General features: G+C 37.8%; 2 protein-coding genes, 2 non-coding genes and 2 pseudogenes across 6 annotated transcripts; 2 read left to right on the plus strand and 4 right to left on the minus strand.

Annotated features, from left to right (window-relative positions):
- The first annotated feature begins 368 nt into the window (after positions 1-368).
- RNF13 (ring finger protein 13) lies at positions 369-167,687 on the plus strand. Of its 2 annotated transcripts, none has more exons than XM_012437070.3 (10): positions 369-508; positions 39,252-39,381; positions 44,540-44,620; positions 69,609-69,734; positions 97,417-97,504; positions 107,159-107,249; positions 116,467-116,572; positions 125,083-125,176; positions 165,957-166,037; positions 166,311-167,687. In XM_012437070.3, the coding sequence occupies exons 2-10, from the start codon at positions 39,268-39,270 to the stop codon at positions 166,673-166,675; spliced, it is 1,146 nt and encodes a 381-aa protein (XP_012292493.2). In that variant the 5' UTR covers positions 369-508; positions 39,252-39,267; the 3' UTR covers positions 166,676-167,687. The 2 variants fall into 2 exon arrangements, with proteins under 2 accessions (XP_012292493.2, XP_064234863.1); XM_064378793.1 differs by having other exon boundaries at positions 370-508; positions 97,417-97,514.
- Positions 121,289-121,391, minus strand: LOC135275949 (U6 spliceosomal RNA). The gene has a single exon (XR_010343535.1). It is a non-coding gene; the product is annotated as a U6 spliceosomal RNA (small nuclear RNA).
- A 4,465-nt stretch (positions 167,688-172,152) lies between the features above and the next one.
- PFN2 (profilin 2) lies at positions 172,153-178,161 on the minus strand. 2 transcript variants are annotated; one of them, XM_012437073.3, is made up of 3 exons: positions 177,989-178,161; positions 175,633-175,825; positions 172,153-173,538 (listed from the first exon to the last, which is right to left on the minus strand). In XM_012437073.3, exons 1-3 carry the CDS (start codon positions 178,118-178,120, stop codon positions 173,441-173,443), a joined length of 423 nt encoding a protein of 140 aa, XP_012292496.1. In that variant the 5' UTR covers positions 178,121-178,161; the 3' UTR covers positions 172,153-173,440. The 2 variants fall into 2 exon arrangements, with proteins under 2 accessions (XP_012292496.1, XP_012292494.1); XM_012437071.3 differs by having other exon boundaries at positions 172,153-173,860.
- A 22,926-nt stretch (positions 178,162-201,087) lies between these two features.
- LOC135275997 (U2 spliceosomal RNA) lies at positions 201,088-201,214 on the minus strand (annotated as a pseudogene).
- A 56,866-nt stretch (positions 201,215-258,080) lies between these two features.
- Positions 258,081-258,854, plus strand: LOC105706550 (eukaryotic translation initiation factor 3 subunit J-like; annotated as a pseudogene).
- A 27,652-nt stretch (positions 258,855-286,506) lies between these two features.
- On the minus strand, positions 286,507-286,609 carry LOC135275975 (small nucleolar RNA U13). The gene has a single exon (XR_010343555.1). It is a non-coding gene; the product is annotated as a small nucleolar RNA U13 (small nucleolar RNA).
- Positions 286,610-288,358: the final 1,749 nt, after the last annotated feature.

Below are 288,358 nucleotides of genomic sequence, written 5' to 3' on the forward strand. Positions count from 1 at the left end.
CCCTGCCCACTCAGTCCCGCGCCCTGCAGACCCTACTGCCTCCGTTTCTGGGGCCAAACAGTCAGCGGCAGGCGCCCACAATCCACTCTGCCAGCCTGCCCCTTCCTCTGCCAAAAGCAGCTTCTTCAGCCGCGCTCCAGTTCCCCAGACGCCCGCCCCACCCTACCCTTCCCTTCCCTTCCAGGGAAGACCGATCACGAGGCCAAGAACGAGACTCGCAAACTGGGCATTTCTCCGAGCCGGGCTGGAGCAAGCAGAGAGACTCCGCGTGAGAGTGGGAAGGAGCCTCAACAGGCAACTATGTGACCCAATGGTTTTTCTCTGCCTTTGGGTGTGGACAAATGAGGCGCGTGAGGCGGGACTTCCGCTTCGCTTCGGTGTTGTCTTCCCTGTTCGTACTCTAGGCTGTCCGGTCGGTGCGGATATTCAGTCATGAAGTCGGGGTAGGGACTTCTCCCGCAGCGACGCGGCGGGCGAGACTGTTGTGTTGCGGGGGCCGGACTTCCAGGTAAGAGCCTGTCCGGCTTGGCGGCAACCGGGCAGCGGGTTATTGGGCGGCTCGGAGAACACACCCCGCTTGCTGGCCCTCGAGTTCGGAGTCGGCCCCGCTGCTGAGGTCTTTGCTGCTCCTCTAGAGCTGGGCGAGGAGTGAATTAGGCTTTTTGCAAAAGGAATAAAATAGCCTTGCCCTCGAGGGCCGAGTCTTCCTTGCCCTCTCATCTCGCGAGTTTGTGTGTGTCCAAAGTTGTTGAGTTACCGGTTTTGCTTCTCTCATTCCCTTCTCGAGGCTGCAAGAGCCTGAAAGTACGTTTGGAAGGCTTTTCTTGGTCCAGCACCTGCCGCAACGCCCTCGGGCAAATCGCTTGACTTGAGTTGAGGGGGCTGTTTTGTCTTTCAGTATAAGGAGGGCAGTCACTTCCTCTCTTACCCCCACCCGCTTTTTTTTTTTTCCCTTGGAAGCTCAGTTTGCAGGTTTAGGACGTGACCCCTGCTAGGGCCAAATACTACGGTAAGTCAGCAGCTCTGTCGGTACGCTTGACTTGATCTGCACTTATTAAAGAACTTTGTCCGAGAGAGAGAGAGAGAGAGAGAGTGAGAGAGAGAGTGGGCAGACGTCGAAGCCAAACAGTAGTATCCCGGAAACACTCACACAACTTTGGTGGCAGCCACTCAGTGTTCTCTGCCAGTGTCTGGCAAATTCCTCTATTTTGTCCTAATCTGACAATAGTAAATTTCTAAAACTCGTTTCATCATCAGTTTCAGCACCGTGGGCAGCTGCTCAGGTCCTCTTGTTGCACAAACCTGTCCAGCTATTGCTGTCAGTGATGCAGCAGGAACAGTGAAAACTAATGCATTCCTTCCAACAATGATGTGTTGTTCTCCAAGGAGAACATCTGCAGTTTTTGATACAATATAAATAAGTAAGGTGACTTTGCCTCCAAAGAGTTCTTGTAGAGAAACAGATCAATTCAAGATTTAAGGTAGGGCTTTCAAGAGTTATAATCTATTTAAGCACAATTTTTTAATGGGTGGAGATTAGCTCCATCTCAAAGTAACAAAACTGGACAGTGGTCGCAGTTAAAAAGAAGTTTAAACAGGAGGTAAGAAGTGTCGTGCAGTGCTGTAGTTTAGGGCCCGTAAGAATTCATTAATAGATTTTAGAATCAATTTAGTACATTGACATAAGCATTAAAAAGAAAGAAAAAAATACCAGAGGACATTGTATGAAGTGAAAGTAAGTATTATGGCAAGAAGCTTTTGTTTCAGTCTTTAAAAATATGTTGTGTGTCAAGAGGAAGATGGAAATGTAAAGTGTATTACGGACTTTGGCAAAAACAAATGTTTCAAAATACTAGATTCCAAATTTGGGAGTCAGGCTGAGTTCAGCTCTGCCACTTACTAATTCTGTGACATTTTCCATAAATAAGAAGTTGTTGTTATGAGTTGTTATGAGGATTAAATGAAATAAAATTTGTCTATTACATAAGTTTTTTGTTTTGTTTTGTTGGAAACTATTGGAGAGAAGCACAGTTATTTTTCTCTGTGTAGGGAATGCCAGCTGTTTTATTAGTATATTTTTTACCTCTGCCTTTGAAGCTAGGCAAGTCTTTATGTGTAATGCAAATCACAGAGAAAATCTTGGTTCGAGAGGTATAATACTGAAGGGTATAGGATAAGTTCTCATCTATTCTTGTATAAAGCTAATTTTCTCAATAATTTTGGACGGGCATAAATTGTTGCCAACATTCAGCTTTCTTCCCTTGATATTTTTCTGCATTCCAGAATAACGTAGATTTATCAGAACTTTTACAGGCACTAACTTTAGCTAAGTGAGGGTAGGACTAAGGGTGTGACTACAGGGATAGATTTATGTCTTTCAGTTAAGTTGGATAGAATGGCATTTTATGTCTTATAGTTCTTGCCGTAAGAGATGTATGAAATGAAATGGCTTGGTCAACTATCATGGAATGTTTTGCTTACTTCGTGTGGGTATGACCTACAAATGATTGGCATTTAAATAATTACTTTAAAATCTGAGAATTAATGATGTTTAGCAGGAGGCAAATGAGTTTCAATCAAAACAGTGTTTTGCACCATTTGTCATGTTACTACCATATGGTATTGCATATGATAGTTTCACATGACATAAAAAGGGGAAGAAAGTTGGTAAGCATTGTTACTTTTCTCAGAAGAGGAAACAAAATTAGAAGTGAATTCCTTTTAATAAAGCGTATGAATCATTGTTCAAAAATTTATGTATTCTGTAGATATTTATTGAGCATATATAGAAGCAGAATATTAAACTTTTATGAATCTTTTACATTACACAAAAGTTGATTTGGGAACAACACAGTATATGATTGGTATTGTCAAAGTTTATATATCATAGTACATCAGTAACAACTAAATAATGTAGCTAACATTGATTGGTTACTATGAGCCAAATACAATTCTAAGTACCTTATAATATCTCTTGTGGTTCTTACAGTCATTGATGTGGTAGACAGTTAATTGTCTACTTTTTATCTTTATTTATTTATTTTTTTTGAGCCTCTGTTGCACAGACTGGAGTGCAGTGGTGTGATTATGGCTCACTGCACCCTCGACCTCCTGTGCTCAAGGGATCCTCCTATCGCAGCCGGGCAAGTAGCTGGGACTATAGTCATATACCCTCATGCCTAGCTAATTAAAAAAAAATTTTTTTTGTAGAGACAAGGTTTTGTTATGTTGCTCAGTCTGGCCTAAAACTCCAGGGTTCAAGTGATCCACCTGCTTCAGCCTTCCAAAGTACTGGTATTACAGGTGTGATACATCGTGCCTGTCCTATTCTCTTTTTATAAGTGGGAAGTGGGGGAATTAAGGCATCACAGATACATAACTTGTGAGTTCACACAGGTAGCTGGTAGAGTAGCTGGAATTTGAACACAGGTATTCTGACTACATAATGTCTGTCTCTTTTGTGTCTTATTTCATTAAAAAATATGGAATGCTGTGGGGCTATTTTGGATTCATACTTGCTGGTGACCTTGGGTAAGCTCCTCCTCAGTTTCCTTAACTCCTTCCTTATTTGTTTTTGTGGGGATTCGGATAATTTGTGAAGCACTCGATGGAGTATATGTTCAGTAAATTATATGCTTTAGCCTTTTTTTTTTTTCATTGAAAATAAGGTCATTTGAAAGTTGAAGGAGGGTGGGAAAAAAAAGTTCCACATAAGGACACTGCCTAAGCAAAGGTATAGGGATAGGAAAAGCAGAGTACATTTGGTAAGGATATGTGTTTAAGAACCAGACTGGTAAAGATAGATGGATACAGATTATGGAGATTCTTAAATGTCTGACTAAATATTTTACATATGATTTTTAGTTTAGAAGAAACTCTCCTTATGGATAATAATTTGTGAACAGGTTAAATGGAAGAGTGGAAGCGTAAAAGTAGGAATACCAGGGAGTTTAATTTTAGTAGTTGAGGCAAGAAGTGATGATTGTAGTGAAGGTATAGATTTGAAAGATGTTGACGTTGATAGTGACATTGACACTGGCAACTGACCAGAGTATAGGCCTAGGACAAAATTTTGGGAGGATAGTGATGTTATTATCAGAAATAAGGATATTAGTATGAAGAACAAGTTTTGGTGGAAGGAGATTTAGGAGGAGAGAGAATGATAGGGAGTTTACTTTTGGAGCTGAGAAGTTGTTCAGACATTTGGAAATGTAGAATGAAAACTGGAAGCTTTGTGTATTTTATGAAAAGGGAAGAGACCAAATGCTTACACTGTAAGGAAATGACCTAAAAGTAACCACTCCTCTATGGGTCAGAGTTTCGCAAGAGTGATGTGACTCCTTAAATTCCCCAGAAGTACAAATTTCTCAGTGAAGATGCACCCATTATTTTTCCCTTTAGTGTGTTTTGATTTGTGTTTTGCTAGATCAGGAGGTAAGGTAGTGAGGAGTAAAAATTTTGTAGACTTAGCAAGGCTCCCATTTATTAAAAAAATAGCTAGTAAATTGGAGGCTAGGGCTTCTCACACTAAGAATTTTGAGAGTCGATTTTTGTGTAGTACCAGGCATTTATAAACATATATTGAATTGTTGAACATATGAACATCTCCTGTTACTTTTATTATCCCTTGTTTGTTACCTTGAATTGGTTAATAGCAAAACCTTTAGAATCAGAGAGCCTGTGTGCTTGTTATGAGGGACAACAAAAGGCTGCAGCTGATAAGATGGTGTTTTACTTGTAGCCAGGATTGTGGAAGAGACTCAAAGGATAAGAGGCTTACCGTTTTTTCCATTCTGTAAAATGATGTTGATGACAATACTAATTCTGAGAGTTGTTTTGAAATACTGGGTTAATATATGAAAAGTGCCTGGTACATGATAGAGAGTAATTGAAATGTTTTTGTTATCCCTATTATTATCTTCATAAGTGGGGACAAACACAGAACCTATTATAAGAAAAAAAGGAAAACATCTGGAGACCCTTTGAACTTGAAAAAGGGCTCCGGACTAAGTCATAGAAGGACTGTAGGTTTCCTTTCTTGGAAGATTTTCTAGGGTTTAGTACAATTGGGTAGAACATTATGTTGAATTAAGTAGTAAGATGTATCCATCTCAACTATTTTCAGTTTCCTGTCAAGTTCTCAGTAACTGGCCAATGAAACAAACCAACACAAAAATATTGAGCATGAGGAGAAGGTTTGCATACTTTGTCATACCATTTTTGGAAACATTACTTAGATCCTACTACTTATGAGTGTTTCTGTAGCATTTATTCACTGAAATATTTGTTAAGTACCTTCTATGTCAGGCACTGTTCTAAAGAGAAAAATCTTTGCCCTCGTGGAGCTGATCTGCTAATGGGAGAAATAAGGTGCATTTTCAGAATTGACAGTAATGAAATTTTTCTTGTACTACGTATTTATACCTATTTAAGCAGATGGTAATAATGAATACTATATCAGATTGTAACTAATTTTGCAGAGCACTTTGAAGGCAGGGACCATGTTTTTCTTATTGACATTTGTCTCTCCCTTTTTTCCTTACTCCCAGTGGAATGGCTTAGATGTGTTTAATACTCAGCAAACTTAGATACTCACCAAATGTTTATTACAGGGAGAGGCCAGATCTTAAAGATTAAAGGAGTCGTTTAAATGTAGCAAGTATTAAGGACTATGTACCCCCTAGATTGAGGGTGAGAAAAAGAGAATCTGGCTGGGTGTGGTGGCTCACGCCTGTAATCCCAGTGCTTTGGGAGGCCGAGGTGGGCAGATCACTTGAAGCCAGAGTTCAAGACCAGCCTGGGCAATATGGCGAAACCCCATGTCTACTAAAACACAAAAATTAGCCAGGCGTGATGGCACACATCTGTAATCCCAGTTACTTAAGAGGCTGAGGCAGAAGAATCACTTGAACCTGTGAGGTAGAGGTTGCAGCAGTGAGCCGAGATCGTGCCACTGCACTACAGCCTGGGTGACAGAGTGCAACTCTGTCTCAAAAAAAAAAAAAAAAAAAAAAAAAGAAGAATGCCCTGGCTTGTCTGTGAGGTTGAAATAGAAATATAGAATAAAGTTGTGTTGTAGCTGAAAACGTCAGCATCAACATTCTGGGAGTCTGGGTGTCACCCAACATTCCCACTAATTAGCTGGATGACTGCACAAATATCTTAACCTCTCAGTTCATTTCCTCCTTGGTAAATGAGGTAGTTGAAATTTTCCAGTTAAAATCTGCTTTTACAATTTCTTGTAAAATATTTCTTGCACTAATGTTTCACTTTACTAATGTAAATAATATAGAGCCAAGCATGAGCTTCCATTGAATATCAAGCTAAATTTATACTCTTAATGAACTAATGTTTATACAAAGATGTCTACAATATTTGTTGATGCTATTTACTAATGACTACATTGTAATTTTTTAAAATAAGCAAAATGTTACCTAATATATAGTTTCCCCCTTTGCCATTAGAAAGGAAAAATAATATTCCTTTTTACTATTTACATAGTATTTTAGACCTTAATAATGGATCATAATAGTTATTCACTTTCATATTTTAATTCATACGGTAGTCACTTGCCTCTGATATTGTGCTACCTGCTAGGTATTGTATACAGAATTAGAAAACGTATAGCTCCTAACTTTAAGGAGCTTAAGGAATAATGTGAGTGATGGACCATTTAGTTTTGTTGCATTTTGGTGGCATAGAGAAGCATGTAATGAGAATCTGGGAGAAGACAAAGTGTACATGGTTAGAAAAAAGTCTGAAGGGATGGCAAGGTACTAAGCTAAATACACAGAGAGGAGCCAGTTTGTGAAGAACTTCTGTGCTAAACCATAGTTTAGTTTTGCACTTTATTCTGAAAACTGCTTACTCCGTTAAGGAATTTTATGCAGGCAGTATCATAATCAGGTATTTATTAGTCTACCTTTATATTCCTCTTAAGAGAAGGTGATCCGTGAGGAAGATATTTGTTATTTCTAGTTGTTTCAGTGACGTAGAACTTCCTGAGGAAATCAGTCTTTTAACTTTGAAATAACGTCTGAGGAACATTGTCAATTTTGTGGTTATAGAGTTAATAATTATTAAAAATTAATCATGAAATATTCAGACATTAAAACATTTAAATGTTCATTGCCACATTAATGTAAACTGAAAAGAAAACTGAAATTTTGGGATGTTTTGCTCATTGATGTAAGAGAGCTCCTGATCAGCTACAAGAATTTGGCTTAGAATCATTTTTAAGGAGTTAGAAATATGTTGACCTTGAATTGATTGAATGTGACTGTAGTTCAGGCTCAGTTTCCTTCCTTCCTTCTTCCCTCCCTCCCTCCTTCCCTTCTTCCTTCTTTCCTTCCTGTCTTTTTCTGTCCCCCAAGTTAGTGTCAAACTCCTGGCCTCAAGCAGTACCCCCTCCTCAACTTCCCAAAGTGCTGGGATTACAGGTGTGAGTCACCACTCCCTGCCCAGGCTCCACTTCTAATGATAGAAATATCCAAATAAACTTTACAGAGGGAATGAATTTCCACTGAGAAATAATCCTAGTGAGGAGCTGGTGAGAAATGAATATTTCTGAATGAAGTCATGAGGGAGAAACATCTACTTTATTTAGATATAAAACACCTCATTAAATGTTGAAGAATACTTTATTTGCATAATTACTGTGATTATCATTTACACATTTGACCTTCAAAGAGGAAGAACTGCTTATAATTTCCACATTTATCCAACACGGATTATAAATGTTAATTGCTTTTTTTGAAAAAAATTGAGGTAAAATTCACATAATTAACCATTTTAAAGCAAACAATTCATTGGCAGTTAGTACATTTGCAGTGTTGTGCAACCACCACTTCTGTCTAGTTTCAAACATTTTTATCACTTTAAAGTAAAATCTAATGCCCATTAAGCAGTTACTCCTCATTTTCTGATGCCCCTAGCTCATGGCAACCCAATCTGTTTTCTGTTTTTATTTATTTACTTATTCTGGATATTTTATATAAATTGAATTATTCAATATTTGAGTTTTTAATCCCTGGTTTAGCAATTTTTATTCTTTCACTTAGCAAAATGTTTTGAAGGTTTACCCACATGTAGCATCTATCAGTACTTTTTCTTTTTATAGCAGAAGAATATTCCTTTGCTTTTTCAGTTTGTATATCCATTTATCATTGATGAATATTTGGGTTGTTTTCACCTTTTGGTTATTATGAATATGTTGCTGTGAACATTTGTGCCCAAGGATTTATTTGAGTACCTCTTTTCACTTCTTTGGGTATGTACCAAGAATGGAATGCTGGGTCTTATGGTTAATCCTGTTTAGCTTTTTGAGGACCTGCCAAACTGCTTTCCACGGTAGCTAAACCATTTTACATTCCCACTGGCAATGTGTAAAGGTTCCAATTTCCTTACATCCTTGCCAAACTTGTTTTCTGTTTTTAAGAAATTATAATTGTCATCCTCATGGGTATGAAGTGGTATCTCACTGTGGTTTTGATTTGCATTTCCCTGATTACTAATGATTTTAAGCATCTTTTCATGTGCTTGTTGGCCATGTGTATATCTGCTTTGGAGAAATGTCTGTTCAAGTTCTTTGCCCTTTTAAAAAATTACATTGTTTGTGTTTTTGTATTGAGTTGTGTTTTTATATACTCTGGATACTAGATTGTTATCAAATATATAATATGCAAATGTTTTCTTCCATTCTGTGGATTGTTTTTTCAATTTTTTGACAATCTCCTTTGATACATAAATGTTCTGAATTTTGATGAAGTTCACTTTATTTATTTGACTCATGCTTTTGGTATCATATCTAAGAATCCATTTCTGAATCCCAGGTCATTGAGATTTACCCTATGTTTTCTTCCAAGAAGTTTATAATTCTACTTTTTATATTTAGGTCCCTAACATTTTGTGTTAATTGTTGTATATGGTGTAAGTTAGAACTTCATTGTCTTGCATGTGAATAGTTGTCCCAGCACCACTTGTTCAAGACACTATTCTTTTGCCATTGAATGGTCTTTGGCATCTTTAAAATCAATTGGCTGTAGATGTATGAGTTTATTTCTGGACTCTCGATTCTACTCCTTTGGTCTATATATCCATCCTTATGCCAATACCATATTGTTTTGATTACTGTAGCTTTGTGGTAAGGTTTTGAAATTGGTAAATGTGAGTTCTCCAGCTCTGTTCTTCTTTTTAAAAATTATTTTGCCTGTTTAGGGCCTCTTGCAATTCCATATGAATTTGAGAATCAGCTTCTCCATTTCTGCATAAAAGGCCGTTGAAATTTTGATAGGCAATATATTGAATCTATAGATTGCTTTGGATAGTATTGCCATCTTAACGTTGTTAAGTCTTTCAATACCTGGATGTGTGTTTGATATCTTTCAGCAGTGTTTTTGTGTTTTATAGTTTTCAGTGTACAGATCTCTCACCTACTTTGTTAAATTTATTCCTGGGTATTGTATTCTTTTGGATACTATAATAAATGGAAGTTTTTCTTAATTTCATTTCTGGGTAGTTCATTGTTGGTATGTAGAAACACAGCTGATTTTTGCGTGTAACATTTATTGCCTTTAACAGTCATTTACTTTCTTTTTTCCAAATGTAAGCTGGATCACATGGGTAAATAAAGTGGAAAGTGGAATGCTAAATAATTTGATCTGTAAGATGTCTGATTTTCCTGAATGTGCAAACTATGAAGTGTGTTTTTAGCATAGTGTTGAACGATTATCTTACTATACTTGGGTTATTCCATTTCTGGTATCATGTTACATATATTTGGTCATTATTAAAGAAGGCAGAACATTTTATTTTTTTTAGGTTTGGAGAGAAGTGTCAATACCTAATTCATTTTCAAAGTTATAATTATTTTGCAACTTAATTTTGATGTTACAGAGAAAGCCTCAGGGATAAACCATATTTATCACAGAGTCTGGTACAGAGATCCATGAATAATAAAGATAAAATTGGAACAGAAGGTAATTTGAATATATAAATTATCATTAATCTACATTAGTTTTTTTCTTTGTTTTTCTTGAAGTTTTCAAATAGGCTTAAAATTTCATTATGAATAGAAATGTGAACAATGAACAATTTTTAATTTCACCTAACACCAACAAAAGATCAAAAAAGGAGATTCAGTCGCCTGCTAAGAGGTGCTTCGTAGTGCTAAAAAAAATTTTTTTTTTTTTTTAAAAAAAAGGAGATTCAATGCAATGAAATGCACATTTATTTGGAAATGTAAATAGGAATGTTCTTTTCTGGAAAGCAATTTGGCAATATGTATGAAGTCTTAAAATGTTTCTTTGGTGTAGCAATTCTATATCAAGTAATCTATCCCAAGAAGATAATCAGAAGTATGGAACGATTTATAGTCACTGGAAAATTATTTGTAATAGCAAGAGTTGAATTCAGTTCAATATTGTACAGCAAGAAAATAGACAAAGTCATGTTTCAGCCATATAAAGCAGTCCAAAGTAGCTGTTAACATAGCGGTTATGAAGAGTTTGAACAACAAGGGAAAATGTTTGTTATAATTTCAAGTAAAAAAGCCTACAAATCATAATATAATATGATGCAAGTGATGTAAAATATGCATGGGAAAGAGACTATGAGTTCTGGATAGGGAAGCGGAACCACTGTGAATGATATAAGTGATGCAGAATAAGATATTAGACTTCAAGAAGTTGTGGCAGCCCATTAAGACCTATATAAGGCTTATATACAAGGCTGTTGCCTTTATGCCTGGTACGTTGGATGGTTGGGTCATTATGGGTTAGCTGGATGGCTATCAAGGGAGCAAACTGAAAGTGAGGTTGAGAGAGGAAGGATACATTAGAACCTCTGAGAACAAACTGCAACACACAAGGACAATACTCGTGTTGTCTCTGAATGTTAAAATTATGTATAATCAACATTTCTTTATACTTTCCAATGAGCATGATTTTTAGTATTAGAAAAAAATCATAAACATTTTATTAGATAGCAGTATAATAAATAACGTGTGAAGAGTAGAGGTTAATTATGATGGCATTGACTTTGCAGTAAATGATGAAATTAGGACTAGAATCCTGACCCCTATATTACAGCTCTTTCTATAGTCTTTGCAATTAATCTTTAAAAACTAAATTCAGTTAGTCAAGTTCTGAGAGAAACCACAGTGATTTTTATATCTGGTAAATTTTCAGTCATCTGCAATGTTAATATTTAGACAAGCCTCAAATAATCACTTTGAACTTTGGAAGACGTTATATTATTAAAATAAAATAACATGGTAAAACTTTAAAATAACTACAGAGTTAAAGTTGTAAAAACAGTACAAAGACCTTTATGTAATGAAAGTTGTTTCTCTGATGCTCTATATTCCTGTAAACAACAATATTCTCTTTAAAGAAATGGCTGATTTCAGGGCTGGGGCAGGAAAAGTACAAGATAGGACTGGAAAATCTTGTGCCAAAAAACAAGGAGGTGAAGAGTGTTGGGAACATAGCAAAAAGACACAGAAGCTAGCTTGGATAAGCCTCCACTGGTCAAATTGGGGACAATTGGCCATCAAAATAATAATACAATAGCATATTATAACCCATTGAATAAAACAGTAATATATAAATAAGTAAATGAATAAATTGAAAATTTGCCAAGAAATGTGATAATTATCATAGTAGACAGAATAATGACTGCCCAAAGATGGCCGTATCTGATACTTGGAATCTGTGAATATGTTACCTTGTATGAGAAAAGAAACTTTGCAGATGTGATTAAGGACCTCAGGTTGGGAAGATTATCTATGTGGGCCCAGGATAATCACAAGTGTCCTTAAAAATGGAAGAGGGAGGCAGAAGAGGAGTTCGGAATAATGTGATGTAAGAAGAAATTAATCTTCCATTGCTAGGTTTGAGGACGGAGGAAGAGGCTGCAAGCCAAGGATGTCGGCAGCCTCTAGAAGCTAATAAGCATAACAATCAAATTATTGTATAATGTAAAACATTTTCATTTAAAAACATAGATGGATAATATCCTAGATTAGAAAAAAAAATATTTTTTGTAAAAGGAAATGACCTCTGACCTAGTTTTCCTTTGGGGCTTTTTTTTTTAAAGATACACACACAAATATAGTTAGGTAGTTGATAAACAGACACAGACAGGATTATATGAGTATGTCTAGTTAATGCCCATTTGAAGTATGTCTATACGAAAAAGCTCCTAAAGAAAATGATGTCAGAAGTCATCCTTTTTTCAAAAAAAAATTAACTTTTATTTTAAGTTCAGGGGATACATGTGTAGGTTTGCTATATAGTTAAACTTGTGTCATGGGAGTTTGCTGACCAGATTATTTCATCACCCATGTATTAAACCTAGTACCTGCTAGTTATTTTTCCTGATTTTTTTTTTAAGAGACAAGGTCTTGCCCTGTCGCCCAGGCTGGAGTGCACTGGTGATCATAGCTCACTGCAGCCTCAAATCATGAGCTCAAGCAATTCTCCTGCCTTTGCCTCCTCAGTAGCTGAGATTGTAGGCACGTGTCACCATACCTGGCTAATTTTTGTATTTTTTGTAGAGACAAGAGTCTTGCTGTGTTGCCCAGGTCCAACGACCCCCCCCCTTTTTTTTTTTTAATAGACTCTTGCTCTGTCACCTAGGCTGTAGTGTAGTGGCACAATCTCGGCTCACGGCATCCTCCACTGCCTGGGTTCAAGCAATTCCCCTGCCTCAGCCTCCTGAGTAGCTGGGACTACAGGTGCACGCCACCATGCCCAGCTAATTTTTCTGTATTTTTAGTAGAGCCAGAGTTTCACCATCTTGGCCAGGCTGGTCTCAAACTCCTGACCTCAGGTGATTCACCTGCCTTGGTTTCCCCAGAGTGCTAGGATTACAGGTATGAGCCACCGTGCCCAGCCTCCAGCAACCCTCATGATGCAGATGTTGCACATTCCAGGCCTGGTACCTGCAGCTGTGACCTGACTACCTCTGTACACCTGCCCATCAGCACCCCAGAGGATTGTTTGTTGTTTGCCTGGCAACCTTGGACCAGTTCTGATCTGGTCAACCCAGTGAGATTCTCTGTTATCTAGTGTGCTGCAATCACAGCTGCTCCAATGAAAACTGAATTTCAGCCTCAGGGAGGGAAGCTCTCTTCCAAGTTTCTTCTTTTGTAATATCTCCCTCAGTGTTACTCTCTTATCGTAGTGTAACCGGGCTGCATATTCAGCTCCCTCCCTGTTCAGATTCTGAGGTCCTTGGCCTTTCTTACCCCAAGAATGGGGAAAGGGGCCCTGGAGGCATGGTGAGCTTACTATTCGAATAAATATCGTGGACCCAAAGAGTTTAACAGAAAGCAATTTATTAGGCAGGGAGAGAGAGAAAGAGAAAGAGAGAGAGAAAGCTCCCAGCTGTTGTGGGAGGGAAATTCTTCTTATCTGCATAGGTAAGGAGCAGCAGGATTTTAACCCTGGAGTTATTCCCACCCCATTCATGTTCTCATTCAATGAGAGGAGTCCTGTCAAACTTCTGCTGAAGTGATTGATCTTTGACTTGGATACCTGATTGGCTACTTGGTCCCCAACAGAGCCCCCTCCTCCTAGAGCTTTTGGCAAGCATTTTGAACAAAGAAATCCACCTGGATTCTCCACCTAGCCCGCAAGGGAAAGTTAGACAAAGAACTTTATGTCCCTGGATAGGGGCGTGGATGGAGGCGTGGCGCTGGGAAGCTCCTGCCTTTGAAACCATGCCCCTCGTGAACCTGGGAAGAGAAGTTTTTTTCCTTAACACAGTCCCTCAGTCCCCACTCTGAACAGGAAAGTCCAACTGCTGTTGGGACAGGGGCGTTGATTGCTCTTTAACTACTTCCTGCTGAATTGGGGCATAGAAGGGGCTCTGCAGTTGAGGTTTCCTCCAGAGGGGTTTACGATTGAACTCTTGAGCAAAGGACATCTGGGGTTCCATTTGCAGGACCGTTTGTTGCCTTATGGTTTTAATTCTAGAAGAAACAAATATGACAAGAAGGTTAAAGATGAGAGGTCTGAAGACAAAAAATAATAGAATGGTTACAAATGGGCGTAGAAGAGGGTAGAGCCAGGACAACCAGTTGTTAAACAAGCTCCACGATCCTGTTTGTTGAAGGTCTTTAGCCCTGCGTTTGATTTATCCCTGAGTTCTTTAACTTTGTTTAAGACAATACGCGATTAGTTTATAAAGTAGCAGCATTCTTTACCTAGAGAGAGACAAGTACCTTCTCTCTCTGCTGTTAGCAGATTCAGGGCCTTTTATTTTGAAGAGCTACAGCAGCTAAAGAGTTAAGCAGCTTTTGCAGAGTGAGCTGCCTTTGCAGAGAGAATTGGCAACCTTTTTTATGTTATTATTTAACTCCTGAGATAGCTTATAGTAAAACTGAGTAGAGGTAGTAACTTCTCCAATGCCAGTACCAAGTCCTCCTATTATTCTGCCCCCACCCCCGACTATGAAAGGAATAATTGGGGTTTGAGTATGGTGTGGCCTTGGCAAGAGAAGACTCTGCACGTGAGAGTCAGTGTAAGTCATTACAGGGGGACTCGAGGAAAGAGAGGAGAGCTATTAGGCCAATCTGTATGGGCAACCACATAGAGTCTGGTTGCAAATAGTAAAGCCAGGAGTGATAGTCCTGTTAATGCGAGGATGTAAGTTAGATTCATGAGTACTTGCTTTCTTGGGGATCTTGTCAGAAGAGCAAACATAGATTCTCTAATGGCTCACAGGTGTACGAAGGGTTGTCTCCTGGAACTTCAGGCTGTGGAGTGGAGGGCCTATGATTTTCTTCAGGAGGTCTCTAAGGCTTCAGCTGAGTGTGATGAATCCACAAGTCAGTTCCTACCACTTTAACTGCTGTTGGGGTAGACAGAATCACTGAAAATGGTCCTTCCCAAAATGGGCCTAGAGAGGGAGAGTCTGAGGAGAGAGACTTAACAAGCACTAAGTCTCCAGGGCAGAACAACTCTTTCCCTTTTTTCCTCGGGTGTCCTTCAGGTAAGGTCCTAAGAACCTATTAGTACTTAGACAAGGAGGTTATATCTTTTATTAGATCTACTGTTTCCTTGTCTAATACAAGATCATTAGTAAGAAAGGGCTGTCCATAAAGCATTTCATAGAGGCTGAGTCCTATTTTCTGAGGAGAGTTTCGAGCCCTTAAGAGTGCTATTGGTAATAACACTTAAGAGAAGGCCGTAGGAGGTGGGTATATCTCCCTAGTTACAGCTTAGGAGCTGGGAGAGATATTGGGAGACTGCTTGTCCTAGGACTCTTTGGACAGTTACAGACTTGGAGGGCAACTGTCCAGGACAGGAAAACAAAACTGAGAAGGCTGCACTAGTGTCCAGGAGAAGATCGACCTCCTGGCCCTCTATGGTTAGCTTTACCCGGGGCTCGGTGAGGGTGATGGCTTATCCTGGTGCTTGCACCAGGCACCCTCAGTCCTGCTGTTGGGTTATCTGATTAGCCACCTTAGGCCCTGGGAACCTTCATCCCCTGGGAAAATGTGCCTTCCAGTGATCCCCTTGGCACAGTGGGCAAGGACGAGGAGGTGGTCCTTTCTTCTGGGGACAATCTTTCTTAAAGTGTCCTGGTAGGCCGCAGTGGTAGTGAGCTCTGCCAGACTGGAGGCTAACCCAAGTCTTTCCCTCTTCTGAGCCCCTTTGGTCTGCTTGCCTGAAGGCCATGACTAGGGCTGCAGCCTTTTTCTTGTCCCTCCTGTCCCTTTCAGCCTGTTCCTCCTGGTCTCTATTATAGAACACCGAGGTTGCTAGATTTAATAATGATACTGGGCTCTGTTCTGGCCCCAGGGCTAGCTTCTTTAAAGATCATGGGTCAAATTGGTCTCAGTTATCCAGGATACACTTTATGGGTGATTTTGCCTTGGGAAGAGTAGCACCCATCTGAAATTGAACACGGGGATGTCCGCATCCCCAGTTATTCCTTGCAGCTGCTAGCCCTGGGGCATCCCCCAGTTAAAGCACCTTGTAGTTTCCTTGTACCCTAGATGCATGATCATTTTCTGGGTCCCCCATGTGCCGGGTTTAATCACACTTATCGGCGTCATAGGCATTCCCTCACTTATAGGTATACCCTCCTTATCAGCTACCATTAGGACATGGGGACTGCTGGGATTAGTGGCTCTGTACCAGCACATCCTTGAAAAACTAGGCCAGTGAGGCTTGGGCGATGGGTGCCAATATTCCCCAGCAAGAGTTCAATTAACATAGGTCTGACCATAAAGCTGCCCTAGGAGGATGAACTCCTTGAGAGAGGCCTCTAACTACAACAGTCTTAAAGAAGATAATGGATGGCCACATGGCTGAGGCCAGAACAATGCCCTCGGGACCTGGGCCTCCTTCCCTACCACACTTTCCCTCATAGGAATATGCCCTGGGTTGTGGGGCCTGTAATTAATTATTTGAACCTCGGATCCGGTCTGACTACGGTGTTCTAGATGGAGAAGCTCTGCCAAATAGAGAGCCAATCCTAGACAAGACAAATTTTACATCATTAAATTCTGGCACCATTCAGTTGGATTGGGAAATTGCAGGTGACAAAAAACACAATGTCCTATAGCTTCCAGTACCCACTGATAGACTCTGGCTCTGTTAGGACATAACCTAGCACTGCGGACTAAGGGAACTGGCCCTATGCATTTATACTGCAGGAGGTCCTCATAGGCATAAGTGGGCATGGGTCCCTGGACTGCCACCCTGGATTGCCACCCTAAGAGTCTCATGTATAGGAAATATCTTAGAGGAAAGAGCCAGGAAGAAGTTTACCTCATGGAAATCTGGACCCAGGAGGTTGGAGTCTGAAAGACTGGGCATGGCTAGCACAGGTGGCAGCCATTCCCGCCACCTGGGCCAGCCACTCCAGCAGACCTGGTGCAGCTGCTGCCACCACTGTGGGTCTGAAAGGCTGAGCATGGCTCACACAGGTGGCTGCCATTCCTGCTGCCCGGACCAGCTGCTCCAGTGGCCCCAGCACACAGCTGCCGCCGCCACTGTGGGTCTGAAAGGCTGGGCATGACTCGCACAGGCAGCTGCACTCACTGCCCAGCCCAGCTGCTGCTGCATGTGGCCCCACACAGGCCTGGTTGCCTGCTTTGTGCAGGCATCATCTGCCTGGCCTTGCCTCCACCGTGCCCAGTCTTTACCTCCTAAACAAATTTAAAAGACGTGAATAGGACAGATCAGCAAGCCAAAGGAATGCGATACCACTCACCACTCTGAAGTCTGATGTTCCTCCTGGACTGGCTTGCCGAAGATGTAACTGGGGCAGGGCTGCATACTCAGCTCCCTCCCCATTCTGATTCTGAGGTCCTTGGCCTCTCTTACCCCAAGAATGGGGAAAGGGTCCCTGGAGGCGTGGTGAGCTTACCGTTCAAATAAATATCATGGACCCAAAGAGTTTAGCAGAGAGTGATTTATTAGGCAGAGAGAGAGAGAAAGAGAGAGAGAAAAGGAGAGAGAGAGAGAAAGCTCCCAGACGGTTGTGGGAGGGGAATCTGGAGGGGATATCCGTATAGGTAAGGAGCAGCAGGATTTTAACCCTGGAGTTATTCCTGCCCCATTCATGTTCTCGTTCAATGAGAGTTCTTTCAAACTTTCGTTGGAGTGATTGATCTTTGACTTTGATACCTGATTGGCTACTTGGTCCCCAACAAAGCCCCCTCCTCCCAGAGCTTTAGGCAGGCTTTTTGAATAAAGAAACCCACCTGGATTTTCCACCTAGCCAAGCTGTGTTCAGGAAAGTTAGACAAAGAACTTTAGGTTCCTGGATGGGGGCGTCTATGGAGGCATGGTGCTGGGAAGCTCCTGCCTTTGAAACCATGCCCTTGGTGAAGCTGGGAAAAGAAGTTTTTCCTTAACACAGTCCCTCAATAGTTTAATAATTCCTTTTCTCTAAAAAATTAAAAACAGCTTTACTGACTTATAATTCACATACAATAAATCATAAAGGGTATCATTTGATAAGCTCTGATATATTTATATAATCATGAAACCACCTCTATAATGAAGTTAATGAACATATTCACTTCTAGAAGTTTCTTCATGCCCTTTTGGAATCCATCTCTCCTGCCCCTCCCTACCCCTCTTTGTATCTTTATATTTACTCTCCAACCATAGATTAATAATCATTTGTATTGAATACCTTTTGTTTGACTTACTGAATATTTTCTCCTGATTGAACCTCTACTGGCACAGAATTGGGGTCTGGAGTGGCTCCAGCAGCTCTGAAGTTCTGAGATTTTGGCATGTGGTTGGTTATGCCTTTGGGTCTGAGCACAGTGCTAAGCTCCTTGTCAGAAGTAAGTGGAATGCTAGTAATTCCTGGCATCACAATTAATTAAGCTGTCACCTGTGGTTGATTGTGATGTGTTGCTAATGAATGCACATGCCTCAGAACCCAAGTGGCTGCTACATTTGACCTTTATGGCAATAATAACTATAAGGACTGTAGTGTAGGATAGAATCTTTTGAGTATAATTAAGGCTTACAGAGAGAAAATGACAGCTCAGATTTATTAACTCTCTGCTCAAGATCTGCCCTTTCTCTTTTTTGATGGTACATTTTACTTCATTTCATCCCCTCCAAATTGTGAATAAACTTGTGAATTAAAAGCCTTCTTGCTTGCTCATTTAAAAAATGTTTTGCTGTATAAAAGTAATGCACACTTAGAAAACTTGAGCAAGTATAACCGATTTCTGTAAATATTTTCATGTATTTTCTTCTAGTCTCTTGTATACATTATGTAAAATGAAATAGTCTAGGAAGTTTTAGTTTTTTATTCTGAAACACGCGGATAAATATAAAGAAAAGAATAAATACCACAGAGTCCCACCATCCAGAGTTTACATGATTCAGCAAATTAATTTATTATTTCATAGTATTTATGTTTTGTTTTGAGACAGGGTCTTGCTCTGTCACCCAGGCTGGAGTGCAGAGGTTTGATCTTGGCTCACTGCAACTTCTGCCTCTTGGGCTCAAATGATCCTCATGCTTCAGCCTCCTGAGTAGCTGGGACTACCTGTGCATGCCACCATGCCTAGCTAATTTTTATATTTTTTGTAGAGACAAAGTTTCGCCATCTTGGCCAGGCTGGTCTTGAACTCCTGGGCTCAAGCAGTTCACCCACCTCAGCTTCCAAAGTGCTGGGATTACAAGTGTTAGCCACCATGCCCAGCCATATTTACGTATTTTTAAATATTAACTTACAGTTGGCCCTCTGTATCCATGGCTCTGTGTCTGTGGGTTCAGCCAGTATTCAGAATACTCAGGAAAAAAAAATGGATGGTCGCATCTGTACTGAACATGTTAAACAATATATTGTAACAACTATTTACATAGCATTTACAATGTATGCAGTATTATAACTAATCTAGAGATGATTTAAAGTATATAGAAGGATGTGCATAGGTTATATGCAAATACTATACCATCTATGGAAGGAACTTGAACATCCATAGATTTTAGTATGAGTGGCCAGTCCTGGCACCAATCTCCCACAGATACTGAGGGATGACTGTATATATAAAGTATATAGAAACTTTTAGTATTAACATTTTTAATGTTAAAGTCTTAAAAAATTTTTTTGAGCATATTTAACAGGTGGTCACATTCAGAGGCTCTGTAGAAGATATCAAGAGTGGCTGTGTAGAAAATCAATCTACAAATATTAAACACCTAATACATGCTAGGCACTCTTTAGATACTTGTGATATATCCATAAAATAAAGATTCCTGTCTTTGAAGAGCAAATATTTTTGTGGCAAAGATGGATAAATAATTCATAAACATAACAAGAATTATGGCATGATAGAAAGTCCTGAGTATTATAATACAAAAAGGAAAGATTATTAAGAAGAGTGAGGCATGGTAAGTACATAGGCAGGCTGCGAACACTTGCCAAGGGAGAGTGTGGTATACAGAAGAAAACAAGAACAGGGCTGTCGGGTGAAGTTTTCAATAAGAAGTTGTTACAGGCTGAGTGTGGTGGCTCATGCCTGTAATCCTAGCATTTTAGGAGGCCAAGGTGCGAGGATTGCTTGAGGCCAGGAGTTCAAGACCAGCCTGGGCAGCATGGCAAGACCCTCTCGCCCTCTCCATTTAAAAAAAAAACAGAACAGTTGTTATGATCAATGGGAATGGTATAACTTGATCTGGTGCCCCATACTCCTCTACCATTAACATGGTAGGCTATGTTAAGTTTCATGCTTAACACTTGAACTAAGTCTGGGTCATTGGACATGCTCAGTTTTTATTTTTCAGAAATTGCAAAAATTAAAGAAGGAGGGATTGGGATGAGGGAACTGGTTCATTTATTCAGTCAGTTAGACTCTAGCACTTAAACTTAGAAATTGAATCCCCTAAAATAGGGAAGCTGGAATGACAGTGCAAGTTCCTATTTCCCTGTGTTGTTTTTGTTGTATTTTACAATGTTGTTTTGAGGATTAGAAGGAAAAACATTAATGTCAGATGCTTAACAAAGTGTCTAGCACAAAATTAAGTTTTCTATCAATGTTGGCTGTAGTGAAGGTGACATTTGTGTGAGGAATCATGAAAATAAAACATTCTTGTTTGGGAGATAGATGACATTAATACTTTCAAGTGCACTGTGCATGATATTTGATATTTTGATAACAAAGAAAACCAGAATTTTCTACCATCTTTCCCTAAATAGTGTTTAAAATTCTTCTATTCATGAGAGCAATTTCATTGTCAATTGTCTTATTTGCTGTGTGGCTTATTGCTAGGGTTGGCAACCTATAGTACTGGTGACAGCATGGTATTTGAAAGAATTATGAAGTATGTTTTTGTTAGCACTTCTCTCTCTCTCTCTTTTTTTTTTCCTTCTTTAGTTTGACCCTCTACCTACTGCTTATTGACTTAAAAGAAGTTTATGAATAATGACTTGGTGTGCCACTTGCCTATCTTTGGTTCAAAACAGTGTTTTCCAAATTTGACTTAATTATAAAGATTCACTAGGGAACTTTTTTTTTTTTTTTTGAGACAGAGTCTCACTCTGTCGCCAGGCTGGAGTGCGGTGGTGCCATCTTGGCTCACTGCAACTTCTGCCTCCCGGATTCAAGCTATTCTCCTGCCTCAGCCTCCCGAGTAGCTGGTATTACAAGTGCGGGCCATCACGCCCAGCTAATTTTTATATTTTTAGTAGAGATAGGGTTTCACCATATTGGCCAGGACAGTCTGAATCTGTTGATCCTTGTGATCCACCTGCCTTGGCCTCCCAAAGTGCTGGTGTTACAGGTGTGAGCCACTGTACCCAGCCTCACTAGGGAACATTTTTTAAAAATCAAATTTCAGGTTTTCTGACTGTGTCTCAAGGGGAGGGGCCTGGGAATATTTATTTCTGTCACAGGCCCTGAGTAATTTGTGATATACTGGACTAAAATGTACTTTCCATTTATAAGAATCACCTGGAGTACATGCTAATCGTGTGAATAGTATAGGTTACCAGAACACATCTCATGTACTGAATGAGAAACTATAACTTTGGGGTTAAGAACAATTGGTATGAAGGCCCTGAGATTGGAAATAATTTGATATTTTGGAAAACCTATTTCTTTTTTTTTCTATTAGTACATGCTAATCATGTGAATAGTGTAGATTACCAGATCACATCTCATACACTGAATGAGAAACTGTAACTTTGGGGTTGAGAACAATTGGTATGAAGGCCCTGAGACTGGAAATAATTTGATATTTTGGAAAAATATTTTTCTTTTTTTTTCTTTTTGAGACACAGTTTTGCTCTGTCACCCAGGCTGGTATGCAGTGGTATGATCTTGGCTCAGTGCAACCTCCACCTCCCAGGTTCAAGCGATTCTCCTGCCCCAGCCTCCCAAGTAGCTGGGATTACAGGCATGAGCAACCAGGCCCAGCTAATTTTTGTATTTTTAGTAGAGACGAGGTTTCACCATATTGACCAGGCTGGTCTCGAACTCTTGACCTCAGGTGATCCACCCACCTAGGCCTCCCAAAGTGTTGGGATTACAGGTGTAAACCACCATGCCTAGCTGGAAGAACCTGTTTCTTAATCTATTAAAAGTAAAAAATTGATTGTTTTGTTTCATTTGTTGAAAAAAATAAAATTGTAAAAAATGTATTGCACAGAGAAAAAAATTTTGCTTTGGTTGATAGTGGTAGTTAAAAATCTTAGTGTATGCTTGCTTTTACTTTGGAATGCATTATGTTAGAGGAATTTGTTGGGCAAACTTCTGCTTTCTTGCAAAAAAAAAATTGGGCATCTTATTTTTGCTTAAAAAGCGAAGTCCTATTATTGTTGTTTTTGTTTTCTCATGTAACACTTTTGCTTATGACAACTTCTGATTCACTGTCTTTAAAAGCTTTAAAACTATGGGAATTTAAATATAGTATGTGATATGGTTGGGCTGTGTCCTCACCCAAATCTAATTTTGAATTGTAGCTCCCATAACCCCCATATGTTGTGGGAGGGAATCGGTGGGAGGTAGTTGAATCATGGGGGTGGTTTTTTTCTGTGCTGTTCTTGATAGTGAATAAGAATTGTGAGAACTGATGGTTTTATAAAAGGGAATTTCTCCTGCACATGCTTTCTTGCCTGCCACCATATAAGACATGGCTTTGCTTCTCCTTCGCTTTCTGTCATGATTGTGAGGCCTCCCCAGCCATGTGGAACTGTGAGTCCATTAAACCTCTTTTTCTTTTTCTTTCATTCTTTCTTTCTTTCTTTTTTTTTTTTTTTTTGAGACAGAGTGTCGCTCTGTTGCCCAGGCTGGAGTGCAGTACCACGATCTCAGCTCACTGCAACCTCCGCCTCCTGGATTCAAGCGATTCTTCTGCCTCAGCTTCCTGAGTAGCAGGATTACAGGCACACGCCACCATGCCCAGCTAATTTTTGTACAGGTGCACACCACCATGCCCAGCTTATTTTTGAGATGGGGTTTCACTGTGTTGGTCAGGCTAGTCTCGAATTCCTGATCTCATGATCTACCTGCCTCGGCCTCTGAATGTGCTAGGATTACAGGTGGGAGCCACCGCACCTGGCCTAAACCTCTTTTTCTTTATAAATTATCCAGTCTTGAGTAGCTCTTCATGGCAGTACAAAAATAGACTAACATAGTTAATTGGTACCAGAAGAGTGGGTACTACTATACCTGAAAACTTATATTTAAAAGGGTAATGATTTTGGAATTCAGTAACAGGCAGAGGCTGGAACAGTTTGGAGGGCTCAGAAGAGGATAGAAAAATGTAGGGAAATTTGCAGCTTCCTAAAGACTTGCTAAATGGTTTTGACTAAAATGCTGAGAGTGATAGACAATGAAGTCCAGTCTGAAGTGGTCTCAGAAGGAGATAGGAACTTATTAGGAACTGGTGAAAAGGTGATTCTTGATATGCTTTAGCAAAGAGATTGGTGGCATTTTGTCCCTGCCCTAGAGATTTGTGGAACTTTTAACTTGAGAGAGATGATTTAGGGTATCTGGCAGAAGAAATTTCTAAGTAGTAAAGCATTCAAGAGGTGACTTGGGTGCTCTTAAAAGCAGTCAGTTTTATACTTTCACAAAGATAGATGGTTTGGAATTGGAATTTATGTTTAAAAGGGAAGCAGAACATAAAAGTTCAGAAAATTTGCAGCCTGACGACGTGATAGAAAAGAAAAACCCATTTTCTGAGGAATAATTGAAGCCAGCTGTAGAAATTTGCTTAAATAATGAGGAGCCAAATGGTAATTGTCAAGACAATGGGTAAAATGTTTCCAGGGCATGTCAGAGGTCTTCATGGCAGCCCTTCCCATCACAGGCCCAGAGGCCTAGGAGGAAAAAAATGGTTTCCTGGACCGGAGCAGGTCCAGGGCCTTGCTACTTTGTGAAGTCTTGGGACTTGGTGCCTTGCGTCCCAGCCATGGCTAAAAGGGACCAAGATACAGTCTGAGCCGTGGCTTCAAAGGGTGCAAGCTCCAAGCCTTGGCAGCTTCCACATGGTGCTGAGCCTGTGAGTACACAAAAGTCAAGAATTGAGGTTTGGGAACCTCTGCCTAGATTTCAGAATCTGTATGGAAATGCCTAGATCCCCAGGCAAAAGTTTGCTGCAGGGGCAGAGCCCTCATGGAGAACCTCTGCTAGGGCAGCGTGGAAGGGAAATGTGGGGTTGGAGCCCCCACACAGAGTCCCTACTGAGGCACCACCTAGTGGAGCTGTGAGAAGAGCACCACTGTCCTCCAGACCCCAGAATAGTAGATCCACTGACAGCTTGCACTGTACACCTGGAAAAGCCATAGACACTCAATGCCAGCCTGTGAAAGCAGCCAGGAGAAAGGCTGTACCCTGCAAAGCCACAGGGGGAGAGCTGCCCAAGATGACAGGAGTGTACTTCTTGCATCAGCGTGACCTGGATGTGAGACATGGAGTCAAAGGAGACCATTTTGGAGCTTTAAGATTTGACTGCCCTGCTGGATTTTGGACCTACATGGGGCCTGCAGACCTTTTGATTTGGCCAATTTCTCTCACTTGGAACAACTGTATTTACACAATGCCTGTACCCCACTGTATCTAGGAAGGAACTGACTTGCTTTTGATTTTACAGGCTCATAGGCAGAAGGAACTTGCCTTGTCTCAGATGAGACTTTGGAATGTGGACTTTAGAGTTAATGCTGAAATGAGTTACGACTTTGGGGGACTGCTGGGAAGGCATCATTGGTTTTGAAATACGAGGACATGAGATTTGGGAGGGGCCAGGGCAGAATGATACGGTTTAGCTGTGTTCCTACCCAAATCTCATCTTGAATTCCCACATGTTGGGGGAGGGACCTGGTGGGAGGTAATTCAGCCATGGAGGCAGGTCTTTCCCATACTATTCTCATGATAGTGAGTAAGTCTCATGAGAGCTAATGGATTTATAAAGGAGAGTTTCCCTGCATAAGCTCTCTTCTGTTGTCTGCCGCCATGTGCCTTTCACCCTTTGCCATGATTGTGAGGCCTCCCCAGCCACGTGGAACTGTCAGTCCATTAAAACTCTTTTGTAAGTTGTCCAGTCTTGGGTGTCTTTATCAGCAGCGTGAAAATGGACTAATACAACAGCTGTAAAAAAAAAAAGTCCTTGTTTTTGGAGCTATCTATTATAGTAAAGTACTTAGGAAAGAAATGTCATGATATCTATCATTTAAAGCACTTCAGAAAACAATTCATGCTAAATCTAGGTGAAGAGTACATTGAGATTCATTATACTATTTCTCCACTTTTATATGTTTGAGAATTTATATAACAATGTTTATTAAATGCATGAAAAAATTGTTTTAACTCTTCAGTGATCTTTTCAGAAGACTTTCAGCCTCATTTTTAATGCGGCAATAATAGACATAACATAAAATTTACCATTTTAAACATTTTAAAGCATACAGTTGAGTGACATTAACTATATTCACACTATTGTGCAAAATCACCACAATCCATCTCCAGAATTTTCTGATCTTCCCAAACTGAAACTGGGTACCCATAAAACATTAATTACCCATGCCCCGTCCCCTGGCCATTGGCATGCACAATTTCACTTTCTGTTTCTATGAATTTCACTACTCTAGGTACCTAATATAAGTGGAATCATACAATATTTGTCCTTTTGTAACAACCTTATTTCACTTAGGATGATATTACCACATGTCAAAATTTCCTTCCTTTTGTAGGCTGAGAAATACTCCATTATGTGTACATACCACATGTTACTGATCCATTCATCTCTCAGTGGATGCTTGGGTTACTTAGACCTTTTAGCAATTGCAAAAAAAAAACTGAGTTCCTACTTTAAATTCTTTGGGGTATATATCCAGAAGTGAAATTGCTGGATCATATGGGATTCTATGTTTGATTTTTTTTTTTTTTTTAAGGAATTACCATTTTCCAAAGTGGTTGCACCATTTTAGTTTCCACCAATAATACACAGTTACTATTTCTTCACATCCTTGTCAACATTGTTATTTTATGTTGTTTTCATTTAAGACCACAATGAGATACCACTTTACATCTATTTTATGATCAACATATATATGCAATATATACACATATAGCCATACTAAAATAGATGTAAAGTGGTATCTCATTTTGGTCTTGACTTGTATTTCCCCAGTGATTAGTGATGTTGAGCATCTTTTCATGTGGTTTTTGGCCATTTGTATGTCTTCTCTTGAAAAAATGTCTATTCAGGTCCTATGCTCATTTTTCAATTGGGTTTCTTGGTTTTCTGCCACTGAATTAACAATCCCATCAGAAAGTGGGCTAAGGACATGAATAGGCAATTCTCAAAAGAAGATAGACAAATGGACAACAAAAATATTTTTTAAAACGCTCAACATCACTGATGATCAGAGAAATGCCAATCAGAACCACAATGTAATACCACCTTACTCCTGCAAGAATGGCCATAATAAGAAAAAAAAATGGACTTTGGCATGGATGTGGTGAAAGGGAACACTTCTACACTGATGATGGGAATGTAAACTAGTACAATCACTATGGAAAATGGTGTGGAAATTCCTTAAAGAACCAAAAATAGAACTACCATTTGATCCAGCAATCCCACTACTGGGGATTTAGCAATCCCATGACTTTACCCAGGGGAAAAGTCATATGAAAAACATATTTATACACATGTATATAACACCACAGTTCACAATTGCAAAAATATGGAAGCAGCCCAAATGCCCATCAATCAGTAAGTGGATAAAGAAATTGTGGTGTGTGTATATTTAATGGAATACTACTGAGCCATAAAAATGAATGAATTAATGGCATTTGCAGCAACCTGGATAGAACTAGAGACTATTATTCTAAGTGAAGTAACTTGGGAATGGAAAACCAAACATTGTATGTTCTCACTCCTAAGTGGGAGCTAAGCTATGAGAATGCAAAGGCATAGGAATGATACAAATGGACTTTAGAGACTCGGGGGAAGGTTGGGAGAGGGGTGAGGGTATATACTGCTCAGGTGATAGGTCCACCAAAACCTCACAAATTACCACTAAGGAACTTATGTAATCAAATACCACCTGTTCCCCAAGAACCTATGGAAATAGAATTTTTTTTTTAAAAAAAGGAATTGTATATTCTAGACAGCAATCCCTTATAAAATATATGATTGCAAAGTATTTTCTCGGCCAGACACAGTGGCTCATGCCTGTAATCCACTTCGGGAGGCTAAGGCAGGCGGATCACCTGAGGTTGGGAGTTCAAGACCAGCCTGACCAACATAGAGAAACCCTGTCTCTACTAAAAAAAAATAAAAAATTAGCTGGGCATGGTGGTGGATGCCTGTAATCCCAGCTACTCGGGAAGCTGGGGCAGGAGAATCGCTCAAACCCAGGAGGCAGAGGTTGCAGTGAGCCAAGATCATGCCATTGCACTCCAGCCTGGGCAACAAGAGCAAAACTCCATATCAAAAAAAAAAAAAGAAAGAAAAGGAAAAGTATTTTCTCTCACTGTTTTCACCCTGCTGGTACTGTCCTTCAGTGCACAAAAAGGTTTTAATTTTCAGGAAGTCAAACATCTTTTTTTCTTTTGTTGTCTGTGTTTTTGGTGTCATGTCCAAGAAATTGTTGACAATTCTGCTGTTGTGAAGCACTCCCTATGTTTTCTTCTAAGAGTTTTACATAGTAGCTCTTATGTTTAGGTCTCTGATCCATTGTGAGTTAATTGTTGCATATGGTATAAAGTGAAGGTCAAATTCATTCTTTTGCATATAGATATTCAGTTTTCCCAACACCATTTGTTGAAAAGACTGTGTACAACTCCTTTCTCCATCGAATGGTCTTGAACCATGTCTTAGTTCATTTGTGTTGCTATAAAGGAATACCTGAAGCTGGGTAATTTATAAAGAAAAGAGGTTTATTTGGCCCACAGTTCTGCAAGCTGTACAAGAAGCACAGTGCCAATATCTCTATCTAGTGAGAACCTCAAGCTGCTTCCATTCATGGCAGAAAGCAAAAGGGAGCCCACCACATAGCAAGAACAGGAAGTGAGAGAGAGAGAAGAAAGTGCCAGGCTCTTTTCAATCACCAGTTCTCACAGGAATTAAGAGTGAAAATTCAGTCACTCTCACGAGAATGGCATCAAGCCATTCATGAGGGATTTATCCCAATAATCCAAATAGCTCCCATCAGACCCTACCTCCAATACTGGGGATCAGATATCAATATGAGACTTGGATGGGGCCAAGCAAACCATATCCAAACCATAGGAGGACTTCTGTCAGAAGTCATTTGAGCATCTATGTGAGGCTTTGTTCCTGAGCTCTTTATTCTATTCCATTGGTCTATATGTCTGTCTTTACACCAGTAACACACTATTTTAATTACTGTAATTTTGTAGTTAAGTGCTGAAATCAGGAAGTATGCAACCTACAATTTTGTTCTTATTTTTCAATGTTGTTTTGGCTATTTGGAGTCCCTTGAGATTCCACATGTGGTTTAGGATAGTTTTTCCTATTTTTGCAAAAAGGTCATTGGGATTTTGATAATGATTACATTGAATCCATAGATTGCATTAGGTAGTACTGACATCTTAACAGTATTAAGTTTATCAATCCATAAACATGGAATGTCTATTCCTTTTATGTCTTCTTTAATTTATTTCAACAAACTTTTATAGTTTTCAGTGTACAGTTCTTCCACCTCCTTGGTTTAATTTATTACTAACTATATTATTATTTGTTGATGTATAAATAGAATTGTTTGCTTAATTTCCTTTTTGGATAGTTCACTGTTAGTTTATAGGAATGCAATTGATTTTTGTATGTGATTTTGTATCCTGCAAGTTTGCTGAATTCTTTTTTTTTTTTTTTGAGACGGAGTTTCGCTCTTGTTACCCAGGCTGGAGTGCAATGGCGCGATCTCGGCTCACTGCAACCTCTGCCTCCTGGGTTCAAGCAATTCTCCTGCTTCAGCCTCCCGAGTAGCGGGGACTACAGGTGCGCGCCACCATGCCCAACTAATTTTTTTGTATTTTTAGTAGAGACGAGGTTTCACATTGTTGACCAGGACGGTCTCGATCTCTTGACCTCGTGATCCACCCACCTCAGCCTCCCAAAGTGCTGGGATTATAGGCGTGAGCCACCACGCCCGGCTGAATTCTTTTATTAATAGTTCTATCAGATTTTTTTTCTTTTGTGGAATCTTTAAGATTGTCCACATGTAAGATCATATCATTTGCTAACAAAGATACTTTACTTATTCCTTTCTAATGTGGATGACTTTTATTTCTTTTTCTTGCCTAATTGCTCTGGCTAGGACTTTTGATACCATGATAAACAGAAATGGCAAAGGCAGGAATCCTTGTCTTGTTCCTGATCTTAGAAGAAAAGCTTTCAGTCTTTTATGACCAATTATGGCATTAGTTGTCGATTTTTTACATATGGCCTTTATTTTGTTGAGGTAGTTTCTATTTTCAGTTTGTTGGGCATTTTATCATGAAAGGGTGTTAAATTTGTCAAATAGGCTTTTTCTGCATTTTTTGAAATGATTATGTGTTTTTATTCTCTTAATGTGGTACATTACATTGATTGTAACACATGTAGAATCATCCTTGCGTTCCAGGAATAAGTCTGATTTGGCCATGTGTATAATGCTCTTAATGTGCTGCTGAATTCACTTCGCTGACATTTTGATGAGGATTTTTACATCAGCACTCCTAAGAGATAATGGTCTGTAGTTTTCTTTTTCTTTTTTTGTAGTATCCTTGTCTGACTTTGGTATCAGGGTAATTTTGGCCTCTTAGAATGAGTTAGGAGGTGTTCCCTCTTTTTCAGTTTTTTGGTTAAATCTTGAGAAAAAATGATGTTGATTCTTCCTTAAATATTTGGTAGAATTCACCAATGAAGCCATCTGATTCTAGGCTTTTCTTTTTTGGAATGTTTTTGATTATTGCTTTAATCTCCCATAGGTCTGTGCAGATTTTCTATTTTTTCATGATTCAGTTTGGGGAGGTTATGTCTTTCCATTTCATCTAGGTAATCCAATATCTTGGCATACAATTGTTCTCAGTACTTTCACAATCCTTTTTATTTCTGTGAAATTGGTGGTTATGTCTCCTCTTTCATTTCTGATTTTAGTTGAGTCTCCTCTCTTGTTTTCTTTAATCAGTATAATGAAAGGTTTGTTAATTTCATTGATTTTTTTTTTTTTTTTTTAATCCAACTCTTGGTTTTGCTGATTTTTCTCTTGGCCTCGTTTTTGAGAAACTGAACAAACTGGCTGCCACACATGATTATCTGTATGGTTTTAGAAGACAGATGATAGTTACTTGTCTAATGCTGGTCACTGAAAAATTTAAAAATTTCCCAAGCATCACAGTAAATCCCAACTTCACATTTAAATCTGTGACAATGAATTTTTAAGACCGGTATTGCTTTCAGGAAATTCACTTCAAAATAAATTTTAATTCTGAAGATGACTCAACAGTGTGATACCAACTGCTTCAGTGCCAAATAACACTCACAAAACAACCAACCATCTCCATAAGAAATCCTCCAAGTAAGCTCAGACCTCATTGATTCTGAAGCTACATTCCTAACCTTCATGAGCATCTCAAGAACTGGAACAAAATATTACACTACTAAAAGAATTGTCATTTTTTCCAAATTTGCAAAAAGAATAGACAAACAGTAATTTCCATTTTTTTTCAATAAATGTACCTTATACTACAATAAGCATCAAAAGAATATATACTATACCAAACACTAACAGAAAAAAATAAGTGAGCAGTTAGTTAACTATTTTAGTGGAAAATTTATAATGGCCAGTCAAACATCATTTAATAGTTTATTTTTCCTACAAATGTGATTATGGTCATGTACGTAACATACATAAGGTACTATAAAATTTCCTCCACAATAGTGTTCTCAGCTCACACGCCAACTAAATATAGCAATAACTTCATAGTGTTCCTTAAAAAGCATCAAGACTTCCAGGAATTCTGACAACTAGAACTTCTAACACATACTGTATAGTCCATTTTCATAGTGCTATGAAGAAATACCTGCCTCTGGCCCCTCCCAAATCTCAGTCCTCATATTTCAAAATCAATCATGCCTTGCCAACAGTCCCCAAAGTCTTAATACATCTCAGCATTAACTAAAAGTCCACAGTCCAAAGTCTCATCTCATCAGTCCAAAGCCTCATAGGCTAAGTCCTTTCTGCCTATGAGCCTATAAAATCAAAAGACTGATTTCACAAAAATCAAGAGAGGCTCTTCTGAGCCCTCCAAACTGTTCTAACCTCTACCTGTTACCCAGTTCCAAAGTCACTTCCACCTTTTTTGGTATTTTTTCAGCAGCATTCCCCTCTCCTGATACCTTACTGTATTAGTTCATTTTCATGCTGCTGTTAAAGACATACTTGAAACTGGGCAATTTACAAAAGAAAGAGATTTAATGGACTTACAGTTCCACGTGGCTGGGGAGGCCTCACAATCATGATGGAGGATGAAAGGCACATCTCACATGATAGCAGAAAGGAGAAGAGAGTTTGCAGGGAAACTCCCCTTTATAAACCTATCAGGTCTCATGAGACTTATTCACTATCAGGAGACTAGCATGGGAAAGACCCGCCCCATGAATCAGTTACCTCTCACCAGGTTTCTCCCACAACACCTGGGAATTCAAGATGAGATTTGGGTGGGGACACAGCCAAACCCATATCAGCCATAGTACTATCATCATATCTAAGGATTTTTTTTTAAGATCTCTAATATCTGGGCCATATTTACATTGTCTCCATCATTTACAAAATGTCTTTTTATTGTTGGTTTAATGGAACTATCTATTGCATTTGTCTTTGATATTTCTCATCTCTTTTGATGTACAACAGTTTCACGCCATTTCCTCATTCTGTCCTCTTATGCTGTCTTTGTTTATTTGAATTTGTAGAAATTGAAGCATTGCCCTCAACCAAGACACCCATCTGGTGGTATCTTATTTATTTCTTATCCATTCCAGACAATCCTGTAAGCTTGAAGTTAGAGCTAAATGTTTGTTAGAATTGATTTAAAATAGTTTTGCAAGAATACATCTTAAGTCTTATAGTACAGACTGAATAGAAAGTAAAATTGGAATTTGCCAGTTGGAAAAATCTTTAGAGTCAGGAAGCTGATTTCAGATAAAATGTCTGTTAATAACTACTAGAATTATGTCAAATAGTAGGCCAAATTAGATGTGATCAAAGATGGTGGTGGTGGACACATCTCTAGAAGCCTCTATGGTAGTTCTTAAGGGTTTCTTGTATATTCTCTACTTTCAACTTTCTCCTTTTGAAGAAATGTCTTTTTTTTTATTATTATTATAGGCATACTCAAAATGAATACAAAGTTGTGTTCTATCTTTGGTAATATGAGCTGAGGGAGGAGGGGCACAAGGAGGAGGAAAAAGATAAAGGGAAGGAGTAAAAGAGGTAGATGTTTGTCATCAGCAAGATTCTACTAAATTTTTTTTTCTATGTGTTCTCTGCTTCCAAAAATGGTTCTAAAAAAATTGGTTCTAAAATATCCTCAAGATGGATGTATTCTATTTGTTGGGGGATAAGAGTCTCAACAAACAATACTTTATTGTATTGTTTGATCAGTTTAATACTTAGTAAGTGATCAGTATTGGTTGTAGTCTGTGCAGACTCCAACAGTTGAATAAGTTCAAGGATGAGAGACCAGTAAGAATTGTTATGGGGAAGAAAGGTACCACACTCACTGTCTACCAGCATGGTCAGGGGTTCTGATTGACATCCAGACTCTCAATAACTGATGGGCTATTACCTGATTCCAGGTCCACTAGCTTGGTTGGAAGTAAGAGGATAGAGACTAGGAGCACAACATGTAAGCATAAAATGCATCTTTATTGGGAAGCCTTACATTCATTTAGATAAAGCTTTTATACTCACCAAAGAGGGTACTGGATTGTAACCAGTGAGATAAATATGTGGATGTGTGTCACCTCAGCATACTAAAGTGTCATACATGAAAGGGACACTTCTTTTAATAGTCTGTTACTAGCTCCAGCTTCCCTCAAGTGTCATGCTTGCTTTCAAGAAACACACACTGCAGGGAATCAGAGACTTTTTTTGTTTATGTTTTTGTAATAAGCTTTTATAGTTAATATACAGTCTTTTCAGTTTAAATACTTTTCACCAATAAGGAGTCATTTTTACCATAAATAATATTGACTAGTAATACAGCTGACAGCCTGCATTTATTTTAATCGAGTTTATTAAGTGCTAGGAGATGCATCAAAGAATTTAAGTTTGCTAACCTTTCTCCTTAGGCAGCTTCCTGGAAAAGGGAAGATTTAAATGAAAACAAAACCCAGCAGCAACAACGAAATCCATGTGCTTATTTGAGAACATGTTAATAACTGTGGATCTTTTTCACAGAAACTACATATACTTAAATGTACACAAAATTTTGCAATTTCATAGGATTTGTAGTTTTCCCTCAAATTCTCTTTTGAAGATAGAAGGGAATGTATTTTAGTTCCTGAGTAACATGTGAATGAAGATACAATGCCAGCAAGGTGTTTGCTGGAAACAGTGAGTTGATCAGAGCACGGGTGAGTGGTAGAGTATAGGGAAATAAAATTGTTTACATTGGGCAGATTCTTTTTTTATATTTTTTTGAAACGGAGTCTTGCTCTGTTGCCCCAGCTGGAGTGCAATGGCATGATCTTGGCTCACTGTAACCTCTGCCTCCTGGGTTCAAGCAGTTCCCATGCCTCAGCCTCCCAAGTAGCTGGGATTGTAAGCACCTGCCACTATGCCTGGCTAATTTTTGTATTTTCAGTAGAGACAGGGTTTCCCCATGTTGGCCAGGCTGGTCTGGAACTCCTGACCTCAGGTGATCCACTTGCCTTGGCCTCCCGAAGTGTTAGGATTACAAGCATGAGCCACTGTGCTCGACCTGGGCAAATGCTTAAATGTGAAAATTTTAGACCTTCTTGCGCCTTGGGAATCATCAGTAGATAGGAATAACTGAAGTGATCATTCTCCAACATTTACTTCTGTTGGCCAATGCCTTACTTCCCCCTACATTCATTTTAAAGTTCTTTTCTCTGCCTTTGAAACTTGAATATTCCTCAGAGTTTTTTTTAGTATTCTTCTTTTTTTGATTTTCACTTTTACATTAAGATCACTTCAGTTATTCCTATCTACTGATGATTCCTAAGTCTCTTTTTGCCTTGTGTGTGGAGCTCTAGATGTTTATTTATTATTGCCTATGCACATGTTCACCAGACTGTTCCCCAAATATTCAGTTTTAAAATTTTCGAATTGTACTTACCCTCTCACTGTGGTCTTCCTTCCATATTTCCTGTTTCATCTGTTGGCATCCCTGTCCAAAGTCCTTTCTTTTTATATTCCATTGCTATGTTAAGCCCTTCTGTGCATAATTGTATTTATTCTACAAAGTTGTCTTATAGGTCCTACTGATCCTTCTTTTAGAAATAAAGCAATTTGTGTAGTTTAAACATTTACCGCCAAATTACACTGTTAGTATGGGACAGTGCTGGGACATAAACCCAGATCTATAGATTCTTTATTTTTTACTGCAGTTTTTTTTTTTTTTTTTTTTTTTTTTTTTTTTTTTTTTGAGACGGCGTTTCGCTCGTTACCCAGGCTGGAGTGCAATGGCGCGATCTCGGCTCACCGCAACCTCCGCCTCCTGGGTTCAGGCAATTCTCCTGCCTCAGCCTCCTGAGTAGCTGGGATTACAGGCACGCGCCACCATGCCCAGCTAATTTTTTGTATTAGTAGAGACGGGGTTTCACCATGTTGACCAGGATGGTCTCGATCTCTTGACCTCGTGATCCACCCGCCTCGGCCTCCCAAAGTGCTGGGATTACAGGCTTGAGCCACCGCGCCCGGCCTTACTGCAGTTATTATAATGCCAGCCACTTCTGTGACTTTAATCTAAAAAATATTAAGGGTGTACCTATAGGTGTAATTAAAATAATATTTATTGCAGAGTTTTTCTAAAAAAAAAAAATGAGATCTCCAACAGTAGGAATTCCTATTCAGCCCATTAAAGAATATTCATAAGGAATACCATGTGGCCAGTGTACATCATATTTTTGACCAGTAATTTTTTATTTTGTATAAACAAATCACATATAGAAACCCAGTGTGAGAAATAGATTAAGAAAAAATAGTGCTTGACCACATGTTTTCACTCATAAGTGGGTTTTGAACAATGAGAACACATAGACACAGGGAGGGGAACATCACACACTGGGGCCTGTCGGGGAGTGGGGGGCTAGGGGAGGGATAGCAGGGAGTCGGGGGCTAGGGGAGTGATAGCAGGGGGTGGGGGGCTAGGAGAGGGATAGCAGAGAGTCAGGGGCTAGGGGAGGGATAGCAGGGGGTGGAGGGCTAGGGGAGGGATAGCAGGGAGTCAGGGGCTAGGGGAGGGATAGCAGGGGGTGGGCGGCTAGGAGAGGGATAGCAGGGAGTCAGGGGCTAGGGGAGGGGATAGCAGGGGGTGGAGGGCTAGGGGAGGGATAGCAGGGAGTCGGGGGCTAGGGGAGGGATAGCAGGGGGTGGAGGGCTAGGGGAGGGATAGCAGGGAGTCGGGGGCTAGGGGAGGGATAGCAAGGGGTGGGGGTTTAGGGGAGGGATAGCATTAGGAGAAATACCTAATGTAGATGACGGGGTGATGGATGCAGCAAACCACCATGGCACGTGTATACCTATGTAACAAACCTGCGCATACTGCACATGTACCCCAGAACTTATAGTAACAAAAAAAAAAGAAAGAAGAAAAAATGTGCTTGAAAGGGAGGGAATCTCCAGAGTATTTCATGGACAGGTATCTGCGATGGTTTTTGAGGAGAATTAGGAAAATATTCATAGTACCATAAGTGAAAAAAATACAATTAGTAAAACAATATGCATAGTGTGCCCCCAATTTTGAATGTGCAGTTGGCTAAAAATGTATTTGAATGCACAGTTGGCTCTCCGTTTCCATGGGTTCTACATCCATGGATTCAATCAACTACAGAGTGAAAATATTTGGGGAAATAAATCATCTGTAATGAACATATACAGACTATTTTTCTTGTCATTATTCTTGAAACAATACAGCATAACCACTACTTACATAGCATTTACATTGTGTTAGATATTATAAGCAATCAAGAGATGTTTTAAAGTATTTGGGAGGATGTGTGTAGGTTATATGCAAATACTACATCATTTTACATAAGGAACTTGAGCATCCTCAGATTCTGGTATCCGCAGGGAGTCCTGGAACCAAACCCCGTGGATACCAAGGGACAACTCTATACATTGCTAAAAGACTGGAAAGTTATACATCAAAGTATGAACACTAGTTATTCCTAAATTTGAGGATTATTTATAATGTTCATTTTCCCCACATTTTCTACAAGGAACAAGAATTAGTTTTGTAAATAGTATAAAGCAAAACTCTTGAACATTATTTAAAAAGGTAATAAATGCAAAACACCCCTCAAAACATACCACATATCATTGAATACACATAGTATGCACACATACACTCTCATATACAAAGTACAAGAAAACTAGTGACTGTTGCTCCATGAACATTGGCTTTTGAAGCTCTAGAATACCTGTGTAGGTAAGGGGCTGTACTCTACTCTTTGAACATCAACCTTGGATGGATATTGATGCTGTTTTCAGTAGGGCTTTAGAATGTGGACTTTGGAAACTGTTGGGTTTGAATCCTAGCTCTGCTATTATTTATTGTTTTATCTTGGGCAAGTCGCTTAACAGTTCCTAAGTTTTCTCCATTTGTGAAATTATATGTACCATATAGGGAGGTTAGGATTAAATTAGTTAACTCGATAACATGCTTACATGTCACAGCAAGCCTGGCGCTTATTAAGTGATTGATATTAGTTGTTTTGGTTATTTTTCCTGTCTTTTATTTTCCCTCTAAACTCTGTCTCCCTTTTCCTTCCCCAAAGTTAGCTGGAAATTCCAGAACTTTAGGTGGAAAGTCAAGGTTTTTTTTTGTTTTTTTTTTGAGACAGAGTCTTGCTCCGTTGCCAGGTGCCAGGCTGGAGTGCAGTGGCGCGATCTCGGCTCACTGCAACCTCCATCTCCCAGGTTCAAGCAATTCTCCTGCCTCAGCCTCCTGAGTAGCTGGGACTACAGGCATGCGCCCAGCTAATTTTTGTATTTTTAGTAGAGATGGGATTTCACCATGTTGGCCAGGATGGTCTCGATCTCTTGACCTCATGATCTGCCTACCTTGGCTTCCCAAAGAAAGTCAAGTTTTTATTCAGATTCAGTTTCCCAAAGAGGTCATTGGTCAGTATGGTGCATACTTCTTCCCACTAAAATTTAATAGCAAATATATCTGATTTTGTAAAGATTTGTATGTTTTTATGGTAGGATTTCTAACCAGCAATTGTCCACCATCAGTGATTCACTAGGAGTATTTACAAGACTCAGCACATGGTTGTACTTATGGCTGTGATTTGTTACAGCAAAAGGATACAAAACAAAATCAGTGAGGGGAAAAGGCACATGAGGTAAAGTCCAGAGTAAATCAGTGTATTCTTCTAAGGGTCTTTTCCCAGTGGAGTTACACAGGAGGTATTTAATTCCTCCAGCGAGTTGTGACAACACATGTAAAATATCTACGAGGGAAGCTTATTAGAGACTCCGTGCCCAGAGTTTATATTAGGAATTGTTCATATAGACACTCTCTGCCTAGCATGTACAAAATTCTAGGTACCCAGAAGGAAAACAGGTATTCAACACAAACCACCTTGTTTGTAAAGTGTAGGCACACTGAGCTGTCCTTACTAGGAAATGGTGGAAACTGTACTGAAATCTAAATTTCTAGATGTCAGCCAGGAGCCAGCCTTGCAAGCAGACCTTTCTATGGATAGCAATCTCAAGCCTGCTATCTTAAACTCTTTTCTATAATATTATGAAATCTATTTTATTTAAGAAATGAATGGCAACAAATCTAGACATTTTAAGAAAAGCTTTATTGAGATACAATTCTCACACTATAAAATTCAACCAATTAAAGTTTACAGTACAGTGATTTTTAGCATATTTATAGAGTTGTGCAACGATCACCACAGTCTGATTTTAGAACATTTTCATCATCTCTCCCCCAATAACCTTACTCCTTAGCGTCATTCCTCATTCCCACCTTTCCCCTCCCTCCGGCTTTTCCCCCACGCCCTGCCAATCCCTAGGCAACCACTAATTTACTTTCTGTCATTAAGGGACAAATCTATTCTTTTAACATGTTGTCATTTTAATTTTTATCTCTGATATTAATGGCTTTGTAAATGATAACTTAAAATTTATTTACAGGTATTTTACTTCCAGTGTCTTAGTCAAAGATTTCAGAGTTTGAGTCTGTATGACAGTTTCTACATCTAGAGCACTTATCCATACTAACCATCATCAAAATGAATATTACATGAGTGTGGGATATTTAATGAAATAATTCATTATAAAAGCCGTTGTTTTTGTAATGTTTGTTCTTACTTGTTTAAAAGTACGTAATACAGTTGATTGAGGCTTACCAATAAGAATTTTTATATTTATGGGTCGACATTTAGTCTTTTCATGGTATCTTTTTGCTAAAATAGAGAAATATTCACTATTCATAGTGAATAGGGTGAAGTTGGGAGAGGTAGTTACACTGTTGCCATTCAGATGTAGAGAGAGAAAAAAAGTGTAGATTGTTAGGAGGTAATGAACAAAAAGTATTCCTTTATAATAAGTGGCTGTTAATTTTTTGATATTCTCAGTTGTGGGTACAATATACAATAGCAAGTGAAAAGCAAACTTACATGTGAATTTATTTATATTGAACAAGAAGCTAAAAATTTATTGTAGAAAATTTTCTATTTTAAAACAAAGGTACTAGTGTGTGTTTTTTTAACCATTATTTTGGTTGAAATCTGGTTTCTCTGACAATTGAGTTAGTAAGACAAGCTGTACTGCAAACTAAGCACTATGGGAGGATGTTTGTTTTGTGATTCAAACACAGAACTTTGTCACCGTGAGTTATATAGGTATTGACTAAACGTGGGTGTTTACCTAAATGTCCAAATCTGTGTAAGTTCTTATGCTTTTGAAATTACAGCTTTAATTTTAATATTAATACATGTTTGTAATTAAAAGGGATATTTTTGGACATTGGGAATTAATATATCAAATGATCTGATCCCTGGGACAAAGCACCAGCTCTCACTGTTACTTACATCCTTGTCTTCCAGGTGATTTTACAGCGAGATGCTGCTCTCCATAGGGATGCTCATGCTGTCAGCCACACAAGTCTACACCATCTTGACTGTCCAGCTCTTTGCATTCTTAAACCTACTGCCTGTAGAAGCAGACATTTTAGCAGTAAGTACAGTAAAATTTATTCATGTCTAGAAACATCCTTTAAAGAAAAGCTTTAAAAAAAGCCCTGTGTAATCCCAGCTACTCAGGAGGTTGAGGCAGGAGAATTGCCTGAACCCAGGAGGCAGAGGTTGCGGTGAGCCGAGATCGGGCCATTGCACTCCAGCCTGGGTAACAAGAGCGAAGCTCTGTCTCAAAAAAAAAAAAGAAAAAAAGGCCCTGAATGATAGAATCTGATGACATTTTAATCTAAAAACATACCCTAACACTTACATACAGTTACAGTTACTTGACATTGGGGTACCTTATTCTTTTTTTTTTTTTGAGATGGAGTTTCATTCTTGTTGCCCAGGCTGGAGTGCAGTGGCACGGTCCTGGCTCACTGCAATCTCTGCCTCCTGGGTTTAAGCAGTTCTCCTGCCTCAGCCTCCTGAGTAGCTGGGATTACAGGCTTGTGCCACCATGCCTGACTAATTTTTTTGCATTTTTAGTAGAGACAGTGTTTTACCATGCTGGCCAGGCTGGCCTCAAACTCCTGACCTCAGGTGATCCACCCGTCTCGTGGGATTACAGGTGTGTGCCACCACGCCTGACTAAGTTTTTTGTATTTTTAGTAGAGATGGGATTTTACCATATTGGCCAGGCTGGTCTTGAACTCCTGGCCTCAGGTGATCTATCTGCCTGCCTCGGCCTCCCAAAGTGCTGGGATTACAGGTGTGAGCCATCACGCCTGGCCCCTTGTTCATTTTTTATTGCTTCATATTTAATGTAAGATCTCATGAACAATCAGTACCTGATAAATGATGTTGCTCATGAGGGTGTGTGTGCACGTGTGGATACTTGTGCACACATACCTACCTGCTATGTACTTAGGAAGACTTTTACTGTTTTTCCTGGTACCTAGTATATATCTTAATGACTATAAGATCTCAGTAGTATCTCAGTATTTAAGAAATTCTACAAGATGCCTATAGAAAATTTCAATGCAAGATTATCACTAATGAGTCAGAAGAGAAGCACAGTGGTCCTGTCTTTGATGATGGATAGAAACGTTTTTAGAGAAGAAGATTGCTGCTCAAAACCTTAGTTAGCCTCTCTTAACTACCGTGTTACTGTCCTCCACAGTGGGGAGTATACAGATGGTCTCCAGCTTAAGATGGGTTGACTAGTGACTTTTCAACTTTATGATGATGTAAAAGTGGTATGCATTCAGTATGCTCCTCGACTTATGATGAGATTATGGTCCGACAGCCCCATCATAAATTGAAAATATCTTAAGTAGAATTTGACTTATGAAACATGTTGACAGATATTTTTAATTTTGATGGGTTTATCCAGATGTAGCCCCATTGTAAGTTGAGGAGCATCTATACATGTTTTTTATTTCTCTTTTTCTGTGAAGGTAGAAAAAGAGCATACATGCCTATACTCTAGGTCTGTGTTAAGGATTTGGTTTTCCTTTCTGGGTGCCACTGAATTGCTTAATGATATCAGGTGAGAAATAAAAGAGCCAGAATTGTTGCTGACCAAAGCTTGATATGGTCCCTCTCTGTGTTTCTGCACGTTGCAGCAATTCTGCAAGATTCTGAGATCATTGTAGAACTTGGGAGAGCCAGGTTGGTTTCCATACTATAGCTTTTGAAGGCAAACGATTTTAGTAATCCATATGAGATTTCTCACCCCCTGTTGTCCTCTGTAGTAGGGAACTGGTTGATTAGGTTGTTTTTGGGAATAGTCTTGCTCTTTTTGAGGTAGAGTGGAAATAGAACCTTTAAAGACTGAGTCCATTGCTATTCAAATCTCTCTTCTAAATTGGTCATAAAGTCCTCATAATATTCTTGGCATGACTTTTGAAATTAGTTAGAGGATTTATGGACTGATCAGGGAATGAAGTTCTCTTTGTCTCCTTTCTCTCCTTTGATTTCTTCTATTTTGTGTCTCTCTTTTTCCCTCTCTGTTGTTTTTAATGCCTGTCCATTGGACTTTTGCCTTCTTTCTTTCTTTTATACCTGAGGTGGATTGCTGTTTTATGGTCCAGCTGCCTGATGGGTTAAATGATTTTCAGTGTTGTGCTCTGGGAACTTAAGGAGATATATGACCTTGATCAAATTATTCAGCTGCTATAAGTGCCACAGTTTCTTTATTTATATAAACTGGAGTGTTGTGGAGATGATTAAATAAGATAAACTGCTTAGAATAGTATCTGACACATAGCAAATGTTTTATATATGGTTTTAATCTTCATTATAATTATCATTCTGATTATACTTCACTCAGCCCTTTGAGAAGATATAAAACTGTCTGAGCTGTATTTTTTTTTTTAAAGTGAACATGATTGCTAGTGATCTTTATTTTTAAATGTAGAGACAAAACAAAATGTTAGGTATAGAAGAATAGTCAATCCTTTTTGCCAGCAGTGTTCCCTGTGCTTTACGCAGGTATTGTGGAAGGTATGTTGATGTCCTCTAGTGAAGGAACTGTAGACCCAGCCTACTACAGATTTTTAAACAGTGAACATGCTTTAATTTTGTAAGCATCACGCCTCTCCCTCCTTGTACCAAAAACATAAAGCACCTTTGTTAGTCTTGTTCACTGTAGGAACATTTTTGTTTTAAATAGTATGGTTTTAAGAGGCAATATGAGACAATCTATTTTGCTTTAAGGAAAGTCAAAGCAGTTTCAAAAAGGGTTTCACTCAGTAACAAAACTTATTCTATATCTCAATGTTATAATTACTGTAGTTCAGACTACATATTTTATTTCTATAATTTTAGCCATAATAGTGAAACTCTTCAGTAATAGAAAGAGATAAATAAAATACTGTAGTATAGTTGTAGATTTTCCATTTCCTAATTTCAAAAGTACATTAAAAAGTACTGTTTACGGCTGGGTGTGGTGTCTCACACCTGTAATCCCAGCACTTTGGGAGGCCAAGGCAGGCAGATCATGAGATCAGGAGATCGAAACCATCCTGGCTAACACGGTGAAACCGTGTCTGTGCTAAAAATACAAAAAATTAGCCAGGCATGGTGGCATGCACCTGTAGTTCCAGCTACTTGGGAGGCTGAGGCAGGAGAATTGCTAGAACCCAGGAGGCAGAGGTTGCAGTGAGTCAAGATTGCACTATTGCAGTCCAGCCTGGGTGACAGAGTGAGACTCCCATCTCAAAAAAAAAATACTGCTTACCCACATTTGTATTTGTCCTTGGTCTACTTCCATTGATCTAGAGAAGTTAAATCAATTAAACTAAGGTGTTTTAATTAAGAGATTAAATGATAGATTGTGATAATGGGTTTAAAAGCATTTTGTGACTAACTTTGTAAACTATGGGGTACTCTGCAAATATGAATTATTGTTACAGTGAGAAATCACACTGAAGCAATTACCACATATACTTGGTGACTCCAAGTACACTACTAGGATGATTATCCCAGCAGTAACAGAATGAATAGATTTAGTGACTGCATTTAGATGCTTGAATCACAGTTTCCTGAGCTAATTACAAACACAGTGAGAAGCAAAGATATAAGATGTATGTGGTAAGACAGTCAAGATAGGGTTCCAGTGGGATACAAGAACCACACTAGCTGAATCCTGGGTTACCTGTTGTAGTTTGTCCGGTCTTCCTGTACACTGCATCAACTTTCCCTGCTGACAGTGTGGTTCAGTTACCATAACCTGAGTTGATGGTGAGCCAAGGGGACTTGATAGATGGAAGGTGTCTAGATCCAACACTTGCTTGCTCTACTGGAGAGATGCAAGGCAGCTGGCCACAGCTATAATTTGCTGTTAAACTGTGGAATTGCTTATCTGCATGCCTCTGGCAGATGATACAAGAGACCAAAATAGGGCTCACCAATGAATATTTGATTCAGGGATGACATAGCTAGCAATCTGGATGTGTGACCTAATCCATGCTTTGTGAGTACTTAAGGTTTACTTGATCCTTCCATCCTTTCTTATCTATATATAACACTCCTGTTCCTTTTTCTCTATCTTCAAACCATCCTTTGTATCTATATGCAAAACAAATATGTTCTGTTTTTTTCTATTTATGTCTTACAGATTATGAACAACTACCTTAATTTCTAGTACATCATAATTTTCACTGTGTTTCCAAAGTTACTTGTTTACAATCTATGCTGAGTTTCATCCATGTCTCTTGCTTCTCTTGCTCTCTGTATAGCAAATTGAACATTATTAAATGCTACAGCAAACTCATCTCACAATTATTATCATAACTGTTATCCTCTAAAAGCACAAACAAAGAACCTTTGTTTGTAATGTTTTGGTAGAGGACTGATAAATATTGTAGCATTGGAATCTATATCTGTGTGGAAGGGGAAAAGTTGTTAAAGAGTTTGAATACCTTCAACTTTTCCGTATATGTATTTAATTTAATTTGGTCTTTTCAGTGTTCAACCCTGGATAAAAATGTCCAGCTTATACAAAATTGATGTGCTTTAAAAATATGGTATGATGTTGCTTCTTTCCAAAAAGAAAGTCGTTTTTCATAGCTAGAGCCAGAAATCCTGTAAATTTCTTCTAGTAAATCAGACCCTTATAATATAGAGAAAATAAAATGGAACACTCTTCCTGGAAGATGATCTGTCTGGAAAATTCCTTGCTAGGAAATTGTCTATGGGAAAAACTCAGAAAACAGTAGGCTGAATTAGTGTTGCTGCTCAATAATACTATTTGAAATGAGAATCCAATTTAAGCAGTTGTATATGTTGTAAATTGTACATATTCCTTCTACTTTAGTGGATGTATGTTTACAAATTTGATTTTATTTTGATAAGCTGTGATAGTAATCAGAATTGTCAAAATAATATGCATAATTTAATAAATCTTTTTTTTTTTTTTTTTTTTTTTTGTGCGACAGAGTCTCATTCTGTCACCCAGGCTGGAGTGCAGTGGCGCTCTCTCAGCTCACTGCAACCTCCACCTCCTGGGTTGAAGCAATTCTCCTGCCTCAGCCTCCCGAGTAGCTGAAACTACAGGTGTCCACATCCAGCTATTTCTTTTTATTTATTTATTTATTTATTTATTTATTTACTAGAGATGGGTTTTCACCATGTTGGCCAGGCTGGACAAATCTTTGTTTTTAATGTCATGTATAAATTGGTCTTAACTTGAGTATTTTTAATTTTATTTTTAGTATAACTTTGAAAATGCATCTCAGACATTTGATGACCTCCCTGCAAGATTTGGTTATAGACTTCCAGCTGAAGGTTTAAAGGTAAGACAATTGGTAATACATTGTAATGACACAAGGTATTTAATAAGGTGATTTTTATTGTTTATTATTTAAAGAATGAAAACATTTCTTACTATTTATTATAAAACCATATCTAATCATTTGTAAAGGGTCAGATTATTCAAAAGGTATCAGAAAGAAAGTGAAAATTACCTAGGATTGCGTTATTCTGAAATAGCTGTGGTTAATATTTTGGTATATCATATTTCAGACCTTTTTTTAGGATACGTGCTGTGTGTGTTTGTAGATGTATGTAGATGTAAATGTATTACACATTTACATATATGAGTAAATGCTTTCATATGCAGTGAATCTATATTTAACACTAATAGAAACATGCTATTTGGTTACCTACCTTTTTCTCTTAATTGTATGTCTTGATCTTTTTTTTCATGCTGATAGGTAAGGATTTATATTATTATTTGTAACAGCTTCATGGTTTTGCAATATCATGAAATAGTATGGATTTTGAACGTTTGTTTAGTTTTTCATAGTGGATATTTAGGTTGTCAAGTTTTTACTATTACAGTGCTGTAATGTCTTTGTCTTTGTGTATTCATCCATTTATCGCCACAGGATACATTTCCAAATGTAGAATTGCTTTATGGCATGAATGTTTAAAATTTTGTTCTATATTTACAGTATTTCCTCCAAAAAAGTTTGGAACAATTTCACATTTTATCAGTAGTTGTCTGAGACTGTCCTTTTCCCCATACCCTTTTAAGTACTAGATATTCTTGAACTTCTACTAATTTGATTTTTAAAATCTAATGAACTTAAACATATTTTGTGTGTGTGTGTGTGTGTGAGAGAGAGAGAAAGAATGGACTATTAATGCTCTTTGCCCATTTTGAAATTAAAGTGTCTTTATGATTTGTAAGAGTTCTTTATATATTGGAAGAATCAATTTATTGTTTGCCATATATGCTTCAGATTATCCCTTCCTCAGTTTTTCCTTTATCTTTTAATTTTGTTTAAGGTATCAAAAGTTTTGTTTATGTAGCTAAAAATTCTTATCTTTTTCTTCTACCTCTGGGAGTTAGAAAATCCTTTCCCATTCCAAGATAATATGAGATTTTTGTTATATGAATACATGAAATTGTGTAGATAGATATATATCACAGAATGTTTTCAGTTTATTCTAATTTTCTTAAAATTCCTCTTTTTTTTTTTTTTTTTGAGGTAGGGTTTCACTCTGTTGCCCAGGCTGGAGTGCAGTGGTGCAATCTCGGCTCACTGCACCTCCACCTTCTGGGCTCAGGTGATCCTCTCACCTCAGCTTCCTGAGTAGCTGAGACTAAGCATGCACCACCATGCTTGGCTAGTTTTTGTATTTTTTGTAGAGATGGGGTTTTGCCGTGTTGCCCAGGCTGGTCTTGAACTCCTGAGCTCAAGTGATCTGCCCACCTCAGCCTCCCAAAGTACTGGGATTTCAGGCATGAGCCACTGTGCCCGACCAGAATTTCTTAGTAAGATACCACAAACCCATTAGTCTTAATTAGGATGGCAGACACCTCTGGTAGGGGCATTCAGCTTTTAAGTTATTTTTAAATAATTCACAGCATTGTATGACTATTTCTTGTAAAAATATTTCAACAAAAAAGAAACATACATAAGAAAAAGGGAGCACCTTCTTTTATTCTTTCCTTATATATATAAGGAAATCTATATTTTCTGGCTTTTATTCTGACTGGCTTTTATTCTTTCCTTATATATATAAGGAAATCTATATTTTCTTATATATATAAGGAAAGAATAAAAGCCAGTCACACTTCCCTCTTCAGAGTTAAGTATTAGCAGTGATTTTACAGGCCTTCAGATCCTTTTCTGAACATGTAATGCTTTTCAGTTCTTTTTTGTTCATAAATTTATGAACATGTATATTCGTAAATGGTTATCATTTGTATATATGAAAAGTTTTTTAATTCTTATAATGTAATTCACTCTAGCTAGTTTTACCCAGAAAGGGATTTATAAAGGGATAAAGATGTTCATATTATCACAGCCTGGACAGGTAGTTTCTAAACTGTTTCAGGAATAAAACCCGGAACCCCCTTGCAAGACTGGTTTTATAGATGAGTGCTGCAGCCAATGGACCCTCAAACCACATTATTTTTTCTCTCATCAGTTGTGGATTTACCTCACAACATTTCTATCTCTTCTGCCACCCACGTTAATCAAAGAGATACCCTTTTTCAGACTGTTTTTTATTACATGTCTGCTTCCAAATCCAACACTTGAATTTTTCTGATTGACAGACTCTTGGCCATATAGTTACTGGCTACATATTTTGGTGAAATATCTAGGTATGAGGAAGGCTGGGAAATACAGTTATAGGTTTGTTGTTGTTGTTGTTGTTGTTGTTGTTTGTTTTAACCTACTTTGAAAAGGTGAAATTCATAGTGGGTTCAGAAAATTTGGAGCACCATGAGTGACAGATGTCTACTGCAATAATTACTCTGCAAGGCTGGGCTGGGTGTGGTGGCTCATGCCTGCAGTCCCAGCACTTTGGGAGGCCAAGATAGGTAGATCACTTGAGGTCAAGAGACCAGCTTGAGCAACATGGTAAAACTGTGTCTCTTCCAAAAAATATAAAAATTAGCCAGGCATGGTGGTGCAAGCCTGTGGTCCCAGCTACTTGGGAGGCTGAGGTGGGAGAATTGCTTGAACCCAGAAGGTGAGGTTGTAGTGAGCTGAGATCATGCTTTTGCACTCTAGCCTGGGTGATAGTGTGAGACCCTGTCTCAAAAATAAAAATAAATTAATAATTACTCTGTAGTTTGATTCCCCAATTTCTTCTGCTTTAGAGCTCTTTCCACAGCGGCATCTATAAACCTAGCTTGTTCCTATTAAGCACTGCATGGTATTCTGTAATATGAATGATTGTAGTTTTTAGTAATTTCCTCTTAACAAATATTTTGTTTTGTATTTTTCCAAAGTTGTTACTTCTCTAGGATAGAGGTATGGAAGTAGAATCGATGAAATCAATCGGTATATACATCTAAAATTTTCATAGATACTGCCAGATTACCTTTGCAAAGGCTGTGCTAATTTATTTGCATTAACACTGTAGGAGAATACGTATCTCGATATACCCTTGCCAACACTGGATATTATCAGTCTTTTAAACTCTAGCCAATCTGATGGGCAAAAGTGTTATCTTGTTTTAATTTGCATTTCTCTGATTACTAATGATGAGCTGGCAACCTTTCTTTCATTCTACCATGAGGAGTCAGACTTTTCTTTCTCACTGAAGAGGCTTTCTGCTGAATAAGCTTATTTTAAAGAGCTCCGTTAATTCTTGATAAGCATAATCTTATTGGTGCTCCTCAATTACTATGTTACTATAAATTTGGTTTACATGTAAAAGATATTTTGTCAAATCTGTTTATTCACTGCTTGATCCCCCCCACCCCCTAAAAAAAATGGTGCTAGATATCTGTCTGCTTTTTGAACTGTGACAATATAGGGCAAGAAGAGAAGTGAAATATTCTAACAAAATTATTGGATTATTATGGGTAGCTTTTATAGTTGCATGACTAGTTTTGCCATTGCCCAGAATCAGAATTTAAAATGCCAGCCATACAAAGATTTACATTTGTTTACAAGGACTTGATAATAATGAAGTGAGATTGCTCACTATAGTATAATGTCTGTAAAACCAGTTAAATAAATATGTTAAAAATATGAGTTAATTTAAAAATACAATGTAGTTATTAAGAGACTTAGCTGAAAAATACTTTTTTTTTTTTTTTGAGACAGAATCTTGCTCCATTGCCTAGCCTGGAGTGCAGAGGCATGATCATAGCTCACTGAAACCACCAACTGCTGGGCTCAAGCAATCCTCCCACCTCAGTCTCCTGTGTAGCTAGGACTACAGGATTGTAGCACTGCCGGCTAATTTTTAAATTGTTTTAGAAAAGGAATCTTCCTATGTTTCCCAGGCTGGTTGTGAACACCTGGCTTCAAGCAGTCCACCTGCTTTGGTCTCTTAAAGTGATGGGATTATAGGTGTGAGCTACTGTACCTGGCCAAAATATCTTACTTTTAAACTGCCCAGAGAGTTTAGGTGAGATAGTTTTTGTTGGTCTTGTTTATGTTTTATATTTTGTAGTTTTTATAACATCCCTGGATTCCATCAGAATCATTTATAAGACATCAGATATTTATAGTATATCAGTTGAAATTCTGCATTTGTATTCTATTTATATATGCCCCAATATTAGGTTAATTGTATTTAAAGCCTTTTTCTGTCCTCTCCTGTATTTTAAAAAAGACCATTCAAGTATAAGAAAATGAGAAAGCCAAAGAATTTTGAACTATTTGAGCTTTAATGCAAAAATATAAATCTTCGCATGGATTGAAGTATGGCACATCAGTGTTGTAGAAGTTTTAAAAGAAAGATTTTTTTTTTTTTATCTAGGTAAGTTCTCCAGTGTTTGTAGTTTTATATTTTAATTCACTGTTTAGGAAGTTACCTTTTCCAGACAACCTTTTTAGACCTTGTAATCCTTGAGTACCATTAGTAATTAGTGTACAGTTCATTTCAACAATATTCAGAACCATAAAACTGTTCTTTTTGGAAAACACATTTTATCTTTGAAAAGATAAATAATGTTACTTAGCAGTATAAATATACTTTCCTATGTCCTCAAAAAAGTTAGTAAAGATTACCTTTCCCTTTTCTCCTGCCCCCACTCCATGTTTAGGAGGCCTAGAATTATTTTATTGTATAATGTAAATTATGACTCTATTTTTACTTTTTTCAGATGGATAACCAAGTATTAAAGAATCAATATTGAATAGCTGCTTTGGTTTGGATATGGTTTTTTTGTCCCCACCAAATTGCTTGTTGAAATTTGATCCCCAGTATGGGGGTGTTGGGAGATGGGGCCTAGTGGGTCATAGGGGCAGATCCCTCCTGACTGGCTTGATAATTCTCTCTCTGGCAAGATGGAAATAGTTCTACTGGAATGGATTAGTTCCCTCAAGAATGGGTTGTTATAAAGCTAGGACACCCCTTAGGTTTGGTCCCTCTTCACATATGCCCACTTCTCCTTTGGCCTTCTCCATCACGTTTTGATTTAGCCGTCACCAGAAGCTGAGCAGGTGCCAGTGCCATGCTTCTTAAATAGCCTGAAGAACCATGAGCTAAATAAACCTCCTTCCTTTATAAATAACCTGCCTTGGCCAGGTGTGGTGGCTCATGCTTGTAATCCCAGCACTTTGGGAGGCCAAGGGGGGCAGATCATGTGGTCAGGAGTTCGAGACCAGCCTGGCCCACATGGTGAAACCCTGTCTCCACTAAAAATACAAAAATTAGTGGGACATGGTGGTAGATGCCTGTAATCCCAGCTATTTGGGAAGCTGAGGCAGGAGAATTGCATAAAACTGAAAGGTGGAAGTTGTAGTGAGCTGAGATCACACCACTGCTCTCCAGCCTGGGCAACAAGAGTAAAACTCTGTCTCAATCAATCAACAAATAAATAAATAAATAACATTCCTCAGGTGTCCTGTTACAGAAACACAAAATAGACCAAGGCAGTAGTCAAGACTTTACATGTAGATTTGTAATGCTTTTTATTATCAGTATAATTGGAATAATTTGGTTACACATTGAGGGCCAGTCTCAAGAGAATCAAACTTTTCCAGATTTCTTGTTTCTGTATTTTTAGCAAGTACCTTTATAGGTAGAGGAGATAATGATTGTTTAAAAATTGAAAACAAGATTTATCGCTGATAAGGAAGCTTTGTCGAATAAGCCAAGTGTCAGATTACCTGTTATAGTTATCAATGGCAAATCTCATTTTCAGCAACACACCTTTTGGACTAGATTCACCATGTTCCACTGCTGAGTCTGACTGACAGACTCTGTCTGAGCGACACATGACAGGATTTCACAGACACAGATGTTTTGCCTGCATGAGTGAGGCGAGGGGACCCCATGGCTCATACATCCCAAAGAGGGAGTCCGGCTGTGAAGCCTCCGTAAGCTGGAGACACTCCACATTTATGTTGAACAGATTTAATGACAAAGGTCTCCAGTAAACACCATTATTGGGTAATTAACATTGCAGCCCCTAACGCCCACCCTCTCCCCCCAATAGAGAGTAGTTCTAGACACAGAAGATCCAAGGTCAGTCTTAGGACAACATAAGTAAACAAGCTATTTAGATAAACTCCCTTACATTCCTTTGTACCTACTCCTCGCCCAATTGCCTCTGTATAAGGACAGCACCTTTGGCTCATTCCTTCCTGAAGCTTTGCAGAAACTCTCAGCCTTCCAAGAAGGTTTGCATCTTTCTTATAATTTTTCCCACCACCCTGACTGATCTCCTACAATCCACGTATACTGTGTTTTTGTAATCTGGTAGTTATGTCGAAGAGGAAGAAAGTAGAGGAGATGAAGATCATGGGATGCAGATTTGTCCTACTATCCAGAACAAAATTGCAAATAAGGGGTTTTTCTTAATATGATGTATAATTTATTTCTCCTCATCATTATTCATTAAATTAGTGTCCTGTATCATCACCAGTTAATTTTCCACAAACTAGGCTTGTTCTTTGAAAGTTATTTTACCAGTTAATTTTAAGAATCTTTTTTTTTTTTTTGAGATGGAAGTCTTTCTCTGTCACCCAGGCTGGAGTGCAATGGTGTGATCCCCGCTCACCACAACCTCTGCCTCCTGGGTTCAAGCAATTCTCCTGCCTCAGCCTCCAGAGTAGCTGGGATTGCACGTGCATGCCACCATACCTGGTTAATTTTTTGTGTTTTTAGCAGAGACAGGGTTTCACCATGTTGGCCAGGCTGGTCTTGAACTCCTGACCTTGTGATCTGCCTACCTCAGCCTCCCAAAGTGCTGGAATTACAGGAGTGAGCCACCATGCCCAGCCTATTTCAAGGTTCTTATTACAGAAAATGATATTGTTTAATATAAAGTCTTGAGATTAGAAGAGGGTTTTTTTCCCTAGTGAAGGAAAATGGAACTACTGCAAGGAAATGTGGTTGTTTGGATGTCTTATTTGTGGTACTTCCTTTGCCTGCTTTCTTTGCAGGAAAGAAGCTTAGTGCTGCTTAGTATATTATTCCTCTCAGAACACTTACACAGTTTTGTGATGTGAAGAAGCCTTGGTTAAGGCTCAATGTGCTGGACTTCCTCACCCTTAGAACTGGTACAGTATCACCCTCAGTCTGTAGACTTAAACAAAGGCCAGAGTTCCTTTTTCAAAGGATAAATAATGAAATAGCATTGTCAAAATAAAGAGTAAAACCGTTTGGCTATATATGAAATAGGAATTCTAAGATCTAAGGACGTTTTCAAATGCACATAGTTAGATGGTATAAAAAGAATACTTTTGTAGTGAATTTCGAGCTTAGCTAGATGGTATAAAAGGAATACTTTTGTAGTGAATTTTGAGCTTCTAAAATAAACCCTTTCTTCTTAATTTCAAAAAGTAATTGTTGCTTGTTCATTTATTAAATGAAGCAGGGACTATAGCATTCATTTGATGTAGAAAATAATAAATTATTTCCTCATGGCAAATAATCACGAAGAGGGGAGATAAAGACACACACAGACACACAGACACACACACACGAAGCCAAAGGAGGCTCAGGTTTTTGATTTCATAAATCAACACACTCCATTTTCTCATTGCATTACTGGGCATCTATGTTGTTCACTTAGTAGTTTTTATTAGGTTTTCTTACTGGCTTTCTCAGTTCCACATGGCAATTTCTGCTCGTGAAAAACTATTTTTCTCATTAGAAGAGTGTTATATGCTCACCATTAAAATTAAGATGATATATAGATATGAAAAATAATATGGCTCTTGGAGTAGGAGAATTGTTATGATTAAAATGACCATACTGCCCAAAGCAGTCTACAGATTCAATGCAATTTCTATCAAAATATCAATGTCATTTTTCATAGAAATAGAAAAAATGATCCTAAAATTTGTATGGATCCAGAAAAGACCACAAATAGCCAAAGAAATCCTGAACAAAAAGAACAAAGCTGGAGACATCAAACTACCTGACATCAAAATATATTACAAGGTGGCCAGGTGTGGTGGCTCACACTTGTAATCCCAGCACTTTAGGATCCTGAAGTGGGTGGATCATTTGGGGTCAGGAGTTTGAGATCAGCCTGGCCAACATGGTGAAACCCAGTCTGTACTAAAAATACAAAAATTAGCTGGGCATGGTGGTGGGCACCCATAGTCTCAGCTACTCAAGAGGCTGAGGCAGGATAATCACGTGAACTTGGGAGGCACAGGTTGCAGTGAGCCGAGATTGTGCCACTGCACCCCAGCCTGGGCAACAGAGAGAGACTCCATCTAAAAGAAATATATATATATATAATGTATTTGTACATATATACACACATACATGTATATTTGTATGTATCTATACACATATATACATATTACACACATGTATATATAAAACAAGGCTACAAGAACCAAAACAGTATGGTATTGATATAAAAACAGACACACAGACCAATGCTACAGAGTAGAGGATCCAGAAATAAATTCACATATTTATAGCCAAATGATTTTTGACAAGGGTACCACGAACATACATTGGGGAAAGGACAGTCTCTTCAATAAAGGGTGCTGGGAAAATTGGATATCCACATGCGGAAGAATGAAACTGAACCGCCATCTCTCACCATATACAGAAATCAATTCAAGATGGATTAAAGAATTAAACGTAAGCCCCAAAACTGTTAAACTGCTGGAAGAAAACATACGGAAAACACTTCAGGGCATTGATCTAGGCAAAGATTTTATGGCTAAGACCTCAAAAGTACAGACAACAAAAACAAAAATAGACAAATAAGACTATATTGAACTACAAAGCTTTTGCACAGCAAAGGAATCAACAGAGGGAAGAGACAACCTGTTGAATGGGAGAAGATATTTGCAAACTATCCATCTGACAAGTGACTAATATCTAGAGTATGTAAGGAATTTGAACATCTCAACAGCAAAAAAACAATCTGATGTAAAAAAGGGCAAATGATATAAACAGATATTTCTCAAAGAAGACATACAAATGGTCAATGGGCATATGAAAAAAATGTTCAACATCACTAATCATCAGGGAAATGTAAATCAAAACCACAGTGAGATAGCATCTTAATCCAGTTAGGATGGCTGTTATTAAAAGGACAAAACATTACAGATGTTGGCAAGGATTCAAAGAAAAGGGAACTCCTACACTGTTAGTGGGAATGTAAATTAGTACAACTACTATGGAAAATGATATGGAGATTTCCAAAATAAACTAAAAATGGCGGGGGGTTGGGAAACTAAAAATAGCACTACCATAAGATCCAGCAGTCCCACTACTGGGTATTTATCCAAAGGAAAAGAAATGTATCAAAGGAATACCTGCACTTGCACATTTATTACGTCACTTCACAATAGCCAAGATGTGGAAAGTGTTCATTAATAGATGAATGGATTAAAAAAATGTATATATATGAAATGTAATACTATTTGGCTGTATAAAGAATGAAATCATGTCATCCATCACAACATGAATGGAACTAGAGATTATTATGCTAAGTGGAATTATACAGGCAGAGAAAGAACAAATATCCAATGTTCTCACGTGGAAGCTAAAAAAGTTGATCTTATGGAGGTTGAGAGTAGAATGATAGATACCAGAGGGTGGGAAAAGGGTGTGGTTGAGAGGGGGAGATGAAGAGAGGTTGGAAGAGGGTACAAACATACAGTTAGATAGAAGGTTTTAATGTTTGATAGCAGAATAGAGTGACTATAGTTAGCAATGATGTACTAAGTATATTTTAAAGTAGCTAGAAGAGAGAACTTGAAATGTTCTCAACGGATAGAAATGATAAATACTCAAGGTGATAGATTGGTGAAGTATCCTGACTTGATCATTACATGTTTTATGCATGAAACAAATTATCACATGTATCCCATAAATATGTAAAATATTAAATATCAATAAAGTTAAAAAAGAATATGAAAATCATACATAATTCTGAACAGTTAAAGATTATAGTGGTAGACATTTGGGTACAACTGTGTGAACTTGTGTAGACACACTCATGCCTTCATTTTATGCACTTATATTTGCTATTTTGCAACTTTAAAAAATTGGCAATATGTGGGATGGGATATCCAATATTATAGATATCTTTCCAAATAAAAATCTAAACATTCATATCATCATTCCAAATTATACAATTTATAATACTTGAATTACACCATAATGTAACCAGTCCTTTGTGTGATTGGACATTTATATTGCTTTCACTTTTTAAAAATTGAAATATTTCAAACATAGACAAAAGTGTGAGAATAACAGGGCATCCCGTATGTTTGCTACCTAGAGATTAATATTTTACTATTTTTTTAAAAGAGGAAACAAAATATTACAGATACCACTGAAACATCCTTTTTATCGTACCATATTGTTGTGTTCCCTTACTTTGCTCCTTGTAGATGATCATTATCCTGAAACTTATGTATATTTTTCCCATTTATGTTATAAAACATATATATATATATATTCTGCCATATATACATCTATAGAGGTTGTGCTTCCATTTAAATTTTTTTGCTAAAAAGCAAATTTTTAAAAAGCAAGTTTTTAAAACTTGCTTTTTTCATCTAACACTATATTTGAAATTTTTGTTATTACATATTTCTAATTCATTTTAACTGTTGCATACTACATCTTATGAATATGCCACAATTTATTTTTTTGTTCTTTTGCTGGTAGATGCCAATTTTTTTACTTTCTTTTTTAGTGAACATCTTTTAAATACGTCTTCTTGTATTCACACTCATCAAATTAGTAAAAATATGAGTCTAACAATATCCACAACTGGCAGGGATATGAAGCCAGGTATTTTTATATACTGCTGGTATAAAAGAATGTCTAGCCACTTTGGTGAGGTTAGTAATATCCCCCTTCTTCTGTAAGTGATAAGTAATAAAATAATTCTTTACATTTGATATATTCCCTGTTTCATGAAATAAATGAATGAGTAATCATCACCTTTGAAATTAACAGAATAACTAATGGCAATGACAGTACTCTTATTAAGTAAGGTATTGTAATTGTTCTCCCCACTTTAGTTTGCCTGCGCTATCCCTTCCTGCCAGTTGCCATTCTCTTTGAATTCTGAATGCTGAAATAATTCCTCTAGTTAGGATCTTACCATTTCCATCATTATGATCCTTTAATCAGATTGATAACCAAATTGTATCACCTTTAGTTAACCAGGTTGTATTCAACCATAAACTGAGTTATAATGACAAATTGCAAATGGCAAGTGCTGTGGTAAGTAATGAATGAGTGAGGGTCTTTTTTCGTTGTGGTTGTGTTTGTTATGTTTTAGAAAACAGTATAGTTTTTGTTTCATTACCAAAGAATTCCTCTTAGTCTTGATACTTTTTTTTTTTTTTTAAGATGGAAGCTTTCTCTGTCACCCAGCCTGGAGTGCAGTGGTGCAATCTCAGCTCACTGCAACCTGTGCCTCCTGGGTTCAAACAATTGTTGTGCCTCAGCTTCCTGGGTAGTTGGGATTATAGGCACGTGCCACCATGCCTGGCAATTTTTGTATTTTTAGTAGATAGGGGGTTTCATCATGTTAGCTAGGCTGATCTTGAACTCCCGACCTCAGTTGATCTGCCTGCCTCGGTCTCCCAAAGTGCTGGGATTACAGGCATGAGCCACTGCACCTGGCCTACTTTGTTTGAAATACTGAAGGAGGATTTCTCTGATGCCTGTTAAGTTTTCATGGATTTACTTTTTGTGTTTGTTTCTAAACTCTTGCTATCAAAGATTTTGTTAAGAATTCTGTAGTTATTATATTTAGCCTCTTTATATTTTTACAGGATTTGTCAAATTTTATAGAATATGAATTATGCATAAATATTCCTTACTGGGTTGTACTGATTATGTGGCAATTGTAGAGGACATGCGTTATCACTGTAAGCACAATCCACTTAGAACTCTTATTTTTAGAGAAATGATTTTGTTGCATGTAGCTGAAATGGCAATGTTTCATTGGATATATATATATATATATATATATATATATATATATTTATATATATATTTTAGAAAGATAATGTGGTTGTAATATTAGTGTGAATGTAATTACTGTAGTTTGGATATTTGATCCTTATGTTGAAATTTGATCCCTAGTGTTGGAGGTAAGGTCCAATGGGAGGATGTTTGGGTCATGGAAGTGGATCCCTCATGAATGGCTTGGTGACCTCTGCCATAATGAATGAATTCTCACTCAGTTCTTGTGAGAGCTTGTTGTTCAAGAGTCTGGCAACTCTATTCTCTCTCATCATGTGATCTCTTCTCACGCGGGCTCCCCTTCACCTTCCACCATGCATGAGTGGAAGCAGGACATCAGAAACAGATGCTGGTGTCATGCATTTTTTGTTTGTTTGCTTTCTTCTATGGCTTGCAGAACTATGAGCCAAATAAACCTCTTTACAAATTACCCAGCCTCAGGTATTCCTTTATAGCAATACAAACACACTAAGACAGTAACATATCAATTAAAAGGCATTGACTCCAGAGCGCACATTTCATTTTGTTTTCTAAAATGTCAAGATATCATATCCATCGAGTGAACAAATGTTATCTATGTGTACCAAATGAGAGGCACAACCAGATGACCTTTTCTTCAGAGAGCTGGAATACCATAAAATCAAAATCCTGACAAATCACTACGGTTAAGTAAAAGAAAACTGAAGGTTACAATCATTAAATGTTTACCAATTATGCTATTGTTAAGAATTAAATTTAAAAAGAATGTCAGTTGCATCTTTTATGATTTCCCTTAGTTTAAATCTCTCCATATCAATCCGAATAAAAAAGAATTTATTCATCTTATTTCCTAGCTTTATTCTGGATACTATGATTTGTTGCCACCCTTCCCTCCTTTTTTCTTTTAATGGCAAGATCACTAGCAAACTATTTGTGTCTGCAAATTAATTTGAAGTAGTAAACTTTGGGAGAAGATATTTATTATTTTATATATAAATGAAATTTTATTTGGAATCACATTAATCTTATTCTGATGATATAAAGAAAGGTATAGTGCATGTTTAATAAGATATATTGTATTTAGATGGAACAACCAAAATTCCAAAACCAAGAGAAGAAAAATTAGGCATTTGGAATGTAATTCTCCTTAACCAGTATGATCTAAGAAATAAAAATAAATAAATAAAAACAATCATCTCCATAAGATAAAAATATCTTTTCTGGCTGTCTGCAGAAGTAGCACTTATCACTGGTTACAGTAGACTGGAGCCCGTGCAAAGGGGCTAATCCTTTCAACACATTCATGAAACTTCTTTCTAGATATTTTGGTGATGTATATATTAAACAGATATTATGTTTGTTATAATAACCATCAATATTAATAGTAAAAACAGGAGTATTTAAGATATAACCTCAAAAGCCATCTTGTTAATTGACCAGCCCTATGCCCTCCTGTTTTGTTTTGTTTTTGAGAGGGAGGGTCTCACTCTGTCTGCCAAGCTTAAGTACAGTGGTGTGCTCTTGGCTCACTGCAGCCTCCCACTTCTGGGCTCAATCAATCCTCCCACCTTAGCCTCCAGAGTAGCTGGGACTATAGGCGTGCACTACCACAGCCAGCTAATTTTTGTATTTTTTGTAGAGATGGGGTTTTGCCATGTTGCCCAGGTGTTCTCATACTAATGAACTCAAGCAATCTGCCCACCTTGGCCTCCCAAAGTGCTGGGATTACAGGCATGAGCCACCATGGCTGCTACTCTCTTGTTTTTGAACAACAGCTTTATGAAGATATAATTCATATGCAATTCACTGATTTCAGCGTACATTTCATCTGCTCTTAGTATTTTCACAGTTATGCGACTTACCACAGTTTTAGGATATCTTCATCACCCGCAAGAGAAACTCCCCATACTCATTAGTAGTGTGATTCCTCATTTTTCCTAACCCCTCCCCACCCAGTCCTAGGCAGTCATTAATTTACTACCTGTTTCTAGATTTGCCTATTTTGACATTTCATATAAATAAAATCATATAATATGTGGACTTCGGTTTCCAGCTTTTTTCACTTGACCTGCCATCAAGGTTGATTCAGTACTTTGTTTCTTTTGATGGCTGAATAATATTTCATTGTGTGGATATATCCCATTTTGTTTATATTTTCATCAGTTGATGGACATTTGGGTTGTTTCTAATTTTGGCTATTATGGATAATGCTGCTGTAAATGTACATGTGTTATGTGTGGACATATGTTTTCATTTTTCTTGAGTATATACTTAAGAGTGCAATTGCTGGGTCATATGGTAACTTTATAATTAACCTTTTAAGGAACTGCCAGATTCATTTTCAAAGTGACTGCACCATATAAGTTCCAATCAGTGGGCCGGGCGCGGTGGCTCACGCCTGTAATCCCAGCACTTTGGGAGGCCGAGGTGGGCGGATCACGAGGTCAAGAGATCGAGACCATTCTGGTCAACATGGTGAAACCCCGTCTCTACTAAAAATACAAAAAATTAGCTGGGCACGGTGATGCGTGCCTGTAATCCCAGCTACTCAGGAGGCTGAGGCAGGAGAATTGTCTGAACCCGGGAGGCGGAGGTTGCGGTGAGCCGAGATCGCGCCATTGCACTCCAGCCTGGGTAATGAGAGTGAAACTCCGTCTCAAAAAAAAAAAAAAAAAAAAAAAAGTTCCAATCAGCATTGTTTGAGGGTTACAGTTTCTCCGTGTGTGTGTCAGGACTTGTTTTTATCTGTCTTTTTTGATGACATCCTGGAGGTTGTGAAGTGGTATCTCATTGTGGTTTTGATTTGCATTTTCCTAGAGATTAGTGATACTGAACATCTTTACATGTGCTTATTAGCCATTTGTATATCTTCTTTGAAGAAATGTCTGTTTAGATCCTTTGCTTATTTTTAAATTGGTTTATATGAGTTTTTATTATGTATTTGTAAGTTTCTTTATATATTCTAGATACAAGTCCCCCATCAGATATATGATTTACAGGTACATTTTCCTATTCTCTGGGTTGTCTTTTCATTCTTTGATATTTTTTGTTCTTTGAAGAACAAAAGTTTTTAATTTTGATTAAGTCCAATTTATTATTTCTCTTGGTATGTTTTTTATGTTATATTTAAGAAACAAGTTCCTTATCCAAATTCTTGAAAATCTATGCCTTTTTCTCCAAGGATTTTATCATCTTAGTTCTTAGATTTAGATCTTTAATTTATTTTGAGTTAAATTTTGTATATGGTGTGAGGTGAGGTCCAACTTAATTCTTTTGCATGTGAACATCCAGTTGTCCTAGCACCACTGGTTGAAAAAAATATTCTTTTCCCATTGAGTTGTCATGATACCTTATCAAAAAGTCAACTGATCGTAAATATGAAGGTTTATTTCTGGAATCTGTATGCTACTTCATTATCTATATGTCTGTCTGTATGCCAGTACCATACTGTCTTGATTACTATAGGTATGTAGTGATTTTTGAAATTTGAAATGTGAGTCTTCAACTTGTTCATCTTTTTTCAGACTATTTTGGCTGTTTTTTAGACCCTTTGAATTTTCAGTTGAGTTCTAAGATCACATTGTCAGTTTCTGCAAAAATAAAAATCCAGCTGGATTTTCATATAGACTCTATCAAAATTAATTTAGGGAGCATGGCTGTCTTAACAGTATTAAATCTTCTGACCTATGAAAATAGCTTTCTATTTATTTAGGTCTTTAATTTTTTTTTTTTTTTAAACAAAGTCTTGTAACTTGTAGTGGACAGGCCTTGTACTTCTTTTGTTAAATTTATTCCTAGGTATTGTATCTTCTTTGATACTATTGTAAATGGTATTGCTTCCCTAATTTCATTTTTGGATTTTTCATTGCAAATATTTAGAGATTCAGTTATTTTTAATATGATCTTTAATCCTGCAACCTTGCTGAATTTGTTGATTACTTATAGTTGTTTTTTAGTGAATTCTTTAGGATTTCTTTATGTGAGATCATGTTATTTGCAAATAGCTAGGTTTAGTCCTTTTCTAATCTGTATGGCTTTTATTTTATTTATTTTTCTCCCAAATGCTCTGATGAAACTACCCGTACAGTTTTGAAAGAAGTGTGGAGCAGACATCCTTGCCTTGCCTTTGATATGAAGGGGAAAGCATCCAGTCTTTCATCATTATAATGTTAGCTATGGGTTTTTTGTAAATGTCCTTTATTAGGCTGAAAAAATTCCCTTCTATTGTTGAATATTTTTTATCATGAAGGGATGTTGAATTTTCCAAATGCTTTTTTTCTTTGTCTATTAAGATGATCTTGTAATTTCCTCCCATTATTCTATTGATATAGCATATCACATTAATTAATTTTTGTTGACATACCAACATTGCATTCCTGGAATAAATCCAACATGGTAATGATATATAATTTAAAAAATATATTTGGTTGAGTTCAATTTTCCAAAATTTTTTTGAGGATTTTAATTTCTATATTCACAAAGAATATGGGTCTGTAGTTTTCTTTTCCTTTGATGTTTTTACCTAGTTTGGTATCATTGTAATACTGGCCTTATAGAATGAGTTTGGAAGGGTTCCCCTTCTACTTTTTTCGATAAGATTTTGTGGAAGATTTGTGCTAATTCTTCTTTAAACATTCAGTAAAATGCAACCAGTTAGGCCTTCTTGGCCTGGGCTTTTCATTTTTGTAGGGTTGCTAACAGTGTCCCATCCCCTCTTAAGTTCTTGCTTTTATTAATTTGAGTCTTCTCTTTCATTTGGTCTGACCAGATAAATATTTGTTAATTTTGATTTTTTACAAGGAGCCAACTTTTGGTTTTGTTGATTTTCTTTACTTTTTATTCTCTGTTTTATCAATTTCTACTCTAATTTTTATTTCCTTCTTTCTGCTTGCTTTAGATTTAGTTCTCTTATTTTTTCAAGTATTTTAAGATGGAAGATTAAATTTTTGACTTGAGACTGTTGTTCATTTGCAGTTATCAGTTTCTAAGAATTGTTTTAGCAACACCCCATTTGTTTTGATATGTTGTGTGTTTATTTATTATTGAGGTAAAATATACATATATAATTTATTATTTTTAAGTAAGTTCAGTGGTAATAAATACATTCATATATATTTTTCCTATTTCTTTTCTACTCCCCTTCCCCTTCCTGGCCTCTGGTAACCACATCTACTATGTCTTCATGAAATGAAATTTTTTTTAGCCCCACATGAGTGAGAACATGTGATATTTTTCTTTCTGTACTTGGCTTATTTCATTTAACATACTGGACTCCAGTTCCATCTAGGTTGCTGTAAATGACAGGATTTCATTCTTTTTGGTGGCTGAATAATACTGTTGTGTGTGTGTGTGTGTGTGTGTGTGTGTGTGTGTGTGTATATCACATTTTCTTTATCCATTTACCTGTTGATCGGCACTTAGGTTGATTCCATCTTTTGGCTATTGTGAATAGTGCTGCAATAAACATGTGAGTATAGATATCTCCTTAATATATTGGTTTCCTTTATTTTGGATATGTACCCAGTAGTGGAATTGTTGGATCAAATGGTAGTTCTATGTTCAATTTTTAAAAGACTGTCCACGATGTTCTCCATAGTGTCTGTACTAATTATTTTCCCACCAACAGTGTACAAGCATTCCACTTTCTCCACATTCTCATCAGCATGTGTTATTAACTATCTTTTTGATAGTAGCCATTTTAACTGGAGTGGGATGATATCTCATTTAAAATGGTTTTTATTTGCATTTCCTTAATGCTTAGTTGTTGAACATTTTTGCATATACCTATAGGTCATTTGTTTGTCATCTGAGAAAGATTTGTTTGTCATCTTTTGATAAATGTTTGTTCAGATCTTTTGACAAAAAATCAGATTATTTGTTTTTTGTAATTGTATTGTTTACACTCTCTATACTGTATATCCTTTTTATTAATCCTTTGTAAAATGGGTAGTTTGCAAATGTTTTCTTCAATTCTGTGGTTTGTCTCTTCACTTGGTTGTTTCCTTTGCCATACAGAGGCTTTTTAGCAGATTAATCCCAGTTGTCTATTTTTGCTTTTGAAATCTTAATCTGAAAATCTTTGTCCAGACCAATGTCCTAGATTGCATCCCCAATGTTTTCTTCTAGTAGTTTCAGTTTCATGTCTCAGATTTAATTCTTTAATACATTTTGATTTTTTTTTTTAAAAAAAAGGAAGAAAGAAAGAAAGAAAAAAAAAAAAAGAAGAAGAAAAAGGAAGAGAAAGAAGAAGAGAGAATGGGAGTATTGCTTTATTGCCCAGGCTAGAATGCAGTCCAAAAATGGGAATTGAAAACCTCTTTTATGCCAATAATTGTGCTTAACAATGGAGACAGGAAGGAATAAGGGAAGAAAATAACAAACAAGCAGCCAACCAATATTTCATTTAAACCTATGAAATGCTATGCAATTACTGAGGAGTGATTTACTTCCAATTATGTAGTCACTTTTGGAATAGGTGTGATATGGTACTGCTAAGAATGTGTGTTTTGTGTATTTGAAGTGTAGAGTTCTATAAATGTTTATTAAGTTTACTTGTTCCAGGTCTGAGTTCAAGTCTTGTATGTCCTTGTTAATTTTCTATCTCATTGATCAGTCTAATATTGACAATGTGATGTTACAGTCTCCCACTATTATTGTGTGGGAGGCTAAGTCTCTTTATAAGTCATTAAGAACTTGTCTTATGTATCTGGGTGCTCCTGTATTGGGTGCGCGTATATTTAGGATCGTTAGCTCTTCTTGTTGCATTGATCCTTTTACCATTATGTAATGTCCTTCTTTGCCTCTTTTGATCTTTGTTGCTTTAAAGTCTATTTTATCAGAGGTGAGAATTGCAACTCCTGCTTTTTATTTATTTATTTATTTTTGCTCTCCGTTTGGTTGGTAAATCTTCCTCCGTCCCTTTGTTTTGAGTCTTTGTGTGTCGTTGCATGTGAGATGGGTCTGGATACAGCATACCGATGAGCTTTGGCTTTTTATCCAGTTAATAATATATATGAGTTTAATGCTGCCATTTGATGCTAGCTGGCTGTTTTGCCCATTAGTTGATGTAAGTTCTTCATTATGTTAATGCTGTTTGCTTTTGATATATTTTTGGAAAGGCTGATACTGGTTGTTCCTTTATATGTGTAGTGCTTCTTTCAGAAGCTCTTGTAAAGCTCTTGTAAAGCCTGGTTATGGTGAAATCTCTAAGTACTTGCTTGTTCGCAAAAGATTTTATTTTTCCTTCACTTGTGAAGCTTAGTGTGGCTGGATATGAAATTCTGGGTTGAAAGTTCTTTTCTTTAAGGATGTTGAATATTGGTCCCCACTCTTTTCTGGCTTGTAGGATTTCTGCTGAGAGATCTGCTGTAAGTCTGATAGGCTTCCCTTTGTGGGTAACCTGGCCTTTGTCTCTGGCTGCTCTTAGTATTTTCTCCTTCATTTCAACCCTAATGAATCTGACAATTATGTGCCTTGGGGTTGGTCTTCTTGAGGAATATCTTTGTGGTGTTCTCTGTATTGCCTGGAGTTGAATATTGTCCTGCCTTACTAGATTGGGAAAGTTTTCCTGAATAATATCCTGAAGAGTATTTTCCAACTTGGATTCATTCTCTTCATCACATTCAGGTACACCTATCAAACGTAGATTAGGTCTTTTCACATTGTCCCATATTTCTTGGAGACTTTGCTCATTCCTTTTTATCCTTTTTTTCTCTAATCTTGACTTCTCGCTTTATTTCATTAAGTTGGTCTTCAACCTCTGATATCCTTTCTTCTGCTTGATCAATTCGACTGTTAAAACTTGTGCGTACTTCGCGAAGTTCTCGTGTTGTGTTTTTCAGCTCCATTAATTCACTTATATTCCTCTCTAAATTGTCTATTCTCATTAGGATTTCATCAAACCTTTTTTCAAAGTTCTTAGTTTCTTTGCATTGGGTTAGAACAAGTTCTTTTAATTCACAGAAGTTTCTTATCATCCACCTTCTGAAGCCTACTTCTGTTAATGGAACGCACTCGTTCTCCATCAGGCCTTGTTCCGTTGCTGATGAGGAACTGTGATCCCCTGTAGAGGGAGAGGCATTCTGATTTTGGGTATTCTCAGCCTTTTTATGCTGGTTTCTTCCCATCATTGTAAATTTATCCACCTGTCGTCTTTGTGATTACCGACTTTCAAATTAGGTCTCTGAGTGGACGTCCAACTTGTTGATTCCCAGTGCCGAAATCTGAGGAATCCACTGTGCCGGCCAAAACAGCGGTGTTAAGATTGATGGTGCTTTTCTGCTGGGGAATCTCCAGTCCAGCTCCCTTCTTGAGTCCGTCCTTCAAGCAGCTGAATAGGCGACTCTGTCTTCCAGGAGCTCCAAACATCGGCCGAAAGGGGACCCAGTCCCACTCACTCTGCATGAAGAACTGCCGCGCCGAGGCGCCGGCAAAACCGCCGCACTGGCGACCCGTGGGGCTCCTCCGCTGGGAATCTCCTGGTCCGTGAGCAACAAAAATTCATCTGAAAGTGTGGCATCCTCTCGTTCTCTGCACTTTTACTGAGAGCTACCATCCCGAGCTGCTAGTGATCAGCCATCTTGGATCTCTCTCCTACATTTTGATTTTTGTGTGTGATGAGGGATAGGGATCTAGTTTCATTCTTTTGAATATAGTTATCTAGCTGTCCCTGCACTATTATTGAAGAAACTGTGCTTTCCGAATTGTACGTTCTTATTGCCTTTGTTGAAGATGAGTTGTCTGGAAATGCGTGTATTTATATCTGGGTTCTTTATTCCGGTCCATTGGTCGGTGTGTTTGTTTTTATACCAATATCATGCTGTTTTGGTTACTATAGCCTCATAATACATTTTGAAGTCAGGTAGTGTTAGGTCCCCAGCTTTGTTCTTTTTGCTCATGATTTATTTGGCTCAGGGTCTTTTGTGGTTCCATATAAATTTTAGAATTTATTTTTCTATTTCTGTGAAGAATGTCATTGGTATTTTTATAGGGATTGCAGAATCTGTTAATTGCTTTGGATAGTATAGTATAGTCATTTTAACAACATTAATTATTTCAGTCTGTGAGCATGGAATATCTTTTCATTTTTTTGTGTCCTCTTAATTTTTTTCACCAGTGTTTTATAGTCTTCCTTGTTTAGATCTTTCACCTCTTTAGTGAAAGAGGTTTATCTGTTGTTCCTTGTGTAAAAATAGGTACTTACTGGTAAATTCTGCCCTTAGGTCAAACAACCTTGTTATCATTCTTTTTTTTTTTAATTGTACTTTAGGTTCTGGGGTACATGTGCAGATCATGCAGGATTGTTGCATAGGTACACACATGGCAATGTGGTTTGCTGCCTTCATCCCCCCGTCACCTACATCTGGCATTTCTCCTCATGTTATCCCTCCCTGACCTCCCCACCCCACCCCGCTGTCCCTCCCTTGGCCCCTCGCAACAGACCCCCGTGTGTGATGCTCTCCTCCCTGTGTCTATGTGTTCTCATTGTTCAACACCTGCCTATGAGTGAGACCACGTGGTGTTTGATTTTCTGTTCTTATGTCAGTTTGCTGAGAATGATGGTTTCCAGATTCATCCATGTCCCTACAAAGGATACGAACTCATCATTTTTTATGGCTGCATAGTATTCCATGTTGTATACGTGCCACATTTTCCTTGTCCATCCTTTAATTGTCCTACAAATCCTTTCTGAATCACTCCCTTCCCTATGTTTATAAGCCCCAGGTCTGGGGGGTAGTGGCACTGGAATCAGCCATCTCGCTACCGCCAGAGACACAGACATGGCTTCTGTTCATAAGTCCCTATTAAATTTTTCTTTCTAAGAAACTGAATTTGTCAGCTCCTTCCTGTGGCCTGTTATGTATCCTTTTTTTGTTTCTGATTTTGTTTATTTGGGTCTTCTCTCATTTTTTCTTAATCTAGAAAAAAGGTTTTCAATGTTTGTCTTTTCACAAAAACAATGTTTTGGTTTGTTGATCTTCTGTGTTGTTTTTACATCTCAATTTATATCCACTCCCCTCCCTTCCCCTCCCCTCCCTCCCTCCCTTCCTTCCTTCCTACCTTCCTACCTTCCTTCCTTCCTTCTTTCCTACCTTCCTTCCTTCTTCCCTTCCTTCTTTCCTCCTTCTTCCTTTCTTCTTTTTGTGTACAGAAAAATTGGAATGAATGATCTTTCTTTCTGTCTACTAATTTTGTGTTTCATTTAGTGTTGCTTTTCTAGCTCCTTGTGGTTCATTGTTAGGTTGTTTATTTGAAATCTGTATGCTTTTTTGATATAAGCATTTGTTACAGGAAAGGGGTCCTGATCCAGACCCCAAGAGAGGGTTCTTGGATCTCATGAAAGAATGAATTCAAGGTGAGTCACAGAGTAAAGTGAAAGCAAGTTTATTAGAAAAGTAAAGGAATAAAATAATGGCTACTCCATAGACAGAGCAGCTCAGAGGGCTGTTGGTTGCTTTTATTTCTTGTTGATATGCTAAACAAGGGGTAGGATTATTTCTGCCTTCTGTTTTTAGACCATATAGGGTAATTTCCTGATGTTGTAATGACGTCTGTAAACGGTCGTGGTGCTGGTGGTGTTACAGGAAAGGGTGTCAAGCCAGACCCCAAGAGAAGGCCCTTGGATTTTGCATAAGAAAGAATTCAGGACAAGTCCACAGTGCAAAGTGAAAGCAAGTATATTAAGAAACAAGGGGTGGATTATTATTATTATTTTTTATATAGAGAGAGATGGGGTTTCTCCATGTTGGTCAGGCTGGTCTTGAACTCCTGACCTCAGGTGATCCCCCCACCTCTGCTTCCTAAAGTTCTGGGATTACAGGTGTGAGCCACTGCGCCCGGCCTGGGGTGGATTATTTATGCCTCCCCTTTTTAGACCATATAGGGACAAACCTATTGTGTGGTGCTGCAGAATTGCTACTATGATTTGACATCTCCTTTGGTAGAGTTAGAAAGAAGGACTCTCCTTTCCAGGACTATAATTCCAGCTGGGGATTGTAGTCCTGCTTCTACTCTTAGTCTCTATCTACCTCATGGATATTTCTCCCTTCAGGCACTTGTGGTGCTTTCTGTGGGTTAAGGAAGAGACACAGGGAATGCAAGATAGTGGGCAATCTGGTTCCACCTTGGTCTTACTTTTTCCAGTGTAGAAACAGTGAGTTGGGGGGAAATTTTTCTTGCACTTGGTGCTGGGCAAAGTGGTGGGCAGGGTATTGTGGATGTGGAAGTCTGATTCTCCATCTGCTGGGAGTTTTTTTAACTTCTCCGTGGCCCTGGAAATGATGTCTCCTTATATTTGAGTTCTGGCTTATTTCTGGCCATAATCTCGTTGCTGTGTATGTGTTTTTATTTTTCTTTGGGGGGAGTCAAGCCAGCTTGGTTCTATACCACCATTTTGGAACTGAAAGTCAACCTGTATGGCTTGAGTTTAGTTGCTATAATAACCATATTGAAAGATTTCCTACACTAGTGATTTGACATTAAAGCAAAAAGTTAGTGTTTGCAGAAAGGCATTTAGAGCAGGGTGCGAATTTAACAAGAGTAAAGCAAATATTCATCATTTGAAGGATGACCACAGTTGTGTTTCCTTACAAAACAAAAAGGAAGTGCTTTATGGGATTAAGAAGAGGAGCTATTATATGAGCAAATGAAAGAGTGATACATTTTATACCCAAAATATGATGCATTTTATATTCAAAACAAACACTTTCCATATCACAAGCCAAGCAATGTAATTTCAGGGGGGAGAAATTGCCAAATCCTGTGGAATAGATGATTGGTGTCACCAGTTCAGAGACCATACAGAACTGTTGTTAAGACGTCGTCTCATACCTTTAATTCCCTCCTTCTTCCTTTATAAATGAATTCAGTGAATTTGATCATCTTTATGTGTTTATTCACTTTTTATATCTGTTAAGATAATCATTTGATTTTTCTGTTTTAATCTGTTATCACATTTTTTTTTTGAGACAGTGCTCTATCACCTAGGCTGGAATGCAGTGGCACAATCTTGACTCACTGCAACCTCCACCTCCCAGGTTCTAGCAATTTTCCTGCCTTAACCTCCCAAGTAGCTGGGACTACAGGCGTATGCCACCATGCTTGCCTAACTTTTGTATTTTTAGTAGAGACGGGGTTTCGCCATGTTGGCCAGGCCAGTCTCGAACTCCTGACCTCAGATGATCCACCTGCCTCAGCCTCCCAAAGTGCTGGGATTACAGGTGTGAGTTACTGGTACCTGCCTGTTACCACAATTTCTTATGTCAAACCATCCTGCATTTCTGGGAAAGCAACTTGCTGTTTACTTTTTAAATTCATGGTTATCTTATGAACATCTTTTCAGTTTAGTGTTTACAGGTCTTCCTCATTTTTTTTTAATGACTGCATTATTTTTCTATTGTATAAAGTATACTATAATTGCGTAAATAGCTGCCTTGTGGATATGCATGATTTCCAGTTTTTGCTATTAAAAATAATGTACCAGTGACTTTCCACATATACTTTATATACTTAAGCTAGCATTTCTGTGGAATAAATTTCTAGAAATGTATTTATTATGTGCATTTCATTGTCTGCTAAAATGAAAGAAAGTTAATTTTTAGACGTATTTGCTTGGTTTAAAAGGTCAAATATTGTTAGAAAATATACCAGAGCTTGTCTTTGGAGTGATTGGCCTTTGTATGGGTTTGCTTTTTTTTTTTTAACTTCAATACAAAAAATAGAACTTATTTTAGAAAACTAAATGCTTATGAAAGCAAATGCTGCTTTAGAAGTTCTGGGATTGTGAGCAGTTGTAGATGCCCAGTAATACATCTAACATAATGCAAAAAACATGACAAGATAAAAAGATATTTGTAGAAATAAGTTGATTGATTCATTGAATGAAACAGATAACTTTTACCAATTCTTTTTCAGGGATTTTTGATTAACTCAAAACCAGAGAATGCCTGTGAACCCATAGTGCCTCCACCAGTAAAAGACAATTCCTCTGGCACTTTCATCGTGTTAATTAGAAGACTTGATTGTAATTTTGATATAAAGGTATGATTTTCTTTTTTCATTTTTTGTTTCCTATTTGTTTAGTTAGCTAATTTAAATTCTCCCTTGTTTCAGAAAAGATTTAAAATTTAAAAGCCAGTAAGACTGAAAATAAACAGGATGCTTAGAATGAAAATAGCTTTACTGGTTCTGAGAATTTTCAGGCATTTGTTGAGTGTCTTGAACAGTGATTTAATAGTGGAATTTTACTTGAGCTCATCTAGGAATGAAAACTTAACTTCAGCCTTTAGTTTTATGCTTTTACCCTTTCAGTATCAATCCCAAACCTACGTCTATGCCTGTATCTACATTGTCATTGAAGTTTCTCTTTTGTAATAAGTTAAATCTGCCCCTGTATAAAGTTTTGTCTCTCTGACATGGGTTAAAATGGCATTTCAGATAATAAAACAAGGTTTTCCCACCTTTTTCACTATATATCTCCAGTGCTGCTCTAGATGTATGGTTTTTTAAAGTCTGTTTTTGGATTGACATTGGCAAAGGAGCCACATTGAGGCCTGTGTAAAATAAACTTTGATGTAACTTTTACTGAACTACCTCAGAGCTGAGTGTCATATAGTGTTTTGCATGTATCTCCCAGAATAGGATATAGGCTATTATTTCATATCTCTTGATCTTAGATTATTTGTCTGTTCAGCAGGAAAAACCACCCTGTCATGCTGTGCATGAATTTTCTCTGCAATTTTGAATAGATGGAAGAAATGACACCTCCATAATAAACTTATCAGAGGAATAAAATAATAAATGTAGAGGGATTTGAAAATGTATAGCACTTTGTAAATGATAGGTATTGTTACTACTTTATGTTAGTTCCAAATATAGACTCTCAATTGCCTTTAAATGGGAATAAATTACAGCTTGAAATCAAATGTAATAGATTTCCTGCTCCTCAGAGTTGTTTATGATAGTTTGAATTTAACTGTTTTATTCAGAACTAAACTTTAATAATTATAGGTTGCTTCAGTTAAAATTGTGTTATTATAATGTTTCATTAATTTTCTGCTAATAAATTAAAAGTAAACTAATTCTATTGATCCCAAGGTTTACTACATTATTACGCTATGTAATTCTGGACTCAGTACAGTCTTTGATAATTAGAAACTAGAATACTTTTTTGTTGTTGTTGTAACTTATCTTTATAGGCAGGGATGGGAGATGGTACACTTTGAAAATTAGGGAAATACTGTTATTGAATAACTGTTTTTGAAGATGAAACCACAACTCAGGAATGAATACAGTAGACTTGTTAGCGCTCTTGTCCCTTTAGTGGATCCTCATCAGGAGTCTGAGTAGTTCTAAAGGAGTTAAATGATTTAGTCGTTACTCCAGGTCATCTCTTTTCACTGCATGCCTTAAATTTTATGTTGCAGCCCTACCATCTACTTGAACTCTCTCAGCTGGCTGTGCCATGCTGATCATACCTTTGTGCCTTTACATGGCTGTGCCATGCTGATCATACCTTTGTGCCTGTACTGTTTTCTCTGTCCAAGATCTCTGTCTCCAGTGACCTTTACCACCCATTTATCTGTTTCATGAGTTACATGCTAACTGAGGATGTTACCTCCTCAGGAAGCCTTATTTTTCTACTTCCTCGATGCAGCACAAATCATTTCAGCTCAATGTGCTATTATTTATGCTTTCACCCTTCCACTTTGTAAATACTTCCTTCATTGCTTTTTATCACATTGTTATTACTTTTTATTAAATGTATTTCTCACTTGTGAATTGATGGTACATGTTTTAATCATATTTATATATCCCATGTGTATTATAGTGCATGGTAAACAATCAAGGCTTATTAAATCAAACTATGTAATAGTAAACCTTTTGCTTATGTGATTAATCTTTAAAAACATGTACATATAAAAAATATGGAAAAATGTTTCAGTTGAGCCATTCTTAAGTCAGAAAGGGAAATGTTAAAAAAAAGTTTCATTATACTTTTCCATGTAGGCACAGTTTTAATTAATAAGGCTCTAGTCTGTTCTTTAACATGGTTATTTTTCCTCCATAAATATACAGTGGAGTACATTGCAGTCATTTAAGGCTAAAGATTCCTTATTTATGTCATTCCTAATGGTTTCTGTCTTTGTCTCAGTTGTATAAATTTCTGGAATATCAGTTTACAAGGGAGACACGATGATTATAATCAAGGTCTGGAAACAGACTGCATACACTTCAGTCTCATCTTTATCATTTATTAGCAGTATGATCTTGGACAAGTCATTTTACTTCTGTGTGCCTCAATTTCATTACCTGTAAAATAAGAATTAGAATGTTTCCTATATCATAGGATTGTTGGGAGGATCAAATGAACTAGTCAGTGTTAAATGCCTATCAAACAGCATCTTGCACACAGGAAGGAGGCAGTGGGTCTTAGCTGTTGATGTTTTAACTATTGGAATTTAATAGAATAAGGGTAAAGATGGCAAAATTGCTGACTTTTCAGAATTAAATTGTCTGATAAGTCACATGTGATATAGCTACTCAGTGTCAGCTGATGTATAAAATTTCTAATTTGGCTTATAAAGACAGTTTAGTCATGCCATTATGGAATGTATAAAATATGTTTCATAAGTTTGTAATAGTAAGAATTATGGATCACCTATCAAGGTAGTGTGACTGGGTAAGGATAAAGTCATTATGGTTACTGGAAAAAGAACTGCAATCTCATCCTAAAGAAAATTTCCTTTCTAGGGTGGTTCCTGATGGATAAGCTCTTAGCCTTATTAACTGTAATTTTCATATCAGAAATCTCTGACTGCATTTAATGAGCTTCCAAAATGATGGCTACATACAGTTTTATATTAAGTGTGTTGTGGAATTTGGTCATCAATATTATGTACAATACTTCTTTTCAGAATTGCAGGTAAATATCTCTTGTAGATAATTAATTGTGGTTATTCATGCATATCCACAATTTTGTATGATGCATTGACTTAAAATAGTTAGAAAAATGATTTATTTCCTTATTTATTACATAGTTTACTAGGACTGAGTACTGAGGAAAACTTAATTCAGCACCATACGTAATACTACAATTGATAGTAGTGCAGGGTTATATTTTGGCATGCCTCTTATCCAAAGTGACATACAAATTATCTCAGACAAAGGAGAATTGTCTCTATCTTTTAAAGTTTTCCTTGGAGAAAGGAACTCTTTGTTATAGACCGCAAAGAGAAAAGAAACAAGGAATAAAAATTTATCGAGATACTTCAGATGATTAATGTTGGTGGGTATTTCAGGATTTTTACAACTCTTTTAGTTTTTTAAAAAAGATTAAAGAAACTATACTTTTCTTATTTCTTCTTTAAAAAGAGCATGTGAAATGTGTGTTATAATTTTTAAAATGGCAGATTTTCTTCATACAAACTATCCCAAGTGATTTGTGACTCAGAGATAACCACTAAAGCAGCAGAAATGCAATTAACAATTCCTGGAGGAAAGGGAATTACTTTTCAAATAAAGAGAGCTATTGTTTTAATTTTTTATCTTCTATTGAGAGAAGCACATATGAACCTTTTAATCTATGTTGCCCTGAGGAGATGCAGCAAAACCGATCCTCAGAATGAATGTTCGAATATGTGGAATATCCAAAAAGCCAGTAAGAAGAACTATTGATTATATGTCAGGTACTTATTCTCAAAGTAATCACTTATACTCATACTGACAAAAACTATATCCTCTGAAAAATACAGCTCTTTAGAGGAAAAGCAAAACAGTACTATTTTGTCTGTGTATGATGCTGTTCTTTACTGTGACAAAATATAATTGTTTGGAAAGATTAGATTTTGGCGAGCATTTGAAATTAAAAAAAATTGTTGGCTCTTTGGTAAATAAATTAAGGCTATATTAAATCTTTTAATTAGAAATTGGCTTGGAAGCATTCAGAGGGAGAGATTTCTCAGAAGGCTTGAATTCCAGACATCCTAGTAAGAAATAATCTTTAAAAAAAAAAATCTGTAAAATACCTAGTAATTGAAAGGCCATTAAAATAATCATTTAACATTGAACTTTCAGAGCTATACAATTTTCTGTGTCTATAACCGAATAAAGACAAGTTCTTAAGAAAAATCTGTCCATTGTCATTTCAGTACAAGATACCTTCATTACTTGGGTATAATTGTAAGTCACCAATTTCTTCAAGTAGCCAATTTACTATATTTTAGCTGGACTTTAGGGAAGGCTGGTAAACAGAAATGGTGCAGTGTTTGCACTTTATTCAGCATTGTGTGCTGAATCTTATTCTATCTTATCTGCGAATGAATATTTTTGAAAAATGCAGCTGCAAAGCCAACTAGGCCAGTTATCAAGGCTGAAAGGACTTAGATATTATTCTACCTTCTCACACCCCCCCTTTTTTTTTTTGCCATGAATGGAGGTACATTTGGATTGTAGATGATAAGGGATATGTTGGGTATCTTCAGAGCTATTTTCTGCTATAATATGGCTTTTAAAAAACTTAACTGGGATACAGATACAAAACTTAACTGGGGTACTTTACCTGACTTCTGCCTCTCTCTCAAATCTCATCTCTACTTTGCCACTCCTCCCACCTCGTAAGAATTTACAAGTCCCCATATGTGCTGAGCAGTCTCTCCCACTCTGCCTTAGTTTCTGTCATGTCCTCCATCTGGCATGTCTTCCTTCTACTTGTCTGTCTGACCAATCTGACTTTATTTTAGATCTAAGATAGACTGTCTCCTGTCTGAAACCTTTCCTGATTTTCTTCAAGATAGAATTCATCATATATATATATATATATATATATTTTTTTTTTTTTGAAATGGAGTTTTGCTCTTGTTGCCCAGGCTGGAGTGCAGTGTCATGATCTCAGCTCACCACAACCTCCACCTCCTGGGTTCAAGCAATTCTCCTGCTTTAGCCTCCTCAGTAGCTGGGATAATAGACATGTGCCACCACACCCAGCTAATTTTTTGTGTTTTTTAGTAAAGACAGGTTTTATCATGTTGGTCAGGCTGGTCTCAAACTCCTGACCTCAGGTGATCCACTCGCCTTGGCCTCCCAAAGTGCAAGGATTACAGGTGTGAGCCACTGTGCCCAGGCTATATCTTTTATATACTATTTAATCCCACATCAATCTCTGTACACTCTGTGAGAGAAAAAATCGTATTTTAGATTCTGTAGTGCTAGTGCCTAATGCATTTATATGGCACTTGGTAGATGAATAAAAAATATTTGCAGAATGATTTACTTGAAAAACCTTAAGGGCTTATAATAAAATGTGAATAGATTAGGGTATAAACAGTATCACTGGAACTTTCCATTTGCTTCATGTTCATTTCACTTAATGCTTTTGGGATTATTTCTAAGCCTAGATATTTGTTTATCCCACAGACATTTTTCTGTAGTTCCAAATGTTTATAGAATTTTTTTAAAGTACCATAAATATTTTTGGGATTATTTGAACATATCATAATAACTCTTTTTCTTTCTTTCTTTCTTTTTTTTTTTGGTGAGACTTTGTTATCTCAGAAAGTAGTCTTCCAGTTTTCCTTTCTAGGCTTACCTTCATTATTCCCTTTCAGGCCTCCAGGCAAACACATTACTCATCGTCCCCAGAACATACTCTGCACTGCTTTTTCAGTAGTAGTAAGCAAGTAGATATGACGTTAAGTAGAAAGTAAACTCTGCAAAGTACCTGAAAGTCATTTAATATCCTTTAATTTTTCATAATTTATATATTTCTACAAAGTGATTTATAACATTTGTTATTAATCTACTTCAGAATCATGTTTAAAAGATTCCACTAAAGGAGCATATTTAAGGATACTCGATGATGGAAACAGTTCTATTCATATGTGGTTCAGTCAAACAGCTTTGTGCTACATTCATTCATTTGTTCATTCTTTTGTTTCTTCCACCCTTTAATTGGTAAACATACTTGCATTTTAATGATTAGGTTGCTTTTTACACAAATTTATTCAATATTAAAATAATAAAGCAAAATTCCCTTCTTTTACCAGGAAGATAATATTCAATGAATGAAAAAAGCTGAAAAATATTAATTTACATGTGCTTTATCCTAATGTAATGAAGCAATATAATGCCAGTAACTTTATTTATGTATCTTTTCCCCAAACATTCTTTTGCTTCAGAACTTTTACATAGGTTTTCTTTTATCACAGATGGCAGAATTCTAGACCATACACTTTTCAGGAGACTTACTGTTTTGTTTTGGACCCAAGCAATAAATGTATTAAAATCAAGATATTCAGATTACTCAGCTACACTATAAATGAACAATGTCTAGGTAAGGAGGAAAGACAGGATCAAAAGAGAGTAAGATAGTTTATATCACTGAACTATAATATTAATGAGAGTTAAAATGTCATAAGAGCCTGATACTCTTTTCAGAGGAGTAGCTATTCCCAACATGGCCTGCAGTAATCCTAAAATAATGTGCAGAAAATAACAATGTTGAAATGGAATGTAATAGTGGCAAGACTGCTTGCTACAATTTTGGATCTTATTTCAGTAATTGATTATTTGATACTGCAAAGTTCCTAGGAATTTTTATCCAATAATTTAAATTAACTGTTTACATTCACATCTGAATCCTGATGTGAATCTGAACTATCTATTGCTCCATTTTCATCTACATTGCTTTGATCACTTGAAAAAGAGATTGTACTTCTTAATTTCTTTTTATTTCTTTGGACTCAAAAAGATGATCATAGCTAGGTATTGAGCAATATCTCTATTCTGTATGTCTCCCATTTCTTTATTTCATTTTCTTCCCTTACAGAGTAAGTACTTGTTCTCCTCTACTGGAAATCTAGGTGGGGAGAAAGGGTATTTTGTGTCCAGGCTGATGATTAATTTACTGTGGAAGGAAGAGAAAATCAGTTTTTCAGAGAACTTTTCCATTTTGCACTTGGAAAGACTTAGAAGCAGAGTTAGAGTGTGTTTTCTTCAGGGAATCCTTAGACAGTAGACATTAAAGTGAAGGTCTAGTTGTGTCACATTGCTAGAACCACAAAAACCCAATTTATAACTAGATAGTTATAAGAGGCCAGGCTCCAAATCCATCCAGTATTTGTATTATGCTGTTTTCTTTTTTGTTTTGACTTTTTACATTTTGTGTTTTGAAACAGCATGCACAGTAAAAGTAAATGTGTATATGTGCAATTTAAATAATAGTAAAATGAATTTCTGTGTACTCAGTTTAAGAGAGACGTGTTACTTTCTAATGTGTAACTTTAATCAGATTTCATTAAAGACCTTTGTATCAGGTCTTTGTTTTGTTGTTGTTGTTGTTGTTGTTTGTTGTTTGTTTCGTGACAGGGTCTTACACTGTTGCCTGGGCTGGAGTGAAATGGCATGAACACGGCTCACTGAAGCCTTGACCTTCCGGGCTTAGGTGATTCTCCCACCTCAGTCTCCCGAGTAGCTAGGGCTACAGGCACACTCCACCATGCCTGGCTAATTTTTATTTTGTTTTGTTGAGAGGGGTTGTTGCTATGTTGCCCAGACTGGTCTCAAACTCCTGGGCTCAAATGATCCTTTCACCTTGGCCTTCCAAAGTGCTGGGATTACAGACGTGAACCATTTTGCCTGGCCTGGTAATTTTTTATCTTCAAGACTTCATTCCATCTGCAGATTATGTTAAAAGAGCTGATCTTCATAACGAGAAAGCTCTCTATTTGGACTGTTTTTACATTGATTTCAAATGTTTTAAATAAAATGTTGTTAAGTATACCATAAAGTGATTGCTCATTAAAGTTACTCCTTTTTGTCCTGTGTTTATAAGAGCTTGCAATGGGAGAGGTTCTTTGTAAGGCCAGAGCAAATCCCAGCAATACTGTGTATTTTCTAATCCTTTCTTTTTGCTCCATAATACTATTTTCATTACCTCTTGCTCGATCCTAGCCTAAAAATCCCATGGGTATGTCTTTTCTAACTTCAGATTCTTGGGAGGAGAGCTTATGTTTTAGGCAATTCTGTGTACTGAGCTTTTAGTACAGTGCCTACAATACCAGAAACAATTAATAGGTAATAAAGGAGGAGTATACGCAGAGATCTGTCACTGGGTGGCGCTGAACATCAGAATTCTTACTGTAATTGTTACATCAGTTACTTTTCAAGTGCAATGGGAGTTCCCATGTTACTTTTGAAATTCCTAGTAAATTGATTAAAAGTACAGAGAGTTACCTTCTTTTTGCACAAAAAGTATTCTAAAGGCTTTATTTTCAGTGGTGGATAGGCTGAAATGGGGCCTCGGCTATGTTAGGATGAGAAATCATTAAGATTTGATTGAAATATAAATCCTATCAATATCTAAAAAATATGAACTTAGATCAGATACTTTATTTTAAATATATAATATACATAGGCAACTAGATAATATTTTATGAATAGCTTTTTTAGACTTAAATTCCAATTCTGACAAATATTTAGGCAGCTTTTAACTTATAGTTCATTTTAACTGGTGTGGTTCATTACAAAGTAAAGAGTTCTTTTTAAAGCAGTTTTAATTTATAGCAAGCATCTGAAATAACTGCACATAAAGATTATTCAGATTTTCTTAATGTCACTGGGAAAAAAGACAAATGTAATTTAACTTTTAAGTTAATTTTAATTTTATGTTATTCATTTTATTATCTTTAGTACTAATCATGTTCCAGCCACAATGTTAAACTTCATAATACTGGCAATAGCCACATTCAAAGACCTATACGCTAATAACTTTGATTTTGTGATGAGATGTTGCAGAACATGATCGTTTCAACGTGGAACAATCATGTGGAAAGTCATCAATCTTTTTTCTGATTGTGAACAACCTGTGGAACATTAAGAACTATCTATATGAGTGGGTTTCAAACTTTTTGACTACAACGCACCCACAGTAAGAAGATTATTTTTACTTGTGTCCCAGTATGTATGCAGCACACAGACCAATGAAGTTTCATGAAATAGTACTTCCTACACTACCTATATGGTAATAACTTGGTATATGAAATTCCTTTTTGTTAAAAAATAAAATTCACTTGGTTTACTAAATGACCGTACTGTCTGGTAATGGATCATGACCTGTAGTTTGAGAAATGCAGATTTAGGCCAATCTTTTCTGTGTAGCAGTGAAAACTGGCAGAGACACTAAGAAGAACGCTTTTTGCCTGAGCAGTTCTAAATTCAAAAATTGCTTTTTATTTGTAATTTTAGTATTTAATTGTGTCTCCCAGTATTTAAAATTGCTTGCCACATACCAGAGATTGACTTTAAAATGATGCCATTGGAAAAAATAACATAAGATTTTTTTTTTTTTTTTTTTTTTTTTTAATATGGAGTCTCGCTCTGTCATCCAGGCTGGAGTGCAGTGGCTTGATCTCAGCTCACTGCAATCTCCGCCTTCCAGGTTCAAGTGATTCTCCTTCCTCAGCCTCCTGAGTAGCTGGGATTACAGGCACCCACCACCACAGCTGGCTAATTTTTGTATTTTTAGTAGAGATGGGGTTTTACCATGTTGTCCAGGCTGGTCTTGAACTCCTGACCTCAAGTGATCTGCCCACTTCGGCCTTCCAAAGTGCTGGGATTACAGGCATGATCCACTGCACCTGGCCAACATAAGATCTTTAATAATTTAAGTCCCAACCATTTTGACTTCTGTTTTTGGTATACTGTACTTGAAACAAATAAGAACGGCTTTTTGTATAATACAGAAGATTTTACCAGCCCTACCAAAAATGTTTTCTAATGAAATAAATAAATTCAGCATACCTCTAAGCCTAACATGTACAGTAGTAATATGCCACTTAGCAAAAGGTCAGCTGTCTCGGAATATAGCCTCAGGGAAGAGAAGGAAACGTGCCTTTGTTACCACTGTTGTGAATGTTGGCTGAGCTTCAGCGTTCAAACCATGTACTTTTCCTGGCAGTTTTTCTCAGAATTCTTATGCACTTAATTGTTTTTTAAGAATAATTCTTATCAGGGTTAGTTCTTTTTTTTCTCTGCCAGAAGGAAGAATATATGGATGGAGGAAGGCTGGAATGACTATTAGTAGTCTACTAAGTGGTAAGCACAGAGAGAGGAAGTAACATTTGACCCTTAACATTAAGGAGAAAAATCATAGTCTGTTGAAGCATGTTCATGATGATCCCTGAGTAACTGGAAAAGGTCAAGTTATATTTGGTGAAAAAGTGGAGAAAACGCAACGTATCAGATAAAATTTTATCCCAAAATGACTGAAGTAAAACTTATGTGTGCTTTTGTGGGAGATGGGGGTAGGGGGAGGAACTAAGCAACAGATATGAGAAAATTTTATTTTTTTGGCTTATATATTGCTGGATAGGGCTGGATAATCAGTTACCTTAGTTGCAGTTTATTTTAAACAACTATTTATATGAATCCTATTTTTCTAGGATTGAGATATACATAAATAAAAAAGATTGTTCTTAAGGAACATAAAGGCTGGCACTCAAAATGCTCTAAATGTTATTTTGTCAGATCTCTGTTTTTCAAGGTGAAAACAGGCTTAGTTTTCTAGTAATTAATTTTATACCAAGAAGCATAAAAAGATCTTCTTTTAATTTTTAAAGGAATACTCTGAAATACAAATTTTCACAAATTTTGCTTACTAGTATTGTGCTATGCACTTACCTTTACTAAGTGCAGCATGATTTTGTTTTTATTTTTATTTTGAGAACATAATGAAATTAGTCCATATTTATATCAATTTTTTAATGAGCCATAGTAGTTGAAAATTAATCTATTTAAAGTTAGTTATGTGAAGCTGGCCTGATTAAAATGTATCAGGTTGTCATAGTACTCAGCTGGATATTTAAAAAATAATGCCCTCAAGACAAAAGCTAGTGGTTTGTGTTATAACAAAGATAAAAACGTTAGGTATACTTCTAAAGTTAATCCATTGTTAGTAACTACCAAGTGTTTTTTCTTAAACTATTTTAAAATAAGCCCCGTTTTTTTTGTCTTACTCCTTCTCTGTACGACAGCAGCATTTTCCTACATGTAGTTACCATACTTAAGAAATTTAATATTGATAAATATTCTCTAATAATATAAACCACATGTTTAAACTTTCTAATTGTCTCCAAAATATCCCTTTTAGTCATTTTCTTTTTAATCATTTCAGGATCTAATCATGAATCCCAGACTAAACACATTCAGCTTATTTGTCATGTCTCCTTTAATCTGCAATAGCTCTTGATGCTTTTTCTCCTACTTTGTGCATTTCTGTGTTTCAGTTTAATAATTTCTATTCCTTTGTCTTCACATTTACTGATCCTTTATTCTACAATGTCTATAAACTTTTTTTTTTTTTTTTTTTTTTTTTTAATTTAAGACAGAGTCTCACTCCGTCACCAGGTGCCAGGCTGGAGTGCAGTGGCGCGATCTTGGCTCAGTGCAACCTCTGCCTCCCGGGTTCAAGCAATTCTCCTACCTCAGCCTCCTGAGTAGCTGGGACTACAGGCGCACGCCACCACTCCTAGCTAATTTTCATATTTTTAGTAAAGACAGGGTTTCACCACGTTGGCCAGGATGGTCTCAATCTCTTGACCTCATGATCCACCCTCCTCGGCCTCCCAAAGTGCTGGAATTACAGGTGTGAGCCACTGCGCTCAGCCTAAACTTTTAAGCCCACCTAGTGAACTTTTCATATTGTATATCTTTTATCTAGAAGTTTCATTTGGATCTTTAAAAATGTGTGTGTGTATCATCCATTTATCTGAGCCTTATGTTTGTATATTCCTTCAAATCCTTGAACATAATTTGTAATTTTATGTCCATTTATATTACATGTAAATATATTTTTATAATAATAAATTATAATTTGTAGTAGCTGTTTTAAAATCCTTGTCTGCTATTAATAATTCCGTTTCTGGTTGAATGATATTTCTCATGATTATGGGTCACATTTTCTTGCTTCTTGGCATGTCTATTTTTTTTTCAACTTTTATTTTTTAAGTTCCAGGGTACATGTACAGGATGTGCAAGTTTGTTACATAGGTAAGCATGTGCCATGGTGGTTTGCTGCACAGATCAACCTATCACCCAAGAATTAAGCTCAGCATCCATTAGCTATTCTTCCTGATGCTCTCTCTCCCCACACCCTCCCTGACAGGCCCCAGTGTATGTTGTTCTCTACCATGTGTCCATGTGTTCTTATCATTTAGCTCCCACTTATAAGTGAGAACACACGGTGGCTGGTTTTCTGTTTCTGTGTTAGTTTGCCAAGGATAATGGCGTCCTTCCATGTCGCTGCAAAGGACATGATCTCACTTCTTTTTATGACTGCTTAGTATTCCATGGTATATATATATATTTTTTTATGACTTCTTTTTATGACTGCTTAGTATTCCATGGTGTGTGTGTGTGTGTGTGTATATATATATGTATATATATATATATGTGTGTGTGTGTGTGTGTATATATATACACACCATATTTGCTTTATCTGGTCTATGATTGATGGGCATTTGAGTCAATTCCATGTCTTTGGTGTTGTGACTAGTGCATGTCTTGTAAATTTTGATTATATATTGGACATAGTGTTGTATTGTCATATGTCTTGGTTTTGTTGTCTTTCTTTAAAGACCCTTTAATTTTGTTGCGGCTGGCAGTTAAGTTACTTGCAAATGAGCTTGGTTATTTTGAGGCTTGTTTTTAAAGTTTGTTAAGTTTATCAAAAGTTGCCTTTACTGTAGCACTACTATTTTAGCTCTGCTAATGAGATATGACCCTCCTAGGGTGTCCTCTGAATGATCCAGTATTCAAGGAAGTCTCCCCTCTCTGGCTAGTCAAAGCTTGAACTTTTCCTGACCCTGTTTGTGGGTAACCCCCCACATGGGCACTGAGGAAGGAAAGCTGTGCAGACCCCAGGCACAAATAGTGCCTGAAGCATAACTTACTGCTTACTTATATCTAGTTTATATATATAATCATACTTATTTCCATATAATCTTTCTATATAATCATATAACGGATTGTAGTCGGAGCTGTACTGACACATTTAGTGCTGATTTATATAATACTTCTATATAACCATATAGTAGTTTGTAGTAGGAGGAATGCCTAGAGCTGTCACAGAGCAGAAGCAAGTGCATGGGAAAAACAGCCAGAGAAGGACAAGAACCAATGACCTAGGCGGTAGTGCCCCTGCATGAAAGGGCATTATGCTATATGGCCAGTCAGGGCCTAGATGGCAGCACTCAGTACCTACTGCATGGCTGGCTTGGAGCAAGAGTTATTCTTCCTGAAAAGGAGTTGCAGTACCTTGAATCCAGTTCTTGTGGAAAGTAGGCCTCAGGCCTGAGATCCTGCGAACAACCGAAGTAGAAGAACCCCTCTGGTGTAATCGCGCCATGGCTGCTGTACACCTTGTTGGCTTTTCTCGCTACTGTGCTGGCTTAAATCGTCCTCCTATAAAATATCTTAGAGAAGAGCACACTCTGTCAGCTCCCACTGCGTTGGTTTATAGCATCCTTCTATAGGAATCCTTTGAAGTCTCCAGCCTCCAGATGAGAAGTGTCGCACATGGCACTTGTTGCACACAGCTCACCTCCTTGCCTCGGTGACCTAACTGGAGTGGACCACCTTTTTTGTACACAACGCTCTACTACTATGCACAGCATGGCCCTCTACTGCGCACGGCCCACCTCTGTGACTAGGTGACCTAATAAGGGTGGCCCCATCATTTGCTAATCACATGATAATGTATGCCCTATCATTAAGCCTATAGATGACCTCACTCACGACCCTTCCCCCTGTCTTGTACCTAATAAATACAGACGCTTCTGGACATTCGGGGCCTCACCTGTCTCCACTTGTAAGTGGTGTGGCCCCCTGAGCCCAGCTATCTTTTCCAGTCCTTCTGTGTCCTGTCTCTTTATTTCTTGATTCCTGCACTTCAGCATAGCAATAAGGGACACCCCTCGACTCTGTAGCTACACCTGTTTGAATTCTAGAAATTGTTAATCTTAAGTTCCCCAATAATTGTTTTTCTTCCCTAGTGAGGTTTATCCAGGCTTACAGGGCCTCACTGTATGCATGCGTATGCCATTCTTATATTTAGCCAAAGACCCAAGGGGAACCCATCTACATTTTTTTTAGTTCTTATTTTAAATTTTTGTGGGTACATAGTAGGTTTATATATTTATGGGGTACATGAGATCTTTTGACACAGACATGTAATGTATAATAATCACATCATGGAAAATGGAGTATCTGTGCCCTCAAGCATTTATCATTTGTACAATCCAGTTTTACTTTTTAGTTGTTTTAGAATGTACAATTAAATTATTATTAGCTATAGTCACCCTATTGTGCTGTCAAATACTAGGTCTTGTTCATTCTGGAGTTTTTTTTTTTTTTTTTTTGGTACCCATTAGCCATTTCCATCTCCCCTCACTACCCTTCCCAACCTCTCTGGTAACCGTCCTTCTACTCTCTTATCTCTTATCTTCAATTGTTTTGATTTTTAGATCCCACAAGTAAGTGAGAACATGTGATCTTTGTCTTTCTGTTCCTGGCCCATTTCTCTTAACATAATGAATTTCAGTTCCATTCATGTTGTAAACGACAGGATCTTATTTTTTCTTATGACTGAAGAGTACTCCATTGTGTATGTGTACCACATTTTTTTAATCCATTCATCTGTTGATGGGCATTTAGGTTGCTTCCAAGTCTTGGCTATTGTGAACAGTGCTGCAACAAATATGGGAGCTTGGGTATCTTTTTCATATACTGATTTTCTTTCTTTTGGGTATATACCTAGCACTGAGGTTGCTGGATCATATGGCAGCTCTATTTTTAGTTTTCTGAGGAATCTCCAAACCATTCTCCATAGTGATTGTGCTAATTTACATTCCTACCAACAGTGTACAGGGGTTCCCTTTTCTCTACATACTCTCCAGCATTTGTTATTGCCTGTTTTTTGGATAAAAGCCATTTTAACTGGGGTGAGATATTTGATTTGCATTTCTCTGATGATCAGTGATGTTGAGCACCTTTTCATTTGCCTGTTTCCCATTTGTATGTCTTCTTTTGACAAATGTCTGTTCAAATCTTTTGCCCATTTATTAATTGCATCATCTGATTTTTCCTGTAGCATTGTTTGAACTCCTTATATATTCTGGTTATTAATTCCTTTTCAGCTGGGTAGTTTGCAGATATTTTCTCCTATTCTGTGGGTTGTCTCTTCACTTCGTTGAATGTTTCCTTTGCTGTGTGGAAGCCTTTTAACTTGATGTGAGCCCATTTGTCCCTTTTGCTTTGGTTGCCTGCGCTCATGGGATATTACTCAAGAAATTTTTGCTCAGACAAATGTCCTGGAGATTTTCCCCAGTGTTTTCTTGTAATAGTTTCATAGTTTGAGGTCTTAAATTTAAGTATTTCATCCATTTTAATTTGATATTTGTATATGGCAAGAGATAGGGGCCTAGTTTCATTCCTCTACATATGTATATCCAGTTTTCTCAGCACTGTTTGTTGAAGAGACTGTTTTTTCCCCAGTGTAGATTCTTGACATTCCTGTCAAAAGTGAGTTCACTGTGGGTGCGTGGATTTGTTTCTGGGTTCTCTATTCTGTTCCATTTTTCTGTGTATCTTTTTATGCCAGTACTATGCTATTCTGGTTACTATAGCTATATAGTATAATTTGAAGTCAGGTAATGTGATTCATTCAGTTTTGTTCTTTTTGTTCAGGATACCTGTGGCTATTCTTGGTCTTCTGTAGTTTCATATAAATTTTACAATTGTTTTTCTCTTTCTATGAAGAATGTCATTGGTTTTGATGGGAATTGCATTGAATCTGTAGATTGCATTGGGTAATATGGGCATTTTAACAATATTGATTCTTCCAATCTATGAACATGGAATATCTTTCCATTTTTGTGTCCTCTTCAATTTCTTTCATCAGTGTTTTATAGTTTTCATTGTAGAGATCTTTCACTTCTGTTGTTAAGCTTATTTCTATGTATTTACTTTTATTTGTGGCTTTAGTAAGTGGAATTACTTTTTAAATTTCCTTTTCAAATTGTTCACTATTGGCATATAGAAGTGCTACAGATTTTTGTATGTTGATTTCACATCCTGCAACTTTACCAGATTTATCAGTTCTAATATTTTTTTTAAGTGTGTGTGTAGTCTTTAGGTTTTTTCAAATATAAGATCTTATCTGCGAACAAGTGTAATTTGACTTCTTCCTTTCCAATTTGTATGCTGTTTATTTCTTTCTCTTTTCTGATTGTTCCTGCTAGGACTTCTGGTACTATGTTGAATAACAGTCATGAAAGTGGGCATCCTTGTTAAACTCCAGACCTTACAGGAAAGGCTTTCAGTTTTTCTTCATTCAGTATGATACTAGCTGTGGGTCTGTTGTGTATGGCTTTTATTACCTCAAGGTATGTTCTTTCTATATACAGTTTTTTGAGGGTTTTTTTAAAAATCATAAAGGGATTTTGAATTCTATCAAATGCTTATTCAGTATCAACTAAAATGATTGTATAGTTTTTGTCCTTCATTCTATTGATATGACGTGTCATATTGATTGATTTGTGTATATTGAAGCATCCATGCATCCCTGGTATAAATCCTACTTGGTGATGAAGAATGATCTTTTTAATGTATTGTTGAATTTGGTTTGCTCATATGTTGAGGTTTTTTGTAACAATGTTCATCAGAGACATTGACCTGTAGTTTTCTTTATTTTACGTGTCTTTGATTTTGGTATGAAGGTAACACTGGCCTCATAGAATGAGTTTGGAAGTATTCCTTCCTTCTGTATATTATGGAATAGTTTGATTTGGATTGGTATTAGTTCTTTAAATGTTTGGTAGAATTTAGCAGTGAAGTCATCAGGTCCCAGGCTTTTCTTTACTGGGAGACGTTACTGTGGCTTCAATCTGTTTATTTGTTATTGGTCTGTTTAGGTTTTGGATTTCTTTACGTTTAGGTTGTTTATGTACAGAAATTTATCCATTTCTTTTAGATTTTCCAATTTTATTGGCAGATGTTCATAGTAGCCACTAATGATGCTTTGAATTTTTATGGTATCAGTTGTAATGTCTTCTTCTTCATTTTTTATTTTCTTTGGGTCATCTTCCTTTTTTCTTAGTCCAGCTAAAGGTTTGTCAATTACATTTATCTTTTCAAAAAACTATTTGTTTCATTGATTTTGTTGTATTGTTTTCTTCATTTCAAATTTATTTATTTCTGTTCTGATCTTTATTATTTCTTTTTTTTTTCTTTGAGACACAGTCTCATTCTGTTGCCCAGGCTGGAGTGCAGTGGTGCAATCTCAGCTCACTGCAACCTCTGCCTCCTGGGTTCAAGCAGTTCTCTGCCTCAGACTCCTGAGTAGCTGGGATTACAGGCGCCCAGCACCATGCCCAGCTAGTTTTTGTATTTTTAGTAGAGATGGGGTTTCACCATCTTGGCCAGTCTGGCCTTGAACTCCTTATCTTTTGATCCACCCACCTCAGCCTCCCAAAGTGCTGGGATTACAGGCGTGAGCCACTGCACCCAGCCTATTATTTCTTTTATTAATTTTGGGTTCATGGGTTCAATTTGCTCTTGATTTCTGGTTCTATATGATACATTGCTAAGTTTTTTATGTGTTATTTTTCTTCTTTTTTGATGTGGGCACTTATGGCTATAAATTTCCTTCTTTGTACTGCCTTTGCTGTATCCCCTAGGTTTTGATATGTTATGTTCCATTTTTATTTATTTCAAGGAATTTTTAAATTTCTTCCTTAATTTCCTCACTGATTCACTGGACATTCAGGAGCATACTGTTCAATCTGCATGTGTTTGTATAGTATCCAAAATTTTTCTTGTCGTTGGTTTCTAGTTGTATTTCATTATGATCAGAAGATGTTTGGTATTGTTTCAGTTTTTTTTGTAGTTTTAAGACTTGTTTTCTGGCTGGGCAGGTGGCTATGCCTGTAATCCCAGCACTTTGGGAGGCCAAGGCAGGAGGATTGCTTGAGCCCAGGAGTTTGAGAGCAGACTGAGCAACATAGTGAGACCCCTTCTCAAAAATAAAAAAATTTAAATTTAAATTTAAAAAGACTTGTTTTGTGACCCTAAAATATGGTTTATCCTTGAAAATAATCTATGTGCTGAGGAGAAGAAAGTGTATTCTGCATTGGATGAAATGTTCTGTAAATATCTGTTAGGTTCATTCGTTCTGTAGTGCAGATTAAGTCCAATGTTTCTTTGTTGATTTTCTGTCTGAGAGACCTGTCCAGTGCTGAAAGTGGGATGTTACTGTTTTGAGGTCTCTCTCTCTTTAGCTCTACTAATATATATCTGAGTACCCCACTATTAGGTACATGTATATTAACAATTATTCTATCTTATTGCTGAATTGACCCCTTCATCATTATATAATGACTTTCTTTTTCTCTCATTATAGTTTTTGTCTTGAAATCTATTTTGTCTGATTTAAGTATAGAGATTCCTGCTCTTTTTTGGCTTCCATTGGCATGGAATATCTTTTTTCATCCTTTTATTTTTAGTCTATGTTTATCTTTGTAGGTGAAGTGTTTTTCTTGCAGGCAACAGATCATTGGGTCTTGTTTTTTCATCCATTCAGCTGCTCTCTTTTTATTGGAGAATTGAGTCCATTTACATTTGGTATTATTATTCATAAGTAAGGACTTACTTCTGCCATTTGTTATTTATTTTTTGGTTGTTTTGTGATCTTCTTTTTTTTCTTTACATCCTTCCTGTCTTCCTTTTAGTAAAGGTGATTTTCTCTGGTGGTATAATTTAATTTTTCCTTTTTTTTTTTGTATATTTGTTGTAAGTTTTTCAATTTGAGGTTACTATGAAGCTTGCAAATACTATTGTATAGCCCATTATTTTAAACTGATGACAGCTTCACACTGATTGCATAAACAAACACAGAAGAAAAAACTAATAAAAACTCTACAGTTTAACTTCATCCCCCTGCTTTACAATTTTTTTCCTTGTTTTTTTTTTTGTTTGTTTGTTTGTTTTTTGAGATGGAGTCTCGCTCTTGTTGCTCAGGCTGGAGTGCAATGGCATGATCCCGGCTCACTGCAACCTCTGCCTCCCAACTTCAAGTGATCCTCCATCCTCAGCATCCCAAGTAGCTGGGATTACAGGTACCTGCCACCACACCCAGCTAGTTTTTTGTATTTTTAGTAGAGACGGGGTTTTACCATGTTGGACAGGCTGATCTCAAACTCCTGACCTTAGGTGATCTGCCTGCCTTGGCCCAAAGTGCTGGGATTACCGACATGAGCCACCATGCCCTGCCTGTTGTTATCCTTTATGTTTTATTTTACTGTCCATGTCTTGAAAAGTTGTAGTTATTAATATTGATTAGTTCATTATTTAATCTTTCTATTTGAGAGTAGTTTGTGTACCACAATTACAATATTAAATTATTCTGTGTTTTTCTGTGTGTTTACTATTATCAATGAGTTTTGTACCTTCTGATGGTTTCTTCTTGCTAACATCCTTTTCTTTTAGATTGAAAAACTCTCTTTAGCGTTTCTTGTAGTATAGGTCTGGTATTGATAAAAATCCCTCAACTTTTGTTTGTCTGAGAAGGTCTTTATTTTCTCCTTCATACTTGAATGTCATTTTTTGCTGGATACACTATTCTAAGGTAAAGGTTTTTTCCTTTAGCACTTTAAATATGTCATGCCACTCTCTTCTAGCTGATAAGGTTTCCATTTAAAAGTCTGCTGCCACACGTGTTGGAGCTCCGTTGTATGTTGTGTCTTTTCTGTTGCTGCTTTTAGGAACCTTTCTTTATCCTTGATCTTCAGGAGTTTGATTGTTGAAATGCCTTGAGGTAGTTTTCTTTGGGTTAAATCTGCTTGGTGTTCTATAACTTTCTCGTATTTGAGTGTTGATACCTTTCTGTAGGTTTGGTACATTCTCTGATATTATCCTTTTGAATTAACTCTCTACTCCTGTCTCTTTCTCTACCTCCTCTTTAAGATCAGTATCTCTTAGATTTTCCCTTTTGGGGCTATTTTCTAGGTCTTGTAGGCACACTTCATTGTTTTTTATTCTTTCTTCTTTTGTCACCTCTATTTTCTAATAGCCCACTAATTCTTTCTTCTGCTTGATCTATTTTACTATTAAGAGATTCTGGTGCATTCTTTAGTGTGTTAGTTGCATTTTTCAACTCTAGAATTTCTGCTTGATTCTAAAGAATTCCAGTCTTTTTGTTAAATTTATCTAATAGAATTCTAGATTTCTTCTCTGTGTTATCTCGAATTTCTTTGAGTTTCCTCAACACAGCTATTTTGAATTCTCTGTCTGAAAGGTCATTCTCCAGGATTGGTCCCTGGTGCTGCATTTCATTCATTTTGTGAGGTCATGTTTTCCTGTATGATCTTGATGCTTGTAATGTTCTTCAGTGTCTCAGCATTTAAGAATTAGGTATTTATTGTAATCTTCACAACCTTGGCTTATTTGTGCTCATCCTTCTTAAGAAAGTTGTCCAGGTAGTCAAAGGGACTTAGGCTTCAAGTCCAATAATGCAGACTCATAGAGGTACTGCCTTTGTGGTCTTGGATAAGATCTGGAAGAATTCTCTGGATTATTAGGGAGAGACTCTTGTTCTTTTCATTTACTTTTTCCTAAACAGATGGAGTCTCTCTCTTTTTCTGTGCTGAGCTGCCTGCCTGGATCTGGGTGTATGGTACTATAAATATCCCTGCAGCCACCACCACTGGAACTGTGCTGGATCAGACTTGAAGCCAGCACAGCACTGGGTCTTGCCCAAGGCCCACTGTAACCACTACCTGTCTACCACCTATATTCACTCAAGGCTTTTAGGGCTCTCCAATCAGCAGGTGGTGAAGCCAGTCAGGTTTGTGCCCTTCCCTTCAGGGCAGTAAGTTCCCCAGGCCCCTGATAGGTCCAGAACTGCTGTTTGGGAACCAGGGATTAGAGTAAAAAACCTTAGAAATTTACTTGATAGGCTACTCTATTGCAGCTAAGCTGGCAGTCAAACCACAAGACAAGATCCTTCCTGCTCTTTCCCCCGCTCTCCATAGGCAGAGGACGTCTTTGTACGGCTGCCACCACCACCAGCCCACAGGGGATTCTGCCAGCCCACTGCCAATGTTTACTTAAAATCCGGGGGGTCTTCAGTCAGCTTGTGGTGAATACTGTCAGGCCTGAGACTCACCCTTCAGGGAAGTGGGCTCCCCTCTGGCCCAGGGCAGGTTCAGAAATCCTGTCCAAGAACTTAGGCCTAAAGTCAGGGACCCCAAGAGCCTGCTTGTTGCTCTACCCTACTGTGGCTGAGCTGGTACCTAAGGTGCAAGACAAAATCTCCTTTCCCTTTCCCTCTGCTTTTCTCAAATGGAAGGAGTCTTGTACCATAAACACCACAGGTGGGAATGTGCTGGGTCATACCTAAAATCAGCATATCTCAGGGCCCAAGGCTCACCTGGGTGTCCTGCCAGGACTGGGTCCTTCTTTTCAAAGCAGCAGGTTCTCTTTCTGCTCATGGTGTATCTAGAAGTGTTGTTCATGAGCTAGGGCCTGGAATGAGGGCCTCGTGAATGTTCAGTGCCCTATTCTACTGTGGCTGAACTGGTATTCAGGATGCAAGAGAAAGTTCTCTTTACTCTTTCCTCTCTTCTCCTTGAAAGCAAAACAGCACTATAATTCAGGTAAAAGTTTTAGAACTTGAAATGCAGATTTATATTTCAAGTAAATAATGTTCTTGTTTTAAGTGTGTGTCATTTTACATGAATATCTAGACTCCTGTCTGATATAATAACTGGGTTATTTTCAAGGTTATAATTCACCATGGAAAGTCACCTCTCTTACCATTCTTGCAGGTATGTAACTTGGACATATACACGTCTGTTTATTTGCAACATCTCTTCCCAAAGGAACAATGAAGTACCTTAACTTAGTTTACATATAGATGTTAAAGAGGATTAAAGATTATAGGAAATGTAATAATGTGAATGGATTGCATTTTATTAGAAGTTTGTTTTCAACAACACGGTGACTAGATTTGTCCCAAATATTTATTGAATGAATAAATAGATTAATTTGCTGAAAATCTGAAAGTTTTTGTCTTCAGTCCTAATCTGTTGTGTTCTACCTACCTAGGAAAACTTACTACCTCTCAAATTTAGTGTGCTTAAAGCCAGTCTCTGCTGCTTTCCTATCAAAACAAACTGTTTCTCAGCTTTCCCATTTTGACCAAAGCTGTTCTCCAAGTTCTCTAAGTTTTTGGTTTGAAGAATAAGATAGTATTCTTTCACATCATTGCTGCCATCCTGCCTTGTCATAACAGTTCCTAAGTCTTCAGTCTCTCCTCTCCACATCAATGTAATCATTACCAGATGGTTCCAAAGCAGCGTTTTAGCCATGTCAACCCCTTATTCAAGTGCCTACTGTGAACTCTTGACTGAGACCACACGCTCCTTTTCTAAGGAGCAGGGTACTTACTGTACAATCTGTCCCTTTTTTCTCTCCTTCTCACTTCTGACTCTCCAACAATAAACACTAATAGCAATGGCAATAAACATAACTCTTACTTCATATGTGCCAGGTCCTGTTTGAGCACTGTTTTAAGTGCTTTTCCTGTGTTAAATTATTTAATCCTTAGATTAAACAATAATTTAATTAAGTTGTGTATATTTTAATATTAGTAATATAGGCATTAAATCACTTGCATGTCTAATAGAAGTAGGATTTGAGCCCAGGTAGTCTAGTTTCGAGAGTCTGTAGTTTTACTAATCTGCTGTTCTGCCTTTCAGTAACACTCTTCTTTAAGTCACGTCACTGTGTTTTTTGTTTTGTTTTGAATGTGAACATGCCATTTGCCCTGTTGTAGCTCTCTTCCCATATGAAAAACTTTCCCCAACTTTTCCCACTGTTAACCAGAATTTTTTCTTTTTGTTGAGGTGTAATTCAAGTCTCATAAAATCTGCCATAGGTATTTCATCCCACAGCCTTTTTCCTCTAAGTTTCGATCAACTCTCCAATATTTTAACATATTTCTTCTTGGCTTGTGTTGTTTTGTCTATAGATTTTTATTTTGCCTACAGGATTTTAAAATTAATGTTGTTAGCATCTTGATGCTTTGTCAGTTCAGTTCCTCTTTCTGAACATTTGTAAAATGTTATATAAGGTTAGTGATCCTGGGCTTCATCCTGATCCACTGGGCAACCTCATGCTTCTCTATCTAACCGGACAAAGCAGTGTTTAAATCTCAGCCCTGCCTAAGTGTGAGCTCATGGTAGTTACACTTACCTATCTTTCCTCATTTCTAAATGATAGAAAAGAATACCTGCATTGTGGAGTTGTCTTGAATATTAGGGATAATATGTATAAGGCACTAGCACACAGAGGTTTCTTTTAAAAAGATCTCTATTCATGATCATCTCAACAGCATAATCATTTCTCTTTTCTTACAAGGCATGTTTTATTAGTGTCAGTATTATGAATTTGTTCAGTTTAGAAATAAGATGAATTATTGTGTTGTTCCCAGGGTTCCTTTTAGAACCTGTCTTATTGAAGACTCTTTCATTAGCAATCTGCTATCTTCTGACAGACTTGCTATTTATTACAAGAAGCGAGCAGTTCCATATTTCTTTAAACCTCTTGGTTAGGTACCACCTGGTTTATATAATTTAGTTGCATCTAATCTATTTATTGGATGTAAAATACTCAGTGCATCTACCACAATTTGAGCGAACTGCTCTGATCAGTGTCCTTAAAAAGGCAGATTGCCAGTACAATTTAGAAGGCTTTATAATGTAGTTTTCAGTTTTGATGGTTGTTTTGGATTTAGATTTGTTCCCTGTGCATGCTTTGTTTCATGAATCTTTAAGTTCTTTGCTTCCATCTGACACCATGTGTTTGAGGTTGCATTTTATGAATGGGAAACTTTGCAAATGCTTACTAAATGATTTAAAATTTATTTCTGCCTCATGTGTTCTTAAAAATACCAGCTGCTGCTTAGTTGAAAATGTAATTTAATTTGACTGACACATGAGTTTTATAGTTCATAAACATGGATGTATTTTCCTTGTTTGTATTCATAAGCCTGTTTGTCCATATGTTAATGTGTTCTTTGATTTAATTTCATTTCTTTATTTTAAAAAATCAATAAAAACAACAAAAACCTTGGGAAAGCCTTCATACTTTCTACAGTTTTGAAAACATGCTTCTCTTTTTCGGAGATGACACTTATGCCTACAGAATTTCTTCCCATTTTAGTGGTTTCCCAAGGTTTCTATTTTAGGAGTTTTATTATTAACAGAGAACAGCTTTTGATACTGATATAATTTTATACTGTATTTATAGAAACAAGTGCGTTTTGGATGTGTGAAAGACATATTTCTCCTAACTTCCTTGGTACACCTTAGGAGAAATATGTCTTAAGAGCCTAATGGCTAGATTTAGTTAAACATGATAGACTGTTATAAATCCATTCATTTATATTGATTATTTGTAATAATTTGAGAGTAAGAAAGCCTCTTGCAAGATTATTACTTTGTCTCTTCTCTCTAGAAAAGTTTATATGTAGACAACTGCAGATTTAAGTACCTCCTGAAGACCTGTTTGGGAAGTGGGATAGTACAGGAGTCCCCCATTCCTGGGCTGTGGGACCGTATCTGTTAGGAACCGGGCTGCACAACAGGAGATGAGCAGTAGGCAAGCAAGCCTTACTGCCTGAGCTCTGCCTCCTGGCAGATCAGTGGCAGTATTAGATTCTGATAGGAGCGTGAACTCTGCTGTGAACTGTGCATGCAAGGGATCTAAGTTGTACGCGCCTTATGAGAATCTAACTAATGCCTGATGATCTGAGATGGAACAGTTTCATCCTGAAACCATTTCCCTGGTGGAAAAGTTGTCTTCCACAAAACCAGTGCCTGGTGCCAAAAAGGTTGGGGACCCCTGGGATATGACATGAATATGTGTAAGTATAAGACACTATATAAGATCTTGAAGAAAAATATAAATAGATTGATATAAATACTCTAAGCAGGGAGAAATTAATGTGGGTACATGTGGCATAGGGGTACAGGATAGGACAGGCTTCATGGAGATGATGGAATTTGAAGTACTGATAGGCATTCACAAGACAAAGCCGGTTCTACACAGGGTCAAGAAAGCAACTGACCTGTTTGGCTATCCATGAGTATTGAAATTTCCTTAAGGGTAATAACTTTTGTTTGTTTGTTTGTTTGTTTGTTTGTTTGTTTTTAAACAAATACTGACTGCCAGTGAAGGATAATGGCTTTCTGATTGACCATCAGGTTTCACATTGTGCCTAATATGGATACAGTTATTTTATTCATTATGTAAGCTCAGCAACTACTTGCTGAATTCAGCTATGGTTTTTACTCATTGTTGTGGTTCCTGAGACCACCTTTCTCTGTGTTCTAACATGTTGCATGTTTGCTTTCATATATATTTTTACTCAAGGAAAAAAGTTAAATTATGTAATTTCAATGACTGTGTGCACTGGTTGGCTTTAAAAAGAAATTTAAAACAAGTTTTGCATTAGCGGGAAACAGCTTTTAGTATTGGTCTAATTTTATATTTCTTAAATTGTGTCTTTGGCCACAGTTATTTTTTGGGTGTGGAAAGAAACATTTCTCCTCAGTTCCTTGGTTAGCTTTTTGACAAAAGTTAAAATGGTCATGAAAGCATCAGATAAACTAGTAGTAACCCCAACTGAGTATACTTTTGTTTAAATAAAAGCCAAGTGAAGTCTGTACTGCCATGGTAATATAATGCATAAATAATAAGTTAATATATGTAACAAATAATTAAGGTTTATAAACTGCATTCATAAGAGATTATTTTTTTCCTCCCTTTGGAAAATAATGATATCTAAGGGGAAGAGGCTGTAGGGAACTGGCATTTTCTCAATATTCATTGGATAACAAAATCCACCTAAAAATAAAACATACTTATATGCAAAAATGCTAAACTTACTTTTTTGATTATTGACCCTTCTTTGCACAACTCCAAAACATACTTGTTACAGTTTTGTTGACTGGTTGATTTCTTGCCATTATTCCTACATTAGAGCAGTAAGTCCTGTGCCAGTGAACAATTTATATTATTTTAATTAGTTTTTTAAAAAATCACTTTCTGCCTGATTTTATCTCCTGTGTGTGTACTGTTATGAGCAATTAATTTAAGCACATTTAAAAAATACATTGAATTTATTCAAGTAATATTTAATAAGTGCCTACCCTGTGTCAGGCTATTTCATAGATGCTATGGAGGCTGTAAGATGAACAAAGTATTAATTTCTTGGGGTAGTCATATCTCCTACAGATTTAGTTTTTTCAGTAATAGGATAATATTATTCTGATTTATCCACACTGTTGTCTGTTTCAGAAATCTAACTGGAATTGGTGGGGTAGTTTTAGAGAAGTCAAGAATAGTGTAGAAGAGAATTTTTCTCTGTGCCAAGCCAACTGACCTTACTGGGGTTGAATATGTAGATCTCATTTCTCTTACCTAGCTTTCAGATCCAGAGTCTGAATAATTGCACATCCTTTTTCCTTTTGGGAACTTGACTCTTTGGGCTTTCCCTGGACCTTTGGAACATAACTCAGTGTTGAATCATTATAATGTTGATAACTAAAACAGAGCTAATATTAGACCTGGAAATTCTTCTAAAAAATTAATATGCCTGTTTCTTAAGAACACTTAACACTCAAACACTTTGAGACATACCATTATGCAATGCTCATAAGGTAATGTATTTCAAGAGTTTCTTACTATGATTAGTATTCAGAACTCTATATATTCAAAAGTATTTCAAGTATTCAAAACTATGTATATGTATGTTTGCCCTCCCAGTTTTTATTTCATTCAACCAATATGCAAATAATGATCTGATCCTTCATTTTTGCTAATAGTCTAAAGGTCATACAATAAGTCGTTTAGGTCTGGGTTTATTTTTACTTAGAGTATTGTTTTTAAAATGAGATGTAATAACATGTTTTGACACTTTCCAGATCTTTCATGTAAGAAAATTCTGCCACACATCCAACTATATTCTTATGGTGCAAATGTTACTATTTTGGAGGCTAACTTTAAGAAAGATCAAATAGCTAGAGTAAGCAACTTCTGCCTGCAGGTATTTTTAATTTTTTAAAAAGCTTTAGAAAGGAATTTTACAGAATATTTTGGATGATCAAGCTAGCCATATGAATTGCTTTTATCTGACTCATTACTATGTATTAAGCACAGTATTATGCATTTTAAAAGTATTATTTTACATAGGAGAAGAATATTGTCATTCTCATTTCAAAGGTTAGGAAACTGAGGATTACAAAAGAAATAATTTGCTCAAGTTCATCCCACTAATTCATATGGGCAGAGGTAGGAATTAAGTGTTCTAGGTCTGATAACTCGTAACCCTGATTACAGCAGGTTTCTACCTCTTTAGAGAAACACAGATTTATTGGTTTGGGTCCTTTTAATGTTTTAGCTTATATCCTCATCCTTTATTTACTTCAAGAAGTTTTTGATAATCAGTTGTAAAACATCTGTATGTTTCAAGACATACCTAAGATTTATTTCTACATGTTCATAATCCAGTCCTAGATATATAGTATAGACTTGTTGATTTATAGAGTTGAGGGATATTACGACAAACCACTGTCTTCCTTATAACATGATTTTTTTTTATTTGCAGGTTTTAAATGCCCAGAGAGCAGGATACAAAGCAGCCATAGTTCACAATGTTGATTCTGATGACCTCATTAGCATGGGATCCAACGACAGTAAGTACAGGTATCACTTTTCTTCTCTCCTGTTTGACAGATAATTTGTAACTAAAAATTAACAGGATTTTCCTTCTCTCATTTTCTTTTTAAAAATCAAATTTTTTTCTCTATCAGATAATTCCCCATTCTTAATTCTCTTTGGATGATTTTATTCATAATAGAGATGAAAATTACTTTTTCTTTTCTGAACTGTTTTTTTAAACATGTGTTTTATTTATTGATATTTTGGTAAAAACCAAAGGGGGTACAACACCTTTAATAGAGAGAAACATGCTGAGTTAAGAATGCCATAAAGGGCTTTTTGTAATTTATTTAGAGAGTCATAGCATTACATTTTAGGGTATTTAGAAGTACTCAGTAGCTGCTATAACCTTCTGGAATTTCAAAGCCACATATTTGTGCTTTCTTATACCAGTTGGTTATTTGTCCTTTGTCATACGTTGGCATGTTCATAGTTTTTCATTTCAGATGGGAATGTCTTTCCTTACTCTCTACTAATTATTAGCTTGTAGGGAAAAATGAGCCAATTTTAGTGAAATAACTGGCTATAATAAGACACTGACTTAAGCTGTATGCCTCACTTAATGTAGTTTCTTTGACTCAGGGCACTATGGGGTATTATCAAAACTTTTCTAATTGATACTAAGATGATTTACTGTCAACACTGATGGTTATAATTTATTTTATTTTATATTTTTTAGTGCATAGCCATAATATCTTTTGCTACTAAGTCCTATTGATTCATATTTTCAAAGTAGAGCAAAGTATAGACATAAAGCTACAGACTGATAGAAAACATTGGAATGTATTTAGTTTAAATAACTACATCCTGAATAGGAAATATTTTATATTTCTTAACCAGAAAGTCTTCTTTTAGCCTATGACAGTGTTTTCTGTTGTTTTTGTTTTTGTCCTTCTTAATCCTAATATAGTAAGGCAAAATTATAATATATAAAGAGTAAAATTCATTAATGTATTTCTTAGTGAATTTCTTTATATTTTAAATTATTATTTTAACCTCCTAGTTGATTTAATCTTCATGACTGTAAATCCATTAAGTACCTATAAGAAGTTTTAGCATTTCAGGACTAATTAGACAGCTACTACATGGGAATTATAGGACTTACTTGATGAAGTGAGTTTACTTATCAAATGAACTGGTAGTGTTAGTACTGCCAATATGACACATTTTACTTCTCCTCCTTTAACTATTCCCCTCTTAAAAAAATTATCCCACTTGATACATCCCAGGGCAGTAACTTTTGTGATCCGTATACACTTATTGGCAAAATGTAAAGCATGCATAGTCTGGAAATAGATAGGCCTGAATTCAAAATCAAATCCTACTTGTATCAATTGTATGACTTTGAGCAAGTTACTTACTCTTTGTGTAAGGATTTAGCAAATCTTCAAGACCTTCTCAAGAGCTAAATATGTTTTGGATTGAACGAACTGGTTATTATTTGTAAACTATTTACTCCTTTGACATGTTTTCAGTAAAACTTTTGCAGGCTGAAATTGTCAGTTCCCTTTATCACTTATTTTGTCTTTATAATACTGTAAACACTTTTTGCAATAATCATGTTAGCTCCTAAAGAGAATATGTTCAATATTAAAAGTTGCACATAACCATATAAGCCTGCTGTTGCCATGGAAATGTTTCAACTGAGTTGTTATTCAAAGACTGCTCAGAATTTTGGTTCTTGACTTTGTTGCTTAGATTATTCTCTATGATATTTTGCTCCATCTTTGCGCATGTGTTTAAACATTTTATATGTTCAGAGACAAATGTTGTAAAGATCTTTACCATTTTCATCTGTGCTGTTACTTGGTAGAGGTAAGAAAAGCATGGATTTATCAAAAGAGACTTGTATCTGTCCCTCTTTTCAAGGCTTTCCCTAGGAATATTGGTATCTTATACCAAGTAGAGATACTAACATTGGAAACAAAAGGAAATTTTAAAAACCCCTTCCTATTGATACTTCGTGTAAGGAATGTACCAACTTTTTATTTCAGCCAGGAACAGAATGGATTAATTCAGTCAGCCAATAACATTCATTATCTTTAGGAAACAGCAGAAAGTGGTAGGAAGGATACCAACTTCAGAACCAGGAAATACATGTTTATTCTAAACCTGGCTAGTTACTATATGAACCAGGTATCTGTGTAAAGTTACTTAATCTTTATAAGCTCATTATTTTCATCTATAATAGTGTAAATACTTTTAATAATTATTTTACCTGACAAATTTGTGAAAATCATGTGAGAGAAGATATATGAGAAAACTCATGCAATGGCAGAGTGGCAGGAGCCTAGATAAGGAGTCAGAAGCCTTAAGTTTGAGTCCAAACTGTGTAAATATTTAACTGTATAACCAGGTCAAGTTATTAATATCTCTTCGTCATTTTTTTCTCCTTTTTTTCCTTTGCTTTCTTCCTTCAACAAATTCTTTTTGACAGCCTACTCTGCAGTGTTTTAGGCACTGTGACTATAGCAAGTAATGATACAGTCAGAGGCTCTACCTTCATATCTTTCATTGAGGTAGTAGAGTACAGTAGTTAAGAAAGTGCTTTCTGGGTACTGCCTGTCAGGGTTTGAATCCTAGCTCTACCACCTAGTAATTGTATGACCTTGGGTACATTACCTAATATCTATATGCTTCTGTTTTTCTGATCTGTGAAATTGGGATAATAATAGTATCTAAGTCATTGAGTTACTATGAGGATTGAATGAATTAAGGCCTGTTACGCATCTAGAAGACTTCCTGGTTCTTAGCAATCATATAATGGTTGTTCAGCTGTTATTATTGTGATTATCATCATTTTATTGCATTCTAGGGTAGGAGAGAAGAAATGAACACATAATCAAATAGATGTGCTATAATGTCAAGTAGAGATAAATGCTATGAAGAGAAACATTAGCATAAGGGGATATAGAATGACAGAGATGAAAGGAAGGCAGCTATTTTAGATAGGGTGGTCAGAGAAAGCTTCTGTGAGGCATCGCAATTTAGGCACAAATCTAAAGTTGGAGGCTGAGTCATGCAGATTTCTGAAGGAGGGTATTCCAAGGAGGGGGAACAACAAGCACAGCAACTGAAGATAAAGCATGCTTGCTGTTTCCAAAGTGTGGCATAAAGCCACAATAGCTGGAGTAGTGAACAAGGGAGGGAGTGGCAGGGGATAAGGTTAGAGAAGGAGCAAGGGGTCAAATATGATGGGCCTTGTCAGCCATGATAAAGACTTTGGAATTTATTTTAAATAAGTTTTAGGCTGGGCACAGTGGCTCAGGCCTATAATCCTAGCTCTTCGGGATGCCAAGGCAGGAGGATTGCCTGAGCTCAGGAGTTCAAGACCAACCTGGGCAACATGGTGAAACCCTGTCTCTACTAAATATATAAAAAACTAACCAGCTGTGGTGGCATACACACCTGTAGTCCCAGATACTCGAGAGACTGAGACACGAGAATCCCTTGAACCTGGGAGGCAGAGGGTGTGGTAAGCTGAGATCATGCCACTGCACTCCAGCCTTGGTAACAGAGTGAGACTCCATCTCCAAATAAATAAGTAAGTTTTAAACAGGTATGTAAGGTAATATGACATATTTTATAAAAGGAGCCCTTTTGCTGTTATTTGGAGAGAACACTGAAGGTGAAAGGTGAGCAAAAGTGCCAGCAGAGAGAATATTTAGAAAGTTGCTGAAGCAGCCAAGCAAGAGTCATGTTTGGAGTATTAGTAGTTAAAGTAATGAGAAGTGATAGGAATATGGCTATATTTTGAAGTTGACAGGATTTGGTATGGGGAGTAAGGGAAAAGGAGGAGGAGTCAAGGGTGACTCCAAGATGTTCAGCCTGAGAAACTAAGTGAATGGCTATGCTGTTTACAGAGATGAGAAATAGAGTTGATAGATTGAGGGAAAGGAGATGTTCAGAGTTTAATTGAGAAACTTTGTTTGAAACATCTATTAGGCAATCAAATGGAGATACTGAATGGGCAATTGGATATATAAATCTGGAGAGGTTAGGGTTGGGTCATTCAAATTATAATTTATCTTTGTTTGTCAGTATATACTTCACAGAGTTGTTTTACAGATCAAAATTAGAGTGTTTTAGAAGTATTTTGTGAAGTAACACATTTAGTTTTGTTTTCGGTAGATAATGTTGCCATTTTCAAGATGGCTACTCATATTTGTATACAGTATTTTCACCCTTTTTCTTAATCATTTTATTAAAGTAAGGTGCTTTCTACATCTCTTTAGATATCATAATTCAAAGAAGCTAGGTTACTTCCAATATTATTGCCAATAGTTACAAACCAAAAGCATCTTCATGAAAGAATAAAGCATCATACACAGGGTATATATTCCAAGTTTTAAGTACCAAAATAAGCTTTAAACTCATATGTGGTAGAGAAAATATCTTAGCAAGATAGAAAATATCTCCCAAATATGAAAAATATATTTGGTCTTATAACAATACCTCTGCATCTATTAAGAAAAAGGAAATAATGCCTGTAGCCCTGGCTACCTGGGAGGCTGAGACATGAAGGTCGCTTGAGCCCGGGAGTTACAGGCTGTAGTACTCAATGGTGGCATCTGTGAGTAGGCTCTGCGCTGGAGCCTGAGCAATGTAGCAATATCGTGTCTCTAAATAAATAAATAAATAAATAAATAAAAATAAATGATGAGGTAGATCTGTATTTATTGACATGACAGGATCTCTGAGTTGTATCATTGTGTAGAAAAAATGCTTGCACTTTAAAAAATTATGTGATCCTGACCTGCCCTCCTCAGCCTCTCAAAGTGCTGGGATTATAGGTGTAAAATGTGCTTGTTCTTTTTTTTTCTTTGAGACAGAATTTCACTCTTGTTGCCCAGGCTGGAGTGCAATGGCACGATCTCGGCTCACTGCAACCTCCACCTCCCGGGATTCAAGCAATTCTATCACGTCAGCCTCGTGAGTAGCTGGGATTACAGGCACCTGCCACCACACCCAGCTAATTTTTGTATTTTTAGCAGAGACAGGGTTTCACCATGTTGGCCAGGGTTGTCTCGAACTCCTAACCTCAGGTGATCCACCCACCTCGACCTCCCAAAGTGCTGAGATTACAGGTATGAGCCACTGCGCTCAGCAAAATATGCTTGTTCTTGGAATAATGTCTTAAAGTTCTGACTAATACAAAGTAAAACCATGTGTTTTCACTCTAAAAGGCCACACTGGGAAAGAAAGTTCACCTGAGTGCTGTTGAGATTTTTCCCCATTCTCCAAAGTGGAAGAGGCTGTGAGGAGGCAGAGTTGAGTTGCGAGCACTCCAACTTTCAAGTCAGGAATCCCTGCCTCAAAGCATTGCTCCAGAGCCATATGACACACACACAAAGGCTGTTCACCTTTCTTGATGTTAGAACCTGGCCTCCTCAAGAGAAGAATCTTGATCATACCAACAACTATTTTCTTCTTTCTGCCTCATGCTTTGTGAGGCAAAGGAGTGTGGGAATTGGAAGGCAGAGTGAATACTCCTCCCCATTCTCCTGCTGCTACTACTATTGCTCCTGCCACAAGTGCTGTCAATTCTACTACTATTGCTCCTGCTACAAGTGCTACCAATCTTTGGCTGCTAAGATTTGTTGGGCGTTTTCTATTTGCTATACCTTACTCTAAGCATTCAAATATATTAACTCAATCTTTATAGTAACTCTATCAAGTAGCTATTTTTATCTCCATTTTACAGGCGATGATCTGAAACGCAGTGATACGGGTAGGCTTTGTGTCCTCACCCAGATCTAATCTTCAATTGTAATCCCCAGGTGTTGAGGGAGGGACCTGGTGGGAGGTGATTGGATCATGGAGGTAGTTTCCCTTACACTGTTCTCATGATAGTGAGGGAGTTCTCACGAGATCTGATGGTTTTATAAATGGCAGTTTCCCCTGGGCTTTTTTTTTTTCCTCTCTCTCTTCACCGCCTCGTGAAGAAGGTGGCTTCCCTTCTGCCGTTATCGTAAGTTTCCCAAGACCTCCCCAGCCATGCGAAACTGTGAGTCTTTTAAACTTCCTTTCTTTATAAATTACCCAGTCTCAGATAGTATCTTTATACCAGTGTGCAAACAGACTAATACACACAGCAAGGATATATAACTGGCCTGAGTTTACAACACTAGTAACTGGTAAAGTGTGGTCTGACTTAATCTACTTTATCAGAAAATGAAAGCATTAACATGTACTCTTTTAAAAATATTTGTTCACATACTCCAACATAACTCCATGATAAAATTTCTTCTAAGAAGGCTGAATAAACAACTGAGCCACTTGGCCAGCTTTGACTCTCTAATATTTTTCTGTCTACAAAAATAGCACAATTCATCATTTATTTAAGAATAAGGAGGTTTATGGTTAGAGGAAAGTGGAGTCGTTTTTCTGCTTCCAAGACTAGGAATTGGTCTCTTTTGTTTAGTTACCTAAAGATATGTTAATAAACATGAGGGAATTCACATTCCCTTTCTGGAAATTTTTTGTTTTGTTGTTTTGGGTTTCTTTTGGGAGGACATAAAGTGATGTGAATTCTTCTGACCCTCATTCCAGGGTATAAGAAAGAGAGAAACACCAAAGTCCACAAGGTTATAATAATGATTACCTATGTAGTATATCTACTTGGGGCAATGATATTTTGAACCTTAAAGAAAGACTCTGAGGTACAGCAGTGACAGTTGGCGGTTAATACAAAAATTGATTTTTTGGTGAAACTTTCTAATATGATCCAAGATGTCAAACTTTTTCTGCAGGTCAGAGATTAAGATATGGTTATTGTCAGAATTATAACACTGCTATACATGTAGAAAAGTTATTTGGTGTACAAATTCCATGCAATAAATTCCTTCATTGAGGCTCAATACAGTTTATCAAAACAGGACCTTTGCTTCAGCTGTGGAACAGATAGGAAAGACTAGAGTAAGAGCAAGGAAATCAGGCAGGCTAGGAAGAAAGAAGGCAGCATATGAGAAGAAAGTGAAAGGAGGCAAAAATCAGAGAAGGCACAAATTACAACCCAACCACTTGATGAATATAAAAACTAAAAGTATTCTGATTGATGTGATCCTGAGAAGTTTCTTTTACCATTGTTCCTTATAAAATTTAAAAAGGTGTTCTGGAAAGGAAATAATAATTTGGCAGAAAATATGGCTTATTTTTCCTCCTCTTTTTTCAGAGATTGTGATGTTCTAAATTATGGACACATTGTCCTTAAGTGTTCTCTTATGGTGTCTTTTATGATAGACAAAATGTAATTATAATGCAATCATTGTTATTACTCTTTTCCTTTAGGGCTTGTACAACTTATGCCAGCCATTCCCTAACTTTGATATCATGAGATATTTCTTTAAACTTTCTTATAACAGTTTAACAATTTTGCATTTTTTACATTTAAATCAATCCATCTAAAGAGTGTGTATCTGTGTGTGTGTGTGTGTGTGTGTGTGTGTGTAAGGCAGGATCAAATTTTACATATTGTTTCATATGGAGAGCCAGTTGTTCCAGAATAATTTATTGAATAATTCATTATTTCCTCATTCATTTTTAATATTATCTATGTCATATTTCAGTTTCTCATATGTATATAAATCTGTTTTGGGAGTTTTGATTCTGTTCTATTCTGTTTGAATTACAATAGCCTTGGAATAAGTCCTGAAATGAATGTTTTTACTCTTTTGTATGAATTTCATGATCAGTTTATCAAATTCCATGATATCCTCTGCTGAGGTTTTGCTAGAAATGTCTTTGATTTTGAGGAGAATTATTATATGATGATAGACATAAATAAGGTATTTCTCCATTTATTTAGGGCCTCATCTATGTTTTCCAAGTTTTTTAATAAGGATTTATAATTTTTTCCATCAACATTTGTCCATATTTTATTATCTTTATTTGTAGTGACATATAGTTGTGTTGCTATTATGGATGACATCACCACCATCATTATTATCAATCACTAGTGTAATATTATCATATATTCTGATTGATTTACTAATTGTCACATTACCACCAATTTGAAGTTTGTATATTCTCTTACATTTTCTAAGTAACAATTATATTGTCTGTGAATAATTGTTTTTCTTTTCTAATTTCATTGGAAGTTTGATGGGGGTAATGACACTTATTATTATGTTGCTTTGTATTCTATCCCTAATTTTAATGTATTTTCTAAAATCAACTTTGGGGTTTAATCTATATAAAATAAAACACACTCATTTTAAGTAAAAAAAAATTACGTGATCCCATTGATACAAAAAATAAAATTATATTGATCACATTAATATAAAAATAGTGATTAAATATTTCTTGACTAATATTTTCAGTTTCTGCCCATTTGGGCTTTGGGGCTTACATTTTTTTTTCTGGTGTGTGTGTGGGTGTGTGTGTGTGGGTGTGTGTATAAGAGAGAAAGAGAGAGAATGTGTGAGAGTTGAATGTATTTGCATAAAATAATCTAGAAGTGGAAAAAACCTCACTCTACCAAGGATATCGAGATTTTAAACTTTGTCTTTATAAGGATGAAAACAACAACAACAAAATAGATCAGTGATTTATGGGTTTGGGGGAGGGGTTGACTATATGAGGGAATTTTGGTGAGTGATGGAACATTCTAGATCATAATTGTGGTGGTGGTTATAATTGTATTTGTCACAACTTACAGAACTGCTTATTACTTCAAATAAAACATTTGTCCTTGGATGGGAAGGATTATGGTTTTGTTTTCTTTTTCTTTACTTGCCTCCCCCTCCCTTTTAAATGCATAATGAATATGCATTGTTTTTAAAACGCAGAACAAAGTTATTTTGAAAACTATAAAAAGGGAACAAATGGGCTTTCTCTAAAGCCGAATGTGTTAAATTAACTCACAGCTAATAATGAGGCTGCTTTTTCTATTCACACATTAAGAGGATTGTTTTTATTTCTATTCCTGAGTAATGGGTAATTTTTACAAAATTCTTTTTGGGTAGCATTTGATTTTGGTTTTGAATATGGGTATAAGAGTCAAATATCTTAAGATACCAATCAAACACAAAGCTTTGCCATGAGGTCCAGGCTTATGAGGAAGTAGAAATTTACCCAGCTTTCCTACTCTATTCTCTTATATTCCCTTTCTCAACTCCTGTCAACCTTTCTCTGGAAAGCCAGAGAAGTGTGGTATTACTTTTTAGATTGCTGCGAAGTTGTCTATTCTTATATTCTTTCTTACATTTTCTTATATTCTCCTGGAAATGAGTATGTAAAATAAACTTTTCTCTTTTTCATTTAGTAATTAAGTTATGTGTGGGAAGGAAACCTAAAATTTCTTCCTTCATCTTCCTTCTCTGATAAGTTATGTCTAGAGAGGAAAAAATCAAATGCAAATATTAAAAATAAAAATTACATCTCAGTCTCATAGATTATTGAGACAATTCAGGTAATGTATATGTGCAAAATGTTAGCTTTGTTACTGTAAATGTTATGTTTCTCAACCATTTTGATGATAAGTAAAATCTGCAATCTGGAAAAATCAAGCAATAGACAATTAAAGTTGATTGTAATTGTTTCCAGTTGCATTTGCTGCTATTATGAAGAAAGTTGATTATACACTAAGTATGGGCTTTTAAGAATAATTTTATTATTCTTTTATACAGTTGAAATACTAAAGAAAATTGACATTCCATCTGTCTTTATTGGTGAATCATCAGCTAATTCTCTGAAAGATGAATTCACATATGAAAAAGGGTGAGTAATGGATATAAAAAAATGTTGCTTAATATTCTTTATATTAGTGTAGAATTATATAAAATTATAATCAAGATTATGTTTTAGAATGAACTCTGTATGCTAAATTACCCCTTTTTAAGTCATTATGCTTTTAAGACATAGTATTTTAAAGTATTTTACTGCTTTTACTTTGTATGATTATGTTGAAAATATATTCATGCTAGTGAAAGGCACCCTTATTGCTAAAAAGATAAGGTAACTTTTCATTTTACAGTTTAATCAAACTACTAGTATTTTAAAATAATGCAATTTATGTTTGTATGACATTTTCTATTAAAAATGTTTGTATATTATTAAAAAGATATTTTATATATGATAAACACAGAATTGAAAACACTGTTAAGTGACTAACATTTACAAAGACAAAAAGTCAGTTTTCAAGTTTTAGAAGTTTGATTTGAATGAAAACTTTTATATAAAACTCTTCTCGCCCACCCCCACAAAAAAAATCTCATTACCAAGATAACATACTGACTCAAATTAACTTAAGGCACAGCTGTCTCATCTAATATAGAAAATATTTCTAATATAGAAAATATATAGAAAACAGTATGATGAACACTCCGGAGGTTCTTCCAGATCCCCAAAATGTAGTGGACTGTAACAGATTTTTGACTTAGTGAACAACAAAAATAATAATAAAAGCAGCTAGTATTTATTGAGCATTTAGCAAGAGTGGGCACTCATGAAAGCAAGATTTACACATTTGTTATCCATTTAATCCTCACAACAACCCTCTAGTGGTTGTTATTATTATCGCTTATTATCTACATTTGTCAAAAGAGGAAACTGGCACAATGAAATCCAATTTTAAGTATTTAGGGGGAAAAGAAATCCATGAATATTTGAGTTTGAAAATGCATAAAAAAGAGGGCAAGGTTTTCTGTTTACTGTTATTGTTATTTCCCCACTACAGTGTTGATATTTAAAATACTGTTCACATATTACATGCTCAGAACATTTTTTTTAAGTTAAGGAATGTAATTTTGGAAGTTGTATCAAAAAACAATTATGCAAGGTGGTGTTTTGTCAGTCAAAAGGGGAGAATTAGTACTTGCTTTTACCTCAATATTGCTCCCTCATTTAGAATACTTCTATATATTTTAATGTGTATTTTAAAGTCTTTTTTGTTTTTAATTATAAGACCATACTTTTTAAAATTAAAAATAATATATGCATGCTAGCAAAATATGGAAAAATTGAAATATAAAACATTTAAAGTGAAAGTCCCTATATGAAACTACTCTCTAGCAACTACTGTTTTTTTAAAAGCCCTTTTCCCCCCATATTTGATTATTGACATTAATTGTGATCATGTGCTTATAAAATGGAACCATACAATACATAATAATTTGTAACTTGCTTTATTTACTTAATGTTTTGACCCCTTCTAGGCAAACACAAGTTTACAAACTTTCTTATCCCACGTCTTGGGGACAGTATATTGTGGCAATGAAAAATTTTTAAATTTTAAAAAGTTAAATAACATTCCAAATAGAATTTGAGGTGACACCCCATAATCAAATAAATTAATGTATCTGCAGTAAATATATGGCTATTTTTTTCATGTCAGTTCATTTCAAGTTGACTATCAAATGAATTACAAACATTATTTTTTAACGCTTTTTGGATTTTAGAATTGTGCATAAGGAATTATAGAGCTGTACATAAAGATCTATATCTGTCTATCTGTCATCTATTTATCTGTCTGTCTATTTATTATCTATCTACTACCTACCTACCTGCTTCACCCTCAAGCCACCTCTCTTTTAGTGGACAGAACCAGGAAATATATATGGCTTTTAAAGATACAGTAAAGCATGAGTATATACTGTTACTTTCTATTTAATTTCAAGAGTCTAGAATTTCTTCTTTATTGATCTTAAATGTGTATTTTTTTTTCTATGCTGAAAGACATCAACACAGTATTTTCTTTTCTAATTATAGAGTGTATACACAACAGACTCAGAAGAAGAATGCTATTACCAGCATTTGGAAAAAAAAACAGTTTTTCTCTGCTTAGAGTATATAAATAAGTAAAGTCACATTATTATTATTATTATTATTTTTGAGACAGGCTTTTGCTCTGTTGCCCAGGCTGGAGTGCAGTGGCATGATCTCGACTCACTGCAACCTCTGCCTCCTGGTCTCAAGTGATCCTCCTACCTCAGCCTCTTCAGTAGCTGGGGGCTACAGGCAAATTATTTTTTTTAAAGATAAGTGAAATAGTCTATGTGCTGATGTCATCAATTGAAAACACAAGTTTATGTGATTCATTTGTTTTTAGATTTTAGAGATTGCTCCTCTTACCTCAAAGTGTGATTTTAAAAATTATATATGAACTTTAGGTCAAAATCAATGAAACAATGTATATTCAAAGAAGTTCAGATTCTAAGTATCATCCATCTTGTCCATCTTATTCCTAACCTTACCTCATAAGTTAGAATTAGAAAAGATTTTAATTTATTCTTTAGTTCATTAAATTTAAAAATATATAGGAAAAAATATCTATCTTCTCCCTTATGTTCTACCCTTACTACATAAACACTATTCCTTGTCCTGCTTTTGACTTAATAGTTTATCGTTGAGTAGACAGAGATAGTCTTCATTCTTTTACATAGCTGCATAGAACTCTTATTTTGTGGATGTTCCAGTTTAATCAGCCAGTCCCCTGTTGATCAGCATTTGAATTGTTTATATTATTTTATAATTATAAATAATGCAATAATGTATAACCTTATGCATAAATGTTTTCATTTTTTCCCAGTATACTTTTGGAATAGATTTTTAGAAGTAGGATTGCTAGTTCAGAGGTTAAATGTATATGTATTTTTGCTAGATATTGTCAAATACCCATCCATAATGGTCATGCCAGCAGTTTATGAGGGTATCTCTTTTACTGTAGCCTCACTAACAAAGTTGTTGTCGGGTTTTTTTTTATTTTTACTAATCAGATAGGTGACAAATGGTACTCTAATATAGTGTTCATGTATATTTCTCTGATTACAAGCAAATTTGAGCATTTTTTCTTATGCTTAAAAGGCTTATAAAAAATAAAATATAAATAGCTTTTAAGCATAAGAAATAATTCTGGTTATTTCACATAAATGGAATCATATATATTCCTTTGTGATTTTTTTTCATTTAATGTAATGTTTTCAAGGTTCATCATGTTGTAGCATATATTGATACTTTACTCTTTTTATTGCTGAGTAGTATTCCTTTGTATGGATATACTACATTTTGTTTATCAGTACATCAGCTGGTGGACATTTAGCTTGTTTCTACAATTTGACTATTATGAATAATGCTTTTTTTCACTATTTAGTACACATTTTTACATGTGCATATGTTTTTATTTCTCTTTGGTATATACCTAGAATGGTATTGTTGCATTATATGGTAACCGTATGTTTAATACTTCGAGGAACTGCCAGACCTTTTCCCAAAGTGCTTTCACCATTTTATATTCACACAACAGCAATGTATGAGGGTTCCAACTTTTCCTTCCAAAGGAATTTAATAATCAGCTGATCTAGCTTCAGAAAAACCTGATGATATTTTTATTGAGATTATATTATATTCATAAATTAATTTAGGAAGAATTGACATTTTTAGAATAAGTCTCCTTAGTCAAGAGCTTGGTATTTCCTGTTATTTGTTCAATTCTGCTTTTTCTTTTCTTTTTTTAAAAAGGGTCTCATGTCTCATTCTAGTTGCCCAGGCTGGAGTGCAGTAGCATGATCTTAGCTCCCTGCAGCCTTGATCTCCGAGGCTCAGATGATCCTCCCACTGCAGCCTCCTGAGTAGCTAGGACTGTAGGCGCACACCACCTTGCCCAGCTAATTTTTTGTATTTTTAGTAGAGATGGAGTTTCAGCATGTTGCCTGGGCTCGTCTTGAACTCCTGGACTCAAGCAGTCTGCCTGCCTCATCCTCCCAAAGTGCTGGGATTACAGGCATGGGTGAGCCACCACCCCCAGCCAATTCTGTTTTTACATATTCAGTTTTTTTTTTTTTTTTTTAGGCCAAAATCTATGTGAAATAAACGTTTCTTGTTAAATTTATGCCAAGGTACTGTATTGTTTACTATCATAAGTGGAGTCTCTTCTTTCATTGTATCTACTAACTGGTCTTTATTTGTACAGCTGAAAGCTCATTTTTGAGTGTTGATATTATAACCTGCAATTTGACTAAATTCTCTTACTGTTGGTGGTAATTTTTTCATATAAATGGGAATAGTTTTATCTTTTCCTTTCCAATTCTTATGCTTCTAATTGCTTTCCCTTATCTAATTGCATTGGTAATAACTTTAACACCATGTTAAATAGTAGTGGAGATAGGCATCTTTCTCTTGTTACTCTCTTTAGTGAGAAAGCTTTTCGTTTTCTCTTTAAGTAAGATTCTGTTTTTTTATCATATTAATAAAGTATTCATCAATTACTGTTTTATTGTACTTTATTCTTTTTAGCTACTGTTCATTCTTTTAACTACTGTTAAAAAGGATGGTATATTCTGGATTTAACAATGTCTATTGTTTAGAAATACCCTAATTTACTTGGTAAGCCGCTGGCTATAAGCATGACCTCTGGAGTAGGAACCATGTGGATTCAAATCCTGGCTTCCATTACTTTTTTTTTTAAATATATATTTTACTGCGTTTTAGGTTTTGGGGTACATGTGAAGACCTATAATAAACTCCAGAGCTTCTGCACAGCAAAAGAAACAATCATTAGAGTGAATCGGCAACCAACAGAATGGGAAAAAATTTTTGCAATCTACCCGTCACTTCTTAGCTCTGTGACCTTCAAAAAAAATTCATTATCTCTGGGCCTTAGCCTCTTTCCTCATTAAAATGTGAACAATAATAGTACCTACAATAGCATATGATATTGCTGGAAGGATTAAACACATGACTAACATTCTTAGAAGAATACCTAGGACATAGTAAATGCTTCATAAATGTTAACTCTTATTCTCCTTCCGATTTTTGTCTATTATAGAAAGTACTATAATGATATCCTTGACCATATGTTATATGCAAATGCACAAATGTTTCTTTAGCAAAAGCACCTAAAAGTGGAATTTTTTTGATTAAGGAGAAACAGTTTTAAAATTCAGTAAACAGTTGTCATATTGCCCTTTAAAAAATGTTGAACCAATTATGTTTCCACCAACATTTTAGGAAAGCCAATGTTTTCCCCTACTCTTGTCAGAAATATGTATTATCAGTCTTTTTTATGACCTCCCAATCTGACAAGAAGAAAATGAGCTGGTCTGATTAGCATTTCTTTATTCATAGGGAACATTTTTATAAACTGTTTGGTGTCCTTTGTCCATTTTGGTCTTTTAAAAACTTAAATTCTAGAAGCATTTTGTAACTTTTTATTAGGGAAGGCAAATTACTGGATAACATGCAATTTTTACAAGTTGTAGTCAGAGACAAAGCTTGTTTTTGATCAGAGTTAGTAATGAGGTATACTGGAGGGATTGCTGGGGTGTGGCCTTTGGGGGGTATTTAATCTTCATGGACATATTTTCTCTTTTGAAAATGAAGAGTTAGAGCAAAGAACTTTGAGGTTCCTTTCAACTCTAAGATCTCTATATTCTCTCTGATGGTTAGGGATTCTATTTTTTCTCATTTAATCTCTAGCACCAGGCCCAAAGACTACATCACAGTAGATATTTTGGAAAGTCTACTGAAATTAAACTGCTTTTATGCTACCTCAGGATTCCTCAAGAAGACAGAGCAGTGTACTGGCAGCAAAACAGGGAGTTCCACAAATAGGGACACAGGGCTGAGCACTGAGCCAGTTTATTAAGGGATGTAGGATGTTTAATGAGGCAGCTGTGAGCTTTGTCTGAAAGGAGCAAGTTCAAGCAAGTAATCAGCTGAAATAGTGGGGATATCCAGCAGTTGGGCTGAATATAGGTTGTTGCTTAGAAAACTGATCTCTAGGACAGAAGGCTCTGCTGTGTGGCTATAAATCCACTGAGGCTTAGTAGTTTGATTGGTGGGGGATGGATGTCAGAAAGAACAGACAAGACTTCATGTGTCAACAGAAGGATAGGGAAATTAGACAGGTTGTTATTATAAAGCTTAAGCCTAGGGAGCTGGTTTGAAATTAGCCTGGGAAGTCACACAAAGAAAAATAAGACTTTATTTTCTGGGTTGCTTAGGACTCTGCTTCAATGATCAGATCTTAGCTGCAGAGCTCTTAAGATGTGCTGTATTTAGGCATGGACATGGAGGCAGTGTGGTAGGATACTTACTGAAGCTGTTTAAATACCTTCTTCCTCAAATACAGATTAATCTGGGACTAAGGCAAGGATGAGTCTGAAAGTTCAGCTGTGGGAGACCTGGCCTGACAGAAGAAATAGAAATGAAGACAAAGGACTGAAATTCTGTTGTAGTTCTATTATAGTTTCCTGTATCATCACTATCACCACATCCACCATTAGCAATTTGGTTAAGAAAAGAACAGTATCTTAAATGTACATTGAGCTTTTGATTCAAGATGCTCCAAACCAAAATTTTTTTTTTTTTTTTTTTTTGAGACAGAGCTTCACTTTGTCACCCAGGCTGGAGTGCAGTGGTGCCATCTCAGCTCATTGTACCCTCCACCTCCTGGGTTCAAGCGATCTCGTGCCTCAGCCCCTGGAGTAGCTGGGACTACAGGCACCCGCCACCATGCCTGGTTAACTTTTTTTTTTTTTTTTTTTTGGTATTTTTAGTAGAGATGGGGTTTTGCCATGTTGGCCAGGCTGCTGTCAAACTCCTGTGACCTCAAGCAATCCACATGCCCTGGCCTAAAGTGCTGAGATTACAGGCAAGATGCTCAGAATCTTTTTATCAATGGTTGACCCTTTAAAATCCTCACAATCCTACAATCCTTGACAGTAAACTAAAATGGTATTTAGTTTATAATGGAAAGCATTAATAGTATATGTGGAATATTAGATTTAGAACCCAGGCCTATGAATCTTAGCACAATGCTTACTGAGAAGTTCTGGAATTGATTCCATTTCTATAGTTACAAACACACAGGAAGTTTCTAGTTCACTGGGACTTCCTGATTTGTTCTTCTAGGTTGCTCCTTCTCACCTAACAGCTCTGTTTATTCTGAGCAACCCTGGGGCTTGTGTCATAGGACAGGATTTATTTGTTTATCTCATCAAGGCTGAATGTGTCTTAGGAAGTCATAAATAAAAAGAGAAGAAAAACACAGAATATAAGAGTTGTAAGCCTTCCTGCTGCTGAGACACTAAGTTACAATGGGTTGAATTTAGGATATGCAATAGTCTGGTTTCTAAACCCCAACAATGTTAATTTATAGCATGTTAGTGGCTGTGGGGTAGGGAGGTTATAGAGGATTAGCATCTCATAGAAAGGCTTTTATACTTAAAAGTGGTACCACTGGCTCAGGGCAGTTTCAGAGGGTATGTGCTGAGAACAGGGATATTATTTGCAGAGCTGGCTGGCCTCATGCTGGAAAAGATGGTATCAAATACAGCAGCTTAGGCCCTGCTGCTGCTGATTTTCTTTTTTTTACACTGATGATATATTAGTTACTTTAGTATTTTGTGCCAGGCTATACAAATGTGTATGAAATCCTTTGTCATACCCCATTCTGCTGGAAAGTGATTGAAGTAAAAAGCTAGCAATCATAGCAATTTTTAGAAAGTTTAAATATTTGAGGGAAATTCCTAGTATTATCTTTTTTGTTTGTGGAAGCTTGATAGAGCCCCTTGTATGTGTGTGTAATAAATAATAGCATGAAGATTTAAAAATAGCCTCGGAAGGAAATAAGTTGCTTTCATGCTATTTGTCTTAAGTAAGTACTATGGTGTCCTAAGTACCTCTGTATGAGGAAAGGAGTAAATCTGTTTTTATTTTTCTTTATACTGAGAACTCTTGTTTTGCATTGAACCTTTCTGTTATGATATACCTGCCTTCACTACCTAAAAAAATTAACTAGCAGTGGATAGCAGAGTAGCTTTGCTGGCAGCATACTAGGCTAGTAGCACAGTGAACCCAAAGGAGTGATGTGTCATATTACTGAACATTATACAGACTCTTCCCTAAACTGAGGATATTTTTAATGCAAAGTTTTGATGCTATGTAAAATTTCCTCATGCAACACAAATGATGTGCTTATTCTGATTACAGTTTTATTTCCTGTCAATTTTTATAATGATAATGTCACAGTAATAACATGGTTAATGACAAATGAGAATTAAGGCATGTAGCATTTCCTATTCTCCACATTATAACATACACATTTCTGTAGTTTTTTTCAGTCCAGTGGTGGAGAAGGTGGGGGATATACAGGAAGCCATAACTCTTATGAAATCTTTGACCAGTTTTTCATTCTATATCTCACAGACAATTGTAGGGTATAGGCCCTATATCCTTTGTACCTGGTACAACAGATACATGTAAAGCAGATAGGGAGGAAACAGTATAATTTCTATCAGTACTGACTCTAGAATTTTTCTATAGGAATTTGATTGAGGTGGAGGTTCTTGTTGATACCCAAGGTACTACCATGATTTTACATGTAAAATATAACTTTTTCTCAGGTTACCAAATTCAGTAAATAACATCTCTAGACCTGGTGTGGTGGCTCATGCCTGTAATACCAACACTTTGGGAGGCCAAGTCGGGCAGACCACCTAAGGTCAGGAGTTCAAGACCAGCCTGGCCAACATGGCAAAACCCCGTCTCTACTAAAATACAAAAATTAGCCAGCCTGTAATCCCAGCTACTCATGAGGCTGAGGTAGAAGAATCAGTTGAACTTGGGAAGTGAAGATTGCAGTGAGCCAAGATCGTGCCACTGTACTACAGCCTGGACAACAGAGCAAGACTCCATCTAAATAAAATAAAATAAATAAAATCTCTCCAGGATAGACACAGTATTGATTGGCTAGTTTTCTTTACCCAGTTTAATCATACAGGTATACTATTAGGAAAAATATGTAAAATAGACTTAAAGATGTAGAAAGCATTCCTTAAATTATTGGAAGTCATATTTTAGAAAATGAAATGTGTATAGTGGATTTAATTGTAATGCCTGTATGTCTGTTTTTAAAAATAATTTTTTCCTGTTTTTAATTAACATCATAATTTGACAACTCTTCATTTCTCAATTATTGATTTTGGTTTTCTTCTAGGGGCCACCTTATCTTAGTTCCAGAATTTAGTCTTCCTTTGGAATACTACCTAATTCCCTTCCTTATCATAGTGGGCATCTGTCTCATCTTGATAGTCATTTTCATGGTAGGTACATTAACTTTTAATAATTAAAAAAAATAGTATGGATGAATCTAAAAACATTGTATTGAGTGAGAATTTATACCATATATACAGAAAAGAGTACATATTGTATAATTTCATTTACATGAAGTTCTAGAAAAGACAAAGATAGTGTGAGTAAGAAAAAGTCAGAATGATGATTTCCTCTGGGGTGTTAGAGAGAGGTGAGCAATTTGCTGAAAAGGGTATGAGGAACTTTTGGGGGGTGACAATCATGTTCTGTATCTAGACAGAGATGTGGGTTGCACAAATACATGGTATTTGTCTGGATTCATGAAATTACATAATTCTGTTGTACATTTCATTATACATAAATTTTACCTCAAAAGAAAACAAAAGACCTGTAAAAAAAATTTACTAAACTAAGTAATGATATGCATGCCAAAGTAGTTTGGGGAAAATACACTGATATTTGCAACTTACTTTAAAATATATTGTAAAAAAATAAGAGGAAAAAGATTTATTGATGGGTAAATAGAGATATGACAAAAAGCATAGTAAAATGTTAATTATAGAATCCAGGTGGATATATGAGTATTTGTTATAAAATTCAACTCTTCTGTATGTTTGAACATTTTTATATTAAAGTATGAAAAAAATAATGTGAGAACTTGAAGTTAATAGGGAATGACATATTATTTATCCATCACAGTGGTTATCAAAGTATGGTCACAGGACTATTAGTGAGTCTGCAAGGTCAAAATTATTTATGTAATAATACGAAGGTAGTATGTGCCTTTGTCACTGTCATTCTCTTAGAGGTGTATAGTAGAAGTTTCTAGAGGCTACATGATGTGCAATATCAAAATACTTGAAGACAGAAGCAGTTTGAAAATCCCTCTGTATCCTATTTGGACAGATATAGGAAACAGTCCCACTATTCTTGCCAACATTTTTGTCATAAAGAATATTTATTGTAATATTCAATACATTTATTATTATATTGAATTCATAGATTAAAGATTAAATGTTATCTTTAAAATGTTCAGTCTTCCTATTATGCTACGATATTTTTAAATTTACTTTTTTAGGTCTTTCATATCCATCAGTGAAATAATTTTTTTCCTACAAGTGTTTTGCATGTCTTATTTTAGACTTATTACACATATAGTAAGTTTTTCTTACTACCAAAAAAGATTTTTGAAATTATATTTTATAATTGGTAATTCTTATAATTGAGTATTAGAGCATTGCTTTTTAATAAACATTTAATTTTGGAATAATGTTAAGATTTACAGTAAGTTTGCAAAGAAGAGAGTTCTTTCTCATCCCTCATCTACTTTCCCGCATTGTTAACATTTTACATTACCAGGGGACTTTTGTCAAAACTAAGAAGCTGACATTGGTGCATTACTATTAACCGAACTCCACACTTTGGATTTCACCAGGCTTTTCATTAATGTACTCTTTCTATTCCAGGATTAAATCCAGGATACCACATTGTATTAATTAGCCTGTCTTCCCTCTGGTCTATGACAACTTTGCTGTTCTTGTTTTTTATGACCTTGACAGTTTTGAGGCGTACTGGCCAAGTATCCTGTAGAACATTCTCAACCTGATTTTTTTCTCATGATTAGACTGGGCTTCAGGTTTTTCAAAAGAATATCATGGAGGTGAAGTGCCCTTCTCATCGCATCATATTTGGGGATACATAATATCTGTAGAACATCACCGATGATGCTAACCTTCATCCCTTGGTAACAGTAGTGTTTGCTAAATTTCTTCACTATAAAGTTAATATTTTTTCCTTTTTCTACTCTATTTTTTCTTTAGAAGTGAGGCACTAAGTATAGTCCACCCTTAAGTTGGGAAAGGGAAGAAATCGAACTTCACCTCCTGGAGAGGGTCATATCTACCTTATTTGAAATTCTTCTACAAGGAAGATTTTCCTCTTCTCCACATTTATTTATTTATTTAGTCAACCATTTATATTAGTATGCACTCATGTATATTTATTTTACACTTAGGTTATAATTCAGTACTATTAATACATTATTTTTGTTTTTCAGTTGTTTTTAAATTGTTTAACTTTGGCTCTTGTCAGGCTGGATCATGTGTTCCTTTGATTCAACCCTATCCTTTTTTTTTTATTAAGCACTTCTTTACTACTATCTTATACTATAAGATGCTTCAGATTCAGCTTATATTTTTCTTGTCCCAGCCCTAGCATCAGACCTTTTCCCAAGGAACCCTGGTTATTTTAATTAGAGAGTTGTATTTAGAAAGCAAGGTTTGGTCAGTGGACATTATTGATTTTTATATATTAATCATATAATCATGTCATTAATAATCATGTAATCATGTCATTAATAATTAATCATGTAATGAATTCTATTACAGTAATTTGTTTGTTGATTCCCCTAGGGTTTCAGTGTAGAAGCAAGAAAGTAGAGAGAAAGTTAGAAAACCAAACAGCAAACAAACAAAAATGCCCTTGGAAAACCAAGTAAATATCCTTATACTGATAAAGAATATAGATGAAAAACTTAAACACTGAAAGTCAAGAGCAGGAAATGGATGTCTATTGTTGTACCTCTTTTAATATTGTGCTTAATTTTTTGGTAAAATAAGGGTGAAAAAGCCATACAAGGCCTGGACGTAAAGAAACCAGATTTTTATTTGCTTGACTTCTTTAAATGAATACTGGATTATATGTCTGTCTTTTATCTGTTGTAATAATAACTGGTTTTTCTCTCTTTTATCATGTTTATGTTGAATTATATTAATATGCTTTGTAAATTTTGAAATTCCTTGTATTCTAGGGCTAAATCCTGTTTGATTATGATGTATAAATTTTGTCTTTACATCTCTGGATTATTCAGATTTCTAATATAGATTAATTTTTTTATACTTGGACATAGATGTAAAAATACCAGAATATTAGCAATCTGAATATTCAGGTAAGAGAAAGCTTTGATTTAATGGGGCTAGAATAATCTTGACCTCAAAACTAGACAGTCTCCTTGAGCATTGTGTGTAGGAAGGTAGACTGGAACAACCACTGTAGAAAACAGTATGACAGCTCTTGAAAAAATAAAACATGGAATTGCCATATGATTTGGTAATACCAGTTCTGGGCATGTACCAAAAAGAATTCAAAGCAAAGACTCATTCAGATATTTGTACACCATGTTCATAGCAGTATTAGTTTTTAGTCACAATAGCCAACGGTGAAAGCAACCCAAGTGAACATTGACGGATGAATGGATAAACCAGATGTGGAATATACATACAATGGAATATTATTCAGCATTATTAAGGAAGGAAATTCTGACACACGCTACAATATAGATGAAGCTTGAAGACTTTATGCTATGTAAAATAAGCGAGTCACAAAAGGACAAATTCTGATTCTGCTTATATGAGGTACCTAGAGTATTCAGATTTATAGAGACAGAAGGTAAAACGGTACTTGCCAGGGACTGAGGGGAGGGAGAAAGGGGGAGTTGTTTAATGGGTACGGAGTTTCAGTTTAATAAGATGAAGTCTGTGAATGTATGGTAGTGATGGTAGCACAACAGCATAATGTACTTAAGCCACAGAACTGTAACTTAAAAATGGTTGATATAGTAAGGTTTATGTTGTATTTTACTATAATTTAAAAAAACAAAAATAACTAGACAGTCAAAATTATAGCCTCATAAAACTAAAGCTTTCTCTTATTTTTTAAAATAGCTTTTAAAAAAATAAAATTGGGGTTATCTATTACTTTTTTGTAGAGGATGCCCATAAAATTATCTAGGTCTAGTGACTTTTTCATAGTTATGTAGACATTCAGATAGTTTTCCAGTTCCTACTAAATTAAATTTCTAAGAAATTTTCTGTTTTCAAGTGTAGTGGAATAAAGTGATTTATAATATTCATATACTCAAATAACAATTTAAAGAGAATTTCTACTATTTGTGGAATAAATTCTCTTTATTCATATTCATCTGTGCCTTGCACAATGTTATCAGAAGTTATCGCCTTATTAGTTTTTCAGAGAAGTAGGCTTTCATTCAATAAAAATACATTCCGCACCCATGATGAACTAACTAGGCACTGTTCAAGGGGTCTGCATATTCATCAATAAACAAAATAGGTAAAAATCCCTGATGGTAAGCAGCTTACATTTTAGTAGAACTTAATTCTAAGTTCTTTATCTTTATCATGAATTTTTGTTCTTATCATTATTTTCTTTCTTTTACTTTGTCTAATTCTAGTTTATTGAACCAAATGCTAACTTTTTTCTTTCTAGTATATGCATTTAGGTTATAATTTTTTCTACAACAGTAACTTTAGCTGAAACTCACAACTTTTCATAAGGAATATTTTTATTTTCATTTGACTTAAATTTAAAAGTTTTCATTTTAATATAGGATGTTTCTTTATCACTCTTAATGTTTCACTCCATGTGAAGGGGGAACTCAATTACTATAACTCTTAGCCCTTCTCTGTCCGTTTACTCATTCCACCTTAGAGGAGATAAAGTGTCTTATCTGTGTGGCATACTTAGGAAGAATAAATTGGGCACACTTGGCTCAGCTCCACCATCTTTGTTTTGTGATTAACCGGACTTTGGGACATCGATATTCATTCAGCTCCTCCAGGGCTGGTTGTGCCATTCTTCTTCAGGGTGAGGGGAAGCCCTCCTTCATTCCAAAGTTGTCTTTGTCTGTGTCTGAGTGGCTAAGGCAACCTAATAATTCTATTGCTCAATAAAAAGTTCTGTTTCTTGCACAGGGATCATTCGAATCTTCTCTGTATCATTCCAGTTTTAGTATATGTGCTGCTGAAAGAGTACAAAAAGTTCTATTTCTTTCTCCAGTGAGTTAGTTGTTTCACCTTCCTCCTTCTTGCCAGTTCATGGTCTTATTTCTCAAGTTTAGAAACCAGGTGGCAAAAGGGCATGCTGATTAAAATGCCCCCTCAGAAACGTAGATATTCATTGTGATTTGTTCTGTGACTTATGAATTATTTCAGTACAGTTTTACATTTCCAAAATATGTATTTTTTTCTATTGATTTCTAATTCAGTTGTATTGAGGTCAGAAAACATTGTATGTTATGGATTATTTGGTTTTTTTCAAAAACTTCTTTTGTGGCATGGTTTTCTGATTAAGTTTTGTAAATTCCCTGTGTGTGAAAAGATTTGTGGAGTGCAGTTGTATGTCCATTAGTTAAAACTTGTTAATTTGTTTTGTCTAGTCTTTTTTTTTTTTTAGTATTTTAATAGCTTTATTGAGATTTAATTCATATAACTTAAACTCATTTAAAATGCACAATTCAATAATTTTAAGTATATTCCCAGAATTATGCAACCATCACCACAATTGTTAATAATTTTTGGCATTCTTTTTCTATTTTCTGAAGCAGTGCTAAGAATAGAGCAGTATTATGAGCCACGTTTTATTGTAATTTTAAATTTTCTGGTAACCAAATTTAAAGAGTTAAAAAAAGGAAGCATGAAATTTTTAATACTATATTTATTAACCCAATAAATCTTAAGTATATAACAACATTCAGTTAATACAAATATATTTTTGCATTCTTTTTGTACAATGTCTTTGTAATCTGGTGTCTATTTTACACTTACAGTACATCCCAATTCAGACTAGCTGTGTTTCAGGTGCTCAGTAGTCACATGTACTTGATGGCCACCATATTGGACAGCACAGGTCTATAGTCTTCTAAAATTTTTGTGTGCTTAAGCTATAAGTTGCCAAGCTTATGAATGTATGTATTCCACTATTTTGTTTCTAGATGAGGTGTTGTTTTTGTCATTGTCATGACTCTCCTAATGTTGCTTTTTGCCTTAAATTCTATTTTGCTTGATACTCTAGTTTTTCTTTTGCTTATTATTTTCATGGTAGATCCTTATACCTTTATTTTGTTTTATTCTTTATGTTAATTTGGTTATTTTATACAGGGTCTTGCTCTATCACCCAGGCTGGAGTGCAGTGGCACAATCCTAGTTCACTATAACCTCAACTCATCCTCCCACCACAGTTTCCTAAGTAGCTGGGACTAGAGGCACACATCACATCACCATGTCCAGCTAGTTGTTTTTATTTTTTGTAGAGATAAACAAAACAGGGCTAGTTTCAAACTCCTGGGCTCAAGCAATCCTTCAGCCTTGGCCTCCCGAAGCGCTGGAATTACAGGTGTAAGCCACTACACCTGATCCTGTCCCTTTATTTACTTTTATTTTTCTCCTAATGTATCAGTCAGTTTTAATCTTGTGTCTTGTAAATAACATATGATTGGAATATTTTTCTTATACAATGTGATACACTCCTTTTAAAAATTAGTGAATTTAATCCATTTAACATATATTGTGATCACACATGTATTTTGATTAATTTCTGTTGTTTAATTTTTATTCTGTTTTTCTTCTATGTAAATTTGCATTAATAACTTTTACTTTCTTTTTCCTGTTGATATGAAAATTTATATTATATTGCTGTTCTTTCAATGGTTACCATTAAACTTTAAAAAAGCTTGCGGAGGGATGATTTGACATAAATTACATATAATTAAATTGCACAATTTGGTAAATTTTGACAGGTTTATATGTCTATATATATCACATATGCATATGTATATTACATATATATATTACATGTATATACCACACTTACCATACATATGTAACAGGTATGTATGTATATGCCTGTGAAACCACCACCACCACAATCAAGATAATGAAATATTAACCACCCTAAAAAGTTTGGCAGTGCCTTCCTTCCATCCCTTCCAACTTTTCCTTCATTGTTGCTTCCCCACCCTTCTCCATGCCCAGGCAACTACAAATCTAATTTTAGTCATTATAGATTACTTTGTATTTTCCACAGCTTTATATAAATGGAATCATAAAGTCTGTACTCTTTTGTGTCTGTCTGCTTTTTGTCACCATAATTATTTTGAGATTTATATATGTTATTGAGTGCATGGATTGTTCATTCCTTTTTATTTCTGAGATAGATTTCATTGTGTGAATATACCATGATTTGTTTACCCATTTACCTATTGATCAACATTTGGGTTGTTTCTAGTTTTTGGCTATTACAAATAAAGCTGACTTGGACATTTGTTGTATGGAAATGCTTTCATTTCTATTGGGTAAGTATATCTAGGAGTGGGACAGTTGGGCACAGGATAAGTGTGTGTTTAGATTCGTAAGAAATTGTCAAGCTCTTTTCCAAAGTGGTTGTACCATTTTATAATACCACCAGTAAGTGTATGAGAGTGTCGGTTCCTCCACTTCCGTGCCAACACTTGGTATAGTCAGTCTTTTTACATTTTAGTCATTCTGGTAGGTGCCTTGTATTATACTATTTGTGATTTGAATTTTTGTTTTCCTATTGACTAGTGATGTTGCACATCTCTTCAAGAGCTTATTTGCCATTTGTATGTCTTGTATGGTGAAGTATCTTCAGATATTTTGTCCATTTTTTTCTGTTGGATAACTTGTTTTCTTATTGAGCTTTGAGAGTTTTTCATATATATATTCTAGATACAAATCCCTTATCATGTTTACAATTTGCAAATATTTCAATCTGTGGTTCATCTTTTATTTTTACTTTTAAAATTTTATTTATGTATTTATTATTTATGTTTTTGAGACAGGCTCTTGCTCTGTTGCCCAGGCTGGAGTACAAGTGGCACAAACATGAATCACTGCAGCCTTGACATCCTGAGCTCAAAGGATTCTCTTACTTCAGCCTCCCAAGTAGCTGGGACTACAGGCACATGCCACTGTGCCAGGCTAATTTTTTTCTTTTTAGAGATGGGGTTTCACTATGTTGCCCAGGCTGGTCTTGATCTCTTTGCCTGAAACAATCCTCTCGCTTCAGTTGTCTTTTATTTTTTTAACAGTGCCTTTTGAGCAGAGAAGTTCTTAACTTTTACATAGTCAAATTTTTCCTTTACAGATGGTGTTTTTGGTATTTGGTTTTTGGCCCTGTGGACTTCCTTTTTATTCTTGCACGCATAGCAATTTATAGTTTAAAATATTTTGTATATTTTATCCAGCATTTCTGAATATTTGTAGTGAAGGTGTTCTGCATTAGTTCTGCTCATGATTCTGCAGTAACTAATAAGTATATGTTTGAAATTTTTATTAGTTTGTAATGTATGGGAATCTTAACCTTCCAATTGTTTTTTTTTTAACCCATTGGAGCCTTTATAAAATCTATAGTTTACCATTTGTATTTTTGCAAGAAAACAGGTATATGTTATTTATAATGACTCTGTCAGTATAATCAAAGATAATCAAGATCAATTAATAAAAAATTAAAGGGATAATTTATGGGTTAACTAATCACTAATGTAATTTAATGCTTTAATTAATAATACTATTGCAATTAGAATTTAAATGAATTGAAGTGATTTGCAGTAGCTATCCAGAAACTTAAAAGATATTTGTTATTTTAGTGGTCACTTTCTATCTGAATGTTTCATATCTTACTCCTTTTTTTTCTCTTTTATTTTTAGATCACAAAATTTGTCCAGGATAGACATAGAGCTAGAAGAAACAGACTTCGTAAAGATCAACTTAAGAAACTTCCCATACATAAATTCAAGAAAGGTAAGTGAGTATTTGTTTTCTAAATTATTATCCTTAGTGTATTTAAGAATGCATGGGGACTGTACTCTTATACTGCCTTCTGGGTTCCTGCCATAAACTATGCCTAACACTAAGTAGACTTTCAGTTAATGAATGAGTGAATGAATGAATGAATGTGAAAGGTGATCTTTTGCTGTGATGACCTGGGGAAGGCAGGAGAGGGATGCACAGTCTGCAGAGAATTTAAAAACAATAATCAAACTAACCAAAATGCTTATTATTATCACCATGTGCCATTAGTTCTAAACAATGTCAGTGGATAAAATATTTTTCTACACCAGGTGGACTTCTCCCACTTCCTCCTATTCTGTCTCCCATGATATAACACTGTATAGTGTTGTATTAACTAAACATATAGGTAGGTAGCTGTTACATATCATCATTTACATGTATCATCTTAATTTTCATGCTTTTATGAAATGTGTACTATTATTGTTTTCCCTGTATAGATGAGGAAAAAGAGGGTCAGGGACATTATGAATTTTAGTATCACCTAGCCACTATTGACAGAGCTAGAGGAGAGGTGTGACTATAATACCCTAGCCAATATAAATTTCCCGTATAGTATAGTTTCTCTGTGGTTTAGTGAGCTTTTAGTGCAGATACCTGCTTGATAAATCCTTTTGGCTGGTACTTCCCAGACTTCATTTTCATATACTGGTAAAAGTGCTCTGTTTTTTAATTCAGCAGTGAAAAAGTGTAGGGAGTGGAGGGAGAAAATAGAGAAAAGGGCAATAAAACGTAGTTCAGCTGCATTTTTATATTTCAAATAATAAAATGTTTTATAAACCTGCCAGTAACCATTAACATTAAAAAATAGAACATTTAACAACAAAAAAAGTAGGAAAAAGAATATCATGTTAAAATAAATAAATGAATGGACATTTCTAAAAATGCACTGCACTGCCATTATACAGTATGGATTAGCTAATAGTTGTTTTTTTTGTTTTTGTTTTTTTAAGAGATGGGGTCTCACTGTGTTGCTCAGGCTGGGCTTGAACTCCTGGGCTCAAGTGATCATCCCATTTCAGCTTCTCATGTAGCTAAGACTACGGCATGTGGCACTGGACCCACCTTGGATTAGTTAAAATTTCCACATACACCAGAACTAGTTTGAAGATTAGCTTTAGGAATTACTCTTTTAGGCTTCACTTTGTATGTTTAAAAATATATTTAAAAAGACCGGGCATGGTGGCTCACACCTGTAATCCCAGCACTTAGGGAGGCCGAGATGGGCGGATCACGAGGTCAGGAGATTGAGACCATCCTGGCCAACATGATGAAACCCCATCTCTACTAAAGTACAAAACAATAGCTGGGTGTGGTGGCACATGCCTGTAGTTCCAGCTACTCAGGAGACTGAGGCAGGGGAATTGCTTGAACCTGGGAGGCGGAGGTTGCAGTGAGCTGCAGTCGTGCCACTGCACTCCAGCCTGGCAACAGAGTGAGACACCATCTCCAAATATATATATATATGTTTAAAAAATGGTGATATTGTCCTGGATTTAAAGGGAATGCATGTCAAGAGAGAGATGATATCTCAATTAACTGTTAAAAGGATCCTTCTGCTGACATATTAGGAATAGGTTGTTAAAGGGCAAAGGGTATAAACAGAGAACAGATAGGAAAGTTATCGTAGTAATTCAGGTGTGATATAAATGTGACTTGGGCTGTTATCAGTGGAAGAGAAGAAATCTTCAAATACTGGCTCTGTCTGGAGATGGAATACACTGAATTTACTGATGGACTAGATATTGGGAGAGGAGACAAGGATGACTGCAGATGTTTTGCTCTGAACAACAAAATGGATGATCCAGCTACTTAAGGAAAGTCCTTAAATAGAAATAAGGATGGTTAATGTATGAGAGAGCAGATTTTAGGGGGGAAATTGGAAGATTGGTGTGGAACATAGGGAATTTCAGATGCCTATTAAACGTTAGAAATGAGTCTGGAATTTAAGAGAGGGGTCTGAACTGGAAATACTGGCACTAAGATGTGTTATGTCATTAGACTGGATGAGATTACCAAGAAAATAAGTATAGATAGAAGAATACCAGACACTGTGGGCCATTCCACCATTAAGCAGAGGAGGAATCTGAAGTGGCAGCTGTGACTGAGACTGAGAACGTGTGACCAATTACACAGGAAGAAAATTAGGACAGCATGATTTATCAGAAACCCAGTGATTCAAATCTATCAGGGAGCAAGGGATGATAACCTGTGTCAGTGCTCCTGACACACAAGTAAGGTAAGAGCTGAGAATTGACCATTAGAGACTATTGATGATCTTGATGAGCAGTTGACAGAGTGGTCAGGCCAAAAATCTGATTGTGGTAGATTTATGAAAGAATGGAAAGAGAGGAATTGGAAATAATTTTTGTAAGAAGTTTAACTAAAAAGGTGACCAAAGAAATGGGGTCATAGCTGCTGGGGAAATTTGAGTCAAGAAGTTAACAGCATGTTTGTTTGCTGAAGGAAATTGATGATGTAGGTGACAGATCGGAGAGTTGCTGTAATGTTCTTGAGAAGGCAAGAGGAGATTGGATCTCTTGTTCAAATAGGTGAACCGGCCTTAGGTAGTATCGTAGAGACTTGAGCTAAGGGAAAGTAGAATATGTGGGTGAAAAATCATGGTAGGTGGGTATTTGTAGTGGTGAGTCTGTAGAAATCTTTGCTTTCATTTCTGTCAGGGAGGAAATCACCAACTGAGGGCAAGGACAGAGGAGGAGGTGTTGGAGGTTTTAAGAACAGAAATTATAAAATATTATTATTCCAGGAGAGTAAGAGGAGGAATGGACTATGGAGATATAATATGGCAGCCTGAACCCATTATGAACCCGTCAGCATAACTGGTTTTCTCTATGGTGTGGTATATGGAGTAGTGTTTATCATCACTTTTTCCAAATTGTGAAGTGTAATATTTATATAGGAGAGTATGTAGGATACATATTTCTAGAACCATCCAGTTCAAGGAATAGAACATTACTACCACCCCAGGAGCTATTATGTTCCCTTCTAGTTAATCATTTCTTACCCTCTGGGGGTAATCACTATCGTGGCTTATGATAATTTCACTGCCTTTCTCAAGTTGTACCACATATGAATGCATACCTAAACAACTGGCTTAATTTTTGAATTGTATTTTTTGAACACAATTCAAAAAATTGTATTCAATATAGTAAGGCTGTATTTTTGAACTGTATTTTTTCTTACCTCTAATTTTTTATGAAATTAGTACACTGTATTGCATATAGGTGTGGTTCATTTACTTTGATTACATTGTATGAAGATACCCATTTTACTATTAATAGACATTCTTTTTTTTTTTTCAGTTTAGGGCTACTATAGACCATACTTTTGAGAATATTCTTGTACATATATCCTGGTACATATGCACATGAATTTCTTTAGCATATATACCTAGAAGTGGATTAATTTGATCATAATATATATCTATTTTCAATTTTATTGGATAATACAAAATCATTTCCAGAGTGATTGATGGTACCAATTTATACTCTCACCAACAGTCTATAGGAGTTCCTGTTGTTTCATATATTTATCAATATTTTGTACTGATGGATTTTAAAATTTTAGCCATTCTGGTGGGTTTATAACTCATCATTGTTTTCATTTTTATTTCTCTTCTTGCAATGAGGTTAAATATCTGTTCACATTATTTGCCAGTTGGAGTTTTCACTTTCATGAAGTACCTTTCGAGATAACATGCCGATGTGTGTGCTTCATATGTGGGAGGAATTATTTATATGTTCCTACAAGCCCCTCTGGAGGTGTAGTATATGGCAATTTAGTTCTTCAATAATTTTATGTGTTTCAACTGACTTTCTAGTTTATGGACTAAAATTCTTGATTTTCATGGTAGTGTTCTGTGTTTTTAGAGAACTTTCTCTACCCCAAAGTCATACAGATGTTATTTTTGTATTATCTTCTGAAAGCTGTATATTTTTGCCTTTTGTGTTTAATCCACATGAATTGATTGAGTAAAGCTGGAGTCCAATTTAAGTTGTTTTTTTTTCTAATTTAATATTTTACATAAGGGTATCCAGTTGTTCTAATTGCTAATTATTAAAAATGCACTGTTCTGCAGTGTCACCTCTGATGTAAGTTAAGGTCCACATATGTGTGAGTTTGTTGGTGGATTTCTCTTGGTTTTATTGTTTAACCATGTATCAGTATCACGCTGTTTCAATTACAGTAGGTTTATGGTAAGACCTAATAGAGCTAGTCTTCATACTTTTTTTTTTTTTTTTTTTTCAACAGTGTTTACCTATGTTTAACACTTTGCCTTTCCACTTAAAGGTAAAAATCGACTTGTCAAGGCCACTGTGCCTCTAAATATATACACAAGCGATTGTATTTTTTCTTGTAGCAGAATACACACAACATAAAATTTACCATTTTAATCATTTGTACAATTGAATAATATTAAGTACTTTCATATTGTTATGCAACCATCACCACCATCCATCTCTAGAACTCTTTATCTTCCCAGACTGAAACTCTGTACCTGTTAAACAGTAACTCCCTATTTCCACTTTCCCCAGCCACTGGCAACCACCATTCTTTCTGTCTCTGAATTTGACTATTCTGGGTACTCATATAAGTGGAATTACCTGATATTTGTCCTGTTTCTGACTTATTTCACTTCCCATAATGTTTTCAAGGATTTTCCATGTTGTAGCATATATCAGAATGTCTTTACTTTTTCTGGCTGAATAATAGTCTGTTGTGTATTTTTACCACATTTTGTTTATTCATCTCTTAATGGATACAAGTTGGTTACACCTTTTGGCTATTATAAATAATGCTGCAATTAACATTGAAACAAAAGTATCTATTTGAGTCCGTGGATTCAGTTCTGTTGGGTATATACCAAGGAGTGATATTGTTTGACTTTATGAGGAACCTGGCTACTGTCTTCCGCAGTTATTGTATCATTTTACATTCCCACCAGCAATGCTCAGGGGTTCATATTTCTCCACATCTTTGTCAACACTTGTTGTATTGTGTTGTTTCAATATAGCTATCCTAATGGGTATAAAGTGGTACCTTAATGTGGTTTTATTTGCATTTCCCTACTGGCTAATGATGTTGAGCATCTTTTCCTGTGTTTATTTTCCACTTGTATATTTTCTTTGGCAAATTATCTGTTCAAGTACTTTGCTCATTTTCAGTTGAGTTGTTTATCATTTTGTTCTTGAGGTATAGGAGTTCTTTGTATATTTTAAATATTACATGATTTGCAAATATTTTTCCCATTCTGTCAGTTGTCTTGTCACTTTCTTGATGTCATTTTACCTACAGAAGTTTTAAATTTTGATGTAGTCCAATTTACCTTTTTTCTTTTTTTTGCTTATATGAAGCACAAGCAAAAACTTTTTTTTTGCTTATGAAGGAAGTTGAAGAAGACCTCAGTAAATGGAAAAGCATCCCACATTCATGGATAGGAAGACTTAATATTGCTAAGATGTCAAGACTACCCAAAGCAGTCTACAAATTCAGCACAATTCCGATCAAAATTCCAAGAACTTTTTTGCAGAAATGAAAAGTTTTAAATTTTGATGTAGTCCATTTTATCTTCTAGTGTCATATCTAAGAATACATTGCTAAATCCAAGGTCATAAAGGTTTACCCCTGTTTTCCTCAAAATGTTTTATGGTTATAGCCAATATTTAGACTTTGATCAATTTAGAGTTGATTTTTATATATAGTATATATGAGATAGGGCTCCCGGTTTAATTTTTTGCATGTGGAAATCCAGTTATCCCAGCACCATTTGTTGAAGAGATTGTTTTCTCATTGAATATCTTAGCACGCTCATTAAAAATAAATTGGCCATAGATGTATGGTCTTATTTATGGACTATCAGGTACATTCCTTTGGTCTATATGATTATCCTTATGCCAGTCCTACACTATTTTGATTACTCTAGTTTTATAGTAAGTTTTGAAACTGAGAATTTTGAGTCCTCCAAATTTGTTGTTGTTTTTCAATATTTTAGTTATTCAGGGTCCTTTGCAATTCCATAATAATCTGAGAAAAATTTAAAGATAGTACTTTGTATTTCTGCAAAAAAGTTGCTAGAATTTTGATAGGAATCGTAATGAATTTGTAGATTGCTTTGGGTAGTCTTAACATCTTAACAATATTAAGTCTTCCAATCCATGAATATGAAGTGCTTTTCCATTTATTGAGGTCTTCTTTAATTTCATTCAGCAATGTCATGTAGTTTTCAGTGTACAAGCCTTTCACCTCCTTAGTTAGATTTATTTCTATGTATTTTATTGTTTTAGATACTATTATAAATAGAATTCCTTTCTAAATTTCCTTTATGGATTTTTCATTGCTGGTGTAGAGAAACACAATTGATTTTTGTGCATTGATCTTGTAACCTACAAGTTTGATGAATTTGTATATAGCTTTGGTAGCTTTTTTGTGGATTCTTGGGGATTTCCTATATGGCAGATTGTATTAGTCTGTTCTCACACTACTATAAGAAATACTGGAGACTGGGTAATTTATAAAAGAAAGGTTTAATTAACTCACAGTTTCACATTGCTGAAGAAGCCTCAGGAAACTTACAATCATGGTGGAAGGCAAAGGAGAAGCAGACATCTTCATAGGGTGGCAGGACGGAGTGAGTGCAAGCAGGGGAAATGCCAGATGCTTATAAAACCATCAGATCTTGTGAGACTCACTTCCATGAGAACACCATGGGGGAAACTGCCCCCATGATCCAATTACCTCCACCTGGTCCTGCCCCTGACACGTGGGGATTATGTGGATTATAATTCAAGATGAGATTTTGGGTGGAGACACAGCCAAACCATATCACAGATCATGTCATCTGTGAATAGGTGTAGTTTTACTTCTTTCTTTCCAACATGGATTTCTTTTAATTCATTTTCTTGTGTAACTGCTTACAGAGCTTACAGTGCAATACTGAATAACAGTGGTGACAGTGGCCATTCTACTTTGTTTCCGATTTTAAGGCAAAAATTTGCAGTCTTTAACCAGTGAGTATTTTAGCTGTGAGTTGCTGTTGTTGTTTTTAATATAAAATGCCCTTTATCAAGTTGATGAAGTCCCCTACTATACAGGTTCATTTTTATGGCATGTGAATATCTACTTGTTCCAGCATTATTTGCTGAAAATACTTTTCTTTCTCCCTTGAATCACCTTTGCTCTGTTGTCAGAGAGCAGTTGACTATATTTGTGTGAGTCTTTTTCTGGGATCTCTATTTTGTCCCATTTATCTATCTGTTTATTTGTTTACTAGTACCACACCACCTTGATTACCCTACTTTTGTTTTGTTTTGTTTTGTGATGGAGTCTTGCTCTGTCTCCCAGGCTGGAGTGCAGTGATGCAGTCTCAGCTCATTGCAACCTCCACCTCTCAGGTTCAAGCAATTCTCCTGCCTCAGCCTCCCGAGTAGCTGGGATTACAGGCATGTGCCACCATGCCTAGCTAATTTTTTTTTTTTTTTTTGTATTTTTAGTAGAGACGGGGTTTTACCATGTTGGCCAAGCTGGTCTTGAACTCCTGACCTCAAGTGATCTGGCTGCCTCAGTCTCCCAAAGTGCTGGGATTATAGGCATGAGCCATCACGCCTGGCTGTAACTGTATTTTATAGTAATTCTTAACATTGGGTAGTGTTAGTTCATTGACTTCATTATTTCAATATGGTATTGGCTGTTTTGATCTTTTGCCTTTCCATATACACTTGTGAACTAGTTTGTTGGTATCCAAAAATATAAATTGCTGAGATTTTGATTAGGATTGCATTGAATTTATAAATCAAGTTGGGAATCCCACTTGGTCATGGTGTGTAATTTTTTAATATACGGATATTCAGTTTTCTAGTATTTTGTTTAGGATTTATCATCTGTGTTCATGATAGTTACTAGTCAGTAGTTCAGTAGTTTTCCTTTCTTGTGATGTCTTTGTTTAGTTTTGATATTTGGATAATAACTTTCTTGAGTGTTTGGTGGAATACACCAGTGAACCCATCTGGATATGGTGCTTGCTGTTTTAGAAAGTTATTAATTATTGGTTCAGGTTCTTTAATAGACTTAGGCCTATTCAGATTGTGTATTTCTTTTTATGTGGCTTTTGACAGATTGTGCCTTTCTGAGTAATTAGTACATTTTATCTGTTACCAGATTTGTAGACATAGAGTTGTTTAGTATTTCTTTATTATTGTTTTCATATTCATAGGATTAATAGTGATGGCCTCTTTTCTACAATTTTTGATGTTAGTAATTTGTATCTTTTGTCTCTTTTTCTTGGTTAACCTAGCTCTAGGTATTGATTTCATTGATCTTTTCAAAGAACAATATTTTGGTTTTTTTGATTTTCTGTATTGATTTTCTGGTGTTTTTTGTGTGTTTCTTTTTTTTTGAGACAGGGTCTCACTCTGTCACCCAGGCTGGAGTGCAATGGTACAACCATGGCTAACTGCAGCCTCAACTTCCCAGGCTCAAGCAACCTTTCCACCTTAGCCTCCCAAGTAGCAGGCACCAGTGTGCCTGGCTAATTTTTTTATTTTTTGTAGAGACAGCCTCACTGTGTTGCCAGGTCTGGTCTTGATCTCCTGGCCTCAAGTGATCCTTCCACTTTGGCCTCCCAAAGTGCTGGAATTACAGGGATGAGCCACCACACACAGCCTGATTTTCTGCTTTTACTTGCATTGATTTGTTCAATTTTTATTTCTTTTTTTCTGCCTACTTTGAATTTAGTTTGCTCTTTTTCTAGTTTCCTAAACGTAAAGCTTCAATTTATTATTATTATTGATTTTAGATCTTTCTTCTTAGATTTATTATTATTATTCATTTTAGATCTTTCTTCTTTTCTAATATATGTGTTCAGTGCTTTAAATTTCCATGTACTGCTTTCATTGCATCTCACAAGTTTTTATTGATATATAATAGTTGTACATATTTATGGGGGTACATGTTATATTTCAATACATGCATACAATCTGTAATGATCAAATCAAGATAATTGGGATGTTCATCACCCCAAGAAATGATCACTTTTTTGTGTGTAGGGAATAATTGAAAGCTTCTCATCTAGCTATTTGAAACATACAACATTGTTGTTAACTATAGTTGTCTTACCATGCTATCAAAAACTAAAACTTATTCCTTCTATCTAACTCTTTTTGTACCCAGTAGCCAACCTCTCTTCACTGCCCTCTACCACCCTTCCCAGCATCTGGTAACCACCAATTTGCTCTCTAAATCCATGAGATCAATTTTCTTAGTTCCCACATATGAGTGAGAACATGGGATATTTGTCTTTCTGGGCTTGGCTTATGTCGTTTAGCATCATGTTCTGTAGTTCCATCTATGTTACTGCAAATGACAGTGTTTCATTTTCTTATGGCTGAATAGTATTCTATCATGTGTATATGTACCACGTTTTCTTTATCCATTCATCCACTGATAGACACTTAGGTTGATTCCATATCCTGGCTATTGTGAATAGTGCTGCAGTAAACATGGGAGTGCAGATATCTCTTTGATATACTGATTTTCCTTTCTATTGGACATTTATACAGCAGTGGGATTGCTGGATCATATGGTAGTTTCATTTTTAGTTTTTTGAGGAACTTCAATACTGTTTTCCATAGTGGCCATACTAATTTATATTCCCACCAGCAGTGTACAAAAGGTCCCCTTTTTCCCATCACATCTCATGTTCTTCTTGCATTGTACAATCATCTCTTCCCAGTAGTATCCAAAGTCTTAACTCATTCCAGCATCAACTCAAAAATCCAAAGTCTAAAGTCTCATCTGAGACTCAAGGCACATTTCCTTCCACCTATTAGCCTGTAAAATCAAAAACAAATTCTTACTTCCAAGATACAATGGTGTTGCAGATATTAGGTAAACATTCCCATTCTGAAAAGGAGAAATTGGCCAAAAGAAAGGGGCAATAGGCTCCACACAAGTCTGAAATCCAGCAGGGCAGAAATTAGACCTTAAAGCTCCAACATAATCCTTGAGTCTGTGTCCTGCATCCAAGGAACACTGGTGCAAGGGGTGGGCTTCCAAGGCCTTGAGAAGCTCCATCCCTGTGGCTCTCACAGGTTGGAGTCTGGTGCCTGTGCGTTTTCAATGCTGAGGGTGCAAGCTGCTAGTGGCTCTACCCTACTTGAGTCTGGAGGGTAGTGGCCTTGTTCCCATAGCTTCACCTTGCAGTGCCTTGGTAGGGAGTCTGTGTTGGGAATCCAACCCCACATTTCTCCTAGCACTGGCAGATTTTCTGTGTGGGGGCTATGTCCTATGGCAGACTTCTGCCTGGGATCCAGGCTTTCTAATACATCCTCTGAAATTTAGGTTGGAAGCTGCCAAGCTGTCTTCACTCTTGAATGGTGTACAGCTACAGCCTTAACACCACATGGAAGCCACCAAGGATTATAGCTGTGCTCTCCAGAGCAGTGCCCCAAACTGTACCAGGGCCCTATAGAGCTGAGGCTGGAGCTAGAGCAGCCAGGATGTAGGGAGCAGCCTCTTAAGGTGGTGTAGGGCAGTGGCTCTGGAGGCCTGACCCACTAAACCATTCTTTCCTCCTAGGCCTCTGGGCTTGTGATGGGAGAGGCTGCCTTTTGAGGCTTTTTAAAAAAAATTGTCTTGGATATTAGCACTTGGCTCCCTTTTAGTATTGCTAATCTATCTAGCAAGTGGTTAGTTCACAGCCCACTTGTATTCCTCTACTGAAAATACTCTTTCCTTCTCTATCACATGGCTAGATTGCAAATTTTCCAAATTTTTACACTCTGCTTGCCTTTTAAATAAAAGTTTCAGCTTTAAGTAATTTATTTGCTCCCATATTTGATCATAGGCTATTAGAAGCAGCCACATTACTTCTTGAGCACATTGCTGCTTAGAGACTTCTGCCAGATACCCTAAGTTGTCACTCATAAGTTCAAACTTCCACAGATCCCTAGGACATTGACAGATGCATCCAAGTTCTTTGCTAGGGCATAACAAAGGTGGCCTTTATTCCAGTTTCCAATAACTTCCTTATTTCCATCTGAGATGTTATCAGGATCAGCTTGGCCTTCACTGTCCATATTTCTATTGGCATTTTGGTAATAGCCACTTACCAGTCTCTAAGATGTTCCAAACTTTCCCTCATCTTGTTGCCTTCTTTCGAGACCTCCAAACTCTTCCAACATCTGCCTGTTCCAACTGATTTTTGTATTTTTAGTAGAGATGGGGTTTCACTATGTTGATCAGGCTGGTCTTGAACTCCTGACCTCAAGTGATCCAACTGCCTCGGCCTCCCAAAGTGCTGGGATTGCACGCGTGAGCTACCATGCCCAGCCTCTTAACAGTTTCTTGACGAGTTTTCTTTGGTTTTTAAAATATATAATCAAGTCGTCTGTGAAAAAGGTTAATTTGACTGGAAAGGAAGAAGTCTTTTCTTCTTTTTTTGAGACGAAGTCTTACTCTTGTCACCCAGGCTGCAGTGCAGTGGCTCATGGTCTTGGCTCACTGCAGCCTCTGCCTCCTGATTCTCCTGCCTCAGCCTCCTGAGTAGCTGGGATTACAGGCATGTGCCACCATGCCTGAGTAATTTTTTTGTTTTTAGTAGAGATAGGGTTTCACCATGTTGGCCATGCTGGTTTCAAACTCCTGACCTCAGATGATCCGCCCACCTCACACCTCCCAAAGTGCTGGGATTATAGGCATGAGCCACTGTGCCTGGCCAGAAGCCCTTTCTTTCTTTTTCTTGCTTAATTGCTTTGGGTAGGACTTTCAGTACTATATTGAATAAAAGTAGTAAAATGGGCATTATTGTCTTCAGATCTTAGAGAAAAGGCTTTCAGTATTTTTTCTATTCAGAATGATGTTAGCTGTGGGTGTGTCATATCTGTCCTTTATTTTGTGTTCTGTTCCTTCTCTACCCAGTTTTTTGAGAGTTTTTATCATGAAGTGATATTGAGTTTTATCAAATTCTTTTTAAACATACACTGAAACTATCATATTTTTTTCTTTGATTCTGTTAAAGTGATGTATCATGTTTATTGATTTTTGTATTTAGAAACATCCTTACATCTCTAGGACGAATCCCACTTGATCATGGTGAATGGTATTTTTAACATGTGTTGAATTCAGAGTGCTGGTATTTTGTTGAGGATCTTTATGTCTGTGTTCATCAGTGATCTTGGCCTCTAGTTTTCTCTCACTCTGTTTTTATTTTTATTTTTTGTCCTTGTCTGGTTTTGGTATCAGGGTAATGTTTGCCTCATAGAATAATTTTAGAAGTATTCTCTCCTCTTCAGTTTCTTAGAATAGTTTGAGTAAAGTTGTTGTTACTTTTTACTTAAATGTTTGGTAGTTTTCTGCAGTGAAGCCATCCAGCCCTGGGATTTTCTTTGATGGGAGCCTTTTTATTATGCTTCAGTCTTATTACTTGCTATTGGTCTGTTCAGGCTTTCTATTTCTTTATGGTTCAGTCTTGATAGGTGTTACATGTCTACGAATTTGTCCATTTTTTTCTAGGTTATCTAATTTGTTGGCATATAGTTATTCATAAAATCTCTAATGATCATTATATTTCTAGGGTACTGGTTGTAATGCTTGTTTTCATTTATACTTTACGTGTTTTCTCTTTTTTTTTATTAGTCTAGCTAAAGATATGTGGGTTTATCTTTCCAAAAAACATTTTTTTCTTTCATTTATCTTTTGTATTTTTTCAGTCTCAATTTTATTTCTGCTCTGATCCATATTATTTATTTCTACTAATTTTGGATTTTATTTATTGTTATTTTTCTAGTTCCCTGAGGTGGATTGTTAGGTTGTTTATATGAAATTTCTCTTTTTTATTGATGGAGGCACTTACTGCTGTGAACTTCTTACTTTGTATTGCTTTTGCTTGTCCCATAGACTTTGATATGCTGTTTCCATTTTCATTTGCTCAAAAAAAATTTAGATTTCCTTTTTGTTTATTGACCCACTTTTTATTCAGGAGCATGTTGTTTAATTTTCACATATTTATAGTTTTCAAGGTTCCTTTTCTTTCTTTTTTTTTTTTTTATTCAGTGTCTAAGTCTGTTGTCCAAGGCTGGAGTGCAGTTGCACAGTCTCAGCTCAGTGCAGCTTCCACCTCCCAAGTAGCTAGGAGTACAGTCATGCACTACCGTGCCCAGCTAATTTTTTGTATTTTTTTTATAGAGATGAAGTTTCACCATGTTTCCCTGGTCTTGCACTCCTGGACTCAAGTGATCTGCCTGACTTAGCCTCCCAGATTGCTGGGATTACAGGCATGAACCACCACACCTAGCCCAAAGTTGTTTTTTTTTTTTTTTTTTTTTAAAGAATAAAAATCTGGTTTTATTCTACTGTGGTCAAAAAAGATAGTTGATATAATTTTGACATTTTCGGGTTTGCTGAGATTTGTTTTTTCTCCTAATGTGGTCTGTCCTGGAGAATGTTCCATATGTTGATGAGAAGAATGTATATTCCACAGAGTTGGATGAAATGTTTTGTAAACATCGGTTATCATTATATAGTGATGTCTTTTGTCTCTTTTTATAGTGTTTATAGTTTATTTTATCTGATATAAATATAGCTATTCTTGCTCTGTTTTCCAATTGCATGGAATCTCTTTTTCCACCCCTTTACTTTCAGTCTATGTGTCTTTATAGGTGAAGTGAGTTTCTTATCGGCAGCATATCATTGGGTTCTGTTTTTCTATTCATTTTATCTATCACTCTGTGTCTTTTAATTAGAACATTTAGTTCATTTACATTGTTATTATTGATAGGTAAGAACTTAATCCTGTCATTTTGTTGTTTGTTTTCTGGTTGTTTGTAACTTGCTCTCCTCTCTCCACCCCCTTCCCTTCCCCCTCTGCCCCCTCCCCATCCCCTCCCCCTCTCTTCTTTCTTTGTGATTTTACAATTTTCTCTGGTAGTATGTTTTAATTCCTTGCTTTTTATTTTTAGTGTTACCTATTATAGGTGTTTTGCTTTGTGATTACTATGAGGCTTACAAAAAACATCTTATAAGTTATTCTGAATATATGAGAACTCAATGTTGATCACAAAGAAAAAAACAGAAAACTTTACATTGTTATTTCATCCCCCTGACACTCGTTTTGACCTTTCATTGACACAATTTACATCTTTTTATATTACCTAACTTCTAACAGTTTATTATTTTATTTTGGTAGGTTTAGTCTTCATACTAGAGATACCAGTCACAGTATTATATTATTCTAATCTAATACTTTATTTTGGTAGGTTTAGTCTTCATACTAGAGATACCAGTTACAGTATTAGATTTTCTAAATTTGTCTATCTACTTTTACCAATACTTTTATAACTTCAGATTTTTTTTGTTGCATGTGTCTTTTTGTTTCAGATTGAAGAACTACCTTTAACATTTTTTTATAAGATGAAATTCCTTTAGCTTTTGTTTGTCTTCAAAAGTCATTATCTCATTTATGGTCAAAGGATAGCTTTGATGGGTATAGTAATCTCAGTTGGCAGGGTTTTATTCATTTTTTTTCCTTTAGCTTTTTAATATGTCATCCCACTCCCTTCAGGCATGTATGGTTTCTACTGGATGTCCAGATGACTTAGAGCTCTTTATATGTTATGCTTCTTTTTTTTCCTGCTTTTAGGCTTCCCTTTTTGTTTTTGACCTTTAAGAATTTGATTAGTGTATGTCTTGGGGTAGTCTTATTTGGGTTTAATCTGTTGGGTAATCTTTGACCTTCCTATGCCTGGATATTTATTTTTTTCTATAGATCTGGAAAGTTTTATGTTATTATTTCTTTGACTAAGCTTTCTACCCCTTGTTCTTTCTTAACTCTGTCTTGTAGGCCAGTGACTCTTAAATTTGCTCTTTTTAGGCTATTTTCTAGATCTTATATGTGTTCTTCCTTTTTATTCTCCTATGTGTCCTCTCTTTATGTATTTTCAAATTGTCTTTTAGCTCACTGATTCTTTCTTCTGCTTGATTAGTTCTACTGTCAAAACCCTCTCATGCATTTTCAGTTCAGCCAATGTATTTCACAGTTCCAGGACTTCTATTTTTTAATTTTTTAAATCTCTTTGTTAAATTTTTCTGATTAAGTTTCTAAAGTTTTTTACTGTGCTATCTTGGAGTTCCCCAGGTTTCTTCAAAATTGCTATTTTGAATTCTTGATCAGAGAGAGCTTACATATCTTTGTCTCAGGTTGGTAGGGTCAGTCACTAGCTCCTTGCTTTGTACATTCAGAAAGGTCGTGGTTCCCTGTTTGATGTTGTTTCTTACAAATGTACATGTATGTCTTCACATTGATTTGTTATTCTAGTTTTTGCTGTCTGCCTTGGTTTGGTCTTTTCAGGTGTGTATGTGATTTGTTGCATTCCCTTAGACTTAGATCACTGCCTTCTTTTCAACACTAGATGGCACCCTAAGCTCAGGTTTGCCTAGCTTTCACAAAAGTTTAGAGCACTTTCATCTTGGGTTAGGGGATATTCAAAAGGGGATTCCCTGGCTGGGGCTGGCAGGGTAGGGAATTACCTAGGAGTTTGTGCCCAGAGGACCCGTGGAATGTGCCTTCTACTGCTGCTGATCTACTTCCTCTCTGATTTGGCATTTCCTTTGGCTGAGAGATTAAAGAGCAGCCCCAAGTTTCCTTTGCTGGAGTTGCTAGCACTACTTCCATGATTGTCCATAGCTGTCCTCAGATTTTTTTCCCAAAAGGCACTAGCAATGCCTCCTGTGGGCTGAGGCAGAAATGGCTTTCTTGCAAAGTAACCCTAGATGGTGGAGAAGCTGGCTGTCTACCTCAGTTTCAGTTTCTCCAGGATAGGAACCATGAGTCTCGGAGACTTTTTTTTCCAGTGCCTAACAACTTAGGAGCGGAGCATCGTGGATAAAGAAGTCCATTCTCTCTTCTACCCATAATTTTTCACTTCTTTGTGACACCAAGGATTGTCACAACCTCAGCTTTGAGTTATGGAATATTGGTGGTGGTAATGTTGTCACTGTGTGGTTGTTTCTCATTTTTTCAGATTGCCTCTATTCTGCTATTTTGGTAACTTCACTGCATTTTACAAATTTTGATATGTTGTATTTTTATTTTCACTTAGCTCAAAATATTTTAAAATTTCTCTTGAGATTTCTTCTTTGACCTACTTGTTATTCAGAAGTGTTTTTAAATCTCCACGTTTTGGAATTTTCCAGCTATTGGTATTTATGTATTTCTAGTTTAACTCCATTGTGGTCTGAGTGGTAATATTGTATGACTTTTATTTTTTAAAAAAATTTGTTAAAGTATACTTTATGCCCCAGAATGTGGTCTCTCAGTGGATGAATGTTCCATGTGAGCTTGAAAGGAATGTATATTCTGTTTCTTGTTGGATGATGTACTCTGTATGTCAATTAAATCCAGTTGACTGGTGCTGTTAAGTTCAACTGTGTCCTTTTTCATTTTCTGCCTGCTGGATCTGTCCATTTCAGATAGGAGGGTGTTGATGTCTCCAACCGTAATAGCAGATTCATCTGTTTCTCTTTGCAGTTCTAACGGTTTTTGCCTTATATTATTCTGGCACTCTGTTATTAGGTGCATACACATTAAATATTTATGTGTGTGTGTGTGTGCGTTTGTGTATGGGTTTTGTTGTTGTTGTTGTTGTTGTTGTTTTGAGATGGAGTCTTGCTCTTGCTCTGTCGCCCAGGCTGGAGTACAGTGGCACGATCTCGGCTCACTGGGTTCAAGCAATTCTCCTGCCTCAGCCTCCCGAGTAGCTGGGACTACAGGTGCACACCACCACACCCGGCTAATTTTTGTATTTTTAGTAGAGACAGGGTTTCACTATGTTGGGCCAGGCTGGTCTCGAACTGCTGACCTAAAGTGATTCGCCCACCTTGCCCTCCCAAAATGCTAGGATTACAGGCATGAGCCACCACTCCTGAACATATTGTTACTTTTTTTGGAGAATTGATCCCTTTATTATTATGTAATGTCTCTCTTTATCTGTGATGATTTTTCTTGCCCAGACGTCTGCTCTATCTGAAAATATGCTTACTTCCACATTTTTTGGATTGGTGTTACATGGTATTTTTGTCAGTATCTTTGCTTTTAATCTATGTGTCTTAATTTTTTTTAACTCTATTAAAATAATGAGTTTTATTTCACATGTATATTTTTGCCTCGCCACCATTTCCATGTCTGACCACCACTACTACTATGTCCTATCATAACATTCCATACATACTGAAAACCAAGCAAAGGAAAGAGTTCCAACTTTAAAAACAGGCATTTTGGACAACACATTCTTGGCAATGGAACCTGGACAATATTTATCAAACACAATAGGGAAAGTTCTCACTCTGCATTATAAAAAGGATAGTCAGATATCAACTGCTACAGAAATGAAATAAGATGAAAATTTTAACAAATTGTTTAAACTGTTTTCCTAAAGAGACTTCTTCCACTGACAGAGATCTTGAATAGCCTCCTGGTCAGTCATCCAGAAGCAATTCTTCACATAATTGATGAACTGCTTGCATTTTAATGTCTTCTGCAGAACTAGGTCCTGTTGGTATTTTAGGAGGTTTTTCCTGTTTTTTGAGGGATTCTTGTCCTTTTGATCTTCATGTTGATGGTTTTGAGTCTTTTCCATTCTGATTTGACTTTTGTGCATTTTTGGCTGGAGTATCTCATATAGATTACTTCACTGGCATTTTTTCTTCAGTTTCCTCATCATCAAAATCATCATCATCATCATCATCATCAGCGGCAAGTTTTACTTTTTTCTGTGGAACCTTGCTACCACCTCCAGGGGCAGATTGCTTTCCATATATACTTAAGAGTTTCATACTCCTCCTCTTCATCTTCTGACTTTGCTTCTTCCTCCTCTGACTCTGCATCTTCCTCCACAGCTACTAAGTGCTGTCCACTAATATGCAGTGGCCCTGAACCACACTTCAATTGTAGGATCACTGGAGGTGTTACTTCAAGGCCCCCAAGGGAAACTGTACAAACATTTTCAAAGTTGCCAGTGTTACTTTAATTGGACTGCCTTCGTAATTCATTGCCTCTGCTTCAACAATGTGCAATTCATCCTTTGCACCAGCCACTGAACTGACCATTCTTAAAGATAACTGGTGCTCATTTTCATCATTATCGACCTAAAGTGATAATCTTTGTTGGCCTTTCAGAACTAACTGAAAAGATAGATCTGGGGCCTCAGGGGGCTCATGTCCGTGTCCACCGAATCTTCCATGGAGTGGTGGCACGCACTTAGGTGGTAGAGGAGGCAAACGGAGATAAACAACTACAGCCCCAGAGAACAGCTGCACAGGACGGAATCACAACAGGGTATGTGTCTTAATATTTAAAGTGGTTTCTTTTTGACAAAATATAGCTGGTCTTATTTTTATTGATCCATTCTGACAATCTGTCTTTTAATTAGTGTATTTAGGACATAGACATCTAAAGTGATTATGAATATAGTTAGATTAATAGCTACTATATTTATCATTGTTCTGTATTTGTTGCCCTTGTTTCTGTTTTTCTGTTTTACTCTTTTTTTCACCATTTGTGGTTTTAATTAAGCATTTCATATGATTCCACTTCCCTTTCTTAGCATATTAATGTTATTTATGTATGTGTGTTTTCTTTTTTAGTGGTTGCCCTTGAGCTTGCACTGTATATTTACAGCTAATCCAATTTGACTTTCAAATAACACTATACTTCTTCATGGGTAGTACAAGTTCCTTATAATAACAAAATATTCCTAATTTCTGCCCTCCATCCCTTATATCATTGCTGTCATTCATTTTACTTATACATACATACATAGCATACATAATTAATTATTGCTGTTAGTATTTTGAACAAACTGCCATTTGTTTGTTCACAAGTAAAATCAAGTAAGGATAAGAAAAGTAGAAGTTTTCATTTTAATTTTACTTATTTCTTCTCCAGGACTCTTCCATTTCTTTATGTAGATCTAAGATTCTGACCCATGTCATTTTTCTTCTCTCTGAAGAACTTCTTTTAACATTTCTCACAAGTCAATTCTGTTGGTAAAAATTACCTCACACTATGTTTATGAAAGTTTTTATTTTTTCATCTTTTTTTGCTTGCATTTTTTATTGTGGTACAAAAAAACACATAACAAGTTCACAAACTTAACCATTTTTAAGTGTACAGTTCAATAGTGTTAGGTATATTCACAGTATTGTGCAACTGATCTCTAGCATTTTTTTAATCTTATAACACTAAGACTGTACTCACTAAACACTAATAATTCCCTCCTCCTCGTCCCTCCAGCCCTTGCTAACCACATTTCTGCTTTTTGTTTTCTATGATTTGACTACTTTAGACACTTTATATGAGTGGACTCATACAGCATTTGCAGCTGGCATATTTTGCCTAGCATAATGCCCTCACGGTTCACCTATGTTGAGGCATGTGACAGAATATTGTTTTTTTTTTTTTTTTGAAGATTTCATAATATTCCATTTTATGTATATACCATATTTTCCTTTTCAAACATCCATTGTCAATAGACATTTGGATTGTTTTCACTCTACCCCTTGTCTATTTCACTCTACCCCTTCAGTGAACATGGGTGAAAATTTATCTTTTAGATCTTGCTTTGAACTATTTTTGGATATATATCTAGAAGTGGAATTGCTGAATCATATTCTAACTGTATTTTTAATTTTTGAAGTATCTCTACTGCTCTCCGTACTACCTGCACCATTTTACATTCCCATCAGCAGTGCACAAGGGCTCGCCGCATGCTCACCATTTATATTCTGCTCTTTTGATAGTGACCATTCTAGTGAGTTTGAGTTGACGTCTCATTGTTTCGATTTGCATTTCCCTGATGATTAGTGATGATGAGCATCTTTTCAAGTATTTATTGGCTATTTGTATATCTTCTTCGGAGAATTTTCTATTGAAGTCATTTTCTCATTTTTAAATTAGGTTATTTATTTATTTATTTACTGTTGAGTTTTAGAAGTTCCTTATATAGTCTGGATATTAACCCCAAATCAGATACATGAGTTGCAATTATTTTTGCCCAGTCCACGATTTGATCATGTCTGTTTATGCATAAAAGTTTCCCGTAGTTCCATTTGCCTATTTTTTCCTTTTGCTCCTTGTGCTTATGGTGTCACTTCCTAGAAATAATTCTCAAATCCAGTATCATGAACTTTTTCCTCTGTATTTTTTTCTAGGAGTTTAATAGTTTTAGGCCTTATGTTTACGTCTTTAATCTCTTTTGAGTTAATTTTATGTATGGTATAAGTTAAGGTCCAGCTTAATTTTTATTTATTTATTTATATTTGCATGTGGATATACCAGTTTTCCCAGCACTATTTGTTAAGGAGAACGTCTTTTATTCACTGTAGTCTTGGCATCCTTGTCAAAAATCAGTTGGCCATATATATAAGGGTTTATTCCTAGACTCTCAATTCTGTTCCATTGGTATATATATCTATCTTTATACCATACCATGTTAATTGTTGCTGTATAGAATGTTTTGAATCAGAGTTTGAAATGAGTCTTCCAACTCTGTTCTTTTTCAAGATTGTTTTGGCTATTCATAGTCCCTTGAGAATTTTAGGATGCTGTTTTCTGTTTCTGCAAAAAATGTAATTGGTATTTTGATAAGGAGTACATTGAATCTGTAGATCACTGTGGGTAGCATGGACAGTTTGACAATGTTAAGTCTTGCAGTCCATGAGCCTGGAATATCTTTCCATTTATTTCTATCTTCTTTGATTTCTAGTAAGAGTGTTTTTTAGTTTGTAGTGTAGAAATCTTTTACCTTTTTAGTTGAGCTCATTCCTATTTTATCCTTTTTGTTGCTATAGTAAATGGAATTGTTTTCTTAATTTCCTCTTTTTTTTCAAGCTCCTTTGGTTGGGGTATAATTTCCTTTGTAAATTGATTGTTAGTGTATAGAAATGCAATTTCTGAACTTTGATTTTGCTTCCTGTAACTTTGCCGAATTTACTAATTTTAACAGTTTTCATAAAACACGTCATCTATGAAGGGAACTAATTTTACTAATTTTCCAATCTATGTGTTTTCTATTTCATTTTGTTGTCTAATTGCTCTGGATAGACCTCCTAGTACTGTGTTGAATAGTAGTGGTGTGGGCATCCTTGCCTTATTCCTGATCTTAGAGGGAAAGTTTCAGTCTTCTTTTGTTAAGACTGTGATATTAAATGTAGCCTTCTCATATATGACTTTTATTATGCTGAGGTACTTTTTTTCTGTTCCTAGTTTATTTAGTGTTTGTATCATGAGATTGTCGAATTTTGTCTGCATCAATTGAAATGATCATGTGGTTTTGTCCTTCATCTTGTTAATGTGGTGTATTAAATAGATTTATTTTCATATGTTGAACCATCCTTTCATTCCATGAATAAGTCCCACTGGTCATGGCGTATAATCCTTTTAATGTACTGTTGTATTCAGTTTACTAGCATTTTGTTGAGGATTTTCACATCAGTATACTTAAGGGATATTTGGATGTTTTATTTTCTTGTATCTTTGTCTCATTTTGGTATTAAGGTAATTCTGACCTCACAGAATGAGTTTGGAAGTGTTTCAGTTCTTTGAAAGACTTTGAGAAGGATTAGTGTTAGTTCTTATTTAAATGTTCGAAGGACTTCTCCAGTGAATTTATCTGGTTCTGGCCTTTTTTGTTGTTGTTTCTGGGAAGGATTTTTTTTTTTTTTTAATTATTACTGTTTCAATTCTTTACTAGTTATAGGTATATGTTCACATATATATTCTAGTAATAAAAATATATTCATATATATTTCTTATTTTTACATGATTTAATATTGGTAGGCTTTTTGTTTCTAGGAATTTGTCGATTTCTTCCAGATTATCTGGTTTGATTATAGTAGAAGTCTCAAAATTCTTTTTATTATCTCTGTGACATCAGTTGAACAGCTTCTCTTTTATTCCTGATTTTAGCTATTTCAGTCTTCTCTGCATTTTAGTCATTGCAACTAAGGATTTGCTAATTTTGTTCATCTTTTCAAAATACCAACTATTGGTTTTATTGTATTTTTTCTATCTTTTCTCCTATTTGTTTTATTTATCGCTGCTCTGATCTTTATTATTTTCTTCCTTCTCCTAGATGTGGATTTTGTTTATCTTCTTTATTCCTTTAATGTAAGGTTAAGTTGTTGGTTTGAGGTCTTTCTTCCGGTTAATACTGCTTTGTTGCATTCCATCAGTTTTGGTATGCTGTGTTTTCATTTTATCTCCAGATATTTTCTAAATTCCCTTGTGATTTCTTCTTTGACTCATTGGTTGTTTTACACTGCATTGTTTAATTTCCACACATTTGTGGATTTGCCTGTTCTTCGCCTATTGATTTATAGTTTCATTGTGCTGAGGTTGGAGAATTTATTTGTATGACTTCAATCTTCTTATATTTAAGGTTTGTTTTGTGACCTAACATGTAGTTTCTGTTGGAGAATATTACATGTGCACTTGAGAAGAATATGTATTCCCTGTTGTTGGGTGGAGTGTTCTGTATATGTTTGTTAGTTCCAATTGGTCTAGAGAGTCATTCAAGTCATCTGTGTCTTCTGTTGGATCTTCTGTCTGGTTGTTCTGTTCTTACTGAAAGTGGGGTATTGACGTTGCCTGTTAGTATTTTGTTGCTGCTCATTTATTCCTTCAGTTCTTTTTAAAAAAAATTTTTTTAGATGGAGTTTCAATCTTTTGCCCAAGCTGGAGTGAAGTGGTGTGGTCTTGGCTCACTGCATCCTCCTCCCCCTGGGTTCAAGTGATTCTCCTGCCTCAACCTCCTGAGTAGCTGGGCTTATAGGCACCTGCCACTACGCCTGGGAAATTGTTTGTATTTTTAGTAGAGATGGGGTTTCACCATGTTGGCCAGGCTGGTCTTGAACTCCTGAGCTCAGGTGATCCACCCATCTTGGCTTCCCAAAGTGCTGGGATTACAGGCATGAGCCACCATGCCTGGCCATCTTCCTTCAGTTCTGTCAATGTTGCTTCACCTATCTGACTGCTTTGATGTTAGATGTATATGTATTTATTGTTACATCTTTTTGGTGAATTTACCATTTTGTCATTATATAATGTCTCCCTTTTTCTCTTACAATAGTTTTTTTTTTTTTTTCCCTTAAAGTCTATTCTGTCTGATATATATATGTATGGCCAGTCCTGTTCTCCAGTTTCTCATTTGCATAGAATACCTTTTTCCACCTTTTCACTTTCAGCCCATGTGTTTTTAGATATAAAATGAGTTTCTTGTAGGCGGCTTATAGTTGGATCTCAAATTTTTTAGCCATTCAATCAACCTATGTCTTGGTATGTTTGATCTTTTTACATTTAAAATAATTACTGATAGGAAAGGATTTAGTATTACTTTGGTGTGTTTAATCCTTTTATGTTTAAAGTAATTACTGATAGTAAAGGACTTAGTATTAATTTTGTTCATTGTTTTTTGTCTGTCTTATAGCTTTGTCTTTCCTCTCGCTGTGTTTATTTTTTTATTTTTTTCTAGTGATGTTTTGATTCCATTATTTCCCTTTGTATGTATTCTACAGGTATTTTCCTCATAGTTACCCTTGCAATTACATAAAACATCTTAAAAGTTCTAATGATCTATTTTAAACTGACAAATTTTAAATATTTAAATATTTCAAACTGACAAATTAACATCACATACAAAAAGCATGCTCCTTTATATGTCTCTCTGCATCCCATTTTATATTATAGATCACTCAAATTGCCTGTTTTTACATTGCTCATCATTTAATATAGATTGATAATTACTTTTTATGCTTTTAAAAAAATTCTGGGCCAGGGGTGGTGGCTCATGCCTATAATTGCATCCCTTTGGGAGGCCAAGGTGGGTGGATCACTTGAGTTCAGGAGTTTTAAGACCAGCCTGAGCAACATGGTGAAACCTCAGCTCTACAAAAAACACAAAAATTAGCTAGGCATGGTGGCAAGTGCCTGTGGTCCCAGCTTCTTGGGAGACCGAGGCAAGAGGAAGGCTTGAGCCTGGGAGGCAAAAGTTGCAGAGAGTCAAGATCATGCCACTGCATTCCAGCCTGGTGACAGAGCCAGATCCTGTCTAGAAAAAAAAAAAAATTCTATACCAGATTTATAAGTGATTTACTCACCTACATTACAATCATACAGGTTCTATATTTGTCTATTTATTTACCTTTACCTGGGACTTATGTTTTTATTAATGTATGGTTTTTTTGTTCCTGTTTATCATCTTTTCACTTCAACTTATAGGTGCTCTTTTGGAATTTCCTATAGAATATTTCTAGTAGTGATGATAAACTCCCTCAAATTTTATCTGGGAAAGTCTTAATTTCTTTTTTTTTTTTTTTGAAAGGGCACTTTTGCTAAACATAGCATTCTTGATTGACACTGCTTTTCTTTCTGTACTTTGAATACATCACCCCACTTCCTAGCCTGCAGAGTTTCTGCTAAGTCTGCTTAGAATCTAATATGAGGTCCTTTGTATGTACTTACTTGCTTTTTTTTTTTTTTTTCTGCTTTCAAGATCTCTGTCACTAGACAGTTTAATTATAATATGATGATATGTCTCAGTGTAGATCCCTTTAGATTTATTCTGGTCGGAATTATCTGAGATTCTTGAATTTATATATCCATTTCTCTCAGATTTGGGAAATTTCCGACCATTATTTCTTCAAATAGGTCCTCTACCCCTTTCTTTATTCTCCTTCTGAGGTTCCCATAATACACGTTTTCTTCTATTTGATGCTGTAAGTCCCTCAGATTCTCTTCATTTTTCTTCATTCTTTTTTTCTTTTTGCTCCTCTTCCTTTATTTTTTCTTCTTGCTTTTTTTAGGATTTATCCTGCTTGGTGTTCTCTGAACTTTCTGGATCTGTGGTGGGGTGTCTGAAACTAGTTTCAGGAAATTCCCAGTCATTATTACTTTATTTATTGCTTCTGTTCTTTTCTCTTTTAATTTTCTTGATGTTTCAATTATGCATATGTTACATTTTCTGTAGTTGTTCCACATTGTTGGATATTGTTCTTTTTTCAGTCTTTTTTCTCTTTGCTTTTTAGTTTTGTAAGTTTCTACTGACATGTGCTTTAAACTCAGAGATACTTTTCTTAAGCTTTATCCAGTATACTAATGAGCCAATCAAATGCATTCATTTTTTGTTAGTGTTTTTGATCTCTAGCACTTCTTTTTAATTTTCTTAGAATTTCCATCTCTCTGCCTACATTATCCAACCATTGTTGCATGTTGCCTAATTTTTCCACTAGTGCCCTTAGAATATTAACTGTGGTTGTTTTAAATTCCTGATCTGATAATTCCAACATTCCTGCCATATCTGACTGTGTTTGTGATGCCTGTTCTGTCTCTTCAAGTTGTGGTTTTGCCTTTTAGTATGCTTTGTTAATTTTTTGTTCAAAGTTGGACATGATGTACTGGGTGGAAAGAATTGCAGTAAATAGACCATTAGTCTATTGGTAGTAAATAGACCTACTGTAAATTAGTCTATTGCAGTAAATAGACCATTAGTCCTGTGGTAGTGAGGTATAGGGGAAGGGAAACATTCTATAATTTTATGATTATATATCAACTTTTTAAAAAAATTAGGACAGAGTGAAGCTCTCACTCTGGTACCCAGGCTAGAATGCAGTGGCATGATCTTCACCCACTACAGCCTCTACCTCCTGTGCTCAGAGCTGGGACTACTGGCACACAGCACCATGCCCAGCTAATTTTTTTTTTTTTAAATGGGGTCTCTCTGTGTTGCCCAGGCTGTTCTTGAACATCTGTTATCAACTGCTCCTCCCACTCCAGCCTCCCAAAGTGTTGGGATTATAGACGTGCGCCACCATGCTTGGCCTGTTAGAGTCTTTAAGTGAGGCTGTGGCCCTAGGTCTGAACTTCACAAGTGACCTTCACTTCTTTTCCCAGAATTAGGTGGGACCAGATGGCTGGAGAGAGCTGGAGTTGGGTATTTTCTGTTCCACATAGAAAGTTAGAGCTGGCTGGAGTTGGTTTTTGCCCTGGAGTTGGTCAGTTAGATTCTAAAACCACAGTAGATTATGATCTGGTAAAATATTTTTTCTTGGGGGAAGGCCTTGTTCAGAATAGAATGTGTCTCCTGACTACCCCCAATACCTGAGATTTTCCTGGTGGAGCTCCAGGAGGTAAAACTCACAAAAGCACTGGGTCCCCTGGAAGTTTTTAACTCTAAAACTTGTCCACACTGAGTCTGTGGCAATTTGTTTATTACAGTTCAGGCTTTGCTGCCAGTACTGGTTCTTGTGGTGGTTTCCTACTCAGGGTTTCTGCTCAGTTGTGACTCTGTATCTGCCGTCTGTCAGAAAAGGGAATATTTCTCAGTTCTTCTAAAGGAATACTTTTCAGAAGGGCCACAAAGCAATGAAATAACTGAGGATGCAGGTTGGGTGAGGAATTACTACCATGGCTAAAGGTCCTAAGAAATCAGTGCTTTCCTGAGTTATTTGAAAAGGAACTATTTTATTACTGCATGTCCAGAGATAAAGATCCTAAGGTCTGTACTGCTGTGACTGAAGGAGACTGAGAGAGTTGGTGCTATAGGTTGATCTGTATCATGGCACTCTTTTATAATTTGCCTGTAGCTGTAATTGCTCAGGAGAACCATGCCTCTTTCCACTGAAGTCAGTGTTCTTTGTATCAAATGGGTTATTTGGGATTAAGATGGATTGGGATGGGCACTGCACCAAATCAGATTTTGATAATTTTGCATTTCAGGTCTTATAAGCATATAACACATACTATTATGTAGTATAAAAGCAAACAGTGTACTTTGCATACATGAATTCAGTTAGTTTTCAGAGCAGCCTAATTAGGAAAGTACTGTCTATTTTACCGATAAGGAAAATGAGACTTAGAAAGGTTAAGTAAATTACCTGAGGGTACACAGCCAGCTAAAGGTAAGTGGCAGGGCTGCAATTCAACTTCCCGACTCCAAACACTATCTTGTAAATACTACCCTACTCTTTTCAGTCACTACCATTTCATGGCTTTCACTCTTCCCATTCTCCTTTTCTTGTCATTCCCCCCACCCCACCCCTACTTCTCCTTCTCTTCTTTAACTCACTATGTCAAAGAGAAAGGGAAAGACCATTTTTGAGACAAACTAATTAGCTGAAAGTTCAAGTCCACTAGCAGTATATGATAATACTCATTTCATCATATTCTACATTAACAAGGTAAATTACCCATAATTTCTGCTTTTGTAACCTGGCATCCCTTTGTTCACATTTCTATTGGGATCATATTATTTTATTATTGATTTGTATGCACTGTTTAGAAGGATATTTTATGTATGATTTTCTGTAGTCACCTTTGCCACTCTGAGAGCTGCAACAAATCTAATCAACAAGCGGAAGTCATCTAGAAGCAATTCGGCTTTATGCAAAAATAATGTAGGCCCAGTACCCCAAGTATACCTGAGATGGACGGTTTTTTAAAATTTAATTTCTTTTATATGAAGGAAAAGAAAAACAAGTTTTAGATTGGAACACACTAGTATTCTAGGATGTACATAAATTTGAGTTTGTTGAAGCTGGCTCTGGAAGGGTGTTGTACACTCTCATTTCCTAGTGGCCTGAAAAAGAATAATGAAAGAAGAATAATGAACCTTCTGTACTTAGTACAAGGAAATGCTTTTTAAGTACTTGAGATCTGGCACAATATTTGCCATTCGTTTTTCTTTTGAGGATGATAATCTTTATTCAGAAAGGTTTTGGGTTAATCGGCATAGATAATATCAACCAAGTTAGAACCAATAAAAGTAATATAAAATGACCATTTAAAATACTATAGGGAAAAGTTAGATTTTTTTTTTAAAGCTAGATTACCCAAAATGAAATTTGGCCAAAGCAGATATCAATTCCTAGACTTGAGTTTTAACTTAAATGGATTTATTTATGGCCTCTAAGACAATCATTTTATTCTTACTCCATTCATGAAATAATTCACTAACACATTTCCCCTGAAGAGTTGCTAACGTAATGCTCTTTCCCTTGGTGGAGTCATCTAATTGTTTTAGCGCATGCACTATCATTCCATCATCAGAATATGTAAGAAATGTTTGACCTTTAATTAAAGTTGCAGAATATAGCTGCTATTGTGTAGCACTCTAGAAATGTTTATAAAAATATGAAACCATGGGAGAGGGGAATAAGAAATGGTCTTCATCCCTTCTCTGTGTTAAATATCTGAAGAAAAATGTGTTCTGGCTTATGAATTTGGAAACATTTTCATCTCTAAGTAAATAGGTAGCTGCTTAAGTGTATTTCTTACTGTGAATCAAAGGTGAATATTTAAATATAACCAAAAATTCTACATACATAACCTAGGAGACAATACAACCTAACAGTTAAGACTGTGCCAAGATTTTAGAGCCCAACAGACCTGGGCTGGAATTCTAGATCCCCCATTTATTGGCTGTGTGACCTTGTACACGTTTCTTAACCTCACTGAACAACCATTCAAGTGTAAATGTAACTACATAGTACCTACTTCACAAGGTGTGTGGTGGGAGAGATTTAAATCAGTTTATGAAAAATGCCTACAATTGTGCCTGGCACATAGAACTCAACAAAGTAGAAACTATTATTATAAAAGCAAAACAACCTCTTAAATAAAAACCATAAATAAAATATTAGTGTCATCAAAATTCAGTCATTAAACATATTTTATGATTAAAAAAAGAGAGAAGATTGCCAAAATCATGAAGCAGTTGGAAAATAAAACCATTACACTTGAAATTTCAATAACAGTTAAGTTTGGGCTAGCTGTATTTTTGCTTTAGAATTTTTTGGTGATCATGAGATTTGACATCTTAAGTAAAAGGTTTATTTGTTATACCATGTTCTGGCATGCTCTAATGGTTTTGACAAGGTATATACGTAGATGTTTAAAAAAAATCCCTTTGGTTGTTGCAGTTGTCTCCTTACTGCATGTACTTGAACACACAGAGGGCAGTGTAGAACACTCTGTGGGTACTTTTCATACCACTCATAGTACCATGGAAGCCATGGAAGTCTTTAAAAGAATTCCTATAGGCTTAGAATTAGTGGAAATGCTAGAGGACTATGTAGCATTTGTATTACTATAAAATTCCCACCCTTACACTTTCTCCTTCCCCACCTGCAAAAAAACAGAAAAAGAATAAAATAAACTATTGTAGTATTCAACTGCTTTGTTGTGTTAAAAAGTATTTCTGTTTTGGAAATATTTGCCAATGAACCAAAAAGAATTTGGCATTTGGAAATACCTTCCATTGGTATAGCTTGTAATACAATTCACAGAAACCTTTAAAAACAACTGGAATATAATAATCTGTAAACTTTCATATCTACCATACTTTGGGGACAGGATCTTAAATCCTCCTGTCTTATTCATCTTCACTTTTGAAGCTCTTTCAGAAATGTTCATGCTGATTAATACTTAAACAGTTTAAGTATTCACTTACCCATTTCTAGCACATATAAAACAGTAATAGCCTTTGAGTTGTTTTCTGGCTTTTGAAGCAGCTAGCATCCTTATAAATTTTTTCATTACTCATTTTTTTCCTCAAAAATAGCTCTTCTAGCAAAATGTAGTGTCCTGTATTTCCTGTGTCATTCGATTAATGTATCTAACCATAAGAACTGGTTACCACATACTGTTTTCTAACAGATGGAAAAGCCTTATGTTTTCACTTAACAGTCCCTCTATTAAGCAGCTCTCTCTGGGAGCTGTCTCCATTGCCCCATTAGTATATTAAAACAGCCAGATCTCTGAACTATAAATGATAAAAGTGGATTTCATATCTGACAAGTGGATTTCATATCTGACATTTTAAGTTACCAGGCATTTTTCCTTTATGGCTTAATCATTGAGATTTTAAAAAATAATATGTACAGAAGGGGAAAGATTTCAGAGACTGGAAAAAGCAACATAGAATTTTAGTAGATTTCATAAAATGGAGCAATAGTTAATTTTTATAATTTTTAACTTTAATTATAGCTATTAAAAGTACTTCTTTTTTTATAACTACATTTTAGCAGCTTTTAATCTAACTTTAATAATAAATATTAGTTCCTTTGCCCAGGGTTTGGAAATAATCAGAAAGAGTTCTCAGGCAAATTTGGCTTTAAAAATATTTTACCCTGTTTTATTTTGTTGAGATTTCTTGGGAACTGGTACAGAGAAAAAAATAATATTCATTTGTTTTTTATTCGCTACAAAAAAAAAAAAAGCTGCTATTCATTCCAAACACACCCTTGGACTACAAGGCAATTAGAAAGAAATCAATACTAAGAAAAAAAGCTGCTATCGTTTTCTTCACTGGCAGAAGCTGCGAGTAAGTGCCAACTCATGAATCCAATGATGCATCATCCCTGGGCAGATTATTTATAATACATATGTAAAGTCATTATCACTAGTGAAATCTATGTGTATTTGACCTTGGATCTTCAATCTCTTTTTTTTTACTTTGAGGAAACCTATTCTTGGTTTACTTGATACCCAGACTAGTTTGGTATAGAATTGAACAATTAAGCTCTACGCCAGTTTGTCTGCACTGTGACTAGATTAGCTAGCTCAGTTTTAAGCCATGTTTAGAAATGGTGATTCCTCTTTCTAAATTTAATTTTATATCCAAATGTTTTTGTTACAGCCTGGCCAAATGCAGGTTCCCATCTAACTTACTTTCATATTTATTCAAAGACTGAAAGAAGGCCAACATGGATGAAGCATGAAGGGTGGACTGGTATGAAATGAGACAGGAGGGGGAGGTAGGGGATCAGATCATATAGAGCTATATGAAGGCCATAATAAGGAGGTCAGATTTTATTCTCAGGGAAGCCATCTAAGTTAGAATGGCATGATGTGATATGCATTTTTAAAAGATCACTCTGGCTGCTAAAAACTACATGGGCCAGGAATAGATGGGAGACGAGAGAAGAGGCTCTTAGCATAATCTAGACTATTAGACCAGAGTAACTGAGGTGATGGAGAGAAGGGGAAAGATTCAGGATATGTTTTGCACTAAAAAGTTTACAGGATCTGGGGACAGATTGTATGCAGGCTCTAAGGAAAAGAAGAATCAAAGATATTCTTAGGCCTGATCAGTTCATGCCACTGCCTTGGCTGCTTAGGACTCTGTCTGAGTCCTGTTACGAAGGGCCAATGCTTTTGCTCTATCTGATGAGCCAAAGTTTGGGGCTTGAAGTGGGGAAAAATCATGGATGAACAAGTTTAGTGGGGAGACAAGTTCTGTCCACCTACATGTTTTAACATTCCCAGATTGATGAGATTTACTTTAAAAGTACCTTCATTAAATTTTTCTTTAACTATTCTACAACAGTGCCAAACACATTCCAGACAGAAGTGTGTCCTATTGTTTCATGTAACAGACATAAATCTGATTTCTTCCACAACTTCTTCTGACATCTTATCCACTAGTGAACTAGCAAAGTTTTGTTAGCCTACAGGGGTTTCTATGAGGGTTTCTCACCCTCAGCACTACTGACATTTAGATGGTTTAGGGGGCTGTTCAGTATATTTTTGGATCTTTAGCAGCATCCCTGGACCATAAGATGCCAGCAGCAACAACTCTCAGTTATGAAAACCAAAAATGTCTGCAGATATCACCAGATGTCCTTGGGGAGTGAGGGGCAAAATCATCCCCAGTTTAGAACCAAACTAAGCAACAGAATTTTCTAGCATGGTGCTAATAGTAACAAAAATAACACTTATTAAGCACTTTTTAAAAAATACATATGTATTTTATTGCGTTTTAGGTTTTGGGGGGTACATGTGAAGAACCTGCAGGATTGTCGCATAGGTACATACATAAGCAATGTGGTTTGCTGCCTTCCTCCCCGTCACCTACATCTGGCATTTCTCCCCATGTTATCCCTCCCCGACCTCTCCTCCCAACAGACCCCAGTGTGTGACGCTACCCTCCCTGTGTCCATGTGTTCTCATTGTTTAACACCCACCTATGAGTGAGAACACGCAGTGTTTGATTTTGTGCTCTTGTGTCAGTTTGCTGAGAATGATGGTTTCCAGATTCATCCATGTCCCTACAAAGGACACAAATTCATCGTTTTTGATGGCTGCATAGTATTCCATGGTGTATATGTGCCACATTTTCCCTGTCTAGTCTATCAACGATGGGCATTTGGGTTGGTTCCAAGTCTTTGCTATTGTAAACAGTGCTGCAGTGAACATTCGTGTGCAAATGTCCTTATAATAGAATGATTTATAATCTTTTGGGTATATACCCAGTAATGGGATTGCTAGGTCAAATGGAATTTCTGTTTCTAGGTCCTTGAGGAATTGCCACACTGTCTTCCACAATGGTTGAACTAATTTACACTCCCACCAACAGTGTAAGAGTGTTCCTATTTCTCCACATCCTCTCCAGCATCTGTCTCCAGATTTTTTAATGATCGCCATTCTAACTGGTGTGAGATGGTATCTCAATGTAGTTTTGATTTGCATTTCTCTAATGACCAGTGATGATGAACATTTTTTCATGTTTGTTGGCCTCATATATATCTTCTTTTGAAAAGTGTCTGTTCATATCCTTTGCCCACTATTGAATGGGTTTGTTTTTTTCTTGTAAATCTGTTTTAGTTCTTTGTAGATTCTGGGTATTAGCCCTTTGTCAGATGGATAGATTGCAAAAAATTTTTCCCATTCTGTTGGTTGCCAGTTCACTCTAATGATTGTTTCTTTTGCTGTGCAGACACTCTGGAGTTTAATTAGATCCCATTTGTCTATTTTGGCTTTTGTTGCCAATGCTTTTTGGTGTTTTAATCATGAAGTCCTTGCCTAAATGGTTTTGCCTACGTTTTCTTCTAGGGTTTTTATGGTGTTAGGTCTTATGTTTTAAGTCTTTAATCCATCTGGAATTAATTTTAGTGTAAGGTGTCAGGAAGAGGTCCAGTTTCTGCTTTCTGCACATGGCTAGCCAGTTTTCCCAACACCATTTATTAAATGGGGAATTCTTTCCCCATTGCTTTTGTCAGGTTTGTCAAAGATCAGATGGTTGTAGATGTGTGGCGTTGCCTCCAAAGCTTCTGTTCTGTTCCATTGGTCTTTATCTCTGTTTTGGTAACCAGTACTATGCTGTTTTGATTACTGTAGCCTTGTAGTTTGAAGTCAGGTAGCATGATGCCTCCTGCTTTGTTCTTTTTCCTTAGAATTGACTTGGCTATGCGGGCTCTCTTTTGGTTCCATATGAAGTTTAAGGTGGTTTTTTCCAGTTCTGTGAAGAAGGTCATTGGTAGCTTGATGGGGATAGCATTGAATCTATAAATTACTTTGAGCAGTATGGACATTTTCATGCTATTGATTCTGCCTAACCATGAGCATGGAATTTTTCTCCATCTGTTTGTGTCCTCTCTTATTTCGTTGAGCAGTGGTTTGTAGTTCTCCTTGAAGAGGTCCTTTATATCCTTTGTTAGTCGTATTCCTAGGTATTTTATTCTCTTTGTAGCAGTTGTGAATGGCAGTTCGTCCTTGATTTGGCTCTCTTTAAGTCTGTTACTGGTGTATAGGAATGCCTGTGATTTTTGCACATTGATTTTCTATCCTGAGACTTTGCTGAAGTTGCTTATCGGTTTCAGGAGATTTTGGGCTGAGATGATAGGGTCTTCTAAATATACAATTATGTCATCTGCAAACAGAGACAATTTGACTTCCTCATTTCCTAACTGAATGCCCTTTATTTCTTTTTCTTGCCTGATTGCTCTGGATAGAACTTCCAATGCTATCTTGAATGGGAGTGGTGAGAGAGGGCATCCTTGTCTAGTGCCAGATTTCAGGGGAATGCTTCCAGTTTTTGCCCATTCAGTATGATATTGGCTGTGGGTTTGTCGTAAATAGCTTTTATTTTGAGATACGTTCCATCAATACCTAGTTTATTGAGAGTTTTTAGCATAAAAGGCTGTTGAATTTTGTCGAAGGCCTTCTCTGCATCTGTTGAGATAATCATGTGGTTTTTGTCTTTGGTTCTGTTTATGTGGTGAATTACGTTTATAGACTAGTGTATGTTGAACCAGCCTTGCATCTCTGGGATGAAGCCTATGTGATCATGATGGATAAGCTTATTTATGTCCTGTTGCAATCAGTTTGCCAGTATTTTATTGAAGATTTTTGCATCTATGTTCATCATGGATATTGGCCTGAAGTTTTCTTTTCTTGTTGAATCTCTGCTGGGTTTTGGTATCAGGATGATGTTGGTCTCATAAAATGATTTGCGAAGGATTCCCTCTTTTTGGATTGTTTGGAATAGTTTCAGAAGGAGTGGTACCAGCTCCTCTTTGTACGTCTGGTAGAATTTGGCTGTGAACCCATCTGGACCTGGGCTCTTTTTGGTTGGTAGGCTATTCATTGCTGCCTCAACTTCAGCCCTTGTTATTGTCTATTCAGAGTTTCAACTTCTTCCTGGTTTAGGCTTGGGACGATGCAAGATTCCAGGAATTTATCCATTTCTTCCAGGTTTACTGGTTTATGTGCATAGTTGTTTGTAGTAATCTCTGATGGTGGTTTGTATTTCTGTGGAATCTGTGGTGATATCCCCTTTATAGTTTTTTATTGCATCTATTTGATTATTCTTTTATCTTTTATTAATCTGACTAGTGGTCTATTTTGTTGATCTTTTCAAAAAACCAGCTCCTGGATTTATTGATTTTTTTGAAGTGTTTTTTGTGTCTCTATCTCCTTCAGTTCTGCTCTGTCTTTAGTTATTTCTTGTCTTCTGCTAGGTTTTGAGTTTTTTTGATCTTGCTCCTCTAACTCTTTCAATTTTGATGATAGAGTGCTGATTTTAGATCTTTCCTTGCTTCTCATGTGGGCATTTATTGCTATATATTTTCCTCTAGACACTGCTTTAAATGTATCCCAGAGATTCTGGTACATTGTGTCTTTGTTCTCGTTGGTTTCGAAGAACATCTTTATTTCTGCCTTCATTTCATTGTTTATCCAGTCAACATTCAAGAGCCAGTTGTTCAGTTTCCATGAAGTTGTGTGGTTCTGAGTGAGTTTCTGAGTTCTCAGTTCTAACTTGATTGCACTGTGGTCTGAGAGACTGTTAAAATTTCCATTCTTTTGCATTTGCTGAGGAGTGATTTACTTCCAATTATGTGGTCAATTTTAGAGTAGGTGTGGTGTGGTGCTGAGAAGAATGTATATTGTGTGGATTTGGGGTGGAGAGTTCTGTAAATGTCTATTAGGTTTGCTTGTTCCAGGTCTGAGTTCAAGTCCTGGATATCCTTGTTAATTTTCTGTCTTATTGATCTGTCTAATATTGACAATGGAGTGTTAAAGTCTCCCAGTATTACTGTGTGGGAGCCTAAGTCTCTTTGTAAGTCATTAAGAACTTGCTTTATGTATCTGGGTGCTCCTATATTTGGTGCATATATATTTAGGATCATTAGCTCTTCTTGTTCCATTGATCATTTTACCATTATGTAATGTCCTTCTTTGTCTCTTTTGATCTTTGCTGGTTTAAAGTCTATCAGAGACTAGGATTGCAACTCCTGCCTTTTTTTGCTCTTCATCTGCTTGGTAAATCTTCCTCCATCCCTTTATTTTGAGCCTATGTGTGTCCTTGCATGTGAGATGCGTTTCCCGGATATAGCACACCAATGGGTTTTGTCTTTTTATCCAATTTGCCAGTCTGTGTCTTTTGACTGGGGCATTTAGCCCATTTACATTTAAGGTTAATATTGTTATGTGTGAATTTGATCCTGCCACTTTGATGCTAGCTGGTTGTTTTGCCTGTTAGTTGATGCAGTTTCTTCATTGTGTTGATGCGCTTTACTATTTGGTATGTTTTTGGAGTGGCTGGTACTGGTTGTTCCTGTGTTTAGTGCTTCTTTCAGGAGCTCTTGTAAAGCAGGCATGGTGGTGATGAAATCTCTGAGCAATTGCTTTTTTGTAAAGGATTTTATTTCTCCTTCGCTTATGAAACTTTTAGTTTGGCTGGATATGAAATTCTAGGTTGAAAGTTCTTTTATTTAAGGATGTTGAATATTGGCCCCCCACTCTCTTCTGGCCTGTAGGGTTTCTGTTGAGAGATCTGCTGTGAGTCTGATGGGCTTCCCTTTGTGGGTAACCCGACCTTTCTCTTTGGCTGCCCTTAGCATTTTTTCCTTCATTTCAACCTGGTGAATCTGACAATTATGTGCCTTGGGGTTGCTCTTCTTGAGGAATATCTTTGTGGTGTTCTCTGTGTTTCCTGGACTTGAATATTGTCCTGCCTTGCTAGGTTGGGGAAGTTTTCCTGGATAATATCCTGAAGAGTATTTTCCAGCCTGGATTCATTCTCTCCGTCACATTCAGGTACACCTATCAAACGTAGATTAGATCTTTTCACATAATCCCATATTTCTTGGAGGCTTTGTTCATTTCTTTTTATTCTTTTTTATCTAATCTTGCCTTCTCATTTTATTTCATTGAGTTGATCTTCAATCTCTGATATCCTTTCTTCTGCTTGGTCAGTTCGGCTGTTGAAACTTGTGTATGCTTCACGAAGTTCTTGTGTTGTTTTTCAGCTCCATCAATCCATGTATTTTCCTCTCTAAGCTGTTTATTCTCATTAGCATTTCATCAAACCTTTTTTCAATGTTCTTAGTTTCTTTGCATTGGGTTAGAACATGTTCTTTTAGCTCAGAGAAGTGTCTTATTACCCACCTTCTGAAGCCTGTTTCTGTCAATTCAGACTCATTCTCCATCCAGTCTTGTTCTCTTGCTGGTGAGCTGTGATTCCTTTGAGGAGGAGAGGTGTTCTGATTTTGGTGTTTTCATCCTTTTTACGCTGGTTTCTTCCCATCTTTGTACATTTATCTCCCTGTGGTCTTTGTAGTTGGTGACTTTCAGATGGGGTCTCTGATTGGACGTCCTGTTTGTTGATGATGAAGTTATTTCTTTCTGCTTCTTAGTTTTCTTTCTAACAGTCAGGCCCCTCTGCTGTAGGACTGCTGGAGGTCCACTCCAGACCCTGCTTGCCTGGAGTCACCTGCAGTGGCTGCAGAACAGTAAGGGTTGATGGCAGTTTCTTCTTCTGATATCTTTGTCCCAAAAGGATACCCACCAGATGTTAGCCTGAACTCTCCTTTATGAGGTGACTCTTTGTATATACGGGGGTCAGGGAGCTGCTTGAGGAGACAGTCTGTCCTTTATAGGAGTTCAAGTGCTGAGCTGTGAGCTCCGCTGTTCTATTCAGAGCTGCTGGGCAGGTAACGTTTACATCTGCTGCAGCAGAGCTCATAATCACCTTTTTTCCCCAGGTGCTCTGTCCCAGGAAGGTGGGGCTTTATTTATAAGTTTCTGTCATGCTGCTGCCTTTTTTCAGAGATGCCCTGCCTAGTGAGGAGGTAGCCTAGTCTTCCAGCAGAGGCGTTGCTGAGCTGCCATGGGCTCTGCTCAGCTGCTGTGTGAACTTCCTTGCAGTTTTGTTTATAGGGGTATAGTCAGAACTGCCTCGGTAATGGCAGTCTGCCTCTGTAATGGCAGACCGCCTCAGTAGTGACAGATGCCTTCCCCTCCAGAGCTGGACTGTCCGGGTCCACCGGTGCTTGCTGTGAAACTCTCAGTCCAGAGCATTTCAGATTGCTGGTCTTTTGTCGGGGTGGGACTGGCCGATCCAGATCACCTGGCCCCCTGTTTCAGTCCCCTTTTTTCTCAGTTGCACAGGCAACTCTGTCTCCCAGGCGTTCCAGTCGCCAGTTGAAAAGGCGCCCAGATTTGTGTGAGCTTTTGTGTGGAGACCCGCTGTGCCGACTGAAACAGCCACACTGGGGGCTCATGGCACTTTCCCGCCCAGGAATCTCCTGGCCTGGCTCTGTTTCAGTCCCCTTTTTATCAGTTGAACGGGTGACTCTGCCTCCCAGGCCTTCCAGTCGCCAGTTGAAAAGGCACCTGGATTTGTGTGAGTTTTCGTGCAGAGACCCGCTGCGCCGGCTGAAACAGCTGCACTGGGGGCTCGTGGCACTTTCCCGCCTGGGAATCTCCTGGCCTGGCTCCCTGTTTCAGTACCCTTTTTTTCAGTTGAACGGGCAACTCTGCCTCCCAGGCGTTCCAGTCGCCAGTTGAAAAGGCGCCCGGCTTTGAGTTTTTGCGTGGAGACCCGCTGCACCAGATCAAACAGCCACGCTTGGGTCCTGTGGCGCTTTTCCACCCGGGAATCTCCTAGTCTGCGGGCAGTAAAAATTTGTTTGGAAATGCAGTAATCACTCACCCTCTTCATTTTCACTGGGAACTGCAATCCAGAGCTGTTCCTATTTGGCCATCTTGGATCTAGGGTTGAGTTAAGGGGAGCAACTAGCTTTTTTTTTAAAAGTGTTTCTAATACATTCAACCTAGCTCTCAAATAAAACTAGAAGTCTTTTACACTCACAGTTTATAAACTGCTGAATATTTAACTAAATTATATAATTACCCTAAGTAAAACAAACAGGCTCAATGACCACTGCTGCTAGCCTTTTTTAAGCATGCACTTGATCATCTGGTGAGACAAAAGCATATGGTTGGTTAGAGAATAGCCTTCTAGCCATAGCTGTCTACCATGTGATAAGCAAGTACGACTATCAGCTAGTTTTACTAGGTAAAAATTGGTTAAGAGTTGTATGTATGAAACACCATGTAAAATTACTTGTATTATCTCTTAATCCTTACAACATCCCTAATACATAATTATGTTAATACTTGTGTTTTACCTTTGAGAAAACTGAAATATAAAGGTAAGTGTTTTACAAAAGGTTACATAGCTAATAAATAAAAGGACCAGGATGGGAACCCTAAACATTCTAATGTATGCTTTACCTTTTCATCACAAGTCCAAGTCCATAAAGGTTAATTCTCTACAGAGTACTAAGCTCCAGTTTGGTCCATGATCACAAACTGTACCTTAAAATCTTGACCTGTCATCTTCAAAGTAAGTGCTATGGCAAGAAAATATGGGAGATTAATATAAATCTACTGCTTGAAACAATTCAAAGGATAAGAAAGCTCAGTGACTCCAAAGCATCAAGTCCATACAGTTAAAGATAACCAGACAAATATTCCTGTATTAGTTTCCTATTATTACTGTGATAACAAATCACCACAAGCTTAGTGCCCTAAAACAACAAAAATATATTATCTGTAGCTCAGAAGTTTGACACAGGTCTCATGGGGCCAAAACCAAAGTGTCAGCAGAACTGTGTTCCTTTCTGGAGGTTCCAGGAAAGAATCCATTTCCTTACCTTTTCTAGCTTCTGAAGGTCACTCACATTCCTTGACTTGTGACCCTTCTTCAAAGCCAGTAGTTGATCTCTCTTACCATGCATCTGTAACCACATCGCCCGACTCTGAACTTTCTTCCCTCCTCCTTCCGCTTTTCAAAACCCTTGTGATCACATTGGGCTCACATGGATAATACACACTAATCACCCTACCTCAATAAAAAGAGCCTTAAAGCCTTGGCACAGCTTTGAGCCACAGTCTAGAAGGCATTTTCACAAGGTGATGTGACTCAAAGTAAGTCTCACCAAATTCCACACACAAGGTTCTAACATAGGCACACATGCATTTATTACAGAATGTAATTTAGATACTACAGTAACCAAATTCAAGATACTGGACAAAAATTAGTAATTTTCATTAAAGCTTTCTATTTCAGACTCCTCCTGAATGTGCTGTTTTAAATGACTAGAACATTAAAGGGATTGTTTCATAAGAACTATCAGTACCTTTTTGTGTCATGTTCATCCTATCTAGATAATGGTTTTATTTCTGGTATGTCTTCCAAGGTTGTTACCCCTCCGTGTGGGATAGGTAATGAATTTAACTCTCTTTTGTTCCCTAACAGTTTTGTAAGTTTTTATCTAACATACTAATTTAATGGAAAAAGCTCACAAAAGTGCTTTCAAGCACTCACAGTGGTGTCTAAGCCACTATTAACTGAAAAAGCTGCTGTATTTAAAAAACTACTAGTTCCCTTAAAAACTTAGAAAACATAGAACTCCAAAAAGAGCTATGAATTAATAAACCTCTATGATGATTATAAAAGTGGTAAATTGCACAGTAAGACAATTAATTAAAAAGGCAACATTAATAGTACATACCCTTTATTAAGTACCTATGTGTCTGGCCCTTTGCTCATTTCATCCTTATAACCCACAAGGCCACAAGGTAAGTTAATCTTTACTTACAAAGAACTGGATAGCAAACACTAAGCAACTTGCCATGCACCAGAGAGCTTCATAAATGTTGGAGATTTGAAGCCCAGTGTGACACATTTCAAATCTGTTTTTATTTGCTAAATATAGTTAAACATTTGAGTACATTCTTATGTTTCCATTTTTATTTTAAAAATGACCCAGAGACTTTGAAATTTTTAATAGTGAAATTTTGTTCTGTGGCATAAAATATTTCAAAACTAGCATTTGGTCAGGTAAAACACTGATATAGTTATGATTCTTATTAACATATTTTGCGAAGATAAGGTAAACAAATTTGACATCTATTTTTAATTATTTTAGGTAAAATGTTAATTACTTAAATTGAAACTTCAGGTCTTAAGCAGATCCTTGAGTCTGCAAAAAGGCATCATTCAAAGATAATAAGGCAATAACTGACTGAAGAAGACTAACCTGAAGAGTTTGAAAGGTGAAAAAATACTTTTTACATATTTTCTGTTTTCTGTTACAGGAGATGAGTATGATGTATGTGCCATTTGTCTGGATGAGTATGAAGATGGAGACAAGCTGAGAATCCTTCCCTGTTCCCATGGTACGAGTAATTACATACTGCTTCGAGTTTACATATAGCAATTTATATTTAGGTTCCATATTCCAGGGGAAGAGACAGAAAATAGTTATTAGCATACCATAAGCCAGGCCCTGTACTAAGTAGTGGTCTCATTCAAGGATGTAGGTATATTTTTAAAAATTATAAACTTTCTTCTCCTTTCCCTACATGATACATACAGAATAAGGCAGGAGATTAAATATAAAATTCTCAACCACAGCATACTAACTAAAGATGTGTATTTTGCTTCAACAGCTTATCACTGCAAGTGTGTAGACCCTTGGCTAACTAAAACCAAAAAAACCTGTCCAGTGTGCAAGCAAAAAGTTGTTCCTTCTCAAGGTGATTCAGACTCTGACACAGATAGTAGTCAAGAAGAAAATGAAGTGACAGAACACACCCCTTTACTTAGACCTTTAGCTTCTGTCAGTGCCCAGTCCTTTGGGGCTTTGTCAGAATCCCGCTCACATCAGAACATGACAGAATCTTCAGACTATGAGGAAGATGACAATGAAGATACCGATAGCAGTGATGCAGAAAATGAAATTAATGAACATGATGTAGTGGTCCAGTTGCAGTCTAATGGTGAACGGGATTACAACATAGCAAATACTGTTTGACTTTCAGAAGAAGATTGGTTCATTTCCCTTTAAAATATTTAGGTATATACTGTAATTCGATTTTTTTTGCTCCCTTCAAAGATTTCTGTAGAAATAACATTTTTTAGTATTCTACAATTTAATCAAATTACTGAAACAGGACTTTTGATCTGGTATTTATCATCTGCAAGAGTGTACTTCATTCACTAATAGACTGGTGCTGTAACTCAAGCACCAACTCAGCTCTTCTTTCGGAATGCAAGTATAGCCAAAACATTAAAAAAAAAAAATCCTCAGTATAGCTTGCAATTAAGACCTAGATCACAGTATTTAAGTGTTTTGCGTTTTACACATGAGGTCAGTGCTACAGCCACCTAGCATGAACTAACCCAGCTTCCACCTCCATAAAGTTTAACCTAGAGTTGAGTTGGAGTATGTTCTGGCATTTACCCAACCTGCCAACAAGTTAATTCAGCGCCTTTCCTATCAGCACAAAGAAACCCAAAGCTGTCTTTTCCCTTTCTGTTCCAAAGCACTCTTATCCTGACAGGAGTAGTCTATACTAGTGCAGATTTCAACACTTTTTTTTTTTTTAACATTTTAATTACTATAGTGTTATGTAGAGATTTCATTCAGCAGCTAAAGTAATGTTTCTGAACTTTACTTACTAAATTTCAGTATCCTTAAGGGTTTTGTGGTGTTATCAAAGCAAAAAGAAAATGCTGCATTAAAATACCAAACTTCAGCAACTGTTAATACTCAGATCATATACCTCTTAATAAATAGCATCTTATGCTAATTAGCCCTGCTACTATGTACATAGGAAACTGTTCAAGTATTGGATTTGAAAGTAAGTGACTTATGTTTAACAGAACTAATGATATATTGAAACAATGTATTATGAAAAGCTAAATTATACATCATTGTAACTATGTAGAAAATGTAGACTAATGTATAATCAAAATGCTAAGAATTTTTATATGGCCTTGTATGAAGGGAGTTTGAATGTTAATAAACATGTTTTCCACTTTAAGATCCAGTAAATGTTTGTTCAACAGTATTACTTACCATATTAGCCACACACACACACACACACACACACCCTATAAAGGGATAATGACTGACTGAGATCAGAAAAATCACATCACCTTAGAATTTTATACAAGGTAACTGACCACTCACCTGCAGTTAGGTAATCTACCAAAAAAAGTTTACACTGCTGCCAAAATTATTCCAAAAAAAAAAAAATAAACAGTGTACATTTTGGTACCCTGTTGTAAATTATGGTGTATCAAGGGAAAATTTCACTTTCTAAGTTGCCCTTTTAAAAATTTTCATAATCAGGAAAAAAAAATAGGCATTTTTACTTTGGAAAATAAACGGTTGAATTCAACATCAACTGATGATGATCAGTATTATAACCAGCTCCCTAGTTTTATTGATATCAGTTGACGTTGAATTCAACCGTTTATTTTCCAAAGTAGAAATGATACTTCATAATTTCTACTGATATGATTACTGATACCTCATCCCTCTTTTTTTATAAAAAAAAAATAACCACATGCCTGAGAAACAGGACATCAAAGGTTAGTTACCATGGTAGTTAGTTAAGCAGAGTTTGGAATTTGAGGTAACTGTATGGCTCTAACCTTTTTAAACCTGCTTGGTCATTTGTAAGGCCAGTCGCCTCGCCGGGAGCTCAGACATGCCCACCCCTCTCTGCGCCTAGAAACTATGTCACCACTCCACGCCCAGCACCAAGCCCCACACTTAGCACCTAGCTCCGCCATGTAACTTTCTACACTCAGCACTCAAATCTGCACTCAACACTAGGCTTTGCACTCAGCACCTAGTCCGCCGTTGGAAAACCCCGCCAAAATTCAAAAGAAGCCCCACCGGAACCTGCCCAATAGCATTTTGTCCCGTCCAGGTCCCACTACCCCTGGGCGCCAGAAATCCCGCCTACCTGCCAATAGCAGCTTGTCACGTCCACGTCCTGCTCTCCCACCGTCAATCAAACGCCTCCACTCCTTATAAAACCCCACCTCTGAGAGGAGTCTGCGTGACTTCTCCGGCCCCTCCTGTCGGACGGCAGAACCTCGCCCAGGAGCCGATTAAATTTCTTTATTCCAGTAACTGGCCTCAGTTGCCTCATTCGAACCTCGGTTGCTTCATTCAAACCTTACAGTCATTTGCAAAATTTTCATTTAGCAAGTTAGGGTATGAGGACAAAACATTGAGTTAAGTATCTGGCACACAAATGCACAGTAAGTAACAGCCTTCAAAATAATTGTCAAATAATAAAAACATCAAACCTAAAACAATATTTTAAAATAGGAAAAGGGGAAAAAAAAGTCACAGTAATGGGTAACTACGTATTAGATGTTGTATTCCCTCAGTCTTTACTCCAAAGTTTAGAACAAGGACCTGGTTCCTTTATGTTAGAGTTTTTATGGAAAAAAAAAATTTTTTTTGAAATTCCAAATTATTACTTTTAGTTGTTCCCAAAAGCATTGGCAACAAAAGCCAAAATAGACAAATGGGATCTAATTAAACTCCAGAGCTTCTGTACAGCAAAAGAAACAATCATCAGAGTGAACTGGCAACCAACAGAATGGGAAAACATTTTTGCAGTCTACCCATCTGACAAAGGGCCAATATCCAGAATCTACAAAGAACTTAAACAGATTTACAAGAAAAAAACAAACTCATTCAAAAGCAGGCAAAGGACATGAACACTTTTCAAAAGAAGACATGCAACCAACAAACATACGAAAAAAATGCTCATCACTGGTCATTAGAGAAATGCAAATCAAAATCACATTGAGGTACCATCTCACGCCAGTTAGAATGGCGATCATTAAAAAATTTGGAGACAACAGATGCGGGAGAGGATGTGGAGAAATAGGAACACTTTTACACTGTTGGTGAGAGTGTAAATTAGTTGAACCATTGTGAAAGACAGTGTGGCGATTCCTCAAGGACCTAGAAATGGAAATTCCATTTGACCCAGCAATCCCATTACTGGGTATATACCCAAAGGATTATAAATCATTCTATTATAAAGACACATGCACACATATGTTCACTGCGGCACTGTTTACAATAGTAAAGACCTGGAACCAAATCAAATGCCCACTGATGATAGACTGGACAAGGAATATGTAGCACGTATACACCATGGAATACTATGCAGCCATAAGAAACGATGAGTTAGTGTCCTTTGTAAACCATCATTCTCAGCAAACTGACACAAGAACAGAAAATCAAACACTGCATGTTCTCACTCATAGGCGGGTCAACAGTGAGAACACATGGACACAGGGAGGGAAGCATCACACACTGGGGTCTGTTGCGGGGGAATAGGGGAGGGAGAGCGGGGGATAGGGAGGTTGGGGAGGGATAACATGGGGAGAAATGCCAGATATAGGTGATGGGGGGATGGAGGCAGCAAACCACATTGCCATGTATGTACCTATGCAACAATCCTGCATGTTCTGCACATGTACCCCAGAACCTAAAGTGCAATAAAATTTATATATATATATAAATATATATATACATATATATTATATAAATATATACAAAAGAAAATCTATGAAGTGTCTCGTTTAGCAGCATTGGCTAGGACTGTTGCTAGTTCTCTTAATGTTCACCTGAAATGTTCTGTAATTTCATGATACAGCTTTTAGAATAGGACAGTATGTACAATTAAAATCCAATTTCTATTTAAAAAACAAATTTAAAATTTTCTTGATTACAAAAGTAACATTAAAACAGAAGTCAAAATACAGTCACATGGAAACATTCACTCCAGAGATATACTGCCTTCAGAAATACATATGTAAAATACATGCATATTAATACTGTATGTATGTGAAGTATCATCTGACATGTTTATATCATATTAACATTCATTGGTAAGCATTCTCATGTCATTCTTCAATGACTATTTTGTCCTATGGACATAAAATCATTTTATTCAAACCATACCCCTTAAAAAGCTAAACCTTGTAGATGTTTTCCAAGTCTGATAAAGTAATGCTGTGTGATGGGACATTCTGGTATACAAATTTGTGTAGCTTCATTTCCATATGCTAAATTCCTAGAACTAAGTACAAAGCAAAGCACACATGTATATATTTCCATATTTTTCCAATGAAATTGTGGGTAGAGGGCCAATGAATAGTTTCATTATATACTATTTTAATGATACAGTCACTCTTTACCACCTTCCACTCCACTACCTCCTCTCTGAACACACACACACTGCCCCCTCACCTACTTACAGATCAATTCATTAAGAGTTTCAGAATTTTGGTCACTGGTTTCTATAATTAGTTTTCCTAACAGTTCTTTACAAGTGAGAATGTGTATTACTGTAAAATCTCAAATCATCACAGCTCAACCACCAAATTTTCATTTACCCAATCTTTTAGCCTAACAGGTCAAGAAACTGATACCAGGTTTTTTTTACAGTTTTACAATTTCTAGGTTATGTCCAACTACCAAAAAAGCCCCAAATCCTTTATCTTCCATACTTTTACATCCCTATATGTACAACCATATTCACAATCAATGCCCAACTAGTCAAAGAAAAAAATTTTCATTATACATAGTATATTTTAAGACAGATTCCTATTCCTTTCCCATCGTTTCTCAAAAGGCAGTATATACACCACTAAAAATGTCAGAATGACCCAGTCAGTGATTGTTTCTGAAAAGGGATTTCCTGCGCTTATGGAATCTCCATCTCCAGGGTGGAAACCCAAAGTCCATAATCTACATTATAACCAGCTCCACAGTTTTACTGAGACCCATTAACTTTTGAGCACCCCTGGCTTTTATAAGCATCTGTTTGGCAGTTGCTGGTTAATAATGATTTATCTAAATAGCCATAAATGTACATATTTACTAAACTTCAATACATATCAGGGATTTTATGGGCTCTGAAATTAAACCTATAAGATAGCCATGGTCAACATGTCATTACAAAGCCAAAAAATGCAAAAGCACCCCAATTATCTTATATGGTGCCTAAGGAATGTCTTCTGCTCTTATGTGGGAGGGCCCCAGCTGGCTGACTTCAGTCTGCCAACACAGCCTCCAAATCTAAAGCCATATGACATTTCAACACAGAAAAATCCAAAACAGTGCAGAAACCCTTCTTGGTACTCCCTTTACTGTTTATTAGATTTCACATCTAGAAACCAGCAAGAAGAGGAAAATACTTATTTTCTAGCAGGTAAGTCAAGTTTCTCATGTATGTCTGAAGATGAGCCTAAAATAACTGAAAGTTACATGTAACATCAAAAAGAAATTCTGAGGCACTTATTTTATCTGTAATATTACTTGAAATGAAGTAAGCCATCAGCCGAATGCTGTTAAAAGTTTTATGCCTGCAGCAGACTTTGGCCTATTCTGTGTATTCCCACTGTGTCAAAAATCAACTTTTAACATAAGCTAAAAATGTATATAAACAACAGGAGTCTAGAGTATTTGGTTGGAATAAATTTATTTCATCTGTCTGTAAACAAGGTGTTTAATAGTTATGGCATTTTTTTAAATGCATATTAAATCAGATGAGTTAGACTGTATCCCAGATGTAACAAAGTGCAGGGAAAGAAATGGACAAATCAGCAACAAGATTTGTTTTTAAATCTGTACATTATCCACAAGGCCCAAACAATAGAAGCAAATACTAGAATGTCCCTAAAGTAGTGCCATTCGAAAGAAACCCTTAATAGGTCAGTTAAAATCCATCTCACAATAGCAACAGTTCATTTTAACAATAGTATGGCACAGAATACATATGAAAAAAATTCATCACAAGACAGCCAAGTCCACAATAATGCAACTTTATATAAAAACTCAAGCTGCAAATAAAAATTGGTCCTATGAAGAACAAACTGGACACACTCCAGATGGTTATGTTGGGATACCTAATGTCCATAATGGCAGCCTTTTACAATTTTACTAAAGAGTAGAGCTGGTGTGCAAAGAAAAAGACAGGAACAAAAGTCTGAGCTATTGCAATGATGGAATGTCCCTGGGGATTCAATCAGTATGGTTACTGTAAGGTCATGGGAGGAAGTGCTTTTTGCTCTTGTTTTGCCATTGCACTCTTCATATGTCCTGTAGACACTATGAATAAAGGTTTGTCTCTACTCAAGTGCAACAACAATACTAAAAGCAACTACTGCAGCTCTCAATAGCTCATCAACAAAAAGGATATTAATTGGTTAAAAAAAAAAAAAAACAGGCACTGCATAAAAAAAGATGGAAGCAAACCAAATGCCCAAGGGCAAAAGGCGGCGGGGGGGGGGGGGGGGGGGGGGCGGGAAAAAGAAGAGTGAAGGAAAGATGCATGCACTTTTTCCTCCCAACCATGCGCTACAAAAGGAAGACTAAATGAGCCAAGTAAATGCTCAAAGTGCTGAAAAGACATTGATCAGAGATTGTACAACCGGCACCTTGCTTAATATTAACTTATTTTAGTAATCAATATCCCATTAATTGCTAAGACAAAGTGATGCCCAACTTGGCATGCCCCCTCCCCCCAATTTCAAGGTATCATGCAAATCATTATTGTGCTGCAATTATGTTGCCAGATAAAGGTTGGTTACATACAGTGGTTAACATACAAATGATCCATTGGGCAAACAGGAATCATGACATTAGAAAATAGGTAAAGAAAAATTAGCTACCGTCTATAGTTTGGTAGCATTGTGACCATAATTGGGGTTGTTGATGAAGACAGTTGCTAGGTAGATGGGGAGAGGCTGCTTACACATCAGACCTCCTCAGGTATAAAGCGAGTTCATATGCTTTCTTGTTAAGTGTGCCTCCGTGGACACCTTCCTTTCCCATGACTATAACCAATGCTGGAGTACACAAGGAAACAAAACAAAAGTGAACAGAATTATTCAAGGAGGGGAGGGCAGAAAGAAAGACACCTTTCCCCACCAACAGAGGGATACAAAGGAGACACAGGTTCATACCCCATCACCCTGCATTGCTAATAAAATTTCCAGAATTAAGACTTAAGCTTATAGCTAGGAAAGTTTAAGAGCAATTTTCCCCTAATACTTAACAGTCTGCCTAGCAGCTAGAACCCAGAGTCTCTCAAGTATTTTGCCATTGAGTATGCCTTCTTATTCAATCCGCCTCCATGGACCCCTTCTTTTCCCATTACAAAGACCAAGACTGAAAGAGAAAGAAGAAAAGTGTTTCAAAAGAAGTGTTAATCAAGAAAGTCACATAAGTTTTAGCAGACAGAACCCCGATTAATAAGTTAACATTAAGTTAGTTTTCCATGAACTGCCAATCACTGAACTCAATTAGGTCTCCAAAAAGAACTCTCAAACTAGTAATATACTAAACAGAAAATAATAAACTTGACTGTATCTTGGAAGCCCCCATCAATGCAAGCAAAAGTTCTATACAACTATCTTTACACTAGTTAGAGAAAAAAAAAAAGTGATCATTTGTCTTCTATTTTAGGGCAAAAATATTCTGGCTGATATGACAAGTACATGTCATTACTTGCCCCAAAAATATAAACTTAAGAAACTTGGTGAGTTATTTACTTACAAACTCCCCAAATTTTAACAAGCTTGATAAGTATAAACTATTAAGTTTTACCAGTGAGGCTAAATGTGTCTGTTATTTCCAAAGGAAAATGAAGATCCAATTTTAAGTAGCGTATTCAGTATCATTCAGAAAAGGCCAAATTAAATGTATTTAAGGTGTGTGCTTACTGATAACTTTACTATACTAGGCTTTTTTAAGATTGCGTCTAAAAAAATTGGTTTACGATTTCTAATTGCTCTTCTATGATGCAGTTCAAAGGTCTGTAACCCAAAATATATGTATATGTCAAATTTTATATTCACTACCACTAGATGTCAGTAGTGCTGTATGGTATAAAATATTCTGGTTTCTTGTGTTGGACGCTTCTTTTTAGCATATTTATCTTTGAGTGCAGCTAAGGTTTAAAGAGATTTGTCATTATTTCAAAGTTATCTAATTTTCTTATAAATATTTATAAACATCAACTCACACCAGAATAAGAGTAACTTTTAGGATAATCACAGGGAGCTGGTAGAGCCAGAGCATTAAATTATAACCCAGAGCAGCTTTAAGTCCCCTCATATGGTAAAGCTGTTATTAAAATTAGATGTGCCAAGTCAGCTATAGGAGGCTACAGAAGCACTCTACTTACAAAATATTCATATGCGTTAACACATTTAAATGTATTTGTAAATCAATTAGATGTCATAACAAACCTCAATTTCAGAAGTTTATTTTGAAAAAGTAGGGAGAGTTATTTAGTGCAATTAAGAGTTCCTATAATGTTGACAACAATCTGGAGACACCTGAATTTTTGGACCAAGTATACAAACTAAATGTAATTTCCTCCTTTTCAAATCTAAGTCCCAGACACGAAATCTTTGAAAATATTTCAGTGAATGGACAACTTACTCCAAAATTCTCATCTAATTATTTATCTCTTCCCCAGCAAAGTTCCTAACTGAAAAATGAACTGATGTTAATTGTTCCTTCTTTATGCTTAGTGAAATGGTTAGAATACAAGCAAGAAAAAAAAGGAGAGAGATCCAGAAGTCAAACATGCACTGAAACCGACTAAAATAACCAAGTGATTCGAACAACTTAACAATCTGAAACACCACAGGATTATCATTTGACATGTCAAGCAGTTTAAGAGACTTTTAAGTTTAATAAAGGTGAAAGTGAGTTGATACGAATATTCTTAGAACAAAATCAGGATCTAAGAGGTCAGGTTGTAGATGCTTAGAGTAGGTAAAAACTAAAGCAGTGCTTCACAATGCTGAGCAGATCACAAAAACCACCTTAATAGCCATTATGGACTAACTTTTAATCAAAATGTTAAAAGAAACTGCTTAGTAAGTTGTAATGTGGCATGCAACTTTTAACCAAAAGAATACCTTACTTACCTCTACCAGCTCTGCCGACAGCAACATTGTATGTTGGCTCCCCACCTTGACTCTTTGTCCGGATGTCCATTGTGCAGTCACCATCGACGTATAGACTATCTCTGATCACTGAGCATTTCTTCGCGCCAAGAGTCAAACCGTTGGTAAAGAAACCTTCCCGGTCTTTTCCTACAATCATATCTATTTCTATTGGCTGCCCCCCACCAAAAAGAAAAAAGAAAAAAGAAATGGAAGTTGCAGTTAATTCCTTTCAGGGCTTGATGTAACAGGAAAGGCTGTGTGCTAAGCTTATACTACCACCGCGAGGGAGCCACATTTCACTAATGTAAAACCAAGATTCAGTCTTTTCTAAAGAATTACTTAATCCGATATGATTACATGTTTTACATCATTTGATTTGACTTCAGTTATCAGTGTCAGCTCTTAACCTTAGGACCAGTCTATACAAAGAAACTCTAAATAGTTGACACTAGACAAAGTGCAAACTTAAGAGTTACTTATAAACTGTATTAAGTCAACTGAAAGTGTTCACGTAACCGTAAAAATTCAGCCATCAACTCTTTGAACACAGATGGTCTATCATATTCAGTCACATTACAGTCAATCATGTTTCATCAAATTTAAAGTTGCCTCAAAGTCTCCTGAAATAAAGCCTGTTCTTTGATTGTTCACTTCTCTGCTTGGAATAGCTAGAAATATTCCTGATGATATTATGGATGTCAATCCCTAGACATCAGTGCTTTTCCAATTCATATTTCCCTCCTATTTTTCTAGCCACGACTCCTGTTTCCTTCCAACTTCCCCTCTCATCTCAGTAATCAGTTTTCTTTCTGGGGAAATACAAAGTGGATTCCACCTACAGCAGTAGGCAACAGTAAAACAGAGAAAATGGAGGGAGATTGGGAAAGAAACTGAGGTAGCCACCAGAACCGGAAAGGAGAAAACGTGCATTCTAACATTCCATGAATAAGAAGGAAGGCGTCGCCCCCATCAGAACTGCAGAGTCATAGCAGGCCCCAGCCATTTCCAAGCACACTCCCGCAATCTTCCTAGTCAGACAGCGGGAACTCACACACAAAGACAAGAGGACCGCAGGAAAAAAGTTGATGACCAGATGCCAATTTCCTACAAGAATTGTAGTCCACTGCCGGTATACGAGACCTTAAAGTACTATTATCAAGTACTGAGTTCTAAAGTTAGACTTTAAACCATGTTAAGTGGTAAATAATAACTAGCACCCGTTAGAGGGTACCTGAATGTTGGGGTTTAAGGGGAAGGGAGCTTGGTGCTAAGTAATTAAGGAAATGGTCTCATATTTAACACAATTATCACAATTTTAGAAACAGCCTTGGGCAGAAATAGGCAAAACAATAAGCTGGAGGCTTAGTGGCAAATATTCCCCAAACATATTGCAACCAAGTCAAAACCATCAAGTCTCAAAAAAATCAGGCAATGTGAAGCATAAATCTGTATTAGTTCCTTTACTACCCCCACTAAAGAGGGAGGGACTTGGAGAAGTGAAGTGTCCTTCAGGTCTTCACAATTATTGAAAGCCCCCGAAAAGCACCCCTCTTTTGAGCTATGTTGCGTAACTAGGGATAACCGTACATCGATGAATCTCCATATGAGAAGGAGAGAAATCAATGGCAGTTCGCCATCTTGGAGAATTAAAAAAAAAAAAAAAAAAAAAAAAAAAAAAAAAAAAAACAACCTATAGAGCTAGAGCTGAAGTCGAGATTCACGAATCCACCTACGCGGTAGGCGTACATCTCTCGCAAGCCCCAGAGGCCTGGACACCGGCAAACCTACGCAAAGTCGCTTCGAGAATCCCGGGGGCCGGACCGGGGCCGCCGCCTCCCACAGCCGGAGGCGCGGGCGGCGCGCTGTCCGAGAAGCAAGAGGCGGCCAGGGAGCCTGGGGAACCTCCACCCGGGGCCCGCGCTCCTCAGCCCGGATCCCCGACCCTCGCTTCCACCTCAGGACGTGCATAGTAAACCTCATGGCTTCAACAGAACCTTAGGGGAACCGCACTAGGCGGAAAAAAGGAACCCCTACCCTAGCCCTGGCCGGTGCGTGCCCCCTCCCCCAACCCGGGCACCTGGACTGACGCTGAGAACGCCGAGGGTGCCCGGCCAGGGCCGGCGAGGAGTCCGGCCGCCGCCCCCCGCCTGTCAGCGCAGCCCCAGGCGAGGGGGCGTCCCCGGGCCTCGGCCTCCCCGCCCGCCCAGCAGCCGCATCCTCAGCGCCTGCTGCCTCGCACACCTGCGGGCTCGACCCTCCATGTTGCAGCGCACCCGCGGCCGGCCAACCCCGCTCCGGTGCAGGGACCAGGGTCCCGGCCGCCACTGGTCCTCACCGTAATGCTCTGAAAGACGCCCCCGGCCGTGGCTGCCCAAACGTATTTGGCGTCGCAGTAGCCGACAATGGCGGCCTCCTGGCAGCAGCCATCGCACATCAGGTTATCCACGTAGCTCTGCCAACCGGCCATCTTCGAGCCCTTCGCACTGCAGCGGGGACGGCGAGAAGCAGCAGGCGCAGCGGCGGCGGCGGCGGCGGTAGCGGGCGGCGGCGGCGGCAGCACGGGGGGAGGCGGGGCGGGGGCGGGGAGGAGGCGGCTCTGCGCAGGCACCGACCGCCCCCCTCCCCGAGGAGCTGAGGAGGGAGGACGCGGGTACAGCGGTGAGGGGCGAGCCTCAGAGCGCGCCCGGCCGCCCGGCCGCCCGCACCCGCGGGGCTGATTACCCAGCGGCGGGAGGCTGCGGAGCTGCTGTGCCCGCGGCGGCGGCGGCGGCGGCTGCTGTTCCTAACCGCAGCGCCCTCCGTTCTCCGCGGACACGGCGAGGCGTGCGCGCGCGCGTGCGTGCGATCCTTCCGCGGCGCCCGGGCACGGAGGGTCCCGGGAAGGGCGGGGGGAGACTGAGGCGGGGGCGCGGAGGGATACCGCCCCGGGACAATCACGGCCGCCACGTGCGGGAGGCGCCGGCCGGGCGCGGTGGCGTTCCAAGGGATGGCTCAGCTTCGGACCTCGGGTTTGCGGAGTGGGTGGCTCCCGCGTCGCTCTCAGCACCCCGGGAACAGCGGTAGCGGAGACGACTTGAAGCCCCGCGGCCGGGCTGCGATGCGCTTTTCTCTTGTATCCGCTGCCGGGGATGCGGAATCTTAAGGTGTCGGATTGCAGCGTTGCCCTGGTGACGGGATGCGGAGCGTTTCCTCTTCTTTGTGGTGGGGGCGGCTGGTGGCAGGGTCGCCCACGGTAATCTTCAGGTCCCTAAGGGTACCCTCTTTCCTGGACCCCTCTTGCGCCTCGGTCATAAAGGCAGCCCCGCAGGCGCACTCCGGAAACCTGAAATCAGAGCTGGCGTCCGTGGCGCTCAGGAACCTTGCTGAGCTTCGCCGATCTTTCATTGTTGCCTCATTTGGGTACCAGGGGCCTCGCATTCTGTGGATTGTTTGCCTGGAAGAGCCCCCTTAAAGTTGCTAATCACTTGTGTGGTTAAATGGCTCGTAAATTCCGAACAAAACAAACCTGTGTTAACTGTTTCTTGGTAACTGGGAAAGTTACTGGTGGCTTGAAGTATACGCAGAAAATGCAAAGATTAAAAACTAGGGAAGAGTTCACTAAATGAACATCATAACATTTCTGCTCTGCAGGGTAAAATAATTTCGGGACCCAGATCTTCTGGGAAATATTTGTATTAACAAAGGTAAAAGGTGGGTAGAGTGCCTGAGAAGCTATTCGTATCATCTTTGGTAGTCTCTGGACACTAGGACTAGACGTGGAATTAGGAGTTCCCCAACGACTTCAATTTTAGGTTAAAAGAAACCATCTGCCACTTAAGGGAAAGAAAGCACCAAAACATCCATAAGTAGATGTTCACCTTTAAAGTTATCGTGTAAGGTCACGATTTGTAAGAGGATTAAGGAATGTATCTCTAGAAAAGCCAAGAATGTTGCTTTAAAAAGTCTAATTGGTTCTGAAATTTTATATTTTTTCTGCTGACTCCTTTGCAATGTTCAGCTGCTGGAGAGAGGAAAAAAAAAAAGTACAGTAAAAGAACCCCAAGTCAGAGACCTATCAGACAGAGACTGTGTATTTTCTCATGTTCTAAAGATGCAGAATACCTGTGTGGTATAAAATGTGAGCCCAAAATTGTTTCATTTTTTGTACATGTGTGTCCCACCTAATTACACTTAATTGTTCTTGTTTATGACTCTGCCTTTTGTGGTGGGTGTTGATCATTTTAGTCCTTTGATCATGGCATTGTATTATCTTAAAAGTTAATAGATTATTTGTAACATAGATATGCTATGTGAGAATTCATCAAGCTGTACATTTATGCTTGTGCTTTTCATTGTAAATATAATTCAACAAATTGAAACAGTAAACAAAAAGGTAATGATAGAAAAAATAAAGTGATGATAATGAAGTATGTTGAATTTTTATTAATTTACCCAAGGTTTTAAGATATAATTACTAGACGTCATTAATTGTTGTAGCACAGAGCTGGAAATAACTACATTCTTTTCCTGTTCTTTTATTGTTGGCTTTAAACAGTGAAAGGGTTTGACTAACAGTATTTTCGAATTCAAATCTCAAAAGATTCTAAAACACATTTATTGGGTAAAATAGTCACAAAAATTTAGAATTCCTGCCATTTTTCTATATTTTTCTAAATAATACATTTTAAATTACTGTTTACTTTTCCAACATGTTATTTTTTCCAGAATTGCAAACAGTAAAATTTACACAACTATGAAAAAATATATTCTGTATAATAGATTAAATTTTACAGTTTCAATTTTTAGGTCATATATTCAAAAAGAGTCCATTTGCTGTCTCGGTTTTCAATACTATGATAAAGTAACCTGTGATTGTTTTCTTTAGAGCCAGCTTCCTTGCATGCTGCTTTATGTTCCATTTGTGTACAGTGATCTCTTCCTATTTCATCTAATTGTTGCTTATCACACATTTCAGAAAGTATAAATAGAGGTAGAATACTGAGCTTTAGTAATAACAACATTGGTTTACTTAAGTCCAAAGGAGTATCAGTGTGAGAAAAAGAAGAATTGCCAATTTGTATATTTCTCTACTTTTTTGACGGTAACTATCCCTAGGGTAATAACTGTAATATCTGGGCAGAAGTCTAAAAAGTCGTAGCTGTGTTGTTGATACAAATATCCAGACTAATGTTGCCATTAACAATCAGTAGCATATTTAAGTTTGGAATGCATTATTATGCATTCTTTCCAGAATGCTTTTATTTTAGTACAGCAGAAACTGTAGTAAGCCACATTCTTTAATGTGTAAGTCAAGTGGTGTCTGAACCACTTGAGTCCATGTAAAACCATTTGAAATTTTAGCAAAACACAAACAAGAAATTATCTTTAAAATGTATACAACCTACAAACCACAGTGCTTCCATTATTCATGTAAAAAAATAAAATAAAATAAAATGTATACAACCTGATAAACATTAGGGGCAGGATCTAAAACTATAGACTGTAAATACCCCAAAATTTAGTAAAACCACAATTAGCCCTTAGTTATCTAAAAATTTCACTTGCATACTTCATTTTTGAAAAAAGTACATTATCACAGCAGTAAAGTTTAGGAAATGGAGAAAAATCATCCTTAATCCCACAAGCTAATACAATGTTATCTTTTGAATGTATTCACTCTTTATTTATGATTTTTACAGTAAAGAAAAAAGAGTACCTATAATTCTCCATTTGGCCATTTTACTCCGAAATTCTATGAATTTTTGCTTTTTATATTTTGAGGCTATTAGGAAAATGGAAGTTTTAATTGTTATATTTTTTCCTTTCTGATGAATTTATTCTTTATCATTTAGTAGTTGCCCTCTTTATCACCAATACTGCTTTTTGTGTTAAAATTTATTTTGTCAAATATTAAGGTAACATCCCAGCTCTCTTTTTATTGGTGTTTACCTTATATATCTTTTATCTCCCCCACTCTTCTTTCACCTTTGTCTGTCCTTAAATTTTCTTTATGTCTCATAAGCTTCACATAGCTGGATTTTTTTTTCAATATGGCAATATAACCTTTAATTGGTAAGTTTATTCCATTTACATTCATTGTAATTATTAACATATATTTTGACTTGTTTGAACTAATTTTATTACTTATTTTTTTCTATGCTTTTTTCTTCCTTGCCTTTAAAAAATGTGTATGTGTTTTATTTTTCCATATTTTTTTCAAATTTATACTATCAATTTCTATTCTTTTAGTGTTACCCTTTTGCCTTGCATATTTAATATAATAAAGTTTTAAGTTCAGTATCTTAAAACCTCCCCCAATCCAAGGACCTCAGAATGTTTTAAATCTGGACATCTCTGTTCACACTATTTTACACAGATGTTTATGTATGTGTGTATAATGTACTTACATGTTTGTATTTTACTATTCCTTTTCATATTTCAGATCTTCACTCTATGATCATTTTTCTTTCTAAAGTACATCTCTTAGAAGTTCCTTTAATAGAAGTCTCTTGCTGATAAACTTTTGTTTCTCTGAAAATGTCTTTATATCACTTTCATCTTCCAACAATGGGTTGGATCTACAATGCAAAATAGACACTTTGAAGATGTTATTCCATTTCATCCTGGTTTTTGGCATTGCTGTTGTACCATTATGGATGATTTGTCTCTTTTCCTCTGGCTACTTTGGAACCTTTTTGTGTTTGCTCTTCTACAGTTTCACTATGATGTGTTTACATTTGGGTTTCTCTTTCTTAGAAAAATAGATTTGTATCTGTCATCACTTCTGTAAAATTCTCAATCACTATGTCTTCAATTATTCCTTTTTCTCAGTTCTCTCTACTGTCTTAGAATTCAGAATACGTATGTTTGTTTCCTCTTCTGTTCTGCATATCTCTTCTTTCATCTTTTTTATCTTCTTACTCCTCTCTGTGCTCTGTTCTGGCTAATTTCCTCAGCTGTGTATTCCAGATCACTGTTCAACTATGTTTCATCTATTGTTAAACCCATACATTGAGTTTTTTTAATTTCTAAAAGTCTATTTTTCATTTTAGAAGTTCCATTTTATTGTTATGCATATCTTCCCAGTTATTCCTGATACTCTTTCTCCATCTTTGTGGTTTCATACTTCATTCTTTAAATGTTTCTTACTTATTCTGTATTCTGTATTTGTATCTGACAATTCCAATATCTAAACAAGTCATGTGTTTTTTCTAATCTGTCTCACCCAAAGGGGCTTGCCTCCTTGTATACTTGGTTATCTTAAAGATTGTGAATGCTATTTCCTTGCTCTTAATCTGTGGGAAATCTAATGGCCTAAATTGAGGACACTTTTCTTCAAAAACGGTTTGTATCTGCTTCTACTATATGTCCAAGGTACTAGCAACCTGGGGGCACTTGCATCCTCTCTGTGGTGCCCTCTAAATGCAGGAGTATCTGGTTCAGCTCCTCACAGAGCTGCCACTGGCATTTGCACTCAGACTAGCCCTATTTTTCCTGCTTACATACAGACTTCAGCACTGCTTTCTGCTCAAGATTTGCTTCTTTATTTGGCAGGAAAAGGAAGTTTTGAAGATTTTTCTAATAATTTCTGAATGAGGATTTCAGTTGCTCCACATCTGCACCAACACTTGATATTGTGTGTGTTTTTACTTTTAAATATTTTGTTAGGTATATTATTGTATTTAATTATGGATTTAATTTGCATATTTCCAATGACAAATGTGAATATATTTTTCATGTTGTCGTTAGTCATTTAGATACTTTTGTGAAGTGCTTGTGCAAATCTTTTGCTACGCGTTTTTCATTGTTAATGACTGTGCAGTTGTCCATCAAGTGGCTGTATCATAAGTTATCATTTCTTATTGAAATATCAGGTAAGTTGAGAAACAATAACCAAAAGAAAACTTCATTATGACCTGTGTGGTGAACTTTGAATTGTGTGGAAATGGATGAAATACATTCTTTTAAATGTCTAAAGATTTAAAATATGAAGTGTGGCACTTAATTCAGTTAATCAAATGTGATAAGACATTGCTGGTTTGTCTATCCAGTATGTACTCTTCTTCCTTGTAAGAGAATCATGAATTTGCTTCAGATAATAGTAAATAATTTAAAATACCTCCATAAATGCCCTTCCAGCTAGGGTGGTCATCTAGTCCACTGGGCAATAAACTAGATCAAAAGTTACTTCATGGAAAGCTATTTTTTCTAGATAGCTACATCTCTATAAAGATCTGCTCAGCTGGCATAAACTTTCTACTTTTAACCTGTCTTTTCTCTTGTCCAGATTGTGATTCAGTGTCAAAGTGGAGCATTCATTTGTAAGTGCTGAGCATTGTGAAGCAGGAGGGGTAAGGGGCCTGTTTCCTCAAGTGCCTTCCCTGTCCATATATTTCCTACCCCCAGACTCTTGTTATATTGGATAAACTCCTTACTTGGTTAAAGTACTGTAATCAGCCTCTGCTAAGTGCAACCAGACCCTGCCCTGTCCAGAGTATCCATTTTGCTATCCCACCTCAGGTCTCTAAGCATTCTGGTTTATCCAGTTGTGCTTTTCCATAATGAGTTAAGCTCTTGAGGAAATGCTTTACAATTATTGCATCCCTATTGTAATAATGACTGAATTAGCCATGTCATAGAAAATGGCTCTACTGGTTTTTCTGCAATAATAAATAGTGCCCTAGAGGCTTCAGGGATTTCTTGTACCTCCCTAAATGTCACACTAGCTGATAGAAAATTCCTTATGAGTTTTGACTTATTTTTTTCTGATTTGATGCAGAAAAGAGAATTCTGGAAACACATGTTGAGCATTTCATTCCAAGAAAGTTACACGTCAACTTGAGAGATGGTTTTTGTTGTTTTGTTTTTTGTAGAATTCCAAGGGTAAAGGCACAAAGCCTGTAAAAACACTGGCCATCTTGTTATCTTGACATGTGAGAGAAATGCAGGCAATCCATCAAAACACCCCCCAAAGAGATTACATGTCTAATATTTCTTCATCTCAGTCCCAGAAGACAAGTAATAAAATTTAATTAAGTAGCTGTTTTCCCCCAAAAAACTATTAAATTAGGCTTTTAAAATCTTTTGTTTTTATCCAATGAAACTCAGCTATCATTTCTGGGGAAAATTCTTTCTGGGTTCACAAACATCCTGATAGAGAACTTAAAAAAGTGTAAATTGAACAATGGCTGCGTTGCATTTATAAGCATTTTAAAAGTGAATGTCAAATATATAGATGTCTAAATCGTTTGGTAATGTAAGCACTACCACCATCTAAAGCACCCCCATTCTTACTAAGAAACTTACATTAGGTAGCTAATTATGCACATACTAAGACTATCAAAGACCATGTTGATGCTTTATCCCACTTTACGATTTCAGGCTGATCTAAACTCATAATATGAATAGATGTGCATTGACCAAAGAGACCAGCAGAGAACAAAAGCATAAACAAACATGAGAGTAGGCCAATTTTACCAACTTGAGGTTAAAAGTAAGTATTTTTAGAAGTGAGTGAGTAACAAGATGAAGTAGATAATGAAGGTGGTATTCAGGACTGTTAATAACTGGAATTCCAGATAGAATCCGGGGAGGTTAAAGTGAAACACTTTCAATTCCTCTATGTTGTAGAGATTAGACTTGATGACTTATGTGGCTCTGCTTTAAAGACCTCTTTAACAAAATATTTAATTTGAACAATTTATTTGCTATTGATTCTTTTAGTGGATAGTAGATATTCCTTGTAATATTAACATTTTTCAAATCATATAACAAGTATTGAGCTCTTGCTACAGCTGTACTTGTTGGTATGTACTAAGGATATTATTTATTAAAAAGGTCCTTGCCCTCTGATTTAAAATCAGGCAGGAAAGCAGTGCATGCAAAGCACTTAAGCAATGTGGTCTGGCTGTAGAATATGTAAGGGGCAAACAAGAATACGAACTAATTGTATTACCATTAGATCACAAAATCAGATGGTAGACACTCTGGAAGGGAAGAGATGGTGAAAATTAATGGAGGCTGGAGTTATAAGAAATAAAATAATGTTTCATAGGAAAGACCCAAGTACTGTTAGACCTTAGGCGTAGGTAGAACTGAAGCCTGATTTTTAAAATTATAGAGACAGTGTAAGCTACTGATTCCACATCCCACTAGAAAAAGCAGCCCACGGAATGAGAGAAGATATTTGCAACACATACATCTGACAAAGTACTGGATATGGTTTGGCTCCGTGTCCCCACCCAAATCTCATGTCGAATGGTAATCCCCACATGTCATGGGAGGGGCCCTTGTGGGAGGTGACTGAATCATAGGTGGACTCCCCGCTTGCTGTTCTTGTGATAGAGTTCTCACAAGATCTTGTTGTTTGAAAGTATAGATCACTTCCCTCTTCACTCACTCACTCTCTCCTGCTCCGCCATGTGAAGACTATGCCTGCTTCTCCACCTTCTGCCTTGATTGTTTATTTCCTGAGGCCTCCCCAGCCACACCACCTGTATAACCTGTGGAACTTTGAGTCAATTAAACCTCTTTTCTTTATGAACTATCCAGTCTCAGGTAGTTCTTTATAGCAATGTGAGTACAAACTAATACAAATCACTCAAAATGTGTAAATAAACTACAGGACAATGGAAAAAGAGTGAAAACCTGTAAGAAAAGTGGGCAAAGGCTTGAATGGAAAATCTACAAAAGAGACTACAGATCAATAACCACACGAGAAGATGTTCAACTGCGTTAGTCACCAGGAAAAAGCAAATTATCTTTTGTACCATCTTATACCCATTAGGATGGCTATTAGTAAAAAAAAGAAAATAATAAGTGTTGGTGAGGATGCGGAGAAATTGGAATCCTTGTGCACTCTTGGTGGGATGTAAAATGGTACAACCAATATCGAAAATAGGTAGTTCCTCAAAAAAATTTTTAAAAATTTGCCATATGATCCAGAAATTTCATTTCTGGGTATATAAACAAAAGAAGTGAAAGCAAGAACTCAAACAGATATGGCACACCCATGTTCATAGCAGCATTACTTCCAATAGCCAAAAGGTAGAAGCAACCCAAGTGTCCATGACTAATGGATAAACAAGCTGTGGTATATACATACAATGGAATGTTATTTAGCCTTAAAAAGGAAGAAAATTCTGACACATGTTAAGACATGGATAAACTTTGAGGACATTATGCTTAGTGAAATAAGTCAGTCACAAAAAGACAAATACTATATGATTCCACTTATATGAGATACTTAAAGTCATAGAGATAGTAAATAGAATGGTGGTACCAAGGGTGGAGGAAGGAGGAAGTGAGCTCTTGTTTAATGGGTACAGAGTTTCAGTTTAAGAAGATGAAAAGACTTTTATGTGGATGGTGGTAATGGTAGCATAATAATGTGAATGGAATTAATTCCACTGATCTGTACACTTAAAAATGGTTAAGATGGTAAGTTTTGTTATGCATATTTTACAATTCAAGTTTAACCACAATGCAATACCACTATATACCTATTAGAATGATAAAAATGAGAAAGAGAGAAAATACCATGTTACCAACCAGAATCACACATACATTGATTGCTATTAGGAGTGTAAAATAGTACAATAATTTTGGATGATGTTTGCAGTGTCTGCTATAACTGAACATAGACAAATCATAAGATTTCACAGTTCCACTCCTAGATATATATCCAGTATAAAATGCTTCCATGTCTTCCCTAAAAGACTGCAAGAGTGTTCACAGCACAATTTATAATAACTCCAAACTGGAAACACCCAAATGCCTATCAAAAATAGAGCGGAGGGAAAGAAGATCCAAGATGGCCGCTTAGGAGCAGCTCAGGATTGCAGCTACCAGTGAAAGCACAGAGGGTGAGTGGATGCCACATTTCCAGATGGATTTTTATTGCCCACAGACCAGGAGAATCCCAGGCAGAGAAGCCCCACAGGTTGCCAACGTGGCTGTTTTGGCCCGCACAGCTGTTTTGCCAGCGCCCCAGCGCGGCGGTTCTCCATACAAAACACACTGGGCTGGGTCTGGCGAGTGGAGGTCTGGGAAGTCACAGTCACCCATTCATCTGATTAAAAAAGGGGACTGAAACAGGGAGCCAGGCCAGGAGATTCCCGGGCAAAAAAAAAAAAAAAAAACGCCACGAATCTCGGTGCCGCTGTTTCAGCCAACTCAGTGGGTCACCGCACGGGAAAGCACACAGATCCCGACGCCTTTTCAGCAGGCGAGAGAGTCGACCATTCAACAAAAGAAAAAAAAAGGCTCTGAGGCAGGGAGCCAGGTGATCAGGCTCAGCTGGTCTCAGCCCCACAAAAAAAAAAAGAAAAGAAAAAAAGCAACTGGAAATGCTCTGGGTTGAGAGCTTCACAGCAAGCACAGCTGAACCTGGGATGGTCCAGCTCTGTGTGGGAGGGGCATCCGCCATTACTGAGGTACTCCACCACTACAGAGGTAGTCTGCCTTTGCTGAGGCAGCCCGCCGTTGCTGAGGCAACCCGCCATTACAGAGAGAGTCCAACATTACAGAGGTGGGCCACCATTGCCGAGGCAGTTCTAACTACACCCATATAAACAGGACTGCAGGGAAGTTCACATGGCAGCTGGGCGGAGCCCACAGCAGCTCAGCAAAGCCTCTGCAGGCAGACAGTGACTAGCCTGCCTCCTTGCTGGGCAGGGCAGCCCAGAAAAAAAGGCAGCAGCATAATGGAAATTCCTAAATAAGCCCTAACTCCCCAGGACAGAGCACCTGGGGAAAAAAAAGGGGGTATATGAGTTCAGCTGCAGCAGACTTAAACGTACCTGTCCAGCAGCTCTGAATGAACAATAGAGCTCAGAGCTCAGCACTTGAGCTCCTATAAAGGACAGACTATCTCCTCAAGCAGCTCCCTGACTCCCATATATCCAAAGAGTCACCTCATAAAGGAGAGATCAGACTGACATTTGGCGGGCATCCTTCTGGGACAAAGATAGCAGAAGAAGAAACTGGTAGCAACCCTTACTGTTCTACAGCTGCTGCAGGTGACCCCAGGCAAGCAGGGCCTGGAGTGAACCTCAGCAGTCCTACAGCAGAGGGGCCAGACTGTTAGAAGGAAAACTAAGAAACAGAAATAACTTCATCATCAGCAAACTAGATGTCCACTCAGAGACCCAATCTGAAAGTCAGCAACTACAAAGACCACAGGTGGATAAATCCACAAATATGGGAAGAAACCAGTGCAAAAAGGATGAAAACACCCAAAACCAGAACACCTCTCCTCCTACAAAGGATCACAACTCCTCACCAGCAAGGGAACAAGGCTGGATGGAGAATGAATGTGATGAAATGACAGAATCAGACTTCAGAAGGTGGGTAATAAGAAACTTCTGTGAGCCAGAAGAACATGTTCTAACCCAATGCAAAGAAACCAAGAACCTTGAAAAAAGATTTGACAAACTGCTAACGAGAATGGACAACTTAGAGAGGAATATAAATGAACTGATGGAGCTGAAAAACACAACACGAGAACCTTGCGAAGCATGCACAAGTTTTTTTGTTTTTTGTTTTGAGACAGAATTTTGCTCTTGTTACCCAGGCTGGAGTGCAATGGCGCAATCTTGGCTCACTGCAACCTCGGCCTCCTGGGTTCAGGCAATTCTCCTGCCTCAGCCTCCTGAGTAGCTGGGATTACAGGCACGCGCCACCATGCCCAGCTAATTTTTTGTATTTTTAGTAGAGACGGGGTTTCGCCATGTTGATGAGGATGGTCTCGATCTCTTGACCTCATGATCCACCCACCTCAGCCTCCCAAAGTGCTGGGATTACAGGCGTGAGCCACCGCACCCGGCCCGCACAAGTTTCAACAGCCGAATTGACCAAGCAGAAGAAAGGATATTAGAGGTCGAAGATCAACTCAATGAAATAAAATGAGAAGGCAAGATTAGAGAAAAAAGGGTAAAAAGGAATGAACAAAGTCAACAAGAAATATGGGACTATGTGAAAAGACCTAATCTATGTTTGATAGGTGTACCTGAATGTGATGAAGAGAAAGAATCCAAGCTGGAAAATACTCTTCAGGATATTATCCAGGAAAACTTCCCCAACCTAGCAAGGCAGGCTAATATTCAAGTCCAGGAAATACAGAGAACACCACAAAGATATTCCTCAAGAAGAGCAACCCCAAGGCACATAATCGTCAGATTCACCAGGGTTGAAATGAAGGAGAAAATGCTAAGGACAGCCAGAGAGAAAGGTCGGGTTACCCACAAAGGGAAGTGCATAAGACTCACAGCAGATCTCTCAACAGAAACCCTACAGGCCAGAAGAGAGTGGGGGCCAATATTCAACATCCTTAAAGAAAAGAACTTTCAACCCAGAATTTCATATCCAGCCAAACTAAGCTTCATAGGTGAAGGAAAAATAAAATCCTTTGCGAACAAGCAAGTACTCAGAGATTTCATCACCACCAGGCCTGCCTTACAAGAGCTCCTGAAAGAGGCACTATACATAGAAAGGAACAATCAGTACCAGCCACTCCAAAAACATACCAAATGGTAAAGAGCATCAACACAATGAAGCATCTGCATCAACTGATGGGCAAAACAGCCAGCTAGCATCATAATGGCAGGATCAAATTCACACATAACAATAGTAACCCTAAGGCCAGGCACGGTGGCTCACGCCTATAATCCCAGCACTTTGGGAGGCCGAGGTGGGTGGATCAAGAGGTCAAGAGATCGAGACCATCCTGGTCAACAAGGTGAAACCCCGTCTCTAGTAAAAATACAAAAATTAGCTGGGCATGGTGGCGCGTGCCTGTAGTCCCAGCTACTCGGGAGGCTGAGGCAGGAGAATTGCTTGAACCCAGGAGGTGGAGGTCGTGGTGAGCCAAGATCGTGCCATTGCACTCCAGCCTGGGTAACAAGAGCAAAACTCTGTCTCAGAAACAAACAAACAAACAAAAAACAATATTAACCCTAAATGTAAATAGACTAAATGCCCCAATCAAAAGACACAGACTGGCAAATTGGATAAAAAGCCAAAACCCATTGGTGTGCTGTATCCAGGAAACTCATCTCACATGCAAGGATATATATAGGCTCAAAATAAAGGGATAGAGGAAGATTTACCAAGCAAATGGAGAGCAAAAAAAAAGCAGGAGTTGCAATTTTCGTCTCTGATAAAATAGACTTTAAACCAGCAAAGATCAAAAGAGACAAAGAAGGACATTACATAATGGTAAAAGAATCAATGCAACAAGAAGAGCTAACGATCCTAAATATATACACACCCAAAACAGGAGCACCCAGCTACATAAAGCAAGTTCTTAATGACTTACAAAAAGACTTAGACTCCCACACAATAATAGTGGGAGACTTTAACACCCCATTGTCAATATTAGACAGATCAACCAGATAGAAAATTAACAAGGATATCCAGGACTTGAACTCAGACCTGGAACAAGCAGACCTAATAGACATTTACAGAACTCTCCACCCCAAATCCACAGAATATACATTCTTCTCAGTACCACATCACACCTACTCTAAAATTGACCACATAATTGGAAGTAAATCACTCCTCAGCAAATGCAAAAGAACGGAAATCATAACAAACAGTCTCTCAGACTACAATGCAATCAAGTTAGAACTCAGAATTCAGAAACTAAATCAGAACTGCACAGCATCATGGAAACTGAACTGGCTCCTGAATGTTGACTGGATAAACAATGAAATGAAGGCAGAAATAAAGATGTTCTTCGAAACCAACAAGAACAAAGACACAACATACCAGAATCTCTGGGACACATTTAAAGCAGTCTCTAGAGGAAAATATATAGCAATAAGTGCCCACAAGAGACAAGGAGAGATCTAAAATTGACACCCTATCATCAAAATTGAAAGAGTTAGAGGAGCAAGATCAAAAAAAACTCAAAACCTAGCAGAAGACAAGAAATAAGATCAGAGCAGAACTGAAGGAGATAGAGACACAAAAAACACTTCAAAAAAATCAATAAATCCAGGAGCTGGTTTTTCGAAAAGGTCAACAAAATAGACCACTAGCCAGATTAATAAAAAAGAAAAGAGAGAATAATCAAATAGATGCAATAAAAAACGATAAAGGGGATATCACCACAGATTCCACAGAAATTCAAACCATCATCAGAGATTATTACAAACAACTCAATGCGCATAAACTAGTAAACCTGGAAGAAATGGATAAATTCCTGGACACTTGCCTCCTCCCAAGCCTAAACCAGGAAGAAGCCGAAACCCTGAATAGACCAATAACAAGGTCTGAAGTTGAGGCAGCAATTAAGAGCCTACCATCCAAAAAAAGCCCAGGTCCAGATGGGTTCACAGCCAAATTCTACCAGACATACAAAGAGGAGCTGGTATCATTCCTCCTGAAACTATTCCAAATAATCCAAAAAGAGGGAGTCCTTCCCAAATCATTTTATGAGACCAACATCATCCTGATACCAAAACCCAGCAGAGATTCAACAAGAAAAGAAAACTTCAGGCCAATATCCATGATGAACATAGATGCAAAAATCTTCAATAAAATACTGGCAAACCGATTGCAACAGCACATCAAAAAGCTTATCCACCATGATCAAGTAGGATTCATCCCAGGGATGCAAGGCTGATTCAACATACACAAGTCTATAAACGTAATTCACCACATAAACAGAACCAAAGACAAAAACCACATGATTATCTCAATTGATGCAGAGAAGGCCTTCGACAAAATTCAACAGCCCTTTATGCTAAAAACCCTCAATAAACTAGGTATTGACGGAACGTATCTCAAAATAATAAAAGCTATTTACGACAAACCAACAGCCAATATCATACTGAATGGGCAAAAACTGGAAGCATGCCCTTTGAAATCTGGCACTAGACAAGGATGCCCTCTCTCACCACTCCTATTCAAAACAGTACTGGAAGTTCTAGCCAGAGCAATCAGGCAAGAAAAAGAAAGGGTATTCAAATAGGAAAGGAGGAAGTCAAATTGTCTCTATTTGCAGATGACATGATTGTATATCTAGAAGACCCCATCATCTCAGCCCAAAATCTCCTGAAACGGATAAGCAACTTCAGCAACGTCTCGGGATACAAAATCAATGTGCAAAAATCACAAGCATTCCTATACACCAATAACAGACTTAAAGAGAGCCAAATCAAGAACGAACTGCCATTCACAACTGCTACAAAGAGAATAAAATACCTAGGAATACCACTAACAAGGAATGTAAAGGACCTCTTCAAGAAGAACTACAAACCACTGCTCAATGAAATAAGAGGACACAAATAGATGGAGAAACATTCCATGTTCATGGTTAGGAAGAATCAATATCATGAAAATGGCCATACTGCCCAAAGTAATTTACAGATTCAATGCTATCCCCATCAAGCTACCAATGACCTTCTTCACAGAACTGGAAAAAAACCACCTTAAACTTCATATGGAACCAAAAGAGAGCCCACATAGCCAAGTCAATTCTAAGCAAGAAGAACAAAGCGGGAGGCATCACACTACCGGACTTCAAACTATACTACAAGGCTACAGTAATCAAAACAGCATGGTACTGGTACCAAAACAGAGATATAGACCAATGGAACAGAACAGAGGCCTCAGAGGCAACACCACATATCTACAACCATCCGATCTTTGACAAACCTGACAAAAACAAGCAATGGAGAAAGGATTCCCTGTTTAATAAATGGCGTTGGGAAAACTGGCTAGCCATGTGCAGAAAGCAGAAACTGGACCCCTTCCTGACACCTTACACTAAAATTAACTCCAGATGGATTAAAGACATAAACATAAGACATAACACCATAAAAACCCTAGAAGAAAATCTAGGCAAAACCATTCAGGTCATAGGCATAGGCAAGGACTTCATGACCAAAACACCAAAAGCATTGACAACAAAAGCCAAAATAGACAAATGGGACCTGATCAAACTCCACAGCTTCTGCACGGCAAAAGAAACAGTCATTAGAGTGAATCAGCAACCAACAGAATGGGAAAAAATTTTTGCAGTTTACCCATCTGACAAAGGGCTGATATCCAGAATTTACCATGAACTAAAGCAGATTTACAAGAAAAAAACAAACAAGCCCATTTAAAAGTGGGTGAAGGATACGAACAGATACTTTACAAAAGAAGACATACATGAGGCCAACAAACATATGAAAAAATGCTCATCATCACTGGTCATTAGAGAAATGCAAATCAAAACTACATTGACATACCATCTCACGCCAGTTAGAATGGCGATCATTAAAAAAGCTGGAGACAACAGATGCTGGAGAGGATGTGGAGAAATAGGAACACTCTTACACTGTTGGTGGGAGTGTAAATTAGTTCAACCATTGTGGAAGACAGTGTGGCGATTCCTCAAGGACCTAGAAATAGAAATTCCATTTGACCCAGCAATCCCATTACTGGGTATATATCCAAAGGATTATAAATTGTTCTACTGTAAGGACACATGCACATGAATGTTCATTGCAGCACAGTTTACAATAGCAAAGACTTGGAACCAACCTAAATGCCCATCGATGATAGACTGGACAGGGAAAATGTGGCACATATACACCATGGAATATTATGCAGCCATCAAAAACGATGAGTTCGTGTCCTTTGTAGGGACATGGATGAACCTGGAAACCATCATTCTCAGTGAACTGACACAAGAACAGAAAATCAAACACCGCATGTTCTCACTCAGGCGGGTGTTGAAAAATGAGAACACATGGACACAGGGAGGGGAGCACTACACACTGGGGTCTGTTGGGGGGAAATAGGGGAGGGGACAGCGGGGGGTGGGGAGTTGGGGAGAGATAGCATGGAGAGAAATGCCAGATATAGGTGAAGGTGGGGAAGGCAGCAAATCACACTGCCACGTGTGTACCTATGCAACAATCTTGCATGTTCTTCACATGTACCCCAAAACCTAAAATACAATAAAAAAAATGAATGCAGTTAAACATTGAAAAAAACAAAACAAAACAAAAAATAGAGTGGATAATAAATGTTATATTCATGCAATGGAATATTATACAGCAGGGAGAAGAAACAAAATGGTAACTATTTTCAACATATGGATGAAACTCACAAACATACAGTTAAAAAAATGCCAGGATTTCAAACTCATGATCTCAGGTGATCCACTCGCTTCGGCCTCCCAAATCTAAATACCTTTTCCAACAGACAAAACCAGTACTCCTTAAAGAAATGGTTGTTTCTAGATCTAAGGCAGAATAAATATAATATGATGCCTGGAGCACCTTATAGTGCCAGAAAGGAAGTGTCGAGAAAAAAAAACTCTATAGAGACAGAAATTAGATTAGTGAATGCCTAAGGCTGAGATTGGGAATGGGGAAGTGACTGCAAATGAAGATGATGCTTCTTCGGGGGTGGTGAAGTATTCTACAATTAGCTTGGCCTGTTAGTTTTACAACTCTGTAAATACACTAAAAATTATATTGATATCATGTACCTCCTGACGTGATGAGTATGAAAGTTGAACATGTGCATACACGTCAATAAATTTTATGGTATATAAATTATACCTCAACAAAGCTGACTAAGAAGAAAGTGCTCAATAAGAACAAACGAAAAAAGGATGGTGTATATCAAAGACACACAAGAACCAACCGAAAGTGCTACCAATGGCCAAAGTTGGAACAATTTGAGCAACAAATTAAGTAATGGTAGTACTGGAATAAAGCCCAAAAATAAAACCTTCATGATGTTCATGACTGCATACTGACATAAATAAATAAATGGGTAAGAAGGGACAAATCTTCCTTACAGAAGAATTGCAAGTACTAAATATAGAAGGAAGAAGGGAAAGAGAAAATCACTATTAGAACACCACAATAATAGCTACTATGAGCAAGATCCACTGATGAATGCTAAAATTAGTGAGTGAAGCTTTTAGGATGAGTGAGATATGTGCATAACCTCAAAGTATCTCCTTCTAAATATTTATTAATTACTGTGGTCATTTAACATAAGCCTATAAATTCTTTCATATACCCTCCTCCAGAGGTAGAGCTTAACTCCTTTTCTCTTGAGTGTAGGTTGGACTTAGTGACTTGCTGCTAAGGAATAGAATATGAAAAGGGAAAAATAGCAAGAGAAGAGAGGCAAGCATGACTTTGAAAGTGGGTCAAAGTTAGCATCAACAGTAAGTCATGTTGATACAATGTGCTTGCTGACATGATAAATATGTATTTCGGGTTTTTTTGTTTTGTTTTGTTGGTGGTGGTTTTTTTGTTTGGTTTTTGTTTTGAGACACAGTCTTGTTCTGTTGCCCAGACTGGAATGCAGTGGCATGATCTCGGCTCACTGAAACTTCTGCCTCCTAGGTTTAAGTGATTCTCGTGCCTCAGCCTCCTGAGTAGCTAGGACTACAGGCACCTGCTACCATGCCTGGTTTTTTAAAATTTTTTTATTTTTATTTTTTATTTTTAGTAGAGACAGAGTTTCACCATGTTATGTTGTCCAGGCTAGTCTTGAGGTCCTATGATGTGATATATATCAAATCTCCTAAAGCTGAACATGGCAATACCCTAGGACCTATCCATTCCATCCACAGGTATACATGCAGAAAAACATGCTCACATTTTTTGTATGAAAAGAACTTTAAAAGAGGTTCAAAAACAGCATTATTTATAATAGTGTAAATGCCTATCAACAGTAGAATAAAAAATAAATTGTGTTATATTCAAACAATGGAATACCATACAGTAATGAAAATAAATATTAATACACAACACATCAGGAAAGACTCATCCAAACAATGTTTAATAAAAGAAGCTAGGGATAAAAGACTGCATACTATATGATTTTCATTTTTATAAATGGAAAACACAGACAAACACAACTTCTGGTGCTAGAAGTCAGAGTAGTAGCTAGCATCAGGGAAGAGGGGCTAGTGATTGAGACGGGGCATGAGGAAGGCTTCTGGGATGCTGGTAATATTCTATTTCATGATCTACTTACAGCAGTGGTTACACAGGTTATTTGCTTCATAATAATTTCTTGAGCTGTACCTTTATGATAAGTGCACTTTTCAGTATATATACTTTAATGACAAAGCTTATTTAAGTAAAAAATAAAAACCTTTGGCATTTAGCTAGATGCTCCTGTATTAAATCCCTGGGCTACTACTTGCTGGATATTACCTAATCTCACTAAGCTGCAACTTCCTGATGTATACAAGAAGAATAAGTAATACCTAGCTCAAAAGACTATTTTGAGGACTAAATTAAATGAAAATATAATATATAAAATATACAAAGTAGGACCACAGGCTCTGGTACAACAGACAATAAAAAGCTGTCATCATCATCATCATTATCATAATAAACAAGGGGGGCTGGGCGAGGTGGCTTATGCCTGTAATCCCAGCACTTTGGGAGGCTGAGGCAGGAGGATCACCTGAGGTCAGGAGTTTGAGACATGGTGAAACCCCGTCTTTACTAAAAATACAAAAATTAGTCAGGTGTGGTAGCAGACGCCTATAATCCCAGCTACTAGGGAGGCTAAGGCATGAGAATCACTTAAACCTGGGAGGCAGAGGTTGTAGTGAGCTGACATCATGCCACTGCATTCTAGCCTGGGGGAATAGAGCAAGACTCTATCTCCAAAAAACAAAACAAAACAACAACAACAACAACAAAAAAGAGAACCTTCCTTTTAACTCTGGGCCATTCTTTGTTGCATATGCCTCCAAAGCAGCTCAGCTTGGGTAAATCTCACAAAATCCCACTTGATTGTGTCTGCTTTTAGCCTCTCCAAAGAGGTTCAGAATCACCCCAAGAAAGAAGACATTCTATCCTGTCTCTATTCATTAGCTCAACACAAAATATCCCATTTGTGTGTGTGGCCAAAACTGCTTCTCCCTGCTCCCCTAGGTGAAATAAGAATGGGAAGAAGCCAGGGACTGGGTAGGAAGCTTTGAACATGGCATCTTCCAAGGTTAACTAACTGGAAGGTATTTTGCTTGTCATATGACTCAAGCTCAAGCAGAAGATAGGCACTAATGATGTGGTGATGTAAGCATAAAAATAGAGTAAGATTAAATTGAAACAAGTGGAGTCTATGAAGGAGTATGAGCTTCTAACTAATGAGTTAACAAAAAGTATAGAAAAATTGGATTGTTAATTAGCACCAGGGGTCAGCTGCATAACCAAATAAAAAAGAGGTCCGTTCATGTATTCCAAAGTGATAAATTTCCCAAATGTCCTACAGAGGTTTGCTAAGCACATAGACTCAGGTAATGAAACTCTGGTGGTTCCAGCAATGGCAATAAAATATCAATAAGAACATACATGTTGTTTAAAATCCTAATATGCCAGATCAATCTACCCCAATATAGAGTAGTGTATTATATAATCTTGACCAAATGAGACTTTACAATACATTATTTCAGAAAGCAAACACCAAGTTCTGGGGCAAACTAAAATCTAGAGAAAGGAGTTGACTTTAAAAAGTTTGAGCAACCTAACAACAAAGTTTAACAATAAGAAAGAGAGGCTCACTATTGTCTTATGTTTAAGCCATTTTAGGAGAAAAAATTGAATTTTGTGTTTCAAGCAAGAAATGGTAAAAACAAACAAACAAATAAAAAAACAGACCCCAGGGAATTTGGAGTTGAGTAAAAATTATTACCCAGAAGGTATCCAACTAATATTACTGAAACATTAGAAAGAAATCAAAATCAGCTTATCTCTAATACTAGAAAGGTATAAAACAACTTTAAGTAAGAAATAAATTCACCACATGACATTTGATGTTTGGAATAGTTTAAGCTTAAATGTTGTAATAAGTTTTGTTATATTTGTATATTTTGTCTACAAAATGCATTTTGTGTATTTTGTATTTTAAGGTGTTGAAACATTCAAAAGAATCAGACATATTAAGTTTGCAATTGCTGTTTAAAGGAATTTAATCAAGTTTTATATCAATACCTAAATACTCCACTGGCATTAAGGTTCATATCATTGTGAGTGTTCCTCTCTATGCAAAAACTCTCTCAGATATTAAAGGCTAATCCATATGCCAGCAGACTCAGTCTCTGCAGAGAGGAGAACCATGATTCACAATGCACCCTGTGTGCTGGGAAGATTTCTGTCTTAGTGTGCTTGGGCTGCCATATCAAGTACTACAGACTGGGGGATTCGAACAACAAAATTTACTTCCCAATTCTGGCAGCTAGAAGTCTCACATCAAGGTATAAACAAGATTGCTTTCTTCTGAGGCTTTTCTTCTTAGCTTGTAGATGGCCATCTTCTCTCTGTATTAATACATGATTTTTTTCTCTGTGCCTACCTGTCTCGTAATGTCCTCTTCTTGTAAAGACACCTGTTATATTGGATTAGGGCCCACCCATATGAGTTCATTTTACCTTAATTACTTCTTTAAAAGCCTTGTCTCTAAATACAGTCACATCTTTAAGGTACTGGATGGGTGTTAGGAATTCAACATATGTGTGAATTTTGGGGAGCACAATTCAGCCCATGATGATTTCTAAGACCCAAGAGACTGAGGGCTCAAACACTGTGGGAAGAAGAACCCAGCCTTGGAAAGGATCTGCGATGGAAACTCTGGGGATATAGAAAAGGAACTGAATGATTCAAGGAGCATAAATCAGAGAGGAGGGTATATTCTGAGGAAGAGAGAGGGGAGACCCAAGGGCTGTGGTACAAAGGACCCTGTCTGCACATTGGTCATCACAATGTCAATGCCCAGGTCATACTCAAGAATAATTCAATCAGAATATCTGGGGGTGAGACCTGGGCATCAGTAACTTTTAAAGCTCCCCAACTGATTCCAACTGTGCAGCCAAGGTTGAAAACCTAAAGGTTTAATCACAAGGACTTGAGCTCCAGTACCCTACATAAAGACAGTTAGAGGCTAGAACTTTCTGACATTTTGCTTTGCAAAAGGTGGGGACGGATAGCGCCCACACCCATACCAAAGTAAATGGCAGATGTCTTGATCATCTTCACTCTGAGCCAGAGGGTCATCTGAAACAGCCACTGGTTGTAATGACTCTTGATGAGAAATACTAAATCTGACATTCCTGTCTCCCCTGACTCTTTCCAGGCACTTTACCCCTGATTTTGAGCTTCAGGGTTTTTCCATAGCTGTGTCCCACCTCTACCAACACTCTCCCTATCCTCTATCCCCAAAAAGAAAGAAAAAGAGGAAGTGGGAAAGTGCATTTAATGTATTTGCAGATGTACATATTCGCAAATATGTTGGGAATGTCTGAGCCACGTTAATGCGGTGAATACTTTGACTCAATCCTTCAGGAATATTGCATCATGGGAATACTGTACTCAGAACAACACAATATTACCATGGGCCTCTCTGCCCTGTGCAAATATTAGTCTTTAACAGGACTGAACAAAAACAGATGTTTCATATCTAGAATGTTTTCTCAAAGAGAGTTTCAATAGAAATATTTTAGCTCCTCAGATACATCCAAACAAAATATTTGGTCTTCAAACAGTCTATTTTAAAAGTCAGTGAGTTGTGGCTTCATTAGAGCAGAAGAAGTATGAATCAGATACCTGTTTTCATTTTTCATCTTCAGGTTAAGCAAGAGTGAACAGTGAAAAGTGATAAAATTCTGAACTCTGGTGATTCAGAGATGATTTTTTCAAAACATGGATCCCTCATGTAATAAACCTGAGAAATGCCAGTGACATTTGCTATATGGTGACTCTTTTCATGCTTATTTGTATTTTAAAACCAGAAGTGACTTTTGATTAGAAAAATTTGTCTCTGGGATATACTAAAATCATGAATGTAGCCAAATTTTAGTAACATCCTCAAAGAAATGTGTCACTTTAAAAAAAAGACCTAATATGACCAAAATGTCAATATTATTAATATGGCATATTCAAAATAAACTACAGGAAAAAACATGGACAGTAAAAATATTCTACAACAATGCTTCTCAAATTTAAATTTGCATAAGAACCACCTGAGGATCTTGCTAATTCCGATTCTGGGAGGGCCCAATATTCTTCATTTCTAACAAGCTGGTGGGGGCGGGGGGGTACACTGTTGCTGTCAGTGTGCAGACTAAAGGCTCTGAAAGCTTGATTTCTTCCTTATTAATTATGCCCACTCTAAAGATAAAGCTTTAGTTCTTTAGTAACATTTTCATCAGCTTTGAACAGTCCTGACAGTTACAACTTTATATTACCACCCCTTAAAAAAAAAAAACTCCCTAGAGGATCTCTTCCTGAACAAATTTTCCCTTACCATCATTGTTTTACTTGATTATATGGCCTATAAGAAGAAAAATTGCATAAGGGCCATTAACTCTCATTATTAATGAGCAAACAGACTTCTCCCCAGTGTATGATTCAAAGTCTACTAGTAAGGTAATGTTTAGCAATGATCACCACATCACCTCCTGTAATAATAATGGCAACTTCTGCTGACTACTCACTATTTGTCAGACACAATGGTAGGTGATTTATTTAAGTCATCATAATTAAATGTTAAAAAAATCAATGAAAGTATTTTATTACACTTGATCTTAGCCAAAAGGCCGAGAAGCGATTAAGTATTTATTTTATTTAGCAAACACTTATATAATGCTTTCTACATACTAGACATTGTTCTAAGTGCTCTATAAATATTCACTCAATTAATCCACATAAATCATATAAGGTTGGTGTTACTCAACCATCTTACAAATAAGAAAGCTAAGGCATGGAGAAGGTGAGTACTTGCCTAAAGTTATTTAGTTAGGAGATGGTTTGAATTGAACCTACATAGTTTGGCACTTAGTCGTCTTCCTAAACAGAGGAGGGAGCAGGTGAGAAACCAAAAGTTAGCTAACTTGTGAAACTGTCATGTTCCACAGACAATAAGAGGAGGAGACAGGTGTTAAAGCAAGATTTAAGGGACTGCCTGTGCCCTTACCCTCTAACCATTGCCCAGTGCCTCTCTACCTTAGCAGGTGTCTCACTGTGGGACACCTGATTCTGTCTAATGATGTGTTCACTTAACTAATGATTCCTATCCTCATTAAAGACTATTTGAATTTCAAACCATGATGCTATGTGCTTAAAAATGGTTTGAAGTCTTGGATCATGTCTTAAGTTTAAAGATGACATATTAATGCATGTAGTTATAGAGGGAGCAGGAAGACACGTGAACAAGTATTTGATTGGCAGCAGGAGAAACAAAATTGTCCCATAAAATTCCAAATTTTATCTATTCAGTGGGTTGGGACTCAGAGGAAACTGTAACTTAAATATATTTACTTAAAATCAGGAATATTTCCAATTTTATTATGTACAATTTAGGAAACATATATCCAGTGATATATTGGATGTTAACCTACCTCTTGTAGAGATCATCTAGTTGGGTTTTGTTTTTTTAAAAAATGCAACTTAATATCCTATGCCTTTTAATTGAAGTGTATAATTCATTTACATTTAATATAATTAATACTGTTGGATTTAGGTCTGTATTTTGATATTATTTTCCATTTGTCCTATCCTCCTTTCTTCCTTTTCTGCCTTCTTTTGAGTGAATCAAATATATTTGGGTATTCTATTTAGATTCCTCCATTTTTAGATATGTCTTTGTATTTTACTCTTGCTTTACAGATTATAATATGCATCATAACTCATCAGAGTTTACTTACAGTTAGTATTGTACCACTTCATTCAAAATATAAGAATTTACAATGGTGTACAGCAGGTCCTCAAATAACATTGTTTCATTACACATCATTTTGTTATACTATTGATGAGAAAAACACTGACTCCTCACCAGGGCCACTGTCTGTGTGGAGTGTGCATGATCTCCTCATGTCTGCAAAGGATTTCTTTGGATACACTGGTTTCCTCCCACCTCCCAAAGATGTGCACGTTAGGTTAACTGGCATGTCTAAATGGTCCCAGTCTGAGTGAGTACGGGTGGGTCTGTGAGTGAGTGTGTCCTGTGATAGAATGGCATCCTGTCCAGGTCTGGTTCCTGTCTTGCACCCTGAACTGCTGGGATAGGCTCCAGCCACCCATGACTCTGAACTACAGTAAGCAGGTCAGAAAATGAAGGAAAAAAATACAAATTATTATAAAATAAAAATTTACATGAGAATCATACAAATGCACAACCATAAACAATGTGGTACAAAAGCGCTCAGCAAGTTGCCATATTTGTGATTGTTTTTGAAATGCATGGTGGTAGGAGGTGCTCCTTACAATTTTAACTTTGCAAACATTTATTCCTGGATTCAACCCACCATGAGTATGACCACTGTCACTCACTGATTCACCAAAAATTACATCAATATTTGACTTGTTTTTATTAATTGTTCTTAAATGTATGTATAGCTCACACTTATTCCAGTGTTTAATATTAGAGGTGTTTGGGGTCTTTAATTAGAAGTTTAGTGAGGTTTTTGTTACCAGAAATAATCTGTAGGAATATAATTCTTGTTTATATCAACTAGCCTATGGTAAAATTAGTTTCCTTATATGTTGTTTCACTTAGTTTCCAAGAACCCATTGAAGTTAAGTGAAGACTTAACTGTAATTTCATTTATGCCACCCTATTCTTTGTACTAATATTGTCATGTATTTTACATTTATGTAGATTAGATTATAAATGTTATAATGTTACAATTTTGCTTTAAAAACAACCAGTTGTCTTTTAAGAGAAGAAAAAGTAGCCTTTTATATTTATCCAAATATTTGCTATATGTAGTGTTCTTACTTCCTTTTTATAGAGTAAAATTTCTCTTTGATGCTGCTTCCCTTCAGCCAGAAAAACTTCCTTTAATATTTCTTGTAGTACGAGTCTGTTAGTGATACATTATCTTGGCTTTTTTTCATCTGAAAATGTCTGTTTTAACAGTTTTATTTTCTTTCAACACTTTGAGATGCCATTATATTGTCTTCTGCCCTTTATTTATTTATTTATTTATTTATTTATTTATTTATTTATTTATTTATTTTTGATGAGAAGTAAGCTGCCATTTGTGTTACTGATCTCCTGTATGTAATATGCCCTTTTTTTGCTAGCTGATTTAAAGATTTCCTCTTTATCATTAGTTTCTACCAATTTTATTTTTTTTCTAAGTGGAGTTTTCTTTGGATCTGTCTGTTTGTTGTCTGCTGAAACTTTTGGATTTCTAAATTGATGTTTTAACCTTTATTTGTTTAAATATATATTTTTCTGCCCCATTCTCTATCTCCTCTTCTTCTGAGACTCCAGTTACATGTGTGTTAGACCACTTGATATTGTCCTATGGGTCACTGAGACGCTTTTTATTGTTTTAAAACTTGTTTTATTTGTATCCTTCAGATTTGATAATTTTTATTGGTGTCTTTAATTTTATTTAAACTTTTTTCTCTGCTTCCAATATTCTGTTATGTAATTTTCTTTTAATTTCTGATATTTTGTTAACAGATTTATAATTCCCATTTCATTCTTTTTTTAATAGTATCCATTTCTGTGTGGTATTTCACATCTATTCCATCCTCATGACAACTTTTCTTTTAAGTTTTTAAACATTAGTTATAATAGCCACTGCAAAGTCCTTGTCTACTAATTCCAACATTTAGTCTTCCAATTCTGCATAGTTTGAACTGGAATGTGCCTCTAGGGACAAAACTATATAAATGTGGCTCTCATCCCTCCGTGTTCTCTGAAGTCTGTGCTCAACTTTGGTTGTTCTTTTGTACCTTCTAATAGCAGCTTTTTTTGGTAGTTTGTCTAAAGGTTATTATTGTATCTGCAGGAAGAATTGTCAGATATAAGCTTCTCTGCCATTATGAGGAATATAATTCTAAATTGAATTTTATATTAGAAATTAAGGCAGTATCCAAATAAGTCATTGATAGAGGTATTAGCAATCTTAATATTAGAAAGGATTTTGATCAACAAAAATCAAAGAAACCCCATCTCTGAGTCAACATTTGATATTAAAGTAGCAAGTTAAATAGAAGAAGGGACTTCAAGATGGCTGACTAGAGGCATCTGCTACTTGCCTCCTCCACAAAGAAGAACCAAAATAATGAGTAATCACATTTCTAAAGATCACCTAAGAATATTGGAATATCAACAGAGAAGTGACAGTAGACATCCAAGGCAAGGAAGGAGAGGGGAGTGAGGTAGTCAACTCAGAGAGGACAGGATCAGCTGAGAGTCTGCAGAGGCTCCTCAATGTGAGGAAAGAGTGAGTGAATATAGACCGCAGTGGTCTATATTCCCACTGCAGGCTTCTGGAATCCTAGCCATGGGAGAGCCTCTCAACTCATGAGGGCCCTGAGACTAACATAGGGATCTACCTAGAGACTGCATGACAGGACTGCTTCAGAGAGGAGTCCCACAAATGACTCGAGTCCTGCATCCTGCCCGGAGGCTCAGTAGCCCCTGCATCTTCATATCTATGGAGCCCTACTGACATATCTTGCATGCAGCCAGGTCTTGCTGCTAGCTGCTGTCACTAGGGCTGAAGTGCAAGCTACTGGCAAAACCCTCCCATTCCTAGTAACATGGCTGCTTTGAAAGCATCCTGAGGATAGGCTATCCTCCTTAAATCTGCCACCAAGGGCCCAAATATGCATGCCCCCTAGCCATACATTTAAGACTGCAGCCACTGAAGGCAACTCTGCAGTTCACAGGAGCAGAGCTGCAGCATAGCCATAGCTTCCCCCTACTTGAGCATTCAGCCAGAGGCCTGGTGATCACCTCACCCCTGCCTTACCACAGCCAGCACCTGCGTGCACCTCTGAGGGGCCTGAGGACAGGTCTACTTGGCCCAGCTCCTATCCCCCAGTGCCCAGGCACACCATTCAGGAGCCTGGGGATTTCCTTTCCCATCCACCACCACTGGAATGTGACGACTCCTCCAGGGGAGCCGGGGGCAGAAAACAGACCCGCCCAGTCTGCTGCTAGTACCATAGGTGGTACTCACTCTTGTGTATCATTTTCAGGCCTGGGGACTGGCTCACCTAGCCTATCATAGCCACTGTCAACACCACTTGGAAGCCAGAGAATTGTTCCACTATTGCTACTGTCATTGCCCACACTACATCCACTGCCCAGAGGCCCAAGGACCCACCCACCAGCCTGACCCACTGCTGCCACTACTGGCACCGACCTGGAGGCAGCCTGGAGGCCCAAGAATTGGCTCGCCTAGACCTGCTAAAAACACGCCTAGACCTGCTAAAAACAATGCCTGTGTATACTTCCCTGAGAAGCCAAGGACAGGCATATTTGGCATGCTGCCGCCACCATTGGGGTCCAATGGCTAGTCCATATGATGTACCTGTCTGCAGCAAAACTTCACCACACACTCGATTAATAATTACATCCTAATCCACTGAGGGAATTACAGACACTCTTGACATTGTTTATAGCCAACGAAATCATAAGGAGACTGCACTATTGCACACACCCTAATTCAAAGCCAAAGTACCTACCCAATCAATGCCATAGAGACATCTTCAGAAAAATGTCCTCTGCTATAAAGGAAAATTCAAAGAATTAGAAGAAGTGACCATTACACCAGATGCACAGATATCAACATGAGGACACAGGAAACATGAAAAAGGAAAAAAAAAAAAAAAACAAGACTCTTCCAGAGGAACACAATAATTCTCCAGCAAAGGATTCCAATGAAAAAGAAATTATGAAATCTCAAATAATTTGAAATGATTCAAAATAATATTTTAAAAGCTCAGTGAGGCACAAAAGAACTCAGAAAAGCAATACAAAGAAATCAGAAAATTCAGGACATGAATGAGAAATTTACTAAACATATAGATATCATAAAAAAGAACTAAACATAAAATCTGTAATGGAAGAATTTATTGAATGAAATACAAAATACATATGAAAGCTCGTTAATAATAGACTAGATAAAGCAGAAGAAATAATTTCAGAACTTGAAAAAGGGTCTTTAAAAATCACCTAGTCAGACAAAAATAAAGAAAAAAGAATGATGGGACATATGGAACACTGTAAGGCAACTAAATTATTTGAATTTTTGATGTCCCACAGGGTGAAGAGAAAATAAAAGGGATAGTAAACCTACTTAATTAAATTTAGCTGAAAACTTCCCAAGTCTAGCAAAATTTAGACACCTAGATATAGGAAGCTCAGAGATTTCCAGATAAAATTCAAAATGTGCTGTGGTCTTCTCCACAGCACATTATAGTCAAACTGTCTAAAGTCAAGGATGAAGAGATAATTCTAAAAATAGCAGGAGAAAAGTATCTGGTTACTTATGAGGAAACCCTCATCAGACCAATGGTAGATTTCTTAGCAGAAACCTTGCAGCTCAGGAGAGAATAAGATTGTATATTCAAAATGCTGAAAGCAAAAAAAAAAAAAAAAAAAAAAAAGCCTGCCAGCCAAAGATATTACACCCAGCAAAGTTATCCTTCATAAGTGAAGGAGAAATAAAGTCTTTTCCATACAAGCAAAAGCTAAATGAATTCTTCACCACTACACTGGTCCTATAAGAAACACTTGACCAGGTGTGGTGATGCATGCCTATAGTCACAACTACCAGGGAGGCCAAGCCAGGAAGATCACTTGAGCCCAGGAGTACAAGGCTAGCCTGGGAACATAGCGAGACACTTATCTCTTAAAAAACAGAAAGAAAATTTAAAAAGAAAAAAAAAATGTCTAAGGAAGTCCCACATGTGGAAGCAAAAGATGATATCTATCCCTCATGAAAACATACAAAAGTATAAAATGCAATGGTAGAGCAAACACATAAATAAGAGAGAGAACTCAAATGTTATTACTACAGAAAACTACAATGATAAATAATAAGAGAGAAAGAAAAGAACAAAGTATATATACAACAACCATAAGTCAATTAATAAAATGACAGGAATAGTCCTTACATAGCAATAAAAACTTTGAATGTAAATGAATTAAACTGTCCATTTAAAAGATGTAGAGTGGCTGAATGAATTAAAAAACATGACCCGACTACATGCTGCCAACAAGAAGCTCATCTCTCCTGTAAAGACACATATAGACTGAAAATAAAGGGATGGAAAAAGATAACCCATGCAAACAGAAACCAAAAATAAGCAGGAATAGCTATTTAAAATCAGACAAGACAGATTTAAAAGTGAAAAACAGTAAAAAGAGACAAAGAAGGTCATTATATAATGATGATGAGATCAACTCAGCAAGAGAATATAATTATACTAAACACATATGCACCCAGTACCAGACCATCCAAACAGATAGCAAATACTGGATCTAAAGGGAGAGATAAACTCCAATGTAATAATATTTGGGGACTTCAACATCCCATTCTCAGTATTAGATAGATCATCTAGACAGAAAATTAACAAATAACCATTGAGCTTAAGCTGCACATTAGACCAGATGGACCAAACAGCTACATTTCATCCAACAGCTACAGAATACACATTCTTTTCATTAGCACATGGAACATTCTCCAAGATAAGCCATATATTAGGACACAAAACAATTCTCCACAGATTTTTAAAAATTGTAATCATATCAAGTATCTTCTCAGACCACAATGGAATAAAACTAGAAATCAGTAAGAAGAGGAACTTTGGAAACTGTACAAATATATGGAAATTTTAAAACATGCTCCTAAATGACCACTGGGTCAAGGAAGAAATTAAGGAATAAGTTCAAAAAAACAGGAAACAAATGAAAATCAAAGCACAACATGCTAAAACCTATGGGATATAACCAAAGTAGTGATAAGAAGGAATTTTATAGCAATAAACACCTACATCAAGAAAGTAGAAAGATCCCCAGGAAATTCTAACCCCTATCTCTCACCATAGATGAAAATCAACTCAAAATGGATTAAACACTTAAATGTAAGACCTGCAACTATAACACTACTAGCAGATAATATAGGGGAAACACTTCAGCACATTGGTTTAGGAAAGATTTTGAGTGACTTCAAAACCACAAACAACAGAAACAGAAAATAGACAAATGGAACTTAACTAAACTAAAAAGCTTCTGCAGAGAAGAAACAATGAAGTGATCAGACAACCTTCAGAAAAAGAGAAAATATTTGCAAACTATGCATGCAACAGGGACTGATATTCAGAATTTACAAGGAACTCAGACAACTCAACAATAACAAGGAAAACCCCAAATAATCTCATTAAGTAGTGGGCAAAGGATAGTAATAGATATTTTTCAAAATAAGACATACAAATGGCCTAGCAGCATATACAAAATGCTCAACATCACTAATCATCAGGGCAATGCAAATTAAAACCATGATGACATATCATCTTGTACCAATCAGAATGGCTATTACTAAAAAGACAAAAAATAACATGACAAGGATATAGAGAAAAGGGAATGCTATTCACTGTTGGTGGGAATGTAAATTAGTACAATCTCTTTGGAAAACTGCATGGAAATTTATCCAAGAACTGAAAATAGAAGTGCCATTTAATCCAGCAATTCCACTACTGGGTATCTACCCAAGAAAAAATAAATCATTATATCAAAAAGATACCTATACTTCCATGTTTATCACAGCACAAAATTACAATCACAAGAGCAAAGATGTGGAATCACTTAAGTGTCCATCAATGAATGAATAGATAAAGAAAATACAGTGTGTATACACACACACACACACAATGGAATACTATACAACCATAAAAAAGAAATCATGTCTTTTGCAGCAACATGGATACAACTGGAGGCCACCGTCTTAAGTGAAACAAGTCAGACACAGAAAGACAAATACTGTGTGTTCTCACTTATAAATGGAAGCTAACTAATGTATATACATAGGCTGATAGACAATGGAACCTGGGAAGAGTGGAAGAATGTGAGAAGGTAGATGATGAGAAGTTACTTAACAGGTACAATGTACATTATTTGGGTGATGGATATGCTAAAAACCCAGACTTCTCCACTTCACAATATATCCATGTAACAAAATTGTACTTGTATCACTTACATTTATAAAAACAAAAAAATAATAAATGAGATATATGTTTGTTAGCTAACTCTTTTCTGACTGCATAAAAAGTATCATTAAAGTATCTTCCCACTGCCATCTGTCTATTTCTGCCATCTGCCATCTGCCATCTGCTACTCTAAGTCAGGGTCTGTTACAGAGACCAAACAGCTGTGGAAGGTCTTCATCAAAGGCTTGGTAAGACAACTAACCAGAGTATCAGGAGCCATTCTTAGCAATGGGAAACACACACAGAATGTGTGGTAATGAGAGATCCAAACACTTAGTGCTCCAGGAGCTTTGGGTTTGTCACACACACCAGTTTAGAGGAGGTGGATGCAGCCATGAATCAAGGCCACATAAAGTAGACGGAAGACTTGTGGAAACGAAGGGAGTTGTCTCAAGAAAAGATTCCCAAAGACCAGGTGCCCACTTAATTGTGAGAAAGATATTTGTTGGTGCTATTAAAGAAGACATTGAAAAACATTACCTTATAGATTATTTTGAACAATATGGGAAAATTAAAATGACTAAAATCATGACTACCTGAGGTGGCAAGAAAAAGGTCTTTGCTTTTTGTAATCTTTGACAACCATCACTCTGTGGATAAGACTGTCATTCAGAAACACCATACTGTGAATGGATATAATGGGGAAGTAAGGAAAGCCCTTTTAAAACAAGAGATGGCTTCATGGAGCCAAAGAGTCACAGTGTTTCTAGAAACTTTGGTGGTAGATGTGAAGATGGTTTTGGAAATAACAATTTTGGTCATGGAGGAAACTTGTTGTGTTTGCTTTAATGATAGCTGTGGTGGTGGCGGATTGGTGGCAGTGGGCATGGTTATAATGAATTTTATAATGTTGGTGCTTATGGAGGAGGAAGCCCTGGTTACTCTGCAGGAGGAAGCAGAGGCTACAGAAGTGGTGGACAGGGTTATGGAAACCAGGGCAGTGGCTATGGCAGGATTGGCACCTATGACAGCTATAACAATAGAGGAGGCAAAGGCAGTGTTAATGGTAGTAGTGGAAGCAATTTTGGAGGTGGCAGCTACAATGATTTTGGCAATTATAACAAACAGTCTTCAAATTTTGAATCCATGAGGGAAGAAACTTCAGAGGCAGAAGTTCTAGTTCCTATGGTGGTGGAGGCCAATACTTTGCCAAACTATAAAACCAAGGTGGCTATGGTGTCTTATCTATTATGTCTTATCTAAATGAAGTAGCAGCAATAGCTATGGCAGTAGCAGAAGATTTTAGTTACTGCCAGGAAACAAAGCTTAGCAGTAGAGGAAAGCTAGAGAAGTGATAAGGAAGCTACAGGTTACAAGAGATTTGTGAACTCAGTCAAGCGCAGTTTTAGACAATACTCGTGTCTCGTGTATTAGCAAAAAACTTGAGAACTGTAGTTGTGACTAACTGTATAACGGCTTAATGTTTCTGTTCTGTGGAAAGTGTAAAGCATTCCAACAAAAGGGGGGTTTAATGTAGATTTTTTCTACTCCTGCTGTTGATTGCTAAATGTAATTGTCTGTCTGAACATGATGCTGAATAAAAGTCTTTTAAAACAGTGAATGGTGCCGGAAAAACTGGATATCCATATGCAGAAGAATGTTCCCCTATTTCTCACCATAGACAAAAATCAACTCAAAATATGTTACAGACTTAAGTGTAAGACCCAAAACTATAAAACCACTAGCAGAAAATACAGGGGAATCACTTCAGGACATTGGTCTAGGGGAGTACTTTATGCCTAAGACCTTGAAAGCACAAGTAACAAAAACAAAAACAGACAAATGAAACTTAAACTAAAAAGCTTCTGTACAGCAAAGGAAACAATCAATAAAGAGAAAATCTGTTGAATGGGAGAAAATATTTGCAAACTATTCATTTAATCAGAGACTAATATCCAGAATATACAAAGAACTCAAAACAACTCAACAGTAAGAAACCAAACAACCCCATTAAAAAGTGGACAAAAGACATGAATAAACATTTTTCAAAATAAGACATAGAAATGGTCAACAGGTATATGAAAAATACTCAATATTCCTAATCATGGATATTCAGTTTTCCCGGCATCATTCACTTTTTTAAAAAGACATATTTATTGAGGGAAATGCAAATTAAAATTTCAATGAGATATCTTACCCCAGTTAAATTGGCTATTATTAAAAAGACAAAAAGAATAACATGCTGGTGAGGATATGAAGAAAAAGAATTCTTATGCACTGGTGATAGGAATAAAAATTAGTAGAGCTACTACAAAAAACAATATGGAGATTTATTAGAAAAACTCAAAATAGAACTATAATATGATCCAGCAATCCCACTATTGGATATTTATCCAAAGGAAAAGGAATCAGTGTATCAAAAAGATACCTGTACCCTATGTTTATAGCAGCACTATTCACAATAGTCTATATACGGAATCAACCTAAGCGTCTCTCAACAAATGAATGGATAAAGAAAATATCTTTATTTATCTATATTTACACAATGGAATGCTATTTGGCCATAAAAATAATAAATGTATGTCATTTGCAGCAACATGGATAGAACTGGAAGTTACTATGTTAAGTGAAATAAGTATGGCACAGAAAAACAAGTATCACATAATCACATGTTCTCACTCATCTGTGGGAGCTACAGAGGTTGATCTCATGGAGACTGAGAGTTAAATGATAGTTATGAGAAGCTGGGAAGGGCATATGGGGGTTTGGGGGATGGATAGAGTTTGGTCAGTGGGTAAAAACATGCAGTTAGATAGAAGAAATAAGTTTCTAATATTTGATAACAGAGTAGGGTGATTATAGTTAACAACAATATATTATGCCTTTCAAAAACAGTTAGAGGAAAGGACTTGAAATATTCCTAACACATAAAAATGATAAATACTTGAGGTGATAGGTACCCTAAATAACCTGACTTGATCATTACACATTCTATGCATGTAACAAAATATCACATGTACCCCATAAATGTGTACAGATACTATGTATCAATTAAAAATAGTCACAAATTAATTTTTGATTACATTATTTCCTAGAGAAAATAACTAATTTTGATTATGATAGATGACATTAAGGTATGAATTTTGGGTCTGCCCTCCTCGTGTCCTACTGAACAACTGACAAATTATGTGAGTTATGTAAAGTGTTAATTGTTTCAAAAATAAGATTTCAACTAGGAAAAGGAAGGAATATTTGAAAAAAACATTTTAGTTTCCAAAATCTGACAGATTATAACATGTGATATTATATTTTGATGAACATAGTGTATAAAACTATGATGTTTCAGACTGGATTTTTAGGTACAAATGTTCTATATTCGTGACTATATTTCCCTGTTTGTGTTCCATTACATTATCAATAATCAGCTCAATTTGCGGTATCAGTAAGGATGAAAAACTAGATAAAAACTTTTAATAAGAATTTTGTAAATGTTTAAGAAGCACTGGTAATTTTTAATTTGTTTCTTCTCCAGTTGTTTGTAGAAACCAGAATGATTATCTGACAAAATGCAGGGCTTCATTTTTACCTTCTTTCTATCTTTTTGTGATATTTTCTGGTTCAGAATTTTTTTAAACAGGCAAGAGTTCACATGTATACTGCATTTTAATAAAATGGGGAGAGTCCAAAATTGACCGTAGAAATTCTTTATTTCAAGGGCTACCTGCAACCTACTCTCCTAAAGTAAGATTTTCTTTCCTGGTTTCTTGGGTCCCTAATGTATTAAAAGTGCCCTATCTAGGGCAGTCTCTCTAGGTGATAGCTCATATTCCACGATTCTGAAAAGGGCCAAGACGGTCTTCTCTAAAAGATACAAACCTGAGATTTATAACCTTTTGTCTTCCCTCTCCTCTCACAGACACCTCACTGCACATTTGGCATGCATAGAAAGCTCATGACCACAGACTATTTCTAGATATAGAAATAATTAGAAATAAATTAGAAATAATTCCAGTTCTAGAGAATTTTATTTAGTAGAGATAATTACAAGATTAGAGAGTCACATTACATAATTATTTCTGACATAGGCTAAAAGCTTTGTCCTTTTCAAGCTCTACCAGATTTATGGTTCCTTTACCCTGATGCAAGCCTCAAATATGACTGGGTGCTCTTGTTTTAACTAAACATTAGTTCAATTTCAAGCTCTGTCCTGTAGGACCCATTTTGAACCTGGGAATGGCAGTGCTCTTTACACTTTGGGCTCCCAGTGAGCTCCATAGGCTTTAGGTCAAACCTGGTCTTGCAGACAACTTGATCCACTGTCTCTGAGCTTTGATTGTCCAGAAATTCTTTGGATCCTCCTCTGAGACTACTGGCTGAGGCTGTGACACAATATCTGTACCGAGTTTAAATAAATTGGTTGTCAATATGTGATATTTTATTGATAAAATTGTATCAGTTCTAAAAAGCCCAGTTAGCAAGCCCCATTTTGTGGAATTATGACCACCTGAGGAATGTGTGACATGGTCATACTCTTTAGACTTTCGGCAAGCCTGGAGTTTGTGCATTCTAGATAATATAATCTAACTGACTTCTATATGTGAATTATGAACATTAATACCTAATTACTATTATGTCTTATCTAATGAAGAGTAAGTAAGGAGGATGAATTAATAATTCTCACATTTGTTAATCTCTGTCTCATGGAGACTGACTCTGAGTCAATCTCATAGGCATTTCATAGGGTAGGGTGGGTAGGGAATCTCCACTCACAAAATACAAAAGAGACTAAGCTATGGAGTAAAGCCTAAAGTCAGCAAATGAGACCCATCCTAGGGGTACATCACTTGTCAATGGAAGTGTTTGATGGCAAGGGCAGGCTACAGGAAGAAATGCCAAAGAAAGTTGTTTCTTCAGGTCTTGTGCTGAGTCCTGTCTCAGACCATTGATGAGATATGGAAATTACTAAGTGAGAAGGCTTGCTTACATGGAAAGCAAGATTTAAATAAGTAGACTACAGGTGCCAAAAGTTTGAGTTGGCTATTATATGAAGACATTTGAAATATGCTAAGTTAGTTTACCTTTGAACTTAGCTGGCACCATTTTGTCCTCGGCTAAGGTTGACCCTACAACATGGAAGGAGACCTGAACAGTGCTGTGATGATCTCAGTGGCTTTAGTGTCTACCAGTAGCCACACTGCACAATTTTAGCATAATCATTGTCATCATCATCATCATCATCACTACTACTATTCAGAAGAGATGAACTAGAGTAGAGTCACATAATATGTGCATATTGTGAGTCCAATTCAACTACCGTCATGGAAATAAAATAACATAAACATATTTGGCATGTGCATTCTTTATTATATTCTGTCCATCTGCACACATTGCAAAAAGGTGCAAGTCCAAAGCTAGGAATACTGTGTTTGATTCTTTTCAAGAGAACATTGGATTATATGTAATCTTATTACAGATTGATTTTAGAGTCAGTGTTCTGGGTAAGACATGATTCTACTCTATAGGATTCTTTTTTGAGACAGAGTCTCACTGTTGCCAGGCTGGAATGCAATGGCATGATCTTGGCTCACTGCAACCTCCACCTCCCAGGTTCAGGTGATTCTCCTGCCTCAGCCTCCTGAGTAGCTGGGATTACAGGCAAGTGCCACCATGCCCAGCTACTTTTTATCTTTTTAGTAGAGACAGGGTTTCACCACATTGGCCAGGATGGTCTCACTCTCTTGACCTCATGATCTGCCTGCCTCGGCCTCTCAAAGTACTGGGATTACAGGAGTGAGCCACTGCATCTGGCCTACTCTATAGGCTTCTTGATAAGCAAATAAAATGTATTCTGTTTGTATTTTGTTTATCTTCACACATGGATTTATTATATTCATTTACTACAATAGTTATAAAAATAAGTTCTAAAGCAATATCCTAATTAATTATTTATTCTTCACAATTTATTCTTATTCCAAGGAAGCAGAGGGGTTCATTGTTCTTTCTGCCATGAGGTACTGGGAGCCGAGGACAACTCAGGACAGTGTGATGTTTACCTTGGTTGAGAAAAGGTGCCCAGTACAGTCAACAAGGATACTACACACTTGGTTTTCCTTATCGCCGAAGTATTTATCTTGGATTCTAAACTTAATTTTATAAAACAAAAACACAGATAAGACAGGAAATGTGTTAAATAGTAAGAGTGGGTGAAACTTTTATTAGTTTTCTAAAAAGGGACTGAGAGAAGTCAGTACAAAGGAGCTAGCTGACTAGACAGAATAAGCACAAATATCATAGAGAGGAGAAGTCGTGAAAAACACTGAAGACTTCAAAAAAGTTGCCTGAATGTCCAGAAAGAGCCTCATCAATAGAATCTTTCATTGTGGAGATGAATTGCTAGGAAAGAATTGCAGTCTTTCTCAGCTAGGTTGATGAATGGCATCATCTCAAATTATATAGCCTGTGAAACTGATTACCTTAGAGAGCCTAGATATGTACTGTCAGGAGCTGTGCAGAGTCAACCCCCACCACCAACTGGCAATTACCCCGAGGCTTACATGCAAATTTGCCTACAAACCTGTCAGAAATATATGTTTTGCAAAAATATATTTAAGAAAATAGGCATAAAATATATCTGAATCAAAATACTGTTTCTACTTCTTTGGAAGACATAGAAGCCTTTAAAAAGATCTGCTTCATCTGCATTGCTCAGGTGATAGATACTATCATCCCTGTTAAGAGAAAGCTTGATTGCTAAAAGATGTATCTAGAGTCATGAGTCATAGGAACAGAGTCTATTAGAGATTAGATCATATCTAGTACTCTTGGGAAAATGCGAAAGTTCTGGTTATTTTTTTAAAAATATATATAGGTCTTTCCTGGCTCATTGGTCAGCCTTTCCCAGTATAGGGACACACATTCACGCAATTTGTACTGTGCTGTTCTCTCTAGAATGAGAACTAAAAACCTTTAACTCTACAGAAAAAATGATATTTAAACTATTCAGAGAAAACTAATGTGAGCAATATAACAAGATGCTTGGTTCTGAGCAAAGATATACTCCAGGAATATGATTGGGAAGTTGTAAGCTGAAAACATTTACCTATTTTGCTTCTGCAGCCCCAACAAGATGAACTAAAACAACAATGAAATGCTATGAATCATTAAAAAGACATCAGAAATGAAAATAACCACTATCTTGCCAGTTTATTGAACCTAGAAACATCATGTGTTATTCTGGTCATTGCATTTAAAGAAATAAAATCGTAACAGGCTTAACGAAGAGCAGAGGTGACTTCCATATACGGAAAGCAAAGAACCTCCATTTGTCCAGAAAAAGGCCTAGAGGGGGAAAAGATTAAAATACATACAGCAGGGAAAGCTGGGACTGGATAAACACAGACTCACCAAGAGAGTCTCATGTGAAGCTTGAAAGTTGCAAATTTAAGACAAATAAAAGGAATAATTACTTTGCACAGTAGTAAGTACAATGTACTGAATATTTGTTTGTATTCCCATAAAATTTATATGTTGAAGCCTAAATCCTCAGTGTAATGGTATGTGGAGATGGGGCCTTTGAGAGATAACTAGGTCATGAGGCTGGAGCTCTCATGATGGGATTGGTGCCCCTATAAAAGACAGGGGAGTTAACTCTAGATGGATTAAAGATTTAAACATGAGGCCTAACACCATAAAAACTCTAGAAGAAAACCTAGGTAATACCATTCAGGACATAGACATGGGCAAAGACTTCATGACTAAAACACCAAAAGGAATGGCAACAAAAGCCAAAATAGACAAATGGGATCTAATTAAACTAAAGAGCTTCTGCACAGCAAAAGAAACTATCATTAGAGTGAATTGGCAACCAATACAATGGGAAAAATTTTTGCAATCTACCCATCTGACAAGGGGCTAATGTCCAGAATCCACAAGGAACTAAACAAATTTACAAGAAAAAAACAAACGACCCTATCAAAAAGTGGGCAAAGTATATGAACAGACACTTTTCAAAAGAAGACATTTATGTAGCCAACAAACACATGAAAAAAAGCTCATCATCACTGGTCATTAAATATTTTGTGACAGATTTGCTTCAGCTATGGAAAGACTTTTTTTTTGTTTGTTTGAAACCAAAGTGGGATTTCTAGGTAGAGTTCATAGCTACCTAGCAAAGGGAATAGAGAAATGGTCCTTGTGTGCTTTCAGACACAAGAGGCGGCTGAGGCATCCACTCAACACAGGGCAATGAAGAGTTCTGGAGAAGAAGAGTTGAGGCTCATTCAGGAGACCCTTATGACCAAGAGATACCAAACAAACTTTTATTTGGCCACAAACTAAAGAGTTGCCTGAGCTCTTACTTCTATAAAACTAATTAGAGAAGAACAGCATGGGGTGACCATGGAGGTCCTCAGAGAACACCAGGGAGCAACTGATGAGCCAGAAGCGGTGAACAGCCTGGCCATGGAGGAGAAAGGATGCTGGGCATCCTTTCATGCCCAGCCCAGGATCCTACCAGATTCTTTCCAGGACTTTGGTCACAGACAGTATCCCTTAGTTTGCTTCCAACATGACTAGGTTGCTCACAGATAGAATCTACCAGGTTGCTGGCCCCTGTGCCCCCCAGGGACAAATCCCTGATGTCTAGAAAATTGCAGTTCATGAGAAACTGACTTGAATCTTGGTGGGTAGAGATCACCTCTTTGTTTCAGTTTTGGCAAAGAATGACATCTGACAGGAAACTGCACTTTGAGGGTGGCAGAAAACTCAGTAAATATCCTACCTCCTATCCCTGGAAGAAGAAGTAGACTTCGTTAGGGGGTGGGGTGTAAAAAGAGCATTAGATTAAATTTAGTGTAGATTTATGTTCCCTGCCATCTAATTTTAAATTTCCCAGCTCCTAGATTTTTCTAGAAGGTATTTTACAAACTAGTTCTTGGCCTATTAGTGGGTTCTGAAATCAATTTAGTGGGGCATGACCAATAATGTTCTTTTGTTTTAAATATTTTATTATTAAAGATATCAAATATATAAAATATTAGAATAGTACAACTAACTCCCACATGCCTATCACCCAGTTTGATATGATGATCAACTCACGGCCAATATTGTTTCAGCTGGTCATCTGTTTCAATTATTTTGAAGCAAGCTCCAGACCTCATATCATTTCATCTGTAAATATTTTGGTATGTATCACTAAAAGATGATTGGTACCATTTTGAAATGACATACATAGAACAGAAAATATCAGGGTGAAGTTTAAGTAATATTAAACTTTTGCTTCAGATGTGTGTGCGTACACATATGTGTACTTGGCTGAGGTGTAAAATGTTTTTCTTACAATGAGTCATAAAAGAAAAGTGTGAAAGTCACTTTTCTAGGAGAAACTCTAGAGAATCTGGTCCTCACCAGCAACCTCAGCAGTGCCCTTGACCCCCCAAGACCTAAGTCAGAGCAGAGCGTGGCTGAGCCCAATGGGAGGAAAGGGTTGGGGGAAGTATGCTGGGGTGTCTGGAAGGTGACCCGGACAGTATGATGTCTTCATTTCAGAGAACAGTAAAGTTTTCCCTAGGGAGAATTTGTGACTGGAAAAAGAAACAGAATAGTATAACAAATGTTTGCAGACTCCCCCTTTCTTTCTAAGGAGGTCTTAGAGCCTGGCTTTGTGTTGCTGCTTGGAATAAAAGATGAATTGAAGGAGGCCTAGAAAAGCTAATTGCCTCTCCTTAGAGAAGACCCAAGCAGAAGTGGGGAGGGGAGAGGGAAACAGCCAACACCGGAGGAGTTTAGCAAGAAAGGGTGGGGAAAAGAGCCAGGAGAGATTTCTGAGTGGCTGCCGTGGAGACGGGCATGGATGGCTGGAGAAGGATTTGAGAACAATTTGCTATGAGTCATGCAGTGTATCTTGCTTTAGGCCTGTTTTAAAAACCTAGTAGAATTTTAAGATCCTTTTCAGTGCCCTTTGGATATTTCCAGTAAACCACCCAGACAAAGAGGAGGCTCAGGTTGGAGTCAGAGTGAAATGGGGCAGGCAAGTTAGGAGGTTTGAAATTTCAGCAATTCAGTGATAGGATGGTGGCTTGGACCAGGGTAGAGATGCTACAGCTGAAGAGAAGTGGGTGGATTCAGGATGTTTTGAAGGCAGAGTTAATAGGACTGCCTACTAGATTGGATGTGGGGGTAAGGGGAAGAAAGAAATCAAGGATAACCTATCTATTTTAGAAACAGAATTGGTGAAGAGGCCATTTATGGGGGTATAAAAGAATGTGAGGGGGATAGGCTGCAGGTGAAACACCTAGAGTTCTATTTGGGTCATGCTAAGTTTGAGATGCCTACTCAGATATCTAAGTTGAGGGGTCAAGTAGAAGGCTGAATACATAAAAATCTGTGGTTCTTCAGATAGATCAAGGCTGGTGATAAGGATTCCAGGGCCATTAGCCCAAAGATGGTATTCAAGCTGGGATCCTGGTTGAGATCATCTGGAGCATGTTTGCTTTTTGATGAAAGAGATAGAAAAGTCATTGTTAAGGGTATGGGATCAAGTGCATGGGGCAATCTCTGGAGACACTTCATCCAGAGAAGCAAAAGAAAAGGTGGAGAATTTTACATAGATGCTAGTAGGTTAAGAGTCTACATTCTAGGTTGATGAAGGAGATCTTTTCTGATTATTTCTAAAGTCTCAATAAAAAATGAGAAAAGTCACCCGCTTAGAGTGAGCACAGGGGAAGAGGGATTAGAAGTTGAAATGATCAATCAATATTTCAATGTCTTTCTAAAAGACTGTTAACCCCATAAAAGTAGTAGAGTTGGGTCTGTCTTGTTCATTCTTGTTCCTAGTGCACTTGCTGCATATATAGTAAATGTTCAATAAACAATTGCTAAATGAAAGAGTCAGTGATTGAATGAAAGTTAGACACCTCTGCTAGTTATTTATTCCTGTATAACAATCTACCCCTGAACGTTGTGGCTTGAAACAACCATTTATGATTACCTCTAACCATTCTGTGGCCTTGATGAGCTCAGATAGGTAGTTCTCACTTGGGGTTCCTCATATGATTCCAGTCAAATGACAGCCAGGCTGGGGTTACCTTATAGTTTCTTTACTCATGTGTCTGATGCCTGGGCTCTGATGTCTGAGACATTTGGGTACTGGTGGGGCATCTATGTCTCCATTTTTTTTTTTTATAGAGTCTCACTCTGTCACCAGGCTGGAGTGCAGTGGCATGATCTCAGCTCACTGCAATCTCTGTCTCCTGGGTTCAAGTGATTCTCCTGCCTCAGCCTTTCAAGTAGCTGGGACTACACGCCCGTGCCACCACGCCCAGCTAATTTTTGTATTTTTAGTAGAGACAGGGTTTCACCATGTTGGCCAGGATGGTCTTGATCTCTTGACCTCACGTTCTGCCTGCCTTGACCTCCCAAAGTGCTGGGATTACAGGTGTAAGCCACATGGGTTTTTCTTGTTTGCTGACTTGGTGACTTGGTCTTCCTTATAGCATTGTGGTCTCAGGGTAGCTGGATTTCCTCATGATGGCTAGCTTTCCTCAGGATGGCTTCTCCCACAATTAGTGTTCCAAGGGACCCTGGTGGAAGCTGCGAGGTTTCTTAAAATCTAGCCTATCAGTTTCAGGAGATTTTGGGCTGAGACACTGGGGTCTTCTAAATATACAATTATGTTGTCTCAGGATACAAAATCAATGTGCAAAAATCACAAGCATTCCTATATACCAATAACAGACTTAAAGAGAGCCAAATCAAGAATGAACTGCCATTCACAATTGCTACAAAGAGAATAAAATACCTAGGAATACAACTAACAAAGAATGTAAAGGACCTCTTCAAGGAGAACTACAAGCACTGCTCAATGAAATAAGAGAGGACACAAACAGATGGAGAGACATTCCATGCTCATGGTTACAAAGAATTAATAGCGTGAAAATGGCCATACTGCCCAAAGTAATTTACAGATTCAACGCTATCCTCATCAAGCTACCAATGACTTTCTTCACAGAACTGGAAAAAACCACCTTAAACTTCCTATGGAACCAAAAGAGAGCCTGCATAGCCAAGTCAATTCTAAGGAAAAAGAAGAAAGCTGGAGGCATCATGCTACCTGCTTTCAAACTATACTACAAGACTACAGTAATCAAAACAGCATGGTACTGGTACCAAAATAGAGATATAGACCAATGGAACAGAACAGAGGCCTCGGAGGCAACGCCACACATCTGCAACCATCAGATCTTTGACAAACCTGACAAAAACAAGCAATAGGGAAAGGATTCCCTGTTTAATAAATGGCGTTGGGAAAACTGGCTAGCCATGTGCAGAAAGCAGAAACTGGGCCCCTTCCTGACACCTTACACTAAAATTAACTCCAGATGGATTAAAAGACATAAGACCTAACACCATAAAAACCCTAGAAGAAAATCTAGGCAAAACCATTCAGGACATAGGCAGAGGCAAGGATTTCATGCTAAAACACCAAAATCACTGGTAACAAAAGCCAAAATAGACAAATGGGACCTAATCAAACTCCACAGCTTCTGCACAGCAAAAGAAACAGTCTTTGGAGTGAAGTGGCAACCAACAGAATGGGAAAAAATTTTTGCAATCTACCCATCTGACAAAGGGCTAATATCCAGAATCTACAAAGAACTAAAACAGACTTACAAGAAAAAAACAAACAACCCCATTCAAAAGTGGGCTAAGGATATGAACAGACACTTTACAAAAGAAGACATATAAGCCGGGCGCAGTGGCTCATGCCTGTAATCCCAGCACTTTGGGAGGCTGAGGCGGGTAGATCACGAGGTCAAGAGATCGAGACCATCCTAGTCAACATGGTGAAACCCCGTCTCTACTAAAAACACAAAAAATTAGCTGGGCATGGTGGCATGTGCCTGTAATCCCAGCTACTCAGGAGGCTGAGGCAGGAGAATTGCCTGAACCCAGGAGGCGGAGGTTGCGGTGAGCTGAGATCACGCCATTGCACTCCAGCCTGGGTAACAAGAGTGAAATTCCGTCTCAAAAAAAAAAAAAAAAGAAGACATATATGAGGCCAACAAACATATGAAAAAATGCTCATCATCACTGGTCATTAGAGAAATGCAAATCAAAACTACATTGAGATGCCATCTCATGCCAGTTAGAATGGCGATCACTAAAAAATCTGGAGACAACAGATGCTGGAGAGGATGTGGAGAAATAGGAACACTCTTACACTGTTGGTGGGAGTGTAAATTAGTTCAACCATTGTGGAAGACAGTGTGGCGATTCCTCAAGGACCTAGAAATAGAAATTCCATTTGACCCAGCAATCCCATTACTGGGTATATATCCAAAGGGTTATAAATCGTTCTATTGTAAGGACACATGCACACGAATGTTCACTGCAGCACTGTTTACAATAGCAAAGACTTGGAACCAACCCAAATGCCCATCGTTGATAGACTGGACAGGGAAAATGTGGCACATGTACACCGTGGAATACTACGCAGCCATAAGAAACGATGAGTTCATGCCTTTTGTAGGGACATGGATGAACCTGGAAACCATCATTCCCAGCAAACTGACACAAGAACAGAAAATCAAACACCGCATGTTCTCACTCATAGGTGGGTATTGAACAATGAGAACACATGGACACAGGGAGGGGAGCATCACACACTGAGGTTTGTCAGGGGGAAATAGGGGAAGGACAGCAGGGGGTGGGGAGTTGGGAAGGGACAACATGGGGATAAATGCCAGATATAGGTGATGGGGAGGAAGGCAGCAAACCACATTGCCATGTGTGTACCTATGCAACAATCTTACATGTTCTTCACATGTACCCCAAAACCTGAAATGCAATTAAAAAAAAAAAACCTAGCCTTAAAAGTGTCATAGCATCACTATATCCTGCTGGTTAAAACAGTCACACGTCGTCAGCCCAGATTCGAGGGGCTGAAGGGATCCAATCCACTAACAGAAGGAACTGATGCACCATTCTTGGAGACAAGCTACAACATTCATGCAAATGTGTCATGTAGACCTGGAATTTAGGTAAAACTATAGAATTAGAGACCCAAAACAGAAATAATAGAGCTAAGAAAGGTGAATTCATGAGACTGGATTGGACCCTTCAATGGAGAAATGGTAAGAAGCCTGAGCCTTGGAGGACATTCCCCCACCATCAACCAAAGGTAAAGGAGAGAGAAGAGGGAGGACAGGGGAGGGAGGGATAAAGAGGAGGAGGTGGCAGGACCAAGGTAAAGGAGGTGGGGAGACAGAGCTGAGGGAAAAGAGAGAGAAAGAATATTAGATTTAGTGTCTAACTTTAGCTTATGGAATAAATAAGAACTCAATTATCTGAAGGGTAAAATCAAATTCTCAAATCTGGTTTTAAAGACTACTCAGCCTAATTGATAAAATTAATTGCAGTTGCTACTTTAACCCTAAATGGAGCAGAAGCTTAAAATTTGCTGCTTGTATTTTAGTTTCTAGTTACACCTGAGGTTATTCCAGCTTGGTTAGGTTCAAGCCAGTGAAATGCAGGCTGGTAAGACTGATTTTTGTAAATATTGCCATTCACATACCCTGCTGCATGCTTGATTGAGTTTCACAAAGCCTGCAAAAAGTAATGATTCGGTTCTGAGTTTGAAAAAGGACGATTATTATGCCAGATTTAAAGTTGGATTTGGGTTAGCTCACTAATCCGACCCATCACTAATTTTCTTTGACAATTAAGTCAATCCTTGGGTATACCTTGCATCTGAGTCTCAGTTTTCATTGAGAAATAAGATTTTATCTTTGCAAAGTTAGAAAAGGGAAAAGATAAAGCAGCAGGCCCTGTCAAAAGGAAAGGTGAATTTAATGTCAAATTGTGGGACTGCCGAAATCAGAGAGCCAGGGGCTCTAATGAGGAGGAGTTCAAAGGACAGAGAACAAAGGGTGCAGAAAATGATGGAAGGAAGAGGAAGTCAAATTGAGCTGATGTGTTTTCTTTTAGAAACCTTTCCAGGATCTAGCAGTACTCTAGTTTGCATCCAAAACAAAACAAAACAACACCAAAAACCCCTTCAATTAATCATTTTATTTATGGTAGAGTCATACAATATTTGTGATTTTCTAAAAATGATAGCCAAATTAAAGTGTAGTTAGAATCCTTTTACATTAGCTGGTGTTTGTAAATATGCTCACATTCCTAGACACACACTTCATAACTTCTGCTCCAACCTCAGAGTTAAGATGGGTGAGAGGCTCTATTTAGCCTTAAGTCTTGAACTGTTTGTGAAAAGCAATTACTCCTACCTTAAGTTAAATTTCCCATGTTGAGCCAGCCTAGAATGTTGATGCTAGAAGGCACTTCCCAGCTCATTCATCTCTACCCTTCATTTAGCAGATGAGAACACAGGCGTCAGAACCCAAATGATAAACCTATTCATTTTAGACTGTGAATTTCACAAGAGAGTTTTTAGATAAAATTGTACAGATGCCATCAAAAATCATTAATGGAATATTATTCCCTCCCATACCATTCAAATGAACTCATCATTGCCATAAATATTTTGAACGAAGCCACAACAAAATATGAGATGTCCTTTGAACCTCATTTTCAAGGTCTTTAAAGCTACTCTTCTGGGCTTTGCAAACTCCTTGGCAAAATTAGTCTTTTAAGTCTGAATAGAAAATATCTGCACAGTGACATTGTATTAGTTAGGGTAACCTCACTGCTATAATGAATAAAACTCCTGATTAATAGCCTCATAAGATATTTGAGCCTTGGGAAGTTATTTAGCCTTTTTCTTGTGTCGGTCTCCTAATCCGTAAAGTGGGGATAATATTAGCATGCACCTCACAATGCTGTTTTGTGTAGGTTTTTTTTTTTTTGAGACGGAGTCTTGCTTTGTTGCCAGGCTGGAGTGCAGTGGTGCGATCAATCTGAGCTAACTGCAACCTCCACCTCCTAGGTTCAAGCGATTCTCCTGCCTCAGCCTCCCGAGTAGCTGGGATCACAGGTGCTGGCCACCATGCCTGGCTGATTTTTTGTATTTTTAGTAGAGACAGGGTTTCACCATGTTAGCCAGGATGGTCTTGATCTCCTGACCTCATGATCCACCCACCTCAGCCTCCCAAAGTGCTAGGATTACAGGTGTGAGCCACCATTCCGAGTTGCTGTTTTGTGTATTTAAGGAGCTAATATTTATGAAGCCCTTAGAATAGTGCCTGGAACACAGTACTATGTAAGTCGCTGTTGAATGAATTAATGCATAAGTAAATGAATGAACAAAAATGTATTTCTTATTTACTCATAGTCCAGTGTGCATGTTTCCTCGTCTGGCTGTTTTCCCTAGGCTCATTCATTCCTCTTCTTGGGGCTGTTTTATCCTTAAGGAGCCCAGGGTCCACTACATCCCTCTAGTAGCACCCAGCCTCAGGTACATGGTGCCCTCTCCCCTCCCCAGCATCAAAATTGGAAGTGCTGTAAAGTTGGCCAGGTGGGGAAAAATCCTGATTCAGCAGGCACTACAGGAAAGAGACGTCACCTGAGAGTCCCACCTCATTGGGCCCTTTTGAGAATCATCTAATACAGTACATATAAAGTACCTGGCACATAGGACCAACACTCTTAATTTTTCATTGCTTGTTTATACTTGTCTTCTGTATTTTAGTTATTCTTCTGTTATTTTCTCCTCCCCTACCTCCCTGCCTTTCCAAATAGGTGTATGTATTTGACATTATTTTGTTGGTATTTAATGACATTTTCCATAGTGTTATGTCTTATTTCCCAAAATGTCTTCCCGCCTCATCTGTGCCCTCTTCACTGTTTTGGCCTCTGGAAGAAATCTTCTGGATAAAGATGGGTGTGGTCCAAAGGCATCCTCTTCACTGACAGAGGTGCTGATGCAGAGTGGTTTTCAGGATGAATTCTCCTTTATTCCTTCGAAGCCAGTAGCATGGTTCCTGGTAAAGAATGAGCAGCAGTGACATGGAAGAAAACCTCTCAGGCAGAATACAATGTCTTTCACACATGGGCCATGTTTCCTGTTACATAAACACCGTGGTCCTTGTTGCTGTTTATCTCTTTTGGGATTAGAAGGGCAAAAGTGAGACAGATGTCCCTTTTGGGATGTGCACAAGCTAAGCCTTTCACTATGGTTCCATGAATTTGTGTAACCTTGCATCAAGGTCTGCTATTCAGCCTTGTTAGGCAAAAATTAGGCTTTATTACGTCACTCAAAGTTGACCAGCAGAAAAGCACTGATTTGTTTCAACTGATCCCTGAAGAACCAATTGTCTAAGCCAGAATCCTAGACTCAGGATAGCTCAGGGATTATGACCACAGGCTCTGGACTCAGAACTGTGTCCTTATCTTCACTCTGCCACTATGTGGAGCAATGTGATCTTGGAAAATTTACCTTATCTTGCTGAGCCTCAGTTTCCTCATCCAGAAAATGGAAATATTCTGTACCACAGAGAATAACTGCAAAGGCTAAATTAGATTGTAAAGCGTTTAGTGGGTGTCAGGTGCAAAGTAAACACTAATGTTGCTATTACGATTCTGAAAGTAGTTGTTTTATTGAGAGACATTCTTTGAAATACTTGAAAGACTCATGTATAATGTGCAGGATCAGGGCATAAGCCTGAAGTTGCTCAGTGAAAATGGAATCTGATCAAGGCCATGGAAAGGAGCAATGGATTAGCAGTGCCTCCTCAGAGAAAGAACCTTTCTAGGGCTGAATTCCTGTTTGTCTGAGGCAGTGTCTCACTCCTTTGCATGTGTCAGCTCTATCACAGATATTCAATAAATATTTTTAGACTGACTGAGCGTACTGGACAACAATGTATACTTTTTGCTCATTGGGTTTCCTTTTTCTATACTTCATTCTCACCATCTCATGATAAAATTGATTCAGTTTTCATTCACTAAATTCAGTCACTTTCAATTCTGCTTCCCAGAAATCAAACTTAGGTCACCTTGATTGCAGTCCTGGGTATTCTAAAACATTCTCATTATTATTATTATTTATTTTTATTTTTTTGAGATGGAGTCTCATTCTGTCACTCAGACTGGGGTAGAGTGGTGTGATCTCAGCTCACTGCAACCTCTGTCTCCCAGGTTCAAGCAATTCTCGTGCCTCAGCCTCCTGAGTAGCTGGAATTACAAACGTGCACCACCACAACTGGCTAATTTTTGTATTTTTAGCAGAGATGGGGTTTTACCATGTTGGCCCAGCTGGTCTCAAACCCCTGACCTCAAGTGATTCGCCTGCTTTGGTCTCCCAAAGTGCTGGGATTACAGGCATGAGCCACCATGCCTGGCCACATTCTCATTCGTAATTCCACTTTAAGAATTTACAACTCATAAATACTTAGACAAAGACATATGATTTAAATGTAAAACCTAAAACTAAAAAAAAAAAAAACCTAGAAGAAAACCTAGAAAATACCATTCTGGACATAGCCCCTGGCAAAGATTTCATGATAAAGACTCTAAAAGCAATTGCAGCAAAAACAAAAAAGTTGATAAGTGGGACTTAATTAAACCAAGAGCTTCTGCACAGTAAAAGAAACTAGCAACAGAATAAACAGACAACCTACAGAATGGGAGAAAATATTTGCAAACTATGCATCTGAAAAAGATCCAATGTCTGAAATCTGTAAGGAACTTAAATCAATAAGCAAAAAACAAATAACTCCATTAAAAAATGGGCAAAGAACATGAACAGATACTTCTCAAAAGAATACATACACATGGCCAAGCATATAAAAAAATGCTCAACACCAATAATCATTAGAGAAATGCAAATCAAACCCACAATGAGACACCATCTCACATCAGTCACAATAGCTATTAATAAAAAGTCTAAAAATAACATCCTGGCAAGGGTGCAGAGGAAAGGAAACACTTAGACACTGCTGGTGGGAATGGCAAATTAGTTCAGTCACTGTGGAAAGCAATCTGGAGATTTCTCAAAGAACTTAAACAGAACTACCATTTGACCCAGCAATCCCATTATTTGTTATATACTCAAAGGAATATATATTGTTCTACCATAAAGACACATGAACATGTACGTTCATCACAGTGCTATTCACAATAACAAAGACGTGGAATCAGCCCAAACCAGGATTAAGATGGCGGAAAGGAGGCAGGACTAGCTTGCAGCTCCCACTCATATGAACAGAGCGGCATGTGGAGACTCACATCATGAGCTTTTTTGCTGTTAGAACTACCACAGAAAAGCTGAGAGAATCTACAGACAGTTTGAAGAAAGTGGATCACTGCTGCAGGCTCCCTGAGATGATGAAAATCTGTGAGTCTGCTTGCTTTCTTAGCAGGAAGGCTTGTGGTCTGGGGCAAGTTCTCAGCCCTGGTCACTGGCTGCCTGGAAATAGACTTGGTGCTGTTGGTGGGGCATGGTGAGAAGGAGACCAGCCTTTAGGACTGTGGGTTGAGTGGGAGCGGGGTGAGGCCCATGACTGCCAGTTTTCCCCCACTTCCCTGGCAACCTGTATGACTCAGCAGAAGCAGCCACAATCCCCCAGGGAATATAACTCCATTGGACTGGGAGCCACATCCCCATTCCCCACAGCCACTGCAGCAAACCCCGCCCAAGGAAAGGCTGAACTGAGGCATGTCTATCCCTGTCCCCACCTGGTGGTCTTTCTCTACCTGCCCTGGTAACTGAAGACAAAGGTCATAATCTCTTGAGAGCTCTATGACCTTGCCCACTGCTGAGAAACCTGAACACTTAACCAGGTCTCCCTAGGGAGCATCCTCCTTATAGGGCCGCAGCTGATACAATCTTGAAAGTGCCACCTCCTGGCTAGAGGTTAACCAACACAAAACCAGTGCACTAAACAAAAACACAATCAAAGACCCTCACAGAGTCCACTTCAATCTCTTGCTACCTCCACTGGAGCAGGTGCTGGTATCCACGCCTGCAAGACCTGAAAAGAGATCACGTCACAGGACTCTCTGCAGTACCAGCCTGGAGCCCAGTAGCTCTGCTGGGTGGTGAGACTCAGAAGAGCAAAACAACCAAAAACAACCACTACAGTTTAGCTCTCTGGAAGCTATATTTCTAGGGAAAGGGAAAGAACACCACATCAAGGGAGCACCCCGTGGGACAAAAGATTCTGAAGAGCAGCCCTTGAATCCCAGATCTTCCTTCTGACATAGTCTACCCAAATGAGAAGAAACCAGAAACACACTTCTGGTAGTATGACAAAACACGGTTCTTTAACACCCTCAAAAGGTCATACCAGCTTACCAGCAATGGATCCAAATCAAGACAGAATCTCTGAATTGCCAGAAAAAGAATTCAGAATTAAGCTAATAACAGAGGCACCTGAAAAATTCTGCTTCCCAGAAGTTGGTAAATCCAACTTAAAGAAATCAAAAACATGATACAGGATACAAAAGGAAAATTCTTCAGTGAAATCGATAGCATAAATAGAAAACAATCACAACTTATGGAAATCAAGGACACATTTAGTGAAATGCAAAATGCACTGGAAAGTTTCAACAATCAAATCAAACAAACAGAAGAAACAATTCCAGAGCTCCAAGACAAGGCTTTTGAATTAACACAATCCATCCAAGACAAAGAGAAAATAATTTTTTAAAATGAACAAAGTCTCCAAGAAGTTTGAGACTATGTTAAACATCCAACCCTAAGAATAATTGGTGTTCCAGAGGAAGAAGAGAAATCTAAAAGTTTGGAAAACACATCTAGACATCCAAATACAAGAAGCTTAAAGAACACCTGTGAAATTCATCACAAAAAGATCATTGCCTGGGCACATAATCATCAGGTTATCTAAAGCTAAGACAAAGGAAAGAATCTTAAGAGCTGTGAAGCAAAAGGATCAGGTGACCTGTAAAGGAAAACCTATCAGATTAGCAGCAGATTTCTCAACAGAAACCCTATGAGCTAGAAGGGATTGGGGAACTATTTTTAGCCTCCTTAAACAAAACAATTATCAGCCAAGAATTTTGTATCCAGCAAAACTAAGCTTCATAAATGAAAGAAAGATACAGTCTTTTCCAAATAAACAAATGCTGAGAGAATTTGGCACTACCAAGACAGCACTACAAGAACTACTAAAAAGGAGCTCTAAATCTTGAAACAAATCCTTGAAATACACCAAAATAGAACCTCTTTAGAGCATAAATCTCACAGGACTTATATAACAATAACACAATGAAAAAAACCCAAAATATTTGGGCAACAAACAGCACAATGAATAGAATAGTAACTTACATGTCAATACTAACATTGAATGTAAATGGCCTAAATGCTCCACTTAAAAGATACAGAATGGCAGAATGAATAAGAATTCGCCAGCCAAGTTTCTACCATATTCAGGAGACTCACCTAACACATAAGGACTCATATAAACTTAAGGCAAAGAGGTGGAAAAATATATTTCATGCAAATGGATACCAAAAGCAAGCAGGAGGAGCTATTCTTATATCAGATGAAACAAACTTTAAAAAAGACAAAGTGGGACATCATATAATGATAAAAGAACTAGCCCAACAGGCAAATATCACAATACTAAATATATATGCACCGAACACTGGGGCTCCCAAATTTATAAAGCAATTACTACTATATCTAAGAAATGAGATAGATGGTAGCACAATAATAATGGGGGACTATACTCCACTGACTGCAATAGACAGGTCATCAAGACAGAAAATCAAGAAAGAAACAACGAACCTAAACCTAAACTGTACCCTATAACAAATGGACTTAACAGATATTTACAGAACAGTCTACCCACCAACTGAAGAATATACTGGGGTTTTTTTGTTGTTTTTTTTTTGAGACAGAGCCTCCTTCTTTCACCCAGGCTGGAGTGCAATGGCATGAATGATCTCAGCTCTGGCTCACTGCTGCAACCTCCACCTCCTGGGTTCAAGGAATTCTCCTGTGTTGGCCTCCCAAGTAGCTGGGATAACAGGTGCCTGCCACCACTCCCGGCTATTTTTTTGTTTGTTTTTTTCTGGTAGAGATGGAGTTTAAATCACTTCTCGGTCTTTTGGCTAAGATCAAGTGGAGATGGGGTTTCACTATGTTGGCCAGGTTGGTCTTGAACTCCTGACCTCAGGTAATCCACACACCTTGGCTTCCCAAAGTGCGAGAATTACAGCATGAGCCACTGCACCCAGCCCTAAAATATACATTCTATTCATCAGCACATGGAACATTCTCCAAGACAGATCATATAGTAGGCCACAAAACAAGTCTCAGTAAATTTAAGAAAATCAAAATTATATCAAGTACTCTCTCAGACCACAATGGGATAAAATTGGAAATCAACTCCACAAGGAACCCTCAAAACCATGCAAATATGTGGAAATTAAATAACCTGCTCCTGAATGTTCGGTCAGCAATGAAATAAAGATGGAAATTTAAAAATTCTTTGAACTGAATGATAATAGTGACACAACCTATCAAAACCTCTGGGATACAGCAAAAGCAGTGCTAAGAGAAAAGTTCATTAAATGCCCACATCAAAAAGTCTGAAAGAGCACAAATAGACAACATAAGGTCAAACCTCATGGAACTGGAGAAATAAGAACAATTCAAACCCAAACCCAGCAGAAGAGAAGAAACAACAAAGATTAGAGCAGAACTAAATGAAATTGGGTGGGGATGGGGGAGATAAATGAAACAAAAAGCTGGTTCTTTGAAAAGTTAGATAAAACTGATAGACCATTAGTGAGATTAACAAAGAAGGGAGAATATCCAAATAAGCTCAATTAGAAACAGAATGGGAGATATTACTACTGATAGCACAGAAATACAAAAAATTATTCAGGGCTACTATGAACACTTTTATGCACATAAACTAGAACTTAGGGGAGACAGATAAATTCCTGGAAATATACAACCCTCCTAGATTAAATCAGGAAGACACGGAATGTCTGAACAGACCAATAACAAGCAGGGAGATTGAAATGGTAATAAAAAACTGCCAACAAAAAATGTCCAGGACCAGATGGATTCACAACTGAATTCTATCAGACATTCAAAGAAGAATTGGTACCAATCCTATTGACACTATTCCAAAACATAGAGAAAAGGGACTCATCCCTAAATCATTCTATGAAGCCAGTATCACCCTAATATTAAAACAAGGGAAGGATGTAACAAAAAAAAACTACAGACCACTATCCCAGATGAACATAGATGCAAAAATCCTCAACAAAATGCAAGTGAACTAAATCCAACAGCATATCAAAAAGATAATCCACCATGATCAAGCAGGTTTTATATGAGGGACGCAGGGATGGTTTAACATAAGTTAATAAATGTGATACCCCACATAAACAGACTTAAAAACAAAAATCACATGATCATCTTAATAGATGGCGAAAAAACATTTGACAAAATCCAATATCATTTATCATTAAAAACCTCAGCAAAATTGGCATAGAAGGGACACATCTTAACATAGTAAAAGCCATGTATGACAAACCCACAGTCAATATTATACCAAACAGGGAAAAGTTGAAAGCATTCCCCCTGAGGAATGGAACAAGACAAATATGCCCACTTTTCCCACGTCTATTCAACATAGTACTGGTAGTCCTAGCCAGAACAATCAGACAAGAGAAAGAAAGAAAAGGCATCCAGATCAGTAAAGAGGAAATCAAATTATTGCTGTTTGCTGATGATATGACTGTATACCTAAAAAACCCTAAAGACTCATCCAAAAAGCTTCTAGAACAGGTAAATGAATTCAGCAAAGTTTCAGGATACAAAATTAATGTACATATATCAGTAGCTCTACTATACACCAACAGTGACCAAGATAAGAATCAAATCAAGAACTCAGTCCCTTCACAATAGCTGCAAAAAATAAAATAAAATAAAATACTTAGGAATATACCTAACCAAAGACATGAAAGACCTCTACAAGGAAAACTACAAAACACTGCTGAAAGAAATCATAGATAACACAAGCAAATAGAAACACATCCCATGCTCATGGATAGATAGAATCAATACTGTGAAAATGACCGTACTGCCAAAAGCAATGTACAAATTCAATAAAATTCCCATCAAAATAGCACCATCATTCTTCTCAGAACTAGAAAAAAAAGGTCCTAAAATTCATATGGAACCAAAAAAGAGTCCACATAGCAAAAGCAAGACTGAGAAAAAAGAACAAACTGGGAGGTGTCACATTACCTAACTTCAAACTATGCTATCAGGCCATAATCACCGAAACAGCATGGTAGTGGTATAAAAATAGGCACACAGACCACTGGAACAGAATAGAGAACCCAGAAATAAACTCTAATACAGCTAACTGATCTTTGACAAAGCAAACAGAAACATAAAGTGGGGAAAGGATACCCTATTCAACAAATGGTGATGGGATAATTGGCAAGCTATGTGCAGAAGAATAAAACTGGAACCTCATCTCTGACCTTATAAAAAAAATCAACTCAAGATGGATCAAAGACTTAAATCTAAGACCTGAAACCATAAAGATTCTAGAAGATAACATTGGAAAAACCCTTCTAGACATTGGCTTGGGCCAAGACTTCAAGACTAAGAACCTAAAAACAAAAACAAAGATAAGTAGATGGGACTTAATTAAACTAAAAAGCTTCTACACAGCGAAAGAAATAAACAACAGAGTTAACAGATAACCCACAGAGTGAGAGAAAATCTTCACAATCTATACACCCAACAAAAGACTAATATCCAGAATCTACAAAGAATTCAAACAAATCAGCAAGAAAAAACAATCTCGTCAAAAATTGGGCTAAGGACATGAATAGGCAATTCTCAAAAGAAGAGGTACAAATGGCCCATAAGCATATGGAAAAATGCTCAGTATCGCTAATTATCAGAGAAATGCAAATCAAAACCACAATGCCATACCACCTCACTCCTATAAGAACGGCCATAATCAAAAAATTTAAAAAAACAATAGATGTGGACGTGGATATGGTGAAAAGGGAACACTTCTACACTGCTGGTGGAAATGTAAATTAGTACAACCACTATGGAAAACAGTGTGGAGATTCTTAAGAACTAAAAGTAGATCCAGCAATCCTATTACTACGTATCTGCCATAGGAAAATAAGTCATTACGCGAAAAAGATGCGTACACAGGCATGTTTATGGCAGCACAATCTACAATTGCAAAAATATGGAATGAGCCCAAATGTCCATCAATCAACAAGTGAATAAAGAAAATGTGATACACACACACACACACACACACACACACACACATATACACATCATGGAATACTACTCAGTCATTAAAAGGAATGAAATAATGGCATTCACAGCAACCTGGGTGGAATTGGAGACTATTAGTTTAAGTGAAGTAATTCATGAATGAAAGACCAAATATTTCATGTTCTCACTCATATGTGGGAGCTAAGCTATGAGGACACAAAGGTATAAGAATGATACATTGGACTTCGGGGACTCAAGGGAAAGGGTTGGGGGTGGCAAGGGATAAAAGACTACACATGTACAGTGTACACTGCTCAGGAGACGTGTGCACCAAAATCTCAGAAATTACCACTAAAGATCTTATTCCTGTAACCAAACACTACCTGTTCCTCCCAAAACTATTGAAATAAAAAATTTAAAGCAAAAAATAAAAAACAAATTAATGAAACAACTCCCCCCACCTCCCCCCACCAAAAAAAAAAAAAAAGACATGGAATCAACCTAGATGCCCATAGACAGTGGACTAGATAAAGAAAATGTGCTACATATACACTTTGGAATATTATGCAGTCATGACAAAGAACGCGATCATCTTCTTTGCAGCAACATGGATGGAGCTGGAGGCCATTATCCTAGGAGAATTAATGCAGGAACCCAAAAATCAAATACTGCATGTTCTCATTTATAAATGGGAGTTAAATGTTAAGTACACATGTACACAAAGGAGACAACAAAAGATACTGGAGCCGCTTGAGGGTGAAGGGTGGGTGGAGAGTAAGGACTGAAAAACTACCTATCAAGTGCTGTGCTCATTATCTGAGTGACAAAATTATTTGTGTACCAAATCCCTACAACATGAATTTACCCATGTAACAAACCTGTACATGTATCCCTGAACCTAAAATAAAATTTGGGAAGGCAAAAAAGATATATGCATACAAATAAATATTCATGTAAAAACCAAACCAAACATAAAGTTTATGAGCATTATCCACACTGGAAATTTAAATCTGGGTGTCATCAGCATACAGATGGTGTTTAAAGCCAAGAGACTAATGGAGATTACTGAGGGAGTAAGTGCAGATAGAGCAGGAAAGGGTTTGAAGGACTAGAGGGTTGGGGGAAGGTATTTCCAAATGTGAAGATCAGAGAGAGGATTAAAGAAAACACAGCAGAGGAGACAGAAGGCAAATCTAGGAGGTAGGAGGAAAACCAGAAGTATATGATGTCAGGAGTGAGCCACTGTTACAACTAGAGATTTTCCATAGGACTTAACCACCGTGGGAGCTTTGCTGAAGTTGCCTGTGATAAAGTTGTCTGGGATAAAGGAAAACCTGATTAGGGTAGATTTAAGTGAGAATGGTAGGGAAGACTTAGCAACAGGATGCAAAAAGAAGTAAAAGCTATACACACACATACATAAGAGCACGTTTGTACACATGCAGAAGAGCTCTGGAAGAAAATGCGCTAGACTCGATGAAAGCTCCCTTTGAGGAAGGAGGAGCTTGGAGCAGGGGGCTGATGGAGAGTGAGAGCGTACCGAAATGGAAACTTTACATTCTTACCTCGTATAACTCTTTCCAAAGTATTTTATTTTTAGAAATATATTATTTCAATAATAAAAGTATTCTATTTAAAAGCCAAAGAAAACTTTATAATCACATATTTACAATCATTTAGTTGCTAATTTTATCCATTATGTGTGGATTGTATTAGTTTCAGCCTCAGGTAGAACATTGTTCCTTTTGGCGGGTGCTTGGGCATGTGGCACCTCATGGCCAGGATTCATGCCACTCATATGAGACTTTTCACAGCATCTAGCACTTCCCCCTGAAAAGTAGTTCTAACGTATTCACATTATAAAGTATAGAGAATTAAAATTAAAATTACTTTCTTTGAAAATTTGCAGTGCTTCTAAGATGACTAGAGACACCTTTGCCTTAATGTGTTGGAGATGATGGAAGAAGTCAGTACCTAACAACTTACCACTTACTGCAATGACAGTGCAGCTGATGAGCTAATGCCATCTCCTCTTTAGCCACAGAGGAATATCATTCATGTGCTGCCCAAGCTAACTATAGCAGACTCTCTAGAAGTGAGACCCAGGCATATGTATGTTTTTATACAAGCTCCCAATGCTAATGTTCCCTCAGGTTTGAGAACCACTGGGGTAGACAATTATAATTCTGCCTAAATTCACGTAAGGACTACAGGATTATTTTATTTTTCTAGTAGTAGAGAGTTAACTGCCTGCTAATATTACATACATGAAGGCACATGGAGGTAGGATGCCCTGAGATAACAGAAGCTAGAAACTAAGTCTGCTGCCTAGGTTAGAAGTCCCTATTGTGTTTTTAGGGCTGTTAAATACAGTGAGCTCCAAGTTTCTCTTCAAAGAATCAGTATGTCAGTATGTTCAGTTTCCTTGGTCTTTGTTCTCCATTTTAAAGTTTAACTTCCTCATTCTCTTCGTCTCCTTGCCCCTAATTACAGTAAACAACCTTCCCACCAGCTCTAATCAGTAGTTCACATCTGTTCCCCTGGTTACCTGCACCTATTCCTCTCACTGAAACCACACGTCCCCTTGCACATCCCCCTCCTAACCCACATATTTAGAGTCCTAACTCATCCTAGTCACCTGTTCCATTCTGAGTCACCCCTGGTCACCTGCTCTGACCTGAGTCAACTTTAGTCACCTGTTCCATAACCATCTTTCCTGCCGAAACTGCTCATCCTGCCACTCTGGCTTATACCCCTGCTCTCTTTAAAACAGCCAATGGGAATTAACTTAGACTGTGCAGTCCAACCCTAGCCAATTGGGGAATGACACAGCAGTAGGGGCTACCTGCATCAGGGATAAGAACCCCTTCCCCTCCCTTGTTCAGCTGTGCTCTCACCATTGCTCCATCCGTGAGACACACCCTTTCATAGAAGTAAATCACCTTGCTGAGAAAATTTATATTCAAGTGCTATTTCCTTTGCAGCACTGAAAGTTTATTTCTAACAAGGCCAACTATGATTCACTTCTCTGAAGCCTAAGATTGCCTGAGAGGGGATCCACGCAGGCTTTGGGGAATGAGGTTGGGCAATGCTGCTGGTGTGAGACACCTTCCTGCTGAGAGTCCTGCAATGCGGACATCAATAGGGGGGAACATAGCCACAGTAAGTGGCTTAGATTTTACATCCTAACTGTATTTTCCTATTATTGAACTACCTCCCACCTTCCCCCACTCTATTATTGAGCTCTCATTTAACTAAGTCATTATGATAAGCAAGCCCTACTAATTGTGTCCCCACCCAAATCAGGTCCCTTGTATTACTCACGAAAGTTGTGGAAATAAAAGGTATTGGAGGAGGTAGCAATAAGGAGTAAGACATGTCATTTGTCCTCACAGGTAGATGTTTACAGACATTTCTAAACACCTGCAGTTTCTAAGCCCAGGCTTTCTGCTCAGGACTAAAGCAGCAGCATCTTCAGAAATTTCATATTTTAGGCCTCTCCAGACTGAGGGAATCCTCATGTTATAGTAGGTAGCTAGTCAGGCACATGCAAGGCAGGAGAGGGCTCTGCCCACCCCCCACCAGGAATGTCAGGCAACCATCAGGTGATGGTCAGGCAGTTGTTAACTCTTTCTCCAAAATAACAATTGGTCAGTCACATCTAGTGCCAGGGAAAGGCAGTCTCCCAGTAGATAGAAAAAGCCTGAAACGTAATCAGCAGCTTCCCGATAAGATCTCAGGAACTGGGCAAATGAGTTCATGCATACGCATTAAGAGGCAAAATGGTAGAGTTTAAATGGTATAAGACCTTCTAGGGACATTCGACTGGTAATGGAAGAATGTCAAGAGAGCATGCGCACAACTCCAGGAAACACACTGCACATGCTTCCCTCCCAAAAGCTAGCAGGCCACTGCCTATGCAGACAGTCCACCCCAAGGGAAGAATCAGGGAGGTTATGCAAGACCCTGGAAGTATGTCAACATATAAAACTCTCAAGTCAGAGGCCAAACCACACACTTGACCTCTCAAGTTGCCTGCTTGACTCTCTTCCTTTCATTCCTGCTCTAAGGCTTTTTAATTATTAATAACTTTGATTTCTGCTCTAAAACTTGCCTCAGTCTCTCCTTTTGCCTTATCCCTCCTCAGTAGAATTCTTCCTTCTTAGGAGGCAAGAACTGAGGTTGCTGCAGACCCATATGGATTCACTGCTGGTAACACTCAGTTGATTTGGATGCTGCACATTAAAATGTGAGAAACACTGAACTAGCACACAAAGACAACTGTGAGAGAGTTCCACCTCCAGGGAGTGCATGGCTTCTGGCAAATACTTTTTTTAAAAAAAAAGCAAAAATGGTCAGGCACAGTGGCTCATGCCTGTAAACCCAGCACTTTGGGAGGCTGAGGTAGGCAGATCACCTGAGGTCGGGAGTTCAAGATCAGCCTGACAAACATGGAGAAACTCTATCTCTACTAAAAATACAAAATTAGCTGGGCATGGTGGTAGGTGCCTGTAATCCCAGCTACTTGGGAGGCTGAGGCAGGAGAATTGTTTGAACCCAGAAGGTGGAGGTTGCAGTGAGCTGAGATCACGCCATTGCACTCCAGCCTGGGCAACAAGAGCAAAACTCCTTCTCAAAAAAAAAAAAAAAAAAACATACATACATAAAAAATAAAAGAAATTTTAAAAAGTAAAAATATGGATTTCAGAAAAATATATAGTGAGTGTGTGTCAAAAATTTATATAACTCATTAATGAGGGGACCAGCAAAACGGCAAAGCTGGAGCAAAGGAAAATAGTCAATAGGAAAAAAGAAAATGCTGGAATACGGTGGCAAAATTTGGTACAAAACAGGTAATGTGCTTCATCCAGGACCCTAAATCTTTGGGTTTATTCTTTTTGATTGGAAGAAAATAGTTTGCCTCTCTTCTAGATAAAAATCATTTGTAATTTATCAATCTTCCACAAATAAACATCGAACTTTCCAGAATATAGCCTCTAGTTAACAAAAAATAGTAAGTCAAAGTTACTTTTCCTTTAGGTCTGTATATTAAACAATGTTTGACTATGATGCCAAAATCTGTATGATTATCTCCAGTTTTGTATAGTTTTTCCTAACAACTCAAAGAGGAGACAGATCTACAAATAAATAATTGCAACAAAATGGCGTAGGTAATGATAAAACTGGTTAACATTTTTGGAGTGCTGGCACTGTTCTAAGTATTTTCTTGAATTGGCTCTTTTAATCACTGTCACAACTCTATGAGGCAGGGGCTATTATTATCCCCATTTTACAGAGTAGGAAATTGAGGCACAATGTGGTAATTGTGTACACAGCCTCTATATACAGGCTGATGGTGGCCTTGGATGCACTCCCATTTCCCATTTCTAATTAAAATTTGAATGGATAATGAGATGTAATATGATAATTTGGTCTGTGGGCTGCCTGGAAACCCTAAGATGGTTTGTGTAGAATGCCTGCTGCATTCTGCAATTGGGGCTGCTGCTCCTGGTGCTCAGACCTCATGTGTCAGCTCATTACACTGTCATTCCCAATCCTAGGGTTGGCGCAGTTAAGTTGGTGTGTCTAGTAGAGACGAGGGGAGGTAGATTGGTGTGTATGTTATAATTCAGTGGAATGGATGTGTCAGTGCTCTTAGTAAAAAAAACAGAATTTCATAAAAATCTGTCATTTTCTGAAAGTCTGGGTATTTAATTAGAGGGCTCTATGGCTTGATTTGGTGTTTGGAACCCACTTTAGCAAAAGGCCAACAACTGGCCAAGATGAGCTGCTTTTCTCTAAGTAAATAAACCCACAATCTAATACTCTAAAATATGTTCGTAGACCGCAGAAGGACTGCTCCAGCCTGCATATCCCAGGATAGGTGCTACTTTCCTGTCCCTGCTGTTCTACCTTATAGCTGGCATAGGTTTCTATGGATGAAGTTGGAGATAGGACTTGATGAGCCAAATTGTTCTCCTCAGCCTCCTTTTGTTTGGTCACAATGAGCTGCACGTGCAGAATTGTTTTTATATATAATTGCTCCCATGAGGGGGTAATTGCACCCAAAAGTGGCTGGTTGCACCAATGGCAAGAGCAATTAGTAATAAAAATGCAAATAATTGCAGTCATCCAAATTACAGTCTTAAAATAGGGACACCCAGTAGAAGCTTGGTGAAGGATATGGTCTGCTCTTTGTCCCACTGAAAGTGTATTTGTAATTCAAATCCAATATTCTAATCTCTTGGCCTTCCTTGAGTTTCCATGCTTTTAGGAGACTCTTAAAAACAGTGTATATTACGGGACCAATAAAAAATCAGACTAATTCCAAATGTCAGCTCATCTAAGAACTAGAAAATGGAGTGACTTAGAATCAAAATTATATTTTGGAAAAAAACCTCACCGACAACTGAATAAATGCATTTTTATCATAACTGAATTTCATCTCCACACATCAAACCTGGGGGAAACAGGTCACAGAAATAGTAACAAAGTGATTTATTACTCAGCATGTAGGCACAATTTCAGTAACTCTAGCTATACATCTTTCCTGCTACCCCTGCCCCTCAGCCAAATTATTCCCAAAGAGTGCAGGGAGATGGCAGTCGTGGTGAAGCCTGAGCATAACCTGCCTCCACAGCTTTGTACATGTTTCCTGTGATCTGCTACCTTCCCCACTCAGATAGCACTGGGTTGTGCTGGGTGGCTTTGGTGCTCTGCTGCTCTGGATAGCAATGTTGAGCTGACAGGTTGGCCCCTATAAAATGGGGATAACACACTGTTTTCCATTTGTGTTGTGCTCTGTAACATGGGCCATAGGAGATTGAATCTTTCTGCTTTTACAGCCTCACAGAGCTGTTAGTGAAACACCACTCCTTTGTTTTGTATCTCAACCTTCCTCCCCGACTCTAGCCAGAGAACTGTGGGAAGAAGGTACAGGGGAAAGCTAAGGGTGGGGTCAGCAGGAAGGGGGATCCATGGGGCAGTGTAAGCCCTGCACTCCCCATCATACTCAAAATCACCCCTTCACTCACATTTGTGCACACACACGAATCCTTTCTTCTTGTAGGAGTTTCCTCCCATATATTTCTTGGACCCTCATGCAAATGAACCTCCAAATGGGCTACTTTTGTTGGTCCACAGTGTTCCAGAGGTATCCAGACATGCCTGAATTTTATTGGCAAGGCAGCCCCAGCTATCCTTGAGACCCCAGCTATAATGGTACTGGTTGACAGAGAAACGTTGCCCTAAGGAACACAGGAGGGGAAAGCAGCATTTTACAGCAAAGTGTTTTACAGCACAGAAATAGCAAACTGCTATTGATTGCTGGCCCATAGGGACCAATGTCACCAACAGAATGAAGAAAATAAAGTCGGGTGATGTGTGTATTATTTAGTGTTCTTATATTAGCAAAGCCTTTTCCTTGGGGAAGAAGTTTGTTATATGAATCAATGCCAACTCAACTGGAAGAATGTGGAAGAAACACAGGCATACATAAAGCACTTCTCTCCACTAGAAATACCACACTTTTCTTGTGCTTGCGGGGTAGTGATAGACCTTGCAATGCTTTGCCGCCACCCCCAGGGGCTAGGGGTGAGCTCATATGTTGACAAGAAACAATTTAGAGAAAACACTGGGCCACCCGTGGACAGAATGTATTTAAAAACCAAAGGTTGGCCCAGCAGTGGAGATCTCACAGCTGCTGCTCTAGGCATGAGCTGTTAGTTGATTTAATAATAGCCTCCTCCACCCAGTGCTGGAGATGAAATGTCGCCTTCCATTTATTCCCACTGTTTGTAGCATCTGGGATGCCACTCCATCAACCAGCCAACATAATTCTTGCTTCCTTTACTGCTGTAGGCAGCTCTCATTCAAAAGAGTTATGCAGCAGATAAAAGAAGAGGCAGTAAGAGGTCAAAACTGAGTAAGAGTGAGGGGTTACAATGTGTTTTTTGCTGAGACTGAGAAAGGAAGTATACAGAAAAAGAGAATTGTGCAAGAATAAGAGGGCTATTCAGATATGGTGATATCAGATGAAATGTGGTTGGGTCAACTATTTGGTTTGGGTAACCAGAGAAGGTAAGAACATTTTGAGCCCCTAGTAAATCTCCTTGAGCAGAAGCGTCTGTTCATGTGTCCCAGGCCTAAATGAAACTATGACTGTTTATGGAAAGAATTCTGTGTACGGGCTGCAGGCAGATTCTGTTCTTCTGCCTCGATGAACTGGTGTGTGGTCAGTGAACTCTGTGACAACAGCTTGCATAGAAAAAATTGTCCATCTGCTGGATTTTCACAGGTTGCAGGGAAGTTGCGGCCTCCCTATTTGCCTATGCTAAAATTAATTTAAGCTAGGGATAAATGCTTTAATTGCTCACTTAAGCTTCAAGTTCAAATATTATGGGGAAACTGCATTAGTGCATTAATGCACTATGTCATGCATTAGTGAGAAAAATCACATTAAAATGTAAATGATTGGCATGCAAGTCTAAATCAGAAGGAGGCTGTGGGAGAGGAGAGTCAATGCAGAAATATAATCTGTTGAGAGCTCTGGGTAGAATTCATGCAGAGATGTTGGGGTGCGAGACCATAGTTTCTAAATGGCATGAAAGCGACGAAAATTTGAGTCAGCAGGGAGCGAGAGCAGTGTTTCAGAGTGTCATGGATGTCTACTGATTTCACCTGATTGGTATCCTTTCCCCTTTGGCAGGTAACAACATGCTCTTTCTCCTTATTGGGGACTATGCTTCTCACACTGCATGTTGTCCTGGAAAAACGAAGTTCCCCCATGACCTTCTCCACCTGCTCTGTGACCCAGTCTGACTAACCAGCAGTCTCCATCATCTGGAACACTGGCCTTCCCTATGGCATGCTCTACGGACACTGGGAGAGAGGAGGTGGCTATTTTACTCTGGGATTTTTAGTTGGAGGGATTGTGTGAGCCTGGGGTTGTTGGGAGCAATTTTCCTCAGCAGTATGAGAGAAACTGCCTGTAGAACAAAGCCATCACACAGAGGAAAGCAGAGCCAAGAAGTGGGGAGACAAACACTCAGAGTTCTGATGGCATCCCTAAAGGCCCTGGATCCAGCCATGCCTGAAAGAACACCCCAGTTACAAGAGCCTCAAGAGAGCCCCTTTTGGCTTGAGAAAGTTTCAGTTGGACTTTTGTCATTTGACCCAATGCAAAGGGAATTACAGAATTTTAAAAAGCTGAAGGATTTTAATAAGAGTAGATATAAACACTGTGTTTAGACTACATTTTTCAAAGGCCCTACATAGAAAAACACAAACTCTTCGTGTTTCTTAGAATGTGATTTTGCTCTGAGATGGAAACATGAGTTTTGGCTTTACCTGAGCAAGTTATCTATTCATTTTGTTTCCTCCTCTGTAATATAAGAATAGTAGCAGTGCCTGCCTCTGGTAGGTTAATACATTCAGAGCTCTTAGAACAGTGCCCAGGACACAGTAAATGCTCTATACATATTCTCCACTCTAATAGTCTGCTTGCATTTCCTTTCTTTCCTCAGTTAATTTTCCCCTGTACCTCAAGTCAGCATCCAAAAAAGGTAAAGCCAGTTCTGGTAGTGCATAGGCCTGTTGTCGCAGCTACTCAAGAGGCTGAGTGGGGAGGGTCACTTGAGCCCAGGAGTGAACCCAGGATCTCAAGGCCAGCTTGGGCAATACAGTGTGACCCTGTATCAAGAAAAAGAAGGAAGGAAGGAAGGAAGGGAGGAAAGGGGAAGGGAAGAAGAGGGGAAGGGAAGAAGGGAGGAAGGAAAAGAAGAAGGGAGGAAGGGAGGGAGGGAGGGAGGGAGAAAGAGAGACAGAAAGTGGAAAACTAGTCCGGTAAATACCAGGCAGAACTTGCTTTGAAGGTTGAGGGCTGGGAAGAAACTGAGCTGGTGAAGGCGAAGGCAGAGCCTCTTCAGTGAGTGGGGATAGAAGAGAATCTGTCAAGAACACACATTTGTTAACAAAGTTGAGTTTGTCAAATATAGACTGAACACAAATTAGTTAGTTCACATTAGCCTTTAATATCTTCTTAACTAGTGAAAATTTAATGCCAGCACATATTTTCTGGTATAAGATTGTGAAAACAATTTGTAAGGATGTAGGGAATTCATTCAACCAAATCACCTGTGGAACAGTGAGCAGAATGATCTTAATACAGAATATTAGATAATTCAAAAATTTATAAGTAGTTAGGCTGGTTATTGATATGATTTGTCTGTGTCCCCACCCAAATCTCATCTTGAATTGTAGCCCCCGTAATTCCCATGTGTTGTGGGAGGGACCCAGTGGTGGAAGATAATTGAATGGTGGGGGTGGTTTTCCCCATACTGTTCCAACATTAGTGAATAAGTCTCATGAGATCTGATGGTTTTATAAGGGGAAACCTTTTTTGCTTGGCTCTCGTTATCCCTTGTGTGTCGCAATGTAAGATGTGCCTTTCACCTTCTGTCATGATTGTGAAGCCTCCCTAGCTGAGGAAGGAGAACAGCATGTGGAGGCAGGGAAAATAAGGCCATTTCACACCGACTTCTGAGAACTAAATTGAAAGGAAAACCCTAACTTTCCACACCTAAGTAACAAAAGGACCAGAGGCTCCCTTTGCAAACTCCCACATTTTCTGCAGGGCAGATGGGAAATTGACTGTCTGCAACTAGTCAGACTGATTGTCGGCAGTCTTCCTTTGCCTAAAAGTGTAACTTTGTTAACTTTGCCTTAACCTCTGATTGGTTGGTTTTTGCAGCCAATCAGATATTTGCACAGGAGTATTACCTTTGTAACTACACTTCAGCCTCTGATTGGTTGCAAAAAGCAACCCATCAGACTGATTGCACGCCACCACTTCATTTACATGAGGTGACCAGCAAGTGGCCAAGGGGAAACCTGTAGAGGGTATTTGGACTCAATAAGATTCTGTATCCAGGCCCTGACCCCCATGCTCTGGCCACTCCCACACTGTGGAGTGTACTTTCATTTACAATAAATCTCTTCATTCCTTCCTTGCTTTGTGCATTTTGTCCAATTCTTTGTTCGAGATGCCAAGGATGTGGACACCCTCCACTGGTGATGCGGTCACGTGGAACTGAGTCCATTAAACCTCTTTTTCTTTATAAATTACCCAGTCTTGGATATGTCTTTATCAGCAGCATGCAAATGAACGAACACAGTTATACACTAACTCAAAGCTATAGACGCTTGGTTAAATGACTCCTTCCAATGCCCTTGGGGGATATAAATTTACATGTTTTCATGATGACATATTTTTATAAGATTTGCAAAGTAAAATATTTTTGTATTTTTTTTCAAAGAAACTCTAATATTGTAAAAAAAAACTCCAGATCCCATAAAACCTGAAATCACTTTCTGTCAAAGGACTTGACACTATTATGATAGATTTCCTAGTGTTTTGATAAGAAAAATAATCAACCAAAATTTGGAAATAAGACCAAGAGAGAAACCATGACCCTTTAATATCATGCAATGAGTTGTTTAAGAAATCCATCAATGAGTATTCAATTATCTAGGGAATTGTATCTTTGTTTGATTCCTTTTTAATTAACGTTTACAGGTCTCAGACTTCATGAAATTACATGCTAACTTGTAGACATTTTTGTCTGGCGGAGATGCAAATGATTTCTATCTCAGAGAAAAGTTAACCTAAAAGATCATTTTATTGCCCTGTAAGACATTAACGAGTTTTGTATCCTATCTAGTAATCTCATTCTCTCTTTATTTCTTGTTGCCAAGGAACACCCAGTTCCTCCAATATTTTTGCACCAGAGTTACCATCTTACAAATTCCCTCCTTAATGAATTAAATAACATATTTGACATGTGTTCATTCTAAATTTGTACAAGAGTTATGTCCTTAACTTTTTGAAAATTGTACTTTGAGAGTATGTTAAACTCTCTAAAGAAAATCATTCTATTTATAATTTATTATGACATACACAAGTGTAAGTCACCCATCTTTATGTTTACTTATAGTCAAGATTCCAACTTGGCTTGAGCTGCTCTCACCACAAAACCTAATAATCTCTTTCATTTTATGGCCTGGTGGGCTTGCACAGAGCCCCAACTTGAAAGCATGCACGTAACCTTTCTGAGCCTCAATTTTCTCCTCTGTAAAATGTGGGTTACTGTTAAGATTATGAGATGAGGTCTTTAAGGCTCTGATACAACAGCTCACATATTTTCCCTCAATAATTGTTGACATCTTTCTTGCCTCACCTAGCCAGTATCCTTTCAGTAACCCAAGGGAGCCCATGTGTCTCCCAAAACCCAAGGTAGAAGTTGAGAAGAATAAACCCAAGCTGTGCTTTCTGGCACGTAAACAGTTGCAGCAAAAAACACCTAGACCAGGGAGCCCATTTCCTTTTCTGATTATGGCTTAAATGACTCTGTCAGCCCCAAGACTCACCCAGAAGCAGAATATGGCTTCCCTCCTTAGGGCTTCCCTCCTGAACCCATTTGGTTCTCAGACAGCTGAAACTTTGCTGTTTTCTCCAATTGTTTTTTTTTTAACCATTGATTGGGTCCTTTTTAATCAATTATAGTCTGTCTTTCCATCTTCTCATTTTCAATCTTAAAGGCAAAAGATGTTTCCATTTTAGTTCCCTAATTCCTTCAAATAACTCCCCCACAAAATCTAGCAGCATAGTCAACATGATTTACATGGTCTGTATTCTTGGCAAGACTCTACAGGATGAAGGATGTACAGGCAAAGAGGACATGAAGCTGAGTAACTGAAATGGCCAGAGTGGGATAATGTTTTAGCTATATGTGGATTCCAGCAGAGGGACTCCAGGACACTGGGATTCTGGACCAGTGTTTTTGGTTCTGCATTCATAATCCACCCCCGGACCTCCCTATCATGTGTTTGCACCTTTCATTGTCTAGACTCCATCACTATTTCTGGTTCCCTAAAGACCTTGTTTTAACTTCTTCCATCTTCAGAGATACACACACACATCCCTTTCTCCTTCATTTATTTACTCTTTTGAAATTGATGCCCAAGGAAGTCATTAAAAAGTTTTCAATAGAAAGGCAACTGGATTATATTTGTCATAAAAAGAGCACCCTGGACTCTCAGGAATTCTCTTTCAGTCAAGATGGAGGAACGAGGATCAGATTTACCCTGCTGCCTTAAACAGTAGAAAACCAAACAAAATATATGAAACAATGGCCTTCACATATTAAACAAGATGCACTGCAGGATTGTGATCTATGATAGAAGGGAAACAAATGAGGTGAGCTCTGTGATATCCCCAAGTCTCTGCCTGCAGGCTCTTTCTAAGCTGCAGCACAGGGAAGAGGAACCCAAAATGGCCCAACCATCATGCTGAGGTGAAGAGACAGAGATCAGAGTTTGGGGAGCCAAGGCAGCATAGTACCAGAGACAGAGAGAGAAGGGAGAGAGAGAGAGGGGGAGGGAGAAAGGGACGGAGGGAAGGGGGGCAAGGCAGGGCAAGGGGGTGAGAGAGAAAGAGAAAGAGAAAGAGAGAGAGAGAACACCAACAAGAGTGCTCTGGAGAGAGATGTAGAGGAATATCCTCAAGTTTTTGGCTGAGTATATATCTGTATATGCATGATATGCAGGAAAAAAGCCACTAAAACGGTGTGGCAGAAGAATTCCTAGACTTGAAAGTAGCTTATATTTCACTCTCCAGAATAAAAAGACCTTGTAATACACAGGAAATTGAATAGATTCCTCAGAAGGGTATTATTTGAGCAGTAGGGCTAAGTTAGCCCTAAGACCCCCCTGAACTCACACTAACAGAGTTGGAATGCAAACTCTTAAAAGGGTCCAAATCATTCTATGTAACTTACCTGTGTATCAAAAAATCCAACACTATTTAAAGGAATATAACAAAATCCAGCAATTAATAATGTACATTTTGTAATATCCGTCATCCAGTCAAGACAAAGAATATTACGAGGAGTAAAGAAGAACTTAACATAATAGTCAATTCACTGAGAAGACGTAAGAATCATAAATGTGTATGTACTTAACACAGTCTCAAAATACATAAAGCAAAAATGACTGAAATGAGATATACACAGATTCACAATAACATTTGGAATCATCAACATTCCTCTCTCAGTAGTTGACAGCACAATATAGAGACACAAAAGCCTGCATATGAATATTTATAGCAGCACTGTTGATAATAGATCAAAAGTGGAAACAAGCCAAATGTCCATCAACTGATGAATGGGTCAACAAAATGCAGGATAGTAAATAAAGTCACCATAATCATTGACTTCGTGAACACTGAACCACTGCACCTAGGCGAAATATATGGTTACGTTTCTGTGAGCCTCTGGACACAACATTTTGCCAACCAATCAGTAAGTTTGCTTTGTCTTTGTTTTAAAGGTATCTTATTGAATATTTATTGTTAATTCATTAACATCTAACTCAGCCAACAGCACTATAACTCATGCCTCAATAAAGCTTATCTAAAACATGTATTTTCTCTGTAAGGCATACCACAGACTTCTTGTGCTGAACAACACAAGGTAGCACTTCAGTACTATACTTGAGGGGGGAGGATTTTAAATAGTGAATTCATCAGCAAAAAGCAAAAAAAAAAAAAATCAGCAAAAATATTAAGTGCTACGGCTTGGATATCTGACTATTTCACACTTCATGTTGAAATGTGATCCCCAATATTGCAGGTGGGGCCTCATGAAAGGTATTTGGATTATGGGAGTGGATCCCTCATGAATGGCTTGGTATCATGGTAATGAGTGAGTTCTTGCTCTTATTAGTTCCTGTGGGAGCTGGTTGTTAAGAAGAACCTGGCACCTTCTCTCTTGCTTCCTCTCTCACCATGTGATCTCCGCACATGCTGGCTCCCTTTGGCCTTCTGCCATGAGTGGAAGCAACCTGAAGCCCTCACTGGAAGCAGATGCTGGTGCAATGCTTCTTGTACAGCCTGAAGAAACATGATCCAAATAAATCTCTTTTCTTTATAAATTACGCAGCCTTGGGTATTCCTTTATAGCAACACTAGGTGGACTAGGACAACATGGCAATAAACAGACCACAAAAAGGACACTGGTTTACAGCATGACAGCTAAAACAAGATAGCTGGGTATCACCTTGTCGGACCTCAGCTGAGAATATGCACATTGGCTAAATCCAATTTTTTGTTGTTCTGTTCAAGTCCACAAATGACTGTGAAAGCACTATGAGTGCTGATTTTTGGGATTACAAATAAATTTTAGCAAGTAGGCAAATTCACAAATATGGAATCTTTGAACCTTTGATGGACTGTGTATACATATGATGAAGTATTATTAGGCCATAAAAAGGAATGAAGTTCTAGCAATTGCTGCAACATAGATAAACCTTGAAAATATTATGCAAAGCCAAAGAAGCCAGGCACAAAACGATACATATTGCATGATTTCATTAGTATGAAATGTCCAGAATTAGCAAAGCCATAGAAATAGAAAGATTAGAAATTTCTATTTCTATTTTTATAACTCCAAAAGAAATTTCATATTGTTTAGCTGTCACAATTGAAGCAAACGGGGAGTGACTACTAAACAATATGAAATATCCTTTTGGAGTTATAAAAATGTTCTGGGTGATGAATGCATAACTGTGAATACACTAATAATCCACTGGATTGTACACATTAAATGAGTGGATGGTATAATATTAAATTATATTTAATAAAAATAAAAAATTTAAAAAGAAAGCATATAGAAGACTTAAATAACATAATCAACAAACGACTTAATTAATATTTACAGCACATTTCACTCAACAGCAAAATACACATTCTTGTCACATGTACATGGAGCATTCACTAATATAGATACTATTCTGGGGCACAAATCAAGCCTTTTAAAATGTAAATTTTTAAAGTAGTATAATAGAAAGATATCTAAAAATTCCCAAATATTTGGAAATTAAATAACATAGTGCTAAATAACTCATGATTCAGAGAGAAATTCATAAGATAAATTAGAAAATAATTTATAAGATAAATTAGAAAAATTCATAAATTAGAAAATAATTTAATGAAATAAAAGCACAGCATCAGCTAAAATAATGCTTAGAGAGAGATTTATAGAATTAAAGACTGATATTAGGAAAGAAATGTCTCTAAACTTTCAGCTTAAGAAACTAGAAAAAAAGTTAATTAAATCCAAAGCAAGCAGAAAGAAGACACTATATGAAAAGAGCAGAAATCAATGAAATTTAAAATAGAAAAAAAATAGAGCAAATCAATGAAACAAAAACTAGTTCTTTAAAAAAAAAATCAATAAAATTTGACAATCCTCCAGCAAGCCTGACAAAGAAAAAAAAGAGAAAAAACAAATCACCAATATCAAGAATGTAACAAGAGATATCACTACATACCCTGCAGACACCAAAAGGATAAGGGAATACTATGGAAAAACTCTACACACATAAGTTTGACAACTTAAATGAAATAGAACAATACCTTAAAAAGCACAAACTACAACAATTCATCCAATTTGAAATAGTTTGAATAGTGTTAACAATTAAAGAAATTGAGTTCTTGATTACAAACCATCCAACAAAGAATACCCTAGCCCTAATTGTCTGTCCTGCTGAATTCTATCAAACACTAAAGAAATAAGACTAATTCTATGTCATGTATTCCAGAAAATAAAAGAGGAGGAGATACTCCCCAACTCATTTTTTAATATGAGTATTATCCTGATACCAAAACTGGTTAAAGACATTACAAGAAAGGAAAACTACAGACAATATTCCTACAGACCAATTTTCCTATATACAAACATCAACAAAATGCTAGCAAATGAAATCCAGTGGTATAAAAAGATAACACATTATGACCATTATAAAAGAAATGCAAGGCTGGTTCAATGTTTAAAAATCAATCAATGCAATTCACCATATCAACAGATAAGGGGAAAAAAGGCATAAGATCATTTCAACAAATGCAGCAAAATCATTTGACAAAAATCAACAGAGGATCATAATACAAACTGTCAGCAAACTAGAAATAGGGAAAGTCATCAACTCAATAAAGGGCATTTTAGTTCTTTTGACCTAATTGATATTTATAGAATGTTCTATCCAACAGCAGAATATGCATTCTTATCAAGTGCACATGGAGCATTCACTACAACTACCTATCTACCTGCATACCTACAGCTACCATAATTCTTAATGGTGAATGACTGAATACTTTCCTCCTAAGATAAGGAATAAGGCAAGGCTGTCTGCTCTCACCACCTCTATTCAATGTTGTACTAGAGACCCTAGCTAGTGCAATCAGGCAAAAAAAAGAAAAAGAAAAAGAAATTACTTGCATACAGATTGGAAAGAAAGAAAACTGTCTCTATTAATAGATGTCATGATTGTCTACATAAAAAAATGCCAAAGCACCTATAAAAAAGTGACTCAAACTAAAAAGTGAATTAGCACCTGTGCAAGATACATGTCAATATGAAAAAATCAATTCTATTTCTATATGCTATGAATACATAATTAGAAATTAAAATGAAAATAGTATTTACATTAACATTAAAAAATCATGACACTTATGAGTAAGTTATATAACAAAACACATGGAAGATCTGTACGCTGAAAACTCAAAACACCGAGAAAAATCGAAGACCTAATAAAAGAGGGATATACTGTGTTCATGGTTTGGAAGTCTTACTCTTGCTACAATGTCATTTCTCCTTGAATTGATCCATAGATTCCATAGATTCAATGCACTCTCAATCAAAATTCTGGGAGGCTTTTTTTTTTTTTTTTTTTTTAAGAAATAGACAAATTTAACTTAGCTTGGTGGCATGTACCTGGTGTCCCAGTTACTCAGGAGGCTGAGCTAGGTGGATGGCTTGAGCCCAGGTGTTTGAGAATGGACAACATCGTGAGACTCAATCTCTGAAAAAGAAAGAAAGAAGGAAATAAATTAAAAAGTGAATAAATAAATTGACAAGTTAATCCTCAAGTTTATATAGAAATGCAAAGGACCTAGAATGGCCAAAACAAAAAGCAAAAACAAAACTGAAAAACTAACACCACCTGATTTCAAGATTTACTACAAAGCTAAAATAATCAAGAAAGTGGGGTATTGTCCTAAGGACAGACATACAGATCAATTAAGCAAAACAGAAAGTCCAGAAGTAGACTCACATATACATCGCCAACTGTCTCAATGAATGAGCCAAAGCATATGAATATGGGAAAGGATGGCCTTTTCAATAATGGCGCTAGATCAACTAGGTAGTTGCATGCAAAAAAAAGTACCTTGACCTTTACTTCACATTTTAAACAAAAATTAACAATGGATTATAGAGTTAAATAATGTAGTTAGAGTTAAAACTACAAAAGTTCTGGAAGAAATTATGGGAGAAGATCTTCATGGCCTTGTATTAAGCAGTCTTCTTTGATAGAATACAAAAAGGCATGAACCATGAAAGCAATAAATTGAATTTCATCAAAATTAAAAACTCTTTAAAAGTGAAAAGATGAGCTGCGGTGTGGGAGAAAATATCTACAAAATACAGATGATAAAGGTCTGTATACATAATCTATAAAGAACATATACAACTAAATACTAATCAAACTACCTGATTAAAAATTGTACAAAAGATTTGAATAAATAAAAGAAATACAAATGACCAAGAAGCACATGAGATTATCAACATCATTAATCATTAGGGAAATTTAAATTAAAACCACAATGAGATATTAGCACGCATTCATAATTGACAAATGACTGACAATACCCAGTGTGGTGAGAATGTGAAGTAACTGAAATTCTTAGACGTTGCTGGTGTGAATACAAAATGATTGAACCAGTTTGGGAAACAGTTTGGTAGTTTTTAATAAGTTAGATATACAACTATGATTATGATATAATGACCCAGCAATCCTACTTGTAGATATTTACCCAAGAGAAAGGAACACATATTCACAAAAACTCTTTACTTTAATGTTATAGGAGCCTTCTGTATAATAGCCTTAAACTAGAACCAATCCAAATGTCAATTAATTATTGAATAGGTAAACAAATTTCGGTATGTCAATATGATGGAATACTAGTCAGCAGTAAAAAGGGAATGAAAAACTGATACACACAAGTGAATCTCAAAAGCATTACACTAAATAAAAGAAGTTGGACAACAAAGACTTCATGCAACATAATTTCAGTTAGATGAAGTTCTAGAAAAGTAAAACTAAGTGTTCCAAAGCAAATCAGTGGTTACCAGAGGCCAGGTGTTTAAGGAGATTACCTGCAAAGGAACATGAGAAACTTTTTTTGGTGTGATAGAAATATTCTATACTCTTGATTGTGGTGATGGTGGTGGTTACACAACTGTATACATTTGTCAAAACTCACAGATCATACATATAAAATTGGTGAACTTTATTATATATAAATTATATCTAAATAAATCTGATTTTAAAATAGAGAAAGAGACAGTCCCTCTGGTTGGCACAAAGAGGACGGGTTGGTAAGGGTGATCAAGACTAAAGACCTAGAAGTTAATTATTCAGAGACAAAGCTAAAATTTTCAAAAAGAAACTTGAGAAATGAGGGGAAAGCACAAGACGACCGAAAAGGGAAAAAACAGAAGCACAGAAACAGATGAGCTTCCTGAGCACAGATTTATGTCCTAAGATAACTTAGAGACAAGGCACAGATTGGCATGACAGACACTCCCTGGGTACACAGGCCCCTGTTCCTTCTTCTGTCCCACTTTGGTCTCACTTGAATGTTGCACCAAGCAGCACAGGCTAATTCCAAGGTAGGTTCGTGCTAACACCACCGTTTCAGTTTGCCACATGCATTTTAGTACTCCTTGAAGACTGGTTCTACTGTCGATAGAATTTGGTAGAATTCTAAGCTACCTTCTGAGGCAGGAATGCCCAGAGGCCACTTGTTTATTCCTTTGGTTGGTAAGCCCATATTCCTGCTGGGCACTCACCCAGTGGCCATTTCCTGTGTTCACATGATTCCACCTTGGTAAGGTGGTCCCATGCAATACAGGGGACTTATGATCTTTATCTGAAATTTACATTTTACAGGTTTTTCTGTATTTTTACTTGCTAAATTTGACAACCCTTTACCTGAGGGCTTTCCCTCCAGGATTCTGCCTCTGCCTATTGTACCTCCTAAGTAATCCCTGAGACACTGTTTTCCCTGAATCTTATCATCTAGGGTTAATAGTGGAAATATGTCTATCCATCAAGGGGCAAAAACAGCCTGCCCAACAACTAGAAGAGAGGGATTGTCCTCTCAAGATTCAGGCAGCCAGATGAATGGAAGTATCTTTTTTTAAACAGCTATTTCCTCAACCACAAGTAATAAAAAAAACTGCTTTGTCCCATCTCCTCACCATGAAGCAAAGGGATATTTCCCTTTGCATGTTTAGATATAAATCAAAATTAAGTTCTTGCCTTAAACTAGGTAGCGTAAGTTAAAGATGTAACCAATAAAGCCTAAGATTGATTTACTTCTTTTTCAAGTTATTTTACCTACATTTTATATGAAAAGGTCTTACAGAATCTATTCTTTTTCCAAGTGTGTCTGAGTTTACATTGAAAGTAATTTCATACTAAAGAAAAACATCCTGAATTGTGGCATCTGGTGCAAGGATTAAGAATTCTTTATTGTCTGCATAATGGTCTAAGATGTCTTATTCATGAATAATCCAATATTTTCAATCTCCAGCTCAATCAACTTTATTATTTGAAATCTGTGATCTTATACATGCAATGTATTTTGAGCACATTTTCATCCTTATTAATAACGAAAATGAGATTGTTAATGAAGCTAAATGGCATGGCTGGGGTAGAGTAAGTTGATTGTTACAGAGTGCCTGAGTCAGAAATTCTTGCTCCCTTTTCTCTCTCCAATTGGTGATGAGAAACCTAACTATAATCTGATATATTATAATTATAATCGATCTACCTTGTAATCTATAAGATAATTATCTTTCATATTCTAGTTCTCCATTTTTTCTTTTATGATCCATAAATTAAGAACACATGCTTATGAATTAAATATTTAAGAATTGGATAGAAGTATGCATCCATAGATTTTTTACCACAAATAAGCCACAACCCATGGTCCCAAACCACATGAGTAATGCCTATATGTGTAAATGGGATTCTTGTGTATTAAACACATATATGTATATATCATGTTAAGATACACACAGTTGGCATATATTACATACTGCCAAGTGGGTACATGTGATTGGATGAAAAGACCGTTGTCTCTCTGCACTCCATTTTCCTTTGCTCCACTGTATCACTTAGGCATGCAACCTCTTTGCTTCAAGTTATTACAGCAGAAAAAAAGGCTGTGCCTTTTAAAAGCATAGGTGCTGAGGGGCTCAGGGCATAAAGAAGACCTAATGAAAAGGAGAGAGTCTTCCCTTTGACCCTTAATTCCTCCAAAGATTCACAGGTTAGAGAGATAGGGAAAGGAAGAGAATTAGAGGGGAGGCAAAGGGAGGTTAGCTAAACTCTGGTGTGACCTGAGAAATGGTTCCCACCTGCTGCTCCCTCCCCCAGGCTAAACAGAAGCACAGAAACACCTGGGAAGAAGATAAGGCGTAGGGTAAGAAAAATGCCAGATAAAAGGAGAGGATCCGAGCATGGTGAACTTCTGTACTCTCCTGTTCCTCTACTCCAACCTTAAAGGGGTGGCAACCAGAACCAGAGTCCCCGGGAAATCTCTATGTGCATGCTGGAGCGGCAGGGTTCAGGGCCCCAGACAGCCTCACGGAGCTGCTTGTGCCCTGGGCTGCAGCTCTGAGAGTGTGGAACCCCTGGAGCCTTGCCGCCTCTCTGTGTGAACAAAGACCAGACAGCAGTAAGGATGCCTCAGTCTTCACCGGCTTGATTGGATCATGACCCAGACCAGATACTCCCTTCCACCCATTACCTGAGCACACAACTCTTCCCCAGCAACTTAGAAGGGAGAAGAACCTCTTCTTGACTGAGACTGTTTCCTCATAAGATGTATTAAAGTTTGTTCTCTTGAGACTAAGTAAAGTGATATATTTTACACCACTAAGTTTGTGGTCTGAAATACTCTATATACACACACATACACAATGTCCATATATAATTTTTATTTATACCTATATATATAATTTCTACCTATACCTGTAAGTATTATTTTTTATTTATACTTACATTGTATATATTTTAGTTATGTGCATCTTCTATTTTATGTTTCTGGTTTGTTTTAGGGAATTTGCTTGGGAAGTGGACAATAAGAAGGGTAGGCTTTTCTTTGCTATGTGTGATGTAGACTTGAAAGGGTCCACAAAAACTTAGTATTTTAGTGGTTAAAATAAGGAAAGTGAAAAGAAATTGTGTGAGTGTGTATGGGTACATATATGTGAATAGATAGATATGTAGATACACAGGTATGTAGAGAGATATGGAGCTGCCATCTCTCTGCCGAGAGCAGTTGTTTTCCTGATGCAGAAAAACTAGAGTGCCACGAAAGCCTCTACATAAACCTGAGTAATGTATCTCCCAGGTTCTCCAGTCCACTTCACCAGTCTTAGTTTTGTGGTTCATCATGTGGCCTCTTGTGCTCTCACAATAGATGGGGAGAATTCCTGCTTTAATTCTGGTGCTGGATTGTGCTTTTTAAAATAATTAGATGATGACTGGGGAACAACACATTGACTTAATTTGGCCAACCAAGACTTTTTCTCCATTAATGAGGACGGCATGAATAAATCAAAGACCCTTTCTACAATAACCTGTCAAAGACTTTTTCAGATAAAGCTTTGGTCGTAGGTTTTTATTTTCAGGAAAAAGGAAAAGAATTACATTTATTTATAAAATAATGAAAGAAGAAAAAGGTTTTGGTGCCTCTTCATGAATCACTAAACAATAAAAAAGAAAAGAGGCAGATTTGTGAATAGCAACCCAGATGGAGAATTTGCTTCTGGGAGGGGCAAAATGGTGCAGTGACTAAAGCACAGACCCTGGAGCCAGGAGCATGGTTCAGATCCCAGCTCTGTCTCTGACTAGCTGGTGTTTAGCTTCTGTGCCTCAGTTTTCCCATCTGTAAAATGGGATTTAAAACAGTTATGTATCCAATGGAATTGGATAATTGTCATTTTCCTAAATGTGCATTTGCTTTGGGGGTCAACTACTGCATATTAAATCCCTAGAGAAGAGGCATGGACTTGAACATTTAAGGTGATAAAGATTGAGCAAACCCAGTTACTCACCTTCGCCGCACCAACTCCTCGCTAGCTCTCCTCCTCGCACACGCTCACACCCTCGCACACGCTCACACCCGGCTCAAGATGGCGGCGGCTGCGCGGCGGGACTCTTGACTCCTGGGGCGGGACGCGTTCTCCGTGAAGACCCAGTGCGGAAGGCGTGGGGCGGCGGCACTGCCGGCGGGGGCCGCTGGGAGGGCGATGATGAGGACGAGGACCTCGAGGATAACTGGGATGATGATGATGATGATGATGAAGAAAAAGAGGAAGCAGAAGTAAAACCAGAGGTAAAAAATTTCAGAAAAGAAAAAAAGCAGAGAAGATAAAAGAGAACAAACGAAGAAAGGCAAGAAGAAATTAAAAAGAGGTTAGAAGAACCTGAAGACCCTAAAGTGCTAACACCAGAGAAACAATCAGCAGATAAACCGCAGCTGAAGAAATCAGAGGAAGGGTCAGGCCTCAAATTAGCAAAGGAAACATCTGGTGTTAATAATACTCTTTATAGAATAGATGCTATGAACCCATTTTCAAGAGATGACTTCACAGAGTTTGGAAAGTTACTAAAAGATAAAATTACACAATATGAAAAGTCACTATATTATGCCATTTTTTTGGACGTCTCAGTTCACGACGTATATATTGCATTGGAAATTGATGACTTGACAAAGATTACCAATTCACTGGCTTGTGCTTTGCAGTGAAAAACAGAAGCAAGAAAAGCAAGCAAAGCAAAGCAAAGCGAAAAAGAAGAAAGGTGTGATTCCTGGAGGGGGATTAAAAGCCATCATGAAAGATGATCTGGCAGATTATGGTGATTATGATAGAGGATATATACAAGACTATGAAGACTTCATGTGACATTTTACCTTTTCCTGGTGTCATCTTTTTGTTGCTCGCAATCCCTTAAACAGATAGTACAACTTCCTTTCCTTTCAGTTCTGCCAAATGCTACAACCCGGAAGTGCAGTATCTTATGTGCTGGTTATTTAACCTCTCGACACTTAGGTGCTAATGTGCAAATGAGGGAACTTGGATCTTGCTGCAGAGGGGTTAAAATTGGGAACCTCAGTTGCTACTAAATCGTAGTTCAAAACAAACCTAATTATGTTGCTATCTGATTTCATAGCATCAGTCACTACTAAATCGAAAACAAAAGATTGAAACATGACAAAAAAAAAATTGTGTGGTGTTTACCAGCCCCATTCAGTAATACAGCCTTAACCTACCTCCTTGAACTACTTCAAAACTTGTCAAGAAAAGCAGTTTGCAGCAGTGTGCACCTAGTATTAAAATTGCTTTGTCTTAAAATTGAGCATCAGGATATTAAAAATACGTTGTAAAGAAGACTGCTTATCTCAGAGTGAAGATACTATGGCTGGAAAGCACTGGTTTCATACAAAATTAAAATGACCAAAATCCTCCAACTCTGAAGCTAAAAAATGCAAATCTCGGCCAGGCGCGGTGGCTCATGCCTGTAGTCCCAGCACTTTGGGAGGCCGAAGCAAGCACATCATGAGGTCAGGAGATTGAGACTATCCTGGTCAACATGGTGAAACCCTGTCTCTATTAAAATACAAAAAAATTAGCCGGGCATGGTAGAACGTGCCTGTAGTCCCAGCTACTCAGGAGGATGAGGCAGGGGAATCACTTGAATCCGAGAGGCAGAGATTGCAGTGAGGTGAGATCGCGCCACTGTACTCCAGCCTGGCAACCGAGCAAGACTCCATCTCAAAAATAAATAAATAAATAAAAGAGGGTAAACCTTTCCATTATTGCATTACATATTGTGGAATCTCTTGAGTGCAAAGACTCACTAGTTCTTTATCAGGCTATTTCTACTGATGAAGTGCTTCAGATGGGGAAGGGAAACTCTACCTATTTTTATTTGCCTGATTTAAAGTGTCTGAGGAACAACTCTTTTGTTCTCTTAGGCAGCAATGGAACAACTTTACCAGGGTTTTGGCATTTCCTTTCCTTTATAAAACATGCTCAGCAAACCGCACCAGTTAACTACAGTTTGGTAAATTGTTAACAATTATGACATCTGTAATGTTTTATAAAGCAACTGATTTAATAAAGTCACTATTGTGAGGACTTAAAAAATGATAAAGATTTACAAACAGCATTTTAATACTCGTTTTGACTATTCAGAATAACATACTATGCAAGTCGATGCTATCAAACAAAATAGAAAGTGTCTTCAAGTTTTCCCAAAGTCAGTTGTATGACTTGCTACATGCTCTTTAGTTGCTTGAAAAAAGGTCAAGACGAAATACAGAACAATTAAAATAAACTTTAAAAACTAGGTGCCTGGGACCATCTGTGAGCTACTAGTGTTTTGCCGCCAGGAACCGAAAAAGAACTATGGCCACCTGATCTTTTGGCCATAACTAATCCAAAAGATACTTCAAGATAAGCAGAATAAAGCATTTTACGTCTTGGGGCCTGATTGCTTTTACAGGTAACTCTTTCCTAAGACACAAACGAGACTAGACAATCTGTAAGAGAGTCGTATTTGACTGCAGTATTGTCATCATAGGAAGAATAATAGTGCTTTCGGTCTATATTAAAATCAGAGTTGAAAGGACCTTAACAATGATCAAGGGTAACCCCTTCCCCTCATTTTTCAGATGGCAAAATTGAGACTTCAAGAGTTTAAAATCTTTTTTTTTTTTTTCTTTCTTAACGGAGTTCCACTCTTGTTGCCAAGGCTGGAGTGCAATGGTTCGATCTCGGCTCACTGTAACCTCTGCCAACTGGGTGCAAGTGATTCTCCTGGCTCAGCCTCCCAAGTAGCTGGGACCACATGCATGCACCACCATGCCCAGCTAATTTTGTATTTTTAGTAGAGACAGGGTTTTGCCATGTTGGTCAGGCTGGTCTTGAACTCTCGACCTGAGGTGATCCGCCCACCTCAGCCTCCCAAAGTGCTGGGATTACAGGTATGAGCCACCACGCCCCGTCAAGAGTTTAAAATCTTTATTCAAAGCCAAACAGCTTGCTAGTAGCAGAGCTGGGATAGTAACTCAGATCCCCTGCCTAGACCTTCAACTTCATCTCATCCCTCTCTATCTCACCACACCCCAGAAACCATTGTTCTCATTCAGTTCTCCTGACAGGCCAGGCTTGAACCCACCTCAGGCCTGGGCGCTTGTTTCCTCTCCCTGGTCCCCTCTGTACTCCTGTGGCTTCTCCTGTCAGGTATTACCTCAATTATGATCCTTTATAGAGGTTCTTTCTAAAACCCACCAGTCACTGTCTATCATATCACCCTGTTTAATTTTCTTCTCACCACTTATGGAGATCTGAAATTATCATCTTTATTAACTATTATATCTCTATTGTCTTTCTGCCATTCACAGGTAAACTTCAGGAGAGCTGGGGCTTTACCTGTCTTGTTCTCTATTGTATTTTCCGCTTCTAGAATGGTGTCTGGTACAGTGTAGGTGCTCCATGAATACTGTTAAATGCATAAAGGAAGAAAAAGAGAGCTTTTAAGAGTTGCTCTGTTTATCTGTACCTTCTGATTATTCTGTACTTCCACTGTAATGTAGCACGTTGATACTAACTACTATTTATTGAGGATGTACTATATTTTCAAAAGTTATGTTAGGCCTTTTACAAATCTTATCTTATTGTCTTTACAACAACCCTAGATGGAAGGCATAATTATCCCTGTTTTACTGATGCAAAAGTTGAGGCTGAGAGAATTTAAGTGGTTCAAGCATGTGGCAAAACCACATTCAGATCCACGCTTTTCTAACTTGAAAGTAATCATGTCTAAGATTTGCAACCTCCTTTATTTATTAGATCTGTTCCCAGGTGTTCAGTATCAGGGCAATATCAGTAAATACAATTGTAGAACACTTACCAGATTGTAAGTGCTCAAAATGGGTTTAATTTCACATAAATAATGAAGCAGTCAGTTGGAAGTACAAAGATGCTCATAATTGCATTGACCTGTGAATGTTCAAGCGAACTTGGCATCTTCACCTGTTTAGGGTTTGATTTGTTGCTAGGGCTTGTGACAGGAGAGGGAACCTAGAGTGTTCTGTGAGGGGAAAGCTATTGGCTATGGGATGACAGCTCAGGAGGGGCTAGTGTTAAGTTTGGGGTTCAGCCTGCACTTGTGCAAGAGGCCTATACCTGAGGGAGATGGGGTTGGGGTTTCTTCTTTCAAGCAGTGAATCAGGATCTTAAGAAAAATTGAAAACAGGATCCCCAGCCCTCGTCTTGTTCTCTGTCCTGATATAAATGACTAACTGCTCTCAGCCCCCCAACCTGTGAGTGTGGGGTGCTATGTACATGCTGACTGACAACCATGTTGGAAGATGGTTGTCATTTGGGGTTGGCAGCCTTTGGGGGCGGCCGCTATTGTCAAGGCTACTGTAACTTTCTGCCTTGATTCTTACATCTTGGCTACTATGGGAGAAGGGAGGTGGGACACCAGAAGAAGGTCAGACAAGTCCGAGAATATTTCTAGTCTACCCAGAGAGCACCAGGTGGAGAAAGTTTAGGAGTGGGGTCACTGGTCTAGTCGGCTGATTCTAATCTTGGCCCTGGTCACGGGCATTAGGCACAGGGCAGGACAGGGCACAATTTGTGACTACCCCGATGTGCAGACAATGTCCTCCATGGGCCCTCCCCCTCCTGCCCCAATGCCTCAGTCCTTTACAATGTGTTCCGACCACCCTTCCTGCTAGCCTACCCCCAGGAATTCTATCTCAAGAGCCCACTTTCATGACTGGAGCTTGCACTCTGTAGACTGCTCGGGCATCCTTGAGCAGTGGGTTGCATATGAAAAACATAAAACTGGATTTTAAAATATGTTAATGGCAAAAGGAAAGAATACTACTCGGACATCAGATATAAAGTGGAAGGGGTGAAATGTTTTTCTTTAACACACTACCTGGCAGCTTCAGGATAGCAGTATGGGAGAAAAAAGTAGACCATGATGTTTTAATGAGATGTTGTGGTTTTTAAGAGGGAAAAGAGAAGAGGCCTGGGAGGAAAGCAGAATATGCTGACTGGGGCTGGGGGTTCACCTAAGAGAAGTGTGTAGGATTGGAAGAGACAGAGGGCTGGTTTAGGGAATTTCAGCTGCCAGAATCCTGGGGTGCCAGAGGAGGGCAGATGTCTTTCAAAGTCGAGGGACACGCATGGACTCAGATAGGAAAGGACTCAGCTATTTTAACATACATTTCCAGTGATCAGGGCTGAGAAGGATAGGCAGATTTTAAGGCTGGTAAGCAGAGCACCTGCACCTTGAATGACAAATCAGTCATGTGGCTCAAAGAAGCAGCACAAACAAAGCAAGCTGTTCCTAGGGCTGGCTGAGCCATTACCAAGGTCAGAGGAAGCCTTAAATGTGAGCATGGCATGCTGAGCTCTGATGTGGCCAAGGAGTGAAGTCAGGGTGAAGTGGTGTCCAGACTAGGGTGCGCCATGTAGACACAGGTGTGGGGGGCAGGGAAGAAAGCAGAGGCTCCTGAATCCATATGCCTACAAGAAAGAAAGCGAGTCTACATAAGCCTCCAGAGGAGCTTGAACAGTAAATCAGATCTTTGCCACACTTTGGGCTGATTCCCATTCTACCCTGGTTAGAGCTAAAAGCAGAGGCTCCTGAATCCATATGCCTACAAGAAAGAAAGGGAGTCTACATAAGCCTCCAGAGGAGCTTGAACAGTAAATCAGATCTTTGCCACACTTTGGGTTGATTCCCATTCTACCCTGGTTAGAGCTAATCTCTGATTGGGCTGCCTAGAGAGAAAAGTGAACAGCTAGCTTGATTGGAGAAGCCCTTAATGTAATAGTGGAGATAATGTTTCTCATCAATGTTTCACTTCATCATAGGGCTGGAGCTAGAAGCAGGCAGCTAACTAACTGGAAGGGATCAAAGGGAGTTGGTTCAGAACAGACTGGGGACACCTCATACAGGAGAACTCTGGCTGCATCTCGTGGGTACCCCTTTGGGACGAAGCTACCAGAGGAAGGAACAGGCAGCAATCTTGGCTGTTCTGCAGCCTCCACTGGTGATTCCCAGGCAAGCAGGGTCTGGAGTGGACCTCCAGCAAACTCCAGCAGACCTGCTGCAGAACAGACCGGGATGGTTTGTTCATGCCAAGTTGTCAGAGTAACTGAGGCTGTGGACCCATTACCCACCCAGCCATTCCTGTACTAAAGATTGCCAATGCTGAGACTTTGTTAAAGGGGAAAATTTATCCCGTGGGAGAAATGAGAGAACTAGATACTGTCCACCTTAAAACTAATTTCCAACCCAAAAGGTCTGGCAATCAAGGCAATAGTCTGAGATCAACAAACTGTACTGGGTCTAAAAGAAGCAGATGTTTAGAAAGCAAGGCATCTGTCAGGAGACACAAAGATGGTTAAGGTGATAAAGACTTATACAAACAGCGTTTTAACTCTCATTTTGACTCTTCATAACCTGCTATGCCAGTTGATGCTATTAAACAAAATAGAAAGTGTCTTAAAGTTTTCCCAAACTTAGTTGCGTGACTTGATACATGCTCTGTAGTTGTTTGAAAACAGTTCAAGACACAATACAGAAGGCAGAGGATCTGTTGGGAAATGTTTAGATGTTCAGAAGGCAGGACATCTGTCAGGAGACACAAAGATGGGGCTCCATCTTAAAGACATGGCAAGGCAAAAGTCAGAGTTCAGGTCAGTCAGCATAATGCTTGTGACCAGGTGTATTCTATTTAGCATGGAGTTGGTCTCAAGGTGGGGAAGGAATGGGTCTATGCATGGTTTGGGTGGGGTTTATTCTATCCTCACAATAGGGGTGAACCCTGTTGACTTAATCTAGTGATTGGTTTATGGATGCATAAGCCAATCTGAGACAATAAGAAACAACATGCTGGCTAGGGCTTCTAGGAAAGAAACTTTTCCTTTTCCACTTGATAAGCCTCTTTTCCTCTGGCAGTGGAGTGTGAATGTGTGAGGTGCACGGTTGCTGTAGTCATGGGGTGGAAGGCATGGGGCAGGGTGAGCTGCAGCCCCACATCATGTGGAGCTGAGGATGGATCCTTTGTTGTGGTAAGGAGGAGGGAGGACTTTAGTGGATTATCTGAGCTGCTGGATCAAACCCGACTTGATGTACCAATTACCCCTGTGTTTCAGATACTGGAACCAATACATAGTATTATTGTTATTACTTGAGCCAAGTAATAATAATAATAATAGGTATTTTCTTTTTTTTTGTTTCTTCAACACGGAGTTTTACCTGCTGTTTTTTCAACACAGTCTTAGAGCGAAAGGAACAAAGCCTAAAGGAGGAGTAATAATGGTATCCAAGGACTCTGAGTTCAGGAATCAGACTTTTAGAAAATAGCTCCTCCTGGCTTTTTGGGGGATGATGGTTTGGAATGTTACCTGAGTGCAGTCCTCCTGGATGGGGGGCTTCTTTTTGGAAGCAGCAGCTCCTACCAGAAGCTAGATATGGGGCAGTGCAAAGCCAGTAAAGATGTTCAGAAGGTAAATGGTGAGAATGTTGTAAAATTGGGTTGATTTTTGTTCAGGGCTTTCCTAAAAGGGTAGATGGGTCAGAATTTCTTGTGCTCTGCTAATTGTTTTACTGATCTCATCTCCGAAGTTAGAGAAAACTCACCAAATTGGGCCTTCCAGATTGTTCTCTAACTTCTGAGAAAGTAAGACAGCCCCAAATACCACAAGCTGGCAGAGTGTGGGTGGTGCCGGGAGAAGGCGCAGAAGTGTTGCTGGTAGACGGCTCCCATGGGTCCATTCAGAGGGAATGTGCTCCTGGGGCCTGGAAGTCACTGTCAGCCTCAACCTCACAGTCCGTGGAGGGGGAGCCCAGCCATGAGGCTGCTCTTGTGAAACATTCTGTTTGGGGTTCAAACAGCGCATATGCATCCCAGTGAAAAATCACCAGCAAAAAAGAAAAAAAAGGCTGTACAAATAGGTGATCCCTTTCAGCGGCATGACATCAAGAGCAGGGAAATTCCCCAGTACTGCCTTGCCTCTTCCATTGGCTTGTATTCTCTCTAATGTGAACATGCTGGTGCTGGGTGATCTATGAGCAAGCACTCTAAATTAAATTGTCTCTTAGTATAAATTAATTTATCAACCCTCTGCTGGGAGCAAGGTTGGTGTTTTGGAGAGAGGAGAAAGAACATGAATGTATTGATCAGACTGGCCGGGCAACGAGACCAGGAAGAGATAACAGATAGTTATTAAGTAGTTCTGTGTGTTGGGTCAGGCTTCTTCACGGACTCTTCAAATACCTGACTAATTTGGTGTTTCCTTAAAGAGAGTGCTGACCAAACTAGTCTTGCAAGAGACAAGTCTCCAAACTTTTTTGCTCAGTTACCTCATAAAAGAATTTTGAGGAGTCACATATCCTTTTGCACAGTTAACATCTAAGATCTTTCATTATAAGACTAAAGATTTTTTTTTTAATAATAGGAGTAGAAAAGATCAAACATTCAAAAGATAACTTGAAATCAGGTGGGGATGGATCAAAATTGACATAAATATTTCATAATATTACTTGATAAAATGTTTTAACTAGCTTGTTGAATAAAGATCCCCAAATTTAAAAGAAATGATGTAGAATTTTTATCCAAGGATTTTCTTTTATGTATTTTGAAAAATTTGGTAGTCTCAGAAAACATTCCAGTTATAGGCTAAAGAATATATGTCACAAACCTGTACCACTTCAGCTATTCTGAATTCAGAGCATCTGTGCAGGCCCCAAACACCTCAATGCAAAGCTTCGGGCTTAACAAAAAGACAGTGGGCCCTAGGGACTTCATGATTTATCATCAAAGAAGTGGGAAATCCAGAGTAATCAGATCTCGGTGCAGGTCCCCATGATAAGATGTGGAATAAGGTTGGGGCCCGACTCTCTCTTATAAGGGGGAGAAGACCACGGTATTGGGAAGGCAGGCTGATACTTAGGTGAGTCAGTTTTTATGAAAAGAATCCATATAGAATTAAGATCTGGAAACTGGTTCATTTTACTCTATCTCTTGGAAATCTTTGTGTATCCCTGAAGCACATGTATGTATGTATGAAGACAACTCTTGTATATTCTTCCATGACACTAGGGTTCCAAGTTTAAATTTATTTGGGAAACGCATGCCAGATTCCCTGATTGGCTTCTTAAAGACTCTGAGAGGGGCCGATGTGGTGGCTCACCCCTCTGGGTAATCCAAGCACTTTGGGAGGCTAAGGTGGGAGGACTGCTTCAGTATGTGTCACAAACCAGTACCAGGAATTTGAAAACAGCCTGGGCAACATAGCAAGACCCCATGTCTATAAAAAATTTAAAAAATTAGCTGAGCTTGCTGGCACATACCTGCAGTTCCAGCTACTCAGTGGGAGGTGGGAAGATTGCTTGAGCCCAGAGATTGCACTTAGCCTGGGTGACAGAGTGAGACCCTGTTTCAAAAAAAAAAAAAAAAAACTGAGGGAGCCTGTAGTAAAGGCACACATCCTTGTTTAACCTAGAGTTTTCCAAGTATACTTATTTATTTTTATTTAACACCTACTAGCATTATTATAAAAACTTTGGAATATTATTATCAGGATTCTATGGATAAAGAAATTGAGATTAAGTCACTAGCTCTAAGTCAGGGATCTACAAACTCTTTCTGTAAAACATCACGTGAAAAATGTTTTAATCGTTGAGAGCTGTGTCATTTCTCTTGTGGCTGCTTGACTACTTCTGGGTCACAAAAGCAGTCATAGACAACACCTCAGTGAGTAAGCATGGCTGTGTTCCAACAAAACTTTTATTTATAAAATCAGGTAGCAGACTGGATTCTGCTCTCAGGCCTTAGTTTGACACCCCCTACTCTAAGCCATTTATCTTAAGGGATTTGAACCCAGGCCTGATAACTTTATAATGTTAACCCTGTCTCCATATCACACAGATGAGGTGCCATGGAAGACCCCAAAAGGGGAGGCTGGGGCCCAGGAGGCAAACCTCATCTTCTTGAGCCTGTTTGCAAGGCTGGCTTCTTCCAGTTTGAGGGTCTCTCCCTCAGTGTCAGAGTTTGCCTGCCACCAACCTCATTCATCTTTAATAATAAATTAATATAGATATCAAAGCGCAAAGAGTAAACATCCCCCAGCAGGCTTCAGTTGCAAAGTACAAAGTAAAGTACACCAGTAATTTTTTAGCACAAATTAACAGCTCCGCAGTTCTGGGCTCAGTTGGGCCCACAAAGAGTTCTTTCTCTTGTCATTTAATAGGCTTGTCCTTGAATCAATAGCTTCCGAATACTGTTAGTAATTAGAATGGCTATTTCCATCTTAAGTTTTTCAAAACTTTTAGAATGCTAAGAAATATTTGTGAACCTTTGTCTGCTGCCAAGGTAAAGATATTTACCTGGGAAAGAATGCCATATGTAACCGGCCCTGATTTGAACTCACCCTCCCTCATACGACCTGGAAATCTCTTGGGAAAAGCCTAAGAGAGTTCCTTTTTAAACAGATTCCAATGGTGGTCATTATTTTTTGACCAGAGATTGCTCCCTGGAAGCAGAAGCTATCATGGGGCAGCTACAAAGTGCTGCAGAGGGTTCAGTAATCCCTAATCATGGAGACCCGTTACAAAGGCCTTCATTACGTTATTAACCTGTGCAACAACAGAAAGAACTATTTTCATTTTTATAAGAATGGTAGGCAAGGGTCAGGTCATAAAAGCCTAGAGATGTAATGCTAAGGAAGTCAGATTGGATACTGCAGAGAACTGTTAAAGAAGGGGAGTGATACTCAAATATGCATTAAGAAAGTCCATTTAAGCAACAGGATGAATGAGAAGGAGGGCAGAGGTCTTTACAACAGTCTGGGAGAGAGATGATGGGGTCATGATTTTAGGCTGTGACTATGGGAGAACACACAGAGGGTGGGTTCGGAAGAGAAGAGTCAAGAATAACCCATATTGTTACATAAATCATAGGTTGAAATGAAAATTTCAGAGTCAAATGCTAAACTAAACAAGGTTTTCCTTTGATGGAGTGGGAAAAGACTGAGAATCATGATGAAATGCAGGATTAAGCTAAAAGCAGTGACAACTCAGGGTTAGGAGGGATGATGGTTGTAGTTAGAGGGACTTTAGTCCTCACTCCACTCTTGGTATAGAAAATTGAGATTTTTCCCAATATTGTGAAAGTTGCCATGTAAATGCAGCTTCCAGCCTCCTTCTCTAGTTTCAAACATATGGGTACCTTAAACCCCACCAGTATAGAAATTCTGGATTTCTCTTACCACTAACCATCATATAAGATGCTGCATGTTTTTGCAACAAGCATGTAAGTAATCTTCAAAATAAGTAATCTTTATTTTGAAGCCAGGATCAGTGACCCCAGCTTCTTTGCTTAACTATAAATTAAACAATTCTTCTGTTTTATAATCATTACTACAAACATGGGTAACATCCAGAAGGGCTACTCCTTGAAACAAAGAACAGAAAGTGACTTTTCAATGTAGGGTGTCAACTGCAAAGAAACAACGCCATAGAGAAGCACTCATGGCTTGGTTATGACAGTTTCCAAATCAGAGGCTGAGACATCCATCTTAAATATAGAAATCTCTGTGCAGGCAGCGTCCTTTCTGCTCTCTCAAAGCCTGCCAGGACTTAGAGGCTGTGTCATAGATCAGTGCCACCTACAATCAAAGGGCTGAGGAATTCTGGTAATTGTTGAAGCTTCACCAATTGTTTCCAAGGCATATCAGGGTTTGGAGCGACAGGTGAGATTCCCTTTGAATCATCTCCCCTTTCACTCTGGCCAGTTCAGAAGCTGCCAGCCGGCTGCTGCCTCATCTCCCTGTGGCAGCCACCTGACACCACTTTGGGCTTTATGCCTGTACCACTGGAACTCAGTAGCAAAATCAGATCCAACTCAGCGTTATCATGGGCACTGCAGAAGTGGCCTATTCTCAGGTTTTAGATGTTCCTTTGTGTTTGGCGTTGCTTCCTCCTGGCTGTCTTCTTGACCTGCTCTCTCCCCCGGCCTATATCTTCTAACCTACTCATTGAATACCCACCACAAGCTCTGTGTGGGGGCTCTAAGATGCACAGGGCATGGTCCCTATCCTCAGGGACTTGACAAACCAGCTGGAGAGAGAGCGAGGAATATACACATCAATATTAAGCACCAACAACGTTCTTTTAAAGTCACACTTTTGTTTTAACGTTCTCTGGTCTCTCCATGTGTCCGTGTATGGATATGAGTGCCAAATCAGGGGTATGATATTGTGAAAAAATGGTATTTCTTCGTGGAAGTTACAGATTGTTCCTTGTGAGGTTCATGGGAGAAGGGTAGACAAGTGTGGATAGAGTATACGTGGCTGGGCGTGTCAGGAATACAACACCCCACAGGCTGTGACACAACACCTTTCGCTAAGGTTGGCCAGGTTCATTCATTCATATACATTTTACCTGAGGTTAGTTTTTTATTTTTTGGGTGGCTAGACTGTGGGACCATGAAAGGAATTTCCAGGAAACTAGGTATGGAACAAATGTCTTACTTCAGGGTAAACCTAAGCAGTGGGGTCCTAACAAACTGTTAAGGTTTTTAGGTTTTTGTCCCTTCTCTGTAAGGCGGCAAAGGAGTGAAACTAGCAAAAGCCTGAGCGGAACCCCCAGGGCGTTTTCCAGGCCTCTGTTTATTCTGCATCCACCGATCTCTCCACAGTAAAGAAATATATTTAAGGTCCCGGTGAAACTGGACCCTAAAGCATTCTGTTCAGAAGTTTCAACCCGCAAGGGAGCAAAGCAGTTCCAAAGGGCCGATCTTACTTTTTGTTGGAAGCTTCTGAGCTCTGTCTGTCCAAAGAACATTCTGCTGATGACTCACAACAGACGGTTAGTTAGGACTGCTTGGCTTTAAGGAAACAGACACCGTACAAAGCATAAAGATCTCTCTGGCAGTTGGGATTTCTGCTTTCAGTTTGCTAACACTGAGTTCCTCTCTGTCGCAATCAAAAAAGTTGAGCCCTTCTGTGACTCCAAGCACCACTGAGTATTTGTTTGCAGGCCTGTATGTGGTGTTGGGGAGAGAAAGCTGCCAGGAGACAGGCCTGGACCAAACTGCAAGGCTGATTAGCAGGAAAACAGACTCTAGCCTTATACATATTGACGAGTGAATTGAAATTTCTCAGCTCATTTACTCCTCTAATTCAGACTGGGGCTGGATCATTGCCCTTGGTGGTCTTTAACATTTTCCTCTGTCCTTGTATGACTTGTTGTATAGCAGTGAACTACAGCACAGGGCTTCGGGATCAGACAGACATGAATTCCAATCCTGAACCTCTTTGCTACTTTGGGAGAGATACTTAATCTCTATAAGCCTCAGTTTCTTCATCTATAAAATGGGGATAATAACAGCACATAGGGTTACTGTGAGGATTAATCCCACTAAAGTATATAAGTACCTGGCCCATTGCCTATTCCACCATGGGTGCTCAATAGTTTATTTCCCTCCCTGCTTCTAGCTTTGCCACTTAATAGCTGTGAGACTTTTAACAAGTCATTTCAATGTTCCTGGTCATGATTTTCCTCATCTTTCAATTGGGTAGGAGGCACAGCTCAACACATCCCAGTGAGCAGGTATTATATATTATATAATATATATATGTGTTATATATAATATATATAAAATATAATATATACGTGTTATATATTATATAATATATATATTATATATTATAATATATATTTTATATATATATTATATATTATAATACCTGCTCACTGGGATGTTCTGAGCTGTGCCTGGGTGTGCTTGTGGCCGTGGGCAATGACAACCCCGGGAAGACCTCCCTGATGGCTCGATGGGCAGTGTCACAGTCGTTACCCCTGTTGGATGGTAGAGTGCCAGCTGTATGTCTGAGAGGTCAGGGAGTGTCTCTTCCCAGAGTTGGGACAAACCTGTAGGTGTACTCCTGATAGGTGGACATAATTGAATCCAAATTGTAAATATTTTATTTCCTTTGGGAATCTTTCATTTGTCCCTTTTTCCTCTGCAACTGCTGCTATTTTAATCCAGGCTCTTCTCATCTCAGATATGAACAGCAGCAGTAAAACTGATCTTTTTGCTCTCTGACTTCAGGTGAGTCTTTCAAAAATTCCAATCACCTCTAGTCATTGTACTGCTCAAAAGCTCAATGGCCCCATCACTTCCTAGATAAACTGAAGACCCCTAAGACCCTCTGATGTGGCCCACTTTATCTTACTCCTACTATACGCCTCACAAACTCTCCACTCATCCACTAGGGTTTCCTCACAGTTTTTCAATGACGATGTGCATATTCTTTTTTTTTTGAGACCAAGTCTTGCTCTTATCATCCAGGCTGGAGTGCAGTGGCGTGATCTCAGCTCACTGCAACCTCTGGCTCCCAGGTTCAAACAATTCTCCTGCCACAGCCTCCTGAGTAGCTGGAATTACAGGTGCCCACCATCACGCCTGGCTAATTTTTGTATTTTTAGTAGAGACGGGTTTCTCCATGTTGCTCAGGCTGGTCTCGAACTCCTGACCTCAGGTGATCCGCCCAAAGAGCTGGGATTAAAGATGATGTGCATATTCTTAAATGCCAGCCCTTGTTCATGCTCTTCTCCTCGCCTGGAATACATGGCCCCTCAGCCCATCCTAAATATAACCTCACTTTTGCCATGTGGTCATTATAGTCATTGCAACTCACTGCAACTTGGTTTGGGAAACAAATGCCTGGGTTTGTGGGCTCAAGAATGGTCCCAGTAAGTCAAGCAGGAAGGAGAAGCGGCTTGGATGGGAAGAGACGGTAGATCTTGGAGATGTTGAATTTGTGGCAGTGGCATTCTTGTTGTTCCTTCTTTCAAAATCACATTGGATTTTGGTTAGAGAAATGTTTGGGGAAGTGTTTCTCAGAAAACAATACATACACATAGTTTTTAAAATTTTGTTTTGTTTTTGTTTGTAAAGAAGACTAGAAAGAAAGATATAAAGAAAAAGTAAAAATTACCTCTATTTCCAATACCTCAATATTACTACTGATATTTTAATGTATGTCTTTCTTGGCCTTAAAAAGTTATTTTTAATTTTTTTAAGAAAAAAATTATGTCATATGTACCCTTTTTATACCTTTTAGTACATTATATTCAACACTCTATTGTGAATATTATTTACATCAATAAATCCTGACTAAATAATAATGTTTAATGTCTGTTAAAGGCTGCACTATAATGTATTTAATCAATCTCGTATTGGTGAAACTTAGTTTATGTCCAGTTTTCATTTTCTCAATATATGACATTATTTTTTATAGCTGAGTTAAAAAAACTATATTGACCTTTAGAGACAAAATTTGCAAGTGTTCATTGTAAAAACAAAAAATAGAGAGAGAAGCAAAAATAAAAATAAAATAAAAATAACTCACAATTCTATTACTCAGAGATAAACTATAGCTAGATTTTGATGGCACTCCATCCCCAAGTTGACAGAACATTTATTGCAAAATTTTGATAATTTCCTTCTATTTGCCTCTCTGCCCAAAAGGCTATAATTTTATCTGAGTACTCATGTAGTAAAACCTACTGATGTCTTCACATTTTACACATGACTACTGTTTTTTTTTTTTCCAGAGCTTATATATTAGGTATTCAGCAAAATCAAGATTAATTCTGACATGATACATTACAAATGTCAAGAAGGAAAACCGTGACTCTATTACTCCATGTCTTGTCATTAAAAAAAATTTTTTAGCTTCACACTCCCAACTTGGGAAAATGATATAATGCCGCAGTGCTGTGTCACCTTCCTCCTGATACACACAGTTCATCATGCTGGGATCATGTGCTGGGAACTTCCTAGTCACCCACATCATCAGCTTTTTGAGGAAACAATACTCTTCTCTGGATGATTCCATCTCTTTATCACCCTCCTTCTTTGCCTCTCCATTACCTAATACTGTGCCTGATGAGCACCCCAAATCCAGAGAGCCCCTCCCACTCTTTTTTAGATTTTGTTCTGTACTGACCAGTGTCTGATCTGCAGTAGCAGCTTAATGTATACAGTTTTGAATGAAATTATCCATTAGAATAACAAGAATACAATGATGGAAAGAAACAGAAACACATTATAACTTTTTATGGGGCCTTTCTTGCATCAAAAACAAAAAAATATATATTATGTTTTATAACCACATTGGTATAACAGTGAATATAAGCCAGTCTGGGTTTATTATTACATACTCATTATTATTATATTCCTTTTGCTTCTGATTTTGAAAGAAATAAAGCATTTTCATGGGCCCTAGGCATTGTGCCTGATGGAAAAAGTATCCATCTGTACTTCAAATGCTAAGGGCAAAGAGATGCAATTCTAGGAGGAAATTCTTCGTTTAGAATTGGCCAGGGCTTTTTACTTTTGCACTATTCATTGAGAGCTTACTATAGTCCAAACAATCCATTATGTGTATTGTCTCATGTAACTATCACATCCATCTCTGTGTTAATTGCTACAATTATTCCACATTTTATAGTAAAGGTAATCAAGGCATAGAGAGATGACCTAATGTGCTCACAGTCATCCAGTTAGTTTGTGGTGGAACCGGGATTTCATTCATTGTACAAATGTTCTTGAGCATCTGCTGTGTGCCAGGCACTGTCCTGGACACTGTGGAAGTGAGCAAAACAAAATACCTGCCCTTGTCCAGCACCATCCTTGGTCTGATTTCAAAGCCTGTGCTCTTAACTCTTGTTCTACTTGTAAAATTTTCAGACTTCTCATATTCTGTGGGCTGAGGTTTTATAAGTGCAGATTGAATAACTCTTAGTGAAAATGCTTGGAACCAGAGTGTTTTAGATTTCAAATTGTTTTGGATTTGGGGGTATTTGCATATACATAATGAGCTATCTTGGGGATAGGACCCAGACCTAAACATGAAATTTATTTCTATTTCATATACAACTTACGCAACATAACATGGAGATAATTTTATACAATGTTTTTAAATAATTTTGTGCCTGAAAAATTGTGCAAAGTTGTGACTGTGTTTTGACTGCAACTCGTCTTGTGAAGTCAGGTGTGAATTTTCCACTTGTGGCGTCATGTCAGTTCTCAAAAAGTTTTGGGTTTTGGAGAATTTCACATTTTGAATTTTCAGATTAGGCATGTTCAGTCTGGAGTGAGAAGCTCTGTTTCTTACAGAAGGACAAATTCCTGACCAGAATTTTACCCATCTCTTGCTGCCTCTTGTATCTAAAAACATATATTACATATTATTAAAAACAAATAGAGGTTCATAGTCCAAAAATCAAGGAAGAAGAGGGAGAAGAGGAAAAAAAGGAGGAGGAGGAGGAGGAGAGGAAGGAAGAAAGAACAAAGGAAGGAAGCAACAGACTAGGAAAAAAATACAGAGAAGTGAAAATTACCTGTGTTCCTTTTTTTTTTTTTTTCCAGGTTCCAGGCTTAAATTACCTATATTTCTAATATCCTAAAATTACTGCTCATATTTTAACATACATCCTCCTGGCCTTTTTAATTTGTTAAGAGGGAAAGTATATTATGTATACTCTTTTATACATTATATTCAACAAGATATTATGAACGTCTTCCACATGCTGGAGCTACATATTCTCTTGGACTCAGAGGATTTCCCATTTGCAATCATTTTTTCTTCACTTACTCTGCCCTGCCTTGGCAGAGGCTGGCATTCCCCTTGCTCCCCCATTGCCATCTTGGTTTTCCATTGATTTCTGACTCACTGATGCTGCTAGAGAGCTGCATCCAGTCACATCTGGTCCGGTCTTTACTCCTACCTAAGACCCTCCATGGCTCCCAGTTGCCCTCAGGATAATGCCTGTGATCCTCAGCCCAGTTGATCAGGTCTGATCTCATCCAGGTACTGCTTGCCTCCATCCTCACCTCATAGTCCTGATCTTTTCTCCTCTTTGCTCACTCTGTCCCTAGTGAGTTAGTTGCACTTCATTCCTTAGTCAGCAAACATTAGTTAGGCACCTATGATGTGCCCTGCTCTGTTAGCATGTCAGGATTTAAAGATTAGGATCCAGTCCCTGATCTTTAGATGTTCACAGTCTGGGGTGAAAACAGAGGAGCAAAGGGATCATTGAGCATCCTGTGGGCAGGACTAAAATAGAGAAAAGCACCAGGCACCACAGGAACACAACAGTGGCTGCACCTCCTCACCTGACGGGAGAGGTGGCTGGTCACTGAGGGCAGGTGGGTGATCCCAAACACTTCCCATGGGACACAGCCCCTGAGGTTTGTTCTGTGGGATGAGGAGAGTGAGCTTAGAGACCAAGTCGGGGGAGGTGGATTGATGAGGCAGAGTTGCGGCAGCAAGTGCAGAAGGCTGGCCCCAAGGCCAGTGGGCAGGTCTGTGAGGACCCTGGCGAGGAGTCCACCTTTACCCTGAAGCTTATGAGGAAGCAGTGCAGGGGTGTCAGCAGAGGTGTGAGAATGACTGCAAAGCTGGTGTAGTAACAGGGGCAAGGAATCCAGAGGGCGGTGAAGGTGGAAAGAAGTGGGCAGTTGGAAGATGGTGAGGAAGTAGTATGGATAGGGCTTGATGTCCAGGTGGACGTTGCAGGTAAAGGAGAAGGAGGGCTCAAGGATCATGCCTCGGCTGCTGGAAAACCCCATGATCTCTTCCCCCTGCTGTTTTCTTGTTGCTTCTGACTGAACCCTTTCCACTTTTCTACCCGAACTCGGTTCGGGCATCACCTCTCCCTGGAAAGCCTCCTTGACCATCAGGCTTCCAGAGGAAAGGCATGGCACATTATCACTGGGTAACTGACGAGCACTGTTAAAGGGACTAGTTATAAAGGTAAGAGCAGGGTTTAAGGAAACAAAAAAGCAATGGCACTGAACCCCATGGCTAGTAGTCCTGTGACCATCTGAAAGGCTGGAAAGTACTAGGAGAGAGAAGGTTTTTAGGACCCAGACGAAAGAGTTGGAGGAGAGGGCCACTTGACTGGAACTGCATCCTTCAATAGGGGATACAGCCAGTCTGCAATGATCCTGGAAGAAGGGATTCCAAAGAATTAACACCCGAGCCTTCTTCTCCTTCCTCTAGCTCATCTTTGCTGCAGCTTGCCATTGGACAGATCCGACTAGAAGCAGCAGGCACAGGAGCCCATTGAGGCAGTGCCTGCAATCAGCCCCCAGGGCACAGAACAGCTTGCCTGTGGGTCTGGAGAGGCAAGTAGGCGATATCCACAACCCTTTCCCTGACCAACCCTAACCCCAGTCAGCTTCTCTCGCTGTCAAGCATTGCTCTATCTGCCCCCCTCCACCTGAGCTGTAAGCTACTTGAAGGGCTTCTGCCACATCTTAGCCATCTTTGTATCCTCAATACCTAACACAGAGCCTGGCACGTGATAAAGGCTCCATAAATGTTGAATAAAGAAAGATCCTCCTTTCCAAAGCAAATTTCACATACAAGGTAAACTTCTTAATATATTATCAGCTGGTACCTCAGGGTGGTTTATGGTAAGAAAGAACAAGTTTCTGCATTACAGGCTTGAAGTTAAAAGGCCCCCAGAGGACATGTACTCACTGATTTTATGATTATTATTTTTTTTTATGGATCAGGGTGTCATCAGTCACCAAGTATGCAGCAGCCTCCTCTATGAGGAACCGGAATTCCTACCAGAAATTAACATGTGCTAGGGATTCATTTTCCTTTTGTAACAAAAGTAATGCAAAGTAATTGAAAGCAATGATATTATTTCATCCAAATAGTATAGGATGAATCAAATAGAAAGATGTGTTGGAAAATTAAATTTACTAGGTAAACACAGCCACAGAGAGCTCACAGCTATTTACAGATCAGCTGTGTTTATGGGATGACACAGCCTAGCCATCAGGCATACCCGGGATGACTGGGCTGTACATTCTGGCAGTCTGCCTGTCTGTTCCAGTTTCTTCATTTTCACAGCCATCCCAGGCCACCTCCTTTTGCAACCTGTCCTACACTGAGGAAGCGGAGATTGTTCTGGCAGCAATTTTCATCACATCATATTATTCTCCAGCCTTATGTTCAAACTCTTTTGACAAGTAGCTCCCACTTCACTCTTAGTCATGTAACATGTCCCCTTGTAATAGCTTCTCAATCACGCATCTATAGCTCCTCTCATTGATTATCATTAAAGGGAAGACGTCTGTCTTCACATTACTGTTAATTCTCACCACTCTCGTATCTAGTAGGCACTCAAGGGGGATTTCTAATTAATAATCCACTTAGATATATCTACCCCACACATGTCACCATGGTAACTCTACACCTTGCTAAAAGTTGATGGCATGGTGTGTAATGACTTGGCTTCTTCCCCATTCAACCACTAATCCTGTAGATGGATGATTTTGTTCCTACCCCCACAAAGCCTAGAGAGCTCTGTAGCCCATGAAAAAATCAGAGGAGTTGCCAGCCTGCTACCTGATTCCTCTCTGCCTCCAAACACAATGCAAAGCAAGCTCCAGTTTCCGTCCTGCACATAAATAGAGATTGTTCTTCAACTTCAGAAATGTCCTTGGCACAGAATGTTCAAGTCTACCAGTCACAGGAATTCTCTCTCTCCATCGTACTGGGCCACGGCTGATGTCTTGGGAATACTTTCAGGAAGCCCACTGGGGAGTGAACCTTCATTCGTCCTGATTGCCCTGTGTTAGGAAGGGAGTGAATGTCCCTCCAACCAGTAGCTGGAAACCAGAGCCAAACCGATGGAAATTCATGGATTTATTCCATGCCTCCTTCTCTGAGATCATACTGCCAGGCAGAGCCACCATTTTGCACAAATCTGGATGAATGGCGCCCCTGAGGCTGTAAACAGTGGTAAGCCTGGTGCTGAGCTTCATCTTGAGCCTAGCGAAGATGATGCCATATTTCCTGAGAGGGGCCCAGCTGTTTACCCTGTGCTGTGTCCCAGGAGGCTGACCAGTATGGGCTGCATTGAATCTTTTGCCCTCCAACTTCCTGTTGGATAACGGGGACCTTTGGCTGGAGGCTGGACAATGGGAAGGAGGAGAGTGACCAGTTAACTTGCCTCCCTGCCATGTTGCTGTGGGTTTGTTACCAGCAGCTGTCACCCATCAGACAGTCCCCTCAGAGTTCAGGCAAACACTCTGATGACCCGGTGTTACTAGCCCCAGAGTATTGCATTATTCCTTGTTGCCCTCATTTTTCTAAATGGTTCCGTCATTAAACTCCTTTGACTCAGTTTGAGTGTGCTATCATCTCTTTTTTGCAGTAACTCTGACCATACAGTGGTAAATAAGAAAGTCCTGGCCTCCTTGGAGCTTAGGTTGGTGTGGAACAAAGACAGACAACAAATGTGTTTGCAAATCTATGTAATTTTAGATAGTGATAAAACTTTTTTTTTTTTTAAAGCACACTAGGGTAATGGAATGGCTGGAGATGGTCTAGGGGAAAGGGCTACTTTACTTCAAGCAGCCAGGAAAGACCTTTCTGAAGAGGTGACATGTGACCTGATATGATGACAATGAGAATGAGACAGTCACACCAGCATATAGAGAACAGTCCAGACGGGGGAACAGCTGATGCAAGCGGCCCCAAATGGGAAAAAGTTGAAACAGAATGGAACCTACTGGACAAGAGGAGAGTGGCAGGAGATGAGGTCAGGGAGGAAGGGCGTAAAGGAGTTTGGATTTGATCATTAGGACACTGAGAACTCATTGTAGGATTTGGGCAGAGAGTTGTGATGGTCACTATCTTAACAGAAATCAGATGAAACATTCAAAGGGTTTGACTGAAGGCAATGCAATGAGAAGATTATTTCCTTAAATGTGGGCAGGATTAGGAAACTAATAAAGGGTGGTGAAGCATCCAGGAACTAGCAGCAGAGAGAAGCTGTTACCATGGGGTGAGAGTCTGGGTGCGGATAGGTGACATGGGAGGCCTGGACTTCTGAGGACTATGGAGCACACGGCGATCTGAACATTTGACACAGATTACAGAGGCTGGAAAGAAAGAATTTCACATCTTCCAATCAATACCCTTAGTCCAAATATTTGTCAGCAAATTCTAACCATTCTCACAGACTTTAACACCTTCTGAGCTCAGTCAGGAACCTATGAGGAATTCAGGCGAAAGCCAATAATGAGCAAGGGGGGTGGTGGTGCAAGGGTGAGGCTGGCCCCACTGAAGGGCATTCAGAGGGAAGCATTACACAGTCCTGAATTCAGGTGAGCTGTCTGGTTCCTGGAGCCAGCTCCAAACTGCAGCTTCGGAGATGATTTACTCAGCAAGCTTCCCAGCTTGCAAAACTTTCCAAAGTCCTCTTATTGCTGTATTATCATTGCTGTTTTGGGGCCAGTAAAGCGCATCAGGGACTTGTCTGTGGTTAACAAAGGCGTCGCTGACTCACACCTCTTTACCGTGAGGGGCATCATTTAGGTGACTCTTCCAAGCTGGCAAAAATAGATGGCTTCCATACTGTTGGTCCTAAATTTAGAGAGTGCAGAGTTCTTATCAAGACTAAATTGTAAGGAAAGAAAACACTTGCGGGGTTACTCAGGGCAAGTAATTACACATAGTCTTTTTTATTCCTCTTCTGGTTTCTGTCTCCTAGTAAGATACACGTGAAAACAACAGTGAAGACGGGCACTGATCTCTTAAGAAACCTCGGCTGCCCCTCACTGGCATTCATCTTATCCTGTGGTTTCCAAGTGTTTTTAGCAGCAGAATTCTTTTTCCAGACAACATCTGCCACAGAGCTTTAATGGATAACACAGGCAAAATCTAAGTGGCCATTTCCCAGACACCTCCACAGACTCTGATTCAAATAATCCAGGAAGACTGTCCTGAGTGTGATGTGTAAGCGAAGTTTATTAAGGTATGATTTGCATACAATACTATTCGATACAATAAAACTGTAGGTGTACAGTTTGATGTGGTTTTTTTCCCTTTGAGATGGAGTTTTGCTCTTGTTGCCCAGGCTGGAGCACAGTGGTGCAATCTCAGCTCACTGCAACCTCCTCCTTCCAGGTTCAAATGATTCACCTGCCTCAGCCTCCTGAGTAGCTGGGATTACAGGCGCCTACCACCATACCCAGCTAATTTTTTTTGTATTTTTAGTAGAGTTGGGGTTTCACCACGTTGACCAGGGTGGCCTCGAACTCCTGACCTTAGGTCATCTGCCCACCTCAGCTTCCCAAAGTGCTGGGATTACAGGCGTGAGCCACCACACCCAGCCAGTTTGATGAGCTTGAACAGTCTTGTAATAATGCCAAAATCAAGACACAGAACAGCTCCATCACCCACTAAATTCTTTTGCACCCCTTTCTAGTAAATCCCCTCCCCTCATCCCCATCCCTGATCTGATTTCTGTCTCTACAGCTTTACCTTTTCCAGAATATCATATAAATGGAATCATGTAGTGTGTAATCTTTCGTGCCTGGCTTCTTTCACTTAGCCTGATGCTTTTGAGGTTCATCTGTGCTTTTGCATACGTCGGTATTTTGCTTCTTTTTATTACAAAGTCTATTGTTCTTGTGTATTTTTTCAACGTCATCCTTCAGCTTCCAATTTCTTTTTGGCAGACACTGTAAAGCTGACCATTCAAATAATTTTCTTTTTTCCTTGAAACGTTGAGATTGAAGACCTGATTAACACCATTGCAGAGGCACAAGTGGAAAGAGGGTGTGTGACCTGAGAGGCGTCCTCACTGCCATGCTGCTGCGTCAGAGCCTTTCACAGAGCTGGCTCCCGAGCCTCCCAAGTGCCTCTTCTCTTCCCAGGACTAGAAGTCCTAGGAGTTTTCTAATCAAAGGAAGGAAATGCTGCTTACATTCCCTTTTTATTGTATTTTCAATTATAATTAAGAGACCCATTTTTAAACCAGGAAAAGAATACATGGGAATGCTTTTGTTCAGAAATAAACCTAGGCTTCTAATAGTCTTCCAAGGACCAAGAAATGTGCCTAAAATACAAATTCCATACAAAAACTTAAACCAAAAATCTCAGCTTTGCCCACTGCACATGTGACTACACAGTTGTAACAATCTTGGATTCTCAATTCTGCCATCTCATAAGGAGCTTTTGTCCCCCTCTCAAAGGCTATACCACTCGTGGACGCTCTCACTTCTCATTTTTCCTTCCTCCTCCCCAGCCCAACTCTTAGAGCCCACTAATATCCCAGGGGCATGGGGCATCTCGCTCTCTGCTCCCTTTAAAATATTTTTGTTCTGGCTTTTATTTCTTTAATTTGTCATGTTTTAAAGATGCTTTAATATTTATGAACTACCCCCAGATGCTTTTTTGAAATAGATATAAGCATTGATAAAATAAATGTTATAAGAATTAAGCATTGCATGTCTTATCATTTTGAGTCCCCGTTATATTTTGCTTGTGCTGAAAATGATGGCTCCTCCCCGTCCCGTCTGCTTTGAGCTGAGCTTGATCCATGCAGTTTGTTGTTGTTCCTAAAAGTGAGTTTGACTTCTTGAGACAGGAGGGAGGGAGATAGGAAAGTCAATATTTAAAAGGAAAACTTTGCATTTATTAGTTCATTTAGGCCAACGTATTTTGAATCATTCTTCTCTGCAGACCTGTGCAGTACCCTGAGGCTACGAAGAGAGTTGCTGCAGCTGACAGCAAGGTGGGGTAGACTGTACTACAATGAACTGAAAAGTAACTGCATGGAGGTAGGAGGTGTTGTGCAGAGGAAGGGGAGTCCGCCTCTTCCTGGGCGATGGAGAAGGAAACTTCACGGACAAGATGATTCCTGTGCTGAGTATTGAAGAGTGCATGGGAAGGTTCTGGGTGGAAAAAAGGAACTAGAGCCCCCGTGCAGAGGAAGTGACTTGTGTAAAGACGCAAGAGACTTGAGAAAGAGAGCAAGAAAGAGAGACAGAGAGTTTGGTGGAAAAGCAAACGCTGTTGTCTGCTGTGTGAAGTGCGAAACTGTGTGTGGAGAGTGAGATGGGTGGAAGCCAAAGCCGGGGGGTGCCTCAGGGCGGGATCACGGCGCCTTGAGTGTTCTGCTCGTTTGGACTGTAGCCGACAGCCAATGAGGGTGAGCAAAGGGCTTTGGGTGGAGGAGGGTCCGTGTGCATTCTGAAAGATCCCTCTGGTATCTGTGGTAGGGGGATGGAGGGTCCTGCCGGGTCCAGGTGACAGATGATGTGTCAGCAGACAATGGCGAAAAGGGAATCCATCCCAGAGACATGTGGGATGCAGAATTGATAGCATCCGGGGGAGAAAGGTGAGAGGAAGGAGGCGCAAATGACTTCATTTCGCTCCCACAATAACACTGTGACACAGGGGTCATGATGTATATTTTATAGATGATGAAACTGCATTTAAAGAGGTGAAGAAACATGTGAGTCTAACAGCTAATGAAACAGAAGCTGTATCACAGAATCGAGGTGCTGCACTCAAGAGTCACTCAAGCATGTGAGATAGTGAGAAAGAAACACATTTAATGAATTATGGAAAACTACCTTTAAAAACCCCAAAAATGAAGCTTTGGGAAAAGTTGCCTTGAGTCCTCAGAGAGCAGTGTTTGGACAATAGTCTAACAGGGGCATACGTGGAATGAGTAGATCTTAAAAGGGCTTGCTCTGAAGATTGAGGGTTTCTCCCCAATCATCCTCTTTCACTTTGTCCTTCTGCAACCGGGGAAGAGAGATTTGTATAATAACGCATTTGCATCTGAGAGCATTTCAGCAAAGCATGTTGCCAGCTGCCTTTTCTGACACAGGCACATCTCCCACCCTCATTTTATTGCTTTGGGGTAAGTGGCCTCCTCCGCTCTCCTGACTGCTTCAGAGATAAAAGGAGGCAGTGAGGGATTTATCCTTTTACCCATAATATTGTGGCTGTAATTTAAAGCTGCCATAACTCATGTTATAAAACTGTGACCATCATATCATGGAAAAAGCCATCATTCAGACCCCAAATGAAGAAATGTGGAGTCCTGTTACTTCCAGCTGTAAATTGCCTCAAAACCAGCAGACAGCAGCTGGTGTAACCAGACAATGGAAACTAAGATTTGGAAAGTTATCCATGATGAATTGCTTTCCCTATCTTCCCTTTTAACCACATCTTCACTAACATCAAAACAGTTTTTCTGCTGGAAGGTGATCAGAACTAGATAATTGATCCTTACTGAGTTAGTACATGCCAAATTTGGGAAGTGTCCTGAAACATATTTAGAGTAGGATTAAATTTGCAGATAATACAGCCTGGTCAAGTTGGGATGGGTTACTTAGACTAGTTCTGTGGTGATACGAGTTGTAAGTCTCCCAGGAACCATGGTGTCTATTTTTCCAGTGTTCCTAGAGTGAGGTGTGGCAAACTAGTAATTTCTCCCACCCTGTTCTGACCCATGATTCCCACCCATGGGTAGGGTAATAGCCTATCCTGTGGTTTAAACTCAGCATCCTAGTCATTCTCCAGAGAGCTAATGGAGGAGATCGTGAATCCCCTGAGACCTGCTTTCCACATGTCCTACCATGGTCAGCTGTGTCTACCGAGCACTCTCACACATGGCCATGAACACCTTCTATGCATCAAGAATATTTTAGGTACTTTATGCTCACTATGTTATCTAACTTAGCCTTATCACAGACTTGCAAGTTAGATAGTATTACTATTCTCATTTTATAGTTGAGGAAATTAAGACATTGAGTAACTCAATGAATAAGGAAGAGTACAATTGTTACCCAGATCAAGCTACTGCTCTTTCCTCTGTGATTCACAATGCTTTTAGACCTCTCTTTAAAAAGCAGGACAAAATTATTATAATTGCTATTGAATGTATAAATTCTCAAACCAATTATTACCTAAGTATTTCTGGAATATCATTTACTTCTAGAAGTTAATAATTTCTTATTCTTGTGTTTGTGTCTTCAGATTTGTAAGTTCAGGTTCTGGGGTTAGATGGCTTAGATTTAATCCCAGCTCTGCCATTTTTTTACCAGTGTGACTTCGTTCAAGTAACCTAACCTCTCTGTGTCTATTTAGAATGAAAATTGTAAATAGTATCCACCTCATAGGATTTTTAAATTATTGTTTTTAAAGACGACAAATGGATATAAAGTGCCCAATCCAAAGTGTGGTGTGTAACTTATGTGGTTGACTGTTACACTGGTGACGTGACCCCAAATGAGCCATGCCTTCAAATATTTAAGCCCTTATGTAGTTCCATCTCCCATTGACTCTGGACTTGGCTGAGTAGCTTGCTTTGGCCATTGAGATTCTAGCAAATGGTATGGAAGCAGAGTCTTAATAAGTGGTTGTAAATAGGAGTTTATCCTCCTGGGACACTGGCTCTTATAGCCCTGAGCCACCATATAAAGAGATTAGGTTGTCTTGGAGAGACCACCTGGAGAGAGAAAGAGAGAAATGCCCAGCCAAACCCAAACTCTTTCATCCAGGCCAACTGAGGCACTAGACAGCTATCTTGGACATTCCAGTCTCAACAGACACCATGTGAAGCAGAAGAACTTCCCAGCTGAGCCCAATCAATACATAAAACCTTAAGAAATAATGAAATATTATCTTAAGAAACTAAATTTTGTGGTCTGTTACACAGCACTAGATAACTGAGATAGACTGCATTTAATAAATATTAACTATTTTTTAAAGTTATCATTATCCAATGATTTTATCTCCTCTAAAATAATTAACATTAAGACATGAAAAGCTTCCTTAAAACTCATTCACTCAAAAAAAGTGCTGTCTTCCTACTATGTGCAAAGCAACAATGACTTGTCCCCCATATTTATAAAATAGTATTCCCCCCAAAATATGCCTTCATAGCAATTTTGAACTCTTAGAACTGCAAAGGAGACAAACTTAAATTTCTCATCATGTTTGGATTATTGATAATTATATGACCATAACTCTTGTCTATTTTTAAAAATCTTTAAAACTGCATGGAGGAATTATTGTATTAGTGCAGAACCGGACCTTATTTTTCATCTACTTACTGAAACTCTTCTTGAGAGAAAGTTAAAAAATACTCAACACTACATCAAAACCACAGACTCTCGAGGATAAAAGGGCCTTTGAAAGGTCAGCCAGTCTGCTGTACTCTAGATAGACTTTTCATCTCAGCTTCCCTGAGAGCTGGCAAGGCTCCAGTTTCTAAAGTTCTGCAAGCAATGCTCCCTGGGTTAGCAGCCACAAAGCCCTTCATGCATGGCATCGGTGTTTCCAGGGGAAACCACGGGGCAGTGTTAACTTCGTGTCCCTCTTGAGCCTGCCACATTATAGACTGCTGTAATTTACGGTCACATTTGCAGCCATGAAGAGTGCCATTTGGTAGAAGGTCATTCATTTTTTGCTTGCATCACACACAGCTTCTATTGGGCATATATGAGTTAAAACAAAATTGTGAGGTAGGGAAAGTTTACCTGTCCTCCCCACCCTTCTCTTTTGGCTAGTACCTGTAGGCCTTCATCTTCTCAAAGACTGGCCTGCCTTCAGTTGTTTACAGGACTAATGAGTTTTAACCTTGCATTATCTCTCCTTCTACATTGACTTTTTTTCTTCATGTCAGGTGGGCAAAGTTCCAACCTATAGGAAGAAGGTTTGAGGGAGGCATATCTCACACGAGTGTGACATCCCATCATCATGCTCATGAATTACAAAAGGATCTATGCTGACATCTTAAGCTGAATCTCTCTCTGTGTGTGTCTCTTTTTCTGTCTGTCTCTCTCTCTCTCTCTCTCTCTGTGTCTCTTTTTCTGTCTGTCTGTCTCTCTCTCTCTCTGTGTGTGTGTGTGTGTGTGTGTGTGCGTGTAATATATATAAACATATAAATCATCCAGCTGTAGAGGTAAAGGCCTTATGCCTTGTAATATAATTATAAAATCAGAGACAGGAAGTAGAGTCTATTCCAACTCCCCCACCCTTTTCTGCCCTAGTCATTTTAAGAAATAAATGGGGTTGGGAGCAGGAGTCAGGAAGGGGACCCAGAAAAGCATTTGGCTTGGAGATAAACATTTACAAAGGACTTCAAATTTGGGCTTTTAACATTGCTTCCAAATGAGGTTATAAATATGGTCATAACACAGATACTTCTCATTCAACTCTAAACTCACTTCCCATGACTGAACCATCCTACTTCTAGAGTGCTATAATTTAATTAAATAGAAAAAAAAACCCTAACTTCTATAATTACCTGTAAATATCACAGTTATATGCCATTGCATTTTTTAATTGAAGCATATAATTTGTTAAATGTAAACAGTAATGATATTCCACAATTTAGTGATATTATTCTTACAATTCCTTGAAATAATAACAGCTAAACATTTATGGAGTGCTTTTCGTATGCTAGGCCTTTCACAGGAAACTTCACAATGACTCAGTGAAAGTAGGAACTATTACCACTCCACTCCACAGCTGAGGAAACTGAGGCACGGGCATGTGGAGTAACGTGCCCAAGGTCTATAGGTGATGAAGCCATGGATCTGGGATTTGAGCCCAAGCAGTATGGCTCCAGAGCAAACGTGCAACGCCCAAATCTGTTTCTTAGTTTCAAAAGTCTCGTGTAGAGAGCCCTTTGTGATCTCTGAGAGGTGTTGGATGGATGGAGAACGACGTCAGAAAGGAAAGGCCAGGTGCCCGTGTGGCTGCGGAAACACAAACTGCTGGAGCAGGGCTGGATGAAATGACCTTTTCCAGAATCTTCCAGATGCATGTCTGTCTTCCCAGGTGTTTCCCCATCTCGCTTCCTCACTACACTTCTGCTCCCTCCTCTCTCTCTCATCCCAACTTTGCCTCCACTTCTTTCCACAAGATTCTAGCATGTGGAGGCCTCAGTCCTTTCTCGTAGTGTTTTCTATCCAGCCTGGCCTGGGCCTCACCTTCAACTCCAGTCTCTGCCTCGAAATTTCTCCTGCCTCAGGCTCTGGGTCCCTCCTTCTGGGCCGGAGGTCTGGGGAGCAGAGCGTGGGAGTGAAGAGGAACCTGCGAGCCGAGCCGGAGGGAGGAAGGCAGCCCAGGAAGCCTGGTCTGCACTGCCAGGGCCTGGTAACCAGCGGAGTGTGGGAGAGATGTGTGCGGGTGGTGTCATGGAAACCTGCTGACACCACAATTCATACTTCTGTGCAGTGAGATGGAGATGATGTTATTCATTAGAATGCCAGTGAGGCTGGGCCACACAGGCAGGCCTGGTCACAGCTATATGAATCATTAGGCCCCACAGACACAGGGGACATGAGCTTTGCAATGGCCTACAAAATGTTTGAGGTCTGAGAAAATATATATAGATTACAACAACAGAAAAGTAAATCATAAAATAAAGATAAATGCTTAATAAAATGTCTGCAAACCATAATGCTGTATCATCTAGTCAGCCACAAGTCAACTCATGTAAATAATATTTAATGGAATGTGGG

This window comes from Aotus nancymaae, unplaced genomic scaffold (genome assembly GCF_030222135.1).
Source record: "Aotus nancymaae isolate 86718 unplaced genomic scaffold, 86718_ANA_hifiasm-v0.15.2.pri h1tg000019l, whole genome shotgun sequence".
Lineage (NCBI taxonomy): Eukaryota > Metazoa > Chordata > Mammalia > Primates > Aotidae > Aotus > Aotus nancymaae.

Excerpts from the sequence above, each read along its gene's own strand:
- RNF13 (XM_012437070.3), top strand. The coding sequence starts at position 39,268 with ATGCTGCTCTCCATAGGGATGCTCATGCTGTCAGCCACACAAGTCTAC. Across the intron at positions 97,505-107,158 it reads TAGCATGGGATCCAACGACA|TTGAAATACTAAAGAAAATT; the intron begins GTAAGTACAGGT and ends TCTTTTATACAG. Across the intron at positions 107,250-116,466 it reads GAATTCACATATGAAAAAGG|GGGCCACCTTATCTTAGTTC; the intron begins GTGAGTAATGGA and ends GTTTTCTTCTAG.
- PFN2 (XM_012437073.3), bottom strand. The coding sequence starts at position 178,120 with ATGGCCGGTTGGCAGAGCTACGTGGATAACCTGATGTGCGATGGCTGC. Across the intron at positions 175,826-177,988 it reads GCGTCTTTCAGAGCATTACG|CCAATAGAAATAGATATGAT; the intron begins GTGAGGACCAGT and ends GGTGGGGGGCAG. Across the intron at positions 173,539-175,632 it reads TGTCGGCAGAGCTGGTAGAG|CATTGGTTATAGTCATGGGA; the intron begins GTAAGTAAGGTA and ends TGTGTACTCCAG.